The sequence below is a fragment of the Lathamus discolor genome, chromosome 2 (assembly GCF_037157495.1).
Source record: "Lathamus discolor isolate bLatDis1 chromosome 2, bLatDis1.hap1, whole genome shotgun sequence".
In the NCBI taxonomy this organism is placed as follows: domain Eukaryota; kingdom Metazoa; phylum Chordata; class Aves; order Psittaciformes; family Psittacidae; genus Lathamus; species Lathamus discolor.
In genome coordinates, this window is record NC_088885.1 from 7,692,373 (window position 1) to 7,980,730 (window position 288,358).

At 40.6% G+C, this 288,358-nt stretch overlaps 3 protein-coding genes and 1 long non-coding RNA gene across 17 annotated transcripts in view; 1 reads left to right on the plus strand and 3 right to left on the minus strand.

Moving 5' to 3' along the window:
* Positions 1-36,623: 36,623 nt before the first annotated feature.
* On the plus strand, positions 36,624-89,120 carry EZH2 (enhancer of zeste 2 polycomb repressive complex 2 subunit). Of its 11 annotated transcripts, none has more exons than XM_065665637.1 (20): positions 36,624-36,780; positions 59,669-59,792; positions 60,288-60,416; positions 63,353-63,469; positions 64,791-64,929; positions 67,269-67,400; positions 67,966-68,068; positions 68,690-68,853; positions 75,154-75,245; positions 76,578-76,818; positions 77,230-77,399; positions 77,773-77,867; positions 83,476-83,516; positions 84,624-84,749; positions 85,250-85,428; positions 86,246-86,341; positions 86,929-87,010; positions 87,790-87,870; positions 87,983-88,067; positions 88,785-89,120. In XM_065665637.1, the coding sequence occupies exons 1-20, from the start codon at positions 36,704-36,706 to the stop codon at positions 88,843-88,845; spliced, it is 2,334 nt and encodes a 777-aa protein (XP_065521709.1). In that variant the 5' UTR covers positions 36,624-36,703; the 3' UTR covers positions 88,846-89,120. The 11 variants fall into 11 exon arrangements, with proteins under 11 accessions (XP_065521709.1, XP_065521708.1, XP_065521711.1 ...); XM_065665636.1 differs by having other exon boundaries at positions 36,625-36,780; positions 67,269-67,412; XM_065665639.1 differs by having other exon boundaries at positions 36,625-36,780; positions 60,288-60,389; positions 67,269-67,412.
* A 1,382-nt stretch (positions 89,121-90,502) lies between these two features.
* Positions 90,503-142,350, minus strand: CUL1 (cullin 1). Of its 4 annotated transcripts, none has more exons than XM_065665652.1 (23): positions 141,992-142,034; positions 130,012-130,157; positions 125,523-125,811; positions 115,440-115,614; positions 114,080-114,247; positions 112,967-113,017; positions 111,921-112,011; positions 111,062-111,225; positions 107,090-107,252; positions 104,723-104,853; positions 101,330-101,437; positions 101,136-101,242; positions 99,912-99,960; positions 99,499-99,630; positions 98,846-98,963; positions 97,662-97,738; positions 96,799-96,930; positions 95,087-95,179; positions 93,898-93,945; positions 93,722-93,804; positions 92,660-92,765; positions 91,670-91,783; positions 90,503-91,136 (listed from the first exon to the last, which is right to left on the minus strand). In XM_065665652.1, the coding sequence occupies exons 3-23, from the start codon at positions 125,660-125,662 to the stop codon at positions 91,056-91,058; spliced, it is 2,331 nt and encodes a 776-aa protein (XP_065521724.1). In that variant the 5' UTR covers positions 125,663-125,811; positions 130,012-130,157; positions 141,992-142,034; the 3' UTR covers positions 90,503-91,055. The 4 variants fall into 4 exon arrangements, with proteins under 4 accessions (XP_065521724.1, XP_065521721.1, XP_065521720.1 ...); XM_065665649.1 differs by lacking the exons at positions 130,012-130,157; positions 141,992-142,034 and adding exons at positions 137,853-137,910; positions 138,683-138,740; XM_065665648.1 differs by lacking the exon at positions 130,012-130,157 and having other exon boundaries at positions 141,992-142,350.
* Positions 142,351-192,726: 50,376 nt separating this feature from the next.
* Positions 192,727-288,358, minus strand: part of CNTNAP2 (contactin associated protein 2) — a 1,034,819-nt gene continuing 939,187 nt past the window's right edge. The window contains exons 17-24 of the mRNA XM_065665653.1: positions 271,660-271,878; positions 268,912-269,148; positions 258,952-259,197; positions 257,308-257,441; positions 244,026-244,119; positions 209,905-210,135; positions 194,577-194,648; positions 192,727-192,927 (exon numbers count right to left, since the gene is read on the minus strand). Coding sequence (XP_065521725.1) covers positions 192,728-192,927; positions 194,577-194,648; positions 209,905-210,135; positions 244,026-244,119; positions 257,308-257,441; positions 258,952-259,197; positions 268,912-269,148; positions 271,660-271,878 — 1,433 coding nt within the window. The 3' untranslated portion in view covers position 192,727. The remainder of the gene's footprint in view (positions 192,928-194,576; positions 194,649-209,904; positions 210,136-244,025; positions 244,120-257,307; positions 257,442-258,951; positions 259,198-268,911; positions 269,149-271,659; positions 271,879-288,358) is intronic.
* Positions 273,917-277,774, minus strand: LOC136007643 (uncharacterized). The gene is made up of 2 exons (XR_010609781.1): positions 277,668-277,774; positions 273,917-275,543 (listed from the first exon to the last, which is right to left on the minus strand). It is a non-coding gene; the product is annotated as an uncharacterized LOC136007643 (long non-coding RNA).

Here is a 288,358-nt window from a genome sequence, read left to right on the forward strand (position 1 = left end):
TTCTGGGGTGGAAAAAAAAAAAACCAAAAAGTGAAGTATCTGGAATTAAACATTTATTTTTCTTTCCTGCTTAGCTTCCATGCAATTTGGATTTTGGGAAGACTCTCTCCCCATTGGGAATTCATTAAAATGATTTTATTTAATCTCTGCAGACTATAGGTATTTGTGTATTCAGAGTCTTCTAACACTTTTCCCTAGGGAGCGCTTGCTGAAGGAGTAGCAAAGCTTTTTTGGCAGAGGTAATGATGTTGCATATTTGCAATTATTATTCCTTACGCTAAGCACCTCATACCTCCAGAATTCTGTTTAAACAGCAAAACAAACTTCTAGTGATAGGATAACTTTGCCTAGAGAGAAGGTACTATGTCTGACTGTACTTTGAGCTATGTTCTGGTCAGAATGCTGGTTTCGTTTGAAGGAGAGAATTTTGTAATCCATTAGCCTTATGTAAAACTTAAATAAAGGGATCAAATTTCACAAGAAACTTGGTCATATCACGAGGAAGATGATTTTTGCTTATTTTTGTTTACCACATTTGACTCTTGGAAATTTATGGTGGAGATGTGGCCAAAACTATTGTTGTAAGTGTCTAAAGACTGATGTGGAGGATAGGAAGGCAACACTTTTCCTTTTGCAGCTTATTTTGGGGACAATGGATAACCCTTTGGCAGACAACTAGCAATGTTTTTGTGGCACACAGACTGTCCTGCAGAAGGTAAAGGTGTTGTGCCTGGTGGAGCAGGCACCGCGCCTCTGTAGAGGGATAGGAATGCAATGAAAGCATCAACTGTGGGTCTGAGGAGAGCACCCAGCTCTACACAGGGGAGTTACTGTGCCAGTAGGTAGAGCAGGCTCTGCTGCAGTGTGGTGCAACTCCATGGAGGGTATTTCCTTCTCTCCTAGGAAAAGAGCTCTCTGGCACCCACCTCTGGAACTGGGGCTAATGGTTGATGCCTGGATTTTGTCTCCCCAGTGGAAATTGTGTTGGTCTCAATTAAGTCACCTCAGCCTTTTTTTCTTGGTGTGCTGAGCTGTGTGGGTCTGAAGCTGGAGAAGCCCAGTGGCTCTGTAAATAAGCTACTTTGACCCTAGGAAGACCTCTGAGTCTGGGAGAAGTGATTAAAATTCCTAATGAAATTTCCACTTGAGTAATCAAACTAAGAGCACATGATTGTACGTGCCAATACCTCTTCCACTATATCCTTTATATCACATCCCTCAGTGTAACCCTCAGCTATTGCAGCATATATCACTTAGTAATAAAAAGTTCACTAGCTTTTGCTTTACAATATTGTAGTAATTAATATTCTAATAATTGATACTCTGGGTAATTAATGAAATCAGTCTATGAAACTTCATTGGAAACCTAGCAGCTGAATACAAATTTCACAGGTTCGATATGTTTTGAAGAGAAGGAATTTTCTAAAGAATAGTCATCATGCAAAAAAAGGCATTCTTGCCTCCAAATGTAAGGTACAGTGTAAAGACTTGCTGTCCAAAACAGATGTTGATCTGACAGCTGTATTTAGTAGGAATTTATCTACTTATCTATTGACTATTGCGCTGTTCAAGGCCAGGTTGGGCAGAACCTTGGGTGACATGGTCTAGTGTGAGGTGTCCCTGTCCATGGCAGGAGGCTGGAACTGGATGATCTTAAGGTCCTTTCCAGCCCTAACTATTCTATGATTCTATGACTGCAAATCAGCTATGGGATGTAATCAGCAGAGCTGCCTGATACAGTCTTGGTGGACACCCAAATACTTAGTAGAAAGTTCTAATGTTTAAAACCTGAAAGTTTAAATTTTAAATTCTTCCTCAGTTCAGAACAGCTCGTTTTTTGAAGGAAATGCTATAAGCTCTACCCTTCCCTATGTTTCTTATAACAGCATATGTTCAGCCTTTTATTTTTACAGTGATTGCCTCTTCTTCTACTCAAAATTTGGGACCTCCAGGATATTCAATGAAGCATGTTAATGAAGCTGCTTGTACCCAGTAGGAAAATACATTAGAAACTGGCATTTTCCTAGCAGCAATCTTAAGAAATGGGACCGTATACTGCCTTCATAGCTAAATCCCCTTGGAACTGTGTGTATCAGCAGTTAAAGTGGATGCAAGGAGAAGAACTACTGGCAGCGACAAAGAGATGCCCCATCCTTGGAAACAGCCGAGGCCAGGCTGGATGTGGTTCTGAGCAACCTGATCTGGTTGAAGACTTCCCTGCTCATTGCAGGGGGTTGAATTAGATGAGCCTTGAAGGTCCCTTCCAACCCAAACCATTCCATGAGTCAATGATTTTGTGCGATTTATGCCTAGAAACCCCTATTCAACCATGGCAGTCAGTGCAGGTGCATTGGGATAGCTCTCTCCAACAGGAGTGATGTGTTGGGAGGGATGGCAGTGATGTATAGCATGCCAAAATGAAAGAGATTGATCTCGGATACAGCTGTGGGGTGGGTTCTGCTGGGTCTCACTTATTTAAAAGGCTTTCTTTATAAATGAGTGTGTTTGCCTAGGAGATGTGGCAAGGGAGGGAGAAGTGGTTAGAAAACAGACTCAAGACTGAGTTTCTGAAGCAGGAAGAGAAATCTCCCTGTGAGAGCAGAGCAGGCTAGAATAATACATTGTAAATATGTAAACACGTAACATAAAGAAAGAAATATTAATCCCTCTGAACGCAGTGATGAATAATGCAAACGTCTGTCCTCACACACTGCACACTGCCGAAGTTTCACCCACAGTTTACACAGCGCCTTGCAGGAGACTGGGGTGGGTCAGACATGGCGTCTCTCACCACAGACATGGCAGCACTGAGGCTGGCCTGAAGCACAGCCCCACACATGGAGGGGAGAGGCCCTCAAGCACCGTGTATTTCCCCAAGGAATGTGGGGAGGGAAGCAGTGTCCTGGGATAGGGCAGGACCCATCCTGGAGGAGGTGGCTGAAAGCCGGCGTGAGGCAGGGGAGAGAAAATGGCGGCGAGGCCTGTCAGCTGAGGTGGATGTTGCAGCAGCAGGTGAACAGGCGGCCCAGCAGGCAGCAGCTCAGTGGAGGTATGCCTCATACACTAACTGATAACTCACACCAGGCTCTGAGTGTTATCCCTGAAGTGCATATCCCTTGGGATTTTGATGGGCCACGTCCCTGTGGTAGGGACTTGCGGGGCTTGTGGGTGGGGAGTGTTTCAAGGTGGAGACAGCTGTTTTGCAACCACCACAACCAGGAAAGGGAGCGCCGTTATTATCGCATTGATTAACAGTGCTAAGTTAAATATTAATATGTGGCAAAGGAGTTACTGGAAGGTTATTTTTGGCCCTCATGAAGAAAAAACTTCCACACCCTTGGAGAAGGGATGCAGTGAAATACCCTCAGGAGGGAAATTGGGAGCTGGTGAAGAAAATCTTGAAGGAGTTTATATATAGATATTGGATTTAAATCTGCAACAACAACAGGTTTCTACTGGTATATTTATGTCATTTGGGTTCACGGAGAGGTACATGGCTCTGGACTTGCAGTGCTGGGCCCGTGGTGCGGTTGCAACTTTGCCTGTTCAGCCTGGGACACGGTGAGAGGGAGGCTGTGGAGCTGCGGTAGGTGTGTATGGTGAGACTGCCTCCGCGCCTCGGTCCACACAGGAGCCTCTTGTGCGTACGCTGTGTGTTTGTGGGGCTGTAAAGCATTTAGGAGGTAGGCACAGCTGAAAGGAAGGCAGGGGCAAAACAAAGGGGAATGGAAAAGAAAGCTGAAGAGCTTTCTAGTAGTGTTTTAGTAGTTTTAGTAGTGGTTTTTGAGTAGCGTTTTAGCCAGCAGGTTTCAATAACTGAACAATAAATGCAGATTACAAACAGGTGCGAAATGCTGAGATAAATAACTTATAGGAAAATAAACCTGCTGTGATTGAGTATATATTCTGCCCGGCACAATTAACATCTCTCAGCTGACTTAAAAAACCCTAATGTATAACCCCCCAGTCTAGAAAGAGGGGGCTGAGAATGCGTTGAGCCGCAGGTTGACACCTGTGGGAAGCATTCATCAGATAAATATTTGAGGCTCAGGATGACCCAAAATCAAATACCTTTGTGTGTAAAAGGAGGACCTCCACCTCGCTCAGGTGCTGTAATCTCTGACAGTCAAATGACACATTTGCTGGAAGCACCTAGAGCAGATATTCTATGTGAAGCATTTAGGCAGTCATCATTTAATTTTTGCTGTTTATCCTTTTGACTGTTCCATTTCGTTAATCTGTAAAAAGCATGATTGAAGTTGTAAGCACAATGTGTTAGAAATGAAAACCACATCATTAGACTCTTTCCTCCTCTGTCCCCAGCAGTGAATAACACTTTCAACTGCCGTTGCACAAACACCTTTGTAGCACAATGCCTGTGTTGTTAACAGTGGTAAAAATCAAGTAGCAGGGACTGTCCTCAAAGAGACTGGGGAAGAAAGCATATTCCATGAGGGATTAAGATTAAAAAATATAATCTTGTCTCAATGCTCATTTATTCCAGAAGATCAGAGGCTAACAAAAAAGACTGTCATCTTACGCATTAAAAGGAACAGCGCCTACAAATAATGGTAAAGGCACCGTAGCAGTGCAGGATGAGGAAGGTTGAGTTACATGTGTGTACTGTCAGAAATATTCTGGAACCAGGGCAGCTGCATCCTTGCTTTGTCCTGCCCGTTGGAGCTCTATAGAGACGTTATGTCTGTAATGTTTGGTTGCAAGTGATATTAAAACAAAAGGCAGGACTTCAGCAGCAAAAGACTAGTCAAGTGCAGCAGTGGGAGTGGAGAAAGAACAAAGAAATCTGTAACTGACTGTGATCAATTAATTATAAATACCACTGCCATCGGACCAGCCAAAGTACTGTTACTGCAGCAAAGCAATTTATACCTCTGAGATTGACAAACTACTTCTGTTATGATGGCACCACAGGCACCCTGGTTTTGAGAAGTCAAGGGATTGTGGCTCTTTCATTGAAGAATAACACAGCTGTATCTCCCTTAAAACCCCATGTGTAATGTATTCCATGTGGGTCCTTTCCTTGGAGCAACAACAGACACGGTGGCATGATGGGTAAGTCACATGCAAATGAGCAGCCGGGAGCTGCATAAATTGAAAACTGCTGAAGAAGAATGCTGTTATCGGGCTCTTTTTCAGACAGTGAAGCAGGCATTACAGGTGATCTCCCATAGCAGAAAAAAAACCCTGTTTTCACATAATCTTTAACGAGCCAAGTTTGCAGGGCTCACGTCCTGCATTGAGCACTGTGCTATGCACCTGCATTTCTGCATCTGCAGACACAGACCAGCAGGGTCACGGATATATCTATACTAATATATTCTTTCAGTTGCATCTGCTGTAGCTTGTAACACTACAAATACGTTTCTCTGCTCCAGAGGGACTGCTGAACCTTTAGCTCCCTGCTCCACAGCACATCAGTGCGGCCGATGAGGATATGGAGAGTGCAGTATTAAACAGGCATGCACGGCATCCAGATCTCAACAGCTACTAAGGAACTACTCTTACAAAACAGAACTTTTCACTTAGGGATAAAACAAATACCTCAAATATGTTGGGGTGGGTTTTTTTTTCTTTCTTTCTTTCTTTCTTTCTTTCTTTCTTTCTTTCTTTCTTTCTTTCTTTCTTTCTTTCTTTCTTTCTTTCTTTCTTTCTTTCTTTCTTTCTTTCTTTCTTTCTTTCTCTCTTTCTCTCTTTCTCTCTTTCTCTCTTTCTCTCTTTCTCTCTTTCTCTCTTTCTCTCTTTCTCTCTTTCTCTCTTTCTCTCTTTCTCTCTCTTTCCTTTCCTTCCTTTCTTTCTTTCCTGATGGTATTAGAGCCAAAATGCTTCAAGGAAAGAATCTATCCAAAAGGCAGTTTCCCACTTTCTCCCTTGCCTCAGCACAGTTAATCAAGGAAAGTGATACAGTGGCGACTAATACTTCAGATGTTACCTTTTCAGCCCAGGAAGTTTGCTGTGTGCAATTGCACTGGGGCAATGAGTTAAAAAGGAAAGGGTGGAATAGCTCTGGAAAATCTTCAGGAGCCTGATTTTAGATAGTCTTTAAATTGCTGTGTGTGCAGTAGCTCACTGTCTCATCTGAGGTGAAGGTTAAATAATCCTGAAGAGAGCAAATATCACACTCCATTTCAGAGAGACTTTCTTGAAATATTCCAGAGGCTCAATTCAGCTTGATATCTATGGTCTAGCAGGCTTCTTTGGGCTGTACGAAGTGCAAATATAGACATTTCTTGCTCTCCAGCCAAGCAGGATGCCAGAATAGAAAACTGAATTATTTTTAAGATTTGGAATAAGTTCAAAATTTGGACTATTAGGCCTCTTAATTTATAATACTAAGTTCGAACCAAAAGAAAATTTAATTACAGAGTAATACTGGTATCCTGATGACACCATGATTAACGGATGAATTTCTTCAGAACAATGCTGTGCTTTAATTCCAATACCCGAAAAGTGCCAGAATTTTTCTATTCTGAAGCCAGATAAACCAGGAAGTGCAGAGTCATAGTTTCATCCAACTTGTTCTTTCTGAAGGTCCATCAGCCTGTTGTCCTTGAGACCCGGCAGGTTCAACTTGGGTCAGAGAAAGCTTAGTATGACACAGGTAGGGGCACTGAAGCACTGTCTTTCTCACAGGAAAGTAATGTCCAGCCAGCAACAACAGCCAGATCTCTTATCGCTGGTCTCCTTCCTCAAGCTAAGGACCTTTTTACCTTTCCTCATTTGTCAGGAAATCAGGTTTGGGTTTTTTTTCCTCCTGCAGAGTTCTTTTGGCTACATACATCTACTGAGCAGGAAGAGAGGCAGGAAAAAAATCAGAGCATGTCATTTATAAAACCAGTGAAAATGCAATGCAGGAGATGCACACAGAATTTGAAATGATCCCTAATATTATTTGCCACCTCTTTTTTTCATCAAGTACCTCGATGATACTGTAAATATGTTTGGTTAAGGATTTCTTTCTGCAACAGTTCATTTGCACATGTTGTACATCAGTAATATTTTACCCAGGCTTCTCAAGCAAGCTCTTAATCTAACATCTTTTTTTGACTATATCACAGTTGGAACCTATTTCTCTTGCTACTTCCTCAAAATCTGTTTGGCTGTGGGATTTATTTCTTCCTAAAAGTTGCCAAATTGGGCCACTCTCAGCTGCCTCTCAATGCTTTTGTGCCATTGCTACATCAGGCTCCAGCAATTGAATATGCCATGGAAGTAATCTCTATTTTCACCCTTTAAAAGGGAGATTGGTCCCACACTCATTACTCCCGGTTTCATCTTTGGCCTTCTTCCAGCCACATCTCCATGGGCCTCAAGTTCAGTACTATTTTAACTCACTTGTTAGATACTCTGCAGCATGGACTGAGGTTCAGGGCTAAAGTAGGGGATGTAGGTCATATTCTATAGTACCTTTTTTCAATGTACATGTAATAATACAGGCTGGAGCTTTGCTATCTGTTCCAGAGGACCCCGTATATAGTGGAGACCCACTTTGAATGTGATAGGACAGTGTTTTTATAAGAGCTCAAGAGGACTTCTTTATATAGCTCATGTTAATTTGTTTGTTGTGAACCACTGCTCTTCTTACTGGCCCTGATTAAGTTTAATGCTGACTTCTTCTCTCTCATTATCCTCTAAATGTGTGTTTAGCTCTGCCTTTAGAGACTTAACCTGCAATCAAAATATTTGACATGTTAAGTGAAAGAGTTAATGTTGCTACAAGAAACTTTTCTGTTTGCTTACATGTGATTACTCTGACAGACTGAACAAAGGTGCCAAAAAATGTATGGTGTGCTTCAAATGTAGTGTGCTTCACCTCTTTACGTTAGTGATGAGGATATAGGCATTCACCAAAAGCAACAAATGACCTCACTTGACACTTCAGCATGTACCGTAAACAACATTCCCAAGACAACACAAGTGTCTTCACATCATCTTTCTATCTGCCAGTATAAAGAGCAAGAGGTGTGTCTCTTTCCGTTGTGTAGGAAGGGAAAAGTAATTTATGTTAGCCAAATCTTTCTCCTCAAGAAAGATAATTTCTCTTTGAGAAGAAATATTTGATCAATATTGCTGGTTTAGCCAAAAATAGTATAGCTCAGAAAGGAATTTTGTTCAAGATACCCATTCAAAGCACTGAGTAATAAAACTTCCTTGATTTCCATGCAGCCTTAATCTACCTAAAGAAAATATAGGAGTCGGGGGCCAACAAGCAACCCTTCCAAGTGACCTAATCTGGCAATAGGGTTGCAGTAGGTGGAGACAAGATCCCAAAGACATCTTTTTTTTTGCTTTACCTCATATTTCCCCAGAGAAACACATGGTTTATTTTTATATGATGTTTTCCTGAACATCACTGAACTCATGCAGCTTTGAAAAGCATTACAAGTGTAGCCAAGACGTGGTAGTAAAAACAGAGTTTAGTGATGCAAATTTCTCACTGATGGCTGAGCTTCCTGGAGAAAATAAAACAAGTGAATATGACACTAGGGCATTCATTCACTTTGAAACAACTTCTTTTTGTTCTCTGTACCATGGCAGAAAGCTCTCTGATTTATTACAACCTTGCAAGTGTCTGCTGAAGACCAAGTGGTGTCGTGAGTCTAACTGAATTTCTCACTAGCATATACTGCTTCCACTGCTTCCCAGGAGTTTCAGTAAATCCATAATACTCCAGAATTATCAGAAGCCTTATGCAGCAGCAGAACAACTGCTTTGCTGTTCTGTTTTTGCCTTGTGTCTATAAATGCAGTAGTAAATGGCAGGATATTTCAGAGATTGAAGGCATGAGGAGACAGGGACACATTGTAGTTGGGCAGGAGTCTTTGTTTTTTCACCTAAGGGAAAACCTATAAATTGGCATTTACGAATTAGAAATTTGAGCATAAAAACTGTCTTTCAAGCATTTCCAGACATGGGGGAAAATGTTTTTTCTAACTTCTCTCTTTCTGGTTGAAAGGTCCAGCATGATTTAGTATGCTGAGTACATTAATTGTTACAATGTATTAAGATTATTCATCAGAACAGCATACTTTCCCACCTCTAAAAGAAATAGATCATAACCAAAATACTGAAAGGCTAGTAATGTTCATGGTTACTAGCTTACTTGAAAATCATCTGTTCAGAGACTAAAGCTGATTTTATTTGCTCCTGTTCAGACAACTTTAGGAAAAGTCAGCTGAAAATTGGTTTCTACCCATTTCAAACCAGAAAATTATCTTGCCATTTATTTTGTCCTGACAGCCCATTCAGAAATTTTTATTTCAGTTTAAATTGCCTACCAGTAAGTCTTTTGCTAGTCTCTGTACTTCATCTTTCTAAGCTGACGCATTCTCCCATGATATTACAATTTCCTAATTTATGATGACATATCACCTTATTCAGGAACCCATAGATGCTGAAATCTTAATACAATAGTAATATTATGCCCTATATAAGCTGGTATATCAATTACATTTGTCATTTAGAACATCTGTCTTGAATTGCTTTTGGTAGGCCTGATCAGGGAATAAGAGTTTGTCATGGTGAGAATAGAATTAAATGCAAAAATACAAATGATAGCCATGGATGCCAATACAGTCATGTTCCAAAATACCTCTGTTCCAACTAATAAAGATCTAGGGCTGCCCCTGAGAGGTGCTTAGCACATCATGGTTTTAAATTAGTGTTTCAAATAATCTTCACTACCAGCACTGAACATTTAGCTGGCTTTCAACTGAAAAAAAAAAGTTAAAATAATGGACCCCTCTTTGCATAAGATTTCATTTATATTACATGTTTTATTGAGGTTACAACTTGTTACTATCCAGCCAGTTTATGACTATATGCAAGCAGTTAAATGGTTTAGAGCAAAGTGCTGCTTAGTCAAATCTCATTCAGTAACAGTGTAAGATGAAGTCCTGATCTAGCAAAACAGTTCAGTATTGGCAGTACTGTAAGCACAGTTATTTCTTTTGATGCTGAAAATATTGTGCATGAGCTGAATTGAGGCCATACAGTGTTTCATCTCCACTGGTTGTCTAGACTCTGTTACGGATGTTTTCCTGCAAAGGCTTTAACACACTTGCCCTTTTCTCAGGAACCTTCGTCTAGACGACAGTGTTAGAAAAGGCCAAGGTTTAGAGACAGAAGAAAATCAGGATAATTCAGTCCTTGGCAAGGAGATGTGGAGTGCCTCCTAACTTTTGTATGCCCAAATGTCTCTGCAAAAGTGGGTCTCAGTGATTTGCTGCATGGCTTTAAAGAAAAGCAAACTAAATTACTACTTATTTCCCTTTCCCTCTCCTCTCCCCTGCAGCCAAGGTTTAATGTGGACATCCAAAATAAGACATCTGGTATACTAGAAACCTAAATAGCAGGTACTTTATACACTTCGAAAATGCACTATGGAATATGAAAGCAGGTTGGGGTTTGTTTTTTTACATACTGCAGTGCACTGGGAATGAAGGATTCAAAGTTTGCAAAGACACTCATATTTTTTGTATCAGGGGAAATTAATAACCAGTATGTTATCCTTAAACTAACAGCTTCATTTCTTTAGTTTTTATCCTAAGGTGCCAGTCAAGGCTAATGAGGAATTTTAACTTCAGTTGAAGGTCCTCTGAGAGAGATGAAGTGAAGTTACATGATCCTTGCGACTGTACTTTAATAAGGCATTGAATAGCATTGGGCAAGCACATATACACACACACATTACTGCATATATTCAAACACAAGTAATGTTTATGTTGCTACAACAGTCAGGAATGACCTAAGGGGGCCACATTTGGATTCAGTTTGCATTTATAGTAAAATGTAGGCTGTTATTCAAGTGCAAGCTGATATTTTCATTCTGACGGGTTTCCTTCTAGACTTTCCTTGAATTGCAAACCTTTTTTAAGATCAGCTACATTAAAACTGGGACAAGAAACTGAAGTTCCTTCTGAGTTTAGGTTCAAACTGCAGCATTTAGGCAGGTTTCAGTACAAAAATATCATGTTTTTGTAGCTGTCTTCTTTCCTCATAAATAGTATTCCTTTTTATTAAGAGTGTTGGATTCTTGCCTGTGAGAACATACTGTATCTGGAAATAGCTTTTAGATTATCAGATGCAACAGTAACATTTTCCTATCTCTGCTGTTTACCTGCTAAGTTTAAAGTTCATATGGAAACTGGTGAGAACACCTGATGTAGAGCCACTAAGATTGCCTTGCTTGTATTCATGTAATTTAGTTCAGTAACGCATAAACCATCTTACATGTTCATAGCACGGGCTCATGGCTGCTCTTCAACATCAATTTTAGATTGATGCTGGTTAGAATACTTCAACTTTCTAGTACTGACAAAGCTTGCTATAGGAAACAGCCCCAGTATTCTCCTTAATGCATTATGTATGTGGTGAGGTATAGTTTGTGAAGTGTATCTCAGCTGGAAAGAATTACCTTTCCCAGCATTTCAGAATTGTGATCTCTGCTGTCTTGCACTGCTATTGCAAGAACACAGACATTTTGAGACACTGGATATGTTTCAGACTACTGACTGTGAAGAATTTTCCTTTTTGTGTTTCTATTCCATTTTCCTCTCTCCCTGACACTCAGCTGCTGTGAAGACAGCCAGGTCCCATTTTACTGACAGTTTTTCCTGCTGAGTTGGGACTTGCCTCTAATTTTACACAGTGGTCCCTGAATCATCCTGACTTCTGAGAACAATGTACTGAGGAGATTCTCAAACTAAAAATCACCAGAAAAATCAAAATGTGTCTAAGGAATAAAGACTTTGAGAAAGAAGCAAACTTTTTCTCAGAGGTCTACAGAGAACATTTAGCTGGCATGATAACTCATAACCAAGGCAAATAATCAAGTGACCAGCTTCTACAGAAGTGTGCAAGAACCTCTGATCAAGACAATTATTGATTCTAAACTGCCTTAGCTTTTTGTTGTTGTATGAAAAATTATCCTCTCTGCAAGAATATTAACCATATAAATGCCACCTCACCATTGTACACCCAATGTATCATGGCAAGAATTTGCACAACTTGCCAGTGTCTGAAGTAAAACATGGTTTGTTTCAGTATCTTGATTACTTTTCATTACTCTTAAAACTCACCTCCTCTCTTACTATAAGTGTAAGTAGGGTCTCAAACTGACTTCTGCTGTGCTATGATTTTTACCCGTCTCATAACTCCATCTATTCATCCCCTCTTTTCTCTAAGCAGGCCCATCTTTTCTGCAAATGTTTTCCTGTGTTGTCTCGTTGTTATCCAGCACCACAGATGAATCCCAAGTTCCTTTGGAGGAATGGTTTGCCATTAAACATGTTCATTTCTATTTTTTATAGGTCCTAATAGCTCATCCACATGCTTAGTCTCTTGCTGTCAATGGAGTAGGCACTTCGATTGTGTTATCCACTGCATTGCTTAAGATTCCTATTTTGTTACATGCCTTCTTTTCACCAAACAATATATGTGTGATTTATTTTGGCTTCCACTGGGTCATCCTGTCTGCACTGGTGTTTTGTAGGTCATTCTTAGGGCAATAATCAAATAGATCACTGTGAAGAAATGGATTTTTGTATGTTTTTAACTTTTGATAGGGCTGCACTTTGAAGTCTTGCAATACCAGGTACAATATCCCCTTCTTAGTTTGCTCAGTCTTGTTCAGACTGTGACCCCAGCCAGCGGACCACTCACCTGATAGACCTGAGCATCACTAAGGATGCTTACCCTTGGTCTGTCTTCCTCACTTGCTGCTCCAAAGATCTAGTGAGATATGAGCAAATGAGGCGAAGTAACTAACTCACCTTACTGAGTACAAGCGAGGAGGAATTTTGATTCTAACTGATAAATTCCCCACCACCATCAACATGATTGGAACTTGGCCAGAGGGGCAGAACTGAATCCTGAGGCTTTCAGAAAAACAGCCAGGTGAAGAAAGGGCCAGCATTTTTTTGTTGTGTTTTTGTTTCTCTTAGAAGTTACATAAAGCAGCTGTGAGGGTTTGGTCCTAATCTATCTACCTTACAATCTAGATCAAAATAGCATAAATGTTACAAACTGATCTAAAGCATGGCCTTTGGGGCAGACACTAGGAACTCTTCTGTAGGACAAAAATATAAACTCTCCACTTTTATTTCAATCCTCCTGCCATAGCAGAGATACAAAGCCAGAGAATACATGGCACTAGATGATAGAGTAGATAATTTGTCACCATGACTCCACTGGGAAAGATACAAGAATAGAACAGACAAGAATATTTTTGTCAGCTGCTTCTTGTGTATGGAATTTATGTAGCCTGCTCTGATTTTCACTGAGGCTTACTCCTGAGGTCTTGTCCCAGTGACCATAACCCACCAATTGTTTCACCAAATAGGTGGTAGCACGCACTTACAGTCTCCTCTCTCTCCAATGCCTGTCCTGTATAACGTTCATTACCCTCAGTGTCAGGGAGAATTGCATCAAAGGAAAGTGAGGTTTCTTGATACTCAAGATATTCCTATACAAATGTTTGACATAATGGATAAATTGCTCAGCCTGGATTTCTGCAGGTCCACCTTTACTTTCTGGACTCTGTTCACATCAAAACTAAGGCTTAAATTACTGTTCAGATTCCAATGACAAGAAACTTTGATTTTCTGGAATATTTTGTTTTAAATCAACTGTCATGTGCTTTTTTATTCTAGTCCCCCTTGCAAAGACAGAGAAATTAGACTATGGTCTTAAGAAATACATCTTTAAATCAATCATGCAGGTGTGGCCTCCCCTACAAAGTATCTTCCCTGAACACTTGTAAGTCCTATTACAGATCAGTACTTCTGCAAGTTCTTTACACTCTACACCTTTCCTCACCTTTTCCCATCTCCCACCAGGGTGTAACTTGTATTTAATAGTGTAGTATTACCTTTCCAATTATGCCTGGCTTCTTAAAAGTAAAGGTCTTTGTTGCCTTGGTTCTGTTGTATTGTCTGCAGGTTAGGTAATACTGGCCATCAAAATCTTACCCAGGTGTAAATACCACTTTTTCCTCTTGCCTTTTGTCTAAAGCTGTCATCAGTACCCCTTTGGTATTCAAAGAGTGATACTGAAAAGTTGTACTTAATCAAAAATATTGATTTAATGAATCAGCATTAATCAAAATATTGATGAGGTAGCAATTCATCAACAAGCTGTCAACTAATCTTAATAAAAAGGGAGAGTAGGGAGGGAAGTGGTTACCTGTAACAAATGGCAGAGGATGGTAAACCCCAAGTCTTTGTGGTGTATTATGCTGTATCATCCACTTATAGAAAACACTGTCACTCATTGACTTTAGTGGAATTCATCCGTGTGCTTGAGTGAGGCATGCAGTCAGCTTGATAAGTCCAGACCTGCCAGGAAGAGATGCCTTGCTTCCCCTGCCACTGGAGTGCATCGCTGGGATACCTGGCAGTGGCTTAGCTGCAGATAGCGTCAGTGAACAGTTGAATTCAGTGCTCTTACACTGTATGTAGAACAACTATTTGCTTTTGTTTCAGAGGCAAACACACCATGTACTGAACTAGCTCTTGTAAAACTGGGTAGTGAGAACTGCCAGCCATAGCATAAGGAGTTCATGTGAGAACACACAGGGTCACTTTAACTAGACAGATGCCAACCTGTTAGGAAAAGTGGCTCCCTAAAAGACATTAAAAAGACCAGTCAAGGTTAGCAGTGGGGTGGAATATAGAAAGGTTAGTTTAACTAACAGTAATAATTTCTGTTAACCCACTACCATCGGACCAGCCGACAATGGTGGCTGCTTTGGCCTTTATATAAACCTCTCAAATCACTCTTCTACCCTAATTAGGATGATCTATTTAGTTAATCCAAGCAAAGAAGACATGAATGTACAGTATATACTCTGTATCATGACCACCAGTAAATAACCTCTCTGTCCCCTTGCTCCAACAGTTCAGGTGACAGAGCTAGTTCTTGGATGGCCATAAATTTGCATGATGGGAAATAAACAAATGACTGAGTTGTAAACTCTTTTCTGTGCAATGAGAACATGGGTTTTGGTCAGTGACTGTCGGGAGAGGTACGTTTAGTTACTGAATGAAAAGTAATACTGGGTGCTTGGAAACTGCTGAGGGGAGATGGGTTTTGTGGGGCTTGTTCTATTTTCTGAGCTCTTCCGCAAATAAAGGAGAAAAACACTCCACAAGCCTGTTGATAAAAGGCAGCAGATGGCAGCAATGTACAAAGGGAGCATCATCCTTTGCTTATCTCAGGATTACCCTGAGCACACAGGCTTCACGCACCCTTCCTCACACTCCCTGCCTGGCCTGGAGCTGCTAAATGTCTCCATTTGACTTGTCTGGATTTCGACTCAGTTTAGTCTCTTTGTCAGCAAGTATCTCAGATCAAGAAGCAGACAGGAAGATTCAAAGCAGAATGCCTTTACAAGTTCAGGAGAACATCACTGAGATACTGTCAGCATAAAGAAATAACCTGAAAAGAAAACAGAAAGAAAATCTCAAATAAATCAGAAAGAAATCTCACCACCCTCAAAATTCTTCCCTGTGAGGGTGCTGAGATGCTGGCACAGGGTGCCCAGAGAAGCTGTGGCTGCCCCATCCCTGGCAGTGTTCAAGGCCAGGTTGGAGGGAGCTTGGAGCAACCTGCTCTGGTGGTAGGTGTCCCTGCCCATGGCAGTGGGTTGGAACTGGAGGAGCTTTAAGGTCCCTGATATTATGATATTGGTGCACATTGAGGTGTGTGCTTTTGGCTGCAGCAGTAGCTGAAATCCCCCTCCCCTCCCTGCCCCGAGAGGTCCCTGTGGCCATCACCACTCAGTTTGCAAAAGCAGTGTGAACTTCATTTTGAGATCAGCAGCCAGGAGGGAGGTGGGCTAATTAAATATACTTTTGTTTTCTGACCTCTTTGTCTCCATGATTTTATGTATGTTAAGGGTGGAAACAAACTGATCCAAGCTGGCAAAGCCCAGGCAGCACCTAATGGAGGGTACTGAAGCTTCCTTGTTTCTCCCCAGTGAATCTGCCTTGATGAGGGCAAGGAATGAGCTTTAAAACAAAAGACAGATGAGATTCACTGATAATAACAGCTTTCATGAAAACACATCCATTAAAAGATTTTCCTCCCTGCCTCTCTTCAGTGTTCCTCTGGCCAAACTGCAGGGTTTGCTTAGGTCTTCCTCTCCTTTGGGAATGCCATCAGTGACCAGTGTTTGGGTAAAGATCCTTAATAGCTAGAACCTGAGACAATATTGGTTGCTGTTTTACTTGAGAAGTATTCTTTTAAGGGAACTATAATGCTTCCTTCTACTTTATCAGTGACGGTGAACGAACACAATATAAACAAATGGAAAGTAAATTAATAGGAAATGAAAACTTTGTTTCTTTTTTAAAACGACATCTAGATTTTTTTTGACCACAGCCAACTGCACTGCAAAAACAAAACCCCAAAATAAAATTATCACCACTACATAATGATGACAACACTCATCACTCATCTACTGAAAGCCAGTGGTGACTAATACATTAACAGAAGCTCCGCTGCAGATAGAACTTACGAATATAGAGCCCAGTTTCACTAGATCAGCAACACTAGTAGGTGCAATACTTAGAACCAGGTCTAAGCAAACATGTTTTGACAAAGAAAAGCTGATCTAGGAAGAGTCTTGCAGAATTCATGCCACTGTTGTCTTTCAGAGTGGAACCAAGCATATTATGACTATTTCGGCCCAGAAACTTCAACTGAGAGAAACGGGTCTGGCCTCAGCTCAGATTGCTGCCATTGTGGAATGTGATGCTTTTTTCTTCACAATGAAAAGATGGTGCTCTTAAAATGATTCTTACTTTTCATATATCTACATATTTGGTGCTACCCCTCATGAAAACAATTTCTTGAACGATCTAGTCAATGAAAATCAAATGAATTATTTCATTACTCTAACAATGATCTGGAGGCCAGGCTGTTGGCATCCCATCTAATTACTTCATATGACAGCTTCTATTTTGGGGGGTTTATTTGCTTTAAAAGTACACTGTAACATTAGTTCCACTTAGAGAGAAAGCAAAACTATTTTCTGTCAGTACTGTGATGCATGTAAAATAAATTAATTGAAATGATGATTAATAGAAATGAAACTATCTTGTTCTGAGCTGTACTCAGCATGAATAGCTAAGAATTTATGTAAAATCACTTACAGGCTTCACAGTAAGTACAACAGCAGCTCTTTAGCTTTGGAAAGGAAGATGTTACTACACTATATGTATCAAAAAACACAGAGAAGATACAAAGATTACTAGTATAACCTCAGTTATCTTGGATATGCTCTTATCAGAAGATTCGATCTTCCCATTTTTCCCAGCCAACAAGGCATATAGAGTATGATCTCTGTATATCACATATATATATATGTGTGTGTGTGTGTATATATATATATATATATATATGATCTGGCAGAATGGTGAGGAACAACTGTGTTAAGAGAAAATATTCCTCTCTTTTGTGCATTTTAGTTTCAAGCTCTGCTTGCCACTTTATCATCTTCTTATGGCCTATTTTTTATGTTTAAGAGGAGTATTACACAATGCTTTCTCAAAACCCCAAGCCAATTATATTAAAAGAGGTATCTGAGTCAAAATCATAAGCTTAATACTCTCATGTTCTAAACAAAACCCGACAAAAACAAATCTAGATTTAGGTTTTCCTTTTAATATGGTAAAACAGAAATGATGTGACAGTGATAAACCCTACTGCAGAGTTAGTCCTTCAGGTCATTCTGTGTGTAAGAAATAAGGCAGTGCTCAATTTCCTCTGCAAATGAATGCACAGATATTGGAAAGGATAATTACAAGAAACAGTGACTCAAAGAAGGAGAACATATTCTCTTGAAAATAGCAAAATACCAAAGGGACAATGAAAAAAAACCCTAATGAGAAAACAAATGGCAAAAGTAAAGAAAAAAGCAATTATGACCTTAGATTTATATATTCTTGCATGTAGAAGTATCTGTTCCTGCTCTGCAGCAAGTGGGAAAAGATAATAAAAAATGGGAAAAACATTGGATTACAGTAGTTTGTTTTGTGGGTGTAAAAGGTATGCATCAGAGGGAAATTTTATCTGCTTGTTTTATTACTGTTTTAACTGTTTTACTTTAAATCATGGCATGTACTATTTATACAGGCTGAAACAGAATATTAATTAGAAGTGACAGTTAAGCCTGAATATAAATCAAGATGTTAAGAGAGTAGTCTCAGTGGACATTTATAATTAGCATTTGAATGTATAAATAGATATTATTAATTGTAAGCTACTCAAAGAACTGTAGCAAAACCTGTAGTTTTGAATGTGGAAGGGCTGGATTTTGCATGTTCGCATTTACTTGTGCAATGCATTTGGATAAACATGGATTCTCTCGGCTCCCCTGAACCTACAGCAAGCAGATTTTCTTCATGTCTGTCAAGACAATGACTGGGGGGTGGGTGTTGTCAGTCAGAAGAGGAGCTGGCTTGCTTTTCCTTGACCCCAGGATCCTGGATGGCCTTTTACAGACCCTCCACTGTGTATATGCCAAGCGGCATTCTAGGAACGTGTTTAGAGCGTTCTGCAGACTGCACCCCAAGAAGACTGTAGCATAAGTGCCCAAATGGAGTCTGTCCTTGCCATCACATAACGGTGCTTACTGTGGCCTGACAGTGATCTGCAGCTGGTAGGAAAAGAATTAGAATTTAAATGATGATTTCATTAAGGATTCACAATTCTCAACAAAACCCGGCTGACTCTCCATCAGCTGTGCAGCTCTGTCATACTTGCAATAGTTAAGGGTCTAGTTTAGTCAGCAATAAAAGCTAGTAAAAGTCAGGGAGAGAAGAGAGACATCATGTAGTAAAATAGCTTTTTTGAAAGCATTGAAAACAAAGGCTTAAAATCCTTCCTATTTTCTAAACATCAACATACCATAATACTCAAAGAATAATGCTTTTATTAGGAGTACAAACATCCTAACTGCAGCTTTTTTTGTGAAAGTATTCTTTTTCTAAGTAGAAACCTGCTTCAAAGATAATGTTTTACACTGTGGTTTTGCCTGCACTAACAGAACTCAAATCAGAAAATAACACCATTATTAATCTAAATCTACCCCTTTTCAGTTTAAAACCATTCCCCCTTGTCCTGTCATTATTGTCATTATTACCGTTGCATAGCTTGCAGTCGTTTATTATGTATGTTAAAAATATTACTTAATCCAGAAGGCATATATTATAATACACTATTTGATTTTCCTGCACAAAGCAGTAAAGCGAAACTTACAGGAAGCCACTCTGAGCATTTGCACCCTAACATTTCATTATGTTTTACTTTGATGAGAAAAAATGATTGAAATTAAATAACAGGAAAAAGAGGGGAAAAATTTAAGTGCAGTGATCTGTGAATCATTCTTCTTCTTCTTAATAATAATAATAATAATAGTAATGATAATAATTTCCTTGGGGTTTGTAGGAATACTTGGTATTAAAAAGTCATGTTGGAAAATTAATTTTTAGCTAAGAATGATAAGGTCTCTGATATTCTGCCATCCAAGGTTTATGAAGTGTTTTACAAAAGCCTGCATCGTCAGTATTCTCTGATAAGTAATAAAGAAACAGAGACATAAAGAGTGTGAATTGCTCCAAACACCACAATAGGGCTGGGAGAGCAAGGAACAAACCCAAAGCCTAGGGACTTGTGTCCATCTCCTCTGTTGTGTCACCAGTGAAGCAGAGCACCAGTGAGACATGAAAAGGATAGGCTTTCCAGTTCCACGAGCAGATTTGAATAGGAGGTAATAGTGAAGGAGTGCTGGTACTTATTTTCTTTCTGGTTGGTATAGATTAGCTGATGGTCTTCATAAAACCCATCAGCACTTTGCAGGGGATGTTTGGTACAAACAGACATATTACCAGCTAAAGAAAATGAGACCAAAAGCAATGAGAGAAAATGAAATCAGCTCTATGCCCACAAAGGAATCCCCCAAAGTCTGAAGTGCTACTTAGATGCTATATTTAGGACAGAAGTCTTAAAGGTTATTTTCTAGCTCATCAGGTCTAATACTCTGGTTATCACAAGCACTATATCCTGTTATTTATATTACAACCCTAGCTGGGTCCATAACTCTTTCTCCTTTTGCCTATTTAGAACCTACGCGGTATCTCAGTGCCTTCTCCTCCCCGTTCTGTGCATTCCCCCGCGCTGTTTTCTCTGGTTTTCACTCATTCACACTGCTTTTCCACCCTGACTTCCCGAAAGGGTCACAGAGAAATCCCTCCCCCCTCTGCTTCCCTCTTTTGTCCTTAGTCCTTATCTGTTGCACCAGGGCAGCTCCACTTCAGAGAAAGCCCTGCTGTTTACCCTTGCATTAACCCTTCAGTGTATGGGAGGAATACTACAGTCACTTCAAAACGCTCCTGCAAAATGAAACCCTAGAAGCTACCTAATGAATTCTCAAATGTCTATTTGTACTAGACAAAACCTACCTCAGGTGGCCCTCCTTGTGCACCTCGTAGGTGAGCCGACTCCTCAGGTATCTGTGGGCTGTCTAGACTAGAGGTTTACCTAATCATTTACCTCAGAAAAGAGTTTTCTGATTCATTAAATGAACGGATTTACTACCAATAAAAGGAAGTAGAATTTAATTCCATCAGATAAAGACAGACTGAATTTAAAATGTATTTGCATTTATACTGATTTAGAAAGCGGACTGCTAGTGTAGCTATTAACTATAAGAATAAAATACATTTGTGTGTGCCACTCTTTAAGTAATTTTACATACAAATTAACCTGTTTCAGTCATCAGTTAAACAATACATTATCACTAGTCTTCCACGTGTGCATAAGCACATCTTTTGGTCTAGAGAAGTGTTAAATAATACTTAGCTGTGTCTACAGTATCTACAGGATCATGTTGTGCCTGTTTCCAGCCATTTTCATAACATGTTGTGGATGATTTTATGTCTTAGTAGGTGCTTATGGGTAAAGTAGATTTTCAATAACTTACTTGAAGACACAGAATTCTCCAGCAAGGAAGTCCATAGCAGATCAGCCCTTGATGCGATAATTCAGTGAGGCCAGGCCGTACCTGATGTGAAGGCAAAACTCCAGAAGCCATGGATACATATGAACATGCTTTCTTCTGGTCTTCACCTACAATAATACATATCCCAGCTGCAAACTTTCCTCTATACCTTTCACTTTCCATAAAATTCTTGCTTGGGGTCTAGTTCTGTGACACTGAATTTATCCAAGTTTGGGGCCATTCAGTAGGCTGAAGTTGACACACACATACAGGCCTACAATAAATGTCCTCTTCTATCTACATAACTGTGAAGAAAAAGAACATTAGAAATAGCCTTTGCCTTAGAATTTTCTATATTGTATTGAAAAATCCTGGTACTTCCAACTGAACTACCTGAAAAAGGGTAAAAATTACATTTTGATAGAACAATCTTACCTGCAGGTTAATGTGTATGTGCTGCACATCCCTTTGAATGTGTCTCTTCAGCAATTGAGCTGTTTCAGTCAGGTGCAATCCATGGGAAATTTGAACACTGGAGCAAACACAGCACCCATTCAGCAAGGCACTTAAGCCTACACTTAGCAGACTTTGCTGAGTAAGGACCTATAACTTTCAGACACATAATTTGTGCCTTGTATGTACCTTCATTGACATATACAGGTATACAAAATCATAGCCTCGCTTAAAAACCACCTCTCTGTAACATTAAGATTCAAATTTAGATTGTCCCCTGATCCCCACAGATATACATCTTTTCTCTGATCAGTTTGGAACTAGCAGAGATTTACAGCAGGTCTCAGCATCTGGCACCCAGAATCTGGGCATATGAACAAGCTACTGGCTGGTTCTTTCAATACAAGAGGTGAAGGCAAACAAACTTGATTCCATAACTTAAAAAGTAAATCAAAATGGTAAATGCCTCTTTCATCTTTCAGCAAAATCTGGTGGTCTGTAATTGTGCTTCATCAGCTGCACAGCAAATGTTGCTGTGATTTTTCTTTAGAGAACATACACTTTGTAAAATATCAGAAAGGTGGAGCAGCTCTATTCCAAACATCTTCATCCCTTTCTGGTCTATTATACATTTCATTGTGCATTTTGAATGTGTATACAATATGTGGTAACAAGATAATAGGTGTTGGCTCCTTGATGGCTGTTTCAGACCATAGAGTAATCACATAATTGTAGTCTTGAAGCATCTCATTTACTCGTTAGGCCTGAACTGCAGCTCTCAAGAGCCCATCATAAGGATGCTCAGGGAAAGCAGAAAGGATAATGTGTGGATTCATCTATGCATGAGGAACAGGCTTAAGTAAAACACAATAGAAAAGAAAATCAGAGAGAAGTAGCTGAAAACCAATAATCAAAAAGGATAATAATTCAATAAGAAATCAGTGAAAAGTATTAGTAATTCTAAAACTGCATCTGTCATCTTTATTTGATTGTAAAATGATGTACTCTGACAAAAATAATCTTGCAAAATCATAGCTTTCAAAGTTTTAGACCGGACTGGTAGTTGCAATTTTTACTTCTTTTTAATGATAGATGCTCTTTGTCTCTGCAATTTTCTTGATACAAAACAGCGTACATGGGGTTTGCACAGGAATGATGAGCCTGCCAGGAAAACGGTCTAACAGTCCAAAAGCACTTGATATTATTAGTATATAAAGCAAAATTGTCAAATGGCATATGTTACTAAAAATAGTTTCCTTCATAACTTGGGAGACATCATTGTGTGCATCCAAAAACCTTAAATGACTTTACACTGATCAAACACGTGTAGACATTAGTACAAACTACTTAACCTATAAACCCCTGAAGCACTTGGATGAAATCAGATGCTTCAGGAGTTATATTCTTTGTATATATGCTTTTTACTCTTACAATATAGAAATCCCTATGAAGTACCAAGGGAGACAAATGTTTTTATATTGGATACAGTGTGTTTGTTAGTTTCCAGATTTTGACATTTCAGCTGGCTGATCTCCTTCAAAAAACGAGGCTTTTGGAAACAAGCCAGAAAATGATTAGGTTTGTTCTATTTACACAACAGGAAGGTTTTATTGAAGCAAGGTAGATACCAATAGTGTGTTGAAATTGGAAAGGTGCTGAACTAAACTGCTGCACCTATTATTGCTTGCCAGTAGTAAGACAACAGTCCTTTCCAGAGTTTGTCATGGTATCTCTGACTTAAAAATGTGCTGCTTTCAAGTATAAGTAAGCTGCCGCTTTCATTTATTGCTGGAAATTATTTTCATGAACAGTAAAATACAAGCTATGTATGCTTACAGAAAATATTACTGACATTAAGGAAAGAAAATAGCCCAGAGGAGGCTATGGAGATGCTATGAGGGTTGGAGCAGCTCTGCTCTGGAGCCAGGCTGAGAGAGCTGGGCTGGTTCAGCCTGGAGAAGAGAAGGCTTCTTAAGGGGAGACCTTAGAGCAGCTTCCAGTGCCTAAAGTGGCTACAAGAATCCTGGAGAAGGGTTTTGGACAAGGGCCTGTAGGGACAGGACAAGGGGGAATGGCTTTAAATTGACAGATGGGAGATTAAGATGAGATTTTAAGCAGAAGTTCTTCCCTGTGAGGGTGCTGAGGCGCTGGCACAGTTTGCCCAGACCAGCTGTGGCTGCCCCATCCCTGGCAGTGTTCAAGGCCGGGTTGGATGGGGCTTTGGGCAGTAGAAGGTGTCCCTGCCCATGTCAGGGGGTTGGAACTGAATAAGCTTGAAAGTCCCTTCCAAACCAAACCAGTCTGTGATTCTGTGATTTTTTGCAGCATTAATATTTTGGCCTAATCCATTTTAAATCTCTGGCAGGCCTTATTTTTTATATCAGGACACTGGCAGCTTATGAGGCATGATCCCATCTCACTGCCACATGCAATGCTAAATGAGTTTAAAGTCACACTGTGATTTCAAATTACCATAAACGTGAATTTCACACTTTGACCAGCACTGGATAGAAAACCACAATGGCAATATAATGCGAAATACTGACCCAATATAAACTCTCCCAGATGTTTCAAATGTGATTATGGCCTTGGATGAAGAACTCTGCAGTGACAGGCAATAATGCCAGAGCAGGTACTCCCTCTCTGAGCTACTCTGACCTTGAGATAACTTATAGTCTCTTTTTCACCATGGTTGATGCAAAGCCTGCACAGAAAGCACACTGCCTGAGTAAGTGTGTTGCTCTAAGTAAGTCAGCAGCACTGTGATCATGGTCCAGTTCCTCTCGGTTGAACACACACTTACTTGTGGGGACCCTGCAGTGCCCTGACATGATGGTGACAGCTGAGGAACCACCGCTTCACAAAAAATAGACTCAGTTCAACAGCTGCTCTTCTGAAGATAAGATTAACATCTTAAGTGCTTGCAAGTCGTGCATCCTCTGTTGAAAGACTGCAGCCCTAGGAAATAGAAAGAGTATATTCTTATTTTACACGTACAGGGGGTAAAACTGAGGCCAACCAAACACAATTTGTCTCGAGTGTAATTTTGCAGAACAGGGGTTCTTTATATTGCACATGTAATGTGGCAGACATTCATAAAGAAGCCACAACAGGGCTCTCTATAGTTTTACAGTTAAACCTATCTATCCACTTTCACCTAATATTTGGTATTGTGTATCTATTTTTCAGTTTGTAAAGTCCTGGGACTAAGTCTGAGCATTTTTCAAGCCTGGTGCCAAAGCAGCCTGTACTGATGACAAGATTACTGTCAATATTTTGGCTATTCAATAACTGACACTAGATCTGCTTCTGATCCCCTCTTTCCCCTAGTCTATGGATAGCATGTGCATAGGCTTTCGTTTTCTTTAAGTGAATGTGAATTCTAGGTGTTCTTCCTCAGGGAAGACAAGACTAAAAAGAGTCAGGGAAGACAAGACTAAAAAGAGTCAGATTTTTGAACTGAAACAGAACACATTTTATGGTAGTTGATAAATTGGTGTATTCCATAGTCTACATGCATTATGAACCAGAACTGACTCCTTTACATACACACACCATGTTTTGAAACATGTACTTGATTAAAACTCTACAAAGTGTAGTCTAATGCATAAACAGAAAGTAAAGTGCTGTAGTACCAATTCTCACACTGTTAATCCTAGGGAAATAGTCAGGGTTCATAAATGTTTTTACTGCCACTGGTTATGGACAATGAATACTGAATGGCCAAATAACAGCTACTCAAGGGCTCCACTTGCTTCTGCGAGCTGTGGTTTTCTTTACTCTGCAACCATCACAGACCCTACTTAAGAAGTTTGGGACTAGCTGTTAATTTGAAACATTCACATTTTCAAGCACACTTCTTTGCAAGTTAAGTTGCAAATCCAGCTCTAACTCACAAGGCTGTTTCTACTAAACAGATCAAAATTCTGTGTTTCTTGGCAGACTTGACTTCAGCCAGAAGACATAGCTGTAAGGAGGTTTTGGGGGCAGCAGCACAGTGTTTATCCTTCTAATATAACTGGGGATTTTCTGTACATGGTATTTCTATTGCTCCTTTCAGTCAAATAGAATATCCAGTATTAAATTCAGAATCATAGTAAAGGTTCAGATGTTTACTCCCTTAAAAAACTAAACAAACCCAGGGAAATCCCACCAAAAGATCTTTTTATGAATATACACCAGACAAAAGCAGTTCAACTCAGATTCTTTGTGCATTTATCAGTGTACAATATTAGTGATCAATGATACTATAAGAATGCTTCAGAAAGATTGCTCATCACTTAACTCATGTCCCAACCTTTTAGTTATGCATTACTGTATGTGTGAAAAATTGTTCAGATAATACATCACCAAATATCACACATTTTTTAATGAAGACCATGCTAATTAATACAGGTTCAACATAACAAATAATTATTAATAATGATTAATTAATAATTAATGCATACATTGAATAATTTATTGCTCCTTCAGCAGTCCTTAGGAGGGAATACATTCCAAAGCTCCTTCAAGCAGAGAGGTGCTGGGAAGCATCTCTTGGTCAGTAGCTTTCTGGGTGGTGCTCGTCTGGGCTGATGAGTAAAAGATAATAAAAGGAAATAAATCTTACAGCATAGAATTGTTCTCTAATTCACTGCTGTAGGATGTTAGCAACCACAAAATGCAAATATTAAGCTTTTACAGCAACATTCATCTGGTCATAATGTACATCTGGTTTCTTTTACAGTACACATTAAATAGCAAAAGTATTGCAACTGATGTATTCAGTTAATTTTATTACTGAGTTGTATTTTATTATGATGCAAGGGTCTAATTATATTTTTCCAAATAAGTTTGGGCAGTTTAGTTGGTTTGTTACAGATGTTAGTCTCTTATTCTCATAAACTGGGAAGCTGCTGCAGTGTGAGAGGGGCCATAAATCTGAATAAATGTAACAAGACAAACAGGACAAGAAAGACTGTCTCCATTCAGAGCTGACAGAAGGACATTACCTTCTGCATTTCCTGACTTCCTGCATTTTAACAGAGTATCTGTATGTGTGTATGAATGGAGGGTTCCATTTAATTATTTTTGCATTTCATTTCCTAAATTTGGTGTTTGGTTCTTTTTTAAAGGAGAGCAAATGAAAAAAAAGCCTCATGTTTATGCAGTTTAATGAAGCTGATTTGGTGCTTTTGATGTGGTGTTCTCTCGATGCTGGGTAAGGCACAGAGGGATAGCTGTTTCTCAACTGTGCAGTTTAGAAGAGCCCTCTGAAGTGACACAGTCCTTCAGATACAGCTCGAATCTCGGTATTAATAAAGTTTCTCTTTACCTCCTTCATAGTTTCCTTGGAAAACACTGTATGTAGTATAAATAATTGAGCTACAGCTCTGAGAATGTGTAAGATTTACTCAAAGCACGAACCTGAAGCTGTTCAGACTGGACGTTCCCACAGCATTGTGCAAACTGGTTTTCAAGATGCAGCTTCTGTAGCATTTTCCTGCTTCCTTGAGTCTGCACACAGAGAAAGGCAGCACAAACTGGTGAAATAAATTTGGATACTCATAATGTGTGTCAATGAGCAGCTGTCAAATGGCAGCAGTTCCTTATTATTAATCCTCTCTATCTTCACACTAATGTGAACTGCTCAACCTGTGAGAGACACTCTGCAGAAGAGGCACTATCAAAGAGCACGTGATGTGCAAGGCTGACGTGTTTGACTTCCATGCTCTGAGGAAGAACGAGGAGAATTCAGAATCAGTTATGTGAAGCCTGGGCTGAGAAGGTACAGAAGTGCAGCCCTTCCAGAGTGTGGAACAAGCCTGTGCACAACTGACAAGGTTCTGCTTTTGTGCAGACATGCTAAAGGCTGAAGATGAGATACAAAATTTATCATTCAGATTTTGATTTGTCTATTAGCCTAGTTTAAGAAGCAGAGCGTGGTCTGACAGCTGCATGCAGAGGATGCTCTTCAGTTAAGCTCCATGATCCATGGTAGATGTCGAGCCACAGCCAGACTGTGTGACCTTTTGAAGATCTGCAAGAATTACATGCAGACAAGCATTTGCTTCCTGTACGGTGTAACTAACATGGCACATTGCCCTTTCTTATCTGAAAAGCTGATCCAGCTGTGAGCAAGGTTTCTCTCTGTGTGTGTTTGGCCACCCAAAACAAATATGACATGCTTTAACCCCTACTTATCTTCTGATACTGTATTTCAATATTGCATTCAAATCTTCCCATACAGTATGTACTTTGAAAATCATTTTAAAATGTCACAAATATGAACATCAGTGACAACTTACTATGGTAAGTTCTCATTCTATTAATGACATCCTGAGATGCTAAAGCCTCCTTTTCTCTAGGCATCAAAACCACTTTAGAAATATTCATTTATCCGTTTTGAAAATGAGAATTAGGCACATGGAAGTGCAGTGGTAAAAAGCCACAAAGCAAATCAAAGCAATAGTAAATCACATCTGTTCCTTTCTCTGGATCATCTACCCATGCCTCGAGTTCCCAGCAACTAATCCTAACCTATAGTAGTAGCCTGAAGCAACCTCCAAACCTTCCTCTTTGAAACTCAGTCTATCTCAGAGAAATGTTTGTCAGCCTTCTCTGTTCAGTAGCACTGTTTGGAATTGGTAAATTGGAGACTCAGTGGCTCAGAAGAACATCGGCCAATTTTCAGCTCTTACTAAACTGGCTGCTAACAGTAGCCTTGGATAGGAACACATGGGTTTTGATTGAAGAGATCAGTTTAGAAGATTTTTGGTGTTTACCAGTCAGTTTAAAACATAGACTGAAAATTCTCAGTTTTCTACAAAACAATAGTGCATGTAAAGCTTTTTCAATAATATTTGCCTTGGTTTATCTCTAGGTTTGATCATTTTTGTCACGAGACCTAAATGGAATCCACCCAAGTTTTACCAGTGCCTGCATAACTAGAACACACCTACATGACTTCCATCAGAGCAGAAGTCACAAATTTTTACATCTGGCATTGGGCTCACACATACATCGGTGACTAATTTTGCTCATAAATTCAGATAGCTCTTTTGGATAGGTAAGCCCACAAAAAATCCCCAAATTGTTAAACTCTTTAAAGCTAGTCACATAGGTTAAGGCATCCACATCAAGATCAAATACAGTTGAGAAGATGGCAGCATACGGTGAACATCAGCATTTTGTTAAATCAGTTTGTTTGCCAAATCATGTCCTTCCTTGGATGACTGCCATCCCAAACCTTAGGGTTTGACCATAAGATATATGAAAAAACACTGCCAGCTGCTCAATTTACTGAAACCTTTCAAGAGAGTGCAATGCAGAGGAGAGGGCAGATTTTGGCTTGGGATCAGGAAATATCCTCTATTGGCACAATCCGCTGACAGGCAAGAAAAAGCCTGAAAACGTGTAGGATTAATTATGTAATATACATATGTTTCCCATAACCTCAATTTTCAAACTCAGAATAACTTACAGTAATTAAAAACATTTCCCAGCTCAGGTCAAGACATTCTAGTTGCTGATAACTACTAATGCTGGTAACTACTGATGCCTGATATATTTTCATCTACCTTTTCTACTACTGGAAGTTACAATTATTTTTATTTTTTTAATTTTTTATTTTTTTTAAGAGCAGGATATAAAGAGCCTTCAGGAAAAGAGCCAACAAACCCACAAGGAGGAAAACCTCTAAGTTTTCCAAGTTTCTAGACTATGTCTTTATATCCACCTATGATCTGATTGGATTTTAGCAGCTTAATATTGACTCCTATTCTCTTAATTGCTTGAAGCTATGAAATGAAAAGTGACAATAGAACATGATTTATATGTGACAGAATAGAACAAGGGTTTTTTTTCTGCTTCTGTTTATGCTGTTTGAAGGAATAAGCTTTTAGGGTGCCAAAATTATTGCTAGCCTTGTTAACTACTTTGGAAGCAAAATAGTTGACATAAGGATAGCCAAATCTGTTCCTTTGTGAAAGTGTAATAAGACAGAAAATCATTTCATTGTCAGATAATGCTTCAGTTTATATTACACAATTAGATCTGCAATAAACTACAAACAGATTTGGTAATGTCACTTATCACACTGGAAGCAGTAATAGTGCACCATTCTGCTCCCTGACACCAATGGGCTGAAAGCAACCTGCCGTGGAACAGCCAGTTATCCAATGCAGAGTTACCCGTATGCAACCAGAAATAGCCTTTGGCAATTATTGTTCTTATTTTTTCATTTGCCTCTAAATCACATAACAAGTTTAGCTCTAGTCCACATGTATTAATATTCCAAACACTTGGCTCATTAGTCTAATCCAACGATGGGAAAGACCACACAAATGTATGGATTGTTCAGCAACCCTGACCCCACTCATTCACACACATGTAATAGCCCTGCCATTCACTTCAGCATAGAAAGGAGCACAAAAGCAAACAATGCCCTGCTCGCTTAGTCACTTAATTAGTTAGTCACTGTTTCACTCACTCGGTTGACTCAGTCCTACGTACTTTCAGCCTTAGAATCTCTTCTCACTTTCCCGTGAGTAATGCCAATTAAAATTCACTTAAGACCCACATGGATGGAGAAAACCAGAAATACACCCTCAGTCTGACAGGAAACTTCATTAAACAATCCCTCAGTGTGACTTCGAAGCATTTTAAGGTCTTAAGTAGAAATTCAGTGCTGCTTGGGCCTTGCCTAGCCTTCTCTTTCCCTCCTTTCTACCTTGCTTTCTTTGGAAGCAAAAGATGGGATTCTGCTGTTGATATTATTTATTTAAGTAAGCATTATTGAGAGCAAAATGTGCCCTTTTGCTCTTTAATTATAGACAAGGTGTTAACACTTACGTAGTTGCCAGCAATCCATCCTTCATAGAGTATTTCTCAGCATCATTCTGTGCAGACACTCATTTATTTCCAGATTTTCTTGGCTGAAGTCCAGTTCCCTCAATTTCTCTTAACTGTGTTTTACACCCAGCGTGAAGTCTTCAGGGAGGAAGGTGATACTTAACATTTTATTATCATGAAACCAATGACCTTTCTTATTCTGTGATACAAGTTTGATATAAAATCAAATCAGTGATTCTTTTCATTAAGCACCTGACCAGTGTATTCAGTTGACACCTAAAATGTAATGTTGTCTGCCCATCTCTTGCAAGTCTTGCATCACTGCATGACAGATTTAATGTGCAGGTCTGCCTGTATTTGTAACATGCACAAATCACTGCAATGGTGCTCCCCTCTGTCATAGAGCACAAAAAACCTCTTACCGTACTCTGACTTTAGAAATGGAACATTATTTTCCCACTAACAGCTTTCTCAGGCCAGCAGAGAGGGATTCTCGGTTTTACCATTTTGATCTTCAGAGATGTGTATAATACAGAACTGTGTATTTGGCAGAAAGACTGTCAAATAACTAGAAATCCTTACAGCCAGGAAGTAAACTCCTTGACACAATGTCTGAGCAGTGAATGGGGCTGAGTAATCCTTTTACAGAATTTGCATTTATTTGTGAATGTCTTTATTGAGGGCTAAGACTGGAAAACAAAAAGCCAGGGGTGCTGAAGGCTTGCCTTCTGTCAGTAGGGACCAGCACCTCAGTTCACTACAAGTCTCCACAAACATGCAAAGAAGGAAAAGAAACAGGGCAGCAACTTGGTTTAGTCCTGGATTTAACAGAACCTTTCTGCAGCCCATGCCCAAGGGATGAAATTGGGAATAAATTATCATTTGAAAAGGCTCCTGAATCATGAGAAACACTACTACAACCCAGAAACATATTCAAATAGGGCACACATTTTGTACTTTGTGCATCTCCATAAACCTTTGTGAAGAACATCTTATTTTTATGACTTGCATTAGATGGAGTTTATTTAATGGGTGGATGAGTATCATTATCTTCTTACTTTCACTGTAAAGTCTTTACCATACATCTTCTTAAATTGACTTTTTTGACAATATAACTTGCTAGTCCTGGCAAGATTGAACAGATTATCAAGTTCACTTTCCAAGTGTAGGTATTCCCAGTCTTCACTCGTACAGGTGAAAAGAACAGGATATTTTCCCAGTTTAATCAAGTTTATGTTGCAAAACAGTATTTTCATTTCTACCATTTTGAATTCACCAACCTGGAGTATGTCAGATCATGTGTGTATACATATACACATACACATAACATAGTATGTATTATTACCTCATATTCAGAAAAGGTAGGTAGGCTTAGTGCAACTGCAAATACCCCCCAGTATTTTAGATGCCAGGATTAGGTAATTTGGTAACAGGAAAGGACTACACCTCTACGAAGGAAGAGCTAGATGAAAGTAGGCATTCCATAAGTACCAAAGAGTGAATGAGGAGGAGTGGATGATGCTACGAATGGAGACATGGCAAATTCACACACAGGTGGATGGTTATATGTGGAGGTTATACTTCTGAGAGGTGAAATGATGAGAAGGAAAGAGATTTCACAGCTGCATTTACTTTTGCAAACAGTCTGACTTATTACTGCGTATGTGTACTGTATATTGTGCTTTTCAGTCTGAAGAAGTATCTTCTGCAGCCAAACAAGACGATTTGGGTCTTGTCAGTGAACTCTGTCCATCTGGTAGGGTAACTTAGCCACTGCCACAGAAGAATTTTGACACCTTGGAAATAGAGTACTCAAACAGAGCTCAGGCTTTTAATCGTGGATTTGGCCTGATGGGAGACCATGCAGCAATGCTCATTGAATGCCCACTTGAACGTCCCAATTTCCAGCAGAATGCTCCCCTGCGAGTGGCACACCCAGCAGTATCAGACTGCTACACTGACAAACGCTCCAGGAAATGGGAACAGGGCTCTGGGATTTAAGTTCTCAAGCATACGCTTTCATGGCAAGTTTGCTACATGAGAACATTTAGTCCTTTAAGTGGTTTGAATATAGCAGCAAATGCAGGTCAGGTAAAGAATAAAAAGGAAAAACAAGCAGACAAGGATGGGAAAATGTTTTTCTTACACAACTTAAGCAGCTTCTGTGACCACAAAATACACAGAAGTAGGCTATTTTAAGTGAAACCATCACCTATCGATAGTTTTTAAAGTCATATTAATTTCTAATTGAAGCCAGGCAAAGTCAAATAATCCTTTTCACAAATTGAAATGGATGACGACATGCAAGAAGCTTTATCTTTGTATGTTAAAAAAAAAAAAAATAGAAAATCGCTTACACTGCTTCTGTTGTTGTACATAAACAACACCAGAATTTTCCTCTTGGCAACATTTCTCCTTAGCCAAAAAGATACTATCCTGTATTTGATACAGTGCCGTAGTTTGAGCTAATTGTTTGCCTCTCACTTCCACCTTTATTTGTCTGCATCCCCTTTCCTCAACAAAATCTCCTCAAACTCGGTAGAGCTGAGGCGGCCCAGCGTGCTGTAAGCATTTATACTTAGTATATCATACACCTGTATCATGATACATGAGGCAACATTCAGTGAAAGGTCAGGTAGCTTTCCATTCCTTGCAGGGACAAGCCTGATGCTTTTGCAGAGCTAAGAACCAGCTGCATGTGTTACCATTCACAGCACCAGATACAGACAGCCTCTAACAGGCACAGAAATCTGCGCATTTTCCTGCAATCCCATTTAGCAACATACTCACTGTTATTCTCCTTTTCATGGATGCAGCCTATTTAATTGTCATGGTGCTCTGGTGTTCTACACCTACACTTGCCACTGTATACAAGGTTTGCACCCTGGCCGCACACACCTCCCACCCTTCTTTGGCTATGAGTGGGAGAGAAGCAGGTGAGGGCAGAGCAGGAGTCTTGAGCACAATATGTGAGAGCCAGCAGGTCTGAAAACCACTGTGCACGTGTTACATCATGCAATGAGTTGGCTCCTTGTTCTCTTCATCTAGCCCAGTGGCCACCGTGTCTAAAGTTACGTGACCTGATTATTAAACTCACTTCTACAGAGAACCATATAGCCAATGGAAAAAAAAAAAAAAGGTCAGAAAAGGTTTGCAAAACCAGACGTAAGGTTAACTTCTGTCAGGGAAATTGGCCCCTAAGTGTCATTGAGGTATTAATGGAAAAACATTTTAAAACACAGCTGATCTCAAAATGGCCTGCTACAAACCACAGTTATTAACTGGTTTAAAAAATTTAACACAAAAGAACTACTTTTCCAATAACAATGTAACAAGAGGGCAGCTCTTTAAAGAGGGTGTGTGCTGGCTTCTATGTAATCATTGTGGTGTGTAACAGTTTAAAGCTATTACAGATCTACTGGTTAGGCTGTACATACATTTCCATGTATAAAAACATCTTATAAAATCCTACCAAGTTCACAGGGACTAAAATGCGTAATTTAAGCCACACAACAAGCCAAGGCATCAGGAGAAATAGAGATGAGTGTTAGGAATCGAATAAGTAGCATCTGGAAGGTACATATGCCAAAACCAGGTATGGGATGCCTTTCTTAATAAATAAACTAAATACAAAAAAACCCGAAGAAACAAACACCACGATCATAAGTGGCCTGCTGGATGAAGTGTTATTTGCAGTGCTACAGGCTTTGCTTGCAGGGGTACGTATAACAAGGACAGGGTGTGCATCTTCCTCCTCCTTTCTCCACAATCAAGCAACCTGGCTCAAAAGCAAACAGACTGAACCTCTCGAGGCTGTGTGACTAATACGAGAAGTCCACCAGACCAGACCAGACCACACCACACAGGAGACCCACCCAAAAGCTGCACACAGCTTTGTTCCAGTGCCATTTGAAGCACAAAGCAAGGCTGTGATCAGCAAGACACAAGGCTTACCTACAAGAAGTACAGATGTAGATACTGCATGCCTGCTCCAGGCTGCTAATGGTGACCTCAGCCTAGCTGTGCTTGTCCTAGAAGAAGCCAGGTGGACAAGAGGAAAACTGGCCAACTTTTGTGCTTATTTCAGGCTACGGCAGTTCCCTGACTGGTCTTGCTTGGTGCCCCCAGCCAGCTGGAAGAAATACCACATGATTCTGTCTGCAAGAAAATCATTAGGATAACAATGCATAATGGATAAACTAGGATAATAATGCATAATGGATAATCTGTGCTTTGGAAGCCCCACCTTATCTGAGATGTCACAAATCTTTTAAAGTACCCATTCAACAATTTGTTTTGCTTTGTAGCACTGTACCTGGGTTTTTTAGCTGTGTTCAAATGCCACTCTTTCAAAAGGGTGAAAAGAGGCACAGAAGTACATCCCGTCGTAAGCAATCACAGTTAGGATGCTGTTAAACAATTATTTTTGTTGCTAATTGATGTTAATGATCTAGCATGTGACAAAGCCTTGTTCTACTATTTTAGTAACACATACAACATGAACATACACTTTTCATTCATGTGCTGGGAACATGGAAAAAGCTCTTCCACAATGAGTTAGCTATAAAAAAAGGCAAAAGCTTTCAACATTTCCAGAGGGTCTAAACCAGATCTGATACATTTTTCCTGAGTCTAATTTTCATTTGTCGTGTAACATGTATATTTCTTCGATGTAAGCTACTTTTCTCAAAAGCACTATTACATGCTGCCGTGAGAATTCACTCCTTTCAGAATGACCCCTCACAATACCAGATTTCATAATTCTTTCACATCCTCTTGTGCCATTTCTGTTTAAAGATCTGAATGTCTCTGCACAAAGCAGATCCTTGTCCAAATAGGTGTTCTTTAATCACAGAAACACAGCAGAAACAGAAAAAAACCATTTGGGTGATTTACTGTGAAAACAAAGTCTGTACAGTGCTCGTTGTAATATTAAACTGTCGTGTGCAGTGAAAACCAGCTGCTAAAATTCTCCTGGTTGTATAAGACAACCTGAACAACTGATCAGAAAATTGGCGCCTAATGGGGTTCTTTGCTGTGGAGTTCATCACTTTAAGATCCTACAGCTAAGCATTGGTGGAAAAGCTGTTTTGCTACAGAGCAAATGGGAAAGAGTAACTCCATCTGAAATGTGGTTCATTTTCTAGTTAAATTAGAAAATCTAGCAGTAGTTTCAGGTATAACAGATGAATAATCTTGTGTGCAAGAGAGAAACAAGAGAGAAACTAAGCTGTGCTTGGGTCTCAGCGCAGGTTTTTCTGCCTTGTGGCTTGTTGTGCCCCTCATGTGAAGTTACCCTGTGCTTATTTAGCATTTATACTGCTGACTAAAACCAGGTCTCATGAAGTGCAACTCGAAGAATCAGGCTAAATGACAAACCCTAAGTTGTGAAGGGGCTGGGTAGCCATTTTGGTGGTGGCAGCCATCTTGGGGCAGAATAGACTGAAATAGCTGAATTTCCAGAAATGACTAACGTGTTGCAAATGTGGTCGTTTTAAGATACTCCTTCCAATTGTCAGCCTCTGTGCTAGAATTGGAGGAAGGGTATGACAATCCATTGCACTATGATGCGTGGCCGTAAGAGGGAATATTTTCTGCCGCACATATTTTGGCTCTTAATTCACAGTACATCAGAGATTAAAGTATAAGTTACTTGTAGAAACCCCTTTTCAAGGCCATGAGGTAAATCGGGAGCATACAGTGTAGGAATGCTGACTCTGAAGATCTTATTGCAAATTTAATACGCAATGAAGCCTGGAAATGTTAAGTACTTACACATGGAAAGCACACAAGCACATCACCTTTAAGGAGAACGCAGCCTCGTTTGGCATATAAGCCAAATGCACAATTTGGGAATCAGTTTGCGCTTGTGATTTATTTCCCCTGCAAGAAACTTTAACCACACAGGGCTTCATTACAGCAGCCACTGCTCGTGTTGGCGTTTCGACACTCAAGATACACCCAGGTATTCATAAGGAAGAAGGGAGATAGTATTTGGTGAGGAAGGATGACGGGAATACTGCGGAAGCAAGGACGCGGCTTACATTTGGGATGTGCAGGAAAAGGATACGGTCACAAGGGAAAGCAAAAGTACCCGTTAGGAAACTTATCGTTGCAATTTTATTTTTCAGATAGGTTTAAGAAAGGCTGAAGTGACAGAAGAGGGAGATGACAGCAGGCTAAAGGAGCAGGAATCCTCAAACACAACCTCAGCAACAAGATTGATGAGCATGGCTCACAGATTATAAACGAGAGAAAACGACAGCAACCTCCGAGGCTGGAGACAGCGCATAACAAGCACCGCGATGTGGAGCGGGCACCGTGCTGCTGCTGTGATTTATCACCGCTCCCACCACAGGGTAGGGCAGGGCTCTGACAGACGAGAAGCCGCTCTGGATGCGGAGCGGCGAGGCAGAGAAAGCCGAGGGGAGCGGCGCGATGCACGAAGAAGGGCCCTCGCCGCTGAAGTTTGGGTAAGCGAAGGTCAAACGGCGAGACACGAGGGCGCATCGCGGAGCTCCGCAAGTGACTGAGCCCGCCGACAGCCGCGGGGTCCGGGGAGCGGCCCGGCCTGGAGCCGTCCAAGACCCTTTCGATGTGGCGCCGTGAGGGCGGGCGGAGGGGCGAGCCGGCGGGGGAGCAACAGGCGGGGAGCAGCAGAGCGGTGGCTGAGGGGAGCGCCCTCCCCCTGTCCCTCCACCCGTCCCTCCCGCCCTCTCCCTCAGGGCTGCCCGCTCCCGCGCGCGGCGGGACCGTTAAAACCGTTACGGCTCCCACTTTCGAACTGATTCAAACTCGGCAGCCGCACGGCCCCTCCCGCCGCCCGCCAATCCTCACCCCCCCCACACACACACCCCCCCCGCCGCCCCTGCTCAACGCGAGGCGGCGGAAGGTTCCAACTCCCCCCGGCCCCGCTGTGGTGGGGGGAACCGGGGCGCGGGAGGGGGGAAGCGCGAGAACAAAGAGTCCCCCCACCCCTCCCTGCCCCCCCCGCACGTGTGGAGCGAGCGCCCGCCCTCCGCCCCGCCCCTCCCTCTCCTGATTGGCGCGGGGTGTGTGTGCGGGGTGGGGGGGATGGTTCCCCTGTCTGCGCCCATCCAATGGAGGCGGCGCTCGGCGCTCGCCAATGAGAGCGATGCCGATTGGGCCGCCGCGTTTGGCGCTAGGTCCGGGAGGGTGAATCTGGCAGCCGGAGGCTGAGGGGAGGGAGAACGGGCGGGCGAGCGGAGCGGAGCGGAGCCGGCGGCGGCGGGGAGGCGGCGGGAGGCCGGGCCGGCGGGTGAGCGAGCGAGCGGCCGGCACCGCGCGGGTTCGAGGCGTTGGCGCCGGGAGCGGTTATTTATAACCGGTGCTTTATAATAGGGGGGAGGGGGAGGAGGGGGGCGACGGCTCCCGGGGAGCAGCCGCCTCTCCCGGCCCCCTTCCCTTCTCCTCCCGGGGGGCGGTGGCGGGGAAGGGTGAAGGGGGTGCGGCGGCGGCGGCGACACACGCGCGCTCCCGGCCGGTGACAGCTGGAGCGGAGACATGGAGTCTGAAGTGCCCTTTGTCTAAGTTGGCTCCGTGCAGCCCGGCCGGCCGCTCCCGTGCCGACCCCCGCCCGGCTGAGGGCGAGCTCGTCCAGCCCCCTCCTTCCAGGGGTGAAGAGTGGAGGGAGAATAGGGAAGACCCGGCGGTTTCCTTACCCTCCTCCCCGTTCCCGACCGCATGCGGCGGCTTCAGGCGCGGTGTGGTTGAAGGGGCAGAGCGGAGGTACATGTGCGCCTAACGTACGCCGGGTAAGGTCTCGCCCCGGTGGTGCGAACGGCACAAAGCTCCCCGCCGCCGAGGCGGGCTCCCGGGAGGGAGCTCGGACAGGTCCACTCCGGGCTCGGGTACTCTCAGCCTCCCGGAAGCCGGCGCTCGGCGGGGTGAGCCGGGCGGGGAGGCTGAGCGCTCCCCGGGCCGCCCGCCCGCACTCCAGTGCCCTGGAAGCCGGTGCTGGTTTGGGGATCGGCACCCGGCGGGGACCCCTCCTGTTCTTGGAGGGTCCCGTTTTAGGGAGCGAGTTTGAGGGCGAGGCGGTAAATCAGTCTGGCCGTGGCTCCGGCGAACTTCCTATCTTAAGGATATGCAGGGCACCGTGCGATCCTGATCTTCCAGAGCGCCGCAAGAAAAGTTCATAGGGAGCTGGAAATCGTGGGGTTTGGGTGTGATGTTGCCAAGCACGGGGCAGAACGCTTTCTAAAACTAGGCTATCTGGGGAGGTGTGAAGGAGAGCACTGAGCAGAGCTGTCCTAGAGCAACAGATGTGTGACTAGATAAAGCCGAAAAAAATCGGCGTGTTGTGATCATAACGCGTACGTATTTGACATTAGCAGGTATTCTTGGTGATTTGGAAATACTGATTAGCAGACAAAAGAAAAGCAGTCGGTACAGAGATGCAGCCAGCAGGAATGGGGTACTAAACTTGTACATTCCTCAAGATACATATTTCTAACTTAACAAGTGCTACCTTTGTTTTATTGGAGCTAGAGAAAAGTTTGTGTGTTTTTTATTAAATGTAGAGCTGGAAGTTCAGATTCTTGATCTTTCTAAAAAGAAGCCTGTAACAGTCTGAACAAGGTTGTTTAATTGTTGGAGGATAGATTCATCTTTGTTTAAGTCTAGCAACTGTAGTTTCAGCTATTATGGGTTTGATTCGTACTAATACAGATTTCAGTGAAGAATTTTACCAGCATTTTCAGTGTGATCTTCACAGATAGGTTAATTTTATTTTATGGATTTTTAGGGGCTGGCACATTTAGATTCTTTGTGATTTATAGAAAATAAAAGGTCATTCTTTGTTTGTCCCTAGTGTCTATATCAAATTGAGAGTCTGGGGAATGTTTATTTGTGGTAACAATAAAGTGTCTTCAGAAGGGTGAGTACTATTTGTACATAGCGTATTATAACTACTCTCACTTTAGATCATTAAATTGAGAATGTTTAAGATCTACAGAGTCTTTCAGAAACTGTGCTTCTAGGATTTTAGGAGATAGGACTCAAAAGTTTAGGGTGACATGTCAAGTGCCTTTTAACTTTGAGAGCCAGTGTTTTATCAAGTACTGGCTTTAAGATTGTTGCATCAAACATGTTACATGTCTTCCGGAGTTTCCTTTACCTAAAATAAAAAAGAGAGGAAAAATAAATTATGTTTTTTCCTTCCTCTGTCTACATGAGGAATGGAAGTAACAATTAACCAACCTCTGGAGAAATATGTGACAGCAAAATATTCCATGAGATGCTAACGCTTCTTTTAACCTGGAACTTTGGAAGAATTCATGATTCTAGTTTAGGACAAAAATTGGTGGAAAAAAAGAAATTTTTTTTTTTTTTTAATATGTGATTTCACCCTGACACTGAAAATCCACATCATCAAAAGGTCATAAAATGTCTTTGCTCAGTTTGAAACAAGCTAATGTGGTAGTGTGTAAACTTAGGCCACGGACTTGAATTTCAAGCTCAGGTTTTTTTCCCCTTTCTGTATATTTTAACTCTCCTGCTGGAATTGCCACAGCTGAAATAGGGTGATTTTGTTGCAGATGTGCGTTCAAATGGATTTTTGTTTCTTCTGTAACATTGCAACATTCCTAGGTGAAATGTAAATACACTCCTGTGCTTCTGCTTACCTCCAAAGAAACTTGGGCTTAGCAGGAAAGGAATTTCTGTAGAGCGTTATTGACTGCGTTAACTGCATTATACATAGAAAGGGTGCAAGCTAACTGCCACTTTGTGTAAAGCAGTTCATGTCAGAATAAGCTACATCTGACATCCAGTGCACTCGAGCAATATTCCCAGAAAAGTTGGTGCACTCCAAAATAGCTTTTGAAATTAGACAAGAAAATCTGTTCTTGTTACCATTCAGAAGAAGATTCAGCCTCTTGCTGTGGGTGTCATGTACGCGTTCACAGCTATAATGGTGAAATTCAATGACTTTAGGTGACTATACAACATTCACGTGATTGAAGAGAGTTCTTTTTAAATATGTCTGCAATACTGACAGAAGGCAGATTTAATAAATGTTCGCTTTTTATTGTATTTGAGCAAAAGGGCTGTGGGAAACTTTAAGTGTTGGCTGTAATCTGAAAGTTCTGTAGTTCTGCAGTTAGCGTTTATAGATGCATCTTAGCTGACTTGAGAAGTGTCTGTGAAAATTAATGGTGTGGTGGTATAAAGTTTTCCCCAGCAAACATGCTAAAAAGCTCAGGAGCAGGACCTGGCCTTTGTTATGCAAGGGATTTTACTCAGTCAAGTAGGTCATCTTCACAGAATGAACTTGCCAAGCAAAATTCAGTTTATCAGATTTTTAAAAACATGGAGGAAATGGACTACGAACTGTAAATGGAATTCTTAATGATTTGCTGAGGTGTTTGAATAATACTTGCCTTAGGAAGCAAGCCCTCTGTTAACAGAACCTGTAGCAGAGTAATTGGAGGTTTATTTTAATGTTAAGGATGCTACCAACCTTCTGCTCCTGCTGTCAGTAAGGTCCATGGAAAGAAGTGCTGGGCCCTTTGAAATGTCTAATTGAAGACAGCATCTATGCTGTCTGTATCTATAAAAGTATCTATACATGTATCTATACATTTAGCATCTATATATGACTTGCACAGCTATTCTAGAGTGGCTAAGTCGATCTTTAAATGGGTGAGTTACTGCAGTACTGACATAGTTTAGGTTATAACTTCAGTTATGTGACAGTGTCTGGGGGGAAGCAAGGTGAGACAAAGAAAAACCTTGTATAAAATGGATGCAAAACAAGGAGAGGTGCTTCCCAGGGGAATGATAAAAACATTGGTTACAAGTTAGCAGAGTGCTTAGGTTTGTTTGTTAGCTGTGAGTATATATACCCAAGAGTTTTGCTGAGCTAAAGATTGAAAGGAGGACAATGTACAGAATTACTAGGCAGGTATTCTGTCTGTTCTCGTGGAGACCAGTTAAAGGCTCTGGGATGATGCTGTGTATGTCTGGTTATGGATGAGGTGAAGCTAAAGAGAGAAATTTGTTGAAGGAGGGAGTAGTTTCTATTGAGCTCCAAGCCAGAAACAGTGAAGTTTACTAAACCAGTAGTGACAGTGCTGCTTTCTGTAACTGATCATAGTAGGTAGTTTGATTGTTACAGGTTTTTTTTCTAGTTGTGTGCCTAGATTTCCATTAAGATATGTCAGACTGTGGGCTTGAGGTTTGGATTGTCAGCAGAAGGGAGAAATCTATATCTGTGATATTATAGTCTAAATATGTTTTCTGAATTAAAAGGATAAAGTAACACTGGTAAGCTTGGGTAAAGGCAACTCTTAACAGTGAAAAGTATAATTTGCATAGAGCATTGATTAAATCAAACTTCTTTTTAACATGGTAAAAGGGGAATTCTTCAATATATAATTAGTAATTTTAGCACAGTCTTGCAAGTTGGTTTTCATGCAAAAAAAAAAAAAAAAGGGGATAGAAGAGGTTGTCTGTTAATGTCTCTGCTGCGTCCAGAAAAAAAATGTAAACACAAAACAAACACCTCCCAGATGAATGTGGGTTGTGTCCTTATTTTAGGAATCTTTTGGCTACCTGACGAAGTCTGCATATAAGGTTTTTCAGCATTTGTGCTTCTGCTCAATTTGTGAAAAATACTGTTGTCTTGGAACAGTTTATAACACATGCTGTGCTTCCTTTCTAATGGTAAAAGCAGTAGTACTTTTAAGGTGAGAAGGCCATTTGGAAATCTAGATAGTGTGCACGTTCTGAATGCTGTAGATAAAAATAACAGCGTAACGATGTGAGTGGATCACAGCGATATTGTCATTTGCTTGAAAATGTTATGTAGTACTTCCAAAGCTTCTCATTTGCATATATAGGACCTCATTAACAAATGAGGTAAAACTGGTGCATTACGGTGTGCAAAGAATGATTTCCTTGATACACAATTGCAGAGGAGCTTCAGCATTTGCTGTTAGTTTTCTTTTTTTATATATGACTGATGTTGTATATATAATTACACAAAGTAGTACAAATTACAGTCCACATCCTGGATTTTTGAGGATGTGAACTGAAAATAAAGCTTTACAGGAGCGTATGATTTCTTTATACTTTAAAATTACTTTTTAATCTAGAACCAGGCCTGTTTCCCTTGTCAGTTTTTGTTGTATCTGGCTCCTTCCCATTCTGCCTTTTACGTGGTTGGTTCAGTTTTTCCTGCCATACGTTCTCTTTTTCACAGCCTGCATGCTTGGTTTAAATCCCAATCAGATGTAATTTAAAGAACAAAGTATGTGAAAGGAAGGGAACTCAAATCTTAAGACTCATATTTATTTTATTTTCTTTATTTTCTTTTATTTTATTTGTTTTTAATGTGAGCTGGTTTCCTTTCCATGTTTCTGAGCGTGAGTGGATCTGGCAAGCTTTATATTTTTGGTGTGTAGTCTGATTTAGTTTTTCACTCGTAAGATGAAAAATTCTGCAGATGAAATTCAGTTTGCTGCTTCTGTCAGAAATCGGGCAGATGTGTATTACAGATGCTTGATTACCTGTGAAACTATACCATGGCAAACAGATTGAAGCCATTAAGTTACTATTGTCTCTTTTTTTAATCATCTCCTAGTTATATGTCCACTAGTTTGCCATGTTTCTAGTGTGTATTTATTGCTAATGTGTTTAATGCAAAGTTGAATCTGCTGTTTAACTATTGCAAGAGATTGACATAAGTTCTTTTATTCTTATAGTTTAACTATTACTGGTGTTCAGTTCATCATTGCTTTCAAACTGGGGAGACATAACTGGTGCCAAAGCCTTGCTATTTGTAGTTCTCTTCCACAGCCTGAGAGAATTGTTTGCTTTTATTTTTTCACTGGATTTTTTTTTTGGGGGGGGGGTGGGTTGTTTTGGCTTTTTTATAAGATAAACTTTTTACTAATTTCTTCCATCAAATTAAGCTGCTGGAAAAGTAGTTATCTTTTATTCTCCCTTCATAAGCAACATTTCGTCTTGGGTAGGGATGCCATACATTAGACCTAGTTATTTTGAGGACTCTAAAATGAGAGTAGCATAAGTAACTCTCATGCTTTCATCATTTGAAGCTCATTTTGGAGTTTTTCAAACAATTGGCAAATACCAGCTCAGCTTCAAATTTTGCCAGACTTTTTTACAGTAAATACTGCATACATGGAAATGTAATTAATGTCTTTCAAAGTTCAGGCTATTTGTGCAGGGAAAGAAGGATGGAATAGCTGTCAAACCACTTCATTGTTGTGTGGCAGGGTTTTTGGAGTGGGGGTTGCTTCTGTGTGTGTGGACTGAGCTGAAGAACCTGTCCTTATTTTAGAGTTTTTAGAGTAAAAAAGGTGTGTCCACAAAACAAGTTCGGGTGGAATAGTGAGTGCACTTCAAATTCACACCCTAAATTATTTTGCCTGTGGAGACATGCCTTAAGTGTTCCCAGCAAGTGTTACTTTTCCTGCCAGATTTATCCAGGATATCAAAAACCTGAATTTTAGGAGATGGAGGTGTTGGGCAACAGGGGTTATTTGGAATGTGTGTGGGAGTCATAAAACTCTTCTTGGTGTCTGTGAATGACTGTGAAGGGAGAAATTGAGGTACACATCTGAACTACTCAAAGGTGAAGTTCAACTGTTATGCACAAAAATTTGCTTTCTCCCGACAAATAGCCAGGCTTGGTCCCATGTAAGAAATGTAGAATGGGTTTAACAGTGACTTGTTAAAAGCATGGTCAAAATTGGGCTTGAAACTTTTTGTTACTGTCCTGCTGTTTGGAGATTTAAAAGCTTTTCTTTGTTTTTTATTCCAAATAGTCCTGTTTGTGTGTGCAAATATAGTTAAAAGTGTTTATGCATGCAGCTATCCAAGTAAAAAGTAAATAGTTGCATTACTTAATGCACAGTGTTTTGTTGATGGTGCCCAAACCGAAGTTGATTTCACCTAGTGCTAATATTGGTTTGATCTTTAATAGAGAATACTTAGTCATGATCTCCCCCTTCTGTCTTTCCCCTTTCTCCCACCCAAATGGATGAGTACTTGAACTTGTAATTTTTATTTCCAAAACAATATTTTTCTAAAAGTATTGAATGTTAAAATATTCTGGAGCAAAGCAATAATATAAGGAATTTAGAAGAATTCTCTTTGAAATGGTTTCTTATGCCTTGCATAGTATTTAGTAGTTGGTTCATGTCTGATTTTGTTTCTCTGAATCATGAAATTGTGGGGGGATACAGAAAAAGAACTTAATTTCTCAAGAGTAGAATACCTTTGAAAGTTGCAGGCTTACATATGCAGACTGATTGACCACTAGTAAAGGTTTCTCTTTTTCTTTTAAGGGCTGTCTGAAAACAAATTACGCTGGATTACTTCTTTTGTTTTACTCTTGCATTTGTTTAAGGAAATGTGTTGGAAATCTAATTATTTGTATTGAAATCTTACTTTCCTATTATTAAACTCTGAGAAGTAGCTATGCTATTGTTTCTTAACAAATAAATATTCTAAATAAAGGACTCCCACAAGATGAGATAATGTCAGAATAAATCCAAATGCAGTGTACGATTAGTGAAAAAAGTTATCAGACTGATGCCCTTCTCTTTCTTTATGGCTGGTAGACAATATGAAATAAGCTTGTTTTCTAGAGCAGTTATGTTGCTGGATTTTACTCAGGTATTTCACGTTTAACTAATGTATAGCTAGTGCCAAAAACTTTTAAAATGGTTGGGGGGTTTTGTAAAGACTGTGTTCTCCCTTTTTTTTATCTTATTATTTTAATCTTGGAAGCAGATTGGTTAAAATTACTTGGATATTAAGAAAATTTTGGTAATATTTTCTGAAGTCCTTCTGAAAGGTCTGAGCTATTTATAAACTGAGCTGCAAAGTTTTTAACACACTGGCAGATAAAGTAAGGGATGTTGAATACCTGGTAGTTGCTTTGCTTTGGTAGTTTTCTAACCCATAAAAATAAAGTATTCTAATGTAGAACCAGTAAGAACATAAATTAAGATTCCTCATGTTTTTTCCAGGAAGGAAAGAGGAGTGGAGTGAAGGAAAGTTTTCTTCTCTTTAGTGTCCCAAGAGCTGCTTGGCTCTTCATTCTTTCTTTCCTCATTGTCCTGCTTGGTTTATAAGGGTGGTACAAACTCCTGAGAAGAATATTCAAGCAGCATAATGTTAAACTATCTGTATGAATGAACTGTTAGAGGAGAAAACAAGAAATAAAATGGGGTGGGGGGGAATTTATTTTCTCATTGTACTTTATTTCTTAATCAGATGGAGAGCATGACTGAGGAAAATGTGAGTTCTGTAAACCTTAGAGTTGGCTTGTTTTCTGCCTGCCTTGTGTGTCAGTAACTGAACTACTCGGGTTTACTCTGCGAGGTGAGCATTTCAAATAATAAGTGGTATGAGTTTCAATATGGATTGAGCACATTCAGAAATTGATCTGCAGGCTTTGGCATTTACTGCTCTCACAAGGAGCTGAAAATTGAATGTCTAAGGCCATAGTTCACAGTGTCTTTAGATGAGGACAGAGTGGCTGGATGGTCACTTAAGTCAAAAGTAACAAGTATTTTCAGCCAGAGGACTTCCTCGCTTCTGTCAGTCTCTGGCTGCAAAAGTGCTTGTGCTGTCGGGAGGCAAATGACAGCACAAGTGCAGGAACAAGTGGCAGGTAAAAGTCCTTGTTTTTGTAGCAATATTGGCATAAAATAGAGGTCAAAGCCATCTGGTCCTCCAAGCAGTTTTTGTCTGGTATGTGTGGGAAATAAACAAGAAACTGTGTTTGAATAGATTCATTTAACTGTAAAAACAGACTAGGAACAGTAATAGATGAAAGACAGTAGATGTTGTGATCAAGGCAAGCAGAAGTCAGGAGGTGGATAGGGCCACTTTTCTTGGATGTGCCAGTTGACAGGATGAATTTGTTTTTATTTGTCAGGACTTCCCTGATTATTATTTGGAGTTCACACTGCAGCTTTTCATAATGCCAGAGCACTTACAGTCTTAATGAATCTGTTAATCTGTTACAGAAAGCATATATAACTTGGTGATCTCTAAACCATGTCGTATTTGATTTATGTTTGCTATTTATATCAGAAGTTACTGCAGAGTATGCATGCAGAAGGATGCATCAGCCTTGTTATTACAGGAAAGCTAAAAAAATCAGTCATTTGGAGGGAATTCTGATGTACCTGAGCTAATCAGTGTAAACGTATTGCTTATGTCATAATAATTTAGTAACCACTGCAACTAGTTTTAATTTAGGGAATAACACTGAGTAAAAATGTAGTCAGTACAGTTAATAAGTTTGATAGTAGTGCTACTACAAGTAAGGAGTTTGATTGAATGAAGTATATCATGAAACTGTACACTTCACCAACAGCTGTTCACACAACTGTTAAGAAAAGGGTATGTGCAGTTATTTTATTTATGATGGACATCTTGATCGAGGCAGCATGTGGTGACCAAATGGCAATTTGTCACTGTATGGTGATTTTACTACTTTTTTTTCTTTCAGCCTCTTTTGAAAGAAGCTGAAATTCTTACTTAAAAGATACAGAAAAACATCTCTGTTGTCTTGCATATCCTGATGTATCCATTCTGAGCTATTAATGTAAGAAGCTGATGGGATAATAACAAGGTCCAAAAAACATTGTGCTTGGGAAGGTATAATTGAGGAGGCACATCTGAGTTGCAGGGAAGCAGGTCAGAGAGTAGTTGCTTATTGTGAACGTGTGTCCTGCTTGACTTATCTTTTTTCTAGAATGTGTTCAAATTTATTTAAAAATGAAAAAATAAAAGTGGCATTTTACTTTGGGGAAAACCAAACAAACAATAAACCAAACCAATACCCCGAATCAAACAACAGTTTAACCTTCCAGGGTAGAGGTCAGGCTCCTGATCTTAAGTACACCAAGTGCAAGGTAAGGCTATAGTCACTGAAGCAACAGAGAATAAAAGATCTGAAGAGAGTGACACTTCATAGGCACAAAGTTTGGGCTATAAGAGAAGCAGAAAGCTATTAGGATAAGATGACAACTAATTTGAAAGAAAACAGCTTTTATGCGTTTTTTTATTATTGTTATTTTAAAAGTAATGATAACTTTATGGAGAGTATGTAGCACTTCAGTTAGACAACACGCTTCGTTAGTGAAGAGCTTTCCGATCTGTCTTTAATTATGCTAAGGGTAGAACTGAAGGCTCCAACTGTACCGTACAACTGTACCGCTCCAGCTGTACAGAGGCCTCCTTCAGATGAATAAATACATGGAACAGTAGTTGGGAAGGAGTGTGTGAACTAACTAGTTGATGGAGTTGTTAAAGGAGTCTGTAACATAACTACTTCTACAGATTAGAAAAATCAGTGCTTACACACAAAACTGAAGAGTTGGGGCTGATTAAGCTCTTAGGCATTTTAATTCACAATCTATTGCTCTCAATAATAGTGGTGTTTTCCAAGTTGTACGTGTAGCTGATTGAAATACCGAGAATTTTGGAATGCAGTGGTGATGGTTTTCATCTTCTGAAATATTAAACTGGAATTTAAAAGGCAAGCAAACTCCATAGCAGCAGCTTTAAAAATAGCACAACCTCTGGTTTTGAGATGGCAAGCCCAGTTCAGAGTTACATTGTCTTCTCAAATAGTTTGGGTTGCAAGGTGCATCTAGGGATCATCTGCTCCAGTCTCCTACTCGGACAAGGCCAACACTGAAATTGTCTTTTCCAGACCACTTTTAAAATGTTTTGAACAATGGAGATTTCAGCACCTCTTGGCTTCATGCATTCCTATACTGGACTGCACTCACTGTTGAAGAGTTTCCTTCCTGTGAAGAAGTGAAATCCCCTGCTGTCTTGTCCATTGCCTCTTGTACTTTCGTTTAGCATAGGTCGTGTCTCATCAGAAGGTCTAGAGTAGTGCACAGCTTCTGTGATTGTCTGGGTTTAGCTCTGATTTGTGTAAGAAAACACGCTGTTCAAGGAATTAATTCTTTTATGTAGTAGTTGAAATTCTTGAAGTGACTTGTCCAATTTTGATACGGCCCAGAAATGGACAAAAACGTGTTTTAGAGTGTTTAGGAGTTAAGGAGCCTACATGTAATATTCTTAAATAATTAAGAATAAATAGAACATGCATTCAAGCCTTAAACTTGTACAAATAATAGCAAATTGAAAATAACTGTTATTAACCAATGGTCTGAATATGTGCCGTTGTGAATATCTCTGGTGGGAAGTATGAGGCAGAACTGAATTGTAGAAACCTACACTCTTCCTTTGCTACTTACCTCTTCTATATTTGTCTTGCACTGGCAACTAATGCAGGCAAGTTACAAATGGTTGTTGCTGTTGTTTTGCTACTCACTACATCTTTTCAGAGCAGTCTTAAGGTCTAGATCTAGAGATAGCAGGAAATGTATTTCTTGAGAGCTACTGGCACAGAAGTAGTTTGCCACATTAATTGGTTTGCTGATTGTGCGGAGTCTTGTAAAGAGAAAAATTACATGGTGTGAATAGCATGTTTTACTTGGTATGGAAGTGTTGTAGTCTAAGGCAGGTGGATAATAGGCCCTAACAGTTAGTTTGCTGACATTGACAGGGAGAGTCTTTGCTTCTTTCTCTTGTCCCTGGTTGCATGGTTCCTCTTCTTTCCTGCCATATTGAGTGCTTATCTGGCCAACATGGGCAATTTGGACCAGTTATGAAAAACTGCCACTTTTGAGTGCTGAAGAGATCTGATTTGAGGTAACTGATCACTTTAATCAAATTTATCATGTTTGCTGTGTAAATTCCAAGATGCTGAAGTATTGTAGACAGACAATGAAGGGAGGAAATGAGTGCCATTTTAAGATCCCGCTTCCTTTTCCAGTCCTAGCTGAGAAGTGCATTAAGAGGATGTATTTGTTATCAGCTTTCAAAAGCAAATAGGTAAGTGAATGTGCTGCTTAGCTTTGGTTAAGTTGTTCTTCAAAGTTAAATTGTGTTTGGCAAATGGTAATAAAGTAGTAACCATGGGTTATGTCATGAGGAGAGAGTACATAACCCCACCCCATAATATTGTAGTGACAGACAACTACCTTTGAAGGGATTCTATTAAGTGAAATGTGTTTTAGTGTTGCAAATAGTAATTGTGAGTAACTAACTGTATCACAATAATAGGAGCTTAATTACGCTTAATAAAAACATGCCTATTCATAGCAGCAGACCTTCTGCCTTTGGCACTGCTGTATTACCTGGAAAGCCTACAGCCATCATCAGTCTGTATTGGTGTTAGGGCTGAGAGTAAAATGTCTTGCAGTTAAAACACAGGCTTTTAATTCTACTTGCAAGCCAGGATTTTTCTGCTGACTGAAGGAAAAGGAAGTATTCTGAGACATGGGACATCTGTTTTCACATACAGACATTACTTCCTGGTTTGGGGTTATGGCATTGGTATGTCTGGGGCTGTTCATGATTCTCTTCCTTACATCAAGTTTGTTAAAATTGATAGTTTTGTCTTTGACAATAGCTTGTATAACAGTTTCCATCTCTTGAGCAATCACGAACATCTTGCAGAACATAGGATCTCAGTGGAGTTGATCGTGAATGTTGTATTAGCCTACATGATCCACAGTGGCTGAAACTTGTCAGAGCGAGGAAGGACAGATGGACTGTTTGGAGTTACCTGTTTAAATCAGTTTCTTTTAGATAATGCCAGAGCCCATTGGAGGTTAAACTTTTGTGGGCCAATACAAGCCTGTTGGCATTTATCTGCCTGAAGGGTGGCACAGCTGGCACTGATGGATTAATAAGTATTTCTTGTTTCTGGTTGTTAAGAATAACTTTTCCGTGCTTGTAAAATGGAGTGGCAGAGAGGCAATGTGCCTTGACAAACACTTTGGTTGAAGCCTAAACTGCTGCCCTCTTCAGTTTCAGTTCTTTGCCTCTTTTTCCTACCCCAGTATTGCCCCCCATTTGCTTGTGTTGGTTCAAGAATTCATGTGGCTGCTGAGCAAACAAGCTTGCGGAGCTGATTTTGTTGAAAAATTGTATTTAAAAACTAAGTGTGTTTATTTTCTGGGCTGTTCAGACAGACTTTTTTTTTCCCCTGACCTATTTTGATTAACAGAATCATAACACTTAAGCCCTCACAGCAGAGAAGGCTGAGTAGAGGCAGAAGTGAGTGATCAGGGGCCACTGATACAGCAGACAGATGATATCTTTTCCAGGCAAGACTGATGCTAAATAGCATTTGAGGAAGGTAGTTGAACTGATGGTAGCATTTGCTGCAAGTTCTCTCTCTAAATTTAAACATCCTTTAATGATACAGTACTTCAGCATATGGAATAACAACATGATGCTAATTTTGAAGAAGAGATAAGGTATTTTTTGACTAAAAATAGGTTGAACTGCACTATAAACTTAGAATACAACATATCTATAAAGTAGAATAGTAAAAAACACAGTTCAGTTTATCCCCATCTATTTCTCTATGACTAGTTCTGTAAAAGATTCAATGTGCTGTAGTTGGTTTTGTAGTGAAATGTTATTAATGAGCTATGTTGATCTTTCCTGTGGTGGTGTATTTCAGAGCTAGAGATTTGTTGTTAATCGGTCTGGTTTGGTGTTTGAAATACACAAGCTGTCAGTGGCCTTGAGAATATTTTCCTTCCCATGGAAATGAGAATGTGCTATTTTATATAGATAAGTTAGGAAAAAAAAACATGCGTTTTCTTGCTTTAGAAAATCCAGAGAGTAGCAAGCAAGCAACCACAAAACTTCTAGGCGTATTTTTTGTGTGTCTGCTGATGGCACAGGTAAAAAGTGCTTTGAGGTGCTGGGACTGTCATTCTCCCACCGCCCCTGCAGCTTGCATAACTTGATGTGGAAATAGCAGCTCTGAAATCGCAGCAGTAAATAACTTTTCTTACTTAGCCCGAGCGAGTAATATTGTTTCTTGACCACAGTGTTTTCATGAGTCTTTCTGTGCTGTTAAGAAAAGTTTGGTATAAATGAAGGAGACAGGTCTGACAGATTACAGCATTGCTTTATAGTTAACATTGGAGTCAGTTATTTTGAAGGCTGGTAATATGTTTTATTGATAGTGTATTTTCAGGTGCTTGAGAATTGTATTAAGAGTCTGATTCCTCTGGAAAGGTTTAGGATAGATTCATAGAGAATATCATCTTGATTTGCATTTAGGGTGCATGAAGTAAAGTGTGTTTCCAAGAGTTTCGAAGTAATACATTTTAGTGTAGCATAGATGAAAATCTGTAGCTGTAGTTGAACAGTCATTTCATTGTATCGTGCTATGTAAAATCATGTAAGATAATTTGATTTATTTTTTTCATGCGGTTTTGGAAAGTTGACAACTTTGTCTAAGCTTAATAAAAAAAAAATCAATGCATTATCTTCCTTGTTTGTTTGTTTTCTAGCAAGTATTGAATTTTTTGCAGGCGTATGGGAAAATTGTGTTCATCTCTTCAGTTGCCAAAGTTCTGCTTTTTGAGTTGAACATGAAAGTTGTCCTAAATTCTGCTGCCTGATCAAAACAATTCTTTTAGTGTGAGAAGAAGCATAGAAGGGTGTGGTGGTGGGTGATATGATTTGTTACCGCTGTTGTTTTGTGGGGTTTGTTTTTTGTTGTTTGAAACTAAACCACAAGTTTTGTAGATGCTTCAAGAAGTTCAATGATGGCTTCAGATAGGGTTTAATAGATAATAGTTTCTCCATTAGTAAGATTGCATATGCTGAGCCTAAGAGACCTGTGTGCTGTCTGCATCTGATAACAGCTTTCAGCTAAAGAGCATGTTTGCCACTCCAGGGCAAACTGATGTGTAAAGCCAGTGCCTGTTTGTGGTGAGAGCCATGCTGTTGGTCTGAGTGCCTAACAAATCCTTTCTGCTTTATGGTTGTGCACAGGAAGCCACAGTTGTGGATGGGATCCTCAAGCTGATCTGTGTTTCAGAAAACAATCACAAAGAGAGCTTTTATTTATCGTTAGTCAGTTTAATCCAGTTTATAGGCAGTGTTGAGGAGAGAATAAAGAGCTGGGAAGGGTGAGATGATTGTGAGATGCCATCACTGCTGAAGAAGTTACACAGGCAAGTATCTTGTAGTATTGAATCTAAATGAATAAGTATGATCTCTGAAGTGACAGTTCATGAAGCCAGCTCAGATGCATGTTTTGAGCTTACCAGTGCATCCAGAGAACTTAGTGGAACTGCGTCACTGTTTGTAGTGAGGTAGAAGAGGTTGAGAAGCAGCATGGTGTAGCTCATAGAGCAGGGTCATGCAGTTAAACACATGGTTTTAGAAATCAAGGTTCTGAGAAGTGAATGTGAAAGCATTCGTGTTTGGCTTTATGGGAGGTAGAAGTAGTACTTCCCCCCTACCTGCCCCATCTAAGTTATTTTATTCCTTTGTTACTCTTTCATTACTTCAGGCAACAAGCCCCATGATTTTATTGCTCAGTTTGCATCAGGCTTCACATGTGGTTTCCCTGTTGGGTTTTATATATCCCGCATCCTCCCCCTCCCTATCCTCCCCTACCCTGCCCCTTCATTGGAGCTGTTGGTCAAAAGTGCTCTGAAGTGCAGTATTGTACCAGTGTATGCATAAATTTAAAAGATCTAAATAACCTTTTGAGCATAGATTAATTCACAGTAAAAGAACTGAGAAGTTATACTGCACACAGTATATTTTAGTTCAGGAATACCTCCAAACAAATCCTGAGTAGAGGGAAGGTAATATAACATTGTTGGTTTAAAATAATGTGTAATATTAAGCACAATTCGAAACTAATAGCATCCTTTTAAAAGGGCAGAGCCCCTCATTTGTTCTCCCATGCTTTTCAGCATGAAAATTTTCATTAGATCTTTATCCCCCCTGAAATTTGGCACTGTAGCCAGAGGAGCTTAAATATAGTCTTTGACAGCAGTATGACTGCTTGAATAGACTGCCTAATTTAGAGAATTATCTGTGTGCTTGTCTGCCACTGATGGATATTGCCAAAAATGATCGAAGAAAAATAGGACATTGTCTTTAAATAAAGCGCTTTCTATGTTCTGTGGGCAAAACAGAAACAATTTGGGCTGAAATTTTTCTACTCTTCTTTCTCTTGTGAATTCTAGGTGTATTATACAGGCTTTGGCTGCTGAAAGTAAGCATTGGCTCATTTAAGCTTATAGGCATGAAGTGTCTTACAACTTCCTGTAAAGAATGTAGATCTTGTACATCATTATGAAATGCTCAGCAGAGTTTATTTGAAACACAAATGTATCTGCTCTAGGTCATTGCCATTTTTTGTTGTTTTTCATTTCCAGCTATGCAAGCACGAGTAAAAACCAAAGAGAATAGCTGTATATTTGCTTTTATTTTCCTGTAGGGTCTTTTTAAATTAGTGTTCAGGAGGGTTCAGTGTGTCTCATTCCAATACGGTAGTTCAAGCACCTTATTGCTCAAGAAGAAGTGTTAGTTTTGTTGGTTTTGTTATCCTTGATGGTGGTCTGTTTAGATTAATTACACTGAGCTCTCATTAGTATGGGCTGGCTGGGTTAAGTGCAGCTTTGGACCCAGGGTACTAAGCCTTTGCATTTAAGTGTGACACATGTGTCTCCTTGCTTGCTGCTGTGGCACCAGGGTGATTGCCCGGTTTGGAACGAAACTGTCTGCCTGTGGCTGTACCAGGTTGACACTAGCATCTCTTGGGGTGTCTCACCGTGCTTCCAGTGTTTCCTTTTCTGCAAGGAGAGTTATGGTAGGGTTTCCCTTATTGGTGTTACGCCAAGTGAGGTCTGACAGGGTTAGCTAAGGAAGTCATTCTGTACTCTGGGAGATGAGATCTCGGTGGAAACAGAGTAACTGCTTTAGAGTTATGCTTGCTTTCTTGTATCTATTTTGGAGATGAGATAATCTGCACATAAGGAGCTGAGTTAGCTGCTACATAGTTTCTTTCTTTTGGGTAAAAGTTCTTGGGGTTGGGATATTTAGGGGTTAGTGTCTGTAGGCCCTTCATCTGAACAGGATGAAAAAATGGAAAGAAAAAGATGTTTAAAACAATAGAATCAGCTAACAGTATTCAGAAGGGGAAATGGGGACAGGGAAGTGGGAGATGGCCTAGGGGCTCTCAGAATCAAATCATTGCACTAAGACAATCCAGTATCATGTTTTTATTTATTAAATACAAACTGCTTAATGTTATGCTGTCATCTTAAGACAGGCCATAAATTATTCTTAGACAGATGGGATTTAGCTTGTGCCACTTGTGCTGCTGTAGGGAATATTCTGAAACTTTATATGGGAAGTTGACTAGTTCTGAGAAATTGATCTTAACATTCACTAGCTCTGCCATCCGAGCTGCAAACCACATAAAACATCTTTTAAGGCAAATAGATAGGCTTTTCTTGTAACAGACTGTGTAGTTTGTTACATCTCGGAGTACTTGCAAATGTGAACAGCAGAAATGATGGAAGAAAGTGATTTGGGACAGATTGTTCTTACACCTAGGTACTAGTACAGGTGGATCAATAGTAGGCTGGAGGTAGCATCTACAATCCTGAACTTACCCCCAGAGACTAGTTTTTGTTGCTGTTTCCCTGAAGTCTTAATTCTCCAAATTGCCTTTACTTTCAGGGATGGAGATAGCGTTCAACACCCTTCTGTAGGAGTTAATCTTTCTGACTCCTTTTAGTTGCTCTCCCAGACATTACCAACATGAGCTGTCCTTGTCTGGAAAACTTCTTATCTTAGTTTCTCAGGTTTAGTTTCTTAAATGTATAGTTTTAGAGGCAACCTTTGAATTGACATTAGCCAAATGCCACTGACAATTTCTGTAGTCCTAATGTGAAGATTAGAGATCGATTGCACTGTGAGAATTAACTGTCTGCTAGGCATATGCTGTTCTCTTCCTGCTACCTTCCCCCCACCCCCTTTCTGTCTTGTGTTTGCTTGTTTTTTTCCCTCCATACTCTTCTGAGATTAAGGACAGAAAAACAATTGCCTCTTACCACAGTACATGTGTTAATAATACTGTAATTCTCCTTTGGTGATGTTGCCTACAAATCTGGAGAGGGGCTTGTGACAACAGCCTGTAGTGACAGGACCGGGGGGAATGGCTTTAGATTCTCATTTCAAATCTAAAAACCCAGCAGTTTTTCTTACAAAATACTAATGTCTTGCATAAGACAGAGGGGACATTGAGATGAGATATAAGGAAGAAATTCTTCCCTGTGAGGGTGGTGAGGCCCTGGCACAGGTTGCCCAGAGAAGCTGTGGCTGCCCCACCCCTGGCAGCGTTCAAGGCCAGGTTGGACAGGGCTTGGAGCAACCTGGTCTAGTGGAAGGCATCCCTGTCCATGGCAGGGGGTTGGAATTGGATGAGCTTTAAGGTCCCTTCCAACCCAAACTGTCCTAAACATGCAAATACGGATCATTTAGTTTAAAAAATCTGCTGCTCAAATTCAGAGTTCATTAATACATTTCAGGGATTTTTCAAGATTAATGTTTTACAAACCTGCATCCAGGACACTTTGCTTTTTCCTTATCTGTAATTTTTCTTTAACTAATACATGCATATACTTCCTTCCCATTCAGTGCTTTCTCTCTTAATATGGACTTGCCATGGAAGAGGCCATTTCTAATTTTATGCGTATTTGATTTAATGTACTATGTGTATCCCACTGGCTGTTGCTCATTAACATTATTACTTTACTTCGAAGAACCTTTTCTTGCTATAACTTGCCAAAAGCAACAGTGCATCTTTTCGTTCTCTGTGTTTTATTACTTGGTGCCTTGAAGGTTAAATTGTTGTTTGTGTTGTGCCCCAGATAGCAGTTTGAAACTAGTGCAAGAGGAGAGTGTTCTTGTAAGTCTCATTTGTTTTCAGATAAATGACCTGACTGTGCATAAGTTATGTTGTTTTAAAAGAAAGTTTTTAACTTCTTGTGAGATATTATTTTACTCACCTTTTTAATACAGCAGGTAACAATGATGTTCATTACTGACAAATGGAATAGATTGGATTTGTTTGTTCAATGTGGATATGTTTCAGGTCTTAAATCCTTGCTTGCGGTATCTTCTGGGAACTGCATTTCAGTTGTATGAAAGAAAGATGGGAATTCTGTTTGTTTTGTTGGTTTTAATCTAATTATGTATGATTTCCATATGGACCTGATTTTGATGAGCAGAGCTTATCTGGCAATTTAATTTTGGTTAAGAAAGTTTTGTTTTTTTTTTATATGCCTGAGTCATTTGTTATTCTTCAGGAAACTAGAATAAGAGGGGCTGTGGTTGTTACAGTATGGGAGTAAGTAACATAATCTGTTCTTTGTTTTTATGGGATTCAGTATTGTCAGCTGAGCTTTCATTTATCTTTTGCGTTCATTGGTACTTTGTCCATGTCTTTTGGCTGAACCGTAACTGAAGTGATTTTGATGTTCTGTTTTGTATTACTTAAACTGAAATTCTGTCTTTCTGTTATTTAACAATACTTACTCGATTTCCAATTTATATCCAGTAACTGGGATGTTTTTCCATATTTTTGCTTTGCTTAGTTTAGCATATAATGCATTTCCTGCACTACATAATGCTTTGATGCTGTTCTCTAGTCAATACTGTAGTGTACTTAGATTCACCGATTGTCTTCACTGTGCTCCAACATGAATGGTGGAAGATATTTTTAATCTATATTTTTTATCTCTTGTTACCACTGGTGCTGTGGCAAATGAGACAGAGGTTGGTTCAACTTGCTGCCTTGAGGCATGGAAGCAGAGCAATTGTGTTTTAATACTGCTGTAGATTTACCTCCCTCTGATTGTTCTTTGTCCCTCCCCTCTGCCTAGTTAGGTGCTTCAGGCATTAGGTGAAGCTTATTTTTGTATTTTTTTTCCTTGAAGGGTACTTGCCATCATTTGGGGTGGCAGTTCTGCCATTTGTTTGTTAATTCATTCTCATTTCAAATCTAAAACCCCAACAGTTTTTCTTACAAAATACTGTTTATTGCCTGGCATAAGAATGGGTGTCAGGCTCTCATAGACTATTATTACATTTTGTTCAGTGTAAATGAACCTGTATTGAGAATAAACAGGTTTGTTATTGATCCCCCCTCCCATCATCATAAAGTGTGATAGAACGCCATTTTGACTTGTACAAAACTGCTGAAAATAGAGCTCTGCCTACAGCAGCAAAGAGCTTTCAATAACTTGGATAAAGTTGTACACATGGCTGCTGGGGAGGTGTGGTGTGGGGCAGGGGAGAAAGCACTGGGCATTTGACTCCAGCCTGAAAAAGACACCTTAGTTCATCTTTACCTACCTTGATGATTAGAAGGGGTATAATTGTTTGAGGAATCTGGACAGGTTGGATCGATGGGCTGTGGCCAACTGTATGAGGTTCACCAAGGCAAGTGCTGGGTCCTGCATTTGGGCCACAATGATTCAGGCTTGGGGAAGAGTGACTGGAAAGCTGCTTGGTTGAAAAGAACCTGGGGGTGCTGGTCAACAGCTGGCTGAACATAAGCCAGCTTGTGCTCAGGCAGCCAAGAAGGCCGATGGCATCCTGGCCTATATCAGCACTAGTGTGGCCAGCAGGGCCAAGAAAGTGATCATTCCTCTATACTGGGCACTGGTGAGGCTGCACCTCAAATACTGTGTTCAGTTCTGGGCCCCTCACTACGAGAGAGACATTGAGGTGCTGGAGAAGGTCCAGAGAAGGGCAGTGGAGCTGGTGAGGGGTCTTGAGCACCAGTTTGATAAGGAACAGCTGAGGAACCTCTGGGGGGTTTAGTCTGGAGAAGAGAAGGCTCTGGGGAGACCTTATTCCTCTGGCTGGTCTCTTCTCCCAAGTAACAAGTTATAGGACAAGAGGGAACAGCCCCAGATTGTGCCAGGGGAGGTTTAGATTGGATATTAGGAAAACTTCTTTACTGAAAGGGTGGTCAGGCATTGGAACAGGCTGCCCAGGGCAGTGCTGGAATCATCATCCCTGGAAGTGTTCACAAACCATGTAGACAAGGCCCTCAGTGACATGCTTTAGTGGTGGAGTTGGCAGTTGTGTGGGTTAACAGTTGGATTTGGTGATCTTAAAGCTCTTTTCCAACCTGGTTGATTCTGTGTTTCTGTGCTCAAATCGATTATGATTGTTTGAGAATGTATTAACCTTGGGCAACTCAGCATTTCAGCCTTTCAGTCCACAATGGCTATCATGAATGCTATTTTGAGCTATTCAGTGAAATACTGTGGATTGTTATAGTACAGCTCTTGAGAGGAAGCCAGTCTTGGATGTTGTGGTTTTGTTTCAGGATGCTGTCAAAATAGTCGCTGCCAGCATAGTCACAGCATACGGTCATGGAGCTTGAAAAATGCTGAGCAGATTGGCATATTCTAGCAATACATTTGGATTATAATGTAAAAATACAACCATGTTGCCAACAGTCCTGTAACATTAAAATGAAGCACTTGGTACTAAGAGGGTGATCAGTAAAAGCTGGTATCAGTGTTCTGTGTGCAGTCAGCTGCACAGTTTGGGGTTTTGTAGGATACTTGGGAAAAGAGCAAGTTGTCTTATTCTGGCTTATTCAAAACTCTTTTTGTCTGAATTCTAGAACTTTTTGACACTTGAGTGGTTGGATAGGAGGACTGTACTTTGGGGTACTTCTCTGCCTTTGAAGTCAACTCCAGAATTCTATTCAAGGAGTTGGTATCTTACTGAAGAAGACCCCTTCTGCAAGGAGGGGAAGGTTTGTCTGCCAGAAGCATAACTGTACAGAAGCTGATTTATGAGACTGCAAGGATTCCAGTGTGTATCTTTGCAGTGGTAATCTAAATTTATAGAATCATATACTGGTTTGCGTTGGAAAGAACCCCAAGATCACCCAGTTCCAACCTCCCTGCTATGGGTGGGGACACCTCACACTAAACCATGTCACCCAAGGTTCTGTCCAACCTGACCTTGAACACTGCCAGGGATGGAGCATTTACTGCTTCTTTGGGCAACCTGTGCCAGTGCCTCACCACCCTCACAGTAAAGAACTTCTGCCTTATATCTAACCTGAACTTCCCCTCTTTCAGTTTGAACCCATCACCTCTTGTCCTAATGTTACAGCCCTTGATGAGGAGTCCTTTTTAGATCAATTAGGTATCTTTCTGTATAGAGGCATTAGAAGTGCTTAAAGCAAATACGAAGGGTTTCACTGATTTGCAATTAAAATTCTGGTGTCTATGACTCAAGTATATATTATTTTCTTTGGATTGGGATGGGATTTCAAGTGTCTGATTGAAAGGATTTAAAGGAATTACATGAATGTCTCTATCCTACCTAACTTCACTCTAACCTGCTCTGTAAGCAGTGGTGTCAGAGCCGGTAAGATTAACGTCACATTGTCTTTTGCAGGATAATCATGGGTCAAACCGGAAAAAAATCTGAGAAGGGACCAATTTGTTGGCGAAAACGTGTGAAATCAGAATACATGAGACTGAGGCAGCTCAAGAGGTTCCGACGTGCAGATGAAGTAAAGGTATTGTCACCTTTTGGCTCCGTTTGCTTGAAAAATGATACAAAACCTGGTCTTCTGAAGTTTGAGTTGTCCGGCAGTTAACACCTACTCTAACAGTTTTGTTAGATACTTTGTTAACATACTGAAAGCTTGTCTTAACTCTGATCTTATAAACAGGTATGATACATTCATATGTGATCGAATCAGGCATGCTAAGTGTCAGAAAAGATGGTGGAGAGCAAGTACAGCAACTTCTTTATCCACATATTCTTTCCAATTCCATTTCAAATTTAATTCCATGCTAAACCTGTAGGTCTCTAACATGAAAACATGGGTTGAGTCAAAGACAGGGATGGTGACATTTCAACAAAATTTGGGCATCTTGAGTTTTGGCCACTATTTGCATCCTATCTAGTTTTATTGTTTTAGTAAATGTTATAATTCCTTAAGATGCTAGCAGCTGAATTTAGAGTCTTTGATTTACTTGTAACATTTACAATTGTGATTAATTTTTAGAGTATGTTTAATTCTAATCGTCAGAAGATACTGGAAAGAACAGAAATCTTAAATCAAGAATGGAAACAACGTAGGATACAGCCTGTTCACATCATGACTTCTGTGAGCTCATTGCGCGGGACCAGGGAGGTTGGTTAACATGTGTTGTGGTAATCCCACTTACAAGGTTGTTAACACGTTTTTGGTTTATTACTGGAAAGTTACCTCTTCTTTATTATGTTTTCCAGCATGGCATGATTTGGCAGCTAAATATTTTTTGTATGAGTCTCTTAAAGAATTTATTTGTTATTTATTTCAATAATATGACTTCTGGAAAGCAATAAATACGTAGCAGGTTACCTAGCCTGGATCAATACACACAAGTGAAAATCCCTTATTTTTGGTAATACTCAGGTCTTACTGCAGCACCCTTTAATCAAACTGATTAACTGTCTCACTGATACTGGGAGTTTAATCTTGCTCATATTGGATTTGACCCTCAATAGAACAGATGAATATTCAGTTTAGTTCTTATTGAGCTAAACCACATGAAAGCTGTGAACATACCCACTTGACAAAATCTTCTTTTTATTAAAGTAGTTTAACAGGTTCTGAAAGGAGTTAGTTGAGTTGATGCACCCTTGTGTTGCACAAGCAGGCTGGGCATCAGATTTATGAAATCCACTTCCATTATGGTGATGCAGTTTGAGCACGTAAGCTGGCTTTCATGTCTGTAGCTCGAGCAGTGGTTTAAGTGTACCGCAACTTTGTGTTCAACCCAGGTTAATTTCTTGTCTTTCTCAGTTGCTTTTTAGGCACTTCTCCAAACTAAGCTGGTTTGATGTTTCATGTGTAATGATCTGAAAAGCTAACTTAGTTCAATAGGATGAGAATGAAAAGACTTTACTGTGAACAGGGTAAAAAACCGTCACAAACCTAAAGCAAAACACTTTCTCTTAAAGGAAATTTGTCAGATTTTCCTAAAGTTTTATTGAGGAACTGAGGGGATGTGTGTCACAGAGGTGCATTTGTGTGCATGCATGTGTAAATGCAAACAGGCAATGACCTTCGCTGAAGTGTTTTCTTTTAAACATGATTGGATATGCAACTAGTCATGTACAGTTCTATACCTATTATATAGCACTGTAGGATCAGAATGTCTGATAATTGACACAGGGTATATATACAGTTTTCATTTCTGTTTTTTTTATGTGTGTTACAAGATGATCATTCCTCACTATTCCTCTTTATTTTCTTTGTTGTTTAGCTTGATTCACTATTATTTTATGTTAATTTCCTGCCTGAATTGATTTTTCTGCCTTAATTGCTAGAGCACGCTAATTACTGCATTCACATCCAGGCTCTGTCTCATGAATTGGAACTCCACTGCTTGATTTAGGATTGCCATAATTTATAGCAAGAGAAGTGAGACAAAAAAAAAAAAAATGGTGGGGGATTAAAAAAATTCCTTTAATAATCTCTTTTTTTCTTAATGTGCTGAATTTCTTCAGAGTTTCAGAGGCCACTGCCAAGAAGTTTAGTGACCTGATAGAAAGGTTTTATGAGAGCCTCCATGTGTTTGGTGATGGCTGCAGGACATCACTGGTAACATAGGTTTTTGCCAGTGGATAGTCCAGTCAGCATCAGCCAGAGACCATAACATGTTCTGTGCTAACCTCATAAGCATTAAGCTGAATTCCGTCCCAAAACAATGGGGCAATGTGACTGAGACTTGATACCGAACAATCATTTTTACATAGGTCATTTGTCAGGCTGAGACTTCCCAGTTCCAAAGATAAAAGCAATAATTGTTTTAGTTTGTATTTTTCTTTTAAAAATACGTGAAGAATATGCTAGATGGCTGCTAGCTAGAAAATGAAACATTAACCTGAAATGGAAATAAAGCACTAGCATAGGACAGTATCTTGAGTATTGGTATCCACAGCAGAAATCTAATTTCATGTGCTGCAGATTAAAAAAGAAAAGAAATAAATCTGGCTTGTGTCATTCTACCGGGGTACTGTCTCTGTATACTGTTTGTTACATTACTTTGTGTATTTCTTTAGAAATGTGAAGCTCTGTTCATCTTTCCCTTCTGGAAAGGAGAAAGATCTTTTGTCTCCACTTCCTTTTTTCCTTTCAGGTAGCTATGATAGCTGTTCTAAACTTTGTTTACCTACCTCCAAATCCTCTTTGTTGTACTTTCCCTAGCTTTGTATGTTCCTGTCTGCTTTTGTTTGTAACTTTTCTTCCAGAGTTCTTCATACTGCTGTCCAAGTACTTGAGAAAAGTTGATCTGTATCTGTTACCTGTTGAATAGATGCAAGAATAACTTGGAAGCTGTCTGTATTTCTCTGACATGTTTATCTTTTGGAGGCTATATAACCTCTGAATCTAAATAAAAGTCAAGTCCTAGAGCTGAAAAAAATCTTTGGCATATCCAGAGTTGCATATTAAGAGTTAATTTTCATTTTTCCTTAGTAAATAGTGAGCATAATCAAAGGCTTGATGTTAAGATAAAGATAAACAGGCATAATGGGGAAACAGGGCAGGAGTTAAGACATATGGAGAATTTAGTTCCATAGAACTCTTGCTGGCATTAAAGTAAAATTTAAATTCTTTAAGCCCATAAATAATAAGTGATTTCTGCAGTGTATTGTTCTGGAGCCAGGGGAATTCAGTTGCTTCTCTGGTGGCTTGAGTAAATACTCTAACATCAGTGAGAATATTAGCAGCAACAGGTGCTAAATCTGTTTTAAGATACCAAAGATAATTTGTATTGCAGGTTGAATGTTCTGACTAAAATATTATCACAGCCACTTATTGCTAAGTGGGGAAAAACCCCCATGATCTATTAACAAAGGTATTGACACAGAAATAATTCTTGCGTCTCTTTTCCTGCTAAACCTATTCTTACTGTTATACCCTAAAAATCTGATGCATTTTTCGAAGGCTGATATGGCTAATTTTGACAAACGCTTTGAACTTTGTACATTATAGAGTGGTGTTCTATGATATTCTGTTTCTGTTTCTTTCAGTTTCTGTTGTTGCTGTGGAAGTGTAACTTCACCCTCTTTTTTTTTCAGTGCTCTGTTACCAGTGATATAGATTTTCCAAAACAAGTCATCCCACTGAAGACTCTCAATGCTGTTGCTTCTGTGCCTATAATGTATTCTTGGTCTCCCCTTCAACAGAATTTTATGGTAAGTTTATAAAGTTCTGGGAGGAGAAATGTATGGAGGAAATAAATCAGCAAAAATCTGTTGCCAGTTAAGCTCCTTCTTTTTTGTATTGGTAATAGGCAGTAATAACCAGAAATAGCCCCCCTCCCCAGTAAAATAATAACAAAACCAAGTAACTTAGATTGCAAATTAAGTTCTCAGTGAACTGAATTATCTCTAAAACCTTGCTGTAAAAAACACCCCAAGTTTATTGAATTCAGCTGACCAGTTCTTTGTGGTAGTTAACAAGTGTTAGATGTATTTAAAAGCATACAATTAGTGTAATCAGAAATGTTTTCTGGGCAAAATGAAAGTGTTTATGCAATCAACCTGCAGCAGAACAGTAATTCTTATGGAATAAAGAGAACTTAATCCTGAAATAGGCTCCCCACATAATGGTCACTCTTACATAGCAACTGAGTATAGCCTTTTTTTCTGATTTGCTTCACTGTGTGTAGAAGCCATAATGTTAGATTTCTCATGTAGGCATTTGATTTGTTTGAAAAGCTTAGCTTATTACAAATCTTCGTCACAGCATTTTATATATGATCACCTTTGCTGACAGGTTATTATGATAATACCAAAGTGATTTAAATAACCTGTTTTATCAGCATATGTACAGAGTTCTTCCACACATTTTTCTACTTGCTTTTAATTCATCAGTGTTTGGATAGTTTGCACTACTGCAGAATCATGATCAGCAGGAGCATTTACATTTATTTTCTTAACAATAGAAGGGGGCTTTGCAGTATTGGAGGGTACAACTGAGAATCAAGGGCCATAAATTCTAATGATAAAACATGGGAGTATTAATTCTTTTAGACTATATACAGACAAAAAAATTACAGTGGAGCTCAGATTAAATTGTGAGGCATGTTTTTGTGCTTGCTGTTTAGACAACTTGAATTGAGAGCCTTTTTGTATCATATTTTTCTTATCTCTGGCAAAGCAGTGAAAGGGAGGTTTCCATTGCACATTATTGTGGAAGAGAACCAGGGCAGAGAGAATGAACTTATCACATGCAGGCTTCCCAAAGCTAAGTAGCTTAGTGTGGTTCAGTAGCAGAAGCTTTGTGGAAACATCCTGCTAACCTGAATGTTAGGTACTAGTGTCAGTATCTGGAGCTAGTCACCACTAGTATGTAAAATTGCTGAACAAAGATGAAGGTCTTGTTTTATTTATCTAGTTAATGGTAAATATGCTAAAGCAGTGAAGCCAATTGGTTAACTGTGAAAATAGCAATGCAGAAATGCTCAATTGTAAATGCAATTTAAAATAGTTTGATTATGACTGTTATTACTAGGTAGAGGATGAAACCGTTTTACATAACATTCCGTATATGGGAGATGAAGTGCTTGACCAGGATGGTACCTTTATTGAAGAACTGATCAAGAACTATGATGGGAAAGTGCATGGAGACAGAGGTGAGCCCAAACACTCAGGTATACTTATTACTTCTTCCTACATAAATAATTGTTGTTGGTGTTGCTTGTTAAGGCCTGATGCTTGATTATTACAGTAGTATCTCTAGAATTCCTATGTTGCATAAACATTGGATATAAGACTTCCTTATTTAAATAAATTGTTTTGCATCTTTATAAGGCTGTGAAGTGGTATAGTAGCAGTACAGGGAAATCAAACACTTCAACTTTTCCACTAAACTATACAGTGTTTCATCGTCCCTGGTAGTGCTCAAGGCCAGGTTAGACGGGGCTTGGAGCAATGTGGTCCAGTGGAAGGTGTCCCTGCCCATGGCAGCTGGTTGGAACTGGATGAGCTTTAAGGTCCTTTCCAACCCAAACCATTTTGTGATCATAATGCCTAGATGCAACTTGGAGAAGTTCTTGGTCTTCAATTTTGTGCTCAGAGCTTTAGAATATAATAGTGTAATTTCTTTACGTGTATCCTGCCTAGCAGAAAGTGGCAGGAGCAGTATGAAAAACTCTGATAGTGATATTTGCAAATGTGATTTAATAGAATAATCTCTTGTGGGTTTTGGTTTGGTTTTTTTTTTTTATTCCTTTAGGGAAATTACCAGCTATTTAAAAACCTTCTTTCAAAACCCTCTTTTCTATAAGTCAGCTTATAGAGCGAAGTTGTATCTTTCTGTTGGTACACTATATATATGTATATATTCCTAGGTGTTGTTTACTTCTTCTGGGTGGGAGCTGGAGTACATGTGATTTTATTTGCCTGTTAGTTTGCTGAAGTCTCAGTGAAGTAGCAGCCTTTCACTTGTTCTATGTACCTGCTCATAGAACAAGTACTAGCTTATAGAAACCTGAATTTAACAGTTGTAAAGGTTTCTCTGACTACTGTTTCCTCCTTCACAGAAACATTGCCTACCACTTTCCTCCTCCCTAAATGTGGCATTGTTTCTTAAAACTAATTATATTCCTATTAATGCTGGAGTGACTGAGAGAACTGCAGTTTTGAGTATATGGCGTGTGCCACTCAAGGAGGCTAAGCCTGAGGTTCAATAATAAATGCTACTCAGTCCTGTAGCAGTCTTGCTAATGTCCTCAGGATAGCTGGTGCCTTTAAATTTTATGAGGAACATGAAATGTTTCATGGGGTTTTGCCTTCGGATATTTTTACAGATTTACTGATTGCTGACATCCTTGTCAGAACTGGTTATGTCAAAATGGTGACATGACTAGTAAATGTCTTCTGTTATTGATTTATTATTGAGTCTAGCTTTATGATTGATTTTGTTTCACTGCCTTTGAGTCCCATGTTAATGATGGCAATTACTGTTCTTATGGATCCTTCAAAACTATATATTGAAAGTAGAAAGACTTTTTTCTTAGTCTTCCAATAACTACTGTTCTTGTGTGACTGTCATTAAATGTAAATGCTGTGGGTATCTAATCCAAAGGTATTCCCATGTAGGAGTCAGAATTGTAAATTAGCTCTGTAATTGCACTTTTGGGAGAGAAATGTATGCTAACCTGTGCATGTATATTAAGAGTTCTGTTTAAAACCTCCCAAATTAAGTACCTGCTTGTTTTCATTGTCTACATAGGAATAAAACTATTAGTTTCCTTCAAGTTATAGTTTGACATCCAACCCCAGCCCAGGTTCAAAAGGATGATGATAAGCACTACATTTCCCACATAGTTCCCAGTTATTTTTTGGAAATAACAACGGTCTGTCAACATTAACTATGATTTTCCTCTCTGCAGAAATGCTTTATTGTCTACCTCTGCTGCCCTCTGAATTTCATAGCAGAATATAAGCTAATAAGCAGACATGCAGCATATCTTTCAGTTTTCTCTTGAATTTTTTGTATTTAACTGTGTTCTTTTTTTATCACCTTGCCAGGGGGTATGTAGTGGGGAAGTGAATGCAATGGAACTACCAACCAAAAATATCTTTGGGGATTCCCTAGCTGTCCAAGTACAGCTTCATAGACTGTTTCATATATTTCCAGGCTGGCTTAACCCAACCATGTTGGAACTGGGATTCTGGCATAACATCTCTGAAACAGTCTAGCCAGAAAGAAGATATTTCTTTATGCTTACTGGAGCACAGAGAGTTGGGAACAGAGAAATTTCAGCATGTTTCTTTCTCCCCTTCCCAGCTCTGTCAGTCTAAGAAATAAATACTGAGTATTTTCTCAGTTCATACACTGAAACAAAGAGGGGAAACCCACAAAATTGTTTTTCATCAATTACAGCGTTTTCAATATACATAATTGAATTCAAGTGTAGGGAGGATTAAAAATACTTCATATACACCTTGTGCTTTTCTGTTCACTCCCAATTTTGCTGAATTTCAGAATGTGGATTTATCAATGATGAAATATTTGTTGAGCTGGTCAATGCACTTGGTCAATATAGTGATGATGAAGATGATGATGATGGAGATGACAATCCTGATGAAAGAGATGACAAGCAAAAAGATCGGGAAGGTAACAGGATGGGTATGTCTGTCTGCAGACTTTACAAATTAAAACCAAAAAACGCTGTTTTTTAATCACTCAATAAATTTATTCAAACCTTCTACTTGATAGTGTTCAGGTCTAAAGTAGCACCATTTTCTTCATCATTTCCTTGTCATTTAGTTCAAGAGCTGTACAGAGAATACTATGAAAGGTGCTTTTGCTAATTTTTGTTTATCTGCATATTGAGACCGTCAAATGCACCAAAAATGAGTTGAGTATCCACCTAATAAATGCTTTGGTACTCCTCAGAAAATGCAATATCATTATTCTAAAGTAGGCAGAGTTCTGAATTGCCATCTCCATCTGCTGGTGAAATAATGGTTTCTCCAAATTTTACTAGTAAAGAGTTCTTTCAGCAGGAAAGATCACTTAATGCAGTTTAACTTGTGGGTCATTTAGAAATAAAAACCTTTTGCTTCTTTTTTTATTAGGATTTTGGCGAAGTTCCCTTTTCTCTGAACACCTCCTAGAGGTAGCAAAGGAGCAGAAATATAATCTTTCTGTTTTCCAAATATGTTTGCTTCTTTGACAGAGAAAGAAAGCCACCCACCTCGAAGATTTCCTTCTGACAAGATATTTGAAGCCATTTCTTCAATGTTTCCAGACAAGGGGACAGCAGAAGAATTGAAGGAGAAGTAAGAAAGTATTTCTTAAGATATGTTGCTGTGCTGCTTTATGAAACAAAAGATTCCTTGACTTCATTAAATACTGATTAATTTGAATTAAATTAACCAATATTTAATGGATTTCATTAAAAATCAGCTGACAGCTTTGTTGGTTAGGAATGGCTTCTCTTGCAGCTAGTTTCTTTCGCCCTTGTGCAACTTTGCAAGTGATACTTGAATGGAATTGGCTATTCCCACCAAGTCTAACAACGCAGAGGTGTTTCTTAGCCTTGCTTTCAAACTATTGAAAAGTGGGTGCTTGCATGTGTTTCATAATCTATATTTTTTTGAAGTGGTAAAATAAAAGCTTTTCTTAAAAGAAAAATAATCTTTTTGGAGTTAATGATTAATATATATGAGGAAATGGTGGTCCAGGAAGTAAATGCGTTCTTTTCTAGCCAATTTTATATTTGTATTAATGAATGTGGAATTAATAACTTGTCACATCACTGACAGATTGACATTTCTAGCTGGGACATACTTCTTGAATTTCTACTAATTTGCCACTGAAAACGCAGAGTGGTACTGGAATAAAAAATTACTTCTTTTTTTATTATACTGAATAAATACAATTTCTTTCTTCCTTTCAAGATACAAAGAACTTACTGAGCAGCAGCTTCCTGGAGCACTTCCTCCTGAATGCACACCAAACATAGATGGACCAAATGCTAAATCTGTTCAGAGGGAGCAAAGCCTGCACTCTTTTCACACCCTCTTCTGTAGACGCTGTTTTAAATATGATTGCTTCTTGCATCGTAAGTACAGTTATAGTGCACTTGTATAGCTCTTAATTTTTGCAGGTCGGGAAATTTAAAAAGTACCATAAAATGCAATACAGAAGGAAGGAAAGAAGGAAAAAATAGTAATAATACCACTAAAGTTTATGAAAACAACTTGTTCATGTTGACATAATTTAGCAGTGAAAACTAGACCTCAGAAAAATGAATGCAGCTGTTTGGAGTGGTTTGTTGCCCTTTTTGCACTTGGCAGTTTGTATAGACTTCCTAGCTTGGACCAACCTGTAACATTACTTCTGTTATAGTCCTCAAGAAAACTACATTGTTTTCTACCATTTCCTGTTTGTGCATGGAGAATAAATTATATTTCTCCATAAAAATACCTGATTATGCATCAGACTTTAATTTTCCAGCAGGGAGAATGAATCGGCATGGACATTTTTATCTTGTATTCTCTGGGGTTATTTTCTAGCCACTTTACTTGTATATGGTGATTTGAAGAATTGTTTCAGACAGTTGAATTTAGAAATTGTGATATCCTTTACATCAAATTACTCTCGTGTTGTCCCATTCTTTTGAGGGAAGGATTTAACAAGAGGGTTAGCAACAATGTTAAGATTTGCAAAGTGTGAAGAATAAAAGAGCTTCTGAAATGCTACTTGAGACAATTCTTTCTCTGAGAATGGAGTCAAATGTAAAGGGGAACCTAACAGTCAAATATGAAGTGGTTTGACTTGTAGTTTAATACTGTGATGCCCTCTCTTCCAACTTAATTTTCTCTTTTGACTGAACTGTTCATTTGCATGTTCCACTGTGAGTGTGCATGCGTGTTTGTTTGGAAATCTCTGTTGTTAGCAGCTCCTCATCTAGCACACATGCCTGTATTTGTACTTCACACTGAAAGCTCTCCACAGTGCTGGTTTTTGGTATCCCTTAGTTGCCTTTCAGTTTGAGGAAGAACTGGAATTGTTCTCAGCAGGTGGGGAGGAGGGAAGCTTTTCCTGTTCCTAGATTCTTTAGCATTTGTGGATTTTTGAGTTAGGTCTGTTAGTTTCACTTTCTTCTTGCAAGCAGGCCTCGATTGAAATGCAAAGAAAGATGCTCTTACTTCTGAATGATGTTTAAGAACAGTAAGCTTCTGGAGGTATAGCTGCTGCCTTGTCCAGCCAGCTTCAACACAGCTAGTTCTGTGAAGCTGTAGGTTTTGTTTAGAAGTACCTTATTTGCCTGGATGATTCATTCCAAGAAGTGCTGTGTGTAGCCTTGGTCGGTAGGACAGGGAAGTGAAGCTGTATGCTGCCTCTTGGCAGATCCATTCATCTGGCTTGGCAGATATTCTTGACACTCTCAATAGTCTAGCAGTGTGACTGAATGCCAGCCTAGTTTGATGACTTTAGAAGGATTTTGGATTTTAAGTCCTCCAGAAAGCATTGTCCAGACATAGCGAGAACAAACTTCTAGTAGCACCCAAGAAGACTTTAGGTGCTGCTGCAGTGGTGGGTCTTGGCCATTTTTCTCATTAATTTTATAAACTTGTAAGAGTTTTCCAGTGAAGATACGGGCTCCTCTAAAATACGCATATATTTGATTACTTCTGTTGTTTATGTATATTTGCCTTTCATACCAATTTTTGCAGATTGTTGGAAGTAGAACTGAAAGTATCCACAAACCACTTTTTCATGCCTACTACTCTGGAGCCTTGTATTACAGATTTGAGTCCACAGTTTCAAGGCCCCAACTCTGAGATTTCTTTTGTTCTAGTGCTGTGAAGGACAGGTTGATAGTGTTGTTCGTTTTGGTATGTTCTTAAGTACCAGATTCAGCCAATGACTAAGTCCAGAGTCATGTCACTGATGTGCTGAGGGACCTCAGTTCTCACACTAGCAGCATCCTTTCAGTTCTGTGTTCATAACCTTCAGATTGAAGACAAAGTGTTTATGCTAAAAGTCTGCCTAAGTTCTTGTTGCTGGTGATTTTTTGGTAAGACCCTTAGGTTAGTATTCTTTCCAAGGTGGTGCGTGTCCAACCCTTCATTTTAAACCATGCCTCCTACTTAAAAAGGCCTAAACCTTAAGAGATCTCTTCAGTTTTTTAGGGTCATAGCAGAAAGAAAGAAGAATAACTTTTCCACTGTGGAAGCATTCAAGGTGTACCTTTGTGTCAATATGAAACTACTGGTTATGATAATGCTCTTCATGACAGCTTATGCAGCACTTGCATTGTCACTGATAAAAATGTATGTGATACTTGATCATTGCAAAGACATCTCTTGGCGCTTGATTTACACAGTCACTATATAGCCTCCAGCCTGAACACTGAATGTAGAAAACTGATGCTTCAGTCACCATTCCCTGGAGACATACCCAAATTCCACCACTACAGTGCCTGGTCGCTGCTTTGGATTCATTGCTTCCTTCTGCTTTTTGTTTTTGTAACAACAAAGGAGGAGGATTGCTTCCTGTCTTTGTGTGTCTGTTTGTCTGTGTGTCTGTCTAGAGCTAGGGATCTTTCTGTTAAAAACTGAGAGTGCCAGTTGTAAGACCTCTTTGCTTGCTGTGAAAACTTCAGGCTGTTGGTCAAATCCATCAGACGCTTTGCTGGGAATAAGTAATTCATCAAAAAAAGCCTGCTTTGGTGATTGGAAGGCTTCATCAGTGGTTTTCGGTGTCTCTGTAACAACTTCAATATTTAGCTTCTTTAAAAAGTGTGTAACATTTCTACTAGCACCCTAATCAGTTGTTCTTATGTTCTATTTCTTCCAATTGCCAAGAGCTAAAGGGTAATATCCTGGCTTCTGCAGATGCTCTTTTTGATGAATTACTTTGGGAATGTGGTGGGCTGTAGTGATCAGATTTGTACTTTGAAAGCTACAATTCTCTGGAGAAGGCAGAGAATTAAAAATCCAAAAACAACCCAGGAATTCTATTGGGTCTGGGTTTGATTTGTGTAATTGCCCCTCTTAGACTCCATTTTTTTTTTACTAGCCTTGTTGTACGAAGTTTCCAATCTTTGTTCTAGAGCATTTGGGTTAAATATTGGAAAAGTTATCATTAGACTTTTAACGTGTCAAGTCCCCTTGACGACCTGGCAATCCCTTTATGTGCAGGTGATGACATTACTGAAAAAACTTGTGTACCGACTTCATTTGCTGGCAGCAAGGAATTATGCCTAAATGTCTGGACTAACAAAGAATTTAGAAGAAGGAAAAATATCAGGTAGGGAGAATTTCCCGAATAGCTTGACTGTGAAGCAAATGTACATTTCAGGCTAAACTCTTGCCTGTGTACTTTCACGTTATGAAAAATATCAGAATTGAGCCCATTGGGAATGAGACAGGTAATAAATCTTGAAGACAAAACATGCCTAGTGAAGCAGTTTTAGAATTCCTTTCTTAAGGAAGTTATTGAAGAAATATGGAGTTCAGTTATATAGGAAAGTCTGCAAAGTAGTCTTTGCTTTAAAAAAAAAAAAAACCACCACCAAACTAACAAAACCTACTGATATTTGCAAGACTCGTAGTGCAGCCATACAAAGAGTTTTATTCTTGTTCTGGGTCCTTTCATTGTAAGAAGCCTCCCAGAAAATACCTCACAACAGTGAGGTAGATTCTGACTGTAGTTGTCAGTATTTAGACTATGTTGTTCTTTTTTGATGTAGTGGGATACAAGATAGGATTTAATATTAAGTGTCAGAGATAGTGTATTTTTGAGGTCTTGCCGGTTTAAAAAGTCAAACATTGATTTGTTTCACTGTGTTACAAACTAAACGTTTCTTCATTGTCTAAAGGAAAACAGTGGGTTTTTTTCTTTTTTTAACACTCATGTTAGGACCTAGCACAAATGAACTCCTGAGAGAAACCTTTGCATCTGCAAAATACATGTGAAAAGAACAGGTTTGATTTCTGCACATTGTAGCAGTCTGATGTGGGTCATGGCTTGCAAATCTCTTCTGTTCTTTTGCCTTGTTGCAAAATGATTTTCCTTGTGGTTGAAGAGAGTGTAAAGCCCTGAATGAACGAAGCAGTATATTGTGCAGGTCTAAAGGTGCAGTGTTGAAACGTGTGGGTTTTTTCCACCTGCACGTTTGAGTGGAGGGGCTCCCATCATCTGATTTTTTTCTTAAAAGCTGGAAAAAGGTGGAATATCTTTGCATTAAATTGCAAGCTTTCTTTGTTATTTAGCATATTTTACCTACAAAATGCATGAGCATATTGAAATGCATGAAGAGTGACATATCACGTAAAAGCTGGAATGTGGGGGAAGAAAGAGTAGCAACAATATGCATAAATTATATTCCTATACTTGCTTGCAAATATTTTTTACATATCTGTATGTCCATATATGGTAAATTGAAACTTTTTTGTGATTCTAGATTCATAAAGTGTAGTGTATTTCTCTGGAGAAAGTGATGCGATATTGATTAGTGATGCTTTTTATACTGTTTATATGTTTTTAAGGAAGCTTTTGAAGAACCCATTGCTTTCCTGAGGTTCCCATGTGCTGTCATTAATACGGGCATTATAGAATTTATGATTTGATTTCCAGTACACCTTTCCTTATGGGAGGGGAGCATGAAGTGATGGCTCCAAGATGGAGTGGTTTCATTAGAGAAGCTCTCTTATGAAGTATTCATCACCGTTGGTCACCCTCCCCACTGGTGCCAACAAGTGCTTGTGGAGCTATATGCAAGCCAGATCACTGCAATGAGATTTGCTTTATAAACTTTGCCTGTGAAAACATGTGAGCTCTGCCCACATCCTTTAAAAGGGAAGGAACTGCTTTTGGAAAAATTCAGTTTTGAAAGCATAGTGGACTTGCAAAGAGAAGCCTTGTGTACAATCCAGAAAGAGATGAGTAGGAAAGCCTATGGTGGTGGCTTATTGAAGGGGAAGGATGTGTGTGATGTTGGTATGGAACAGCCCTTATGGATTAATATGGGTAACAGGGTAACATTCTTTCAGATTAAACAGTAGCACTTTTTATTCACTGAGTGTTGAAGAACTGTGGGTTACAGCTGCCTACCTGCAACCGTGGTGAAACTGTAGCAGAAGTGCTTTTACAGTGCTGGGAAATTCTGTTTTCAGATGGGTGTCTTTTATAGGTCCTCATGGAGCATTAGGAAACAGGCAGCTTGCACTGTGTAGTCTGTCTTATTTTATTAACTTGAGTATGGTCTGCATTTTTGTTCCTTGCAGTTGCGTATGACACTATTTAACACACTGGGTTGGGGGGGAGTATTTATTTACACACACGTATGTATATTTATATACATGTATTTAATATATATAAAACCAGAAAAATGCATGGCTTGAGCATGCAGGAATTCTTGTTAAAAAGAGAGTTGCAGAAAATTGACGATGGTATTTCGAAAAGCTCCTGGTAAAATCTGGGGCCATGGATATGAATTCTGGTGAGAATCTAGCTGCAGGTTTTCCAGGCTTCAGCTAAGTAAGGGATACAGAGGAATTACCAAGACTTCCAGCAGAACTGGGAAAGTCAGTCTCTCTGAAAACATTCTGTGGGGAGGCAGAGATTGCATGGGAAGAGAGCTGGTAGAGATGAGCTCTGGCAAAGGGAATGGGTTAGGAAACTCTGTCATCTTGTTATAAAGGTGCTCATGCCCAGCTCTGTTCTATTCCAAGTCACTGTTCGGCAACTGATACGGAGCTGTTTAGTCCCTCAGATACATGAGCAGACACTTCTGCAAGTTGCAGGCATAACTGTGGTTGTTCTGATCCACAGTGCTTTGCAGTGCTCATTTACCCTGTAGCTGGGATATGGGAACTGAACTCTTACCACCTGTCAGCTTATTTGGAATGCTGATACACTAGCAGAGTAAAATGCTTGTGTGTCCTTCTGTCTTAACAGAAATGAAAAGAAGGTCCGTTGCCTTTCCAAAGTGTGTGGGGTTGGATTTTTTGACAAGATAGAAATTGCACACCTTAATCTTACTGGTTGAAAAAGGATCATGCATTAATAGGGGAAGCCCTGAATAATTCTGTTTAACATGGTAATGGAAGTAAAGTCTGTTCTGCTTGTTGGGAAGGGAGACGTAGCAAGTCTTTCTTGATACATGAAATAAATAGGATGATTGTGTTCACTGATGTAAACAGGCATATGCAAAATTTAACCATGTGCCGTCTCTGTATTTAAGTGGTAAGTCAAATGTCACTAGATGGGTTTATTTTATAGGTTTTTTTTTTTTCCATTTCTTATAATTAAAGTCTTGGCAAACCTTGTGTTTTTTATATTGTTTGAGGTTAGGTATTGAATGTATTTTCATATTAAAACTTATAAATGTGATGTTTTGATTCAACAGCATTCCATGCAACTCCTAACACTTATAAACGAAAGAATACAGAAACAGCATTAGATAATAAGCCTTGTGGACCGCACTGTTATCAACATCTGGTAAGATAATTTCATATATTAGAATTCACTAAGTGCTAGTGCTAGCAAGCTACACTTAGAGTAAGGGCATGCTGAATCTATGCTAGTGCATATACGTGTGGGCCACTTGCAGTCAAGCATGTTATCTTGAGCTTGTGCATAAGAAAAGAGGTAACTTGCAATCATCAAATGAAAGTCTTAAGTAGGAATAATTTCAGCTCTATTAGATGTAGCCTAAGATAATTGTAAGGAAGAAAGATTTGCTTCCTAATAATGTGTTGCTGCTATTGTGTCCAATTTAGTCAAAGATCTGGGTCTTGCAGACTTTTAGCTCTATCGTAAGTAAAATTACAACTCAAAATGATAAAGGTGTTTTAGTTTGCTGAAGGCAGATTTTATCCGGTATTTGTGCTCTTAAGAAACAACAGGATAGAAGTTAATAAGGTGAAATCCTTAATAATATAATTTCAAATCTCTCTCATACTTATCCTATTTTTTTTTGATATGAGAAACCATCTAATTTTCCAGTCTAGGAATTGGCTATGCATTGTCAGACCCTTTTCCACTAGAAAACAAATTACCAGTGACTGCGTTTTTGAAAACGCAGAATGCATGTTGTTTAAGTGCCATGTGCAAGAGTTCTTGTATTTTGAAGGGTATTCTCTGTGGCAAATTCTCTTATTTTTTGTCATCTAGAAAAACAGAAATTTACTATTGTGTTTTTTTTCCACTTGGCAGTCAAAATGAAAGTGGAACTCTAATGCTGACATAAGTGCTTTGTAAATGTAGGGTTGGAGTTGTTTTCATTATGGCATCAGAAGTATTTATGTTAATGGTTAGGGTACATTTAACTGGAATTTGTGTGTATGCGATTAATTTGTAGAATAATGCAAAGTTACATAGTATGCAAGTAGAATGTGATCTCCCTCAATCCCTGACATAGGTGAAAACAGTTTTTGCTATGAGGTTTTAGGCCTCAGCAGCTTTCCAATATCTGAAGGAGGCCTACAAGGGTGCTGGAGAGGGACTCTTCACTAGGGACTGTAGCAAAGGACAAGGGGTGATGGGTTCAAACTGAAACAGGGTAGTTGAGGCTAGATATAAGGAAGAAGTTTTTTACTGTGAGGGTGGTGAAGCACTGGAATGGGTTGCCCAAAGAAGTGGTGAATGCTCCATCCCTGGCAGTGTTCAAGGCCAGGTTGGACAGAGCCTTGGGTGACATGGTCTAGTGTGAGGTGTCTGTGCCCATGGCAGGGGGTTGGAACTGGATGATCTTAAGGTCCTTTCCAACCCAGACCATTCTGTGATTCTATGATAATTCTTTTACTGAAAATGGTAATATTTTGTGTTTAGGAAGGTGCAAAGGAGTTTGCAGCTGCCTTGACCGCTGAGCGCATAAAGACACCACCAAAGCGCCCTGGTGGCCGCCGGAGGGGAAGACTTCCAAACAACACCAGCAGACCTAGTACGCCAACAATAAATGTTTTGGAATCTAAAGATACAGATAGTGATAGAGAAGCTGGAACTGAAACTGGAGGAGAAAATAATGATAAAGAAGAAGAAGAAAAGAAAGATGAAACATCTAGTTCCTCTGGTAAGGCTAGTCAAGGCTTCTTTATTCAGTTTGCTGCAGTGCTCAAGAGAATTAAAAACAAGTTGAGCCAAGTGATCCTAGAAACCATGTATTTGGAATGTGTGGATCTGACTCAAAAGACAGTAATAACATGAGCTTAATCAAAGAGAAGACTAAGAAAATTTCCAGATTGTCTCAATTTATATATAGAGGTGAGATCATGTGATTTCAGTAGCTACTGTTACCTAATTTTTAACTTCTTGAAGGGGCATGTAGAAAGTGCTGTATTGTTGTGGCACTTAAATTAGGAAAAAAACAACAGAAACCTGGGGTATATTTAAGGACAATTAATTATTAGACAGTTTTAAAGGCTATATAAATTTTTTGGAACATAGCCTTCCATTGACCCGTACTCTCAATTATTTATTACAGAAGCAAATTCTAGGTGTCAAACACCAATAAAGATGAAGCCAAATATTGAGCCTCCAGAGAACGTGGAATGGAGTGGTGCAGAAGCCTCAATGTTTAGAGTTCTTATTGGCACTTACTATGACAACTTCTGTGCAATTGCCAGATTGATTGGGACCAAAACGTGCAGGCAGGTAAGAAGGGAAGCTACTTACTAAGGATGATAGCACTCTACTTTTAAAACTGAAGTACAGAAATACTAGTATTGATTATTAAAAGAGAAAATTAATGAATTTTCTTGGTTTTCCCAAGAATGCTATGATCCAGAATTCATGCCACAAGTAGATAAAAGTTAGTTTTAAAACTATTTTAAAATTAAATTTACAGGAGGCTTAAATTAGACTATCTGTTGTTAAATGACAATCAACTTTAAATGTATTGAAAAGAGAGTATGACTGGATATAATCTGTAAGTTGTTGGTTGGAGGAAATCATACTAACTTGGAAAATGAGCAACTTTCTACCAGTGAGAGATTTATCGTGGATGTATTATGGTATCTCTTGTTAGGTGTATGAGTTTAGAGTAAAGGAATCTAGTATTATTGCTCCAGTCCCTGCTGAAGATGTTGATACTCCTCCCAGAAAGAAGAAAAGGAAACACAGGTAAATCTGTTACTAAATAACCTTAGCATAACAATAAATTTGAGATACAGGGGATCAGAACAGAAAGTATTTTGGAGGAAAAAGTCATGCAATTCTTCACCTTTTGCTTCCAAAATCAAAATTTGCAGCATTAGAGCAGAGTGGTGTTTTGGTTTCAGACAAAAGTCTTACTGCCTTGGCAAGTGTAACCTTCTACTTTACTTCTCTTACCCTCTCCCTTCTTTTTAACCTCTTTTACAGCCAGATTCTTCTAGGTGTATTGCTGCAAGTAGTCAAACTAAGTTAAATTAGGAATTCTCTACACAGCTTGTTATAACATTCAGGGTATTGTGGTATAACTTTGCAGCAATAAATCATGAGTTTTAGAAGTGTTATAACGGGATTCAATAATGATTATATGGTATTTCCTAATTTAAAGCTTATGGGCTTTTTACGGTGAAGCGTCTTCCATTATGATTCAGATGGTCAGTAAGCAAAAGCATTTTAGCAAACTAGAGGATTCTCTTTTTCTTTTAAGAGATTCTATTCCTTTGTAGCACCTCAGTTTTGTAATCAACTAGAACTTTAAAGGACCAGGTTAACAAGTTATTCGAAGTGAAGCTGCAATGAAGAACAAAACCAGGCCTTTTGCTTGAGCCACAAAGACCATCTGAAACAATTTCTGTTGAAATTGTGAACTCGGTGGCTGCTGTCTGTCAGTGAAAGCCATTTTTCCTTTGAGAATCCTGAGATTTGAAAAATGCAACTCTGCATTGAGGTTTTATTCCTGGGGATGAAAACATAGGAGATAAAAAGCTGACTGAAAATTAACAAGAATGTTTCTTTCTGCAAGCAATAAGTACACTTTTTCTTCCATAAAGTTTCCTATTTCTCCTTTTAACTTCCCTTATTTCCCCCAAGTTTGTTGTTCCAGTTCTTCTTCCAGTTCTTATCTCTTAGCTTGCCTAAGTATATTTAGTATTTCCAGGCTTAGGTAAATCCCTGCTACTGGCTCAGAGATACTGTTGATGTGGAGTAGCATGTTTCTGCTTTGTAGCAGAGAGGCAGCTGATTCAAGTTAGAAAAAGATTCAGTGAGCATCTGGAAGAGATCCTATTCGCACCAAAAGCTGTTGATTTAATGCTCTTGGCACAGTTTTCACATTTATGGGCATTTGGTGGGCTTGGCTGTTTAAATTTGGAGTTATATTAGCCATAGTGCAATTTTAGGAATTAGTTTTCTTTCAGATTGACACAGCTTGCTATCAAAATGGTGCCACTACATCTATTTGAAAAGAGCAACTAAAAGGCTCAAATGTATTTTGAAGCTGAAATGGATTGTATGGTTACCATGTTGACATTGTTTTGAAGGAGTTTTGAGACTTTTAGGGGGTATGTTGTTTAGGGTTTTTCCCCAAATAAGTAAAACCAGATACCATTACATGGGATTTCTTGATTTTGCTTTGTTATTAGTTAACAATACAAAAACTTTTATGCTAGCAGTTTAGTTTTTGAAGAGACTTTTAATACTTTTAAATCTCATTGAAGGAAGGAGATAAATCTGTTGATTTTTCCAGACTATGTGGTAATCCAGCTGTCTCCGTTCTTCTATGTGCAGTAGTCTTTTACAAAGGAAAATCTAAAAGGCTCATCTACATACCACTGTAATCTGAGCACTCTGAAGGTGGCACGCAACTAACAATTGGGAAAACCATCTGGAAGTCTTTCTCTGTTTCTTAAGTTTCTTTTAGTTGACTTTACTTACTCCTAGAGTAAGAAAGCTGCTTTTAATGGCCTCTTGTAACTGACTTGATAGTGAATTTTCTTATAAGACTTCTCCCCATGTGATCGTGTAGGCATACTGAGCAACTAGCGGGCAAGGCCACAGCCCTCTCGGATAGTAAAAGCTATTCTTTTCCTCCTTCCAGTGTCCATTTCGTTAGATAGCCACAATAAGGCCAATTAATGAGAGAAGACACTTGTTTTCTGGAGAGCCAGTAAGTGTCAGAGCACATCCCATGCATCAGACCTGGCAGTTTGTAAAAACTCTGCTTTACTGGAGGAGCAAGTACTTCATATAGAAGCCAACAGAAAAATCTGAACCAAGAAAAGAGTATTGGTCATTCTCTTATGTGTATGGCTTTTTTTCCATTGTTGGAAGTTGAGTTATATTTGCTTTAATAAATCAGCAGTCCTTCCTCTGGATTAGTAAGGATCTCTTGTTGATTGTAGGGCCATGTAATGCTGTTTCTCGATTGTTTTTGTTTTCCTCCCCTCCGTCATCCCCTATTCTTAGTTTACTTAGTCAAATTTATTTGAGAGGATTTCTTTTTTCCCATTTTCTGGTTTTCCTTCACCTTCTGCTGGGCTGCTGTGCACTGCATAAGTTTCAATATGTTACATGGCTCTGCCTTAGAGTTCAGGGAGCCCTTTAATAGATACTTAAAGTCTCACTGTTATTTGGCAGAACATGCAGTTGAGGCATTGGCACAGATATTCTGGATGCCACCTGGTTGGAAGGCTGAGTCTTGGAGTGGTGAAGGAGGCTTTGGATAAGATGATTTGGGAGGCTGAAAAGAAGTCTTTGAGTGTTGCCAGAAAATCAAGCACTACACAGAATTAACTAACATACATTGACATCATTGGCACGTATTTTGAGTTTTCGGTGCTGTTTCTGGTAGCAGAGTAACCCTGTGCAGAGAAAGAAATGCTATTGTTACTTTTTCCGAAGAATGCATTCCTACTGCCTAATTAGCTTATAGCAGTGCCTCCTAAAAACACTGGTTGTTAGCAGAGAGGAGCAATATTTTTGACAGCTTCTGTCATAATGCTTCTGGAAACACATGTTTTCTAAGCTGGCTATCCTGCAGATGTCAGGAACCAGATGTACATATCCACCTGCTTGCTTGGAGATCTGCCACTGAGTTTCCGATTTGCTGCCTTGTTTTTTACAATGCTTCAAGTCACGAGAGCTTTGCCCATTTTGTCTTTCCCTTTCTTTTGCTTCCTTGTGCATGGGACCAGATCTTGCATTTTGTTTCTGGCTGAGTTAGCAGATTACAGGGCAGATAGCTAAATTAGTCCACTTTTAGTATGGTACTCATTCAGGCTTCATCTTGTTCGCTAGCTGGGGGAACTTGCAGTGCTTCCTGGCAGTTTTTGAAAGTTACTAGTCAATGGATGTACTATCTGTTTGTGCTAATTAGGCCTCCTGTTGAATTTCGTCAGTGTTGGCAGCTTGCTTCATGCTGTCTTCTGTCATTGCCACAATTCTTGCTTACACTGTATGTCTGCAGCTTCTTCCTTTCTAGGTTCTCTTCTTCCTGTGACACCCATCTCTTACAAGAGCGGCTAAGCTGATAGAATTATAGAATAGTTTAGGCTGGAAAGGACCTTATTATAGTCTAGTTCCATGGGCAGGGATGTTTCACCCTAGACTGTGTCGCCCAAAGAATGGGCGACAAAGGATGCCTTTGCCATTGTGACTGTTGTATTTGATTTTCTATCCATTATGAGATGTTAGGGTTAATGCTTTGATGGTGGCAATCTTTGTTACATTCACATGATCTTGTCCATACAGCCTATAGTTTTCCATGGAAACCAAAAAGTCTCAGGTGGCCACTAGTCAGCTAGTGGCATTTTATGCTTGAAGTATTAAGATAGTGTTTACCAAAGGAAAAAAAAATCATCCTGATTTCTAATTAAATGGTGTTTTAAGAAGTCTAGAGACAGAAAGCTTTTAAGGGTTTGGTATGCTAGGAGGTCCTTATTATCTTGGGCTGACAGACAAGCTTCTGTGAAAGAACTGTTAAAATACAGTATAAGCTACATAATCCAAATACCAGACAGACAAAAAGGAAAAGTAGTTTGATGTGCATTAGAGTAATTCAAGTCAAAATTGCACCACTTCTTTCAATTATATGGGAACTGTCATCTTAGCAAGAGTCATCAACTCGTAACTCATAAGTATGTTGGTAGCCTTTTTTTCCTCAAGTGAGTCACTCTTAGTAGGAATATCATCTATTTATTGCAGTGCTCTGTAATGCTGATAGTCTTTGGGTTTGTTCCTTCCACTCAACCTCAGTTACTTGGACAAGTCTGCCTCTGTGGGTTTCTAACTTGTATGAGTGCCTTCCAAGGCTTATAAGAAAGTTGGCTGTCAAGCACTTAGCTTTAAGTCTTAACGGTAGAGCTCTGAAAAGGCAATTGCATAGAGAATCTTACTTACCTAAAGCTGTTGCGTGTGGTGGGGGGGCCCAAGTAGAAATTGATTTCTTGTTTTTATGGAAGAAGTAGCAGCTATAACATCCTATTTAAGTACTTATAGCAGGAGATACTTTTTCAGTGTTGCATTCACTGAAAAGCAGAATAGCTTTCTAAATGTTCTGTGCCGGGGATTTTTCAGTACATGTGTTGAGTATTTTGGACTGTGAAGTAAATGTGCATAGAAAACGAGGTTTCTAGGTGCAGCTAGCTGTGTATTATGTGGCCAGGGAGTGAGGATTCTCCCATGAGACTATGGGAGAGTTTCCATAGGACATAGTAAGAAAGCCCAAGAAGTATAAACATTATGTTTGTTCACTGAAATTCAAGTGCTAACTAAAATGCCTAGAATGGAAGAAAACCTAAACCCATTGATTTCTCCATACTGAAGCCTGGTTTCCCTTTTGGTACCTAAGGTCCAGTCAGATCTTTTTGCTCGGTTGTATCTGACAGGTCTATTCATGGAATAGTAGACATTTCCTCCCAAAGACTTTGCAGTCTGAAATGCATACAAAATGAAAGGGGTAATTGTACCTTGCAAGAACTTTATAGTGAGTTACGTTATGATAACCAAATCATGTTATTCTTGGGGGAAGGGGAACCCAACAAAAACCACCACCACCCAACAAACCCACCACTTCTTGCAAAGGGAGAGAGCATGGCTGAGCTAGCAGAGAAAGAGGGCACTGAAGGAAAAATGTAAGGATGCAAGAGAAAGGCATATAGAATTTGAAGTAGAAGGGAAAAGGCTTAGCACTATAGTGACCAGTGAGAACAAACTGGGAAAAAGTGTGTCCAACCAGAAGTGTTGTGTGTGGCTGTGCCACAGACTTGATCTCCTGCAGTCATACACTTATTGCTCAGCACCCTTGGCTGTGATCTGTAGGAGACAACCAGGGTGGTGCTGGGACCAAGTCCTGTGAAGGAAGCATCTGACAGACCTTCATTCCCTTATTTAAACACATCCTTACATATCTGCGATTCTGTGTCCTTCCTTTTGCTGCTGCTTCTGCCTGCTAGAAGCAGCTCCAGCAGCCTCCTCTTTACTGGTTTTCCTTCAAGGCTATCTATCTGAATTGAAGCATCTCTCTAGCCTGGGCTGGGTGGTGGCTGCTCATCTGTACAGTCCTGAGACCAGAGGAATGGTGTGGGGAGGGGGAGGGAGCAGCCTGCCAAGCCTTGATCTTGTCAGCTCCAAGTGACTGGGACAGGGAGGATCTGCTGCAACCACTTGTGACTTGTGCAGATGTTCCTGTTGCCAGAAACTTTCCCATTTTAAGTCAAGTGGGGTGTAAGATACAGCTACCTTTCCCAGCCCATTGCAGGAGGAGTTCCTGTCAACCTTCTTGTGTTTTGTGTTTTTGCAGGTTGTGGGCTGCTCATTGCAGAAAGATACAGCTGAAAAAGGGTTAGCATCTTTCTATTCAATTTATGTCCTGAACTTTAAAGATCCTATCGTTGCTTTTTGGTTTTGTGGGTTTTTTTTTTGGGGGGGGGGGATTGGGTTCTTCAAGCCATTTTATATGTTCCATGGGGAGCTATGGATTATAGGGGGTATAAAAAAAAAAAAGTAAGCTTTCATAACAGATATTGCAGGGACAAAAGGTACTGCTTGGGTTACACACCTGGAAAAGTTCTGTAGAATTCCATCAAAAGGGAAGGAGGCTGAATTTACAGCCTTTCCAGTATGAACTTCTGTCGGTACTTCTCACTGAAGTATTAATAGCAGCTGCAGTGAAAAGCAGCATTTGGGGGTTTTCAAACCAGTTTATTTCAGAAATGGTTATCTGAAAAAATTGTGGTGAGATGTTGGGACTTCTAGCAACATCAGCAGTTGATCAGGTTGTGCCTGCTTTTTGGTTGCTGGTTGCCAACTAGAGCATTCTTATGCATACATGCAAACCCAACACTAGCTCGGGAATATTAACAGCAAATATATAGCATCAAATTCTCCTAGCTGCTCTACAGGTAAAGCTGTAGAGTCGTTCCTGGTAGTCTCTTCTTGCCTGTAAGATGCTAGCATTGTCTCTACTGGAAGACTGACTTGAGAAAGCCCAGTGGTATAATGACCAGATATTGCTCTGCCAGTGTATCTGTTTGAAAGTCAACTGTTGCTCCGGTGTAAAAATTATTTTGGGTATTTGACCCAATTCACTTTGCTGAATATCAGTGTTACTCCAGAACACTGGAAATTGTACCATTGTAGCTTTGGTTTTCAGTTTTCCACAGTAAGCAGGGCTCTGAGCACTTGAAGCAGCTGAGTCATGGGCAGAACAAAATGCACTAGGGAGGCAGGCAGACAGTGGTAACAAACACCTAACTGATGTTGCAGTTCTGGTTTGGTGGCTTTTGGGTTTTTGACACCACTCATTGTAGGCTTGGGATTCTTTTGGTAATTTTGGGGGGTTTCTTAGTTAAAAGACTAAAAGGGGATTTCTGCTTTCAAGAGTGAAGGGAACTGCCTGTGGTTTGTTTGCACCTTTCTACTTTACAAAATGTTGCTATTTTTATTCAGATGGGTCATCGAATCATGTTTACAACTATCAGCCATGTGATCATCCCCGTCAGCCTTGTGATAGCTCATGCCCATGTGTAATTGCTCAAAACTTCTGTGAGAAGTTTTGTCAGTGCAGCTCAGAATGTAAGTAAAGCATTTAAAAACTGTCTATAAATTTCTCTCACTGTCTCAACCATCTAACTCTGTGCTAGAAGTCTGTCTGTACCATGGACTTTGTTTGCACAAAGCCATTGCATGAAGGCAGAAATAGTCTTTGGACTTAAAATTGAGGAAGACTAAAGTAGAATGAAGGAAGGAAAGTATTTGCAGTAGTTCTGAATGTTCTGTACCATTGGCTATTGGGTGTTTTCTTTTAATATTCAGATGTGTTACAATCATAGAATCCCAGACTGGTTTGGGTTGGAAAGGACCTTAAGATCATCCAGTTCCAACCCCCTGCCATGGGCAGGGACACCTCACACTAGACCATGTCACCCAAGGCTCTGTCCAGCCTGGTCTTGAACACTGCCAATGATGGAGCATTTACCACTTCTCTGGGCAACCTGTTCAATCTGCATTCTCTTAATTTTACAATGTCATTTTTTCATACTTGCCCTTTTTGTTTTCTATTTATTCTTTCTTAGGCCAAAATAGGTTTCCTGGATGTCGTTGTAAAGCACAATGCAACACTAAGCAGTGTCCATGTTACCTAGCTGTACGCGAATGTGATCCTGACCTCTGTTTAACATGTGGAGCAGCTGACCACTGGGACAGCAAAAATGTTTCTTGCAAGAACTGCAGCATTCAGAGAGGATCTAAAAAGGTACATAGCTGTACAGTTACATACCTATTGCCTTGGTTTTGAGGTAGTTTTATATTTTCATGCCAGACAATGGGATTTCTTCCATTTCTTCATGCTGTCTAACAGGAAAAGGGAAACGAAAAAGGAGGTAGCTGTCACTGATGTTAGCTCGTTCATGTGCTGCTGTTAAGCTCTGTGTACATTTCATCATGTGTCAGTTAGTCAATTTTTTGTGTAACTGTGCAGTAGAGTATCTCCTACACATTCAGGCTTTGCTTGCAGCTTGCACATAGGCTGCTGTTCTAAAATGATAGCTCATCGGTCTTTCCTTAGATCAGCATAAGGAATTTCAGCTCAGACATAGATACCATTTCTTTCTTCACTTGTGGATTGTAATGCACAAGCCTGTATACAGGCTATCAGAGAGATCTCAAAAGCCTGTCCAGCTCTGTTAAATAAACAAACCGAGGTTTATTTCTCCTCAGGAACATCTTCTCAGAAACTAGTTCAGTCCAATACTGAATTGACCAGTAGTGGGCTCCTGTCTGCAGACTTTTCTAGTTCAAAGTCTTTAATGTATATGTTTATATATAAACCACCTTCATTTCAAGGTTAAACTTTTTACTGGCTTTCGGGTACTTCACGTGGCTTTTCTTTCACATACAATTTCTGATCCACAAGCTGCAATTTTAGTGTTTGATAATGAGAAGAATTTGTGTTTGTTTTCTCTTCCCCAGCATATATTTCATTAAGTGATATACTTAAAACCAAAGCCCACAGCAAAAAGCCCAAACAAAAAACCAGGCATGTCTAAATTTGTTGGTTTTCTCTCCCACAGCACTTGCTATTGGCACCTTCAGATGTGGCAGGCTGGGGAATTTTCATCAAAGATCCTGTACAAAAGAATGAATTCATCTCTGAATACTGTGGTGAGGTAAGGATGGAGATCACTAGTTATGTATGAGTTTAATTGGTGAAGTTGTGTGTTGGCTGGGGACCAAGAGATTGTCTCTTGACTTGATATCAGAGAGATGTGGCTTGACTCCATATACAGTTACTGCTGGAGCCGGGAGCTTAATGTTGGAATGTCACCAAAAAAATGGCATAGGTTCTTGTGAGAATGAGAGGCTGGAATGTCATTTTTGTCTTAGATGTAACTTTAGTTCAGACACGCCTGGAATTCTGTGCAAAATCACTTAGTATAGTACTAAAATCCAGTAGGCATTTTCATTAAATCACATGCTGTAGTAATAAACCCCCAAATTGGATTCGCAGTTTTGATTTTGAGATGAGAAGCAATTCTTGCTTTCCTTCTGCTCTGAAAGAGCTTATTCATGCCAAGAGCAAGCCATTGTTGAGTGGTGAGTGCAGGATGCTTGCTGAAAGCAGTACTTCATGTTTAAGAATATTTTCAGTTGCAAAGAATAAAAACCTTTTGGAATGTCTGGGGTTTTTGACCTTAAGCTGCTATGGCTACCAAAGGGAAGAGGTGGTCTCTTTAACAAGTATTATTTCTTTCAGATTATTTCTCAGGATGAGGCAGACAGAAGAGGAAAAGTATACGACAAGTACATGTGCAGCTTTCTGTTCAACTTGAATAATGGTATGTATGCGCTAGTCACACCCCTTGCAGCATAGATCAAATACGCACAGTCACCATTTTGGTCAGCCCTGTTCTTTTGCAGGCAGCAGGTAACATGGAGAAGTTTTCTGTTCTTCTCCACATCCTTTCCTAGCAATGTGTGGATCCCTAATACTCACACCTAGTGCTTTCCTTTTTTTCTTACACGTTAGGAAACATCACTACATCACTAAGTAGTAGTGACAGAGCCTATTGCACAAGAGGAGTAGAATTAGAATTTAATGAAGTAAAACTTATGTGCAAGCATTAAGTAGCCTGAAGAATTTAAAAGGCTTGCTTGGGCATTGTCAGAGATAATTTTACTGTTGATTATATAAGCAGTTGATTATGTTGGGAGGAAAAAAGCCACACAGATACATGGCGTGTGGCCCCTGCCACTTGAAGAGACAAATACTGACTGTGCTAAGTGTGAAATCATAGGACATACTTGAAAGCAGGAAAAAAAGCTGCTTTATGTCAATGTTGACTTAGCATATTTGTGGAGCTTGTCCTTGTGGTATAAAGTAGAGGAGCTTCAAATGAGAAACTCTGATAGTGCCACTGTGGCGGGAGATAGATGGAAAACAGTGCTGGGCAGCAGGAATAGCGTATGTCTTGCAGAACAATAAAGCTGTTGTAGGATGATGTGCCAGCTCTCCCATGTGGGTAGCTGAACAGTTACCTTTTCCAGCTGCTAATATCCTAGCACTCTAGATATTAAGCACAAATTAGTAGATGTCATTTGTTTCTTCCCTCCCTAGACTTTGTGGTTGATGCAACACGCAAGGGCAACAAAATTAGATTTGCAAACCATTCAGTAAATCCCAACTGCTATGCAAAAGGTAAGTTGTACATTTGCTTGCTTTTAGCAACATACAAAATGTTGTGGGCTACTTAGAATACACATTTTTACCATTATTGTGTTAATGTAAGTTTCAATTTCTTTTTACACAGTTATGATGGTTAACGGTGATCACAGAATAGGAATATTTGCTAAAAGAGCCATTCAGACTGGTGAAGAACTGTTCTTTGACTACAGGTTGGTAGATGGGTTTTGTAACTTCTTCCTATCATAGGCTGGATTAGCTTTCAGTATTTCTGCCCAGCTCATCACTGCTTACTGTGCCTGCCTCCTTTACAGCATCAGGTCTCAACAGCAGAGAACCAGTCCCCTTGCACAGATATTAATAAGAGATAGCACACTAAGAGTGACTTGAGAAAGCAGCTGGTTAAGAGCTTTGCAAACTTGGAACAGCAGCTTGTATAAAGTTTAGTGACATACAGGGACAAACCTGCGCATCAAACTTCATCAGGCTGGGTGCCCTAGGTGCCACATGGTGTTCAGAAATGGGAAGAAGTATTCTTGTGTTATTACAGGGAAGTGCTTCTTGGGGTTGTATTTGTAATTTCCTCTCAAGTCATCTCCCTTGAAGAAAACTAAGCTGTCCAGTGATGATACTGTGTAAGTGAACCTTGAGAAATGCAGTTGCTTTCCACTAGCCAAAAAGAACTTCAGCATTGGGAGATTCCAGTGTGATGTTTCCTCTTGGTCAAACTGCTCTAAAAGCAGTTCCTGGAGTAGCGGCAGTGTTATTCTGCATCTGCTAGTGCACACAAGGATTAAAGGCCCCAGCTTGTGAGAAACTAGGGGAAAGCTCAGTGTGTTCCAGACTCTGGTGCTGCTCTTTGTCAGAACAAAGTGAAAGTGTTCTGTGTTACTGGGCTTGATTTTTGGTTTTATTTTCTTTAATTTCAGATATAGCCAAGCTGATGCCCTTAAGTATGTGGGCATTGAAAGAGAAATGGAAATCCCTTGACACCAGCTACCTCTTCTTTTAAACAAACAGCTGCCTTATCTTCAGGAATTTCTAGTACTGTGGGCAATTTTAGTAAAAACAAAAATGCAATTTGCAATTCTGTATTTGCAGAGTACTGTAACAGTAATTTATAGTAACAAATTTCAAACCAACCCCAACTTTTTATTGCCTTCTCACCAGCTGCAAAGTGTTTTGTACCTATGAACTTTTGCAATAACATGGTGTGGTACATTTTTCAACCTTGAATAAAGGATACTTGAACTTCTTCATTTTTACTGGAACTGTGTTGGAATTTTGTGTCAGCCAGTTGAGGAAGCAACGGGAATTCTGCCCTTCAGCTTCTGAGCAAAGGCAAGTACATGCTTGTCTATTCTGTTAATGCTCCTTGATTAATATGAAGACATAAACAGGGCAGGAGACATCAGTGAGGATGATCATCAAACTTCAGCCTAGAACACCCAAGCTCTTGTCACACTATCAGTGTTTATAAGTTTTTCTCTGCTTTTCCTGTGCCTCCTCAGTCCTTACCCTATACACCATGTACAGAGAAACATTGCTTTAACCAGTGAAGGGTTAAGGCTGGCTTTGAGCCTTGAATCATTCAGCCTGTTTCTCTCCACCCCACCACTCTTACCCTGCTACAACAACCTACTAACTTGAAGCTTTCTGCCCGAAGGGGCTACGCCAACCACACAGAACAGCACCGTAAAGCCAGCACAAACAGCAGCACAAGCTCCAGTCTTCTAAATTCCAAAAAGCAATTTGAAAAAGAAACATCAAGAGGCTTCTATTACCCAAGCTGTAGTCCTCAGGGCAATTAAAGTTCTTTCCGAATAGGGACAGAAAGCATGCAAAAGCTCAAGTGGGGCTGAGACTAACCTCCCATTTTCCAAATCCATTTGGATCACATCTAATACTGCTCCATTATTCTATTTTTTTTAACCCACAGCCTTGTAGGTCACAGCTCAATTGTAACCATGAAAAGTTAAATTTCCCACAGAGAAAAATGAGAACTGACATAAACCCCAGCTCCCTTCATGCCAGAACAAACACTGAATAAAACCCACATTCTAAGGGGGGAAAAGAAAGGTTTGGCTGCAGAAATTTGGCTCTTTTCACCATCAAAACAGAAAATAACTTACCAAAAGAGAGACCTGTGAGGATGGCAGTGGTGAAAGCCAAATTTCACATGGACAAATGACCACACAACAGTGTGAGAAGAATGGAGTGATGTCTGGTCCATCAATACAAGTGCAGTAACACTCTAAGCTATTGTAATTCTCATCACAGGTTGCATTTCATGGTCATTAATGTTCAGGAACATTCAATTTTCTGTTCTAGTCAAAGAAAGGAGTAGCCAAAATCTTCTTCATCCAGGGCAGCACTGAGGCAGAGGTGACGCCCTTCACAGTATATTAAATAACACTAGAAACACCTCCAATATCAGGTCAGCAAGAACTGCTGTGTATATTCTAAGTGTTTAAGTGTTTTCTATTCTGCATACCCTGTGAAATCATCACGAATTTATCTGTTCAACACCATTTCCTCTCAAAAAAAGAAATAACACATTCGATGGTAGATGACAATTCATTGCTTAAAAGAACAAAACGTGCTTAAGTCGACAGAAGCCCTGACAAAGGAGGAGAAGCGAAACAAATTTCTACAGCTTTCATAACCATTATACCTTTTATTTACATTTAGAAAGATAAATCATGAAACTTAAAACCAAATGCAACTTGTACAGAAATCTTTTAATTTTTTGTTTTTTATTTATCACACATTAAAAAATGAAACACACTATACAAATGGGTTTTCATAGCAGATTACACATGGGTCCATTCAGACTCGCTCTCAAAGTGCTGCCAACATTTCTAAGTGCTGCCTGGGATGGCAGCTGTTTATCCTATAGCCAATGTATTGATTTAAATGCAGTAGCATGCAACCCTTAAAGGAGAAGGGTTTGATTCCTTTCTGTTCTTAAATTAGGTTAAATGGCATTGGTGTCCATATTTACATACTTGAAATGTATCAATCCTGAGCAGTTCTGATGTAAATCTGAGACTGGCTGATGGGAGTCCTGGTCTCAGGTATTAAAAAGGGAGGTCCAAATGGCAGCAGGGTGGCTGCTATGAAGTTCTGTTGCTTTCGTTCTTTCCATCACATACCTATTTGCCGAGTGTCACACAGTCAAGTAATTGCTAATAAAAACGTTAAGCCAAGTAACTGTAGGTGTCCTTCTCACCATCTACACGTTCCAAGTACTCCTTCTCGATCAGGATGTCGATGCATTTCTGTAGGAGGAACAAATGCAAGTGGTGGGACACCAGCACAAAGATTCCTCCCCTCTATGGTTGCTACAACCTGCGAGTGATTTTGGCCATCAAGCTTCCTGCCAAGTGAAGGAGGGGAGCAGGGAAAGGGCACAAACCAGGGCAACTCTGACCACATCAAGCAGAGGACTTCACTAATCCACTTTGTTCTAGGAGAGATCAAGAAACTTTCTTTTGAGCTGGGCCACCAGCACTGGTACTCCCACACCTGGGAGAGCAGGAAGAAGAGGTAAGCCTGGAGCGAAGGCTGTAAACTGGCACTGATGTGGAAAGATGCAATCAAGCTGCTATTTTACCACTGCCAACAGTACAAAACAGGCATATTATAAACACCCTATTTCTGGTTGAAATATTTCCTACTTATTTACAAGTCCAAAAATCTGTCCCTACCCACCCCATCTCCTTGGCTTTCCTTTTTAATTCAGCAGCATGTATTCAGTCTATGTCCTTCTCACCTCCTGGAACACGGGTTTAGAGCTGTGGTTCTCACATACCTTAATTACTGGAACTCGTGGCTTGAACCTTGAGGACAGCTGTGTTAGCACTTCTCCAAGCAGTTGCTGGTGTTTTAGAACCTTCCTCATTTTCATGATTCTCACAATAGCAGCCTGCACAGCAAAGATGGAAAGGTGCTTAGGAGCAAACTATTTGTCCTGCTGCTGAATAAAGCCAATTTTACTTCCCCAGCAGATCATGTCTGCTAGCACAAGAAGCATCATCACAGCAAACCTGAGCAGCAGATGGGGAGAAGCATGCCTACACATGTCCACTACTCACACAGACTTTAAGCACTCAGATTCTGCACAGCATATAGTCAGAAGTGGTTTTGACATATGAATTTTACAAACTATGCTTATGGTCAGTCATAACAATAGTATCAACTGGTACCAAGAGCTACATGAAAGCACACTTAGGTAACAGAAAGCCTTACTTTCTATATGTAACCTTACTGTGACACTCGTGGTAGCACATTTGTATTTCCTTCCCCCACCCTTTTGCTTCTCAAGAGGAGCCCAGATGAACTGATAGAAAACACCCTGTTAAGTCCATACCTATGTGGTTTTCACCCTGGGCGGATGTCGGGGGGTGTCTGCATCCACAGAACCCAAACACTCATCAATATGATGTCTGAGCAAACACGAAGAACAGCGTCCTACCATGCCTTCCACATTTTGGAAACGCCAGGTTGGACGGGGCTTGGAGCAACCTGCTCTAGTGGAAGGTGTCCCTGCCCATGGCAGGGGGTTGGAACTGGGTGAGCTTTAAAGTCCCCAAACCAGTCTGTGATACTATCATTTTCTGTGACAGACTCCAATCACCCTTAAGAGCAATGTAAATACAGTTTTAGCTCTGATGCAGTGCACTGCAATGGCCTGTTGTCTCTTAACAGAAATCAAGAAAACCCCACAATGAATTTCATTAAAGGATTACAACACTGTAATTCTTAAGTTCACAGCACGGCAGCATCCTGCAATGCAAGTCACCTGAATCAGTAGTTTCCTATCTTCCTCTATGTTTTTGTGTGTAGTTTCTTGCTCCTGCTTCTGTTCAGTCTTCATTGGCACGTTGATGTTTACCCTTAATTTCTTGCTGTAACGGAAAACACCAGAAGTCAGTAAAACAACGGGCCTGTTTAGAAAACAAACAAAGCCTGAGCAAAACCCAACTCCTGAAAAAGCCAGGGCATGGGGAATGCTGGAGTGGAAAGGGGATCTGTTACTCTAGTGTAGTCTTTCTTGTGTGCCGTAAATCGGGAACCACCGAGCCACACCGTACAGTGACCCTGAGCTGCTTCCATCACTGCCTTAACACAACTGACCAGGAATTCCCTAACCTTTAATTACTGGTCAAGGAGGGAAGAAAACAGACAAAGAGTGAGGTACAAGGAAAGGGTTTAAAATGTTCCTTTTGCTCAGATCTTATCTTCAGGAAGTACTGAACTCCTCACTGAATGTGTGTGTGTTTATGTCTATGCTCTGGTAAGCATGGTAAGAAGTCACCACAGTACTGTGAACGGCTTAAAACACACACATTGAAAGAACACTGGTTAAAGTAGGTAACAAAACCTACTGATAATCGTGGGTTGTTAAGTTCCCCAACCACTGTTCACTCTGAAGTTCTAAACTGAACCTGCTCATCTTCTCCTGTTCCCTCTAGTGGACAAGCACTTCAGACTTTGACCTTTATTGGGCACTGTACACTACTGCAACCTTATAAACCACAATGTATTTTGCTGAGTGCATGCAGGTCATGCACCTCGGTACAAACCAGCACCATTTCTTACCAGAGATAAATTAGACAAGAATTAGACAAGAACTGAGGAACAAGAAGGACATCCAGGCCTTGAGAGACTTCATGACAAAGTCAAAGACAGCTGAAACCTTAGCCATCCCCCCTAGGCTGGTACATGTTGGGTCTATACTTGACTTAGCACTTGAACCCTGGAACTTTCATCCCACATATTTTAGGTTTTACCCAAATTGAAAGCAGAGGAGGATGCTCCCCACTACACACAAATGATGGATGCTGCTGAAGTTTTTCCTTACTTTTTATAACCAAGATATAGTTTTATTAAGGTATCTGGTTTTAACTCCACCTCATCAACATTTGCATTTTCATCTTCCAAAACCTGCAAGGAATGAATAAAACAAACCAATAAATACACATCCACTGATACATGTTGCTGAGTGTTAAGCAGGCCATAAAAAGCAGGAGTACTTACAAGCAATTTGGATTTCAAGAGTATCTGTAGAACTTGCGCCAAGATATCCTACAAAATTACAGAAAGCATTAGCAGTGCAGACAACACCTTTAACTTACAATACTTCAACAAGAACACACCTATTTAGAGTAAGATCCAGCAAGCATAGAACACTAAAATGAGTGAGAAGCAGCAGTAGAAATGTAGTTCACATAAGTAAAATGTAATAAGGCCCCGTCCTTATTACCTTGCGGTCAGTGAAATAACATCAAATGCTTTAGAAAGACTGATGCCAAACAACAGATCTTTCCAGTTAGTGGTTTAGGAGCCAGATTTATTATGGTCCAACCATAACTGAGGCCAAAGAAATAAGCAAATAAATATCTGCAAACATGCATCTATAATAAATGGTAACCCCATAAAAGCCCTGGGTTTGCTGTGAACTGGCAGCAGCCGTAACTTTCTAGATAGACATTCCTAAAACTAAAGATCTCACTGACTAGAAGTTGCCTCACTTCACACAAGATGCAAACCTAGCAGTAAAGGACACAGGTGCCAAATAAATCATAGGCCATCAACTCCACTTGGAAAGAAATGAGGGAACCTTTTCCACAAGAGAGTGAGCCAAAAAAAACGCAGCTTTCACTATGGTCATGTAGGTAGGCCATGAGATGCAAAGCAGAACAGATGTACAGATCACTCACTTAGGGGAAAATGCTGGTTTTCCTTAAATGTTGTCTTTTAATATTACAAGGTACACAGTGGGATACTGAAAACTTCCTACCAGAGCTCAGTAGGAAGCTAGACGGTTCACTCCAGTCACGAGGAGGAGTATATACGCACTAAGATTCATCAGAAGACTAGGCAGTTACAATTACAGCAAAGCAAATTGGCCAAGAGTAGAGCACATCTGTCTCCAGGACAGAAAACAATTCTGGCTTCAGGCATAGAATCACAGAACGGTCTGGGCTGGAAAGGACCTTAAGATCATCCATTTCCAGCCCCCTGCCATGGGCAGGGACACGTCCCATGAGACCATGCCGCCCAAGGCTCTGTCCAACCTGGCCTTGAACACTGCCAGGGATGGAGCATTCACCACTTCTCTGGGCCAACCTGTGCCATGTCTAATCCCAATTTCTTACGATAGCAGGAAGAGCCCTGAAGACCCACAGACTTGTCACAAGTGTGGTAAAATGTGCAAAGTCACTACCATTTTGATTTGGGTACTGTCTGTCAGCTGCTGCACGGTGTAGGCATCTTCTGTGTTGTACTGCAGTAGAATCGCCATCTGGAATGTGGATGCCTAAAAAAGAGAATGAAGGGGAGAGGAGGGAAATCAGAAAATGAGAATGAACTGCATCTGAGCAGCCCAAAACTCACCAGTTACACACATATACAGGAATATCTGGTCAACAGAATAACCAACTCCTGCTCATCATTACAATACAGAAAACTAATGTTGCTCATACAACCAGAACTCTACCTTCCAGCATTATCTAAACGTAAGCCCTAAGATTATGATAATTTAAGTGGCTGCAGACACTTCATCATATAGAATCATAGAATAGTTAGGGTTGGAAACGACCTCAAGATCATCCAGTTCCAACCCCCCTGCCATGGACAGGGACACCTCACACTAAACCATCCCACCCAAGGCTTCATCCAACCTGGCCTTGAACACTGCCAGGGATGGAGCACTCACAACCTCCCTGGGCAACCGATTCCAGTGCCTCACCACCCTAACAGGAAAGAACTTCCTCCTTATATCCAGTCTAAACTTCCCCTGTTTAAGTTTGAACCCGTTACCCCTTGTCCTGTCACTACAGTCCCTGATGAAGAGTCCATCCCCAGCATCCCTATACGCCCCCTTCAGGTACTGGAAGGCTTCTATTATGGTGTCAAAGCCTTATCTACTTGTTAATATAACTTTTAATTATTTTCCTCTGTCAGTCCCTGGCTCTTACCCATTTCATCTTCATTAAAAGCTACAGCAAACACTGAATTCATCCCCACAACCCTCCCAGCTCCAGCAGAATAATGAAACCAAGTTTATAAACGAGGCTTGTATCAGTGGCTTATTCACACCTATCACCAGAGGGTTAACATATGCTGATGACAAGCTCAGAGTCTGAGGTTATATTGTTTCTTCTCACTGCTGTGAACTCCCCTCTTCAGTCGACTTTTTGAGTGAAAGCAGACAGCGAGGTGTAAAGAGCCTGAGATTTTATGCAGAGAGGCTGCAGTTGTCTCACACAACTCAGTTCAACACCCATTGAAAACCACAAGTAATGTATTCCCTTTAATAAGTCAATTTGCTTTTAAACAGATCTGAAGTATCAATAAATAAAGCACAGAGTAAAGGCTCTGTTAATCATAACGCCAGCCACCATCTGGGGAGGGCTGGCATTTATGTTCACCTCAGTTATACATGGCTCTGTAGCCAGCAGGTCTTGCACCTTTGCCCTGCTTTATTTAAGGGCAGTAGCATTATTCACAGGAATAAAGCTAATGAATGCATGCGAGCATCATACATAGTAGCTAAACGTGTATGTGTGTGTATATGCATACAAACATACACTCCCCACGTCCCCAGTTAAGGAACTGAATGATTTAAAATACTTACTGAGATGCATCATTACATATTGCTAATGAATATTCTGACATACAAATTCACTGCACTACCCGTGAGTTTGTGTGCAAGCACAGGCATTGGCACAGACTCCACTCCTTCAACCTCTACACTCTTCATTTTAAACACATTTATCTGCACGATGGTCCTTTAAGGGAAGGAAAGACAATTATCTCCCCTGGAGCAGAGCATGAACGTATGTCTCTTAATGATCAGCTGCATCCAGCCCTCTGAATGCAATCGCCCTCTGAATGCAATCACCACCAAGTGCTATTGGCACGGGTTATCCTTACCTGTAACGTGTATCTGTTTTTGAAACAGTTGGTAACCAATTCCCCTTTGGACAGCTGATACAACCACGTTAATTTCCTTCCACTGTGACGACTGGCATAAAATGCAGTAAATCTCTGATAGCTCCGTTCTAACTGTATAAAAACAACAGCAAATAAAGAAATTACATTATTTACCTTCATCTACCATCACTAGAGCGTGCTCTGGAACAAAGGAGAATCAAATCTGATCACCCTCCACTCCCATGTTGTCACAATGAGACAAACAGAAACCCAGCGTATTCAGATTCTTCAGACTGGATGAAAGTTTCCCTGTGTTAGGAATTTCCCCTTGAAGTGTCATTAACCATACAAACCTCAACAAGTATTAAGTTCCATTCTCCCTTTTACAACACATTAAGCAAGGGTAGAAAAGAGATTTCACCACCTTCATCCTCCAAGTACAGCAGTTAAACATATTTCTCACATTACGTATTCATGAATGGCCTGTTCTGGATAAGCACTCAACAAAAAGCTGATGACTGCAATATCTAAAGACTTTACTGGACAAAGCCAAAGCAATGGCAATAAAATTATACACAGAAACACAGAACAACAAAGATTTTCTCCAGTTCCTGTTGGAAGTTTTGAAGAAAGACGCATTAAGCAGGGTCTTCCCACAGGAGAAAACACTTACTTCACACAATCCCTCCTACTACCTTACTCTGTCAGCTTGTTCTGAATATCCTCCAGCCAAAGAGGCAAACACCAGAGACACTTCCAGCCCTCTGTGACACACAACAGAACAGGAGGAGACAACAACCTCCTGAAACAGATTTCTCACACAAAGATTCCATGCTTGGATCAACCAAGTGCAAGCGCCTCACCTCGGACGGCAGGGCAAACGTGCAGGACTGCTGGAATGGCCACGATCCAGAACTCAGCACCTGGATGCTGAAATCCACTGTAAGAGAGGTGAAGAGGCTGAGCTCTGGCATTATCGCCCTTGCTCCTACCCGTCTCATAAAACACACAGGCCCCACTCTAAGACAAGACACGGTTCTGCCTTTTGCTCAAACTGACACAGTGAAAAATATTAAGCTATAGATTTTTTTATTCAGACCATAAACCAAAGGAATTCATGCAAGAAATCACTGTACTTGGAGAGCTTTAGATTTACTGTGACAGTCACTCCACTTTCTCTCATCTGTAGAGGTTATCAGTCTGCTTCTATCCCCACAATAGATTTCACTTTTAACATGCAAGCATACGAATTGCAAGTATTCGTTTTTATGTGTAAGTCAAACTCCCCACTCCACAGAACACAGCTGCAAGAGCAAACATTTCACATTTAAAGCAAAAACTAAGTACAGTTTAAGCCCGGCAATGCACAAGTGCATTAATTAATATAATATAATATAATATAATATAATATAATATAATATAATATAATATAATATAATATAATATAATATAATATAATATAATATAATATAATATAATATAATATAATATAATATAATATAATATAATATCTAAGTGTAACCCAGCAATTCTTTAAAGAATTTGTTTCAGTGTGCTTTGGTGACAAATACACGTCTTTCAGTATACATCTATATACTTGTATGTCTGTAAGTAACCGAGCTGCTCAACAACCTACCACGCAACATCCTTTTGCCTTACTACTTTTTACACAAGTATGAAAATCAGCCATATTGTGCTCAAAAATGTTTGAAAAAAAACCATCTTTTCTAATCAAAAAACAAAACAGGAAGAAATAAAGAAGGAAAAGGAAAGACAGGATTCAACTTCATTTAGTTGAAATCCCAAAAATCAGAGCTGCGAAATCGGGAGGAGACGACCCATACAGAAGATATAAAGTGCTACTATAGAAGACAAAGCACAGACCTGAAAGACTAATTTAAAAATCCTACATATCATGGGCAAAGTAACACTGACTTCTGGGGGGGGGGGGATGTCTCAATCAAGTATTTCCCTCCTACAGTGAGCTCTGTAGACATAAGAGGAAGCTGAACTACTCAACAGTAACTTAGGTAAAGGTATTACTTACAATCTAATGGTTCTGAATTGGTCAGGTGCTTTTTAAACTGCTCATTCAAGTCCTTGCTTACACCAATATCTTGGAACATCCGCTGCAGCTTGGAGGTATACTCAAAACCACAAGCTTGCTGTATTTTAAAAGCACAGATACATCAGCAAGACACATTTTTGACATTGGGGAATAGAATAACAAAGTATCAGAGCCTATTTTCTTAAAAGAAGATGTACAACGTTCAGTATTGGCCTTACTCAAAGTGCTGATCCAAACCAGACACATTCTTAAACCATCATCAGAAACTGAAGAAAGTTTTCTTTACAAAGCAAGCAATGAAACAGACTACTAGAAGAGTATTAGATCATATTCTGCTTGACCCTGAATGAACAAGGGTTAATGAAATTAAGCAACTCTTCAGCAGTCATTCCCTTGGACAATTATATCCATGTCATTCATTTGGATAAGAATAATTAGGCTTAACTCAATCTTAAATCCATCGGACAGACATGCACTATAAGCTTCTAGGAGGTAAAGACAAGGGGGGAGGGCAGGGAGGAGACCTAGGTTGTGTATTTTTCTATTATACTTAAAACATGAAAGGACATACATCAATGCTTTCTAAGGCAGCCTGATGACCTGCAATCATGGGACTGCCATGGAATACTCACTTTTAGTTTAGAGATCATGCTTGCCTCAGCATCATCGCTGGCACTGTTCTGATGTACAAGTCTTTTTGCCAGCATTTTAGCATAGAACTTTTGAAACACGTCTTTATCCTCAATGTACTTGAAGACAACCATCTGGAAAAGACAAAATAACTTGTAAGGAAAAAACATTACCCATATTATCTATTTATTTAAGATGAAGTAACAAAGCAAGAATTCCATGTAGCCACTTTAAATCTACTTTCTACCAACAAGCCACGCCTCGATGAAGTTCAGCACTGTACAGATGAAATATTAAGTAAGGAAATCAAACATACAGAATAAAAGGTTTTCTCTCATCTGACTTCTATGACCATCAAGTATTACCCAATTCTCACAGCTTACACAGAAGAGAGCTGTATTTATAGACATCTTACCACTTGATTGAGTGTATCTTCCAGTTCTGCTTCTTCTGGATTCTTTGAGCTGCAATTAAAGACATGCATTTTTAATGAGTCTCAAAACTACAGAATTAAAACCACATATGGAAGTATATAGAAATTTCATAAATAAAAGGAACACAGATTGAGTAGCTCTGGGATCAAAGACTCTTTAGAGAGAAACAGTGTTAACGAAATGAACTCTTCACAAATCCACATGTAAGCGATTCTGAAGCAAGTGATTTTTAAGCAATAGGCTGAAGTCCTGGAACACGAATCACTTCGGACCTCCCAATAGCCTGATACTTCTCACGATTTATGGGCTTATAGATGGATCCCTCTCTTCCTGCTGCTAAATGCTAGCTTCATTTCTTATCTTAGATAGCACAGTGAAAAGAAAACAGCTCAGAGAGCTGGGTCTTGACTGCTACACAGCAGTAAGAACTCATGTGGCACCATGCTGGTTTCCTCCATATTACGCCTGTCCATCAAGAATGGCCAAGATCTACCCTGCAGAGAGCCCTCATTTATAAAGGGGCAAATAAATCCTTTGCTGAAAGAGGGAGGGGATGGGGAAAAGCGAGCAAGTTGTTCTGGTTTGGCTTGTTTGGTGGTAGTTTTCTTCCTCCCAAAAAGACAAAGCCAGGTAAGTTGCCAGTGACAAAACTGACACCAATCCAGTATGAACTGAACTGATCCCAAGTCAAAATATGAGCTGCTAAACCATTTGAAGCCAAATACCTTGAATTAGATTATGAACCCCAAGAGATTAGAAAGCATTTATTGTCCTCCTCAATTTCTGCCCAGATGGAAGAACATATAGAGGAAAAACAGGAGGAAAGCAAGCATTTTAATGGAAAAAGGGAACGTGCATCTCTTCTTTACAACACAGAACGCAACTCAGATTTTTTAGGGAAAACCAAAAACCTTCAGAACCCCTTCTGTTTTATTAAGAAAGAAAAAAGCCCCAATGAACTCAGTTTCGTATGGAAAGAAAGGTCTTCTATATTTATTTCTCCCCTCTTCTTAAAAACAAAGAAGTAAACTCTCTATATCCTTTAGGAACAGTCCCATTGAAATTCATGTATTCAGAAGTTGGTATAATTAATTTCTCTTGAACCATTAAGTTCTGTTTCTGATAACACAACCCAAGACTTCACATGCTAAACCCCTTCAAAACAAAAGAAACCTGAAGCAATACTTTTGCCTTTGAGGACGTACCTTTTCTTTAGTAAAGAGTCACAGTATCGTGCCAGTAGCTCTGGGGATTTACTGGATGATTGAGCCATTTTTGTCACTGCATTATTATTTATAAATCGACCACAGGCCTATAAATCACAAAAGACAGTGAAATTCTGGGAGACAAAACACTGAATAGAAATAAGAGCTCACCATACGCCACTACACATACTTACTTTGTCGAGTGCAGCTACAAAGCCAGCATCATTGTTGAACGCAGACATGACTAAAGCATTGTATTTCTTATGGACATCCAACACTGTCTGTACATACATTTTTGGATCCTGCAATAAAGAGAGATTGGCTTTTTGCAACCTGTCGACCTTCTGCATTCTACTTCCTCCACAACAGAGCTCCTCACTGGCTTAAGCAAATCTTTATAGGCAAAGAAATATTTTAAAGGTAAAATAGTATCCAGACTCGTTTAGGTCCAGGACTGACTTACATTAGCACAAGCTTTCACTTCCAGCAACCAGAGTGCACAGTGCGTACTGTATTATACAGTACAAAAGAAGACAAAACCACTTCCTCAAACACTGCAAACACGGTCAAAGACACAAGCATAATTCGAATCAGACCTGAGAGAACTGGACAATCAAAGTGGCAGCTGCTATAGCAGATACCCTCAAACATCTGTAGTAAGAACATAACAGGTATATCCCAAATACGCACAACCTTGGCATAGAGACCTCGGTCATCGTTGACAATTCTCAACGATTATCTGCTCAACAGCCAGTGGCAGCCAATCGCCAATAAGCACCAAGTTTATGGCACCCACAGATTAAGTCCTATGTGCAATTACTGATCTCTGCATCCCAACAAAGATAGAGATGGAGAGTAAGGACAGGGGTGGCACCAGGCAGACAGGGCAGCTACTCTACAACAGTTACTATAGTTTTTTGGCTACAAGTCTTCAATTTGGAGATCAGAAGTTTAAAAGGTTTACAAAACGAGGAGGATAACTGAAAAGATGAACAATCACTAAAAGCAGTTTTACAACTATAGGGCACTTGATAAGTGACAGGAAGCAAGTTTAAGACATATGGTAAAGAACATCTTCTGTAAGGTAGTGGACTTCTGCCACAGGAGATAGTCTGTTGGAACCAGATAATATCAGCAGATTCAAGACTGGGTTAGACAAACTCACAGAAACAGGTTCATAAATGAAGCTAGAATGACTGGGTATGAAAGCAACATGTAACATTCCTATTGAGAGAGCTCTGGATGCTGGCAACAAATGGCAAGAGTCTGGGGGCAGGGCTGTCACAGGATCCTGGAAAACATTTCTTGTTGCCACTGAAGACAGACACAGGCTAAGTGGAACACAGATCTAATGCTGTGCTTGAGATAAAAAAACTGAAGCCCCCAGACAAGAAATTCAAGTGGACTTGAAGGGCATTCAGGAAGGTGTTTACTGATGACAAGGACTTCAAAAAATAACCAAAGGCAAAAGAAGCAGTAATCTTCTGACTGAACAGCAGCCTTACTATAGTTAATGAAGACTAGAGCACAACTCATTCTGCAGTAAAAGTCTAAAATAGGTCAGATGAGTCAAGCTGGTGTGACTATTTCTCTCCACTGACTACAGAGAAATTGAGAAGCATTTGCTCAGCTGATTATCACAGAATGGTTTCTGTTGGAAAGGACCTCAAGATCATCCAGTTCCAACCCCCCCCGCCATGGGCAGGGACACCTCACACTAAACCAAATCACCCAAAGCTCTGTCCAACCTCACCTTGAACACCGCCAGGGATGGAGCATTCACAGCGTCCCTGGGCAGCCCATTCCAGTCCCTCACAGTAAAGAACTTCTTCCTTATACCCAATGTAAACTTCCCCTGTTTAAGTTTTAACCCGTTACCCCTTGTCCTGTCACTACAGTCCCTGACGAAGAGTCCCTCCCCAGCATCCCTATAGGCCCCCTTCAGGTACTGGAAGGCTGCTCTGAGGTCTCCATGCAGCCTTCTCTTCTCCAGGCTGGACAGCCCCAACTTCCTCAGCCTGTCTTCATACGGGAGGTGCTCCAGTCCCCTGATCATCCTCGTGGCCTCCTCTGGACTTGTTCCAGCAGTTCCATGTCCTTTTTATGTTGAGGACACCAGAACTGCACACAATGCTCCAGGTGAGGTCTCACAAGAGCAGAGTAGAGGGGCAGGATCACCTCCTTCGACCTGTTGGTCACGCTCCTTTTGATGCAGCCCAGGATACAGTTGGCTTTCTGGGCTGCGGGCGCACACCGCGGGCTCATGTTCATTTTCTCAACCAATACCCTCAAGTCCTTCTCCGCAGGGCTGCTCTGAATCTCTTCTCTGCCCAACCTGTAGCTGTGCCTGTTTAGCTACAGTACAGATAAATGAAGTTAGGCAGAATTCACCATAGAGTCACAGAATGGTTTGGGTTGGAAGGTACCTTAAAGCTCATCCAGTTCCAACCCCCTGCCATGGGCAGGGACACCTTCCACTAGACCAGGTTGCTTCAAGCCCCCATCCAATCTGGCCTTGAACACTGCCAGGGATGGGGCAGCCACAGCTTCTCCGGGCACCCTGTGCCAGCACCTCAGCACTCTCACAGGGAAAAATTTATTCTTTATACCTAATCTCAGTCACCCCTCTGTCAGTTTAAAACCATTCTCCCTTGTCCTATCACTACAGGCACTTGTCTTCCTCTTGCATTTTTCATGCTTTTACAAATAGAATAAAACCATTTGCCAAAACCCTAAAACCAACAGAAACTTGCCCTGCGCAGTCCCATCCCAGTCATAGGTCTAAAAGATGATATGTCATGGTTTCAGCTGTACAATTAATTCTTCCCAGCAGCTGGCGCAGTGCTGTTTGGGCTTCAGTCTGAGGGCAATGCTGATAACACACTGATGGTTTAGTTGTTGCTCAGTAGCACTTACCCCGATCAAGAGCTTTTCAGTCTCATGCTCTGCCAGTGAGGGCAGGCACAAGAAGCTGCGAGGAAGCAGAGACAGGACACCTGACCCAAACTAGCCAAAGGGATATTCCATACCACAGCACATCATGCCCAGAATATAAGAAGGGAGGAGTCACCTAGAAGGGACCGATCACTGCTCGGGTCAGGCTGGGTATTGGTCGGCAGGTGGTGAGCAGTCGTGCTGTGCATCACTTGTGGGTCTTTTTTCCTTTCCGCTTTTAGTTTTGTATTCTCTTCCCTCACTATTTCCCTTATCATTATCAGTATGTTGTACTTCAGTTATGAAACTCTTCTCATCTCAACCCATGGGGTTTACATTCTTTCGATTCTTCTCCCCATCCTGCCCAGAGGAGGGGAAAAAGGGGTAGCAGAACAAAAGCTCTGAAGGACTCCCCACAAAACCCACCAAGAACAAAACCAAACCAACAATCAGAACACAAACCCATAGCTTGAAGATCAGTGACACAGTGATGTGACTGTTGCTTTAAGCCTACTACCAACATTTGATAACTGTCCAGTCCTCACAAATTAAATCAGTGAGAGGTAAAACATAAGCAAATTGGAAATTGCATCAGGAAGCATTCACCCTCCTCAGCAGCAACCACACACAGACTTATTTGATGGTGTACTTGCATTTAGAGCAGCTTCTCCACATTTCTCAATTGCAGCTAGACCCTGATTATGAATGTGGGTTTCCAAAAGCTTTTTCAGCTCTCCGAGGCCATCCTGGATTCGAGATACAAGGTTATACATGCGACCCAAGTCTGAAAAAAAGGAAAGCCAACATCTCCCGTTTGTAAATAAGAAACTGGAGTCATAGCTAGTACATGTTGCCAATAGGAATTAAAACATCCATCGTCAACGAAACCATAGATGCAATTGCTCCTTTAAATGGCAGAGAAAACTCCAGAAAAAAAAAAATCATACAGTATAGCAAATCTTTGCACCAACATGGAAAGGCAAGACTAGTTACAGAGAAAACCCGTTCAATATTATGACCTGTTTGACCTTCATAATGCTACATAAAACTTCGGAAGAAAAAACCTGATTTAATTATAGAAATAGAGTTACTTCTGATTTCTAGTTTTCACAAATTTAAAGAGGTGCAATGATTTTAAAAACAGAGTTAACCCCAACTTACTCAGAAAAAGTTTGAAGTGTTACCATGAATTAGGACCACCATTAGTGTTACTGCTGGCTGTGCTAAGAGTACAATATTCTCCTGGTTATTCTGAACAGGCCAGTTCTCAAAGATCCAACACCACCTTTAGCCTTTTGTGTATTAACACTTTCCAAAGAAAGAACAGATTCTAAAAAGCATTACCACGGAACAGAACTAACAAAGGTAAAAATAAATTGGATGTCACTACACAGATGTCAAAGCTTTGTGTTAAAATCACAGCAGTTTTGAGCCAAGACTTCCCAAAATCAATTAGTAATTTTGAAAAGTCTTGTACTGAAGAGGGTTTGGGGTTTTATTATTAATGTTCAGCAGGACAGATACTTTGTACTTTCTCAGTGAAGAGCTCCTACTTTTTTAATGCCTAATTAATCTTAGAAGTAACCCAAATGAAGGTAAAACCAAAGGCGTGTTAACAAGGCAGTACCCAGGACACAAGGTACTACTTTTCCTTTCTGCCCTGACAGACTTAAGGAATTGCATCACTGTGGGGACTGTATTAAAGGCTCACATAGCCCACAAGCTTCAAAAAGTAAGAGGAAAAAGAAAAGCCTAGGAAGGCCTCCTGAGTCCAGAAAAGATTTTCTAGTTTGTGCTACTGCTATTTCCATTGTCAGAAGACATTTATAAAGTCATATTACTAGTCAACACCCATCTGCATCAAAATCTCTTCCAATTACAGAGGAAACACATTTATTTACAAACAGAAACAACCTCTAGTTGTGCAGGATAAAATAATCTTCTATTTACATTTGAAACAGGTAACTTCTGACCTCCTAATCATGCACAATTGCCCTTTACAATTTTGAAGCATCTCCTAGTTATCAACAAGATGATTAGAGTAGCTAATTCATAGTTGCTATTTTAATGTTGATATATAAAGAGACAGAGGCATAGTTGCAATTCACAGCTCTCAATTGAACATCAATAGTAACTTCCATCATAGTATCTCTTCAATTCTGTCACTTTCCCTAAAGCAGCACCACAATTATTGCCTTGACTTCCTATATAGATATAATTCCCCAACTGGAAAAATCAGACACACCATTCATCTTATTCATCTGCATGATGCATAGGAATTATCTGCTGCCAGTTTCGACTTACTTAAGCATTACCTCCTGAAGAAACTCATAAAACATACCTGTCAATTCCTTAAAGATACATAAATGCTTTGATAAGCGTTACTTATTTTAGAGGAACCGCTGAAGAAGTCTTTATCCTGTGTTCTCTATTGAAGGTATAAACTTGATCCACTATTGGCACTTGAAACTCATTTTCACAGCTAAAAATTCTCTCATCTATTAATAATTTCTACTCTTTCCTTGTGCTTTATATGTGGTTTTATGTATCTTATATAAATATAGAAACTATTTTAGAAGCTCCGCATTTGATTTGATTCCTCTTTAAACATTTCCTATAAATACTTCCAGACAACCTTGATTTTAAAAATCTCAAAGATCCATGGATTAAGCTGAAACAGCTGGCGAGACTCTTGGTCTGTTTTTCTTCTCGCATCTCTTTCATACGAGCTTCAGCTCCTGCTGGAAGGATGGCTCAAGTGTTCTTGAAGCTCTTCCAGCCATGTTAAAAGAAATCAGAATAATGCTGTTTTGCCTTAATATTTGGAATCAGAATAGGCTTTTTGAGGCAATACCCTCAGCCATCCCAATTTAATCAAAAGCTGCTCATCCCTTAGTGTCTGTCTTCTCTCTTAATCTAGTGCCTGAACAAATCACATTTAGCAATCACAAGAATTTACATTATTCACAAATCACCAGGGAGGAGCTCTAAACCTAAACCCAGTGTTTGCATCTCCTTACCTTCATTTTTGTCTGCATCCAACAAATTCTGGAACTCCGTATGAAATATCTCCAGGTGCTTTTCAATAAGGACTTGTTCACATTTTCGTGCTAACTCATCTTGTGTGCTCTCATGGAGATAGACCTGAACTCTACGCTGTTCCTCAAGAAGGCGAGCTTCAGCCTGAAGAACAGAGATACAAATATGAAATGTGTAGGGAAGGAAGAACAGAAATCAAACAGCTTTCATCTAGAAAAATACCACCAAAAAACCCAAACCTCTCACTAATGCAGTGTTATGGTTCACCTACTTAAGCAATTATTTTTTCTGGAAATCATAACATACACATGGAATCAATGTTTATGTTGATGATAATATTATCTACTGCTTGAATAGGGGGAGAATCACAGCAAGACTGTTTTCCCATTGCTTCTTTATAAGAAGATGGAAAGATGCTGTCAGAAGAAGAGAAAGCTGCTGATATGAGAAGGTGCAGTTTTAGCATCAGCAAGCTCTCCAGCTAAAGAGGCAGTTTTGTTTAAGACAAACATGAATATATTCCATGCCCCCACAAAACTAAAACACAGGAAACCTTATTTATTTAAGCAATTAAACAGTATGCCCATGACAAATTAATTTGAATGTTATAATCTACAGTCTTACATAGGAAAGCTTCCCAATAATCTACAATCATTCAAATTCTACTAGCATTTTATCTGGCACATAAACTGCTATGTAAGTGTATCTACCTGGCAAATCAAAATCCTAGATGTCACTTGAGTAACAGTACTGATGCCAAAATGCAAACCTGAAGATGTTTATATAACAATTACCTCTATTTTGTTTGCAAAGGTGTTAAAAGATTCACTCTACAAGCCATCTGTAATTGCAGCACATCATCAGGGACGAAGTACACATGCCCCCTTATTTACATTATTAAAGCTCCAAGTTATTTAAGTTAATAACCTCACCAAGAGAAGGAAATTAAGTCAATGCATTTTCCTGGTGTTTTGGAATACCAGCTAAGCATGAAAGATCATATTATGGACAACAACAAAACAATTTCACTGCAAGTACTCTGCATCATACACAGATGGCTTTAAATAATCTCTGTCACTGCCAGCTTCACTCATTTCTGTAATCATTTTGCACTCAGCTCTTGTGATATGGTCCTGGATTATCCTCTCCTACGGTCAGGCCAGTACAGGTTTATATGGAAAAAAATAAGAAATAAAGAAGTCCACTGTTTGGGAAGGGATGTAACCTCAAGCTTCAGAGCACTTGCCTCTTTCTTACGAGTAAGGAATAATAATCAGCTTCTTTAGTGAGAGCAAATAGCAGCAAGTCTGTCTGATGAACACTGGAAACTGCAATCAGACTAGCAGGACTACTTAAGTTCATTATGTTCATGTATCTTACGTATTTCTGTAGTGCAGGAAATGCTGCCATTGTGTTAACTCTCAATTTGAGCTCCTTTACGAAAACAAATATCCACTCTGACTTTAAATGTTCTTATACTCTCTCGCTTGTGTTCTTGTAATTCCATTTTCCTTTAAAAGTCATATTTCAGAAACAAGGGGGAAAACAATTAGTTCAAACAACAGTATCTTTGCCTGCTTTAACTATAAAGATCAAAAGTTCAGTTTGAGACTTCATTTCAAGGGACAGTCTTAAGAAATACTGACCTTTATTCCCTACAGCACATCAGGCCGTGCCAGCTTTACTCATGAGTTCTGGCCTGAGAAGAAAAATTCATAATCCTTCTGAACTCAGTAAGTCTGCCTGCATAACTACATACATGTATCCTAATTAAGTCACTGAGTATTCCACAAGAAACAACCATAGTTCTACTGTATCATGGTAACACTGATGTCATGCTGGTGTGCACTAAGGTACTCCAACAGGTTTCTGTTTTTCTTTTGCAATGGTATTTATCTCCAATTAAAACTCAATGCACAGTGCTTCAGTGAGAAAGTCAAGCAAGCGTACTAATAGCAGATTACTGTGTTCTTAGTTCATACTTCCAACAGATGACTTTCAAGACCTTCTTACTGCTAATATGCCACCTGATTGCTGGACAACTTGCAGCTCTTCACATCAGTCTCATTTAAGGTGTTTCATAGCAGAAAGGAACCCTGATTCCAGCAATATCCAAGTAATAATTATGGAGAGTATTACTCTGCCCCAGGCATTTAAGTGGCATGCAAGATTATAATACCCAATCAAAAAAATCATTAAGTTTACAAAACTGCCTTGTCACATTTAAGTAAAAAATGTTAAAGAATTCCTTCTGCGTAATGAAGTGGGACAAAACTGAAAGACAAGCCTATCTGAATTTTAGATTAATAGTTCTGAAAACTTGCATGACCTCTCTCATGATCTCACCAGCAAAACATGCAGACTAGAGAGAACAGACAACCTGTTCCAATGAACTAACTTTTAGCTTCAATTTGTACATTTCTCCTTTCCCTTAGGTCACATCCCTTAGTGTGTATCGTTTTGCAGGCTGTGATGATATTTAACTGTAGAGTCTAATACATGTCTTTTTCCATTTCATCAGTTAAATCCCAGGAAATGAGTAATGAAAACAGTTTCTTGTTCCGTTTGATTTCAATGTATGCAGATTATCCGTAAGGAGATGCCAAGACAGCCCAAACAGCTTGTTTACATCTCTAGTGTATTAATTTGAGCAGAGACTTAAGGCTACACAGTTTCTCGCTGAAGATTTCCCCTGCCTTATGCTAGCTTTATACGCGCTTTCAGCTTTGACATCAGCTTCAAGCAAAGCAAGTTGCTCTTTTGTGGATTTTTGAAGTCTTGAAGATTGTTTGGGGTACTAATAGGTTCTTTCTGTTTGCCACTAATCTCTAGTTCCTGAAATAGCAATGACCTTCAGACAGCTTTTTACTGTGCCCTACCAAGGAAGCCTGGATGAGCCAGTCATTCAGGTTATGAATGACAAATTCCCTTACTCTGTTTTAGGATGAAAGTCAGACAGGAAATTGAAAGGGAAGTGGCAAAAATAATGAATTCAACATCAGAAAAATAAACACAGGTAAGTCTGGGAACTACTGGGCAACTATCCCAATGCATTAAAAGCAGGACTTGTTTTACTGTAGTATTTCTAGGACTTACACACACACACTTTTTGGGGGGGTAAATCACTGACTTTAATGCCAAGGCTCAGACACGATGTGTTCTATGGCAGTTACACAAAAAAAAACCCCCACAAAGACAGTGCAGGGAGGGATGTGCATCTGGTTACTACATACTCAAAAAAGATGATCTTTTAGCTTTTCTTTTTCTTAGTTATATGGGAAAAAAAACCAACCAAGTAGCAATTCATAGTCAGGAAATGTGCTGAGAAAATACACAAAGCAGCACTTGTCCAAGATGGAGGATGACCTATCTATTTCACATTAAGTACAACTGACCCAATAACCAGGCTAGACACAGTCAATGTTTATCCAGCCTGCTCTTAATTGCCCTTTCTGGGATTCCCCAAATCAGTAATAATTTAAATCTATCCTCTGTTGAGTAAAAGTATTGTGTAGTGTTCACCATATTGAAATGTTCTGAGAGAATTAAAGCCAATTCATCATCTACTTCCTTGGCTGCCTTGCTCAGGAAGAGATTTCAATAAACGTCCCAACACAGAGTTCCTTGTATAGGAACAGTAACTTGTAGGTCTAAAGCAGAATGACTATTTTGGTGTCTTGAGGCCTACCAAAACGTGATTTTATTGTTCTTTTCTATTTTGTCCATTAAGAATGTTCCAAACTTTTATTGTACTTACTGAAATACACTTAAGGAGACAAACTCAGACCTGACAACCATAAAAGCAGATCACCAAAGGGGAAAGAGAGCTAACTGCTTCTGCAAAATAATCAGCAGTTTAAGGAAATGATAATAAAAGCCAAGGATTTCTGTTACTTTACCTCTAAATAAAGATCTGTATCCAGAAATAATCACACAGCTATTAAATAAATTACCTTCTTCATGTACTCTGTGACTGGGTTCTGTTGCAAGAATTCAGTACTTTCTCGTGTATAAAATCTCTCTGTGTCAGCAAGAAACTGAGATTCAAAGGATTCTTTATAGACTGTTAGTGTAGGTCCTTTTGCAAATGCATCATCTTCATTCAGCCCCAGCTCCACTAAAAAACACACAAAAGAGCAAGTAATGACAAAATTGTCTAAAAGAATGAAGCAGTCTCTCGCAAATAAACACGTTCCCTCCTAACTTACATGAGGGAATCAATTCGGACAGTAAGAGCACCACTTTTTGTACCTTTTAAAAGTATGTATTTATTCTGCACTTAAATAGAACAAGACATTACTTCCATAAACTGCACTTGCTGATGCATTACTAAATGGATGATAGGACATGGATAACTTCACTATCTCAAAAGCTAGTCCAAATTCCCCTTCCATTTTTATCTCTTAGAACTCCAGACTGCATATATACATGGTTGTTTTTATCAATTAAACTAGGCATTAGTCTGCATGGCAAAGCTCTCCATTTCATGCAAATGGAAAAAAACAGTCCCACTACACTCTTTATTATGCTTCCCCCCTTCCAGATTTAGTTCCTAAATAACCAATCTGCAAGCAACTAACACTCTTGTCCATCAGCTGCACTTTCAGGTCTTGAAGTATGGTACAACCAACTGTAATTGTGTCAAGGGTCTCTACAAGCACAAAGTTAAACCATAAATAACTACATTTATTTTACTATTAAAATCTTTACCAGACATCCAAGGGGGTGGGATGCTGATTCTGGGCTCTGACAGGGAATATGCATTTATTTGTTTTTAAGAGAGTAAGAAAACCTTACAGAAATCTCATTTACCATAAGATTGTACAACTCCGCTGATCAGCCTTGTATTGATAGTTTCACCATTTCTTTCCTTTTCAATCAATTTCAACACAGCATTTGTTACCTTAGAAAACATGGATTAAAAGTAAGTCAGGCAGGGAGAAAGCAGCTAGCAGGTAAAGCATAGTATTTAATGAGGAGTGTACTCCTATATTCAAGTCAAGCCCCTTGAGTACTAAATTTAAAGTATACCCGAACAGACATCACAGAGCATGCTACACCTTTAAGTTCTACAACATAATTACAGTCCAATTAGTGGTGAGCTGTAAAAGGGTATGAAAATGCTTGGGGTTTTTGTTTCAATTTCAAAAAGCACCTTCTAAACCAACCTCCTCTTCGTTTTATACCTGAAACAACAGGAAAACGTTGCAGGAAGAGATGAACTAACCACCATAAAGCAAGCTACCTCCTGGTAAATAATGTGCTGCAACTACTGTTCTTCTGAAGTGATATCTAGCTAATATTTTCATAATATAATACAGTCTTGCCATTACAAAGTACTGGTCAAGAAGAGCAAAAATCAACATACATGAATATAATACTCTGTTGTGATGGAATGTCTTGTTTTATATTGTGCCAATTCACTAATTAAAAATATGCAAACTGAATGGTCCAGGCATCACTGTAAATGTGAAGATTCACAGTAACATTAAAAAGATCAAAATACCAGGCCTGTCACTATCTGTTCTCACACAGTCTTGACTTTCAAACCATTAGCCATGACCATCAGCCTGCCTGGCTTGGAAACAGCTGAAGTTATGTTATTTAACATGAGCCCCAAGGGTCCTCTCAGCAAAGAGGTAACAGAACAGTCTCGGTATCAAGGTTCAATCACACACACAGAGAAAGGCCTCAAATATTCATCTTTTTAACATCAAAGGAGAAGAGCAGAAGGCTCCCTTCTGTTTTCTGAGTCCACCCTTCTCCTCCCACCCCCTTCAAATTCTCGTTGGAACAGCTACTAACAATATATAGAATTAACTCTATAAAATAGCACCATAGATATAACACATGTATACCTGCTTATTTAATGGCCTGAATAAGCAGTCCCTCCAGGTCACCAAGGCAAGCTAGAAGGAAAGGAAGGGAGATGAAAGATGAAGTAATAAAGTATTTGTATATACACACACACACACATGCAGGATAACTCCTTAAGGAAAGCTGATATAGTACACTAAGTAATTGGAACTGCTTTTAATTATTATTATATTTTGGCACACACATTTCTTATGCATCAAGACAATAAAATTACCTTTTGCTTTATTTCTAACTCTACCTAAGATATCTCCTTTTCTGACAGCGATCCACTGCCAACTCTGAAAACTAACAAACCCTGCAGGCCACCCTGACAACATACAGCCTTTTTTGCTGGTGATTTTCAGGCTAACAAAGTCCCTTAGCATTAGGCTAGTGAAGTTAAGAGGGAGAGAAGCAAGAATACCAACCGGTTTTCTACCATATGCAAAGTTATTTTAGTGAAACAGTAAAATAACACATCACTTCTTTAATGCTCCACTGGCAAGGACAGTAATGATCCTTCATTTAAACCCCAAGTACTTCCAGTGATCTAAGATACAGAACTTCTGTTGTGTTCTTCCCGTTTACATTACTTTACATAACAACAACAAAAAAAATCAAGATCACATATCAATCTTTCAGAACTGTACCAAAATAACTTACATTACAAACCAAATGTTGACTGAATCTCAGCAGCTTGGATGCTATAAAATTAGTAGAGATGTACTGAAGTCAACAGGGGAAAAAAATTGCAATTTACTTCTCCATTCTATATTTGAAACACTTGACTGAGTTCTAAATGGAATGACAAGGCCACTCTGCTGCACACAGACAACAGTATAAGCAGCAAATATACAGAACCAGACATCCCTTGACAGTCTAATACTGGTAGCCCCAATATGTACAAAGCAGATTGAACATCTCACAGCTTTAGACCTGTGGAATTTTTACAGATATAGTGGGGTGGCAGTATGGGAATGGAGGAGTCTTCTACTTTTCCCACTTCTTCTAAACTTCTGTGAACTTCCTACAAGTTTCAAGAAGCAATCTGAAGGCCAATAATGCAAACATGACAGATGGAATGGATAAATCACTTACTTCAAAAAGCTACTTACTGAATAAATTTCATATATTCCTTTACGACCTTCATCGCACTCACGACGAACCCAATGTCGATTGAGGTAGGCACATATCCCATTCAAGACTTTGCTTGAAAACCTGTAATCTTCCCACTGCTGGGTGTAGAATTTCAGCACACTCTCATCCATCAAATCTTCACCATCCTGTAATAACAAGTTTGCCAGTACTCTGCGGTAATTTTACGGTACAACCAAGGTAATCTAAGAGTGTCCCGCCTAACTGTGTAATAAATCTACACCATGCAATGAATTAACAGGAAACACACTGCTAATACATTCACTTCTACATTAATAAGACAAGGCCAGTATGAGATTTAGAAATTAAAATACTGGTAAAAGAACCACTACATAGCATAGAAAAAGCTCCAGAAGCAGTCCCATCCCTCCTGTGGAAGAGTAAGAGGGCACCACATGAGAAACAGCCAGCCACATGGATAAGTGAGCTCGGCAGAACATGCCAGTGCAATGTCAATGCGTTCAACAAGACAATCTCCCTAAAATACATTGCCTGCTCCCGCTGCTGCTACCTGGGGAGCTGAAAGAAGCAAGTGTGGACGGGGCCTTCTCTGGCATCCTGTCAGGTAAAAAAGAGAACCCCATACTCATGGAAATGGGTATGGCATCATGTTTGCTCTTGTTGCAGAAAAAAGAAGGGAAGGTTGTAACACATTGAAGTTCAAGTACCTTTCCAAACTGGAGCACTACAGCCTGAATGGACAAGGGTATGAAACCACAGTGCATTCTGGATAAGACTGCTGACACCTTCAGGCAGCTTCATAAGTTAATTACACAGCAGGCTTGACAGGACACCAAGAATTCTTTTATTATGGCTCAAAACTAAAACCCCAAAAGTTTAAAGCATGGCTCCTTTCCAAAAATAACTAGAAACCATTCTCTTACACAGCAGCCTAACATTCAGCTCTATTAGCAGTTTATTTATTAAATCAAATTACTGGCTACCATCAGGCATTTTCAACATTACAGGCAACCATTTGCTCAGCATTACTAATATGCTGGTTAACTGGTTACAAGCCCAGCTATTCTTGTTCAAGATACAGGACAGCTTAAGATGGCATATAACATTACTTCAAGCCAAAACAGTGTTTCTGTCTTTTATAGAAGAGGAAAAGCAGCTCACAGGTACTAGAACAGATAGCAACTGATCTATGCCCAAGGTAAAGCCTACAAAACATTCCGATAGCTAATGGAGACAAAAGCAGATTTCACAGTCATTCCATTTACTTCCAGCGGCTGCATACACCTCTAGTTTTGTTCAAACAAGCTTTGTTCAGTCAACCCAGATGACCACTACAAAAGCAGACTGGTTCCATCTTACCTTCAGGAGATTTGTCAAGTAGTTCTTCAGAAATTCTTTTAGCCGTTTGTACAATTCCAAGCCAACAAACTGGGCACCTCCAGGTGTCTGGCCCTTTTTCGATTTAGAAGGAGGTACTCCAGCTCCCCGTGCTTGATTAGACTGGTGTACGCTAGTACAGTAGTTATAAACATGACTGACAGGAAAGTTAAGGAATAGGTATGTGCCAGCAAGGGACATTAAAAATACAAAGGCCAATGTTAATTTCAGTAAGCTATTTTTATATGACTGTAAACGACAAACACATTACAAGATTCAGCAGTCACATAAAATCAAACCAAAGCTAAGAAAATGACATCATTTTCAGCAGAATTATCTGCAGCAGGTATGTGTCAGACTGAGTGCCCTGTAAATACTGACACCAACATTAAGTTTACCTAACACTTGCTTAACAAGACCAAAACAAACCAGTGGAATTTCCTGGTAAGATTATTTTCAAGGTTTAAATGGAATTTATTTGATTTATTATACTGGCCTTCTACATATACATATGCTTTCATTTGAACAGGAAGACACTTCAACACTAGCCTCAAGCAACATTCAGTAGCTGAAAACATGGAGGATAGTACTTTTGTGTTCTTTCAAACACAATCCTTGACAAGGTATTTGGCCATTTAACACCAGCAGACAGGGGACAAACCTAGAAAGCAGTAATGGTGAGACACACACTCCAACACAAACCACAAAATGAGATTCGCTGAAACCCAGTTTTCGGCTACAAGTATAAACCCAACATTTACATATGAGGCAGTAATAATTTTTGACCTCATACTAACACAGCCTACAAGACTTGCTGCATCTGCTAATGTAAGAGTTCAAGAAAACATTGTTTTCTGATCCAAAATATTCAGAGTTCTTTCAAAGTGGAAGTCACACCGCTTGAAACACTTCAAATAAGAAAGCATCCTAAAAGAAACTGCAATCCACAAACAAGGAAAACAAACTAGCTTGGTAGCACTCAAATTCAACTTGATGAGGACTCAGATCTGACAAGTCACCCTCATGACTCACCTGGCAAATGATAAGACAATAGGAACAAAGCTACTGAGAGCACTCACTCTGCTACTGACAGTCTGAGGACAGGCTTTTGAGTCACATCCCTTGTTAGAGAATGTTGCATTAAGCAATCCAGAAGATCTAATTTGGTTTTAACTTGTGTTTTAAATTATGTGCCAAGTTTTAACCACTAGACAGGTTTCCTCCACGCTATGTCATGTATTAGGTAATTAATACATTGCTGAGATTTGCTTTTTATCATTCCCTTCAGAAAGACCAGCACAATATAATGGAAGGCATCAGCACAATTAAATACCAAGGGATTTCCAACTCCCAAATATATGATGTCTTACAATCATTATGAACAAACTTTGCCCAGCATTAACCCTTTTTGAAAACATACAGCATACATTTCTTACTTGTTACCTCATCCAGGTGCCAAATAATTAGATTTCCCATGATATCAACCAATAACAAAAAACTTTCATTTGTGCTTAGCAACTGAACCTTTATCAGCCCCTCTTATCTCTCTCAGTCACTTATTTCCTGGACATTAATGATTTCTTCCAGTTCCCAGTCATTTGTTTGCTCAGCTTTCCCGGCACTGCTGCTAATTTTACCATCTTCACTTTGGTCTCAGAATTCCCTGTTCAAGCGAGGAACCTCACACAGGATAACAGTTTTTCTCTAGATATACAACTTGCTCGCTTTTCACGAACAAGAAAAGCAAGGCTTACCTAACAGTTTAACTTTAAAATAGTTAATATAAGTTCCTCCGAATTGTGTACGGAAAGTCTCACCATCATGATGCAAGGAAATTAGGGCTGATTCATAAATACCCTGTTGGCAGTCTTGCCTCCCTCTTCCCCTATACTTTCCTATCCCTAGTGTCTTTGACCAAGCCTAAAAATAGGAGGATTGTCCAGATGATGGGTAATTCTTGCTGGTTTTGTGATTAGTCCATGATGAAAATATTCTTTCTGCTCTTCCCCATGAATAATCACAACAGCCTTCAGAAAAATAAAAGATCAAGGTAAGAAGCCATAAGCCTTTTTCTAACCCCATACATGTTACTATGAAAACCAGTATTCCTTGTGAAGTAAACATCTGAGACAGACTGAGACCTTCTGTCCATGCCTGACAGTAATCAACACAGAGCTGGAGTAAAAATATGCCAGCAATGCCCATCTTTACCTGTTATTCTGGCTTGAGTCTTGCTAGCCAAAGTGTCTGTAAGACAGTGCATCTGAAATGCTCCAGTTTAGTCATTCTAGGCAAGTCAAACTGAAGCTTGCCTGTGCAGAAGGCAGTGTATATAATTGACATATTATACATAAAAGAATGCTCTCTCACACTTTGTTTACAATCTGTGTCCCCATCTGCTAAAGCCAAGCACTGACAGAAAGAGCGACATACTCAAAGCAAAATCAAACTTGTGCTGCTTATGACAGTGCATGTCAGTCCACCCGAGAATCACAAGAGGAATGCTGTGAAAAGAATTCTTGGTTGCAGAAGGCAAACTAATCCCCTCAACTGCTTCATATGCTGGAAGCCATATACATATCCTTATGGCCTTGTAGGAGACAGTTTCCACTGAAGGAAATGCTCCTGACGCACAACCCACCTGGAGGGCTTATTTGCCACCTGCTTTTCCAGTGGCATAGAAGATCATGCAGGTAACCAGTGATGTGGACTGGGGGAGTGACTGCCACTACAACTGTTGTTTCTGTTCCTAGATCCTGTGCTGATCAGATCCGAACTTCTATGTCCACACATGGGAAGTGGAACAGGCTCTTTCAGTAGTAGTGCATATACTCCCTGAGCAAGGATGCCACCAAAACACAACGTTAAGCACACCAGAGTCACCTGTAATCTACCCTCTGTCCCAGCAGAGTACCAAAATACCTCCAGAAACAACTACAAATAGAAATTCTGTGAGACATGCACCAGTTAAACTCAACACATGACAGGAAAACTACCAGGTTTTACACCAATAGGTGCAAATGACTCAGTTCCATGTAAGTCCCTAATCTTGATTTTTTTTTTAATAAAGAAAACAGTTCTGCGCAGGTAATAACTGATTCCCCTTTCGGCAGCACAAAGTCCTTACAGTTCTTCTATTTTGCTATGGAAAATTAACATAACTGGAGTAAGTTTGCCTGAAGAACAGATATGCAAGATTAAAAGGAACAGAAAGGAAAGCAGATTTAATACAGTGTACCACAAAACTATAGGGCAGTTACTCTCATTACTTCTAGTCTCTTATTAAAGATCATTCTGGGGCACAGATTTGCTGTTTCCCAGATCATAAGCAGCTATTAACTCTATGCCAAGTGCTCTGCCACCTCAAGAGCTGGCCTATAGGAACAAGCTGAGGTTAGTTCCACTTCTGTCAAAAACTTGTATTTTCCTAGATTACATCAAAGGCACAAAAGAACACCAGAGTTACTGAAATACTGATACAGAAATTGCTAGGAAATATCATGGAAGTTTCGTATTCTTGTAAACCACTTTTAATACAAACAATACGACTTACAATAAAGCAGCTAAAAGAAACACGTACCTATGCGACTTTAATGTTTCATAGGCCGAACAGATGAAGAGATTCTGTGCAAGCTTTTGATATTATAAAGTTGCTGAAAAGCAATCACTTTCAGAACAAGTGCTTTAAACCCTTACTTCAGCTTGGTGAGGAGCAGCAGTAGTAAAACAAACACTGCAGAAACCTTCATTCTTTTCAGGGACGTATAAGCCAGAGCCTATTTAAATCTGTTTGGTCCCACATCCAGTAAGGAAGGGCTTACTCACACAAAGCAGTTCCAAGAAAACAAACAGAGAAATTAAGACCCTGTCCCCAGCCCCACACATTCTCCTTTTGCATTTCCAATACACTATATCCCAAGATCAATTACACACCTATGTCTTCCGATTAAGTGCAGCTGCACTGTTAAACCATCCCCATTTTAGTCACTGAAGCAGAGACTGAAGGAGTTATTACTGAATAAGCCACACAGATGCTATGAAAATCCAGATATACCTGAGCTCAGACATGTCTCTACAAGTCTGGGATCAGAGAAACCACCAGCAAAAAGCTATTAGAAGACTAACAGATAACTTCCGCTTCCCTCTTCATGCCATAAACTCAAGAGAATCACAGAGAATCACCCAGTTACAAGGAAAATACAAATTCCCAAAGCCAAATACATATACAAAGTGTACAGTCTTTACGTCAGGAAGTGTAAGAACAATGATACCTGAGGTTGCTTTTAAGTTTAAATTTCTTTGCATTGACAAGAGGTTGGTTTTGTACGGAATATTCTTGGTTACTATAAAAAGCGAGCAGAACAGCAAGTGATCATTGTAGAAAAGAACACTAAAAAAGGAACCAATCACACTAATATAAACGTATTTTGCACTTACCTCACACAAACCCATCAGTTTTTATAAATATACACAAAAGCATACTATTAATACCTACCTTTCCACACAAGGTAAAGTATATTATGTACCCCTTGATCATGTAGGCAAATACATTTACTTCTACCTTCACGTTCCATGCAAGCACTAACTGCCACATGAGAAATGCTATGACATATCATCTTGAATATAAGTAGGATCAATATTAGCAGACAGCAGAGGTTGCCTTGATGTATCCAGAGTGACCTTAAACAATCTGACATTAAAGTAAACGGCTGGTTTAGGAATCTCAAGAGAAAGTGGAAGAGTTTGAGGCTTTAAAAGTACATGCCCTAAGACCCCAGTATCTGTTTCTGTACAGAAAAAGCATAATAATCTGTTCAGCAGGAAAAAAACCCAAACAAGATCCTATGTTGTCTGGTAACAACAGATTCATATGATCAGAAAAAAGATCCTCACAGTTTTAATATATATCTGCTGATCTAAAATCCTACCAAATTAAAGGAATTCCAGTGAAAACCACTAGGACGAGGACTGCAATAGAAGCAACCACAAAAGACCTTGGCAAATGGATGCCAAGAGAAGAGCTTCATGGTTTTGCTTGGGCAACATGTGCTACTGGTGCAGAATCTTTTCACAAGTAAGAAAAACATTCAATGTGTTTATACATTCTATTTAATGAACAGATTATCCCATCTGGTATATTTAACATGTAAGCATACTACACTCAATTATTTAATGTTTAACACAATCTTTTCCTTTAGCACTTGCTAATATCTCAGAAAAAAAATTCCAGTTTATAAAACAGATTACAGTAACCTTTCGTGATGTACAATCACCTGCATTTGGTCTGATGTCTAATTGGTAACTACCACTTTGTTAAAGTAAGTTAACAAAACTGAATCACAGCAAGCAAATCCAGAAACAAGGAAAACGACTTTCTGTGAACTAATGAGATGTGACAGAACAACCCAGCTTGCACCTAACCTTACCTGGAAATACTTAGAGCGGTTACTCTTGAAAATAACGACTGCAGGTAATAATGCAACACTAGTAAGAAACGTATTTGTAAAATCCAATTTACAGCTGTAAGACTTAACCAGATTTTAAGTCATAGTAAATTCGGGCATTTTAACTACAAAGAGCTGTATCACAATTATGCCAAACACAACTACTCAAATGTGTTATGTGAACTGTTGATTCCATCAGGATGATTTTTATGTATACAACATTACAAAGACTTCAAAAGCCAATCTGGACATTGCATAGATGCTTTTAGTAAAACATCTGCATCTTCTACAGTTCCATATACTCTTCTATTCAAGGAAAAGATTTTAAGGTATCCTGACGTAGGTGAAAACCTTATTTGTTATAAATTAATGGAACTTGGAATCTTTAAACAGTTCTATTTTTTCCAATTGAATTTTCTTTAAATATTAAAACTTGACAAAAAGGTTCTTCTGTTGTGTATGAGCATAAATTAACTACAGTGTCTGAAAAAAAAAAACCTTAAAAGTGCTTCTCAGAGTATGTTTTGTAAATCGAGACACTGAAAGCATGAGGTTATGCCAAAAAAAGTCATTTTGATATTTCAAATAAAAAGTACACATATGAAAGGTAAGCCCACCACTAAGCTTCCCTGGAAATCGATAAGTAGATGTGTGCAAGAAGAAAATAAGAATGTCAGAAAAGTTATTCAGCTTTTTGTGTAAGCCACTATGAAAAACTTTTCTAGTTTAATATAGTGCAGGAAAGCTTTCTGATAGTCTAGTACCTGGTCTGAGAATCTGCTTAAGATACTTAAGACAAGAGGAGGAACAAAATGCTTTCATTCTCTCCACTGCAGTGTTTAAATCCAAATGCATGTAAATTCCAGTTCAGCCTCTCACACCAGGAGGCTTGAGGAAAAGAAACTGCAGACTCACCATAAGATTAGCTCGAAAAAAAGGCATGATGTTGTGCCAAAGAAACCAAGAAAACTAGCACAAGATGTGCAATTATTTTATCATTGCCAAATGGAATTTAAGAAGAAAGAGCCATAAAGACAACTGAATAATAGCAATATGAGTAAGATGAGGAAGAATTCTAGTAAATGAAGTGAGAGTTCTTCAACCAACAACCGAAAACAGAAGATCACCACTTGCAAACCTAAAGCACAATTCTCTCTCATACAGACTAACTGGCAGTTTTTTCCAAATACACTAAATGCCACAGAGATTCTGTATGAAGTGATACCACGATTTCATTACTCCTTGACTAACTGTAACAAATGGGGTTCCTTTTGTGTTGTTGCAGAACTGTGGATTGAACTTTCTTTCCTTTGCATAAAGCAGAGGGATTTACCTCTGTGTGAACCACCCTCTCAGGTGCAGCGCACCAGAACTTGCTGCTGTCCTGAGTTCCAGGAGTGATTCATGAGCAGCTTCATCACTGCTCTAACTCTGACTTTTATAACCTAGCCCTGTGGCCAACAGCCTCCAAACAAAATGCCACTAAAAGAAAAACTGAATTAAAAAGCCTTTCCCTCATATCAGTAATGGTTTTATGTCTACATTCCTGGAAATCTAGTTAATCTTACTGATTATTTCTCTTTTCTGCATGAAGTCAATGCTTTCATGTAATTCTATGATAGCACACAGTACAGCCAGTCACAAAGTGGTAGTTACAACTAACTCCTCAGTACTACCTCAGTTACTACTAACTCTTCAGCTACTAGGCTCTTCAGCACTAAAAATTACTTAGTATCTAGGTAAGTGACAGAAAAGCATGCGGATTTCATTTTCAAGAATCTCACACATGAGGAGAAACTCCCCAGAACAACAAACCACACACCACCCCCCCCCCACCACAGTCTCATCTTCCACATCAGGCACCATTCTAAAGGAATTCTGTTTCTATATGTAAAACACAAAGAATGTACCTCCTAAAGTAATTACAGTACATTAGTACATTGATCTTCATAATCATGTAAGGAGTGGTAAATAAAAAAAAAAAAAATAAAAAAAAAAAAATCACAACTTCCATAAAGGACAGGTCTTCCGATGAGGTGCTTTAGCATAGGTGGCTGGGCAAAAGGAATCACAAAAGTATATGCAGTACTGAAAAATATTTGGTGATCATATGATCTGACCAAAAAACCCACCCTGTAATCAGAAGCACAAATGAATCTGAACTAGAAAAAGTAGGGATGAGGATCTCAACAACCAGCATTAAGAAACAAGATTTCTGGAGTCATCTCTTCAGTATTCTCAGATCTAGAAAACCCCTGGAATAATCAACCTCTTTCTTCTCCCACTGGACTGAAAGGAAAAAACAACACCTTAAGTACAAGCTCTGGCCTGTACTCAGAGACTGAATCTAGTGTCTCACAAAAAGAGACTGTGAACAAAGAAAATGAGTGGAGACAGGATGGAGGTTTCAAACCATTTGAATTGCACGACTCTTCTAGTTCTTTCTCAGGTTCACTTGAAAGAGCCACAACAAAAACTTATCCATCTCCTATTAATTTTGACTGAAAATTCTTAACTACATAAAGGACTACGGGCAGGTTTGCTCATATGCATGGTTCTCCTCCTGCTATAGAGGGATGAAATAGAACCCACTTCAGAAGCAACACTGTCCACTGCTCAGGATTTCCAGACTCTTGTCATATCCAGCATCCTTGTAAGCAGGACTGATCTTCATACCACTTACATCTGCAGCTGAAACTCATCTGCAGCTGCTCTGCTTTACAAACCTAGCTGTTTGACAGGCAGAGCTTCACAAAATAAGTCTGTCAATCTACTAGACTTGATGCACACATAGACTGAGCAAACATGTTACAGACACTGCACCTGAAAGGGGAGCAATCTTTTAAGCACTATTTCTGAACATGTACAGTTGGTACAGGATGCAAAGAGCATCATTATCTTCATAGCAGACTAAAAACACTTAACCTAACCAGTGTCAAATATTCTGAGTTATCGGACTATTAATCTACAAATTAAACTCAACCACCAAATTTATCTACTGAATTAATTCACTTATGAAAACAAGAAAAAACATCCTTGGTTTTGGACCAAACAATTCTTTGAGGGAGAAACACAAAGGAAATGAGTAATGAATAGAAAACGTATCTCTTTTACAGCTTCATTCCAAGAATATTTGACAACACCAGAAGGAGGAAAAACACCATACCCAACTGTTTAAACATTAGCATTATAATACGTACTTAAGTCTTCAGTTGCCCTGCCTGACAGGCCTCAAACAAGAATATATTAAAGGCACTCAAAAAGAAAATAAAACCTCTCAGAGCTTCTACCTCATGACAGATTTCTATTAGACACTTAACTTTTGCAGACTTGTTTCATTCAGTCAAGAACAATGCTGAACCTAGCACTGCAAGACATCAGTCATTTTAAGTCTTAAGAAACCAAATTATTTCATCTTCCCATCAGTATTAAAGAAGCATCCCAGGAACACTCAGCACACTGCTTAGGGGTTTTCCCACCCCAAAGAGCATGGATTCTGCAGGCACAGATGAGATTACAAACTTTGTTATCTCCTTAGTAAGTCCAGAGAACTACAGAATTAAGTGCTCTATAGCCTTAAAGCTCCTCTTTTATAGAAGCTTTGTCCTTTCAAAAAAATTCAGACTAAAATTTGATATGTAATTCCAAATCAGTGCCAACAACAGCATTAGACATTAAGTTATGTATCAGTAACCTTTATTAAAAAAAATCTAAAAATTGATAAAAACCAGCAGAACTGAAGATAGGAAATGTATGTAGTCATCATTTCTTCTATCCTATGTCTACACGCTCTGTTGTACTACCATCTTCTTAAGTAGTGTTTACTGAGCAATAGAAGGAACACAAAAAAGCATGCCACTTTACAGGTGGAACATAAAAGACAGATCTCTCACTTTCCAAAGTCATGAAGTCAAACGCTGAAGCTCTAGTATAGCAAGAGGCACAGCCCTCCAAATCATTATAAAAGACACTTACGCACTACATGACAGAAACAAGTTCCTACAATCTTACAAACAGTACTTCAGCACACACATAAAAGGATGAACAGAAACCCTTTTTAGCATATTATAACAACTCCTAGAATGGGAAGATGCTGGAAAAGTTCAGTATCTTTCTGATGCAAGCTAGAAATTCAAGAGAAATTCACCAGGTGCATTTTCACTCCAGCTGGAAAATTATAAAACCAACTCAAGAGTAAAGCACTGCCTTAAGGATGACAAGAGAAAAGATGTCCAGGTTATTATCAGTAAGACCTGTAGCATAATGCCAGAGACAAACATAATAAGGAAAATAATTTCTGGTTTATTTTGGTGTTTTGTGGACTCAAAATTAGACCTATTAATAAAATCACTTTAAACATCAGCTCTGTTAAAGATAATAGTAATCAAACCAGAAATTCAGAGGTAGCCATAATTATGAAGACAGTTTTCCAGACAACAGAATGTTCTGGCTTATTTGCCAGTACGATTAAATAGAAAAGTCTATAATCTTCAAAATAAAAACATATTCTTCTAAGCCATTAAGTCAAATACTTATGAAGCAATTTTGAGTTTAGAAAAGTAAAAAGCTATCTCTAATCTACTAACAGTGAAAGTACTAATTGGCTTAGGCATTAGGATACGTGTAGAGTTCCATGTATCTGGATTTTGCCATACTTTGTCTGGTGTAAACCTGTTGAATTCCAGCTCTTAGGTCATCCCATATCTGGTCAAGACCAATCTGTTTAAGTCCATGCGGGTTCTGACTCCTATTCGATGACATTTTGTATTTCCTGTAAAGTCTTCCAGTGCAGCTGCCTGAGATCTGGTTATTCCTCCATCAGAATCACAAGTCAAGTAACATTCTAAACTAAGTTGCAGTAATTCAGATATTCTTTACATACAAAGAGTGATGTTTTCCAGGACGATAATCTGCAAAAGGAAAAGAAAATATACATGTTATATCAAATGACAGACCAAATCCAGTCACACTAGAGAAAAAAATTACAAAAATAATTGTTTCACTTAAACATTTTCATTTATACAGATGAGAAAAAATCATGAGGAGATCTGAAAAACCAGAACCAGGCAACCTGATTTTGCAATTCGGCAATTCACTACAAAATGTGACTGTTAGTGCGAAGATCAGTCCAAAGCCTAGAGGTACTTAGGTCAGTGTTGCTGAAAACAAAATCCTAAGGCTAGTAAGAAAATAGTACAGTAAAAATTTTTCCAAGCAGCAGACTCTATTCTACTAAGTAACATTTCCTCCCTATACAGCAGGGAAACTCCAGTATTTCCAAACAACTCCGAGTTCCATGGTAACTCACCGTTTAACAAGCATCCTGCTGGATATCCAAGATTAAGATGATGACATTAAAATAACTATTTTTCTTCAGTTCTCAATAACTCTCCCAGACTTGAGATGCTATTACAGACAACCTGAAACTCCAAGGTATTTTGGGAGCAGGAATTTTCCTATCTGATTGTATCAATTTTTTTTTTCTAAGTAAATAAACACCAGTTCGTTCAATGTCATCTTACCACCAGGAAAATATGCAGCCACTACTGGTGGGAAGAAGGAACAACTAATGGAGTGCACAAAATTAAGACTGAGTGAATGGTGAATGAGTAAGAAGTTAAGAAAATGCACTGCTCCCATAAGTGCATAAGGACACAGTTTGGGAGGTAGTGAAAAGATGGTTATCAGTTCATAGAATCACAGAATCATAGAATCATAGAATAGTTAGGGTTGGAAAGGACCTCAAGATCATCTAGTTCCAACCCCCCTGCCATGGACAGGGACACCTCACACTAAACCATCCCACACAAGGCTTCATTGTGAAATGACAGCATAGGAAAAAAGTCACCTGGCAAGGACAACTGAGAACACAAAGCAGAGAAGATCCATTTTTATACCAGTCCTTAAAAATACTTCACTATTTTAACACATCTCATCCACCGTAGCAACAAAATAAGGAAGGTACCCAAAAATGACAAAGGAGGTAACATGACTTAAGAAATTAACCCACAAATAAGAGAGTTGTAGCAAGTCAGGATCAACTTAGTCTTACTGCAGCCTTTCATAAAGGGAGCTTATGAAAAAGATGAAGAAAGACTTGTTACCAGGGACTGTAGTTACAGGACAAGGGGCAATGGTTTTAAATTGAAAGAGGGTAGATTTGGACCAGATATAAGATGACCTATTTTACAATTAAGGGTGGTGAGACACTGGACCAGGTTACCCACAGAAGTTGTGGCTGCCCTATCTCTGGAAGTGTTCAAGATCAGGATGGACAGGGCTTTGAGCAACCTGGTCTAGTGGAAGATGTCCCTGTCTGAAGCAGGGAGGCTGGACCAGGTTATATTTACAGGTCCTTTCTAGACAATCCATTTTATAACCTAGAGCCCTTTCACTGAAATACTCCAAATACAGTGAAGCATGACTTTTTGCTATGCTTGTATAGACAAGAATACAGCTGCTGGCAAAGGCCCATATAAACCTTTCCTTAATTTCAAGGACAGTATAGGCCAATATTTACAGGTCCTTTCTAGACAAACCATTCTGTAACCTAGAGCCCTTTCACTGAAATACTCCAAATACAGTGAAGCATGACTTTTTGCTATGCTTGTATAGACAAGAATACAGCTGCTGGCAAAGGCCCATATAAACCTTTCCTTAATTTCAAGGACAGTATAGGCCAAGACCTGACAAATCCCATTATTTGTTGTTGACCTTTGAGCAGTGGAAAATAAAGATATTCCTTCAGGATCTACAGCATGTCATAGGTGGCTCGTCACAGCCACTTTAAAGCTACTGCATTTTCCACTCCAGGTTTTTCACTGTTTTAAAGATCAAGTATTCTGCTATACCCTCTCTGGCCCCTATCCAATTTATTATAAGACTTCCTTCAGCTTTTTCTCCTTGACCCTAAAAAGATGTGCTAAGATCAGATCAAGGCATTTCTTCAGGATTTTCAATCAATGACTCTCTTATCGCAGTAACGCAGAAGTTACAATTTCTGATAGCCCTTTACTATCCATCCCTCATAAGCATTTAAATCTAAGGCTCTAAGTACAAAAACACTGAGGTCTTTTTATGCCGAGCAACAAGTACCATCTCATTTCAATCAGGCATAAACTGCTTCTGTAGCTATGTTTTATTTTCACATAACCCACAATTATTTATAAGACTAGGTGGAAAAACCACTAATTCAGTCATGTATCTTATTAATACATATCAGAATTCAATATATGCCTTACAAAACATACACTTATAATTCAACCTTGCCATTCTGTTTCAGTACTTACAGCAAATTGGTTATTTAAGGTACATGGGAATAATGAACCATCATGCTGCATTGTAATACAGACCAGACCTTGTTTCTATTTCACTTTTTTAATTTCTGGACATCAAACCTGCTACAGTACTAATAATGATGGACTTTCGTGATGGAGCAACAAAAGACAGAAAGAACAAAGGCCCACAAGTGGCCATTCACCTCTTACTATGGGCAACAGCCTGTGCACATTACACCCACGATCTTGGACTATGATTCTAAGTCAGCACTGCAATACACAGCAAGAAAATTAATTCAATGTCTACAGTCCACGAGAAGAAACTTTTTGGTTGCTCAAATCAGGTACTATTTGAATTCTCCACAGCAGCAAGAGAAAACACAGTTTTCAGAGCAGTTATGGACGCCCCATCCTTGGCTGTGTTCAAGGCTAGTTAAGCAGGGCTTTTGAGCAACCTGATCTAGCAGAAGGCGCTCCTGCCCATTACTCTCCTATTAATCTGCAAACATCAAGCAGCCTAGAGCCAGAAGAATACATTTTAGTAAAAACACTCTGGCATAAACTAATACAAGATACTTCCCTGCTGTATAAAAGTTCATAACAAAAAGCCAACCCCTAGCTAGAAGAGCATAACCATTACAACAGTTCACAAATAGGCCAAGGTCCCTTTCCAGGCAGCCACAGAATCACAGAATCACAGAATCCCAAGGGTTGGAAGGGACCTCAAAAGATCATCTAGTCCAACCCCCCTGCAAGAGCAGGGTAACCTACAGTACATCACACAGGAACTTGTCCAGGCGGGCCTTGAATATCTCCAGTGTAGGGCTCTTACTCAGACACCTCTCCAGGTGCTGGCAAAAAGCAGCCACTTTTCCATTGCAAGTCCATGGTCATCAGCTGCTCAGCAGATGTGGAGTTTCCTTCTGTATGACAATGGAAATATTTAACTTTCGTCTCTAATTAAGCAGCTCCTAGTTCTGATGTACCCTGGCACATCTACAAATACTACCTTTTCCCAGGATCTTGTAAACTCAAGGTTTTCCTCACTCACACTGTACTAACTTTTCCTTCCCTCACCCTAAATTAACCTTTTGTGTTTAAGTCAGGATGTAGCCATCAAAAACAACGCTACCGGAAAGAACTTAATTTTGATTTTTATTTTCTCATGCAGTCCATTACACACAAGTATTCTTTAAGCCATAAATTCCACTTCATTTAACAACATTACCTCACTATCTCTTAACCGGCTTCCAATTTGAATTTCACAATTAAACACATGAATACAGAATGACAGCATCATGTCCCTAATTTCCTAGACTCAAATAGTTTACTTCTTCCAGTTAGTTACTAGTTAACACAACTGGGAAATGAAGCAATAGCTGAATAATCCTATAAACTACTATATCTTTTTTTTTCTCAGTTTCAGTCATGTGCAGGAAGAAAAATACAGGTAATTATTAATATATTACCCTAATAGGAGTAAAGTTTCACTACATAAGAATACTTTTAACTACAAAAGCCTATCTACGAAAGCAAGCATTTGTACTTAGTGGTTAAAGTAAATGATGGTGTTAGACGTGTAGAGAGAGCAGGTCAAATCTGGTCCACAGTAGTTACACTACATTTCTCTACCTAACATCCCAATTACTACATTTATAGAGAGGGAGAAGAGTGGCACTTAGGAGGGAGGAGAGCACTACTTAGTGCCTGGGCTGTGTGCAACTGCCAAGAGCAAGGCACCCTCCCAAGAACTATGAATTCCTACAGGTAAATTAAAACCTTAGAACCTCAACATTATTAAGTCATAACCTTTAAATCAGTGAGACCTCTCACCTTCCAAATGTTGTTGGCACGACCATGCACACGTCAGTCTTGATCTGACCATCACGGTGCTTTCTGGCCCAAACAGATCAGGCTTGCTGGTGACCTGCTTCATGACAGGACCACAAACCCAGTGTTGCAACATCTGCTCTGTAGCTCTAGACCAGAGAACAGACTTCATTATATCTTCAGGACTAGCTATATTTACAAAAAAAAAAAAAAAACAAACCAACAACCCACCCCTAGTTTCCAGCTGATACACATGCAATTTGATGCAGCCATATGGCAGTGTTCAACGCCACTCTATCTTTCGACCCTGCATTCAAGAACAGCAGTTAAAACGCTTTCAACCAAAACTGTTATTTCTGACCATACCAATTGTCCAAAGGACAATTTATGCCAAAACTTCAGAACAGCCTTGAAGGACAAAGAGAGATTCTATTCCCTCCTTTGCATTACTGGGGGGGAATGTAACATGAACACACCTCATATGCAAGGAAACACATCACATCTGAAAACACTGGGTTTGGTTTTATTGATCATCTAATAATAAACAGTATTTCTTTTAGATAACCCATCTGAGAAAAATTATGTGTATGATGAATAAGGCCTATTAAGAAAATGTGAAAAAGTTAACCCTATTTTCATCTAGAAATATAATAAAAGCCACTGGATTTACAGCACCCAAATCCATTTGCTAGAGTAACTACCACTTTTATGTCATACAATATAACATTCAGCTTCACAGCTCCAAGACCTATGCATTACCTGTTCTTCTCCCACAACCACTTATTCCAAATCACAGATTCCAAGATAGCTTATTTCAATAGTTACAGATGGAATTTGAAGTTGTCAGCTTCTTGCCCTAGTAAGGCCCTAGAGGTCCAGGGCAAGGTTTTCCAGCTCACTAAGGAGCCTTGATAGCATTTTTCTGAAGACAGCAGAGAGGAACAGGGCCAAGACTTAGTAATTTCCAAGTGTTCTATCCTTTGTCTGATTTCAACAATGAGGAGAACATTATTGTCACACCTAATAGCATGAGCTAAGGTGACCAGATTTAATCACACTAAACCCAAACACTTTAGGGAAGAGAAGCAACCTTCACTAATAAACTATCGTGGAGTGAATGTCACTAAAAAGAAGTTCAAAGACCTTTGGTGTTTCAAGGTTTCCAATGTTTACAAGTGTGTATTAAAGTCAGAATTTCACCTCTGTACACTACTTCAAATCAATTATCTAAAACTGAATGTAAGCTTCCCAGTAAGAGAAGTACAGTACAAGTTCATTCGGACACTGGCTGCAGTTTGACATCTTTTGTAAAATCTGGTGCAGTGACCACGTTCACCTGGAAGGCCACTACAAGCAAAGTATCAGCCCTCTGGACTGACAAGGACAAAGCACAATAAACATGTAACCTTTGACTTCAAAAGACAAAGAGTAAGTTTAGTACAGCTACACACTAAAAATGAGAAATGAGATTCCTCTTGCCAGGCTCCTTCCTCCCTCTTTTTCCAGCTTGACTCCTCTAACTTATCCTATCCTGCTCTCCTGTTGCTCCATTTCAGCAAGTCTGATCCAGAATTCAGTGGAAGCTCTTGTGCCCAGTAAGCAGCAACAATCAATAAGGGTCCCAAACAGTTTTACTTCCTCAAAGTTTATGCTACCTCCACAGTGCACCAAGGTTATTTACCCAAGATATGCAATACTCATCAAACCAGTGCCATACAACAGCAGCACACAAGTATTTTCAACTAAACCAGAAGCCCACTAAACATTACCTGTGTTCTAATGCAAACTGCACGTTTGTTCTTATGCTATTTTAAATCAACTTAAGATACTGGATGCCATTTTACACCCTAGCTCACATAAATTTTGGATATTTGGTAAATATCCAAAGGCACATCAATTGTTTCCAGCGTTAGGCTTGATACAAAATGTATCACAAATAAACCAAACCCTTCTGGTAACCAAAGAAGTCAATTTATCATTCATATATCCTCTCTTCCCAAACACAGACAGTTTCACAGATAGGACACTGCAAATGATCCATCCCACAAACCAGGCTTGAGATTCATCTTGAACATGCAAACACACACCTTCTCAAAAGGCATGCAAATGCAAAGTACAGAGCTGAGAATATACCTCCCTCCTGTAAGATACAATTTACATGATTAATCCGATATAAGCACTGCGGCAGGGGGGGGGGGGGGAGACATTTAAAAATGTCTTAGCACCAAGTTAAAAAACATCTCTTGAATCCTAAAAGATACAATCTCCGTTACATGGAGTGGAAAAAGACAAGATGTAATTCTGTTATGTCCCTATAATCGCTTGCACTCACAATTTATGATTTCAAATACACTTTTTATACCCATGTATTTGCATTGTGTTTACTTGACTTCAGCTGAAGTTACCATTATGAGCTCAAAACTGTAATGTAACGTAGCTTAGCTGAGCCATCATCCTGCATGCGATATTTTACAGCACTGACACTTCTCTCCAGAAGTATTTTAGGTCACTAAATATACAGACTATAAACTAGGCAGACAGTTTATGCATGTGAAGTGACCCAATCTCTAAAGCAAGACTAGAAGCAAGTGTAATGTCCTTAGCACTCAACATGCTACGAATGTGTAATTAATGAACATATGGAGAATCTGTCCATAGCAAAATGAAACCACACCTATGGCAAAAATTGGTTATTCCAGAAATCATACCAGTACAAGAGAAGAAACACTGGAATCTTTTCTCCCTTGTCAACAAAGATATTTAAGAGATAAATCATGCAAATTACAATGTTCAGTTCCTCTGTATTATTACAGAATACTGAGTTACACGCAGCGTGAAAAGCTTTAGTTCATCTTATTTTCAACAGAGTTAATTTCATTCTGAGAAGGCCCATGTATACACATATACACTCCTCCTCTATAAAAGTTGTCTAGGTAGTTGCTACTTTACCTCCCTGACAATGCCTTCATCCTGGGCTTCAGTGTTCTTCCTCCACCCCCTCCTCCAGATATCATTGATCAGAGCTGTAACACACAAAGTGCTACAAGAAGTACGCTCCTACGTTACTTCATGTGCCAATGACACAATTGCCAGCTGAAAAAATAAAACAAAATCCTGTATGTGCTCTTCATTGCTAGAAATACACCCAAATTTACCTTTATTTTCAAATTTAAACAGAATACATGGAAGTAACTTGGAAATGCTGTTTTTACACCTGTCTTATTTATTTAAATTATGCATGATCTTATTCACCAAAAGCCTTTTTAACTGACATGGTTTTAATTTTGGATGCCCAATTACAAGGGTTTTTCCAAAAGATTAATGACTATTTCTCAGAACAGCACCAAGCAAATTTGGATGTGCTGCTTTCCCATTTCCCTTTGCCTATTCTTTTACTAGTTCTTTAGCATTCTTCCTTTACTTTTTGATTTCAGCTTTCCTCGTCTTCCTTCAGCAAATGGTTCCTGCAATTTTTGACAAAGATCTCACTACAGTAACGCAATAGCTAATACAGCCCCAAAAACCCCACCATATACATACTGCCTAAAAAACAGAGGCTGGGCCTAGACTACATGGGGTTTGCTGATGTATCTGTACAAGCAGACTCTTCCTTCTGCACTTGCAGCTTAAGTAAACTTTGGTCAAGGTTAACATTCCTGCCAACAAGAGAAGTTTCATGGTATTTTACTGCATCAGCATCAACTTTGCAAACAGTATCAGGGACTACACCCTTCACACTACTACACAGGTAAAACTTCAGGTTTTGTTTACACACCTCAAACACAGTTCACTTTTTTGCTGTTTTAGTAATCCTTACATCAAAGTTCGTAGACTTACTCTTAAACTGAAATATCCTTTCTAATCTGAGGTCTCAGGTTTTCCTGTGTTACAAAGAGGATGCAAACCCTCCAGTGTTTTTCAACTGAGCTTGATAGCTTCTTAAAACACTGATTATGCTCAGCTCTTACAACTTGGAAAAAGGAAGACTGCAGACTAGGAAAAGAGTAACAGTGTGCAGAAAAAAAATCAAGTCAAGTTGTGGGCACATTGAAGAAGAGGAGGAAAGATTTACACGAGACAAAAGACCTTGAGTATTCCCACTCTTTGGGAATAATAAATCGTATCTAAATATCATATATTGATAAAACCTGCATTAAAAAAAATACACTGTTGAAGGACAATCACATGAAGATGCATTTCTTGAATCAGACAGGAAAATGCAGAAAAGGAAAACGAGGAAGGACAAGCCATGAAAATGTAATTCTAGATACTCAACATTGCCAAGCAGAAAACAGAAGAATACACCTTGGGATTTTAGGAAATAAAAAGAGAAAAAGAAAAAAAGAGAAGGCAGCAGTGGCAAGTCACATGAAATGCAATTTAGCAAGAACAAATACAGAAGACTCCGGAAACTCTAAAATACTTTGGGCCAGTTTAGAAACCATATTGATCCTGCAAGGACAATTCTTACATGCAACTGTTTTCCAAAATATCTTAATAGTCATTAAAACTTTAACTAAATCCAACTTAATGTGCTAAAACACCGTGATCCTACCAATCTCCCCCAAGACAATCTTGGTATGATCTTACAGTCCACTTTGGACACAGCATGATCTCTGCCAGAACCTGCAGGGCAAGCCTCTGAACCCTGACACAAATGCTGCTCCATTGTAACACCACTTACTGTATCACAACATACAGTTTCATACCACCTGTTAGACACAAACAGGAATTTACACCTGTAATAATGTTTCCATCCCCCTGTAATAATGTTTTGAAAGTTTTCCCATGCTGTTTGGAAGGTGACTGTTCTTACCAATAACTTTAAAAAGTACTAACATTTATAAGCATAAAACAATTCTGGCTGGAATCTCTTCCCAACAGCTTGCTAATTTTACAGCATCTTCCATCTTGTTACTTTTGCAAGAGCTCAGCTGATCAAGGCAATGCAGTTTGCCACTTCAACTTATAAATAAAGATTACAGTCACACTGATCCGTCTTGCAAACAATCTGACATTTTCAGATGTTCAAATATACCACAAGAGCATGGCTTAGGCACTGAAGAACTTCTTCCTATAGTCACCTTCATGCTTCATTCAGAAGTCATGAGGACTGCAACTATCATATAGTAAAAAGTCTACAAATTCTAGGACTTGTTCCAGTTACATTCATTCCACAGAATGGTTTAGGTTGCCAGGGACCTTAAAGCTCATCCAGTTCCAACCCCTGCCATGGGCAGGGACACCTTCCACTAGACCAGGCTACTCAAAGCCCCATCCAACTTGGCCTTGAACACTGCCAGGGATGATAGCTTTTTTCTTGTCATCTTTTTAAGGTCTCCATTAAGAGCACAGACATATCTGCTAGCAATCCAGATTCGTACTGTGGTATAAATGCTACAAACATTGTTAGCAGTACAGCTCTTGTATGTTTCATAACATTGACAAAGCACACTTACTTCAACAGCCAGCAAGAAAAAGAATGAGAACTTTCTCATTAAACTCCTGAAAGGGATTCATACATGATTTTTCTGATTCAAATGAACCTCAACAGCCCTAACTCATATAGCAAAGAATCTATACCTCACAAAAAGTGAGTTCCATATAAATTCAGTATAATTTTCAGCACATTTTTAATCTGTTTCAACCTCCGATGACAGCACCTGTGCCTGGTATGCAAGTGAAACAGTTTAACTTAATTCTGTAAAAGTTCAAATTGACACACATGCCTAACAGCCACACTTAAATCCTGCTTCGTGCTGATTTAGCTTGCACCATTAAGTTTTAAAGCTAAGCCTGCATTAGAACCTAACAAAATCAATTTAATTACTTAAGCACATACAGTTTGATTTTATACTACTCCTATTAGCAACGGCACTCTAGCAAAAGGCACACTATCAGAAACAACAAAACTTTTCCAGTATTGCCTCTGAAAAAAGCACAGTAAGAAAACAGTCTGTTTTCTTCAGAAAATGCAGGGGGTTTTAAAACACATGTTCAATTGTACAGTAAAAGTCTCTCCTTTGGCGACCCAGAAGCAAGCAGAATGTTCACCCATGACATTACCAACATGAAAAGCAAGATGGAAAGACTAGCAGCCAACAAAATAAGGACTATTTCATAGAACCTTCTTTTTCCCCTCAATTTTGTCCTCTGAAACTTTAGATAAAACTTCCAGATGACAGTCTCCACTGCTGTGAGACTAGAGGAGCTTGCAAATTTGCATATGAAACCAAGTGTAAATTACAGAGCAAACCAGGGTGAAATAAGGTCACATCAGCAGCCTTCCTTCTGAACTCTAATCCACATTAAGATTGTCCAACCTTAAACACACAGAGCAAGCCAAGTGACACCAGATGTAAAATGAAAACGCAAACAAGCAGGTTCTAAGTTCAGCTACAGCTGAAACAGCATCCCTAATAACCCAAGTTTTTGTAGCTCCTGCTTTAAACGTTGAAAATTAACTTCTGTCTACTTTGTATTGATGAATCCAATACATCTGGTCCCATTAGCAAAGCCACCGCTATCTCCACAAAAATGGGAGAAGAGGAGCATGTACAAGTCTCCAAAGATCAGTGCATTACCACAGCAGAGTGAGAAGCTGTCCACATTGCATAAGCTTTCAATCATCATGATCCTCACTGTCCTGTGTGCGAATAAAGTTTCCAGTTCTCCTCCACAGTAACACTAAATTTGAGAAGTACAGCAATACTAACTAGAGGAAATCTAATGAAACCCAAAGACAGGGAGCATTTTATATCAAGTGTACATACTTATAATTTAAAGTAAAACACAAGTCAACAGTACTGAACTGATATGTGAATTTAGTGCATCACTACCACAAAGACCTCAGAAAATATATTTGATCCTTTATTCTTAGTACTGCCATCAAGCAATGTCTCATACCTGCTAGACCAAGCTACCAGTGAACCATATTGACTCCAAATCAGAACAATCAGAAGGGGAAGAAAAGGAGATACTTTTTTCCTGAGCTTTTGGAAGAATTTCACAAAGTTACAGTTTATTCAAGAATCACAGAATGGTCTGGGTTGGAAAGGACCTTAAAGCTTGTCTCGTTCCAACCCCCTGCCATGGGCATGGACACTTTCCACTATACCAGTTTGCTCCAAGCCCCGTTCAACCTGGCCTTGAACACTGCCAGGGATGAGGCAGCCACAGCTTCTCTGGGCACCCTGTGCTAGCGTCCCACCACCCTCAGAGTGAATAATATTTTTCTAATATGTCATCTAAATCTTCCCCCTATCAGTTTAAAGCCATTTCTCCTTGTCCTCTCACCACTCTTCTTTCCTCTTTTTTGGTCTTTCTTATAAGCCCCCTTCAAGTACTGAAAGGCCCCAATAAGGTCTCCCTGAAACCTTCTCTTCTCCAGGCTGAACAACCTCAACTCTCTCTGCCTTTATTCACAGGAGAGGAATTCCATCCTTTTGACAATTTCTGCGGCCCTTCTTGGACCTGCTCTAACCAGTCCTTGTCTTTCTTGTGCTGGAGGCCCCAGAGCTGGATGCAGTATTCCAAAGCACGGTCTCATGAGTGCAGAATAGAGGGGGAGAATCACCCTCAAACTGCTGGTCACACTTCATTTTACAAGGCAAAGAAGGTAGGGCAATCTTGAGGATAAAATACAAGAGATCCCAAATCTGTATCAGTTTCCTGAAGTGCCAAATAGAATAAGCATTTTTCTGTTTTCATAGTAGTCTTCATTTATTTTTTTCAATGCTCATAGATGAAGAGATTTGAAAAATGTTATATTAAATAGAGTGCAATAGAATGTTTGGTGTATTAAAAAAATACGTAAATAAAATGTACTACATTTTGACCTGTACCATTTATAAGAGGTGAGGCAGCAATATGGAGCAGCTCGCTGTTGAGGCATCAGAGGTTCTGCAGGTAAAAAGAAAACTGTCAGAAAAGTACCCACTAGAATACACATTATTTCCTAAACCAGTGGTTTTCCCAGCAGCTGTACTACAACTATTCCCTCATCTAAGCTCACATAACTACTCATGCTGGATAACGCAACAAGTGTTTAAATATGACAATATTCCACGTCTTTGTTACATTAAAGGCTATACTTTAATTTTTTACAAAAATTAAGAGGTTCCATTACAGTTATAGCACTAAAGCAGAGCACATCAGCTCAGGAAAGTTTTATGACCAAGTAATTTCATAGAATCACAGAATGGTTTGGCTTGGAAAGAACCTTAGGATCATCCAGTTCCAACCCCCTGCCATGGGCAGGGATGCCTCATACTAGACCATGTCATCAAAGGCTCTGTCCAATCCAGCCTTGAACACTGCCAGGGATGGAACACTTACCGCTTCTCTGGGCAACGTGTGCCAGTGCCTCAGCACCCCAACAGTAAAGACCTTCTTCCTAACTTCAACTTCCCCTGTCATGTCTGCAGCAGGTGTGAACTGCAGTATTGTAAAAAACAGTCAGTATGTAGTAGTCTTCTACTGAAAAACCTACAGCTCTTACAATAAAATAGCAAGTTCCTTATGTAGACAAGCTCAACAGCTCTCTATAATTTTACAGCCATTACATTTTCTTGCCTTTTCCTTACTGAAAGTTCTCCTTTAGCAAGTAAGGGAAACTCAAGGGTCTCTGTGAAAAATCAAAGAGTAGTTTAAGTTTGTATGCTGCATAGCTTACATCTTTCACCTAGCCCTCTCGCTGTTGATTCCAACAACCACTTTACATGGATATCATCCTGAAAAACACAGTGATTAGAAGGTTTTATTAGTTTATAATGCTTGCACGTAAGTAGTCTATTTACAGCAAGTTTATGCATTCCTAAAGCAGAACTTCCAAGACCAAATATTCCACACTCTGCTTTCTTCCAGCTCTGCACAACAGGAAGACTGTATCAACCTGGAAGCTGCTGGGACTGCCTGTGCACATCCTCCCCTGTTCTCCTCCTGATGCACAGACAGACCCTGTTGGACAGCATGGGAAGTACAACAGAAGCACTGATGAAGCCACCTTATACCTCAATCCAGTTCTGCCCCCAGTGACTTAGAAAATCCTTGTTGAAAAGTACTCCACATGACATCAGTATCCACCTGCACACACTGACAACCTCTTACTAGGACAACCCCCTCATTTCACATCCATGACACAAATTTTTGATGTTAAGAGTAGTACAAGAGCAAGGGGGACATCTTTAAAGCTGTTTCATCCACTTGGAATTCTTTCTAAGGAAAAACAACTTAATGCCAAGAAGACAACTCCAGATGTACTCAATTCACACAACCACTGACACCCAGGATGTGACTCATCATTAAACTGGGCCCTACTGAAATAATTGTGAGTCTACAAAACTAAGCACGACTTGAGAAACACAGCAGATGAAAAGCAGTACTTGGAGATCTTAACATGTAAGTTGTAAGAAAACACTTTTTAAGCTGAATATCTGAGGTAACTCAAAGGACTCAGTATTGTTTTCATAACAATATAGTTAGAATATAAGAGCTTGCACCAAAGCTAAGAATAAGCTAAATTCAGCCTCAAATCAGTATCCAAATAAGGGTGTGCATCAACCTAGTTTAAATTAAATGATTTAAATTAAAGCAATGTAATTTTCTCATGCTGGAAGTCTACATAACAGGCCCATGTTACACGGCAAGTTTAAACCAGTTTAGAAAGGACTAAGGTGGAAGAAGACTTATTTATTTAAGTGAGCACAACTATTTCGTCAGGCAAGGAGGAAGGTGCATATGTCTCATTTAACTTCTCTACATGACCCCTGGATAGGCAATGGAAAGTCTCTTCCAGAAGGATCATTCGGGTCAGAAGCCTTGTCCAGTTGCTTTAAGCGCTGTCAAGTTACAAGGACTCGCATGTACTCAACTAAGTGAAGAAGCAGCTATCAGTGCTAGGTACTGAACCTGGATTCTAGAGTTCAGTGTGTAAATTACCCCCAAGATCATATGTGTTCCCCATGCCTCCACAGGACAACCAAGTCCAGTGTTTCAAGTGCATCTCAAACATATGGCGACGATATGACCCCGAAATACGATCAATCTTAAGAACCAAAGCAACTAAGATGTAAAATAAGAAGATGGGCAGCAAATGCTGAGAAGCAAAAGTCACAAAGCAGGAGGGGGAAAGTTTTCTTTCTAGTAGCCACCAGCAGAGACACAAAGTCAATCCAACAGACACCTAACCACTGATAGACAACATTGCAGCAGTTATTCACGAGCATCTCTGGAGTAAAAAGCTATGCACTTGGGTACCTATGAAGAATCTTATTACTCCCCTAAAGAGAATGCATATCCCAAACACATCCTGTATCAACTAAGTAGCAATTCACAATATGGTATTACAAACAATATTTAGCCTAATTTCCATTACATGGCCATGGACCATTTGTCCTAGTACAGCCCAAAGGATTTCCAAGACAGAAATCCTTTCTTTTTCCCAGGCTAGCATCAGGGCATGCATATATTAAGGGGGAGGTATATGATTACATATGAACACATATAGTGGGAAAAGGTCATTCAGGAAGAAGGCAACAAAACAAAAGAAAACAAAATAAGGTAAATCAAGTAAGTAATCTGTGTCCTCTTAGTGCAGACTGACAAGTATACAGATACGCTAGGGTTAGATTCCTTTCTCCTCAAAGGCATAGCTGGAGGATTTAAATACAAAGTGGGGGAGACAGCACGTGAGTCTACAAAGGAAAGGAGTATGTGGAAAGGAAAGAGTATTAGGTGAGATCCCAAGGAAAGTTTTAATGACAGGAAAATAAGATCAGGAATGCAAGAAAACATGGTGAAGGAAAGAGTTACTGAGAGGAAGAAAACTGAAAGGGGAAAGGTAATAGGGGAATAATGACAGTGATGGAATATAACTTGAAAATAAGAAAGCATGAGAAAGGATCCCAGTAAGTAAAGTTCACTCATAGTGGCAAACTCAGCGGGAAACAAATGAGGTGATTATTTGCAATGACAAATAAAAACAACCCAAAAGCAGGTCTGGTAATGTGGATGGAGGCAGTAAATGCACAAAGACAGACAGATAAGAGGTTACAGGAGGCACCTTCCCTGGTAAGGCCACAACAGTAGGTGGCAACAAGAGGAGGAAGCCTGGTGCAGTCCTTGACAGTGAGAGAAACCTGGAGAAAGTAACAAGGAGGAGCTGGGGGGAATATCCTCCAGCAGCCACAACGGTGCTGGGGACACAGTGAGTTTCTCTAGGTACAGCCAAACAGCTCCTGAACAGTCCCAAGCGTCACTAGAGCTCTGGGGATAGCTGGGATATAAGATGAAAGGAGGCAGCAAAGAGAAGGACAGGGAGGACAGCAGGCAGGTTAACACCCTAAAACAGTGCCCAGTGAGGTCACGGACAAAAGCTCATGTGCGGCACAGAGCAGGGCCTGGGATAGCTGGGGTGGGCAGTCCCGGGGCCGGGGGGCTGAGCGAGGTCTCGGGGCTGCGGGAAGCCGGGCCCGAGGTCTAAGAGCCCGCGGGGCGGGAGAGAAAGGCAGGGGCAGCCACCGAGGCGGCCCGACCATGCGGGTCCGCGGTCACGGGGGAGGGCAGGGAGGCGGAAGCGAGGGCTGGGGCCGGGCCGGAGGGAGGGAGCGGGCAGGCCGGGGCAGCCGGCGGGGCGGGCTCCCGCGCCCCAACGGGGGCGATGCATTCCGAGTGCGCAGTTAGCGGCCTCCTCGCTCCGGCCCGGCCCGGCCCGCGGCTCCCGGAGCCGGATCCGCGCGCGGGCCGGACAGGAGCGCCCACCGCCTCCCTCACTCCGGAGCCAGGTGCGCGCCCGGGAGAAGAAAGGCGGGAGGGCGGCGCGGGCCCGGCCTCCCCTTGCCCAGCTCCCGCTCCCCACGGCGTGACTCAGTGCCGGGCCCCGCTCTGCCAGGCCCGCGCGGCCTCGGCCCAGCAGCGCCGCCGCCTCCACCCGGGCCCAGCACGGCCTCGCTGCGACACAACGCCGCGGCCTCCCCGCACTCACCAGCATCGCGCGTCCCGCAGAGTCAGGCCGCGTCCGCCCGCCCCTTCCGCCTCCGCCAGGCCCGGATCTGCCGCCGCCGCTGCTGCTGCCTCCCCCTCTTGCGCGGCGCGGAGAGCGCCGAGGCGCCACCCCTCGCCGCTCGCTCCGCCCCGGCTCATGGCGCCGGGGGGAAGGTGCCGGGGTGCTCGGGGTTGTGGGCCCGCAGCTGGCCGCGACGGGACGGACCGGCCGCTTCTCTACCTGCGCTGCCCTGAAGGGGAGTGGTGGGCGCTGTGGAGGGAGGGCGCTGGAGCTGCAGCGCCGCGGGGCCTTTCCCCGCCGACAGGGCAGGGAGAACTGGGATGACCTGGGCCCGGCCGCGTCCTCTGCCGCTCCGTCCCGCGGCCTCCCGGAAGAGCTGCGGGGCCTGGCTGCGGCTGCCGTAGGGCCTGGGCGCAGTCTCCCGGGAGGGGTTAGAGGAGAGGCGGGTCGGCCCGTTCGCAGCCGGGGACCGTCGAACCGCCATCTCCTTTCCGTCAGGCCCCTGCCCTAGGGGCCATTGCTGTGCCCCGTCCCGAAGTTAGACCAGTGCCACAGGAGCTGTTGGATTTCTGTCAGGAGGACACCATTATTGGACGTTCTAAGACTTTCCTCCAGCCATAACTAAGCAGCTACTTTTGTAATTATGAAAAATGTGAGTTTCTGGTGTGTCCTGGGCAGACTGAGCTACACCATACCCAGTCTTAGAGCTTGAGTGGATGGCACAGCTGCAGCTTGTCCTTGTGCAAGCTGCGAGGCTCTTTGAATAGCTAACATCAAGAGCCATTACCTCGAGGTGAACATTTAAAACTTAGATGGAGATTAAAGTGTGACTGTCATAAGGACCTCCTTAGAAATCTTGCTGTAATTGTGAATTTCAGCTTAAGAAGAAAACTTGGAAATCAACATGTGGAGAGAACACAGTAGAAATTGAAAGAAAGGAAGCTTTATTGTTAGCTGTGAGCTAATGGGAAGTCGTATGAAGGTCTGACTGATGCAGGGATTAACAATTACATGACCCTGTTTGCCATCTATAAACAAATTTAAGCAAAAATACCTAGTGTAGGTAAGTTTATGGTAATAAAATATGAACGTCCAAGCATATTTGCATCACTTTATGTGGACTGCAAGTGGGACAGTTAATTTTTCCTTGTGACAGTATGAAATCGACAATACAAAATCATACCAAAATTAAGAAGACAGGTTTCAGAAAAGTAATGTTTTGGGGTCAATCCTGTCTTATGTATTCCTGAGGACTGTGGAATTAACACTGCTAGAGCAGTGCTGCAAAGGAAAAGAACAAGGTTTGCGTATCCTTGGTACTATGCTGTGCTGAGGTTCTTTGTACTGTGCTCGCACAAACCATGCTGGTTTTCCCTGCTGAAAATTCAGGTTCTGATCCAGATTATACCAGGAGACATTTAAAGCAACTCAAATGAGGTCATAAGAAGTTCTTACCCTTTACGTTAGTATAAACAGTTCAACGCAGAAAATGCAGTAGCTTCAGAGGAAAGACGAGAAATGGGGGAAGCAATAGGAAGAAACAGATTTCTGCCCTCTGCGAAATACTTCACTTGTATCCTGTTTCCACCAGCTGTACACCAGTTTTGAAAATTGGCCTTCTCAAAGCTAATGGGCCTTAGTCATGTAAGCGCTTGAAAAATTATTTCCCTGTATAGTAGTGCCTTACTACAGCACAGCCTACTGAAGTGGACACAAGCAAAGTCATTGACACAGCTGTTCTAATGAAACAGTGCTGACTAAGCACCCAAGAAGCACTGTCTGAGGAACTAGTTTATTGTGCAGCAGGGACACTGTCATCCTGCTGGGTGGCATTGCAATGCTAATATTAATTTTGCACATGTAGATGTACTTTGCAAATACCATTCCAAGACATGACTAAATTTCTGGCTTGCTAAGGTTCATGAGTTGTACTAGAGGAGGGTTTGTGTTAGTCATGCTGGATGCTGCATCAGCATGGCCAATTCTGCGTGGTGTGTTAAAGACTGGGGAGAGTGAGGGCAAACAAAATAGTCTGTGAGAGACAGTAACCAAATCCTAAGGAGGGTGGACTGATTGTAAAAAATAAGGACTCATTTTTCTGTATTGGAAATAATATGCCACATTTTACAGCATTTGTATTTACACAGAGGTAAAGCTATCGTCGTTTTAAAATCCTCAAACAATAGAGCCATGGGTAAGCAAGTAAACTAGAAGAGAAATGACAGGAAGGGGAAAAAATGTGGGGATAAGGAAGGTCTGAATTAGCACCATCTTGCACTAGACTTTTCTTTTGCGTTAGTGATTAACTGCAGTACAAACTTGAGATTGACAGTTTGGAGTGTTAAAGGTTTGGGGTTTTTTTCCCCCCTGGAATTACATGATGATTTACAGACTTTAGAGAGGTGAGGCACAGTTCTCTGATTTTATTCATGTGGTGATAGCTTCGTTAGCACTCTGAAAAGGCAGGCCTCACTAGACAATTGCGATATGGTGCTTAACATGGCTCATTCATACGCCCATTGAAAGAATTCCACTATCAGGATAAGTGGTCACAGAGAGTTATGAGAATTGAATTCCAAAATAAATATTACTGAATTACCCATAGCAGGATGGCTAATACATTTTAAAATATCCAATGGAATTGATGTACTTTGTATGAAAGGAGAGAAGCTTCCCCTAGAGATTGGGGCAGCCAAAATTTCAAGGACAAACTTCATGAGAGAAATCCACTCTGTTTTTGCTGAAGTGAGTTTGTAGTGCTGCTGAGAGGGGCCTGTGTTGGAAGAAACTTGCAGGTTTCACACTTGTTGCATCAGCAATGAATCAGCAGACATCAAGCACGAAAATTATCATGACAATGTTTGCTGTCGATGCAAGTAGGAAGCTCATTTGCAAAGAGGAAAAGCCTGAGTCATTCAAAGACACAGAGGTGCAGCAGCTGCTAGTATATTACAACTATCAGGAGGCTGGCAGGCTGAGGAGGGTTACTTTCCCTGCTAGTTATGTCTACAGTGATCATCTGAAAACAGTAATTGTATCACACTCTTAATACAGGAAGACAGCCTAGTAAAGGTAGATTTTTTGCCACATTCTTATTAAATATCAGTTCTGTTGTACTGCCAAAGCACCAGTGACTCAGGCTGGCAAAACAAAACAAAACAAAAAACCAATACAGAGAGAAGCAGTACTGCAAAAGGGTTTAACCAAGCAACACGACAAACCTGCTTTTTGGAATTTACTGGCTCTGTAAGATACGCAGAAGTAGTGAATGCAGTCAAACACACCACATGATGATGTCTTATGTAAACTATAGCCGGCCTGAATATAAACACATTATTCTTTGATTATGACACTGACCCCAAAGATAATAAAAGAAAAAAACCTCCAAAACACAAAAGCTCACACCACTGTATTAGACTCCACCTTGTAAATAGTAGTTCTGAAGAACTAGGTAAAGAAAATTCCTGTATGACAGTAGCTAGCCTAGATGCAGAGTTCTCTGAGACACTGAGATTGGTACTACTGTTCACAGAGAATATATAATGAGAGGACAGATAACAGCAGGGAGGTCACTGCTATACTTGTATCTGTCCTAAAAATTAGTGTAAAGACTATTGCTGACTTATCAGGAGAATACTCTTCCCATGTAGCACTTTGGTTGTTCTAGCATGAGCCTTACTGTGCATTGCAGAAGTGAAAAAGAGAGTGGAGCTAATATGCTTTGCAGCTGGGACATGGGAACTCCTGCCCATAAACTCAAATTTACTAATATTTTGAGATTACTAAGCTACAGCTGTCTTTTTTTTTCAGCTAATACATTTGCCAAAACCAGCTAGGATTGTCCTGCTAAGAGACAGCAGTGTTATAAAGGCTGACATAAGGAATACACACTGACTGTGTATTCCTAAGATTTATTATTCATATGCATTACCTCTCTAGAACCACAAAATATCCTCCTCTTGTGTCTTTCAATATCCACGACTAAGGTCAGGTGGAGAATCTCGAAATAAAGCAACACTGAGATTAAGTGCTTAAATGGTATCAGCTACTTCTGTGCTGGTTTATTGGTCTTAAAGAGCAGCATCAAGTCTGCCAATTACTGGTCACTTTGACAGCACAGACTTAATGAAGCAATACAATTCCTGCTAGTAATGCCTAGCTGTTCCTGTAGATACTGTGCTACAGACCTAATACCTGTATTTAGTAAAGGTTGCATGGGTGTTTTGAACATCTCTTGCTTTTTCTATATTAGATCCATTTTTGTCAGTGTTTTTGTCAAGAGTATTTGGCTGAACTCGTAAGTGATGGTTCCCCATTTTAAGGCCTTATTCCTGCTTTTACGCTGAGCATAGTTTGCTCCCTAGCTTTGAGAAACCTCTGTTGCTTGAACTAGTGAGGTGTGGTTTTACCCTTCCTGTTCCTTCTTGGGGCTTGCAGGCCAAGATATAGGAAATACAAGCCAAAGTCTTTGGGAAAGGGATTTATGGTTATGTACAGTATTTGAACATATTGCAAAGAAGCTACCAGTTTCTACAGCTTTTCTGTGGAGTGGAAAATTTGAGTTTCAGGATTGGCCACCATTGCCAGTAAATCAGTCTTGGGCTCATAGTCTATCATGAATGTTTGTATTAACTGAGAACAGAGATGACCTGTGCTTCCAAATTCAAAGGTGCCTGAGAAAATCTGTCAGTGGCAGATGATATTTCAGTGCTCTGCTTCTACTTGTGCTATGAATGTTTGCCAAAAGGTAAACAGCATTTTGCAGAGATCACATTGTTCTTCATAAAGAAGACCAGCCTCTGCCAGTAGAAGACAGGCAGTGCTATATATTGAATAAAAACACACAAATATGCACAAATGTGGTAACCTTTAGTTAATCTCCTACTCCTTTTATAGCCACAGGCCAATGTTAATGTGTCAAGCGCTCTTGATGGCTGTATCATCAAGAATGGCACAGGACAGTAGCTCTCCTCAAGACTTCTGATTTTGCTCTTCTCTTCCAGGTGTCTATCATGACACATGAATGATTGATTGCTTCAGAGGTTTGCAGCAGAGCAAATTCCAGCGTGAGAAGTGTTGAGTTAGAAGGGACCTACAATGATCATCTAGCCCAACTGCCTGACCACTTCTAATGAAATCTCAAGGTAGGATGTGGAGGCTTTATGCGATATCTGGTATCACAGGATTGTAAGTGAAGCACCATTGCCCATCCAGAGCAAAGATGAATTATGTATCTTTGGATGGAAGATGAGCAAATCAACTTGTTCCCAACTTTAAGGTATTTTAAATTTCAGAACAGAGCATATTTGCACATCCAAAGGCACATGTCTGCTCTGGAAATCGGTAATGAGAAGAAGATGGTGGCAATTATTTTTTTTTCTACTTCTCAATAATGTCTAGATTACATGCTTTCAATACGAAGCGATCTCTTTCTGCTAATGCCTCTGCTGTGTACTGTGGAAAATCATGCACTGAGCCACTGCCATTCCTTTTTCCATCCTCTTCTTCACTGCACTGAAGGTTTCTCCTGGGCCTGAGAACCCAAGACTCAGAATTGGTTTAACTTGTTAGAGCTTTTTCTTTGTAGGAGTTTTTACAGACTGAAAAACAACCTTGGTAATGCTTCTCATTTTTATTTTTATAAAGCAGACCTATGAGTTTCACTGATACCTAGTAAAAGATGGATTCCTTTTGTTTGTTGGTTTGCTGCAGTGGTTTGATATTTTGTGGTGATATTTATAGAGGGAGCTATTCACAGGCACAACATGTTTAGTGAAGCAAATAGCTGTTCTGCATGAGCATTGTTTGTATGGGAACTCTGCTTTTCAGGCTTAACTTGTGAAATTGCTTCTATATTACTGCTACATGAAGGAAGGAGAGCAAGGAAGAGAGGTCTCACAGGAGCACACTCCTGCAAATCACAGCTCAGCTTTTCAGGCTCAACAGATTCAAAACGAGAGTTTATCCTTCCTGCGTGCTTCCTCAGGCTAAAACTGCAGACCTTCCAAATCTTGCTTTCCTTGCTTTGATCCCTTTTAGATGCTTCACAGATCACCTTCTCTTGTAGGGGAATTAGTTTCTCTCTAATCAATACCGGATTTAGCCACTGTACACAGAATTCCTACAAGCAAGAAAGTCTAATAAGGAACATCACAGAAGACTGTTTGTAATATATTTAAATGCTGATAAGCTTGTGATTTTCCTTCAGTGCCATAATACTTCAGAGTTTATATGCTTAAAGCATACGGTTTAGGTCTTGCTGTAGAGGTTTTTTGGCAGAAGAATGATAGGCAGGGGAAATATTTGTATCCCAACTTCTCACCAGTTTAAAGGTAAACCCAGTGAATTATAACAATCACAAAGGGATGATTTGTAGTAATTTGATGCATTATCTGCATATATCAGTGCATGGCATTAGTGTAGCACAGATGTTGCAGGAATGGTAAGAAGAGAGGTGGTTTACATAGACAGGAAAACAGATGATACCTGAAAAGCTGTCTGGAGTGTGGGCAGTGCTGCAGAATTTGATATTTGTGGTATGAGTCTGTGGGTATCTGTGACAGGGACGGGAGCTCCAGCAGCTCCTGCGGTGTTACAGGCTTAAAGAGTGCTCTTTCTGTAAGGAGAGCATTGGTAACGGGGCTGACATTGGCACTGTGAATGGACATGGCAGGCAGTGCCTAAGGACACTGATCCTTTGCCCGGGAGAGCAAAACTTAGCAGCCCTGCCCTTTACCGAGCACACAATGTATTTCTCTAACAGAGAGAAGAGGTTTCAATCCATCTCCTTTTCCCCACAGCTGAGCTCTTTTCCCAGCTAGGAAGGTCACTGTTTCTTGATCCTTTACTTCTTAAGCCCACGGTTGGTTCCCTTTTGGTACTAGCTCAGGACATCAAGCGAATCAGCACAAGCTGTCCATTCATGGCTTCTCCTGGTTCCTGCCTTTGCTATGAACAGCTCTTTCAAGAATGTTGCTGCTGCAGTTCTCTCCAGCTTGTGTCCCATTGCCCTGGCTGCAGCTCTGCCGTTTCTAACTGGTGTCCCCAACACATGCCCTCCATTGGACTTCCCAGTACTGCTGTGATGTGAAGGTTTATTTGCACAAATTCAGCAGACAGGTATAGATACAGACATAGATATACGTATAGATACAGATATATATGCGAACATGTGTGTGTATTATTTTTTGCTGGTTGTTTCTAAGAGGTGATTATGCTCGTTTTGCATGAGGAGTGGGCAGAGGCAGTAGCATCTTGTACTGTTGATGTGAATTATGGTGTTTTGCCTAAAAGAACAGTTCGTTCAGACAGACACAAACATTTCCTCATTTCAGATAAGAACCCAGCTGGGGCTGTCTTCTGCAGCCTCCATCAACATCCCCAGTAACAAACTCAGTGACTTTCTCTTTTTTCCCTGATCAACTACTCAAGAAATAAGCCTTGTGGGAGAGAGACCAAGACTCCTGCATTACAAGGATGTGGACAAACTTGCTGGGGTTATTTGTCATCAGTCTCTCTATTTCTACCCTCTATACAGTACCCTTTCCTTCAGTGGTATTTGTCTGAGGTTTTTTAAACTGGTCTAACACTACTGAATTGGTTGCTTGCTTTTCCTGCGTGTTGCAGGGAAAGCCTGTTCAGTCCACGTGGCTCAAACCAAATTGGGACCCAAGTACTTTATTGGTCTGTCAACAACATGAAACTAAGCAGCAATCAGTGAAGATTTACATTCAAGATCAATAGTAGTAATACAACATGTGAACCCCTAAACTAGACACTGACGTTAATAAACACCAGCAAATTCCTAAATATCCTCTGTAAGGAATGCAAAAGATATTTCTGAAGTGCCACAAGCCTTTCCATAGATAAGGCAAGCCTTGTGCAGAGCCCTGGTGAGAACTCACCAGTACCACTAAGGACATTCTCATTCCCAGGTCCAAGAAAGATAAATTCTGTCTGGGATGAAGGCAAAGAGAGAGTAAGCAGCTGATTAGGGCCATGGAGGGACTGCAGAATAATATTACGAGCACAAGCAAGACAAAGGCTGAAAGGGCTGCCATCACGTTCTTCATAGAAAGGATGAAGGCCGAAGGAGGAAAAGAGCTACAAAATGCAAGGAAAAAGATGGCTGAGGATGGGAAACAGTTAAGAACACAAAAGAATTCAGGACTTCTTTCCAAAATGACCTCACCATAGCGCAGTAGTGGCAAATGTCCTATTGTGCATTGGTAAGGAATAGTGAGGAAATCCTACATAGAATCATAGAATAATTAGGGTTGGAAAGGACGTGAAGATCATCTAGTTCCAACCCCCCTGCCCTAGGCAGGGACACCTCACACTAAACTATGCCACCCAAGGCTCTGTCCAACCTGGCCTTGAACACCACCAGGGGTGGAGCATTCACAACGTCCCTGGGCAACCGATTCCAGTGCCTCACCACCCTTATAGTAAAGAATTTTTTCCTTATATCCAGTCTAAACTTCCATTGTTTAAGTTTTAACCCGTTAGCGCTTGTCCTATCACTACAGTCCCTAGTGAAGAGTCACTCCCCAGCATCCTTATAGACCCCCTTCAGATACTGGAAGGCTGCACTGAGGTCTCCACACAGCCTTCTCTTCTCCAGGCTGAACAGACCCAACTTTCTCAGCCTGTCTTCATATGGGAGGTGCTCCAGTCCCCTGATCATCCTCATGGCCTCCTCTGGACTTGTTCCAGCAGTTCCATGTCCTTTTTATGTTGAGGACACCAGAACTGTACACAATACTCCAAGTGATGTCTCACAAGAGCAGAGTAGAGGGACAGGATCACCTCCTCCGACCTGCTGGTCACTCTCCTTTTGGTGCAGCCCAGGATACGGTTGGCTTTCTGGTCTGCAAGCACACACTGAAGCCAGCTCATGTTCATTTTTCTCATCAACCAACACCCCCAAGTCCTTCTCCACAGGGCTGCACTGAATCTTTTCTCTAATGCTCTCTACGTCTCTGCACAGTTAATGCAGAGGGAACCAGAAGCCTTTCTTTCACTTCAGCATCCTCATTTTCAAAGGAATATCTATGGTATAAATGCCGTTTCTATAGCCTGAATATACAGATTGTTTTACATTGACACCCAGCAGCTGTGCCCAGAGCACGGCCACCAAGGGCTGGGATAGCCCCTGGGCCTCCCTGGGCGCAGGCACTGCCTCGGGGGCAGCACCCCAAAGGCTTCCTCTGAAGGCTTCTGGGCTGAGGGGCAGCAGGTGTGGCTGGGCATGGGGGGCCCCCATCACCCCCATGTCATTGTGACACCACCCAGCAACACAGCAGTCACAATGCCCCGGGACAGAATAAAAGGGAGCAGCCTCCTGTGTCCCCTGGCAGAGATGGCCCAGGGCAGCCCAAGGACATCTGAGAGGAAGTTCTTGAGGAGCTGGTGGAGTTACTTGGAGGGCCTTGAGGGAGGTAGACCAGAGCCTCGTCAAGGCTGCTGGAGGCCAGCTCCTGGCAGGATGAGATTGCTAGCGCATGGAAGGGGAACAGTTCTTTTCAGCTGGATAGCTGTGGCCAGACCGTAGAAATGCCGCCTTGAAGAGCACTGCAGAGCTCATCATCCTCATCCTCTGCAGAGCCAGGAACAGCAGCCGTAAGCAATGAGATGCAGAGATCCAGGAGCCTTTGACCACTCTTGGGAACTGCTGAGGTGGTTCTGGGTTGAGGGAGAACAGGGCTTAGGGGTCTTCTGGGAGGCGTGATCAACCTTTGGGGCCAGGAGCAGGTCTTGCTGCCATGCTCAGGGATAGCCGATCGCCAGTGTTGGGGTCAGGAAGGAATTTTCCCCCGGGCAGATTGGCACTGGGCCCGGGGGTTTTTTGCCTTCCTCTGAGCATCGAACAAGACTACTTGTTAGGGCTCCTCTGGTCCATTCCGGCTGCTCATGCACCACGAAGGTGGCCCCTCGTGTCCTGCAGCTGGGGGGGGGAGGCTTTTTTTTCCCCATGGAGGCCTGCAAGTGTCCCTGGGGTTTTTTGCCTTCCTCTGCAGCAGTGAGCTAGCCCCTTGACACGGCTTCTCTGGGCTATGGTGGCCCAAAGGCTGCTGCTCCTGCTCCACGTGGATGCCCCTCGTGCCCCACATCTGGGAGGAGGAAGCTTTTGCAACTCCCAGGGTAGCCCCTGGGGGTTGCTGCTTGTCCTCTGTTGCGTTGAGCACAGCCCCTTGTCAGGGTCCTTTAGGCTTGGTTCTCGCTCGCTGCTTGCACACCTCCAGGGCACAACTTGTGCCCTGGCTTTCTCTGGCTCCATTGCCCAGTGCAAGCTTGGAGCGGGAGCAAGCTCTGCTCTTCCCTTGGCTTCATTCCCTGGGGGTTCTTGCTTGTGCACAGCAGCCTGTGCTTGGAAGAGCTCCAGCCTTGCTGCCCATCAGCAGCTGCCACTTCCCAGCTCTCCCTGAGTGCAACACCAGTGTCAGGCAGGCATGAGAGCACTTTTCGTTCATCTCTGGCCAGGAAGCGCAGTAGCGGAGCAGTGCTCGAAATCAAAGGTGTGCTTGTCATTGATAGGTGTCATGCTTTGAGAAATACTGCATGGTCCACATCTCTTCTTTCTTCATGATATTGTGAACGATGGAAAGGAACATAGTGGACAGGAAAATAAAGTAGCAGAAAGGAGGGTAATGTAATGGAGATGAGAGTAAGGGAAAGGAAATTAAAGTAACGAAAGAAATAAAGTAACATAATGGAAAGGAATGTACCAGAAAGGAGGGGAAAGGAACGGAACGGAATGGAAGAATGACAACTCAAAAGGAAAGGAACATAGTGGAACAGGATGTTCCATGTAACAGCAACAAAAAATAATGGAACGGGAAGGAAAGGAAAGAAGCATTACTGAAAGTAAAGTAATGCAGCAAAAAGCAACATAGCAGACAAGAAAATAGCATGGAAAAAAGTATAGTAATGAAACAGAAATGAGAGTGACGAAAAGTAAAATTAATGTAATGGAAGAAAGGACAACAACAGAACGTAAATTAATGGAAAGGAATCTACCGGAAAGGAGAGCAATGGAGTGGAATGGAATGGATTGGAATGGAATGGGAATCAGATGGAATGAAATGGAACAGAGTGGAATGGAACAGAATGGAACTAAATGGAATGGAATGGCAGAATGACAACGCAAAAGGAAAGGAACATAATGGAACAGAAAGTAATGTAACTGAAAGAAAGGAATGCGATGTAACGGAAAGGAATGGAATGGAATAGGAAGGAAAGGAACGTAATGGAAAGAAATGGAATGGAAAGGAAAGCAAGATAACAGAAAGGAGGGTAACACAAAGGAGTGTAATGGAAAGTAATAGAACAGGAAGGAAAAGAAACGAACATAAAGGAAAGGAAAGTAAAGAAGAAAGTAAAGGAAAGCAAAGTAACATGACCAAGGTAACGGAATGGAAAGGGATGTAGCAGGAAGGAAAATAATGCAACAGAAGGGAGAGTAACATGACAGAAAGGAAAGGAACATAAAGGAAAGAAAGGTAGTGGAAGAAAGTTAAGTAACAGAAAGGAAAGTGAGTACCAGAAAGGCAAGTAACATAACGGGAAGGAAAGATGTTTTGCAATGGAACAGAAATTAAAGGAGAGTAATGTAACAGAAAGAAGAACATAATGGAACAGATGGATGGAATGGAACGGGATGAGATGGAATGGAATGGAGCAGAATGGAATGGAATGGAATGGAAGAATGGCAACGCAAAAAGAAAGGAACATAATGGAACAGAAAATAATTTAACTGAAAGAAAGGAAAGCAATGTAACAAAAGGAATGGAACAGGAAGGAACGGAATGTAACATAACTGAAAGTAACACAATGGAAGGAAAAGGAACATATTGAAAAGCAAAATAAGGTAATGGAAAGGAGAGCAACATAATGGAAAATAATGAAGAGGAAAGTAACGTAACAGAAGATGGAACAGTGACAGGAAGGACAGTAATGGAAAGTAAAGTTAACATAATGTAACCAAAAGGAAAGGAAAGGTAACGTAACCGAAAGTAACGGAACGGAACAGAAAAGAATGTGGTGGAAAGAAAAATAACAGAGGTTAAAGTAGCAGAAAGTTAAGTCACAGAATGAAAATTAACAGAATGGAAGAACGGACAGTAACAGAAAAGTAACGGAAAGGAATGGAAATTAATGTAAAGGAAATTAACATAATGGAAAAAATGGAATGGAAAGTAATGGAAAGGAAAGCAACATAACGGAAAGGAGAGTAACGCAAAGGAATGTAACGGAAAGTAATGAAACAGGAAGGGAAGGAAAAGAATGTAATGGAAAGGAAAGAAGAAAGGAAAGCAAAGTAACATGACTGAAGGTAATGGAATGGAAAGGAATGTAGCAGGAAGGAAAACAGTGCAACAGAAGAGAGAGGACCATAGCAGAAAGGAAAGGAACATAATGGAAAGAAAGGTAATGGAAGAAAGTTAAGTAACAGAAAGGAAAGTGAGTACCAGAAAGGCAAGTAACATAACGGGAAGGAAAGATGTTTTGCAATGGAACCGAAATGAAGGAAGAGTAACACAACAGCAAGAAGAAGAGCATAATGGAACAGATGGATGGAATGGAATGGATTGGAAAGGAATGGGATGAGATGGAATGGAATGGAGCAGAATGGAATGGAATGGAATGGAATGGAAGAATGGCAACGCAAAAAGAAAGGAACATAATGGAACAGAAAATAATTTAACTGAAAGAAAGGAAAGCAATGTAACAAAAGGAATGGAACAGGAAGGAACGGAATGTAACATAACTGAAAGTAACACAATGGAAGGAAAAGGAACATATTGAAAAGCAAAATAAGGTAATGGAAAGGAGAGCAACATAATGGAAAATAATGAAGAGGAAAGTAACGTAACAGAAGATGGAACAGTGACAGGAAGGACAGTAATGGAAAGTAAAGTTAACATAATGTAACCAAAAGGAAAGGAAAGGTAACGTAACCGAAAGTAACGGAACGGAACAGAAAAGAATGTGGTGGAAAGAAAAATAACAGAGGTTAAAGTAGCAGAAAGTTAAGTCACAGAATGAAAATTAACAGAATGGAAGAACGGACAGTAACAGAAAAGTAACGGAAAGGAATGGAAATTAATGTAAAGGAAATTAACATAATGGAAAAAATGGAATGGAAAGTAATGGAAAGGAAAGCAACATAACGGAAAGGAGAGTAACGCAAAGGAATGTAACGGAAAGTAATGAAACAGGAAGGGAAGGAAAAGAATGTAATGGAAAGGAAAGAAGAAAGGAAAGCAAAGTAACATGACTGAAGGTAATGGAATGGAAAGGAATGTAGCAGGAAGGAAAACAGTGCAACAGAAGAGAGAGGACCATAGCAGAAAGGAAAGGAACATAATGGAAAGAAAGGTAATGGAAGAAAGTTAAGTAACAGAAAGGAAAGTGAGTACCAGAAAGGCAAGTAACATAACGGGAAGGAAAGATGTTTTGCAATGGAACCGAAATGAAGGAAGAGTAACACAACAGCAAGAAGAAGAGCATAATCGAACAGATGGATGGAATGGAATGGATTGGAAAGGAATGGGATGAGATGGAATGGAATGGAACAGAATGGAATGGAATGGAATGGAATGGAAGAATGGCAACGCAAAAAGAAAGGAACATAATGGAACAGAAAATAATTTAACTGAAAGAAAGGAAAGCAATGTAACAAAAGGAATGGAACAGGAAGGAACGGAATGTAACATAACTGAAAGTAACACAATGGAAGGAAAAGGAACATATTGAAAAGCAAAATAAGGTAATGGAAAGGAGAGCAACATAATGGAAAATAATGAAAAGGAAAGTAACGTAACAGAAGATGGAACAGTGACAGGAAGGACAGTAATGGAAAGTAAAGTTAACATAATGTAACCAAAAGGAAAGGAAAGGTAACGTAACCGAAAGTAACGGAACGGAACAGAAAAGAATGTGGTGGAAAGAAAAATAACAGAGGTTAAAGTAGCAGAAAGTTAAGTCACAGAATGAAAATTAACAGAATGGAAGAACGGACAGTAACAGAAAAGTAACGGAAAGGAATGGAAATTAATGTAAAGGAAATTAACATAATGGAAAAAATGGAATGGAAAGTAATGGAAAGGAAAGCAACATAACGGAAAGGAGAGTAACGCAAAGGAATGTAACGGAAAGTAATGAAACAGGAAGGGAAGGAAAAGAATGTAATGGAAAGGAAAGAAGAAAGGAAAGCAAAGTAACATGACTGAAGGTAATGGAATGGAAAGGAATGTAGCAGGAAGGAAAACAGTGCAACAGAAGAGAGAGGACCATAGCAGAAAGGAAAGGAACATAATGGAAAGAAAGGTAATGGAAGAAAGTTAAGTAACAGAAAGGAAAGTGAGTACCAGAAAGGCAAGTAACATAACGGGAAGGAAAGATGTTTTGCAATGGAACCGAAATGAAGGGAGAGTAACACAACAGCAAGAAGAAGAACATAATGGAACAGAAATGAAAGGAGAGTAACACAACGACAAGAAGAAGAACATAATGGAACAGAACCGAAAGGAAAGGCACTTAGCAGGAAATAATGTAACAGAAAGGAACGGAAAGTCGTGGAAAGGGAAGGAACATTACTGAAAGTAATGTAACACAACTGAAAGGAATGTAACAGAAAGGAAAATAAAATGGAAGAATGGAGAGTAATGAAACAGAAATGAAAGTGACAGAAAGGAAATTAAAGTAACGGAAGAAAGGACAATAAGAGAAAGTAACATAATGGAAAGGAATGTACCGGAAAGGAGAGCAATGGAATGGAATGGGATGGGATGGAATGTGTCATGCTTTGGGAGGTACTCCAAGGTCCATGTGTCTTCTTTCTGCATGATCTTGTGAGCAGCAGAAAGGAATGTAATAGAGGATCAGGTCTGAAGCACAGTGAAAAAAGCAACAACCCAAACCAGAAAAAAAAACAAACAAAACTTGATAAAATAAATTACATGAAGCAACAAAAAATATAAGAATCCAAACAAAAATAAAATAAAATCATAGCCTATAATCCTGATTACACTTTTAAGCTTTGTGATTCGTGTTCTTGAAAGTGTTTTTGGAGCTGAAACCTCCCCGGCATTGCAGGGAAATAACATTCTCCTTATCCAGATCAGGGTGAGTGTAGGTAATGGAATGGGGTAGAACGGATTAGAATGTAGAATTGTGGAGTGGAATGGATTGAATGGAGAGGCATACAATGGAATAGAATAGAAATGGAATACCAATTTCCAAAACAAGACAAATGTTCTCCATGCTTACTGCTGTTGTTTGGCCTGGGTGACACAGGCAGGAACCATTTTTACATCCCTTCCCTCTGCTAAATTCTAGCTTCCATTTCTCTTGATTCCCATTGGAGTCGGGCGATTGTGATGTCTCCTAAGAGCCTGTGCCTTCCCTGCTTCCTGCCCACACTCACTGCTTGGCTCCTCCCTCAGATGACCAACAAGAACGGTGTCACGCTTGAGGAACAACAGCTCCTACACAAAAGCAGGTGAACTGTGGGTCCCAGCCTTCACAATTCAGCCCCACACTTGTTCTCTAGGCTTTTCCACTGTGTAAACCTGCTCCATGTCTATAGTCAAAGCAGCTGCAGAAATACCTCACTGTCCAGCTTCACACGCAGCTCCTCCCCGCATTAAAGGTCGTATCCATTCTGGTTTGCATCAAGAAGACTTCATGATGGTGCTGAAGGGGTCTTGGAGCAAGTGTCAGTGGTGGTTAGGAGGGGATAGAAGAAAATTATTTTTCACCTGTGATGGCACTTTTCTTGTGTCCCATGCTGCAGGGACACATTCCATTTTTCTAGACAAGTTTTTTCAAGGCACACCATGCATGTGCATTGCGTGAATGCTTGTGAGCATTTCCTATGAAATGGATTCAGAAAAATTATAATATAATATAATATAACACAGGTTTTAGTCATTTGCATAATGAGAAAATGGCCAGAACACCTTAATGTTCCTATCCCAGATGTATAAGAAAACATCATGAATTTTTATAGCTAGGAGACCTATTTTGTTGGCTAGTAACAGCTACCTTCATACCATTGTGAGGAAAAAGTGGTAGACTTACACTCAGCAAAGTGATCAATCAGCTTTGCACTAGTTACACTAGTTCTCTGTTGTTTTTTCTAGCCAGGTACTAAACCCAGATAGTAACAGATGATGTACATTTTTTTTCTTGAAAAAGGAGTCTAATTTACAAGTCAATTATGAAGGAATTAAAATTGCTGTTGTTAAAATAATCCAAGAACATTGTGTTATTTGTGACTGCTGCTTTTAGTTATTTGTTATTAGGCTGGCTTTTTTTGTTCAGCAATTTAGAGTGGGTCTCCCACATATCATTGCACGTTAGCCTACTTTACTGGATAACAAATACTTTTATCTTTCCACTAAAAAAAAGACTGCATAAAATTAATAATAGTGATATTAGGATGTGAAAAACCTAGTGCTCCAAAAAAGCCATTATAAATACACTTGAACAATAATTGCAGGCAACAATGCCTCCACTCCTTGAAATTTGTTATAGACATTGTGATGGCACAAAGTTTGATTACAGTCTGGGACAGTTTAGAATGCCTTCTGCAGAAAGACATTACCAAACCATGTCTGCCCCCTTCAGAAATAAACCCATAAAAATACCCCCAAAAGCTGAAAATGTGTTCATTTTTCTCTGGTTTCATACACTGATTTCTGGAAACAAGGTATTCCCACTTAACTGTTGTTATTAGTGTCCCTATCTATATGAACCAAATGGACTCTAGTTGTACAATACAGCAAGACAACAAAACTGATTTGTCAAGAGCTACATGTAGTGTTTGGGCCCAGATGCCATATCATGGTTAAGTGCTATGTCACGTTATGTACCCCTTGGCACAGTGCAGGTGAGTTTTTAGTTCTTTATTTTTTTCTGCTGAAGACACAAAATAGCATAAACTTTGAGCATTTGATGTGGGCTTGGCTGTACGCTTGGGAAGGATTACTTATGCTTGATATCATGGCAATTTAGTTAAATCAGAATGGTAGTGAAAAAGTACATTACCTCCATCTCTGCACCATTTAAGGCTATCTGTCAAGATCATGCTATGCCAGTAGGGAAAATAATATTAAATAATACAAGCTATTCCCAAGGCAACTAATCCCTAAGGAACAACATACGTAAATGTTTGAAAGTAATTGTGATGAGACTAAGGTCAGTAAATCACACAGATGCGTTGTACACCCTCATAGTACACACTGTGAATGGTTAATTCACAACCTGTAAGGTTCTAGGCTAAATGCAGACCAGTGCTAGACTGAAGACATCTTTTTTTTCATTCATTTTAATGAATATAATGTTGATTGTTCCTTTTGTTTCTACACCATGCAAGATGACATGATAAAACAGAGTAACGATTGCCAGCATGGTCTGGACAATGCGTGCTAGACTTACTGCTCAGGCTATTTTTTGACTTTGTCATGTTCAGGAAAGCACTTGAAATAAAACAGATGAAAGCCCATGTCCAATGGGTTGTCCAGAATGGAAGGTTTGGCACACTTTAGAACATATAAGTGAATAAAATGCTAAGTGCAACTTAATTTTTCCACATGGACAGTCTTGGTTTTGCCTTATACTTAACATCAACCTCGTTAGTCAATGTCTGACAATAACTGATGCATCACTGTAGCCAAGCTTTACCACAAAAGAGGTTCTGCACACACAAACTGGTCAGCTGGTGTGAACATGCTTGCTCGAGACGCTAAATGCTGCTCCTTCTTGGCATAAACATGAAAAATTTCCTGTTTGATATAAAATATCCTGAGTATCATTATTTAATATTGAAAATGCAACTGAGATTTCTTTTAAGCAGCAGCAGACTACTGCTCTTTGCTTACTGATAGCGTAAACCCTACTCCAGAAGTTTCCAGAAAGGCCGTTGATAGTTCAGCTGAAGAAAGTACTCATACAGACATTTTTTGGTTGTGAACCTACATTCCCACACTTTATTTTTCTGATGTATAGTTAGGTATTGCTCTGAGTTTCAAAATTCAACCATTTTTAGTTAAAAACTAACACTGTGAGCAGTAACTGGAAATTAATATTTGTTGAACTGATCTGTAACAAGCCAGAAATTTTCATCTGCTCTTTAAGTGACTCAGTCACTACCATTAAAACCTCCCTTAGTTCAGAACTGTGATCTGTTCTCAGTTTACTCATCATTAAATAAACAGTAAAAACATTAACTTCCAACAGAGTGATTCATAGATCAGTTTTAATTGTTTTTTCTCAAAGCAATTCTCACCTCCCTTTTAAAGGTCGTGTAGTCAAGTCATTCACATTTTGTAATGACCTCTCAATTTTTATGGATTTAAGGAGCCCTGTGCCATCATAGTCTCATTCCTTCTTGTTAAGACTTTGCAACTTTCATTGAAAGTAGGAGTTAAAGACCCCTACCTATTTTCCTCTATTAAGTTTGGATAGCCATTTTTACAAAGCATTATAAGTCAATTGAATTAGAGATGCTAGATGCTTCACAGTGTGGAGCCTGGTCGGAAGGCTTGTGTGATATTCTTCGAGGACATGTGGTGGCTGTCGTTTTTGTTTGCCGTTCTTGACGTTGCTACCTTCCAACATTGCAGGCACCAGGGATGCATCTCTAATTCTTGCTGAATAAAAACTATGCTATAATGTGATGGTACTGGGATGGAAGGAAATGATGGGTAGGTGCTGAGCTCAGGCTGCAGCAAGTAGCATAGCCCACACGTGCCATAAGGCGGCAAGCAGTGTGCATGTGTTGGGGAGGACATGGGGAAGAACCGGAGCTCCTGCCCTCTCTTTCACTTCCATAAGATGGTTGTCAGGATATTTTCATCAAAGTGGTCGTTAACTGTTGCTCCAAGTCGTTTCAATGTTTCTCCAGTGGTAGTCAATGGCATCCACAATCCCACAATGGATTATGTCTGTGCTTCCAAAGATAGAGGATTAGTTGAGGGATGAGGAGTAGTGGAAAGGAATCTTTCAATAATGGGGTCTTAACAAGCATAGCTTCTATTTCAGTACAGCTGGAGGGTTTTGAAATGTCCTGCTTTTAACATGGGAATGTACTGTACAGTACAGCATAACTTTTCAGAACTGGGTTAGGTGTATCGCTCCGTACTTGTGCAGCCACATTACAGGTAGATTGAATTTTAGAGGTGCTGAGAAATACAAGTTTCCATGTGTGCTGTAGGTATTTACACTGAATGTGCTTCACTGAAGTGCCTCATATTTATGGCTCCAGGTTTGAAAATGTAATCCTTTGAAAAAAAAGCAAAGAAGCTTTGTAAGACTATTTTTCCATGACTTTATGACAGCATAGTCTTTTGCTGCAGTGTGCTTCTTACAGCAGTTGCTTTTTCTCTTCAGCTCTCAGTGTCATTAGTGGAAGGTGGAAACTTCTATGAAGCAATTTTAAAGCAGCTGATGATGGATTGAAAAGACTTGGCTTCTCTTAGGGATGTGTGCCAGAGAAAAATTGATCGAGGAAGGAGTCAAATGCATAGCGCCTGTAGCAGGTGCTGTCTGATTTTCTATGGAATATAATATACCAAAAGTCTTTACAAAAATGTTCCCCAACAGAAAGCAGTCAGATGGTCAGATTGAAGCCACCAACGTACTGAACTAGGTCAGCAGCAGGAATACTACACCAATTGAAACTAACAAGACATGTCAACACTTCTGTTTATTTTATAAGACCCTCACAAGAGAATCTAAGGACCTTTCAGTGATAATTTCATGCAATTCTCCTCACAGTTCATCCATGTTGTAGGGAGGTACTATTTGTGTACGTGAAACTGCAAGAGGCCCTGAAAGTCTGAAGTATCCTAATTTTTATATCTAAAGATGAAGGCAAGTACACAGGGCGATTTCCTACAGCACACAGGTTCCTAGGCCCTCTTGCTTTACACAGAAGTTAGGTATGGACATGTTGTTGAAAATGCTACCTGAAATTTGATTTGCAAGTTGAAATTTGATAAATCTGTTTTCAAAAGCCTGAATGGGCTGACTTCCTCCCTCTCACTCCTTTCTTTACTAGCTCTACAGGATTTGCTCATGGGAAAAAAATGTAGGGAAACCTCCAGTACTGAAAACATTTGGAAAAATACAGTGAGTCAGAGGAGAAATGCATTGTGTTCATTAACAAGTGATGTACTGGTAGATGGAAGCAGTGCAGAGAACAGTACATGTTGAAGTAACACATAATTGCCTCCTCTCCTGGGCTGTAGCACACTCCCAGCCGGACAGATGGCTGGGGAGCTGGTATTTAAAATCAAAGGCCTTTTATAATACCAAATATTGCAGCAGCATCTGCTTGTTACTTCTATGTTTAAATGTTGATGCAAAGCAAATATTTATGAGTTCAAATACTGCAGGCTGCACAGAGAGCACTAGGTGCAGAAATGTGTTTTGGGGGGACTCAGCAACTTTGTCTATTGAAGTTGTCCTCCGTTCTGCAGCTGTCAGTGAGCTGACAGCTGACCAGTGAGCTGAGTTTTCTGACCCCTATTTTAGCCAGCATTACTGGAGTTTAAGAGGAACAACTGCCAGTGAAAGTTGAATGCAGATGGAGTATAGAGAAATAGTTTGGATGAGGCACCTTACCTTCATGCTGCTGAAATGAAATGTCCTGTCCAGTAATGAACCTGCTCAAGCCCCGCAGCACTCCTACCGCATTTCTAGGAAACAGGATCAACACCAGAAATGGGGAGAGCAGTTCCTCTACTGAACAGGATAGATACTGTTGAGCTTGGGCTATGAAGCTATGACTACTTCTCATGAGCAGCTTGAAGCCTTCTGCACTTGGTTATGAGCTCTGTCTGTATTGGTCTGTCTAGCACAGTCAGACAAGAAAACAGTGACATCTACACAGATAGGAAATCTGTCCAGGGAAGGAATTCTTTTTGAAAGAGAAGAAGCTGAAAAATTCTAATCTTACCTCAGAAAAATACTAAGTTTCTGCATTACTATTATATTAAATACTAATATTATAGCTAGACACTAATATAATTGCTTAAAATTTAATAAATATTACCATTATATTTCTGCACTTTAAAAAACATGTTAAAAAGGTGCTCAGTTATTGTTACACAATAATCACAAATTCTGCTGCAATTACTTTATAATACCATAAACTTCACAGATACTGATTAGTGAGGATTTTAGTTATGAAAACCTGAGGAGTCCAAAAGCCATTACAGCTAAGTTGTGTAGTAATCATGCCCTTTTTAAATAAGGGCTAATGTCTTTATTTGTAACTTCCTCAACCCTTTCATTTCCATCACTAAAAAGCAAGGAAAGTTGCCGTATGTTTTCTTTTTCCCTCTTCCGTTTTCTTTCAGCTTTCTTTAATAATCTTTTTTCTTTTTCATGGTCTCCAATGTTGGAGTTTTTTTCACAATTTTTAATCCTAAACTTTTTAAAAGCCAAGTAACCTCTCCTATTAAAAATAAACAACACAAACCCACCAAAACTGTTGCTGGACATTTCTCATTGATTTTCTGGATACTTTTAATTCTGAACATTCCCTCTCTGATATTTTCTTTCTTTTATGGCATTTGGCATTAGTCTTTTACACTTTTGCTCACTTAAATATCTCTTTTCCAGTCACCAGTGTCTTGCTTTTTACTGCTTCTTATCTTCCTTTACCTCTGCCTTCTGTCTGTTTTATCCCATGAGTTTTCCCTTTGAGAATCATGAATGATACCACTCAGAACATGGCAGAAAATGTTCAGGTTAACTTCAAAGTCTGAAAAACAATCCTTGGAACACAAAACAGAGAAAGTATCATTGGTGTGAAGGCTAGGCCCAGGGGATAGTTTCAATTGATCAGAAATTCTCTGATCTTGGAGAACCTTAAATGGAAGATAAGCATTATACAAAATGTAATAGATGTGCTTATTGTTGCCTTTGGTGAGTCATGTTAATATCAATAGCTGCATTTTACTTATCTACACACACACAAAAATCCTATTCCTGACATTCTTTATATTCATATAGGCTCTGTATGCTTATATAAAATATCTCACAGCAAATTTCATTGAAACAGCAAGGTTTCAGCAGAAGCTGAATTTCTAATTGTACTTACCTCTATCTCAATTTAGGAACCTGAAAGAAAAACAGCTGCCTGATTTTCAGTGATACTGAGAACTCACAGTCTTTGCAGAGCTTAAATGCAGCAACCAAACTCAGTGGCTCTGGCAAACACACCAACTTTGTTAGAGTAGCTAAATTGAGGTAATCAGTTTGGAAATGTTCTCCTGCAAGATCTTGCTACAAGTTGCATAGGAAACTGGGAGAGCAGTCAGTCAAATCTGGGAATTCCAGCCTTCACCTCTCTTCATTAATCATGGGTCTGTTTTGGGTTTTTTAATTCCATCCAGTGCAGTGGCATGATGGATAGATTTACAAAATACAAACAGGCAAATAAATTTAAATTCAGCATGCCCAAATTTGCATCATCTGTCTCCATTGTAAGCTCTGTTTCAGCTTGCATTCCTGCAGAGGTATCATTATAGAAGCTAAAGAGACATGGCAGAGGCCAGTAAGGATGTGGCTGGGCCTGTTTTCAGTTCAGCTCCATATCATCTGAGAGCTAGATTAGATCTATGCATACACAATGACCTCTTTTGGCATTGCCTATCACTGGCACCAATAACTCCTTCAAATTTCTTCCCAGATCTCAAAAATCCAGTGAGAAGACTATGCCTATTTCTGAATGGCAGAAGCAAGGTGCAGAGTTGTGGGGTGGTTGGCATTGGCTGTAGCCAAAAGCAGATGCAGAATCTTCTCACTTTCCTGCTGCTGGGCAGCTCTTTGAGCTGTGGTCCCTGACCTCAGCAGAATGGCTGCCTTGATAAGGGTGACTGGGAAAAGCAGAAAAGGGACCAGTATAGAAGCAGGAAGGATTCAGCTTCCTTTGATGTTGCAACCTCAGGAGAAGTGTCCTTTCCAGGGTTCAGCAGGGACCTGTGTGAAGCATACATGAGGAGGAGGATGGTGAGGGGCAAGGGAGTTCACCTGCAAGGCCTTAATCTTGCTGCTCACTCATTGCATGCTTGTTAGGGCATAGCAGAAGTAGAGTGGACAGTAGAAGCAGGTACAGCCTGAGCTGATTAAGCTGTTCTGGAGGACTGGGATTGCAAGAGGTAAGAGTGAAAAAAAGACTTAACATGTCAGAATAGTGCCTTCTTAATTTGAACCAGCCTTCTAATCAGAGCAGTGAAGAGCAAATTTACTGCTTGGGATTACCTTAAATCAATTCTTAGAAAATCAATGCTTAGAAAATATTACAAAAGATGCTCAAATAAACTGAATTATTCACCTGCAAGATACTGGCCTGGTTTTAACTTTTACAGTGATCGCTGTACTTGCAGTGATTTAGTAATAGAAAATTATTAGAATAAGCTATATGTGATCCATCAGCTATGAGGATAAAACCTGATACCTGTCTTCGGGTGCTTGTTTTTTCTGGCAGGAGTATTTTGTAATGACCCAAGTGTCCCAGGCAGGGCAGATGCTAGGGATGCTATCATGCCTGGCAATGTGGGGTGGGTTGTGATTGCTGGCCTCACATCACAGCAACAAATACTGTGCTGGCAAGGGATAAATCAAACCTGAACTCCTCCAGCCAGAGCTCAGCTCCAGCAAAGTATATGACAGCAGGACCAGCTCAGGGAAGAGTGATTTGACTGATTTTTTGCAATCAAATTTGGCAAGATTTAGTCCAAAAAGGGAAGAAAACACCCTACCCAACTCCCAAGCTCTCCAATAAGATAACATTTTTTTTATCTTTCTCACACAAAGACTTTGAAATACGTTTGCCTAGCAAATACTATAGTTTATTCATCCAGTCTATTACACAAGTCAGGTAAGTCCAGTCCTTGATACGCTGAGTGCAAGAGAAGGTGCTTAAAGAAATGAGTATGCTCCAATTTGAGTACAATGAAAGCTCTTTCTGGTCACACTGTGTATGTACGTAGCTGGCTGTATAATGAGGAGATTGGATCATCAGCAGCTTAAGTATAGTCTGGTTGAATGAGTCAATGGGACTGATGCAAAGTACTTGCTTAAGATATTCCCAACAACTTCAAAAATAATACTCCATTGTGCTAAGAAAACCAAAAGTCCATGGGTAATCTTTTTAAACTGGGCAAGACTTGCCCTCTTTGTAACTTCTGTCAGGGCAAAAGCTGGTTTTGATGGTCTGTAATGGGAATATTACAGTCTATAGGTCAGTGTCCCAAAAAGTGCTTTTTGCATTGCTGGTGAGGGTGGTGGATGGCTTTTGGCTAGGAGACCAGCTGCTTATTGGTTAAAATTGTCCTTCCTTTCTTTCACCAAATTTTGTATATATGTGTTTTTATATATGTATGTGCACACATGCATGTGTGTTCACACGCATATACACACACACACAAGTACACAACAACATATACACATACATAAGCATTTACAGAGAGAGATCATTTTAGGTTTAGCTGAAATACTTAAGCCATTTTACAGAATGGAAATGGAGATAAATGCTCTGCTTTGGTCATATGTCACAGTTATGATGACTTTTCTTTGAGATCTCTAGTGTAATATCCACTCCCTACACACCCGGCCTTCTTCAGCTCTCTGTAGTTAGGACACCACCTAGCAAGAGAGTATTTTACCTAGCTTCCAAGTTTAACAGATTAACTAGGGAATATATGTATTTTGCATTGCCTCTTTCAGTTGTACTGTGTTGGGAGGATTCAGTGTGTCTAGGCAAGTCTAGCGTATCTAGTCCTGCAAGCCACATACACAGGCCTTATTTTGACTTCTGATGGGATTTCAGCCCAGATATGCTGCCGAGCAGCTCCGTGGTGTTGAAGTATAAGAGGCTGTACAATTTAGTAGTGTAAGCTGATGAGACAACCTCATGGGTCACATCTTGGGCATAGAGATTAGTCATGCTGTAGATTAGCTTAACTCATCTAATTGCCAGGAGTGCCCCTGTCTAAACTAGCACAGCTTTTGTAAAAACACTGTACAACTGCTTGCTTGCTTTCAGTAGCATTTTATCATCAGCTGTGGGCTAATGTGATTTATTAAGCCTACTACACATTAGACAAACAGCCATCATCACATCACAGAATCACAGAATCCCAAGGGTTGGAAGGGACCTAAAAAGATCATCTAGTCCAACCCCCCTGCAAGAGCAGGGTAACCTACAGTACATCACACAGGAACTTGTCCAGGCGGGCCTTGAATATCTCCAGTGTAGGAGACTCCACAACCCCCCTGGGCAACCTGTTCCAGTGCTCTGTCACTCTTACAGTAAAGAAGTTCTTCCTGATGTTCGTGGCTGATATTTGCCCAGCGGGTTCTCACATGCATTGTATGTGAAATTTAAGTGAATGTCAAAGAGAAGATGCACATTGTTCACAAACTTTGCTGAAATTTCTTTGAATTGTTTGAACAGTAACAACCCAATCACTTCTACACCTGCCCATCTTTTCAGTCCCAAAGGAATAATTTATGTGAAACAGAACAGACTAGAGAAGAAGCACTCCCAGCCTGTTGATACAATCAGGGTGCAACATCCCTACAGTTCTTGAAAGGCAGAAACCAGGTTACTTTTACGCTTTAGAACTTGTCTTCAGAATTTTTTATTTCTCTTTTGCCCACAGCCCATTCCCACTATAACATATTGAGGGGATGAGTTTTCTGTGAAGGCTCCCACTGCATATATCATGACAGTGCTTGTGTTTCCTGTGCCTTTTCTGACGTCGATTCGGCCTGGACAGAAAAGCACTTGAATTCTGATAAAGACTGGCCCAGTAAAAGAAGGGGTGTTTAAAAGGAAGCACAATGAAAAAAGTAGATTCTGTAGATTTTGGGACGTTTCTAATGTGGTCAACTGTTAAGGAAATACTGAAAGAGAATATGTATATCTAGAAATAATACAGAATATAATAGATACATGATCTATAATCTGTAATAGACAACATGCTATATACAATATGTAGCAATATTACATAATTTCATTATGTGACCTTGTATGTGTGTGGGTGTGTGTACATATATATATGTGTATATGTACATATAAAGATTTTTAATCATAGAAATGGTTGTGATTTACCCAGTGGACATATCACTCCTGTCCAAGTCTGTATATTCCTAACAATGTTTCTAAGTTTCCACAGACTGCTTAAAGCTTTTGGAGCAATAAGCAGTAACTAAGGAGTGAATTTGTAATGAACAACAGCAAGAAAATTTCTTTTGCTAATACTTTCAGTAATAATAAAAAACTACTTCTAATTAAACTTCAGTGCTAATCTCACATGTCTGTATTAGCAGTATCACTGGAAAAAGAAAACCCACCCCAAATGCAGTTAAAGGTATTCAGGGATGACCAGGTGCCTATGTAAAAGCTAAACCAGATATCTTATTCTTAATCTTGTTAGCTGTTCATCTGTAGTTTATGCTGCTTGCTTTTAATGTTTTTTAAACCTTTTTTTTTTATCCCCATGAGCATTTAACCTCCATCCTCTAAATTCTCTAAATTCTTCCAGGGCAGAGGGAAAGTCATTTGAATGTAAGCACAAGACCTTTAAAGCCATTCTTAGATAAAAGCTGCAGGGGAAATAATGGAATTTAACAGGAGCTACAATTTCTAAGTTACAGTGTGGTAAATCACAAAAAGGTCATTCACCCCTGATAACTGCTCAATAAGTCATTCTTTGACTACATCCACAAAGCACAGCAAAATATTTAGTTCCTGAGATGGCAACAATATCTTATGAGCTTCCCACAAATGCAGTCTAAACTTGCATAATTTGAAATAATTTACAGACTTTCAGGGAGATTTGATATTGCAGAATAACTACATTACAGATTAAAAGGAAAAACAATGAAAGTATCTGTACAGATGCAGGCTTTGAGTTTAATCTTGAATCCTTCCCACTTCTATGTATGTTTCCCTGAGTCCCGGGTCAGCTAACCGGGAACTCAGGTGATGCTACTTGTAATCGAAGTTCAGGATGACTGTAAAGCTTTGATACACTCTAAAATTATTACATTAACATAGTTATTTAATTATTACAATGCCTTTATAGAGGCTGCTGTGTATTTACCTTTCACCATGTGTGAAGATGTGCTTTTATTAACTCTCAGTCCTGTATACTTAGCTAAGGACGCTGAACTCTGTCTGCATTCTTATCATGCTTTTTGTTGTTAATGGCCATGCTCTAGACCAAAATAAGCCCTCAGCTATGCCTAAACACCTTTGCTGTCTGTGTTAAGTTTGCACACACCCTGACTGAACCTGCACTTGGGCAATTGCTTGCAAATTTTCTGATGAGCCACAGGAGAAAGTTTCTGCCTCGCTTAACTTTGCCATTAAAAGCAATAGATGTGCTCTAGGAGCAGAACAGTTACTGGAAAGGGCCTCATTTTACATGGTCAAACACAGGATAAATCCACACTTTTGGACAAATTTTTGGCATTGACATAATCAGTTCTCCCTGCTCTGCTTATGTAAAGTAGCTATTGCAACCAGTTCAACCAGTCCTTTGAGAAATCCCATTGCATATGGAAGTGAGGAGCTGTTGGTGCATTTCCACATCATTTACTTAAATAATGCTCCGGCTCTCAGAAGTTACCTGTGGTGTCTTTCACCTGCCATGGTTGCTTCACTCTGTAACCTTGCTAGGGTAAAACGAGGTTCATTTAAAGGTGAATGAAGACTACTTTGTAGTATTATGCAAGCCAAGAACATAAAATATATCGTCTCCTTTCCATATCCACCAGAGTATTTGGGGAATTTGCTTGCTGTTTAATTTTGCTCATATTTTTCTGATGACTGGAGAGAAAAGAATAATGGATGCTGCGAGAGCTGAAGCACCTCTCCTATGGAGACATGCTGAGAGTTGGGGCTGTTCAGCCTGGAGAAGGGAAGTCTCTGGGGAGACCCTAGAGAAGCTTCCAGTGCCTAAAGGGGCCTACGAGGAGTCTGGAGAGGGCCTTTTACAAGGGCAGGTATTGACAGGACAAGGGGCAATGGCTTTAAACTGACAGAGGGAGATTTAGGTTTGACATTAGGAAGAAAATCTTCACTATGAGGATGGTGAAGCTCTGGCACAGGTTGTCCAGATAAGCTGTGGCTGCTGCATCCCTGGCAGTGTTCAAGGCCAGATTGCATGGGGCTTGGAGCAACCTGGTCTAGTGGAAGGTGGCCTTGCCCATGCCAGGGGTTGGAACTGAATGAGCTTTAAGGTCCCTTCCAAACCAAACCATTCTGTGAGTCTCTGATTTTGTGTTTGGTGACCTGCTTGGTGAGATGGATTCAAAACTCAGACTGCCCTGTGCTGGTTGCAGGAGCAGGGTGGGATGGGGGCTAAGGCAGCACTACAAATGCTTGCTAGCTTTTTTTCTGCAAGGGGAAGTGACAGCTGGGAAGGATAGGATGAACTTGATATTCCTTTAGATCTTCTTAATATAGCAGTGTATTATAAGGTGAAGGGCTGTACACAAGAAAAGAAAAGAAGAAAGCAAAGGAAAGGGGCTTGGGCCTATGCTGGACCTGACTGTGGCTGATGCTTTGAACACAAACACTTGGCAGCACAGGCTTGGGTGGTTTGTACAGGCACATTCAAGACTGAATATTTCATGTCATGCTGGGTCATAACCTAGGCTGGGGATGGCTCCTACGGGTCAGTTCTGGAGTTTAGGATGGATGGGCAATTTCCTAAATCCCTGCAAAACATCATGTGGATGTGCCCTATGACTTGTCTGCTGTTGTTAACCAGTGAAAATAGCTGCCTTTGGTATGTCTGCACATACTGCCCTGCGGGTAAAAAGGAGAATAGAAAGGATAAGGAGAGGAAGAGGAGAGCTGGAAGTAGCAGAAAATCAACTGTGAAGACACTTTTTTTTTGTGGATTTATGATTTCAGTAACTTTCATTGGCGATATGAGTGGGAGAATGTTTCCAGTCACGTTGTTACTGTTTGCTCTTGCTCACTTGCTGGGAGCATTTTTATTTCTCATAGGATCCCCAAAAGCTTGATTCTCCATATTCCACTTGCACTCATTTATATCAGCTGTCTTGGATGTTTTTGCTTTGCATGTACTTCACTTTTCATTTAACTTTCTAGAGCAACAGAACTCATCCTCTTGAAGCTTAGCATAACGTAACTCCCTGGTCTCACAGAAAAATCTAAAATGGCAATTGGCAGGAAAGCATTGTATACAAGCAACTGAAATTGGATTATGTTCCTGGTGGGTATACTATTTAATGGAAGTATTTTACAACTGAAAAGGGACTTTGGGCTTGATGAAAAAAGTCAAGGTGGTTATGCATTGTTTAGAAATACAAATAACCTAGTCTTACAAGAAATTAAATTATGTTAAACATTAATAATGCCATAAAGTCTGACAGCCTTTCCTAAAAATTGTGTGTATATTGTGAGCACCTTGTGATTTCCATTTCTGAATACCTGTCTGCTTGATTCTCTGACTTGTCTTGGATCTCCTTCTTTAGTGACAAACCTGCTGTTTGTTTATCAATCTGTATTGCTTCCCTGATGGTTACTATTCCTCATGCCTTCTATCAGTCTCCCATCCACACCTTCCCTTCCAACCTAATGCCTCACCTGCTTACTAGTTTTGAGTGCTACATGTTTTTTTGTGGCACAAAAGCATTGACAGAGGTAAAAATGAGGACTGTCCTGCAGCTGGCCAGCGTGCCCTGGTCACCTTGCAGTAGTAGCCTGCTCTTGGCTGGCTCAGGAAATACTAGTCTGATGGATTCAGGTCAAACAGTGATAGTGGTGATTTCTGTGTATTTGTAAGAAAGACAGCACACGATAGTGTTAGATCATTGATGTTATTTTCAGTGGACCATTAGGGCATTTCTAAAGACACTTGATCTGTATATCATCTCTGTGGCCCCCATTAGGGCAAGTCGAGGCAGCTATACCATTGATTTGCTCTGGGCTATTGCTCTGACAAAGTTGGGAGACAACAGCCCCTACAATGAGACAGGAAGGATGTCTTTCAGAGCCAAAACAAGCAAGTAAAGCTTTTATACCCTCAGGAGAGCTAAAAGCAATCAAAAGGTGCGTATTGTGATAAGCAGCCAGCAGCTCAACCAGTGTGTGTGCAGGGTAGTGGTGGATGGTTCCTCTATCATTTGTAGATGGTTCAGAGGATGGTTTGCTTCCTTACAAGGCCCCTCCTCTTCCCCGCTGCTGCAGGCTTCCATTGTGACTCAGATATTGAATGCCTTTGGGACTGGGAGATAACATGGTGGCAACTTCATCCATAAATGCTGGTGGCCTCTGGCCTGCTCTGTGCTGCTGTGAACGATGCTTACAAAATGCCGGATGATGCCCTCAGAAGATTTTATCTGAGGGGAAGAGGATTTCTCTCCCCATCCAGTCTGTTCTTCCTCCTGTTGAAGCTACCTCCCACCAGCTGTAGGACTTCAGAGTCAAGCCTGTGAACAGTTCACCACTCAAACTGACACTTGCTTTCCCACCACTCTGTGCAAGGTACCATAAACAAGAAAGCAACAGTTGGTGCTGCAGGGGATAGTTGCTAGAACAAACCATCATGGGGTAATCCTGAGGGAACTGTTTTCCCCTTTTTAAATTGAGGATGTTGTGGGTGCAAGCAGAAGAAAACAAACTCCAAACAACCTCCCCATCACAAGCTTCCACATACTTGTGCATATGCAAATGCCACTTTTGTAAAACTTTCCAAAAAGCTCTTGTAGCTTTATGGCAAACTGAATTGTCTGTCTTTAGGTGGCTTTAATGAGGAAAGAAAGAAAAGACCTTCTCCCTGCTATAAAAAGCCTCAAATTCCCCCGAATTTAGAGTTGAGCATAGCTCAGACACCCCTTTCTCCTGGCTCTCCACCTGTTTTGCCACTCTTTTTGCTACCATTCGCTACAGAAACATCTGACTAATGTCTCATTTTTTGAGTACACAGTGCCACCTAGTCCCTGACCAAACAACCTAGAGAGGGATTTTAGTTCCTGAATTGCTGAAGTGTTCTGTTTTATAGGAAAAGCTGCAGGAACAGTTTCTGTTTAGGCCAGTGTTCAAGCCTTGCTGCACTTCCCTCCTGTCCTTACCTCATCTACATCCCATCATCTGCTGGCTTGACTACTACTTCTCGCAGGTGGCTACTTGCAGAGGGTGAAAGGTTTTATCTCTTTAGCTGGCCTGTCACTTCAGTTAGCAGCAACCATTTCACTTGCTTGGATGCCCATTCCTACCTGACTTTTTTATCCTCCTCCCGGTCATTGAAGTACTCCAAATGATAACCTGGCATGCTCTGGTGGCTGGCCAGACAGCAGCTGTAAAAATCAAGCAACCTGAAGTCCATTACATCACTAAAAAAATACAGACCATGTCTTCTTGGTGTACAGAGGATAAACATTAGGGTAATGGCCTTGTCATGGCATGGAGCAGAACATAGGTGCTGGTAACTGAAGCAAGAAATAAAGAGAAAAAGCAAAGGAGAGTCTTACAACCTGCTGCCACCCCTCCTATGCCTTCCTGCAGCAGCCCAGGTGAGCCTGCCACTCAGCAGAGACCGTGTGGTCTATGTCCCCATCTCAGAGGTGTTCCCTACTTCCCAGAGGAGAAGCAGCCTTAGTTGTTACAAGCCCAGTGGGACCTGCAGAGCTGAGCACCTGAAGAAGTGTTCATTAGTGTGACACTGAATGTAGTGAGGTTTTGCATTCCTGTGCAGATGACTATAGACTTTTGCTACATTTTTCCCCTCGGGCCTTTCAGTGACAAAAGCTCAAAATACTTGTTTGAAACAGAGTCTTCTCAAGGAAATGCTGCTTTGAATGAAGCCTGTTTGCTTGGAAAACAGCCAAATGCTGTCTAACTCTAAAAAGGTTTCCTTTCTGCCATTCTTTGTTAAGGAATGTAGTTAGCATCAGTATGTGAAATATTATTAACTCCCAAATTAACATCTCTTGAGGTGGATGGGGCAGTTTACACTTCTCATCTGACTTATTCAGGATCTGTGAAGAAAAATCAGGCTGGCTGTAGCTGCTAGCTAGTCATGATAGTAGGTGTTAGTGCTGTCTAATAACTCACTCAGGTACCACTTTGTATGCTTTCTGGCTCCCTACCCAGATACAACTTGCATAGGGAAGTAGCTTTGGAGAAGGTTGCTACACACAAAAGGCTTCAGGCCACACGAGATATCTTGTTTATTCCTCAGATCAATAAACTTTGATCTGGATACTCACTAGGTTTTCTAGGGGTTGATATATGTAAGAGTAACAAAGAGGCTGATGTGTTTCCAAAATGGAACAGCCCTATTGCGCACACAGTGTATTTGGGCCTGAACAGACCAGTTATCCACCACAAATGAATGTACTATTCCATCTTACAGTACCATGTTCTTTGGGCCGGCAGGTCTGAGGTTAAGGTGGTTATTACGTTCTACAGAATCATAGAAAGAAAGACAACATCTGTGTGTCAGTATTTTGACAGTGATATTTTAGGAACTATAAGTTAATAAAACCGGAGTCATAATGATTCAGTGACACCATGTGACATTTCCAACATGACTGGCATTTAGTTTAGTTTCCAACAACTGCTAATGTAAGAGCAATTGTGTGAAGTCTATTTTACCTGTAAAAGCAGCATTTCATCAAACAGAGCACACATGGGCTGACTTAATATGCAGTGATCCAAGCTTTCCAGTTAGGGGGATTTTGAACAATTTAAGATCCAACTTTGGGGTGTTTTCCTCAGGCAGCACACAAAGATTTCCTTCTCTTTGCTGGAGGTGTATGACAACTCCCCATGTACAGTATGTCACACATGGAGCTCATGATCTTGTACCATCACAGCTGCAACAGATATCTTAACAGCTACTTAAGATACCCTAGGGCCAGCTGAGAATTACTTAGTGACCAGCTTGAATTGTTCTGTAAAACCCCAGCCCACAGAAAGCCCCTCTGACTGCAGTGCTTTAACCTATAAACTGATATTATACAAGATGCATATATACATGTTTCAATCTGTTATTTGCAGACAGGGAGCACCAGCTTTTAGTGAAACACCCTGGAAACCCCAGTAGCTGTTTTCCCAACCAAGAGAATTTGAGCAGAGGTGTAATGGTCCTGCAACAAGCTTCAGAGCCATGAGTGACCGAGGAAGAATAATGGGGGCATAGAGGCAATTTACGGTCTTTTTGAGCAGCATACCAAATGGCAATGCTGAACTCTTCCCCCCTGTGTCCCTCTCGGCACCCAACTTTGCTGTGCTTGCACGTCACTTGTTCTTATGAGCAGTAGATGGCACTCTTTAGATTAACTTGCTTAAAGTAATTTTTACATTAATAGAAACAGGCACATGTACACACAGACAAACAAGTATTTGGTTCTCAGCAAAAGCTATAAACCAGAAAAATCTGTGTATCTGAAATTTTACTTTAGGAAGTGTAAAAAAAAAAAACACCAGAAAACTAAGAAACAAGGGTGAGGACAAAGTCTAATCTGGAGTTTCTAGGATTTTGTGATTACTCTGTGCTATTTCTAATGTTCCCATCCCTCTTTTTAACTCTCTAGTGTAAATAACTGCCTGCTGTCTCCCTCTTGCTCTCCAACAGGACATTTCAAGGCTTCTAAATGACCTACAGATGAACATCTAGTGTCAACGTGTGAACTAGGTTTTTTCACAGCTTCTCCCCACCATGTTCCCAGTAGAATAATGGTATGGGATGATGAATTTTATTCCATCCTTTTTTAAGGACTGTCTTCACCAAGCGTGTCTTTCTGCTTGGTCTCTGCTTTCCTGTCTCCTGTTGCATTTTCCTTCTCTGCCCTCTCTAGCTTGCTCTGTGGAGGCCCTGCTGGTGTGCTTTGTTTTGCTCAGGGATCTCCAAAATCCAGTTCTTGCTCTCAGCTCTCATACTGGTGCTCTGCATCTGTTCAATTCACACTGCAGCTGGGAGAGTAAACCATGTGCTGCTTTTGTACGGCTTTATTGGGTTTTGCTTCTTATTACTATGATTTTCATTTGTGATGTTCTCTTTCAAGGAGCTTTTCTGGATACACACAAGCTGGAAGGCTGTCACCTCTGCCTGTGGGACCTTCTGACTCCTGACTCTGCTGTGCTCCTCGCCAGCTGATGTGCTGTGACAGCTTCTAGTAAATCCGGAGAGCAGATGGCCAGCCCAATTAATTTTCTTTTGTAGCTGAAGCTGTGGAAGTTCTCTAGGAACTGCTGCACAGTAATACTGTGATTGAATGTTTGTGTAACAGGGTTAAAGAAAACCAACAGCTTGTTGGCCCCGTAATCTGACACTACAGCAAATCCTTCATGCACATCACATAGTGTCAGTGATACCAGGATGCCAGCCACAGCATGCCTTTGCTGGGAGCCAGAGACTGTCACATGAGTTCATAGAATAACTAACTCTGCATCTCATTTCACTCATACCTGCACTGGGAATTTATGGTCACAAACTCTCAGAACTGGGTGCTCTGGTGTATAGCAGGGAATACTCTGGAAGAAAATGATTCATGGTGCTTGTTTAGAAGCAAAGAGTATGCTTCAAGGCTCTGCTAGCAGTTTGAGTCCATTGCTTTTAGTTCTGCAATGTGAACTTAACAGAGGTAAACCCACTGAAAACAGAAGTTAGTGTGTTTTCTACACGAGGATTCCTTTCTTTTCTCCTTACCAGCTTTTGCAGGAGGTGGTGGGGAAGAGGACTTTCCCCCAGATCACGGAACGGTTTGGGTTGGAAGGGACCTTTAATGGTCATGTAGTCCAATCTGCCTGCAATGAGCAGGGACGTATTCAACTAGATCAGGTTGCTCAGAACCAGTGTAATCAGGCAGTACACAAAAAACAAAAGTTGTTGTTAGTCTGTTAATTTCTGATAGTTATTTGGTTACTGGAAGCTTTTAAAATTTATTATTAATTTAGATTTAACAGTTTAAACTCGTTATTTTCATTCCCAAATGTATTCTTGAGGTTCCAGTAACAAATGCAGTTCCTGACAGAAGTCCAAAGTGCTGTTGCTGTACAGCCATAAATCTCAAGGGCATCCTCTGCAGCAATGGAGGTATTAATAGAAGAAGTGAGATGGAGAGAACAAGCTGATAATGTTTATTAAGGCTGTGTCCCTAGTGACAATATCTAACATTAACACTAGAAGTGCTACCATTTGGAGCATATGTAGTGTCCAGTGGCATCCAAAATCTCCTAAAGTGACTCCAGAAATTTTGGCATTTCTGTTTTATCCCCCTTGTCTTTTTTCAACCATTTTTCTGCTTGTTGTACAACAGCGAGTGCTTCTGAAACTGCATAATACCTTACATTGCCACTTTTACACAGGAAAATAGTTGCTATTATGTTCTCCCATCCTTGCTGCCCTTCAAAACGTGATGATGCTCACATCTTTGATGGTACACAGGTTAACGCTGCCTTCCTTTCTCTCCCCTGCCTCTGCCTGCCTGCCGTTGTTCATCACACTTGTGACAGGCCATGGTAACATCAGGATGCTTTTCCCCATTCTTTGAGATCATATTCCTGCCTGTGTCTCTTTGGTGCACCTAGGGTTGAATGGCCCTAAAAGCAGTTCAGGTCCATAGGAAGAAGGAAACTGTAAGAGACCTTCACAGAATCCTCTCTTAGGATAAAGGTTATAATCTTTATATATAAAGGTTATAATACAAAACTAGGGGCAAATGTAAGCATTTGATGATTTCAAAGGAGCAGACTGGAAGTGTGAATGAAGCTAGGGTTGGGATGCCCCTGTCACCAAAGCCAAATGGTGTTACCTGATTTATGGTTCCCAGGTGGGACTCCCTGTTGCCTGATGCAGCCCCAATGACAGAGAAATGATGGGTGCTCCTGGTATAGAATCAAATAAATCATAATGTTTTATCCAAACCTTTTTCCCTTAGGTAGTTCAGTCCCTGCTGTGACACTGTGAGTGAATTGTGATTGCATGCTTGGTCCCAAAATCAGTTGTAAGAGAAGCAGAGGGGATGGGGAAGGAAGAGAGAAAAAACAAGTCAATGTAATTTATTGCAACTTACTGCAATGCATCAGGGTAATTCTTCTTTCTGCCAGTGTGAAAGGGTCCTGGTGGACTTTACAAATGGGAGAAAACTGGGAAGGTGGAAAGAGAGCAGTCTAGAAGTTTGTTCTGGGCTATAACAAAGCACATTGCTAGGTCTGAAAGCCCTAACACAAGGCAAAGAATTTGCTTTACTGGGGGCTTGTGAAACCCATTGCCCCCTGGCAGTGGCCTGGGTTGATGCCTGGTTAACCAGCACTAAAACATCTCTAGCCTTGGATGCTCAGGAAGGGAAACCAATTGCACCCTCAGCTGCATAGAGGTGTGTTTATAGCCACTGTAGTTCATCCAGACTGGTCATGGAAAGCCAGCTGCTAAAACCTAGATCCTGTTCTCCGAGGCATGCCTGCTGTGTGGGAAAGCAGTGCTAGAACTGAGAGCGTCACAGGGCTGAGTTAATGTCAACATCAACCAGGGAGCATATCTGCAGGCTGAGTGAGCCTTGCGGGTCCTGAGCACACCTGCTTGTGTTCATTTTGCTCATCACCATTAACACTGGACACCTGTGAACATCCTTGTGGGCAGCAGCAAATCGACCTGGTTTCAGCTGGGAGAGTTGATTTTCTTCCCAGCAGCTGGTGCAGTGCTGTGTTTGGACTTGAGTCTGAGAACAGTGCTGATTGGTAACACACCAATGTTTCAGGTGTTGCTCAGTAGCACTTACCTTGATCAAGGGCTTTTTGGTCTCATGCTCTGTCAGTGAGGAGGGGCATGAGAAGTCAGGAGGGAGCAGAGACAGAACACCTAACCCAATACTAGCCAAAGGAGTATTCCATGCCACAGCACATCATGCCCAGTACAGAAACTGGGGGGGAGTTACCCAGAAAGGACTGATCACTGCTCAGGTAAGGCTGGGTATTAGTCAGTGGGTGGTGAGTAATTGTGTTATCTATCACTGCTGTTTGTTGGAGTTTTTCTTTTTCTTTTTTAATGTTATATATCTCTGCTTGTTATTTGTATTAATATTAGTAGTAGTAGTATTATACTCTAGTTATTAAACTGTTCTTATCTCAACCCATGGGGTTTACATTCCTTTGATTGTTCTCCCCATCCTGCCCTGGGGAAGGAGAGGTATGAGCGAGCAGGTGTGTGGTGCTGAGGTGCGGGCTGGGCTTACAAGATTTTGGCCTATTTGCTTCCATTGGGTTGCCTACTGGCAGAGACAGCCCCATTTCAAGTTGCCGTAGTGCTTCTGCTGTGGTCAGAACTGTGAGTCTGCGTCTGGTAGTAACTCTCAGGGCACCTTATCCCCATGTCCAGGTTTCTACATCATGGCACACAGGTTCACCTTTTTCACTGCTCCCTGCACATAGGACTACTAGAGAGCAGCTCTCACACAACACATTGCTTGGTGTGAGGCCTGGTGGCTGTGACAGGGTAGATGGTGACCATGGCACCTGCATGAAGTTTCTTACACCTGGTTTTTGGGGACCACCAGAATAACCAGCAATAAACCAGGAGTGTGCCTTAACCTGAGAAATGCTTGCCTAGGGAAGGAAGCTGTTTGCCAGGACGTGTGAGGAGGCTTCCAGAAACCATGCTTTCTCCTTCCTTCCTTGGCCATCAAAAGGGCTCCTCTCTCCTTCTCTTTCAAAAAGAAAAACCCAACTTAATAAGTCTTATACTTTGAGTCCTTGTCCTTTAAGGCTCCTATCAAAACTTAGTAAATATTCCTCCACAAATCCCTTTTACACACAAAAGTAGCACTTTCACGTAATTTCTTATCCAGCTGAATAAACATGTGCAGGCATCTGGAGATGAGGAAAAGGCAGTAACATTCACCTGCCTACCACATCCTGCCATGAAACAACTGAAGGTTAACAGGCTTACTCAGCCCAACTCTGCAAAGGGAAATCCTATCTCATTGACTCCTGAGCCTTAGTGTTTGATAAGATTTAAAATGCATCTTTACTATAGCCCTATACATCAGTCAGGCAGCTAAACCCCTCATTTCTACCCTTCCATTCACAGTACCCTGCTAAGACACCTAGCAATTTGAAACTGCTGTATCTATGCAGTTCTTTGCCTCATCTTGGTAACCAAGCTATCGATCACTAATAAGAAGGCACAGGAACCATTTTTGCTGCTAGTGAAGGTTCCCCTCCTAACACTCCTGGGGAAAAAGGTGTCAGAAAGTCCTGACCTCTTTAGATGAGGTGGCACTGAAATGATGAGCTTTCAGCATCAATGAGTTTCTCACCTATTGGAAGAGAGAGAAGTAGCTGAAACTCTTCAGGACTTTCAGGGTTCTCAGCCATGTTCTCTGAAGACAAACTGAGGTGTGCTGGCTACAGTTTGTGTACAGCCAGTGTTTAATCTGCTGTGTGCTTAAGGATACTAACAAACTGGAGACATCATACAAAAAGCTGTGTGTTGCATGAGGCAGTAGCACAAAGGCTCCTTTGTGCTTCCAGATCTGGTCAGGTTGGACGGGGCTTGGAGCAACCTGGTCTAGTGGGGCATGGGATCTAGTGGCAGGGGGTTGGAACTGGATGAGCTTTAAGGTCCCTTCCAACCCAAACCATTCTGTGATGCTATTCCATAGCAGTCAGGTCCAAAAGCAAAGCATCTGCCTGTCTCTAACACAAGAAACACAACTTTCCATGGACACTGATAGATGTGCAAGTCACAGATGAAAAATAATTCTTTAGCACACATGCAGCATGGGCCCAAGCTACAACTCTTGCTAGGCAATGACAGGAAGTATCAGTCAGAAGTCAGTTCACAGAGGGCTGCAGATTTATCTGGGTATCAGAACTATGCAGCTTGTCCTCAGTGTGTCATTATAAAATGCAGCGATCTCTGTGGGTGCGTGCAGAGATGTGATTGGAACTGTGCAGAGCACTAAAGGAGAGTTGAAGCATTTCTTTTGCCTCTCTGCTTTAAGGCATGGTGAGGTTGTTTAATCAGCAAGCAGAGATAAAGGAAAAACTCCCCTTCTTGCTCTGTTGATAGTTGTTTTTTTTTTAAACTGAATAGCACAGTAATTTGCTGTTTTGGAACGACTGGAGCTGCGAGGAGACCCCAGTTGTTCCATAGGGATGAAAAAGATGACTTGTAACATATAAAAACAGCCCTGGCCCACAAAGTCCTTAAATGTGGTTACAAGAGTGACATTGAGATGATGGAGCAGGCCCAGAGAATGGCAACGGAACTGGTGCAGGGCCTGGAGTACAGGTGTGATGGGGAACGGCTGAGGGACCTGGGAGGGTTTAGTCTGGAGAAGAGAAGGCTCAGGGGGGACCTGATCGCTCCTTACAACTGCCTGACAGGAGGATGGGGCCAGGAGGGGGCTGGGCTCTGCTGCCAAGTAACAAGTGATAGGACAAGAGGGAACAGCCTCAAGCTGTGCCAGGGGAGGTTTAGACTGGAGATTAGTAAGTTTTTTCCCCAAAGTGTGCTCAGGCATTGGAACAGGCTGCCCAGGGCAGTGCTGGAGTTGCCGTCCCTGCAAGTGTTCACACATTGTGTAGACAAGGCCCTCTGTGACATGGGCTAGTGGTGACAGTGCTGGGGAACATTTGGACTGCATGAGCTTAAAGGTCTTTTCCAATCTGGTTGGTTCTATGATTCTGAGGAAGTATCACAAGTACACTGTGCTATCATTACCTTGTTAACATCATCCCTAGGCATCTGCTTTTGGGCATGACAAAACCAGGTTATGGCATGAGAGTCACCTTTGATCTGACCTACCCTGGGCTCCATCACCCAAAGGCTGAAGGCAGCTGTTGAGCCTGAATTAACAAACCAGTGGGTTCTCAGAGACAAGATTCCCTCTCCCCTCAAAGCCCCAAGCAGACCCTGTTCCCCTATGAGTGGCCTCATGAGCAATACCAGTCGTTATTCAAGTGCATGTGGCATGCATTGGGCAGGGATGGGTATGCTCCATCCAAGCAGGCCAGATGCGTACAAAGTGTTTAGGGAAAGAGGTGCATGACTGCAGCCTGTGGCACACCAGCTCTTGCTCTGAAGATGCCTGAAGATTTCCCCCATTAAACAGACACCAGTTGGATGTGCAGTGGCAGCATTAGTCTGAATTTTTCCTATTAATAAATTCTATCAAATCCTCTTTTAAGGTTTTCCAGCCAGTAGTGCTATCAGTCAGCCACTTCTAGTTCCAAACAACACTGGGTCCAAACTACTCAGGAAAACAGATTCACCTGTCCGAGAGCAATGCGAGAAGCACTCTGCATGTCATTTCAGGCTCACAGTACAGCCTTGGAGAGCTTGTTTTTGTTAAATGAAGATTTCAGATATCCAAAAGCAACTGTACGCGCACACAAAAAAACCAGTCCTCATCTGGCAAGGCTCTTTTAATGTTGTACTTTTACCAAACCACAGTACATACTTCAAATAAGGCCTAACAGATTATACTCTATAAATTTACAAACAGTTTATTCTCTTTAAAGAGATCGTATTACTTTTATCAGTCTTGTGTAGTTCAATGAATTATATGTTTATTCAAGCATAACATAGCAAATGTAGCCATAAATCTGTAGACTAAATGTCTATAACAGGAATCTCTGATACACTATACTTTCAGATTAGGTTTTTTTGTTTTGTTTTAATATACACATTTTTGTTTAAATAGGGTAACCATCATATCCTGGTTATACTTCCCATGGGAAAATTGTGCTCAAGAAAGAAACCTATGGACTAGAATAACTGCCAACAGACAAGGTCTTGGTTCACCCGCCACAAAATTAGGCCAGCTTTGTAGGCACATAACCCTGGGATTGGCTTGCAACCTGGTTAGGAGGAAAGGGACAAGAGACTGGTTTCACTTTCCTAAGAGGTAATGGCCCTGGTCCTTTCCTGGGTACAGACCACTCCACAGCAGCAGGAATGAGATGGATAAGAAAGCACAACTGCATTTCTACCTGTAACCAAGAGCCCAGGTTATTGAGAGCTGGCTGGCTGGTGGAGATGTGTTACTCAGATATGGCATACAGAGAGCATTTGAAACAAAAAAGGAGTAAAATGACCTGCTTCAGTAGCACTTTTGACAGTCTTACTACTGCTGTGTTTATGAATCTTCTTAATTCTCATTCCTGTCCTAGTCTCCGCTGACCCCTTTTCCTGCTCATGAGGCTATACCCATAGCCCAGCTATTGCTAGCTTGCCAAGCAAAGCTAGAGAAATTGGAGCACTTCACTATACATGAAAACCCCACCAGCTTGCTGAAGAAACTATGTCTTGAGGCCCTAACACTGATCAACATCATGGGCCATACAAGGCAGGTGTTTCTGAAGAGTTATATGGCACTGATAGCTTCAATCTGTCTCTCAAAGACTGGGATTTATATAAGTTCCTGCTTGAGCCCAATATGTCCCTGCCAGAGAACCAATGAGGAAAGAAAAATAAACCCAAACAAAAAGACACTGAGACAAACCCCAAATCCAAACCATGCAAATTATAGCTGAATAGTAAAAAACAAAATCCAAGCCCATACCCCAAGTCCCCCTTGCAACAGAGACAGCTGGTTGCCATCTAAACTGCAGAACCAGCCACTCTGTAGTTCCTAAATAACAAGAGTTTGGCAATAATTACCATGCACAAAGTAAAGGGCACTTATAAAACATTTCCATAAAAATATCTATTTATCTCTATATCTCTATTTATATATGTCAGTAAGAAGCTTCATACTGAGCACATCCCAAGCACTCCATAGCGTGGGGGGGAGGAATCTATTTAACCCCTATGACATGAAGCGCTATTAGTTAGGGTCGGCATCCACACGCAGGATTAGATCAGTACTGGTTCAGTTCACTAGGGCTGAAGATACTGTGTGACACCTGCCCAGCCCACTGATGGGTCTTCATCCACTGAAGAGCAGAGTGAAGGATCCCCCTTACCATGTGTGAGAAAGACCACACAAAGGAGATCTGTGGAAAGCCAGTACTTTTAAGAGTTAATGGGAATCAAGTGAGCCTTAGCCTTTATTCAAGTGGCTCTGATCCCTTATTTAGTTGGAGCTTCAGAAGATCAGACACAATGCAGGAGCTGCAACAGGGCAAGTATAGTATCTCAGCTATCCCAAATACAGCAGCATTTTCTGTTTCTGAGATGCTGATCCAATGAAAATAAATTCTTTACTAACCAATGTTGAGGGTTTTCTTGGATGTGCCAGTAACTGAAATCTGCAGGAATGCTGATGTGCTGCCCCTGTTGAGATGGACCTTTAAAACTCCAAAGACTAAAAAACACTAGAAGCTTTTAGAACATCGCTATCTTTGTGTCCTTCCTCTGGAGGCCTTGTATACGTGCCACAAAAGCATAAGGGAAAGGGATGGCTGAGGGTTAATTCTGACATCCTGTGGCCCTAAGGAAAATAGAAGCGGACTTTTGCTAGACATTTATTTTAGTATTGATATCTCTTTGAACCAAGCAAGAGAAGGTGAGTGTGCTTAATGGAATGAGGTGCAGCTGCTTTGTTTTCAGACTCTTTGCCAGATGGTGCTGTGAGTTTGGAAGAGATACAAATAAGTTAGTTATAAAATAATGCTGCAGATGGCAGAAACCAGACTTTGCCTTTCATTCACTGAATACCACAAACAGATAAAACCCAGCTGCAAATGAACAGATGACAGGAATTTAGTGGCATACAACTTTCCCACTACAATAGTCCCATTTTAGGAAGGCGAGAGGCTTCACCTTGGTCAAAGTAGCTAGCATTACTGGGAAAGAGTTTAAAGATGACAGTGGAAGGTGATGAATTATCAGAGAGATGGAACATTTCTAAAGTAGAGGAAGAGACAGGAGAAAATGCAGAACTGCCAGTTTCTCCTGTGCTGGCCTCAGAGAGGTGGATAGTGGTTTGGAAAGAAGATGATGTTAAATGTGTGCAGAGATCTTACTCCTGTACCAGGAACTGTGTAACAAAAGGGACTTTATGTTGTGTTTCATGGTGTGCAACCAAGGGAATTCCCCTCTGCTACCTCACTCCATTGTAGTAGTTTATGTTTCAGGGGTAAAGGCCTCATTGGAGCACCTCACACAAAACCCTCTGCAGACAGTCCTTGGTTTTATAACAGAAATAAATTACAAGTAGCTGCTGATAGTGTGTCCAGTGCTTTATGATAGCAAACCATAGATTTATTTTTAACCATTTAGCAATGGAGATCCATACCACAAAGCAGTACAGAGCTGTTGGGCCAGCTTGTGAATGATTTATTGACTGTGCCAAGGTCAGCATCCTTCAGTGACACACAAACCCTAAGCATGAGGATGTGCAGTTTAGAGAGTAAGTATCAGCTTACAGGGGGTGGCTGCCTTGTGGTTATTCAGCCAAGTTTATTTATCTTACATCACCTCTGCATGGGTTTAAAGAAATAATACATAGACTTGGCTGGTTGCTCCATCGCTGAACCAAAGCCATGACTAAATGTAGGAGAGCTGTTGAGCTGGAAATCTCGCAGATGAAGCCTGCTTCCACCTGTTACAATTCAGCTGAAGTTATTGCTTTCTGGCTGACTCCAGAGTGTGTTGACTTGCTCCAGTGACTCTTTCAGTCTGTCTTAAACAAGAGTCTGTTGTTAGCCTACCACCCTGAAAATGGAGTTAGTGGGGGAAAACAAGTGACTGGACAGGATGCTAGATCATCTCATCTAGGGTCCCTTTGCCATGAATGGTTGGACCAGAAGGTCTTTTGAGTTCCCTTCCAACCTGGGATGTTCTGTAGTTCTGTAAGATTTGGGGAAAAGAGACAACAGGCAGGGACAGGCAGCAACACAGCGGGACAGAGCAGCAGGTAGAAGAGCCTGGGACTTGTGGTTCTGTGCTCTCACCAGCAGATTAGGGGAGCTTGCTTAAGTTCTGCATCTTCAGCTGTGTTCCTACAACATGTTCTAAAGCATGTGGAAGACAGAAGCTCAAACACTTTGACCAAAAAGGCAATGCACATGCACATGGTGATTTATGACTAGCTGCAGCGCTGTACCTATCCCAAATCCCTAATTAGAAGGCAAAAAGACATTCTTTCAGGTATAGTTTTTTGTTCAGTATACTAAACATTCCCTCAAATGGCTTCTGCTCTAGTGTCATTCCAGTAGTTTACTTTTCTTCTTCGTCTGAAAATGTCACCTGCCTTGACATGGGTTTTCAGTAAGTCTTTCTCAGAGAAGGCCTTTGCTAGAATCCAGAGTGCCAGTTGTTTAGTACTACCAGTATAAGTACCTCTATGTTCTAATAATTAATACAGTGATAGTACATCACTAGCCCTTGGAGCCAGCAGAATTAATGCTATGAAATCTGAGGACATAACAATTTGCTATTCCCTGTTACCCTGTTACATAACAAGTGAGAACATTAATCTATGGTAAAATGAAGTGAATGCACTTTTGTATTACTTATTTAATCCAGATGTTTTTCCATTAAGGAAAAAACAGCAGTGGGAGTGTAAATAGACATTATTGGAAGCTGCTGCATCACAGAAGGAATTGGATGCACTACATTTGTTACTTGCTCCTATGTGTATTTGCAGACTGTATCTTTTACCCCCTTTTCACAGAAGCAGCTCTAGTTGTGCTTTGTACCATGTGGAATAATTGCTTAACTTTTAAGATGTTTTGAAAATAGAAAGCTGGTCACAAGTCTCTGTGAAAGAACCTGTTGATATCAAACTGCTTTTTTACATGAAGTCATTTTAAAAAACCCCTCCATTTGTGATGAAGCCATGGATTGGCCACTTTTCTTCCCCTGCCATAATCAGGGGTTTGATTGCTCTTCAAGAAGTGTGCTTATATGTGAAACTCGGAGTTAAACAGGGTGTTGAAAGGACTGTGTTACAGATTGTTGAGTAAATGCTTTTGGTAACCAGGTCCAAGCCTGCTCTCATTTGAGGCACCATATGTGCTTACTACTGTAGGGCAAGGTTTGAGTTCATCTCCAAAACTGAATCTTGATTTCAAGAGTGAGTGCTTCTGCCAGCACTGCAGATTCATGGGTTTGAAGCAAGTTTGGTATCTTACCCACCCACACTATGGCAGTAATTACCCAGGAGCTATAGACATGGTATCTTGAACAGCCTTAGGTTTCAGAGGTCCATATGGACACATAGACTTCTAGCTGCAGTGAGACACACATGGTGACAGCAAGAAGCAAAGACTCTTCTCTGCGTCACAGTGTACAAATACCAGAAGGGCTTTAAACTTGAACCTTCACTCCCATCTCTTTGTTCTACAGCTTTCCTATATAAATGAAAAATATCCCTGTAGAAAGCATGACTCTCCTAGGGGTTACAACAGTCAGTACAAATGAATGGTCAAAACATGGCCACAAAGCATCACAACAGGACTTCTGCCACTATTATATTCCACAAAGGAAGTTAAGGTCTTGGACAGTGCTTTGGGTTGGTGGTTAAGGCAACTCACACTGCATTCAGAGCAACAGACTGGTACAAGCACAGTCACAGTCACAGACTCAGCTGGTTGTTGCACTGATACTTCTTTGCCTAGATTTCACATTCTCCCATTCAAGTGCACTTAACATAGGTCTTTTATAAAATGCTTCACATCATAAAAACTTTTTTAAAGCCTGATTAGGTAGTTTATTAAAAAGAACAGACACAAGTCTGTTGAGCTGACATACATTTTTCTTGACAACTTCAATAAAAGGCTCACATTCATAAAGGAAAGGACAGAGCTATGGTAGGAAAAGAAGGCAAACCACCCACACTCAGCCATTTGTAGTGTGCACCTCTTGTGAAGCTGGCAATGCCACAGAGCCTGCAATAGCAAATGTGATGGCGGACCACTTGCTGCTATCTGCAAAGTGACCAGAAAAGGAAAAACATCAGCAAGGCAGTCACTCCATTTCTACCAAACCCTACTCTCAGCCCACCTCAACAAGAACAGATTTACACTGCCTGAGATTCTCCTCCGTAACAGGTAATCAGGGGCTTCCTAATGCAGGAGGAACATCCCTTCATTTCAGTGAATCTTCCCTGGTTTTAGCACCCTATCTTCCTGTGCACAAATGCATTCTGAAGTCCCCTTTGTCATGTACTGTGGGGGTCTTGTCTTAAGAGGACTTTCCAGCTTCTGTCTTTTCCAAATTCTTTGCCTGGTACTAGGAGGAAAACATATAGACAGTGATCAGAATATACAAAACACAAGGAAACAGCTGCCAGAAGAATTAAAACTGCTTTGAATTTCCTTTTTTCTTGTTTGAAACTTACCAATCTGGTTTCTAATAAAACCTTAGTTAGAAGGAAAGACATTCATAGAAGGTATCAGGCATACATACATGTTGTCCTTTCATTCTAGTTTACATGCTGTTGCTTTTAGAAGGCAAGGTTTCTGTTTCGTTTCTCTAGGTTGGATAATGAAATCTGATTAACACAATTTAGGTTCTGCTTTTCAAAACTGACACCCTTTTCAGCATCACCATGCTTGATGAAATGGAAAATTGTTCATATTAAAAGCTATTGCTTGTCAAGCTGAGATAGCTCCACACTGCAGCAGCTACCCTGGAAATTAGATGCATCTGCCGTAAAAGGACACTATTTTAATTAAAATGCGATTATTTGCTAGACTCTTGAACTGAATTCTTCTCACTACAACAAACTTGTACATATACACCACTGCTTTGACAGTCTGACTGAAATATTTATGATGACCATCCTTGCACATACATCACGCTACCTAGAGCATGATATTAAAATGCTGCCATACCTGTGAAGTGGTAACTGCTAGAGGAGATATAAAAGGTAGAGATAATGCTTAAGACATGAAAAAGACAAAGTAGAAATACTCCAGTACCAATTAAAGATACATATTCCTATGTAATGCATCTGAATTTTCTATCAGTGAAGCTGAAATAAGCAGAGTGTGAAAGACCTAATTCAAAACCGCCACATCGGACTGCAGCTTTGCTCTTGAGTCTGGGCTGACATCAAAATTAGCTTTGCATCATTCTGGCTCTTTGCTGCTCCGTGGTCTGTATGTGTTGTGAATGAGGATCCAAAATGTTGCTGACATTACTTCACTAACATTGAGTGTCCAAGTCTCCAGCCCAGCCTTGCTCTCCCCACCACTGGTACCCATTAATTCTTGTGGAATCAGGAGTGAGCCTTTTAGAAACACAACTGGGACACTTTGGTTCCCCAACCAGTACAGCAGCTGCATTTCCCTGCACCATTCAAATTGGTGAAGCAGCTAAAAAGAGGTGATAAAAGGCTGATTATTCTAATGTTCTTTGGGGAAAGTACAGACTTTTATACAAGCAGGATCTACTCTCCCCTCCAACATATTTCCCCACTACAAGCATATGGATAGTACCTGCTAAACAACATGCATTTCTGGCACAAGTAAGAGTGGCTGAAGTAAACTACAGATGTTTCAACCTTCAGTAACAGACTTGCAGAGGAAGAAATCTTCAGCACAGACATAGTGCTAGCAAAACACACAAGCTACTTCTTTGAGCCTGCTCCTGCTTCATCCAGCTAGGCTGCTGAATGACCACTGCTATAATTAAACATATGTCATTCTCAAAAATGAAATACACACAGGCAGGAATTCACCTACAGTCACCAAATGCCTATACAGAGACCAGCTGCTAGTCTACAGTATCATGTCTAAGGTCCAGTTTAAGAAGAAACAACCATTTTAATAATTAAAAGAATTTGTAGAGTTATTAAAGTGTATCATGAAAATGATGGCAACTTGAATATTATCAACATTTTAACACAGCACTGATGAACTTCACATGAAGAGGCCCACGGTGTCCAGTCAATGGAGAGATGCAGATGCTTGCATGCTTGATTTCAGAAATTTATCACCTGGTTTTCAAATTTAAGACACTAATTTACAGCTATTGCTTGTGCAATGGTCAAATGTTATTGTCCAGAAATTCTTGATTACAAGGGTTGTGGGAGATCAGCTGGTAATCCTTTAGAAAAATGAGTAAATAGATGTGCGAGTCCTCACTACCATAACCCAGACAAGTGTCCCTGCCTTCACCAAGGACCTGCTTAGGCACAGAGACTGAGCTAGTGCTATGCTGAGGCATTTGGCAACTTCGCATCGTGGCTGCTAAGCCTGTCTCTCCTACATGAAGCAGCAGAGAACTCTGGTCTCTCAGGACACATAAATCTGATCCTCCTTCCAGACATTAGGTCAAGATTAGTAAGTAACTTTTTGCTGCAAACCAAATCCCAATCTATGCAAATAACGCTATATTCACTTCTCTTTGTAACCTGGAAGTTGAAAGCAAGGATGTTTTTCAGAGTGGACTAAAATACCATTCAAATAAAATTAAACATAAAATACTACAGAAAAGAGAATGCCTTTTCAATCCTACAAAGACATCTGTGATTGTGCTGTATTTTGATGAGTAGTTAGTGCTGCAGGCTAGATCCATCCCATGCTGATAACTCTCCAAGGGTTAAGACTAATCTTACACCCACGATTAAACAAGAATGAGGAATCATCTGCTCGATTAAACCTCTCCCTAGACGTTAATACTGGAGGCAAGGCAAAAGTCTGCAGAGCATAAGAGCGACAGAGGTGATTTCTGTGCCTACCCAAACCCCTCTGCCACATAAGGTTACCTGAGAAACTAATTCTTTTTGAAACTGGCAACTGTTTTGCATGCTAATTCCAAATCCATAAAGAGAAGAAATCAATCGGCTTGATTTGACTGATATGTGTGTTCAGTGAACCCAGAAGAGGACTTTAGGCTACTGTCCTTAATACCCTTAATATATACCTTAATATCTGGCCTTGTCTGTCTGACAAATTGTGCTTATATATTTACTGTCTGTAAGACTCCAGGATTTTCTTCTCCCTCCATGATATTTTTTCATTTTCGTTTTAATGCACCAACTAGAATAATGAAAGATACAACCAAAAAGATAAGGAAATTTAAGATGCCAGCAGTGCTCAGCCTAGTAGACTGCAGATCTGGGTGAGAAATAAATCCTTCTTGTACAGAAAAATGAATGAAATCTGTGCATACAAAACCCAGCAATATTAAAGCAACTCTTGTCATAAGCATAAACACCTTTAAAGGGAAATTCCTGGTGTTGTTTCTGTTCTTTTAGCACACAGCAAATGCCCTGCAATACATTCATTCCTTCATTCTGTTCCACTGCAAAAACCTGCCCATTAAGGCCTTAAATTCCTATCAAATCAGACCACCGGAGAACCATGCTGTGCTACAAGAGGACAAGCTAAAGCTATGTTATTGCCATCAAACGATTTAGGTCTTCAGGCTGCCTCTTTGCCTTTCCTACACTGCTGCTCAAGTCACACCTACAACTTCACCAGTCTGACAGAGAAGACGGGGTGCAATGCTGCACTTCGCATTGGCCTTGCTATTCTTAAAAAGGCCGTTCAGCAAAATCGTTCAGGTAAATCTCTGCACTGAAAAGAAACTCTCCACTGTGTCCTGTGTGTTCCTCACATGCTCTCTGGGTGGTTTCCAAGCCTCCTTTGCCTCACCTTCCTGCCTGTGTGAACACTGCCAGCAGAGGCTTTCCTTGCAAAGGGACTGAAACAAAGGATTTAAAGAATAAACTCCTCTGTAGAGTTGGAAAAAAGTATTATGTGAAGCCCATGGGTTCAAATGCATTGACTAGAGCTGTACTAATATTTCTTCAACAGCCTATAAAAAAGAAACAGAAACAAAAACAAACAAAGTTTGGCTCTAATTCCTTACTACAATGCTTACGCCTAAGTACTGTATATGCCAATACGCCACAGGCAGAGCTGAGTTTTAACTGTCATGTGTCACAGGTCAACAGTGCCATAGCCAAAGATACAGGAACAGACTCACACAGCATCAACCTCCCTTAGAGACCAACAAAATAGTAACAACAATAATAATACAAACCCCCCCTCCCCCCCAGCTTCCTGTGCTTTGTGATCCTTCTCTCTGGTGGTGGTGGTAGTAGTTGTAGTAACAGTACTTTTACATTGCTGATGAGAATTGTATGCAATCAACAAAGTGCCTGGGTCAAGAAGATGGATCTTGTCAGGGCTGATGATACATTGAGAAACTGGTGAGTTAGATCTGCATTAATCTTCACCCCCCCACCTCTACCCCTAGTCCTGAGCCCTCTCTTCAATACCACCAAAATGAATGGTGATATGGTCAAGGTGCAGGGCTGGCGGCAGCCTCTGGGGAGGTGGAAGTGCTCATGAAGGAACACAACGGTGGGAAGAAAGGTCTGGCACTTGTTCTCAGGACAGGACTACCCACGTTTAAAACAGCTTTTAAAACATGTAAAAAACCAGCCCTGGGTATCCAGAATACCTCTAAACACACAGAGAAACAGACAGGTATTACTCAAAACTGTAACCAATGCTGAAGCTGCAAAACTGCTCTTTGTTGTAGGTGTTTGGATATGGAAGGGGCAATTTGCTGTAAATAAATACGGAAAAGTGTTTTTTCTTAAATGCTTGAGATATTTTTTTTTCCTCCAGTCTCAGTGGTGCTTTCCTGTCACTTGCTCTTCCAGTTGTGCTGATCTTTTTACCGTACGTGTGCTCAAGCGTCTGACGCACAGTGTTCTCTCCCCACTGTAAGAGTCATCCCAGTCCCACCCTGGCCCAGCTTGTATCCCACCCCAGGCCCCGTCCCCCTGCGCTTAGATAAGCCATTCCTTCTTGCTCTCGTCGATGGTCTCTGTGAAGTTGGGGTCATTGTTCATGATGGCAGCATCGGCGCTCTCGGCTGACTCTGCCCCTTTGGCCTCGTTGGTGTGGTAGGTTCCCTTGTGGCGGAACATGTAGCGGATCAGGAACACCAAGGTGCAGAGAATGGTGAAGATCACCACTGCGATGACACCTACACAGAGGAGGAAAGAAGAGATGTCACTCGTGACAACACCGACTGGGTCTGACACAAAGAAAGGATCCCACAGCTTCTCCAAACTGAGTTGAAGCTATCCGGGCAGCTTTTAGTGGTTTCCACTACTCTAATATTGATATATAGTTCTTGCTATGTACAAAATGTCACTGTAAGGAGTGTGCTATTGACTTTCCCTTCAAAACATTAATTCCAACTTCAACATTAATACCTTCTTACAATGGTGAGCTTTGCTGACCATAAGGTAGAGTGTGCTGAGCGCTCCCAGAACATAGGGGTGAAACTGTGACATGTCAAGGCCTGGGCAGCAATGAGGATGGAGTCACTGATGTACCCTTTCCAGTCAATGGCCATATGGACCTACTGTAGCTCCTCAACATGTCCTTGGAAATTGGCCTGACTCACTGTTGGCTCACTCCACCCACTAGGCACTGGCTCCACATAATTACAGATGTAACTGCTTTATCATCAGACTTATCCTTAATTGCTCCTTCTGCTATGACCCATTAGGGATTCAGCCCTGTTACAGAGAAGTCTCATATATCTTACCCTCTTAGGCATAGGTAACTATGTGGTAAAACAGCACTGGGATTTTTTTGCTCCTTCTCTACAGGCATGAAGGTATTCCAGGATGAAGACATTATACAATTTTCATGTTAAAAACCATCCTGTTATCAGCCAGAATTCTGTTACGTCACTTTTGTTAAATGATGAAAGGGTCAGCCAGGCTGTTCAGGTGTGGCCTGAATTCTTCTGAGAAATGCAATGCCTGGGCAGCAAATCAAAACTACAGCAACTGATCTGAACCTGGATATGGAAACAGACCCTTGAAGGGGCCATGGAAAAGAAGCAAGAAATTCCATTAGACTGCATTTACTACTATACTCAGTGTTGCTTTACATGACAAAACCCATCACCAGTATCGCATTTTATATGTATTTAGAACTGACTGAAAACTATTGGGCTGATCTTTACAATTATTTTTTTATATGCCTTCAGAATTAGATGCAGTGGCAAAGTTCTCAAAGGAGAGCTACGGAGCAACACTTCCATCCTATGGGACAGGGCAGAGAAAAATGCATGTGTGCATGGAATTAAGCAGGATCCAGATTTCAGGAGGCAGCTGGCCAGGGTATCTTCAGTGGAATGCTAATTCAAGGTTCCAGTTCTGGTATTACTTAACATCACCTATCACATTGAATGGGACTCTCCAGCACGTGAGTTATAGCAGAACCTGGCCCCTAGAACACAAGGCAAGATTTTTGTCAAGCGTGGAGCAAATAGTGTTTAACACAGATTCGTGTTGAATCTGCTGTAACTGGAAAGTGGTTTTGGCATTTCACATGAATTAACTACTAAGTTAACAGAAGTAACGACTGCAGAGTAGCTCCCCACATAGATACATGGATTATGAATATCAATGATTTGGTTAAAACTGAATCTGGGGCACAAACTAAATGAGAACAAGCCATTTCAGTAGGGCACTGTGCCTGACTGGACTTAAAAGTTTCTATTTAATGTTGTTGAGGTGTAGTTTTCCCACTCTTAGCTTGAACATGTTACCAACTGCAGTTCAGCTCTCACAGTCATACTGCAAAGTAGCTCAGAGAAGTATATAGGTTTCCTACCTCCAATAATGGCAGAGTTCCTGTTAACTCCATCTCCTATAGCTTGACCGTTGTATGGGAAATCAGCGCTGGCTGTAAATAGGGAATTAAAGATTCATGTTGTAATAGCAGTGAAACTTCACACAGTAGTTCAGAAATACACGATTTAAAGAAAACGGTAATCCTGAGATCTTTATCCAAAGAAGAAGAAAATAAAACAATCTTTCACTATTCTCTAATCTTGCTGAACTTCTTGCTTCTTCCTCTTAGCAAAAATAAAATTACTATAAAGGAGGACTCTCAGTAAGCATTGCTGTTAATGTAGGAGGTCATTTTGTTTCTCTGCTAACACAAATTCAGTAAGCTGCTTTAGCATGAAACTGAACAAACACCTTTCTTTCAAAAGCATGTGATCATACGTACTGTTACAGAGATTTCTGCCTTTGTAACTATCCATGCTATCCATGAAAGACTTCAGAAGCTTACAGGCTTTTGTGACCACCACTGCATACAACTGCAAGCTCTCTGAAAGAAAAACTATCGTCCCTTTTGCTGCTGCACAGCCCAAAGCAAGCGAGGAACTGCATCTGCTGTTGGTCAGAGCCATACAGCAGTTACCCAAAGGAGTACGTGCCAGCACCTTTGCTACTCTAGGAGAAAGCCCAGTGTGTCAGCTGCGCCAGTGCTAGAGCTGAGGTGCAAGACTGAGTTGGAAGAGCTGAGACATAGCAGGCAGGGGAGCCCTCAGGAGAGGAGAGCCTCCAGCAGACAGAGGAGGAGAAGAAACAGTGCTCATCTACCTAGAGAAACTCCTTGCAGCAGAGCTGAATGAAGGAATCAGTACAGGTTTGAGGCAGAATTTGGATTGTAGTCTTGGCTTTAACCTCCAGAAAACATCACAGAGACTTTTCAAAGGCAGTCTCATCAATTAAACCTATCATCAGCATTTTCTTTATAGTCAGACATAGCGACTAGTCACTGTGGTGATTAAGCAAGCCTGGGGACCTAAGTGAGTGGTTGCAGCCATTCTCTTCTTTGCCACTGGACTATGGCATTGATTTTGAGACAGAGAAAATGTTGTTAAATGTACTTAAACTGGGGACGGTTAAATAACCAAAAATATGAATTACTTCTTAGGTCAGTAGTTAAAACCCAGCTGTGTTTTCCTTACTTGATGGATTAGGTGATATTATATTAAGAAGTTGCCTTTACAGGCCAGCAGTGCATTCACTATACACCAAAACCGGCTAAGGGAACTCAACTGGCCTTCTGTTAGCATGGAGTAAAACCCATATAAGGTTCCTTTTGTATCCCAAAGCAGCTGCACAAAAGAATGAACGGCTTCAGCTCGCCACGTGGCCTGAAAAGAGGTTTGGGGCTAGAGTAGCCTCCTGTGTGCCTACTATGGAGAAGAGTCGAACCAGCTGTGTGTTGAGCAGCTAGTTCTTGGCTGGTCGCCTGTGGCACAGACAAGAGAGCATTTCTCAGGGCTCAGTGCACGAGGCCTGGCCAGCAGCTTTTGCCAGCAGCACTTGGGCCTTTGACGTTTGTTGGTGCTCTGGCTTCTGAAAACAGCATTTCTGCACCTCTCTGAAGGAAACCAGGCTAAAAAATGTGAAAGATAAATAAATACGTGATTCCGCATCAGGAAGTTTTGCTCCAAAGAAGAACCTTACTTTGCAGGACCATGAATGTTTCCTACAGAGGCATTTTGGCACAGGGTCCATAATGTTATCCTTGCAGGGCGAGCAGTAGGAAAATAAACCCTATCTTTAAACCTGCCTTCCCTCAGGGAAAATTCTAAAGCCAAATTACACTATGTAGAAAAGCATCAATTTGCCAAATTGCAAGGAATTGCTCTCTGCCATTCTAACACAAAAAGGCACCCCTTGCCATAGGAGCAGAGCCATATAAGTGGCTAACATAAGTGGTTAACAAGTTCCACCACTTGCCACTTGGTTTGGCGCTGTTTTCCTGTGGCCCCACACAAGAAAGCTTAAAATCAGCAATGGTCACAGTTCTGCCTTCCCTTTAACTGAACAGTATTTTTTATCTTGTTTTGAAAGGTTATTTGGAGGACTATGGCACTAGTGAAGTGTGAAGAAAGAGGAAAGCTGCTGTTCATGGCAGTGTGATCCCTCCCGAGCTGCCACATCACAACAGCCATGCTACAAGGGATTCCTGGCAGATGGAAGACCACAGCTTGTGATGTTCAGCAGCCACTGAGGTACACCACAGGATAATGAGAAACATGAAGCATGGTGTGCAGCTACATCCTTGATCTTGTCTGGGAGCTGCTGCTAGGACTGGACCCGATGCCTCCATCCAGAGCTGCTTTCCATTGCATCTAGTCATCAGACATGCTCAGATGTCCATTGGATCAGTAAGCAGATGTGACCCACTCTGAGACTCACCTCTGACAAAAAGGACGCAGGAATACGTGTTTGGGGGGAGAAGACAACTATTTAACTACAGCTCATCCTCAGATTGTATGAGTTGTGCCCTGCTGCAACTGCTGGTGAACCAGGAGTGCTGTAGTGAAAATGGAGCTTAAGACATTCATGAACCTTCTTTTTAAAGCACCTGCAGCAGTGTTGGCAGATAATACCCAATAATTCATGAATTCCTGTTCTATTACAGATGCACTTTTATATTGTGGGGTTTGGGGTTTTTTGACTGAAAAACTGCATCTAAAATCTCAGCCAAATAGCCTTTGCTGCAGAAGTGTCTATACCAGGTTTTTACTGAATGTATTACTACAGATGTATAGAGGAGGAAGAAAAGAACCCATTAATTTCTTTTTCAGGTGGAAGTTCCCTTGAAATTCTCCTTGCCAGCAGTAGCTTCTCAAATGATCAGAAGTAGCTACAGATCAGAAGTCTAAGAAACACAAAAGATTAACTCCTGCCGCAGCAATGAGGCAAAAGAGAATGTATGAGGGCACATTCCTTGATCCTCCAAGGTAAGCTTAACAAGAGCATACTGTCACCCACAGGCACCAACTGCAGGCATTTCGTATAGCAGTTACGTATGTACCATACTATGGTCATATGCCTTGGCAGTATTAAGCAACTTTGTCAAGAGGACAACTAATGAGATTTTCTTCCATTGGTGCTGAAATTCAGGAATTAAACAAGGAAAGAACATGTCAGAGCAGGCTGACAAAGGGGCAACAGTAATACTGATGCTCTGGTAGAAGCATAGAAGACGGTAGTGTTGTTCACAGGTTGTAAAGAGTAAATCCTAAAATGACTGGCTAGTTAAAATGAATAGTTTTATTAGCAACTCTCATGTCTCAAGGGAATCTAAGTCACAGTGGTATAATAACTAACTCTGATGGCTATAATATGCAGATGAAGTATAGGATGAGCATGCATGTGCTTTCAATTCTCTGACACAGCTGGGAACACCTTTTTCCTGCTCACATTCTTCCATTATCACTGTGACATTAACTCTACTTAGCAAGCCCTCTTGCACTGCTATTTGTACCTCCACAGCTTCAAATCATAACTTGTCCACAGTAAATAGGTGCGCCATGGAGCTGCAGTTACTCTATGCAGTTACCCTGCAAACCCCCTCTGCATTGTCAATGTAACGTAAGGTGGGTGTAGGGAGGATACTGCAGGAGTTTTGGCCTACATACTATACTGTCTGCTTGTCAGCTGAAGCCACAAATAGTGCTATTCACTCCTCCTTTATTACCTGGGTCGAAAAGGTTGCTTTTAAACAGCTAATTCCCATCTGGTTTGGGGACAATACTGGAAAGGTTTCCTTACTTTAGGACCTTTTTCTGAATCTTCCCTAGGTTTTTCTGGGCAGATACTTGTGTGAATCAAAACGTAAAGCACAAAGAGCTTTTATAATCTATCCTAGAAAACATCTACATACTGGCCCAAGAGACATGCTGCCAATACCCTGAAATCCTCTGCTCATGCAGCTGTGGCACAGAGCCATCAGTCTGCAGTCAGGACACACCAAAGGCATTTTCCTGAAACCTACAGCTAGCGTAGGGACAGAATGAACTGTACCAGGGAATGCTAAGCTCATCCGTGGCTTATGCTTCCCTTCCAGAATCCAAGCTGGGCAATGCTGTTCTTTGCACTCTGTCTTCCCACAGCAAGCCGTAGGGTTTGCTTTAAAGACCATCATCCTGATGCCAACATACATAATAGGGAACAGCATGCTTTGCTTTCTTTTTCATATGACTCTATACTTCCAATAACTACAGAGTAAGTCTACAGAGTCTGAACTTGTCTTTTTCCTTTTTCAACTTTCTGTTATTAGTCTTGGGATAAATGGGGTTAGAGAAACTTTGTAGCACCTAAGAGGCTAATGAAAGACTGACTGCAGGAAAAATCCATCCTTTGGCCACTGTTTTAATGTATCTGAAATTTCAGATGACCACAAAAATGTGGAAGGAGACGTACCGTCACCTGGCACGCTCAGCATGGTCATTGCCACAGCAAGCTGCAATACAGCAGCTCTCACTGAATGGAAAGGGGAGATGGGGCTGGATGAACAGCCTATAATTAGGATTAGGTGTTAAAGATGACAGATGTGGTTGATTTAATAGAGTGAATGATAATTTTGCTTCATTAGAGTAGGCGTGATTTGGCATCTGCCATTTTCAGAGGGAGAGTTTTTACAATGGATCCCACATAAAAGCCTTTTGCAAATTCACAAAATTGAAATGCAAACCAACCCTGTTGAAGTAGAAAAGTGGCCCAGAATGTGGGTGTGGGCAGAGAAATGAGCAAAAGGCTATTCAGTAAAGCCAAGGGGAAACCCAAACCCAAACCCAAGCAGGGAGCCTTCTCAGCTAGAGAGACGTTGGAAGCAATTTTAAACTGAACCTTTTTACTGAGTGGGCATGTCTTAGTTCAAATACACTGCACTACAAAGGAAGATACCATTCAGATTTGCTCTAAAACAGACAGGGTGGGAGCGCTCACAGTACTAAACCAAACAGTGGATGAAACCCGTGAAGTGCTGGAAATTGAGTTTGTTCAACCTAAAACTAACATGTTGCAAGGCTGCTGTGACCTTTCGCCTTAACAGATGTCCACAGTTTTGACAGGTATTCTCCGATTACTAAGACCAGCTGAGTTTTCACATAAATATGAACTAAAGAAGCAACCAGAACAACTGGATCTGGTGATCACAAGGTACATAAAATAGCCAGCAATCAAGACCTTGATTAAAAGCAGAACAGTGACAGAACAAAGTAAAAGCAAAGATGTGAGCTCTATCTCCTTCCTATTTCTATTTTGCAGCCAGGCCTCCACGAACTGAGCTTGCAAAGAGAACACTCACTCACTGACACCTTGGGATTTTGGGAATGTGTTGGACACTAGAACCATTCACTAATTTATGTCTCCACAGGACCATAACACAGGAAAAAAACAAGAGCAAGCTCTTTGGGCCGTGTTTGGTCAAGTGATGTCAGCTCTGGTGGTCAGGTGAGACTGTACTGCTATGGTTTTAAATCACAGGGCACTCCTTATTACAGACTGTAAGTACAAAATCTCATTGCTTGACTCTTCATAGTAGAAACTAATAATGTGCACTCACAGTCACATTCCCTTTCCTGAAGGGACTGGATTACAAAGGAAACTCTAAACACATACACAGGAATGATGGAGCAGGAGTAAACAACTCCATTACACAGCCTACATCAAAGGGGAACATCACAGCCTGTGGACACCTGTTGCCCTTTCTTGCTCATCCCACTGCTCATGCCGATCGCACCCAGTGCTCCCTCCTGAGCGTGGCTCTGTGAAGAGCTCCCATGTAGTAAACTACAGCAATTCAGAAAAGGAAGGAAAAAATCCGAAGCAGTATTAAAACCACTGTGTCACTTTACGCTGCCAGGGCAAATTTTGCATTTAAAGTTCCTGTATTTTCTCATTTTCTTCCTTTTTTTTTAAATAAATACTTTTTTTCCCCCCCTTATTCCCCAAACTGAGAACAGAGGAAGAAGGGAAACTAGCCCTATTCCCCCTTTTCTAGGTAATTTAGAGCTGATTCTGAGGAAGGACTTTTTAATATTAATATCTGTTAACCGAGTTTTCTTAAAAGTCCCACTGGCATTAGCTTGAGTATAAAACTGAGAATTTGGCTGAAGTTCTTTTTAATATCAAGCACTTCCAGATTAAAAGAAATCCCCACTCTTAACCAACCACAAAGTATCTGAAAGGTATTTTAACCATATTGTTCAAACGTGCTATATGGGGTCAGTCATAACTCCCTGAATTTTTAGTGATGTCTCAACTGCAGTGTTAGAGGGTTACAAATATATCCCTAATATGAACCACTTGTCTGTATTTATGTACATAGAAGTCTTCACTGTGACAGACTTGATTTCTTTGGTGCGAGTTACAGAATACCAGGAAAAGTACACAGGCATACTAATTCTGAAGCTACCACAATGAACGAGGAACGTGGAGCTTAGAGGAAAAATCAGGGCTTTTCACTTTAAGTATGTCATCTTTTTCTCTCTGTCGCCAGTAACACAAATTATTTTGACATGATCAAATTCCATTCATTTCTTCAAGCCTATGGAACCTTCTTTGCTGGGAGGGTAAAGCCAGAAAAAAAAACCCTTCATAAATGACAAAAAGGTCCTCCAACACTATTGCTCCAACACGGGTGCTATCTGGACCAATTATTTAAACTTAAGTTTTTGTCAGGTATGTTCTGTTAGATCAAAAGGATTTCAAAGGGTTGTATTTTTGCTCTACGAATTTTTCACTGATCCTCAAGTGTTTTTACTGACAACTACTGGTGAGTTCAGTACAAACCCTATGTTTTTACATTCTTGTCTCCAACCGTGTCTTTTTAGTCCAATGTGAAATGAGTATACATTAAAACATCGTCTGAAATGATGGTTTAATAGGAACATTGTCTTCTGAACAGCTCTTCTGTAGGCAAACTCCTGGGACAGTGTGGGAAAGTAAGTGAGGATTATAGAAGAAAGAGGTGTCGGAGTGAACAACAGAAATGCCAACAATGGACAGTGACGGCACTGGCGAAAACTCACTGAATGCTCCGTGGTCAGTGAACTGGGACAATGCAAGCTCTCAACACTAGACACAAGAAGGAACAACCCTATCAGTCAAGACGGTTGTTTCTGAATTGGCTGTGTTATTAGCCCTGTAATTTCCTTTTGCACGCAAACTTTGTTGTCCATACTCTTAAGGAGAGGAAGAAATGGAATTTTATGAATGGCTTGATCTGAGAGAACAGTACAACATTCTTTCTACTGGTCTTAAAAACAGTCTTCCTACCAGAAAGACAGAAAAACTTCTGCCTTATTAGGAGAACCATCCTTGCAGCTTTAACTCCCCCAAATCAGTCCTGGATGAACTATGAAACAGGGAAAACATTCTTGCACTGTGTGTTGGAATGGGTTAAGTGGTTCTCCCCTGATTCTCCCCTTTTGTATGGTCATTTCCCAATAGTGAGTTTTAAACTTTCTTTTGCACACAAGCAAGTAAACGTTTAGTAACTGGTACTTGTATACTACAGAATTTTATTCCTTATTTTAAAAGCAGAGCAGACATTCAGGATCACTTCTGGACCGTGTTTAACTGCAGCCTGAACTTCAGCAAGTTCTGTCTCAGAAGCAGGATTTTGACCATTTGTCCTGCCACATTTCCAACTGATCTGCAGCACATTAGAGCACCCCCATCTATCAAAGACCTAAACTCATCTGTCTTTTAATTCCTGGTAGTAATGTCTCGCTGACACTGGGTCTCACTATGACTCCAGACAAGAACTACTTGTGTATTAGTCATGCTGGCCTAAGCTATCACTTTCATGAAAATTTTATGAGCAGCACTTCCATTTCACCTGTTAAGAAAGACAAACAAATACTTCCTTTTACAATTAATGTAGAATATGAAACACTTCTGTGCTCTCAGAGGAACAGTAGAGTTAAGTGCTGGTCAAAGCCTTGCTGTATATAGCTAATCGCTGGTAACGGACCCACAGGGAATACTTGAAAGGAACAGAAAAAGGCAGAAATAAGAAATCCAACCCAACAAACGCCAATACCAAACAAACCTGAAAACTTATGACAGCCACAAAATAGGAGAAGAAAAAAAAAAGGACTCTATTTACTGATGTCATTGGAAGAAAAGGCTTCTCACAGCCAGGGTAAGAACAACAAGGTCAGGTTCTGTACTTTCCGTGTACCTACACTTATGAAAAAGAAAAGCTTGGATTGGGGATGAGGAATGGGTCAGACTGGAGAGTTTAAAGATAAAATAAACTTCAGTAGCTGTAATGACCTGACCATAGTCTAGAGGAACCTCTTACACAGGGAGTGAAATGTTCTTCAGCCTAAGGAAGGGAAAAAGAAGGCAGAACTGAAGTGCTAAGGCATCTAAACGCTTCCTTCTCTGCTCAATGTTTTTTTTTCTCCCCTAATTTATACCATCCCTATGTTCCTAATTAAAGTTAGTACTTGTGGAAAAAATATAGTCTTTGCCGAGGATGGAAAACACACTCTTTGTAATATCACTACCTTCTTGTCTTGGCATTAGGTAGCATCATTAACATTCAGATCACTGCTTATGAAATAGCTACAATGCTGGTCTCTCAATGGATGCCAGAAGAATTTACAAGCTTGGCAGCCTGTCAGCTGTCTGAAACACTAGACAGAGTGTCAGAAATTTCACACTGAAATTATATACTCTTACAGATAAGAGAAAGCTGTGCATAATTGTGTGAAGGAACTAGATGACACTGAGGGAGGCATTTTTATTCCCAATCAATAGAGAGATTTACAGTAATTCAAGGACCATAATTAAGCCCTTTAAGGATGGCGTACTGATTGTGCCAAATTTCAGACAGATGCTCTTTCTAGTTAGCTGCTGGATGGGGAGGAGAAAAATAGAAACTGTTGCATCTCAGTGTTTACCACTTGCCTTCTTGCCTGCAAGAAACAGTCAGTGCTTAGAAACTGAGTTGTGAGTTGCTGCTTGACTTAATCCCCAACTGTCTTAACAAAAAATGCCACCTTCCTGTTTGAAAACAACTCGTGGACTTCTGAGACAGTATTTATACTGGAAGGATACGGGATGAATGCTGGTGACTCTCAGCAGAGGAAATACATCACAGAAATACAGCAAAATCTGGCAGCGGAAGAATCTGCTGGCCTGCAGGGGAGGCTGCAAGTTCATCTCCTGTCTCTTGTATAGGGAGTATAGCTATTAAACTAGCTTACTGACAGACAAAGAGCCTCCCATTGTTAATTACGTTAATTAAAAAAACTCCCCACTACACTGAGTGATCAATAACTTCAAAGATAATCTGGCATCATTTCCTGATTGTAGGAGAGATAATTAATCCTTCCTGCTAATCCTGAACAAGGAGAAGCATCATTTTATTCTAGCAACTACCTTCACATCCGGTTCTAATTTTGCCAACAGCTAGGAGATCATATTTGGATGTGTAATGCTGCACCACGGACAAAAGCAATGCACCTCCTTCGTCTCTCCTGCCCAGATGCACTTGCCCCTGGTGGCAAGCCTGGAGAAGTGACCCTGCTCCCCTGCAGTCCCTTAGAGGAGACAATAAGTGCTGCATCACCCGTTACCATTGACTTTAACCCTTCTGCTGTTGGATTCACTGATGCATACAGGTCTCTTTGAGTGTCCGGAGAAGATTGTTCTGTTCCTCTGTGTGTAATCTAAGACCACTTTGAGGGCTGAATCCCTGCCCTCCAGCAAGTAATGCCTTTGATCCTTCCTTCCCACTGTGCTGTTTGTAACAAGCCCTTGACAAGGTCAAGAGCTATTTCCATCTGTCTCTGCAGCCACGTCCGTACCAGTGCACGTCTGACACAGCTTCTCCTCAGATGCTGCCACTCTCTGCCCTCTGGGATGTCAGCATCAGTGGTCAGAGGGTAGGATGGCAATCCAACAGTCGCGTCTGAATCTGGAAGGTGACCTTCAGCACTGTCACCACTAACACATGGGTGACACTTTGTCTTGGTCCAGAAATCAAGTGCTATCTTTAGCTTGAGAAAGACAATTAGTTGGCCAATTAGATAAGCATGGATCATATAGGGAGTATTCAGCTCACCTGCTTTCCTCTCCTGCCATCACTTGTTAAAGGAAGAAGGATGAATTGGTAACAAAAAGGAAGCTAATCCTGCAGGCAGCCATTTTAATCTTGACAGTAGTGCGTGTCTTCATACAATATTTTTGCCAGACATGCTCAATATAGCTTTCAAAGGAAGCTGTTGATTCTTAAAAGACAAGGCCTTTCACCTTCTACAAAAATAAAGAGTTTTTGGGGTTTAAATACATACAGTCAGATAAAAGTCACACCACTTGGAAGAACATTGCAGATGTAGCATTTAATCCTGCTCCATTTAATTCTTAATACGCTGAAGCTAATATGGGTTTAACTAAATCCTGCGTTAAATACTCTAGATGCCACTCTGTTCATACTCTGAATAAACGCATCTTGCACCTACATAGTGCCACGGCAGCTTAAAAGTGCAAAAGAATGGTTTCTCCACTGTTGTATTTACCCCTGCCCCTTCCTGCTTTTACTGAATTCAGAATCAGGTAGTTTGGCAAGGTGGAGCACATTTTACTTCCGATGGAGAGGTACATACAATGGAGTAGGTTTCTTTTATTCTTTTTATGTGAGTAACAAAAAGTTTGGAAGTGACTATTTATCAGTAATAAAACCAAACAACCCCACCCCGATAATACGCATCTTCTGATTTTAGGTACAAGGCAATTTAGGTGTGGGGGTTTATTTACTGCAAACATAATCACCTGTTTGGGCTATTGTTTGCTTTTCTACAATGAGCAAGGTGTCAATTACCAGTGACATGCATCTGAGCTCATTTCAACTGAGAGAGATTAAAAAAATCTTGATTAGCTTTTTGGCTTGTACATGTGCTACAGTAATATATATGAAAATGCACGCTAATATAGCTAAAGGCATGCGATTATAACTTCTGTTGTGAAATGTATGCCAGACAGGTGATTTGCTGGGTTTAGACAACATATAAAGGTAGGACATGGAATTTTTAAATACTATGGTCATTGATCAGGCTCTTTTTTATGTCCTTTCTACATTCCTTTTGCTTTAACCAAGACAAATTTGATTGTCTGACATGAACTGAGATAGTACAGACAGGAGGAAAACACAGGAAGAGAACTATATTGATGATCTGCTTGGGTTTGATTCTTGACTTTTGTTTTAAATCACCAGAGTCATATTCTAGAAAAGAATGACTTGTTGAATCTGTGCTTTATCACCATCAAGAAAGGATTACCATAGCAACAGGAAAAGACTCTGTATTATAAGAATACTCACAAGCTGAACAAGATCATGGCTTAAGATAATGGCCCGGTAGCATGGCAATATGCCAGCCAGGGGTGGTGAGGGAGGGAAGTGACATTTTTCCAATGACAAAGACATTTAAAAAGAACTAAAATTGTAGAATAGAATCATAGAATAGTTAGGGTTGGAAAGGAGCTCAAGATCATCTAGTTCCAACCCCCCTGCCATGGGCAGGGACACCTCACACTAAACCATCCCACACAAGGCTTCATCCAACCTGGCCTTGAACATTGCCAGGGATGGAGCACTCACAACCTCCCTGGGCAACCCATTCCAGTGCCTCACCACCCTAACAGGAAAGAATTTCCTCCTTATATCCAGTCTAAACTTCCCCTGTTTAAGTTTTAACCCGTTACCCCTTGTCCTGTCACTACAGTCCCTAATGAAGAGTCCCTCCCCAGCATCCCTACAGGCCCCCTTCAGGTACTGGAAGGCTGCTATGAGGTCTCCATGCAGCCTTCTCTTCTTCAGGCTGAACAGCCCCAGCTTCCTCAGCCTGTCTTCATACAGGAGGTGCTCCAGTCCCCTGATCATCCTCGTGGCCCTCCTCTGGACTTGTTGCAACAGTTCCACGTCCTTTCTATGTTGAGGACACCAGAACTGCACACAATACTGCAGGTGAGGTCTCACAAGAGCAGAGTAGAGGGGCAGGATCACCTCCTTCTACCTGCTGGTCATGCTGCTTTTGATGCAGCCCAGGATACGGTTGGCTTTCTGGGCTGTGAGTGCACACTGAAGCCGGCTCATATTCATTTTCTCAAGGACCAGCACCCCCAAGTCCTTCTCCACAGGGCCGCTCTGAATCTCTTCTCTGCCCAACCTGTAGCTGTGCCTGGGATTGCTCCGACCCAGTGCAGGACCTTGCACTTGTCATGGTTGATCTTCATAAGGTTGGCATCAGCCCACCTCACAAGCGTGTCAAGGTCCCTCTGGATGGCATCCCTTCCCTCCAGCGTATCAACCGGACCACACAGCTTGGTGTCATCGGCAAACTTGCTGAGGGCGCACTCAATCCCACTGTCCATGTCAGTGATGAAGATGTTAAACAAGAACGGTGCCAACACCAATCCCTGAGGGACACCAGTCGTTACTGGTCTCCAGCTGGACACTGAGACATTGATCACAACTCTTTGTGTGCAAATTTGTAAATGTGAAACACATGTGTACTCAAGGCTAACAGAAAGTGCAAGACAAGGAATCGAGAAGCTGTCTGGCCCATTTGTCCAGGGAGCAAATCCACAAGGTTTCTTGTTGATAAATCCCTGAGTTGTCTCTAAGGGTCAACCGCAAGTGATTGATGTGTGTCTTTATCATTTTCCCTTTAGCTAGGGCATCCAAAATGTTCTGCAGCCACTACATAGTTCACACAGCAACTACATAGAAGTGTTTAAGGCAGACGTTTCATGTAGGTTACCTGTCAGGCAGGACCTGCTTAACATCTGGTAATTACTCGTGAGGTCTGACCCAGCGCTACAGTTTAGAGGTGCAAGGATCATTACATCTGCTGTTTGGTGTATTTGTCCTGTTTAGACACTTATATTTGACCCCCTCCTACAACATTTGTTAATCTTCAACATTCAGTTCCACAGTATTTGAGAAAAAGCTACAAATATACACTTAAAACATGAATGAGCATGAGTGCTGAGCACGTCACGGAATGAGATGTAAACCATATGATGCTTGCAACAAAGTTTTTCCTGATTTTTTCACTTCAAGCCAGCCATCCTCAATTTAAAATTAGTGACAGAACATTAAGAACTCCAGATTAAAACATGTTTGGAATGAGAAATCCAGTACATAGTAACTGCTGTTCTTTGTGGCCAGGTGTGTGTGGTTTTTGCTTTAGCACCTCTACAAGGGTTTCTATGCATTTCAATAAAGCTTTTTGTCTTCACCCCTTCAGCTGGTTTACTGAAGGAGTAAATTCACACTGAGAGTACTGAGACGATTCCAGCTCTGGAGCCAGTGGGAACCGTTACTTACACCTCTGATTTTCCCATTTTCTCTTTCAACATAGTGTGTGTCAGAAAGTCTTCTTTGGGAATTTGGGAAACATCAAAAAAAAAAAAAAAAAAAGATGAAAACAGTGAAAACAGCCAATTTGCTAACGCAAAGTGACACTAAACCCAAACACTTCCCTTTACCAGTCACCAAGATCATCTGTGCGCAAGGTTACACAGTGAGGTTTTTTTTCAGGTTGGAAGTTAACAGACAGCTTGAGCCAGCCTAACTGCATGCTGCATGTTCTGATGTCCTCCATGCTGGCTCCATGACCGAGTACTACAATTAATCCAGAAGGAAACGTGTAAACTTGTAATCTGTCAGGTCAACAAAGTTGAATCAACTGAGCAAGTTTTCAAGACAACACTGAGCTAACACAAGGACAAGCATAGTAGGACTTGGCAAGGACAAACAGGATCTTCTTGTTTCAACACCCGGAGCTATTAGGAACAGTTCAAGTATCTTGAGTAAATCCCACCATAGTCTATAACTAGCCTGCAGTCAAATTAATTGTAGGAAAAAGAAACCAACCAAAATTAACAATCAAAACCCATTAGCTGCACAAGATTCATAGCAGCAGCACATCCTTAAGAAGTTTATGGCCTACTTTTTAAAGACACAAGCAAGTGAGGCTTCAGGAAATGTGCTTTTACAGGAAGAGGAGCACAGAATGTAACCTTCAGGTACAAACTGGCCTAATAATTTCAGAGACGAAAGAGACTACTAATTGTGATGACAAAATTCAAGTACCAGATTGCGTACTATAAACAGGAAGAGATGTACTGAAATCTTATGATGGCACGGCAGCAGGGAGGGAATGACAAGCTGTAGAGCATAACACTGCTTGTTTCCATGTCTGGGACCCAGTCCTGGAATACCTATGTCTCCTTACAAACATCTGCCCTATTTCTCTACTGAAGAGCTAACAGAAAATACTGCAAGGAGTTCCTTGACACTGCAAGAAAAAATAATATCCAAAATCAAAAGGTATGACCATGGCACGTACTTCTGAGAAAGACGTATCCACCTCTCCCCTCTCATATAGAAACTGGCCAATGGATGAATCCACTTTAGGCAAAGTCTAATCAGTATCAGAATCATTATGGACCCAGTTCTTCCACTAGCATTTTAATTTTATACCCCTGTAAATACATCAACTTTGCCAGGAAGGTTCTACAAGTCTTGTTCTACAAACAAAGACTACAAATCAGAACAAGGACAAAACACAAGAGAGACATCAGTATACACCTGACCCTGTAAATCTAAAGGGAACAGATTTTTTGCTTTTGAAGTATTCACCTGGCACTCAAGAAGAAAGAGAAAACACCCCAAACCTCTACAATTAGACACAACATATATTTTCAAAGACTGTCAGTCACAAAGCAGGCTGAGATTGCTGGGATCTGCAAATTGTTTTGGCTTGGCAGCATTTTCAGCATGAGGTGAATGCCATTATGACTAATGGGATTTCCCATTACACATAGCCTAAGGAAAGCAGACATTTCAGAAAACAAATCAGCACTATAAAGGCATAAATATAAATACATTTATGCCTAAAATTAGATTTACTTTTTTAGTATGAAGCTGACCACAATATACTCACTTATTAGGAATGCAGCATAAGAAATGCTACTGTACCTTATTTAGCTGTACTTGCAACCTTTTGCTGACTACATACCCAAAACTACAGAGAAAGTGCTATCACAGCAGCTAGGTCAAAACTCAACATTCAAACAGCGTCAGACTTATGGAAAAGAAAAATAAAGCAGAATATTAAAAATAAGGCAAAGAAAATATCCTGTAACTGCATTCAGGAGTGATGGCAAATCCCTGTCATTCCAGCTTTGCACTTCCTACATTTCCTATAGTCATTTATCAGTCACATCCACTCAGTTCTGTTTTTCTTACAGAGGAAGGCAAGATGTGTTTCTTCTCTGAACTGCTCCACTGAAGTAATGTGGCATGAACCCCAGCTTACCTGAGTCTAAGTGCCACGGGTCGGTAGCGGCCGACATTGGTGGGATGGTGAGTGGAGATGCTCCGCAGTTGGATTCCACCAGTTCTCCTTCGATGTGGACGTGAGAGGAGACGTTGGTAGGTCTCAGAGCTGCTTTGAGCGGAGCAATCTGGTTGAACTGTACTCTCGATAGGCAGCCAGTGAATCCTGGGGTGTTGTATTTATATATATCTTGGTCAATCTTCCCAATTTCTATCGGAAATTAAGGAGAAAAAAAACATAAAATTAATCAAAACAATTCATTGCTCTGGGAAGCACGGCTGGTCTGAACACTTGATTCCCAGAGCTCAGTTCCAAAATTCCTCTCTCAGGAGACTGGGAATGTGTCAAACCCTGCCAGGTTTCTTTACATTCCATTACAGATTAAAGCTGGAAACCTTCAGGCCTTGATGTGACTCGGTTTCGCTGCTATGCTATCATTAAAATGAAAGGCTGGCATGAAGGAGTCATCAGAGAACAAAAGGCTGGGGAAAAAAATCATTTCCCCAATAAGAGGAGGTGAAGGAGGAGGCAGAGTCAGTCATTGCCAGGGTTTCTCCTCCCAGCTGAAGCTGCTGCTGTAAGAGATGCCCCTTCCTTCACCTTCGTTACCCTGTAGCCCACCCTCAGTGGGCCAGGACCACTCCTGTTCACTCCCATCCCTCTCCTGTCTCCTTGCCAGGAGAACAAATGTCCCTTCACCAGGGGACCACACGTCCCTTCAGCCCAAGGTGGAAACCACCCCTCTCCAGATTCCTTCCTTCCACAGCAGTGCTGAGAGGTGGCAGGTGCCCATCCAGCCCTGCTGCAGGCTGAGGAGCAGCATGCCTGCTCCTGCACCTCCGCAACTAGGCCTGCGTCAGCTGAGAACCTGCCTCATTTTATACCCCATGCTGTGCTGAAAGGCAAGCTTTCAGCCAACAGCCATCAGCAGACCATGGGGCTCCACCATTGTTCTTCCAAGCTGCCCTCCAAGTAGCTCTCTCCCTTCTAACCCACCAGTTAAAATGATCCCAAGGAGGTGGCCGTAAAACACAGCACATGCCCTTACTCCCAAGAACCTCCTCGCAGGACCTGCTGTGACAGCCTGAGTCACAACCGAGACAAATCTGGTGCTGTCAGCTGGCTGTGTTGAGGGGTATTAACACTTCAAAGGCTCCCTGCAGTGTCTAATATAATATCTATATAATATCTATATAATCTATCTTCCTTTCTTGTATGAAAGCACGGAGCAAATGAAAAGGACACACGGCAGCATCATGTTTGTGCCGTACCATGAGCTATTGCTCTGGGGGCACCAAGACACTTCAAACTGCCTTTCCCTGGGTCACTAGGGACAGGAGTTAGGTCTGGTCCTTAAAGTCAGTGGGAGAAGTCGTACTGAGCTGAGCAAAGCAAGATGGTTATGCCAGGGACAGGGAGCAGCCCCAGGTTGTTGAAAGGCGACCTGTTATGTCAGGAACAATGGTAAGGGTTTGAAAAATGGCATTTCTGGAGAAGAAGTTGGCTGTAAATCACAAGTTTGTGTCATAAAAGGAAAGGAGGAGGTGGGACAGAGAGGGTTCTGCTGAGAGCTGTGAGGAGAAAGTGGGAGAAAAGTTTTATTTTAAGAGTTTGGGGATGTGCTGAGAACCAAAGCACATCTGGGTTTGAGGTTTGCTACAATAAAAACCCCAAAACCTTAAATCAGAACTATTAGGAAATGCATTACTAACCTTTTGGAGGTGTTCAGTTCTAACCAAACCAGGATCGGTTCTATGAGGTCTGAGCTGCTGCCTAGGATCCCTAAAAACTACCGTGATATGTATGTGAGTGCTATTGCTAAGAGTACAGAGCATCAGCGGTACGCATGAGGAGTTTCAAGGCTACAAACCAAGCTGGGAATTTCAAGTATGCCTTTTTGGGGGGATGTTACAGGTTAAACATGAACTGGGGGAAAACTGGTGGGAACTGGACAAATCTTGACATGATTAAACCAATTTCTCTGTTTTCACAACAGACTAAGCTGTACCTGTTCTATCTCTGTAACCGTGAGAATCATAAGAACAATAAATACACACCATTTAAGTCCCTACCAAACCTAAAGGACATACACACACATAAGGACACACAAGGAAGATTCATAATCTGAAAGTTACTTGCATCAGATCCTTGTGGGATCCACTGTACAAACATGGATTTTCTATTCCTCCCATTCTCCCTTTTCCTTCTTGTTTGAGAACATGCTTTCCCTGCTAGCGCTTAGTGAGCCTATATCAATATTACAGCCACACTTCACAAGGTGGCAGTGAGCAGCAGCTGTCACCTCTGACAAAGCATAAACTTGCTCAGGACTCAGCTAGAGACTAGCTTAAATGTATTAAAATAACTGTACTAGTCAAGTGGGCCTTACATCCTGCTCTCCTTTAAAAAAGTAGCTTGACCAGACAGTTAGCATCTCTTTCACGGACAGAGCCCTGGGAGTCATGGTCTAGTGTGAGGCATCCCCGCCCATCACAGGGGATCTTGGAATCTTAAGGTTCTTTCCAACCCAAACCATTCTATGATGCTATGATAGTAGGTAAAAAACCTCTCGTGTATGCACACTTTCCATAGTCAGTAGGAAAGCTGTACCACATCCAGAGTTCATGAATTTGAATGCTACTTGTAGACCATATCACTCAGACATGGGTCCTATCTGACCACAATATTCACTGTCTCTTACTTCGATAAAATATCCATGGCATATTTTGCAACTTTGAGTAACCTTTACAATCTAAGGAACAATCAGAAGACCACATTTCTCTTTGAACACTGTAACCACTGCCAGTGACAGTTCAGAGATTACCTTTTATTCACATTTTTATATATTCTGTGGAATGTCATGCAACCATGCTAATAGCCTCCCACTCACAATGCTGAATGACAGGAACAAAACCCCATCAATATGATTGTGCTACCTTAGCAGCTTCAGCACCATTCTTCTCTAACTCCATGAATAATAAATGATGGATACAGATGCTGAAAGAATTAAAGAGAAAAACCCACCCAAAAGTCCCTAACAAAGCACCTTGCTGAAGACCTGCATTTCTGTTTAAAACATTCCACACGTGATGGCTGTGCAAGTCACCTCATGCAAATTCATACCAGCTCGCACCAGATCAGTGCTAAACCAAGATGTATCGACTTCTGTAACTGTGAAAATGTTTCTTTCCATGCGTGTCCCATGGGGCTCAGCACACTGATACCCTCTGATGTTAGGGCATTATACTTTGCCTCCCTGTGTATTTGAGCCTGCTAAAAACCCATCCCTGAAGAGTATAATGATTAGATAATGAAATATGCCTTTGTTGTCATGACTTAAATTCAATTTCCTCCCTATAACAAAGAGGGAAGGAAAACAAAAGAAGATGACAATCGCATCTTTTAAAAAAGGGAAATGTACAATGCAGCTACTTTGCATTGTTCTGATTTTCAGCACATCAGCTAGTGCAAAGTCATGAAAATATTACCGTATATAGTATTATCTTTACCTAATAGCAACATTAGTATTATTGCTTTCGGATCTGATGCAGCAATCTTCTGCTGGCACCCTACCCACAAGCATTTCTCTAATGAAAGACTTCCAAAAATACCACTTATAGACCTTTTCCAACTCCAGCTGGTTTTAACCACTTGTTCCCTGCTGACATAACCTGCTGACTTGAGATGAAGGCCATGATTACAAGCCAGAGTCCATTCAGACAAACCCATTCTAGCACAGTTGTACTGCAGTGTACAAATCCTTAACACGGAACATTCACACGGTAACTGTGCAACTGCCCACCCACATTACTTAAACACTTAAAAACGTATATAACTAGTACACAGTATACTAAGAACCTCACAGATGTTGCCCCATGTCTTGTGTGCTTCCATTCACTGAAGATACACAGAACATCAATTACTTGTTATTTATGCTTTGTTACTTCTTTAACAGTAGAAAGATACAGGATTTTAATCCTCAATTACTTGCTTTGATTTCAGGGCGTACTTCCCATGGCTGTGACAGAAACATGCCACATAGTGATAAAAACAATACTATTTCTCTATTGAAAATGATGTGCTAGTACTGAAGAAGCTCTTTTCCACCTCAGTGAAAAGACGTAAATCCCATCTATTTCCAAGCATGTTTATGACACAAGGCACCATTAGTGAGTACCCAACAAGTTGAAATTCATTATTCTATAACAAGCGAAATCATTTGCATAGAGGGAAAAAAACCGAAACCGTGTCTGGATCTGTGTGTAAGTAACAAATGTGTTAAGTAGCACATAGCAATACTAATTGGTGTAATTAGGTTGTCTGTTTTTTAAGCCTTTTTGCCCTTACTACATTGCCTGTAGATGCAGAGTTGTGGCTCCTGCCTAGACTCTAGTACAAGATGAACAAATAGAGTTTGGTTCAGGTTTTTACCAAAGTTGACCTAGTTAGCATGCATCTGATGAGCTACTTGTAGAAGCAAATACATTGCAAATATAGTTTTTATCTATTCTCTCCCTTCTTTGCTTTTAATACCTATTTACCAGTAAAAGATCTATAGAGTAGCTTGAAGGGCCACAGCACGTGTAATAGCACAAAAGGTTATTGCACTGCTGGCGAGGTTCAGCTCCACTAAATCCTACCATTTGTTTTTTATATATTCTTGTAGCATTGCTTAGAAAAAGACTCGAGCCAGATCTGGCAGAAAGAAGATGTGTCTGGTCACACAGCCCTGAGCAGGTTTTTAACAGATGAAACAGAAAGGCTTTCTGTTTATGTAAAGTTCTCCACGTGAGGATCCTAGACTGATTCACACATACACAAGGCACTGCAGCACAAAGCCATACAAGACAGCTCAGTACTGTGCTGTACCAGTATAGTCATGCCCCATGTGGAAAGGTGGCCTTGGACTGTGTAACACACTGACCTTGGAAAGAGGGAGAGGAGAGGGCCAGCTGTGAAGGAAGAGGGAAATGCTCCCACTGCAAATCTTTACAAACCTATAAAACCTTGTTTTTATTAAACATAATGAATACCTTTGTTGAGTATCTTTTCTATTCTAGCTGATCCATACATTCTTAACCTTGCACAGTGTTCAATATATACATATATATATATATACATACATCAAGGCATTACTTGTTGTGAATTATGTTCCATTAGGAAGGAAATGTAACAGAACTTGAGTCCAGTTTGTGGGTATGCACAACAATGTATGTAGTAAATATCCTGTTATGAATTCCCTTGAAGATTTCCAGTGATGCCCTTCGAAGTAGAAATACGGCATAGCAAGGGTGCTTTTCTACCACAGCAGGGCTCTAGGTATATGTTACAGACATCTAACCCTTCTTGCTTTTTCAGTAGTGGGAAATCTCTGCCCAAAATAGCACAAAGAAGGCAGGGAGAAGAAAAGCACGACATACTGGAGTGGTTTTAGTTGTGACAGAAGATGCCTTTTAAACAAAGGAAAGTCTCAGCAGCACAACCAAAGCCCTTTCAGTTCAATTTACTGAAGACTATTTCTTACACAATTTACACAAGACATCATTTGAGTTTTGCTTTGAAAATGGTGACAAATCCAGCTGCTTGCCTTTAGGACAATGACCTGTTTATATGTGCCCATTTACATGCCAAAATACAACAGCTTAATGATTCTGGAAAGAAAATAGCTATATCACTAGTGAGAGAAGTCCAGCTTTGACACAGGGCAGCATTTCTAGCTGAACTACCAGGATGCACTGCTATTTCACTTAACATTAAGCCCCCACCCAGTGGGTAGATAGAAGGTAATCCATTATACATCTCTATAACCCTTCAGCTACCTGTACTCAGCTGAGCCAAAATTATCTCTATATAATATTTTAATAGACTGCACAGGTGAATTCACCAATTCAGTTAAATGAACCACTAATTGCTTTTGGGTCAACCTTAGCAAGAGATTTTCTCTTCAAAATAGAGCACCATGTGCTCTCTTGTCCCTTGTACTTATAAAGGTATCTTGTTACATTACCTGCTGCTCAAATATCAGCCGCATCAGCATCTTAAGCATCTCTCTGTTACTGTGTCAGGCTCCACATAATAGAAAGCAGTTTAAACTGCTGAAAGGAAGCTATTGATTTCAAGAAGTCACAGTCCGCTGAGATTATAAAGTACTTTCTCTTGTTTGTTGCCTAGATGAGCAGTTCAATGCAAGAGCAAACCCTGGCACATACTAATACCTGAAGACTGGTGTGGTATAAAAAAAAAACCCTGAAAGAATAAATAAATTAGCTTGAATCACATACAGTACATAGTCATAGGGAGAACCTATCTGGGATGACATACACCTGCTAGACCAAAGCCACAGGGCTAAAAATTCCCTGTCAGGAGCAACTACTATATAGCCAAAAGGGGGATAACACCAGACAAAGGGAAAATGAAGTCTGACACATCACCTAGGTCTTCTGAGGAACATCCTCCAGTATAAAAATCAAGCCCCTGTTTGCTTACTGGCTGTTTATATTTTCTCTGTCTGAAGATCAGTAATTCCTATTAAAGTAAGTGGTACAGATAATAAAACAACAGGAACTTTATTTTTCCCGTAACTCAAAAACAAGCTGGTGCACACTGCTTTCTGGACACTTGCACCAGTGGAACAAGATGCTCATTTAGGGAGAACTTGTTACAGGGGTGCTGGGGGCAACAAAAGGGCAAATGGTCCCTGAGAATGGGGACCTGAGCTTCCCAGGACCCAAGCGCGAATGACCACCAACTGCTCTTCATGCATCCAAATCCCATGTGCCAGTCACACAGATCTGCAAAGGCCAGGTGGTATCTGGATGCCTCTCCACATGTCCCTTTCTCTTCATGCTAACATGCTAATAGGCTTAGGGGCCTGCAGGGATAGAGTGAATATGGTGAGATGCTGTGGGGTGGTCCCCAGCCATCCTGGCACTCTCTCTCCTGGCTGCATCCTGAGAGACATACTGAACCCCAGACCCGAAGTCAGATGCCTTCAGACATGCCTCCACCTGATTGCTTTCCAGAGCCTTCAGGTGTTGCCCATTGTGTGGCCCTATCAGGTGATGTAGTCCTTCTGTGGCTATTTTAACTTTTTCTTTGTAACTTCATGTTACTTATAAGACATTATAGCTTGTACTGAATAGTTTTGTTTAGACACTTTATGTCCAGACTGTCAATTCACTGGCCACCCCCTGAAACATGCAGAAGATGCTATTCATGTGTATAAAGCACTGGGCCAGAAACCAAAGGTATTAACATTAACCCAGCAGCGCCAACCGATAGTGCTGCACAGCAAACACAGGGTGCTTACATTTGCTGACACCAAAGAAATAGCTTTATCCATGGTGCAAGCAAGAGAAAAATTATTTATGAAGCCTGTAACAGCTCAGTGCATGTTTCAGTTGCAGCAGCAGCTTCATCAGCACTGACAAAACAAAGGCCATTTCTGTATGAGGCATTACCGACACTTTCTGCACAAGCTGGAAATGATCGAACCAAGTGAAAACCACACAGGATTAGAGAACCTGAGCTGGCCTGGAGGCTGTGCTGTGGCCCTGGAGCACTTCCAAACCCCAGTCCCTGGCAGAAAAGTTACAGCTTTCGGGTCATGCTGTAATGGAGACAGTAAATCACTGATGTGAAATGCACTCCTATCAGAGTCCCATTATTGCAGTAATAATGAAGACTAGTGCTGGACTGCAGCTCCTCAGTCAAAAAAGGCACTGTGAAGGATGCTATGAAATAGAGATGTTATTTGACAGCAGCCTGGTTTCCCATTGCCACAGATGAAGAGGGTTTGAGACCAACAAGTTCCATTTTAAAGTTTCACGTGTAGCCAGCAACAGTTATTCAGGAACTCACACTGCCTTTTAACAAAAAGGGAATTAACTGATGTTGCAAGGTCCTTATTAATTGCATTGTCAAACCCAACAGTAAAAGTGAACATCTCTCTTTCAAGGAAGTAAGTATTTTCTTCTTATTTTCCTCTGACTCACTGTATAATCTTGAGTGAGTCACTTCAGATATTCATGGCAAACTCTCCCTCTCTGTCTTAGTAGGACACAGAGAATTCCCCCTACCCTCTAGTTGGGATCTGTCGTACTTGAGGTGTTTTGAGATCTAAATGGAAAAGGGATGGGCATTGCCTTTAAATAGGAAAATGAAATCAAATCAGTTTTTTAAACACCCTACAAATTTCTCATGACTTTGGAAAGGCCACTCACTAAGAGAGGCACAGGTCATATGGCACATTTCCATTGATAGAAGAGGAAGCTCTCCCAAGAGTAATGGAACAACGCAAAAATCAGGGAAAAAGAGAAGGAACACCAAGTTTCTTTGTGGCCAAGGCATGGTACCCAGCATGCAGGCAGCAACTGTTAAGTCTTGACTTGGGCAGAAGACTTTAAATGTTCCCAATCACGTGCTCAGCTGGGGGCAGAACCTCAATAGGAGCAAACAGTCAGTTCTGTGTCAGTGGAACCAAAACTGCTTTCGGCTTTGGGGGAAGAGAGACCTCTCCATGTGTTACCCTTTATACCCAACTGTGAGAGGTAATACAGTCATTCTACAAATTTGTGTAGCATTTCATTTCTCTTCTGTACAACCAATCACTCTGTGGGTGCCAGAGGCAAAAAGCTCAGCCTGGTGTTTAAAGCAGGAATCCCAAATGCAGAGAGAGCTGAAAAGAAAGGCCATTCACCTCAATGATAGCCTGAGCTGACACAACAGCACACTAATATTGCTCAGTCAGGCTGTACCATATACCATAACTGCAAACCCTCCTGAGGGCTAATGGAAACCTTTCAATTGAGGAGCAAAGCGCTCAGCACATGCTGCTGTAACCCAGGCTGCAGAAATCAGTGGTTCTCAAAGCAAAACTGCGCAAGTATTGGACAGTCAGCTTCAAGAACACTTTTTGCTCCTTCCCCATCCTCTACCCTTTTCACATGAAGCAAAAGCAATGGGATCACGGGTTGAGGGCAGCAGGAGAGCCAGCAGCAGGCGTCTCATCCAAAACAAAGAATTAAATGTTTCATCTACTTTTTGTCTGCAGGCAGGTTCTAAACAGAGTGACAGGAAAGTGATGATAGGGGAGAAAAAAAATGATAATAGATGAAATATCTTAACAAACCTCTAAGCCATGAGTCTCAGTGACTGGCAAAATAACTGAGTAATTTTATCATCATAGGTATCGCTATGAAAACCTAACAGTTGTTATCACAGCCAAAACATCACCAGAATTAACTGGGATGCTGTATTTCGGCTGGATTTATAAACCCATTCTAATTTATGCTCACAATAAATAATCTTCACAGCATCTCTCATAACCCTTAGAGAAGGATGTAAAACACATACATAGAAACAGCATTACTATGCAAAAGAAATCTGCAGTTTCATTCATACAGCTCGCCTAATGTGCTTTTCTGTCTTACGGAAGCTGACTGCAACATAACTCAGCAAATGCTTTTCAGGCCAGAAACTAACTAACTAACTAACTAATCAAATAAGACAGCCTCCAGTCAAATGTAATGTGTCTTGGCCAAGCTCCAATGCACTTAGTTACGTTGTGCTTTTGTTAAAACTGTGTTAAACGAATATAAACTCAGTCTGATCATTGCTTTGCAGGTTAATGGGCACCCTTCTATAACTACCTGCAAACGTCCTCATACTTTGTGTTCTCTATCACCAGTAGTTTAATAAAACCGCAGCCTCATCAAAGAGTGGGTGGGCTGCAGTTCCCTCTCTTGCCTCCCTCCTGACTTGCTTATCTCACTCTCTCACTTGGAGATAAGGAAAAGCTAGAATAACCATTTGAAGAAACTGGAATGTAATTTTTCATTTGGCATTACTTGTTTCCATATACCATATATGCCTTTTATCAACTGTCTGTATTCTTAAAGTTTGTTTGTTTAACTAAAAAGGTAAGGCTCTTCCATCTGTTTAAGAACCCCCTTTTAGGAAAGTCAGTAACACAAAGCCAAAACGTCTTCATCAGTCCCACATAATTTTTGTTATTAAGTGAAAGAAATAGTGGAAGATGTCCCTGCCCATGGCAGGGGGTTGGAACTGGATGAGCTTTAAGGTCCCTTCCAACCCAAACCAGTCTGGGATTCTATGAAAGCTATGGCTATCACACCTTTATATATAACAGTTCAATGCAATGTAAATGGGAGATGGCATTTTTCAGAAGATACACACACTGCCACATTAGGAACAAGCAATGACCTTTCTAAGTAATGGCAATTTTAATTCAGTTATCAAAAGCCTGAAATAGCAAGCGAATGAAAGTAGAATGCCAGCAAGGATGACAATGCTAGAACTTAGTAGGTCATTTTTCTGCCAACATTTTCATTCTGTTTGCATTACATCTTCATTTGGAATCTATTTTTTCTCAGACTGAAGGACCTACTTTTTGTACAGACAACACCAACCTGGCTGTAGTACTGAAACCCACCATTTATTGTAACTGCAAAAGTACTGTAGGACAGCACAGGGGAAAAGAATCAATTTCATTTCTAAGTAGCAATTTTTTTTCCTGCTTTTTTCCCCAGTACTGTATAATTCACAATCTGAAGCTGAGCAATTTATATCCAAACAGCCTCTATTACGTCTCAAAGTCAATGATGGGGTTGACCCAAGAAACGCTAAAGGCTTTTGCTGCTTTTCTTTGTTACAAGTATGTGTATGTGAAATACTGTTTCGCGTTTCCTCTGTTGGAACGATGCTCCTGTACAACAAATTCACTCCTGAAAAGTATTGCTGTTCAATGCTCAATGTCAAATGATCATAAAAATTTAACAGCTGCATTAGATAGATCAATGGCTTATCTAGTTCATTGTTCTCTCTTCAAAGAAAAAGGTGACTGATAATAGGTGATTCACAAGCAGTATAACAGCATGGAGTATGTAGAATGATCCTCACCCACAACCTTTCCAGCTTCCCATAAACATTGGCTTTAAACTTGTCCAAGATGAAGGCTGCATCCTGCCTTTTAAAGAACTGTCTCCCACGAATGTGTCCAATCTTTGGGAAACCATTAATGCCTCTGGCCTCCACCGAATCCCACACCAGTGAGTCCCAGTGCTGAACTGCTCACCTGGAGACAAATGACCCCTGAAGCTCATTTTAAGGCTGCAGCCTGGCAAGGGAATGAGTGTCTCAACTTGTGTTGTGGAATGCACTGCACACCTCCACCCCTCCACCATTATAGGACCATACTGTATCAAATTTAGGTATAAGTCACCTAAAAAGAGAGCTCTTTGGTTTAAAGATCTTCATGCACTTTGAGTTGCAAATCCCTGAAGAAGACCCTCTCCACCTCTAGGCAGTAGAAATCATGATTTCGTGAAGAATGGAATGTGAAAGCATTACACCACGATCTGGAAACCAAAACCACTCTGTCATTCAACAAATGCACTGGGGATGAATGAAATAGGTGTGGTTTGATGCCAGACAGCACATTTCACTCATTGAGAAACAGCAGGGAAGTACACTTGCTTTGGTAGTCCTGCCAATCAGGTCTAATACGTATAGCTTGACTGGACTTCTACTGCTTTCCAGATCAGATGCAAAATATTACATGCCAGGCATGCTCAGTGTGCGTATTTCTGCTCTATGATGTGCTCATCCACAGTCTTATTCAGTAGGCATAACAGATACTATGATAATAGACATCTTAATAAAAAGACACAGAGCTGGGTGCGCAGAGGGATGATGGAAGAACAGGACCAGACAATACGCAAGCACTAACTCAGTGCCTACCTTTGCATCTCATTAAATGGTGCAAACTGAACTGCTGGCCTAAATCAAACTGTGCACTAGCAACATGCTTTATCATGATTATCATTATTTCATCCAAGGATGGATGGAACAGTATTCTGGAACAGCACAATGCCATTTGCACTATAATGGCTTTGTTAACAAGCTGTAAGCAAGTGCTCCCACCCAAATACTGAAAAGGAGCTATGGATGTTTCTTAGATCAAGCCTAATGGATTTCTTTGGAAGCACAAGGGAGCCTTTGATCAAGCTGAAATAAATATTAAAAAAATAATAATCAGAAGCATAGCATCTCTTTATGCTTACTTCAGCACAGAAATACATTAAACGAGTGCATGAAGTTCAATGCGGACAAGAAATACTGTCATTTGCTTTTTGTCCTTAAATCTTGCACTGAACTAAACACTCGGTGTCACCTCAGCTGGATAAGGAAGCAGACCTGCCAAACAGGACCTGCTTCTCTTACAGCCAGTTCATACGAAAATAAACAGAAACTTACAGGTGGGTCACGGCACCAGATGCTCTACACCGGATTGCCCTTCTTCGTCCCTTCGAGCTGCCCTTCTCCCTTCCTCCCAGCCCTCCCGACACAACCGAACCCCAGGCAGCGATAAAGCATAGAAGAGGTCAGGAAACCCCAAACACGAGGCGGGGATGCCGGTGTCTCCCAGCACACATCACAGCATTGTTCAGGCGCACAGAGGTCGGGTCACCTCCTTCGCTAGCGGCGTCTCGCTCGCTGGCAGCGGGCTGCGGTGCCCACACCGCCCCGAGCACGCCGGCGGCCGCCTCCCGGCAAGCGGACGCCTCGTCCCTCCCGCCCACCACCTCCCTCCAGGCTGAGGACTGGCGCCAGCTCATCACACGAGTGCCCCGAGCGGGCTGCCGCGCCCCCCGCCTCGCAGGGCAAGTCCCTTCTCATCCTCCCCATCCATCCCGGTTACCTGACGCCTCCTCTATGGGCCTTCAGGCAGGCCCGGCCGGGAGCCGCGGGGCAGCGGCCACCGCACGGTGCGGTGCGGTGCGGTGCGGTGCGGTGCGGAGCGGAGCGGAGCGGAGCTGAGCAGGCAGAAAACGCGGAGCGGAGCGCAGCGCAGCGCAGGCTCCCCCGACCTGCCTGCTGCGGAGATGGCAATACACGGACTGGATCAGGCGGGGGAGCGGGCGGGGGGAGTTGGGGGGGGGGGTTGTGACAGCGGCGGCGGCTGTACTGGGGCCTCAAGCGCGGCTGGAGCCCTGCCCCGGGGCCAAAGTTCCCCCGTGGAAGTCCTCCGTCGGTGCTGTTTTGCTTTGTTTTGTGCTGGTTGTGCATGTGTGGGGGTTTTTTTTAGCACTAAAGAGGCACTGAAGCTTTGAAATCGCGTTTCTAGGAGATGCTGTCAGAGATGCTGCTCAGCATCAAGAGCCCCGTGCTGTTAAGCAACCATTCTTGAGAAAAAAGGTAGCTGAAGGTAATTCTGGTATGTGATGAGTTTTGAAATGTACAGTTCAAATACTTCTGTTTTTCATTTACTTGCATACAAGGATGAGGAAAGCCAAATCAGAACCTGCATAGAATGGCTTAAAAACCCTAAGATTCACTTGCTCAGTTTTAAGATGAAAGAATGGAGAGTTCAGCAGCCTGCCTATGGGCCACTGGAAAAAGGAGGGGTTAAAAGAGCAAATTCCTAACAGCATATCCATCTTTACACCGTGATTCTAAGACCACCTCTTCCTTCTTTTCCCTCCTCAGACTGACAAGTGCCTCCTTGTCAGTCTGAGGAGTCAGTCTCTCCTCTTCTACCAGCTGCACCACCAACTTCCTCCCCTCATCCATGCTGCATCACCCATGCCACCAGCTGGGGAGAGGGTCCCTCGTGCTGGAGAGAAGGGGACGAAGACAGAAGGAACAGATGCAATCTGGGGGTTGACACGAGCCCTGAAGAGTTAACAATAATATAGGCTACAGCTCATGCAGGTTGGCCGTGCTTGGCCACTGCGATCTGCTGCTCATCTCATTGCTAACAGCACTTCTGGTGGCACCAGCGTGGATGCAGATGCTGCACGGCATTGGCGGCAGAAGTCTGCCAGCACTGACTCAGACTGAAAGTTATCACTGCAGCCAACAAAACACACTCGCCAGGGGACAGAGCACTGTATATATGGGCCTGGGCCTGCTCAGCTTTTTCTTTAGGGAGAGAAGAGAGCGAGTAAAGCCAAACAATTGAGCACTTTACCAGAAGTGTGCCGTAATGGGAGCAAGTGATCTCAGAGGAACCAGGATGAGGAAACGTGGGACCAGAGCCTCGCATTACAGGACCTGTAAGTTGTCACTCCAGAAGTCAATCATGAGCTAATAGCACTCATCAGCAGGACCTCATCTAAGGTCTTTACTCAGCTAGTATGGTATCACATTTAACCACATCAATCCAACTCACAACTTCAGTGTCCCATACCCATCCTACAGCTTTTCAGTTCTTAAAAGCGGCCTGTAAGAAAGATGGGGAGAGACTTTTTAGCAGGGCCTGTTGTGGTAGAACAAGGGGTGATAGTTTAAACTAAAAAAGGGGAGATTCAGGCTGAATATGAGGAAAAAACTGTTTACAGTGAGGGTGGTAAAACACCGGCACAGGTTGCCCAGAGAGGTGGTGGATCATCCATCCTTGGAGACATCCAAGGCCAGGCTGGACATGGTTCTGGGCAACCTGATCTGATTGAAGATGTCCCTGCTCACTGAAGGGGGCTGAACTAGATGAGCCTTGAAAGTCTCTTCCAACTCTTAACTATTCTGTGATCTTGTATGTTTCTATATTGCCCAATATAGAACAGCAAAACTTTCACGAGGTCACTGCTGAATCACCCAACTGTTACTGGTAGAGAAACTGACACGGTTTCCATCTCCACAGGGCTTTAGACAGAATATTCTTTACATACATTGCAGAAGAAAAGCAGTAGTTTCTCCTCTTCACATTTCCAGAGATACTGCACTAGTTACCCATTCTAGCATGGGTTTTTTTGTTCTATCTTGTTCTACGTCAAAAGGGCACCACTCACTGGAAACACGGTTTCAAGCATAAATCATAACTTCTATGTATTTTTGTTTTGCACAGCAAGCATTTGCACTCGTGCAGAAGGTGCCTCTTTATTTTGCTCTATTCCCCTCCCTTCTTATTTGTGCTGTATCAGTACAGAGGCAATTTTTAATTTCAAGAGTGTTTGCCACAGTGTTCCGTAACACCACGCCATGCACCAGCAGGTGCTCTCCTCACCATATGACCATAAAACAATCATATATTTAGGATTCTGTGATGCTCACCTCTTGACTAGAAACCCAGCATGGCTGGTATTTTCTGAGACAAAACAGCAGCAGCAGTGAATACTCCAGGGAAGGGCTTTCTTCTACTTGGATTTATTAAAAGGGAATGTAAAACGGAGGACTTTATTGCACAGAACTGACATTGGCAGCACACACAAGCCATGTATTTCTGAGGAGGCTGCAGTCTGAGACCCGTAAACCAGCTGCCATCCTAATTTTACTGAGGTCTGTTGTCTTTGGTTGTTCAGAACCAAGTCAGCTTTGACGTAACAAAATCAGGTCCTGTTCTGCACAGGCACACACTATCCTGGTCAGTCTCAGTATGTCACATAGAAAACTCTCAGAGAGCTTCCTTGGCCTCCACAAGTAAAGCACAAACCTGCCCATTTTTATAACGAAAGAAGAATCAGTAAGTGAGAAATCTCTACCTGGTGAATGGTTGGCTGTAAGCACTGCAGCAGAGATGACACGCAATTTGTGCAAGCGCAAGTTCAATCACAGGTAGTGAAGACACTGAGTTTAGCGGAGTTGAAATGTCTCTCAGCACGGCAATCTGCACTTTAGAGATAGCCAGACTCCATTTAACTGAGTTGGCCCAAGAGCTGGAAGCAGTTTGGCTGCAGAGGCACACAGCTCTGTGCAGGGTGTTTATTCCATCTCTTGGAATGATAAAATAATAATTTAGTAGGAAAAGACCCTGCCAGAATCAATTTTTAATTGCCTGTGTTGATGAGCTCTGAATCTGGGATAGAAACACAGGGAATGGAAAATTCTCACTTATAATTGCATTCTTGAGAGCCAATTTGCTGGACAGGAATGTTAATTTGGGATAGGAAGGCGCACATCACTCATAGACTTCTGTTGGTGAGTAACTCAAACCAGCAAGATCTTACACGTAATGTCCCGACATGTATGCTAATAAAGCTAATGAAAAGGGGATGACAGGCATGTCTGCTGTGTGTGGAAATATCCTCTTGTTTGCTAGAGCCTTCCACTTGGGATGCTTGTGCCGGGATCCCCTGCAGCCAATAGTAAAGCATAATTAGATTATTGAAATTGCTTTTCCCCCCCTAAAAATTTTACTGACTATGACATCAGGTAATTAGTTTGGACTTCATTATGATGAATAAAGATGATTTAATCACTGGACTGGAAGATGGTGGTTGCCTAGGGACCAACAATCATAACCTGATTATGTTCAATATGTGATGTATGTGCTTAAAAAACCCTAACTGGCCAAAGCTGAGGCAAATGATGAACGGCAGCAAGAGGGAAGAGAGTCAGGAAGAAACCCACGGGTGGAAGTGGATATTTAAGAATAGGTTGTATCTCAAAGACCAAGGTTCCACACTTTGGAGACTTTACGCTTATATCTTAGGATGTGACAGTTTCTTTTAATCAGAAGGAAATGACAAGCAAAATGTAACCCCTACATGCTCATTTGGATCCACACATTAGTAGTAAGAACTCCAGGGTATAAATTGAAGAGATTGCTGTTCCTGCACTGCTTGATAGACCTTTAAGCACTGGAGTAGCTACAGAAGACCAGAAAAGTCCTTAGGGCCTTTCAAAACAAGTAGAAAATGGTTAAAAAATATGATGCTACAAAACGAGGTGATTGACTACTGGATGGCAGGGGGTTGGAACTGGATGATCTCAAGGTCCTTTCCAACCTAAACCATTCTATGATTCTAAGAAAGGAGTGGAAGAAACATCGTAGAATTCTTTAAGTAACATAAATGAAAGAATGCGCAAGCAAACAAATTCTTCAAGTAAATGGATAAAGAAAAATGTTTCCTTAAATAGATTTCAAAAGTCAGACTCTGAGTACAAGTTTGGTCAAGTCTGTAACTGCACGGATGGACTACAGTTTAGGAAGGCCTGTGTGCCTTCATGGCATGTTGGACTAATGACACTGGAATCCACCATATCAATAAAACACATGCTTAGTGAGAGCAAATCATGGATCATAGGCTTAGAAGCCAAGAAGCTACCCAAGAAGGTGCGAAGAGCTAAAGAGCTCTTTAAGCAAACCAAGAAAGGCACAGGAGGAGTCAGTGTCAGCAAAAGCCAAACACATCATGCAAATCGACTGCAATTTTAAAAGGTGCAGCAGACAAACTGTTGAAAGCAGCTACCCAAGGAGTACCCAAGGACTTCAAACACAAAGCTGGTGCCCTTTCCGGAAGATGTGCTTTACATAAGGAAGCTTTTGGAACCAATGGAGAGGTTTCACGGGCTGAAAACTCACCCAGATGTGACAGTCCTTTCTGGCCATGGCAGCTCCAGATCTGCTACTGAAATGAAACACAAGCTTCTATTCTGAGCTTTCCCTCTCTCCTGAGATTTGTAAAATGGGGAAAGATGTGAAGAGAACGGGCACTCTTCAAAGGGAGAAATACCACAGTGCTTGCTTCCTGAGTAAGTGTGTGGAATTTACATGTATGGAGATTTTATGTTATAGCAAGGTATTAGGGACAAAAATGAATGAATATACAAAACCTCTCCATTATTCCCTGATTCCAGATACCCTCCATGTAATAAGCGAATAATATCTTCTAATGCAATAAATACTACAGCTACAAGCAATAGATGCCTTCTCTTTAGTATATCCAACAGAGAATGCAGAACTTGCATTTAGCTCTTATTTCTGCTCAAGAGGCTGAAGAACATAGACAAGATTAGAAACACTGGTTATAATTGCAATTATTTCTTGATTATCTTTCTTGTTGTCATCATATTGGGACTATTCACAGCTGCAGTCTGAGATGAGGTTCTGGCATGATCTACAGTAACCATTCTCCATCACTGTTCAGGATGATGGCCAGTCCTACATAGTGCCATTTTGTGATCTGAAAGACTCTGTGAATAGTAGCTACAGAAAGATCTGGACAGATACACAATTTACAGAGAGAGCATTCATCTGACAGTGAAGAAAGGAATTGCACTTGCTTTCTCAGTAAACCACTCTCTCGAAGATCCATTCTGCAGAGCACAATTTGGAAGGGGGAACTTCTGCTTTAATCAGCCCTTTTCTATTTCTTTAAGGAGATTCTACTATTACAAAAGGTTGAGGCCCAGGATTACGCTGTGTTATTCCATGCTTGCTCCAATCTGCATGGATCTGTTACGTTGTGCTTCACCACAAGCATAACAGTTTTGGGATGCTATCTAGCTAGGTTCTCTCTCGCTCCCTCTGAAACCTATCTTTAAGTTGATGGCTGCTCTAATTGAAGGGAGTGAAATTATTTTTGGGGCTCACCACAAGTGCTTACTCATTTTGCTAAATGCTCCTGTCATTATTAAATGAAGAGTACGCTGTCATCACCTGCTGTTGCTCCAGGAGCATGCTCAGCTTTTCCATCAGGCATCTGAACGTGAGTGAGCAATACAACCTTGATTTCAGTATTCTGGTACCTCTTTCATGTTAGTAGAACATCAACGCCTGTCTCTAGCTGGCTCATTACGCCAACCTCTATTGCTCACTTGATTAGAGTAGATGAAAATGTGCACAGATCTTCTGCTGTTCCATGTGTCATGGATGAGGTGAGATCCCCCAATTGTTCATGAAAATGTGATTGAAGGATATCTGCAATGGAACATCTGAAGTGATACAGCCCCCCCCCCCTTTCCAAAAAGCTCTGCATACACACCCTTTAAGACACAGTAAACCTGGGCACACATTCAACTTACACCAAAGGACAAAGGCCCATTGGCTTCAAGAAATTCAAGAAATACAAGGACAAAAAGGCCCCATTGGGCCTACAAGAAACCTGGAGAGGGACTTTAGACAAGGGCCTGTAGAGACAGGACAAGGGGAAATGGCTTCAACCTCACAGAGGGGAGATTGTGATGAGATCTTAGGCAGAAGTTGTTCCCTGTGAGGGTTGTGGGACACTGGCACAGGGTGCCCAGAGAAGCTGTGGCTGCCCCATCCCTGGCCGTGTTCAAGGCCAGGTTGGACAGGGCTTGGAGCAACCTGCTCTAGTGGAAGGTGTCCCTGCCCATGGCAGGGGGTTGGAACTGGATGAACTTTAAAGTCCCTTCCAACACAAACCATTCTGTGATTCTATGATTTTGAAGGGTGCACCACCGAAGACACCTCCAGATTGCTCCCTCTGGCTCCATCCAGAACCAAACACAGCCAGTGCCATCTGTCTGCTAGAGCTGGAACTGCTTTTTACAACTGCCAAATGAGCAATTAGTTTGTAGCAAGTCAAGTCACTTGAATTAGTCACCTGTAATGGCGACATGAATATTCACTTAGTAAATTTGCTATTATTTAGTAAGATAGAAACACTGACCAAAACTCCACGAGTACTACTATTATTTTATGCTGTTATGAGTACAGAAAGTTATTACTTACCCAGATAACAATAATGTCAGTAGTCACTGATAGCACCCTGCCAATACCAAAGACGGATCAATTGAGAAGGAAATTTACATCTTAATTACTGAGATATGATGATCCAAATGGCAACAATTACTCACCAAAACCAACTTTACAAGCCTGCTGTAAGAAAGGAAACTCAGCTTGTCATCACCAGCTAGGAAGCCGCTTGTTCTCCTACTCAGCACCTGCTCAGTTTGCTGTTCTGGAAACCACTGAATTTAGGATAATCAATCAGCATAATTTTGTCTTCACACGCGTCGTGTGTTTCCCTCATATGATGCACTGTTATGTCAGAGAACAGATTTTTCCAGAGATAAAAGGAAACCAGCAGCCATTATCTGTTATAGGCAACAGACTAATACAATGCTCATTATAAACACACACTTCCTAGTTTTACTCGCCTGACAATAATTTTCATGAGCTAAAATAAATCAGCACATTAAATTTCTTTTGCTATTCTTTGCCTTTGTGCTTGTATCAGTGCATCAGAGCTAAATCTCTTGCTTCCTGGTGTTTTGAGCACCATAGCAGAGTGCTGCGTCTTGAGGAGTCCATCCCTCCTGATGGAAAGACACACTGAATTATCTATCCAAGGAGTGAAGCCTGTTTGCAAAGGTCAACACTGCTCAAGCAACTTACACGACAGCTTTGCTGCTCTGTTTAAAAGGATTTAAATACTTAAAGCTGTCTAGAGCCATGACCTGAAGGTACCTGTGCACTCTCCCTTCGAAAGTCACCATCACCAAGGTCTATCAGCCATTAGGACTTCTGAACTCTGCTGTTCCTCACTGATAATTGTTTTTAATACCACAATATTCTCTACCTGCTCCTCCCATCTAGCATCATGTATTTACTGCATACCTGGATCTTAAATTGATCATAACAGAATTCAGGTGAGCTTCACAGGACCACTGTGATCATTAACACACAGCACACTCCTATTGTAAAACACTCACGTGTCTCTGAAACAAGGCACAAACTGTTTTCAGTTGTCAAAATTGCTAGCATCACAACTTGACTGCCAGGAACAAAGCAAGCACAATCCTTCCAGGCACAGGCTATTCTGTAACATGGGCATTGTCAAAGATTCCCATTATTTCCCTTGAATTGAACTTTAAAAATTACTCTAAAAGCTCTAGTTGAATTGTATTGCAGTTTGGCTCAACTGTGAGCCAACACAGCCTGCATTAGGGCCAGATATTAAAAGGGAATATAAAAGAAGTAGTAAAATTGAAACTCCTGTGGTTTTGAGAACGTCAGCTTGATTTTGACAGAGCATCAGCCTGATATTTAGGGGCCAAATCTGAAGGGAAACAAAACACAAGGACAAAAGCAATCCTGTTTGGTGCAAGGACTATTATCTGTAACATGTTCAGACGTGTTTTGCCTGAGAGCATTTTGCACTGGAGCAAAATCACTAAACATTATCTCAACAAAAGAACAGCTCTGAAATAAGATATTGTTATATAGTCCTGAAGAATTACATCAAAGAATTTTGTTACATGAATTCAGAAATTCACGTCCTTATTGCAAAGTCCATCAGTCTGTATCAGCAGTCTCTTCAGTATGCAGCCTGCTCCTGTAAACCAGGAACTGCTTCAAGCCTGACATCTCCCCAGAGAAGTATGTAAACCAGGTTCTCTCTATAGAAAGATAGAAGAGTGAACAAAAGAATATCTATGTTTGTGTACAGCTCATAGAGAGACAGACATTTGGCAATAAGACAGGAGTTTGCTTTATGCCTTAGCTGTCTTGAATCAAAAAACCTGGCCCCCAGGGATCCCTGTCTATGCAGAAAAGAAGTAAAATATTCCTCCTGATTAGAAGTTTAAAAAAAAGATGAGTTGTACAATATCAAAGAAGCCATTAAAAATAACTATTTAACATCCTATTTAGGTAAAATTTATCACCAAGACTGACTGTGTAGAACATACTTGGACTGGTCGGATGCTTACAAAGCTGCTGTGATGCCTCCACAGCTCAGACCAAAGTGCCACGTGTTTCTTTGATCAGTCAGAAGGCTGCTGCTGCCATCACCTTGTTACCACCACAGGTTTTGCAGTTGTGCAGACAGATGACATTGTGCTATTTGGAACATTTCTGAAACTCTGGATCTCAAATCCCAAACCAGCAGCTGGGTTTACTTCCCACTACCTCATTCCAGCTGATGCTACAAATGCACTGCACAACTGCCTTCAGATCCTGCCTGGACGCTCTCCAGCACTGTCTGTCTCCATCCCATTGGATAATGCTGCCTCTATAGCAGGTTTACCGGGACAGAGGCTCCTGATCATGTGGATATTTCAAGAAGCCTTAAAAAGCCCCCAAACAACCTTAGGAAAAGGCTTTGTTTGTGCAAAATAAATCTGTAACCAAGGAGGGCTACAAGGGATGTGCACCAGTTGTACAGCAGGGTAGCAGAGAAGTGAAACCAGCAGATGAATGTGTAGGGGTCATAAAACTGGGAAACAGTCTCTATTTTTAATGTCAATTGCTCATCAGGCTGTGAACCACTGCAAAACAGCAGTGATATGGTGTCTCAGAGCGTAACACAAGAACAGCATTTGCCAGGACTCAAAACCAGGCCTGTGATCAGCTGTCCTACCGCAGTGCATGGTTTTGTACAAGAAGCTTTCACTATGGGTATTTCACAGATAAGTTAAAAATGAGCTGTTGTCCAATAGCAGAAGCAAAGGGGGAGGTAACAAAATGACAAATTTGGAAATACAAACATTTTTCCAACTACTTCCCAGCTGCCCAGGTAAAATGCACAGAACAGAAATGCCTCTTGTTGGTACATCACAGTATGAAGTCTGAGCATAATCTAATAATAATTGGGTACTTCACTGTATTTGGAGTGCCTGAAGTCTCTTGACAAGAACAGAAATGCTGCAGCTCCATGTCATAAAGAGATTTATTTCCTGCTGATTGGAGATTTTATTTTTTCCTTGGATGAATGCCCTTTCCCTTTCTAAAACAGGGATAAAAAACATTTCTAAAAAGGGATAATGGATCGATTATGGTGAGATATGAAACAGAAGAAAATGAGATCATTAAAATAAGATTTTCTTTAAAAAAGAAAAGAATATTGAAGACAGGAATCCCTTCTTCAAGGAAGGAATTTATTCTTTCCAATCACAGGGGTAATATTGTATAAGCTGGCAAAGCATTAACTCCGAATCAGAGGCCCAACTAGAAAATGAGGTATTTAATTAATATATACAGAAAGGCATGAACTGTAAAATCTCCAGAATGTAAGAACATTCAGAGCAGATTTCACTGCAAGATGAGAAATGGTATTTGAATTGATAAAGAAGCTGCAGTCATTAGTATGCTGAAACATGCACACATTCTAGGAGGAAGTCGGCTTCTTTCTACAGTCTATCATTGCCTTTGATTTTTGTTTAGCTTATTTATATCTAGGAAAAAATAACCATATGAAAATCAGCCTCTATCAGACTTTAAGATTCCTGTAAGTTTTCATCGCAAAATACATGTATGTTAAACTATAAGGGCAGAGAAGCCAAACCTTTGCTGTCCTAAGGTGTTGAATCATCTGCAATATCAATAAGAGAAGGATGCCAGAGAATTAATAGTAGAAGAACTCACTCAAAGACCTGAGGAATTAAAGAGAAAAGTTCGCCATAAAATGTGCATTCTTTTGGTAAATCAGCTTAAGAAATGCAGATTTTAAGTAGAATTTGATGGCTTACCTAGCGTAAAGCCTAAGGTATTTTACTCCATGGTTGGCACCACATGTCTCAAGAGCTTGCTGTTCAAGTATTTGATGCTCACTATGTGATATAGGTCACCACCTATCTATTATGGTTTCCCATTCAGTGCTTTCTCCCCATCCTCCTTATTCACCACTGTTTTTCCTCTTTATTCACATTTCAGTTGTCTCCTTCTTTCCTGCTTTATTTCAAATATAATCACAGTTGTATCATTTATTCTCTTGTTCCATCTATCACATTGCCTCTACTGGTTTTTGCCTTTTTTGTTGCTGTTGGGGTTTTTTTGGCTGGGGTTTTATGAAAGTAACACCGCTGTTTTCAGCTCTTTTCACGTCACAGTGTTCAGACACTTAGAACAAATGCTTTTCTTTGCAGTTTTAAACATCAGATGGTTGGTTACCCCCCGACCATTCCCTTCTGCTGTTCCCTCAACACATTCCTTACGGTTGAAGTTTCCACTGCTGATACCCCCTTACCACCTCTTCCCGCAGAAAGGACAGCCTTGCAGCCAGTACACCCTTCACTGGTTGTTAGGACAGAGGAGGCACTTACAGGTTTCACCAGCTCACTTTCTGACCCTAATACTTCATCTGTTTTGAGAGACTTGATTGCCATCGTGAATTTCATTCCTTTAAAAGCAATGTTTGCTGCATCCAGATAAATATGCAAGTGGAGATGATGCTAAAGTTTCTGGTAGGAAAAAAACCACCCTGAAAGCTTTTCAATTATTCCTCACAGACACTTTATATTCATAGGGGTGGAAACACTGAATTCAAATACAATGACCTAATGTGGAATAAGTTCCGTCTCCTAAATTCTCTCATGACTAAAACTAAGAACCTTATCTGACACATATGAAAACCTAAGAACCTTATCTGATACACATGAAAAGCATTGTTTTTACACAATATAGTTGTTATTATCTGAAGCACCAAAATACAGGGTGCATTAGAATCAAGCCCTCAAAGTGGTTCTTGCAGATCTTTGTCAAACTTACATTTCCTGCTTTTCTTGTTTGGTGTGTACAAGACACTCTGCTGAATTCCTCTTGAGATTAACACATCAAAGCCTCAGCAGCAATTTTGAGTATGAAAACAGCACACCCCACCCCCCCATATTTAAATTTAAACTATCAGTTGCTTTAGCAATTATTTCAGGAAGTTAATGAGCATTACAAGCACCTCTGAGAAATTAAGCATCCATGTTAGGGGTGGAACACCTGACGGACAGATAATAAACCAACCTACAACCTACCTACACCTAATGTGGGAAAGCCATTTGAGGAATAAACTTGAGACTTTCTACTGCCAGTTTCTTTCTCTATTATGTTATTAAATGCATCTTTTTGCCTATGTTCAAATCAGAGGAAACCCCAAGATGTTACCTATGAAAAGCAGAAAGACGTTTCTAACTCCTGGTTTAATTAATACAGAGTAGACCATTCCCATCATCATTTGTCACGTTACTGACTGTCTTGCAAAGAATCCCATGAGAATGTAGAAGCAAATAAACAACTAGAGGTTGCCAGTAGCCAAAGGATGCTGGCAATTATGCTGGTGTTGTGTTAAGTGACTATTTACTGATTTAAGTATGTATTTTCAAGATGCTAAACTGCAATCAACTCAAATTTGGCTGAGTGAGATACGACAGCTTGATGAATTACACTAGTAATTGTAGCAGTGGTTTTCCCTGAAGATGTCTCACAGCATCAGTATTTCTCACCATCTATAGCTCCAGAAATCCATTTCAAATTATTCCAAAAGGAAAAGGGGTTTGGGGGGCATTGTTCAGATGGAGTATTTTAAGCAATTTTTCTGACACTCCATGACAAGTATGCTTCTCTCCCTGGACAATTTTGAAGAGCTGTATGCATTAGGGCTAAACCTTTACACAGTTTAGATTCTGCAGCTGGTATGAAGGGTCAGGAGACAATATTACAGCTCAAGAAGCACTTTCATGTAACAATAAGGCAACTGACAATCTCTCCCACAAAAAAGAAAAAGCAGGGAGGATCAGTGGCAGAATTCTGACCATTCTCTGAAGAAAGTAGAAAACTGGAAGGAGAAACAAAACCAGTGACAGGATGTGTTACCTTGCTATCAGATTGAAAATGGTAAAAGTATTACCTCTTGGTGGGAGTTCAACTGTATCCTTACTTAACTGCTTCATTTCTAAGTGAAGTATAACCCTGATACTTCTGTAGGTGAGAATCCCTGCAATAGATTTGTAAATTCATGTAGTCATAGAATGGTTTGGGTTAGAAAAGACCTTAAGATCATCCAGTTTCAACCCCCTGCAATGTTGCCCAAGGCTCTGACCAACCTGGCCTTGAATGCTGCCAGGGACAGAAACATTCATCACTTCTTTTAGTCATAAAGGAAGGATTTCTGGAAAGTGGTGTGCATTTCCGGGAGAGGAAACAGGCTTCTCTCTAAAGAAAATTGTGAGTTTATTCCTGTTTAAATGAGGTGTTCACGAGCTAGCCATGAACACCGACTGTGCTGAAGATTAAACAGAGTTTTATTACGGCATCTAAATGTAAGGATCAGTAACCGTTATGGTCAATGGCACAACACTGCTACTAATATGTCAGATTTAATGTCAGAATGAAAAAAACAAATTGCAACATGAGGAGCCTATCAACCATGCTGCACAAAACCTCTGAACTTAACTCAGGAAGCTGTTTAATACCAGTGCTGTCCCTAGTACCATACCGCACTTCAAATAAGACACCACACCTTCAGGCAGAAAACACAAGACCTGAGAGAACCATCTCAAAGCCTCCACCAAATAACACACGAGCAAAGAGAACTTCCACTGCAGGATCAGGAGTACCTTTCACCATGTATGTCTTTTCAGATGCATTTAGATCATCCCTGGGTCATCATTCTATTATTTCTGATCCAGAAAACAATCCAAATCATTAAACAATCTGTTTTTTTCCTTAGCTATGTAAAGGTCATTGTTAGCTCACTTGTTAGACTAGACAGCCTGTATTTCACCAGCTAGTAAACTCCTCCCTTCAACAAGGGGTAAGATCCTGTCTTTCCCCTCTTTAGTGACTGCCGTGTTTCAGCCTGAAAGATGAAAAACTTACCTGAAATGTCTCACCATGTGTGAAACAGCGCATGGAAAACATAGGTGGTGCAAAAATCTAAGTAAGGTTTATGTTTGCACCTTGTTTCTGGTGACTGAGATGCAGCAAGCAGCAGTGATGGGTTTGGGGTGATTGATTTACAGTGTCTTCCTCCTAAGCACACTTTAATACCATGCAAATATCCAGGGACAACCAATCCGTGTTGAGTGGTATCACAGCTATATTGCTATGTCAAGTTTCAAGTGAGGTCACTGGTGCAAATACAATGCCCATTCAGCAGGGACATAGATGAAACCACTGGAAATGACATGAGCAATCTTTTGAATGAGTTCCTTTTCTGTGGCAACTAATGCTGTTTTAACTGTTCCCTGGAAAATGCAGATAGAGAATACACTACTGTACCTATCAGAAAGGGTTTCTTTAAAGAGTGTAATATATATAGCTTTAGAACATATAGGGCAGAAGCACTTAAAAATAAGACTCAGTCAGGTTTTGGTTCTGTTGCAAAAGCTTTACCCTTAAACGAAATGCAAAGTAACCTACAGTCAAAGGTCTGGCTTAATAGAGAAGTGTAAAATTATCTTCCCATAATTTACTTCCTTCCCTCCCTACTCCCTGCGATAGTGGGAGTTAAGCAAATTATTCAGCATGAATAATTTAGCCTATGACTTTATATTTCTATATAAAGTACCTACAAAAAGATTATCTTCAAATTTATTCATGACTTAATATTGTTTGAGGAGCATGTTTATTTTACTATGTCTTGATTATAACCATGCAGAACAGGTGACTTGCTGTGCAAAGAATAGCATCACAATATAGGCTTATTTCACACTCTACAAAAGGTTACGTTCTATATAATGTCTACTTAAGGCTGTGGATTAAAACAGTTTCATAGTGCAAAGATTTTGTGTTGAGCCTTTGAACTGAGATAAATTTAATCCTACAAAACTGTACAGCTTAAAACCTATCTGTATGGACAGGTTCACACTTCTCCAAGAGAATGAAAGCCACCCAGACCTACTGCAGCTCTGAGCCCCAAGTGCTTTAGTGCAGCACTTGGCTAGGGACAATGGTCCTACTCTCCATTCGGGGTTTATTATTTCAGGCACAGTAGCACATGCCATGAAATTCCAATCTAGTTCATACCCTAGAAACTCTCACATCCCTTGTCCCTCCCAGGTTCTCCAGCAAGCTAAGCAAACTTTTTCCAGGCTCTGGGAAACCTCTGGCGCTTGTGGCAGAAGTGACCATTGCTGGTCAGAAGAGGACATAGGTAACTTCAAATTACTACTGATGCCAGTGAAATCTAGGACAGATGTTGAGGGAGAGGGTTGACTTGATCCCTGTGACCTTCCAAAACATGGGACACAAGTCACTTCTTGTCTGTCTGACAATCGTTCTAAATCAGACCACAGACGCGGTGGAACACAGCCTCTTGGAGAGATTACCACTGATCTGACCAAACATGACAGTTCTAATTGAAATACTTCTGTCAGGCTATGAGTTGTTTTGTTCTGATATACTTTCCCTCCCATTGCCTTCACTTTCCTGAGTGAAACAAGCATCAGATAAAACCTGAGGGCTGTTTCCAGTTGTCAAACGAGTGAGTTTTGAATGACGCATCATTTCTTTACCTGACCTTACAAGGACTGTCATGTAGACAACCTGCACCCTCAACTGAAATAATCTGGCCAGAATGGACATTTCTACAGCTGTTTCTGATCGAAACATAGGTGCATATTCACATTATTTTTGCAGGTTTTCTGTGTGGAGCCATGGGCAGAGCTTGCCCATGTTAGGTAAAATGATGTAAAATGTAATGACTTGTGTACTGCCCTAGGAAAGACAAATTTTTGTTAGTTCTGTCTTTCTATTATTTTAGGGGAGATCTACTCTGATTTTTGATTTGTCCTTCAAATATATTTGGAGAAAAAACTATAACATGCTTTCAGTTTGTACTTCACGTATACCTTTGGCTTTCAATTTTCACATTAGGTAACACTTTCCGATTTACAAGCCTTGAAGGTACTCTCAGCTCTCCAAATTTGCTGTCTATGCCACTGTAATTTTATAGGGCCAACAGCAGGTTTTATTGATGCCCTTAGTGGTCCTTTCATGTTCAGGTCCCCTCTTTGACCCTTTAAAGTAGCCGCATTATAAATAAGTAAGTACTAGATATTACACAATACAGGTGAAATTCGTCCTCTCTTCCTGTGTAGGCAAAATCTGTATAACTAAGACATGACACCTTAATAAAACACAGGAGCTAGGAAAAGGTCACTCTAATTACTGAGGTTTAAGTTTTCATTTTATTCCATTACTTTTAAATAATGTTATCACATAGTTTTGAATGTCAGATAAGACTTCCATGAATACTCTGTTCAAAAGGGCATTAACTAAATTAAACGCCTTTACAAACCCCTCTGTCTAAAATTCTTTTCTGAGTGAACAGATGCATACTTTGGGAAGAACTGCAAAGGAATGGGATTATTTTCTCCACAAGATCCCATAGAGTGATTTATATGAAACAATTTTCTGAGATGTCTTCAAGCATAAAGGAAAAGAACTTTATAATTTAGGAACTAGGCCACTCTTGCATTCAGTTACGTGTGCTATATACTTGAAACTAATTACTCGGCTAGATGTAAGCCGGTCTTACCTCTCGTCAGTCTGAGGCAGTGAATGTCACAATGAATCCAAACAAATGTCTCCTGACTGGTTCTTATTTTCAGCACCCCAGTAAAGAAACAGAGAAACTCCAGCAAGAGAACAATAAAAAAATCTTTCGCTCAACAGCAGGGAAATGACAGATCTCCCAACAGACCTTCCGCCTTTTCCTCTTGAGGGAACCACCTTCCGAGAGAAGACTTCAGGCCCCTGGGGTTGATTTACAGGATCTCTCATTAGTTGTAAAGTGATGGCAGCTGCTTTAGTAGGAAGGGAGGCAGACCTGAAAGTATTTCCATATTCACTACTCTTACTGGAAGTATCTGAAGAGCACTAAGGTACCTACAGAGATTAGCTGCAGGGATAGCTGTCAGGTTTGAAATTGATTATCTTATAGGTATCTTGCATTATGTTGATTGCTTCCAAGTGGATATGTAAGTATTTTTTGAATGATATCATTAGATTTAGAGTGGTTGGTGGAGATGGAAAACACAGAAGGAGCACATTTCCTTTACTTTCTCAAGATCGACTCCCGTCTGAGCTTGATGTTTCTGTACTCCATCAAATATCCTATTAGGAAACTAAAATTATTTCTGTTTACCTGAGTGATACTTTAACAAACTCATATTTAATTACATGTAGCTAACTCTTTATAAATGCATATTAAAACCCAAAGAAATACTCCACTTTCAGTAATAAAGTACAGACTATGACATCAGTTGCCTATATAGGAGGTTCACGTAGCAGAAATGGGTGTAGGTATCCAAAAAAGGATGTGAAGACAAACCTGAGCATCGTATCTAAACCCACTACACTTAATGGGAAAACCAAAGCTCTGCTCTATCCTACCTCAGAAATGAGTCTCAAGCTGCAGCCTAAATGAAAATTAGAATCAGATCCATGACGTGTAACACTACCTGTCACATTGTCTACTTCTTATTTTCCTCTTCATAGCTGGCCATCCACACAGCCAGCTTTTCCCTCCTACCTTGTCTGTGTCAGTCATCAATGCCCAAGTATGTTTAAATAACAGAGTAAAGGACTTCCTTGGAATATTAACAATGCTCTTCTATCTTTTTTACAAAATCCTGCATTCCTCTGGTGCTATTATTTTTATTACTATACACTCATTTAAAACAGGATTTTTCCTTCCTTGTCTCCTTCGGCTTTATTTCACACCTCAAATCATAATCCATTTTACCCGGGTACGAGTCACATACTGAATGCCTTTACCTCTGGTTTCCCAGGAGGCTACAAATATTTTATATCAGTGTTTTTCAAGCCAGGGAACAACTGAGTTTTCTGGAAATTATCTCAGGAAAGCCAAAATCCCCTCAACTTAAAGAAGTGCTCCCTGATTGCAGCTGCAAGTCAATCATTTCCTTTTGTTTCTGATGTGACCCTCCTGCCTTACAGAAAATATTCAGAACAGTTATGAGGCATGGATCCATTTGGCCACCGTTTTGTTAATCAGCCATATTGTTGTAACACCTAGAGCAGAAACTGGTGTTGCGTTGTGCTAGGTGTTGTACAAGTGATTGTTTCTGACTGGCAGCAGATGAGCAATCACAGCTGTGGCAGAAGCAGATGTTCCCATGCAAATAACCCTAATAAAAATGGTAATAAAGACAGGCAGAAGATCAGTTTCTTAGCAGGATTGTTCCAGAGTGCTCTTCAAAAACCCATCTGTCTTTACAAATAACACCTTGCATTCATTTCTGATGACAAATAAGAATTGTATAGAATGAGAACAACAGAAACTGAACGCGACTGATGACAGACCAGCAGGAAGCTACTCCCATATTGTCCATTTAGAGAATGTAATTGCAGGTGGGTACAAATTGTAACTTGATATATATTGGTGTTAATCCCTCTGGGCCACAGAAATATGCCTAGCCAGTATGATGTGACAATTAGGAGCTTTAAAGATACTGGATTCTGCCTCTACTTTGCCCTTCAAACTGCTGCACTCATGTAACCTTGTTAATTGTGCTCTCCCCTTATCTAACGTTACTCTGAGAATTGCACAGTAAAGCTGATCAATAGACATGCTCAACTGCACAACTATTTTACATCAGGAAATCCGTTTCTCTACATTGAAGTTCACTTTGTCAGCAAGAACAGAAAGTGGGGTGTTTTTTCTTTATTACTGATTCACTCTTTTGCTTAATATCCTATTTTGCAAAGGCAGTAACATAAGCAGAGAAAAGGAAGCAGAAGAAACATTCCCAATGTGCTGGCACAAACCTACACTGTTAAAAAAAATAAAGTATTCATTCCCAGCGATGTACAAAATGTAACAAATGTATAGAATGGATGACAAATAACATCTTCAGAAACGGTTGTCTGAGGCTTAAAATCAAGTAGCACAGGAAAACAGACATACAGCCTACCCACAGATCACTCCTTCAGGGTATCCCCAGACCCTTCCCTGTTCCCAGTTCTTAAGTTAGCAGAGGAGCTGAAGGTGGACACCACTGATAGATGCACTTGCTTTATGCTTCCTGATGATAATCTTCAACTGTATTAGTATTTATGGGACAGATATTACCAGGACTATGTTTAAGCTTTCCAACTTTGAGATTTGATACTTGCTTTAATTGCTCTTGTCAGGTTACCATACTTATAAAGAGTGAGAGCAATATAAATTTTAAGTTCCCAGGTATTTAAAATTTATTACATAGCAAAAATCAATTTCTATTCACTGACCTCTGCTATTGTTTTTTCTTTTTATATGTATTTTGAAATAGTCCAGCAAGTCCTATGATCCAACTTTCAACATTAACACTCAGAACACAGAAACTGTTCTGTTAGCGAACTTCATTACTCACTTGGTAGGATTCAACTGAAGCAGGCCGAGGAGACTTAAAACTCTTATTTTCAACCACATACATGACTGCAAGTGAGGCAAATGTGAGGGGCTGTGGCTTTAGATCTTTAGGAACAGAACTGATCAGTTAACTGATTTTATTGGCCCCTCTCAAATGGTTATCATGCATTTCAGTCACTGACAATATTGAAGAAAGAAAGTATCCTAGACATGAAAAGTTGCATCAGGGACCCTCTGAGCTGCCCAGTTCTTGCAGCAGCTTTATTCTCCAGGAACGCCTAAATACCTTTTCAGTATGTGAATATTTAAACACAGCAAAGAAACCAGCACAGCAGGGCATGGGGTTATGTGGGAGACAGCTGAGTGGGGTTTGATTTTATAGTGCTGTGAACCTGCTTACAAATTCAGCTCAGAAAGAACCCGTGCGAAGAGTAAACCTCTTGACTATGTCACGGTTTCACCTACGTGGTTACTTGACTATGTTGCTAGTTCACCTGCCAGCTCAGCAATTCAGAGGATTAAGAAGCAGATTCCCTGCAGAGCTCTGTCTGCACTGAGGGTATTTTAAATGAGCATAGTCTAAAAGGTATTTCCTGCTTTCTTTTTCAATTTCTGTTTCTCCCATTCTTGCTTTTCACACCACAGTGTACAGTGCACTGTTTTCTTCCACGTTTTAGTTGTCCTTTTCTTTCCCTTCCTTCTTATTTATCTCTTGTGCTGCAGTCTGGTCTCTGTTGTATGCCTATCTCCATTTTCTCTCTCTCACACTCCTCACTCAGCCTCCTCCAAAGCACTGCCTGCAAACAACCAGTCAAAACAGTCAAGCTTATTCACAGGGTTGAGCTGTGGAGGCAGTACTGCCGTATCAGGTAGTTTCTCAGACACATGCTGCCACATCAAAGGAAACACAACCTCTCTAGCAATTAGTCCACTATAGGAGATGGACACTGCAACACCCTTCAGCTGATATATTTCGCTCACCATCACCTGGCAGGGGAGAGCCGAGCCACATTACTTGCCTGCAGAGTTATTCCAGATGCTGAATGCTCTTCCTAAAGCCCTCTGTCTCCTCACTTTCAATTAATGGCTGAGGCAGAGTCAGCACCAGTCCAATTGCCTTAATTCAGTGAGGTGAGGCAGGAATGCAACCAGTTTACAGAGATCCACCATAATCAGACCTCACTGTCTTTTGTACTGTCTATAGAACTGATTTGGAGAGTACCAGAAAATAGTTCCTGTCTCTCTTGCTAGCCAACCATTTCAAAGGCTTTTCATTTCCTATTTCATGGAAGTTCAGCATGTTAAATTTAAAAAATGAAACAAATGGAAAAGTGTATCTTCACACAGTCGCATTAGCTATGGGGTCAATTGCTTTTTCACTTCAATAATCAGTGCGTGGGCTTCATGGATTACTGTCTCACAACACTAAGCAAAGACAAGTTTGCAATTTTCTGGATTAAACCTTCCACTGCAGTTCAAGCAACCACATCCCTGTACAAAGCACTAGAGGAAATAATATTAATACCCCCTTATCTCTGAGAAGGGAAAAAAGCCCTCCTTCAAAGCTGTAAACGTCAGGAGAATAATTGATTCCTGAAGTGAGTGACCCTGGGAACTCATGTAAAATGCCAGTAGGGGAAAAATTCAGCAGCGGAAATTAGGACGACCAAAAAGTGAGGCCAAGGCAGTTTAAGATAGATCTGCATTGTCATGAGTGCAGCTGGGGAGTTGGCCAGGAAGCTGCTGCCCTGGGAAATAACAATGAGGTCCATAAAAGGGATGGAAAATGTATAGATGAGAGTTGCTGTAGGTGTTACAGACTTCCAAAGGACCTTCCTGCTGGGCCTCACAATGACAAAGCAGTGGTTTTGCCAGGCTGATGAGGGTCAGTTATGCCGCAAGGAGATGCACTTTGTTCATAAGAACACTGACTGCGTGGATTATAAAAAACATACGATAACTTCACAGTGAATGGTAAGATTCAAAGTAACTTCAGTATCTGTACTGATACCAAATATCTGTAGTGGTCTCAATGATTTCCTTGTATTCCCTCCATGTGACACGGAGAGGGGTAATGGAACTTTACAAACACGATGTTACAAGTATCTCTTTGCTCAGATCTTTCCCATGCACTGGACGGACAATCACATATTTGTGTGCATGTCAGCCTATGTGACAAGGTGCACATAACCCTTTTTTTAGGTGTAACTCCAATATTACCACCTTCCAGTCAAGAATGTGCAGCAAGTGTCCTGCTGCAAACACAGCACACATCACTGTCCCGAGTATAAAGTGAAATCTTACCTATAACTTTTCCTAGGAATAGCGCCTTTGGGGAATTGAACTGAATATCAGATGCTGCTGGCAGGCTGTAACTTGTTGGAGGATAGTGATCAAGCTGGGGAAAGAGAAAAGAAAATGATGAGTGTTTAGAACAGATCTGCCTTCTTACAGTGCTACCGAATCCAGTCTACTTTAATGGAGTTTATGCCACCACTTACAACTCTCTCTGATATGCTCTGCTTTCATTTTGACAAAGGGAAAACAACAGAGAATACCCTTCCTTCCATATCTCCACAGTTCCCAAGGCCTGGAAAATACCTATATTGGACGTTTGTTCTGGTTGCTGTAGAATCACTTCAGCTAATAAACCCAACAGCATCAACACTAAACCAGCTTACTGTTTTAATGTAAGATTTCCATTTAGGACCTATGTTATTGCTGAAGCTAGATTTACATAGCTGAGAGTTTGAGACCAATGCATGTGTTGGACATTTTCCTTTTCTCTTGGGAAAGTCATAAATTACCAAGACATACTTTCTTGTACCTTACATTTTATTATTTTCTTATTGAAAATGTTATTTCATTGTGATGACAATTAATGAAACCCGAAAGATAAATTCAAGAATAATTAATTTAGCTAAATCTCTAATATATAGGAAACTCATATTGCCCCGATATGACACAACATTAAATTAGCATATATTTTCCTGTTTTTTAACTATTTAACAGAAAGATGTGAAGAGAGAGGAATGAAATACATTCATAATACTGTGCTTAGTACCGGCACTATTAAGATAGTTCTGTGAGGCTCAATAGAGTTTTAAAGCTCACACTTGGTAAAGGTAATTGGGGTGAATTTTTATCTTTGCAGTTATTTATTTTCTCAGCTTTATGGGTTTATTACACAAGCTTAAAGAGGGCAGAACAATAGCTGTTTATTTTACTCTGGCCTTACCTTGGCACAAACTAGGACAGAGACTCATATATGAGATTTAAGACTTTGCAGGGTATCATAGGCTGCAGAAGTAATTCTGGAGAAACCACAACACAAAAGGGCGTACCATTTTTTCATGTATCTTTTTGCCATATTTCAGATTTCTAACTGTTATTACCTTGGATTAGTTTGCTTTAATGATACTGCAAACGTTCAATTCAGCAAAGTAAATGAATGGCAGACAGTGTAGAACTGAAGGGCTGAATTCCCTGGAGTACTGTGAGCCCATGTACTTGGACAGCCTACTGATGGCATACCCATGCATCTGTAGAGGCAGTCATCTCAAAACACTATAATAAATGGAAAAGAGGGGTCTTGTCTTTCTTATACTGTCCCATAAAACCCTAACAAGAGAAATGTATCGACATAACAGACAGAGATGGAAAATGTTCTCTGCAGCTGACAAAAGAGGCCTAGCAAATACTCCTGTTCAAATGATTTTTAATTGATGCTAACTAGTTTTCACACTGTTTATTTAAAATTTGGCCACAAATGTGTATTAGCATGATTACTGGCTATCTTCCAATTTTAAACTGTAGACTTTCGAGCTAAATATATCAAAAAACACAGTTCCATCTTCTTACTCAGAAACTAAGAAGTTCTAGCTTGTTCACGGTATCTTGAGCAGCTTTTCTCAGATTTTTAATAAACAGCAGAAATACATATTTTAACTGAAATTAAGAGTCACAGAATTTCAAACCACAAATGCAAAGAGTTAAAATACAGATCTCAACCTCAATCATAGCATGTCCTAAGTACAAACTCTAGTGCTTGCTACTGGTTTCCGTGGTGGAAAGGAAATCAGTGTTCCAGCATCCAGCATCACAAGGGTCAGACCTGTTGTCAATGGGAGCTGCAGGCATATCAGGTGGAAAAATATTCCCTTCTTATTTCACAAGACATATAAGAATGGCTCAGAGCTTTCAGGGTATTTACCAGTATGGTTATTAAATTAAAGGTACAGATTTTAGAGAGGCATCTCAGGAAAAGATTGGTGAAAAGACTGATGCACAAAACCCTGACTCTCCAGCCTCTCACGTGCCAAGACTTTAACCTCATGTAACTTCTTTACCTGCAGTGGAATTATTTCTGATACATTCTGATTGCATAGGACTCATATTCTAGGTTCTAATTTTATGTGTATTGTTATATATATATATTAAGATATGCTGAAGTAACTGATAAAATAATAAGGTGTACTACCACATACATTGGTATCTGTCAGCATCATCAACTTCTACGTTCTTCCTTTTCCAAAATAAATCTGGAGCAATGTTTAAATATTTCTTTCTATTATGACTTGGAATCTGAGCAGTGGTTTTGAGAAGATCATCATTATTCTGGTAAGATATCACTACTAATAATTATCAAGCTAACGTTTAATTTATTAACATATTGTGGGTGTCCTAAATCTGTAGCCATGGTCCAGGTGTTCATTATCAGAGTAACTATCAGGAGCAAGTAATAAAAAAGTCATCCCTGCCTAATGTAGAGGCAGCATCATCCCTGCCTAATGTGGAGGCAGCATCTATCTAAGAATGCTAATTGGGTCTACAGGACATACCTGAAAATGAAAAGTCAATTTAAATGATGAATCACTGTGAGCACCAGAATGCACAAATACAGAATACCAAATTCTGCCAGACGTGGTGTAGTGAAACTCCCTTTGTCTTGAGTTAGTGTTCAGGACGTGGAAAGGATCGTCAATAAAGGATTAAAAGAGAGTTGGTATATTAGCTATGTAAAGCTGTAGCTTGTTTCACTGCAGTACAGGTTCCCTGCAAGGCTGCCTTCTGTCCATATGCCCACAAGCTTTGAGGTCTAGGTTTTTATTTTTAAGTTGCTCTGTAATTTGGGCCCAGAATATCTAATATATCACCCCGTCACCCAAAGCTTTGGGTGTGTAGCTCAGGTAATCAAACACGCTGTTATTTGCTAGGAAGCAACCCTGAAACAGTTTAGTAGGTGGTGGCCTTGGCCACATTAGAATAAAAATGTAAAAAACCCTTCCAGTGATCTTGTCTCCCTTAGTGCTTCAGTGTGGTGGAGCATGTCACCATGGTGCAGAGGCAAAAGATCCTGCTACACGTGCGAGACAGGAATGGCAACGAGGAGACTAACGCTGGGCTATGTTGCAGGGTCTAACAGACACAGCCAGCTTACTGCTTAGGATTATCAACCTTTTGTACTGAATCAATAACCAAATCTATCTACTCACATATATTTTCCAGATCTCACTAAGGTCAAGAAAAGATTTCAGAATGCATTTGGCTATGAACTGTTTTAAAGGTTTAAAAACTCTTAACTTCTGGGTTGTTCTGATTCCTGCTTGAAATGAATCTCCATTTAAAAACTGGTGATACTGATTTCCTGGCCCTACCATGAGTAGGGATGACCACTTCTGACTGGTTATAGAAGCCATCTCCTGCTCCACTGCCAGCTCTTCCCATAGGGAATGCCTGCATTGCTTTCTATGCCAGCCTTGACCCTTATCTAATCCACTCACCTGAAATGAAATGGTGCACCACAAGACAACAGTGAGGGAACAGCGACATTTATGTCTGCTCGCATTTACTGTCGTCGTTCTAAACTAGCATTATCTACTGTAAGAAAACTTTTTTTAGAGGCACTTAACCTAGGGTTTCTTTTTAGGTCACCGAGGGAAAGGACAATGCTAAATTCTTTCCAAAGCTGTCTGTGACTGCCATCCAGTGGGTGCTCAAGTATAAGCAGCCTGCAGCCTTTGTATGAAACACTAGGCTATCAGTTCAATAGAAGACACATAATGAAAAAGGAATTACTAGTTTCAAATAATATCTGAAAAAAGATATTTTTTAATGAAAATTAAACAGAACCTCTGCACACACTGAGGTCGATGTCAGGAATTTGTATAAAATTACAGCTCTAAAATTATATTGAAATTTTTCATTACAGCTCCTTTTCTTGAAAAACTCATTAACTTCGTTTGAGCTTAATAAAAACACACAGTGCGGCTTTGAGCGTTACACAGATGAAAGTAGGAGGCAGCTGCTGAGGAACCTGCAGTTTCAGTTCTCAAGTCACGTCACACCGAGGCAGACTGTCTTTATCTGAAGTTGCTGGGATTTAAGCAGCGGTTCAATAAAATGCTATTTCTTTTAAATTACTGTTCACTTAGATAATAAAAGTAATCTTGACGGGGCTGCTGAGATTAACAGACATATCAATCTGAGGGCAAACATAATGCCTACGTTACTGTAGTAGTCTTGGATGTAAAATGTAAAAAGATATATGTGTGTATATATATACACACAAGATATATATACATACACACACATTATATTCACCCTGTGGATGTTTCTACATCTCTATCACTGCCAATCTAGACGCTGTGTGTATACTGTTATAAAGCTGAGGTTTTCCTTATGCTGAAGACATTTCATGACAAGTAATTTCAGAATTATATGGAATAATAATGCTGTAAGGCTTAATCTTATACCATCTGAAGTCAATACAGCTTTGCTATTGACTTCAGTAATAGTGGGATAAAGGAGGGGATGTGTTATCATCATGACCAATGTAGTACTTCTCTTCTGCATTATGATGATGATTTATCACTTATATTATGAATCTTCTCTAGTCCTGGACATGGGTTTTTTGTGCTAAGTGCGATAATATTGCATAACAAAAGGAAGGTTCCTGTGCAAAAATGCCTAAAAAGTTAGAATAGACTGGGCATGAGAGTCCAAGGAAATAAAGAGATGATATGCAGGTGTTTACATGGAGTTCTTTTGGCCACATTAGTAATGTAAGAGAAAGCAGAAAGTTGACTATGAAAATCAAATACGAGATATTATGACTTCTTATTGCTGAAATATACATGGTTATTCTCCTGCTGAAAGGTTTGGGGAGAACTTATAAACAGTATTTTTAGTATTTGAAAATACATATTTTTTAATACAACAGAAAAGGAGCAGATTCAGGTAGCAACTGTGTAATTCCTGAGGCTGACCAAAGCCACTGTTACTGCAATTCAGCTCCTTCCTTAGTGTGGCACTAGTGCTTCACTCATCTTTTTCTGCCAAGTAAGGTCCTTGACCCAGGTTAGTGTGGATCAGACCAGAGTCAGAGCAGGGACAAGCCAGAGGCTGTAAATGAACAGCAGATCCACAGAAAAAGGCAGGACCATAAACCCAGCATGTTTTACTACCTCAGACTGTCACAGACTTGCAGCCCCACAGCTCATCTGGAACACAGGAGGAGGCACATATCTCACCAGCAGGATGTAAGGCGAACTTAAGGCTTGCATTGTGCTTTTGAGCTGCTCAGATGAAATTTCTATAGGGGTAAAGGCTGTTTTAGGAGCCACTCCAAATCTGTTTTGCTGGTTTAATGCACTGGTTTAGCCTTTTGCATTTTGTTCTCTTAAATAAATGCAAATTGCAGTCTTTTTTGATAAAGTTCCTTTCTTGCAGGGATTTAAATCAGAATTGTGATCAATGTGGGATATAGATGCAGGAAAAACATAGATACAGGGCAGAAAGGATTAAAATAAATATATAGGGTTTTTTTGTTTAAAAACTTGAATGTGCAATAAGCTTGCATAAGCAGGACCTGAAGCTGCTGTTGCTCTGATAAATAATGTCAGGGATAATCTACCTCACTTGAAAAAAACCACAGAAATTGGGATAAAATTGAAATATAATGTAAATACATAACGCAAAATGTAACAGGAGCACTGATAATGAAAAGGACACTATTTAGTCTGTCTGCCTTCTATTGAAACAATTCTGATGATTCTTTCCCATATCTGTTGACTTTTTATTGCTCTCTTTAATAGATGAATTACAGTAAATGTTAACAGAAGCAACAGCAGGTCATATAATGCCAAGGTATTAAAATTAAAGAGATCTACATCAGGTACCTAAAGATGACTTTCACAGGACATTAATTTGTCCAACATGTGCTGCCATATAATGGAAAACACCTATTTCATGTGAAGGTTTGACTTTTTAAGGCTTAATCTTAGACTCTAATGATTTTTCCATTCTTTGTTTCTCTAATTCCCATAAAAAATGATGCCAAATCGGCAATCATACAGGCCAAGGAAAACACACACATTCAGTGCTGGAAATACACTATGGAAAAAGGAAATAGTCTCAACATAGGCTACTGTTAAGTAACACATGTTGTGAGGTGGGTAAGCCTGGCTATATACTCTGCAGACCTTTGGGAGTCTAGGTTGAGGAAGACTTTCCACTTCTGGATCTTATCACAATATGTGGCCTAGATACAGCCGAAGTTTGTAAGAAGACAACTGAAAAATCCTTCTGAATCCAGCAATACAGGCACTACTGAAAAGATATGAGAAGGATGGATATGTAAGAGTTCCTCTCTTATGAAGTGGTTTTACAGAACAGAGAGTAAAGAAGAACATTCTTCCAAAAGGCCTCAAGGTTTGAAACTCTCTCAGCTGATGCAGAGAGAGGGTAAAACCTTTGTGAAGATATGTACATCAGCATCTGTCCCTGCCCTTCTACATCAGCTACAGGGAAGGTGGCAGGCTCAGGTTCTACGATCATGAAACCAGAGGCGAGGTGCTATCTTGTGATGGGGCTCCACAGATCATGTTTTCCCCACTGTCTATCTACCACTAAGAGGAAGACCTGACTCCATGTTCTGACCTTTAGGGTATGGATACTCCACCCTCTCCTCTATGGATGGGTGAAAGGAGTTCTTGTTTATGACAACATTTTGTCTTACTTTCAGCTAGCTGGGATTCAATGGGCATGTGCTGACTTCTGGCAGATGCTGCTGACCAGCTCCACTGTGCACAAAAGGGAAAGAGAAATGGCTCTTTTATGAGCTTCCTGCCTACGCATAACTGCTTTCTTTACCTGAAAGATTGTAAGTCACACTGTAAAATAAAGAAGCTGAGTAAATTCAGTGAAGGATAAAACCAACACAACTGCTAGGAGATCATGGACATCCTGTGAGCACAAAAAACAGATAAGAAAATTATTAATTGGTGAATTAGTCATTTCTGATTCTGATGCATATGATTTAAATTCTGTCCTGCTGTATGCTGCTGCTGTTTACAGACTCTCGAGAATTGAACACCTAGTCCTCTGCAGCATCAGTAACTTCATTATAGTCAGAGGGAATATGAGTATGCAAAGATCAGGGTCTGTATTTATATTCTGGAAGACAGATGGTGTTTAGGGTTATAGGAATGAGATCAATATATCAATATAAGCTTTGCAAACACATATATTTTCAAATCTGAGCAAAAACCATTTTCTTGTGACTTCTGATTGAGAAAAGAGCTTAGCAGCTGTGGGTAAACTGAGTGCTAATGCATTAAACATGCAGATGTAATGTATGGTTCTGCTCTAGCAAATGGTATGAGGTTTGCCTTTCTGTTGCACTAGCTTTCTGAGTAATACACTGCCATTGCAGAATGGCAATATAGTGGAAACGGCTTATCTCCAGGGATTTTAAATGTTTTATTTCAGCAAGAAGGCTTTTACTATTAATAGAACAAGTGATAATTTTTGTTAAGCAACACCTGCTTGGGAATTCATTTAATATGCTTTTAATATAACAGAATTACCTGATTATTAGCAAAAAAGCAGAGGGCTACAGTCCCAGTGATATTAACTATGGTTTACACGTTTACCTGGGGTTAAAGTCCTGGATCTTTAAAATACGTCTTACTCATGACAGCTGGTATGGAACTGGTAAATAATGTCTAGCTCTTTTCTTTCAAATCATGAACAGTATCTCCCCATTCCCTACCAGTCAGCGCAATGCTAGTTATATCAAATGAATCAGGAGTCCGGACAATATACAGCAGTGTACAAAGGATGCTGTGGCAGCATGTTTGCCCAGAGAATGAAGCAAATAATAAATAAATAAGGCATTTCTGCATCACAGGGTAAAGGTTTTCAATATGTGACTCAATGGGAGAGTTTTCAGAGAAGAGTTCTAAAACTGTTTTATGGCTCAAAACTGACACACTTCTGATGGTAAACTAAAATAGTCCGACTTATTTAGCTTCTTATAGACAAGATGAAAGATGTTTTAATCAGCATCTCTAAGAAAGTGTGAAGGGGAATGACATCTGACACCAAACAACTCTTTCATCTATCAGGAATATCCACAAAGATCCTGAAGTTAAATGCTGAAGTCGGCAGAATTCAAACTAAATTAGGTGCAAATTCTCCATAGGAATGGCACTTAACCACTGGAAGAGATGGCCAAAGGAAAGGGTAACTTTTCTATCATCTGAAGTCTTTAAATCTAGATAAAATGTCTTTTGAGAAAATGTGTTATATTGCTATCATTACTTTTGGGGTTAGCTGCAGAAAATCATTTGGTGAAATTTTATGGTCTCTGTTTAGCAAGAGCTCAAACAGAGTGATCATATTCTGTTGAGGCTTCAAAGTACATGAAAAACGACAGTTAGGTACAATTTTACAGCAAAAATAATGATAGGAGGTGAAATCACAGCCTCACTGAATCTATGAGAAAGTTGATGCTCCTTCTAATGAGACCCAAATTTAATCTGTAATTATAAAAATTGTGGCTATATTCACTGCATTTAAGCTTGGGATTACATGCAGACTGCTTTGCTCAACCTCACCGGTTTTATCTTACTGCTATTATGTTTACCATTTTATTTTGCACTTCAGATTTGTTCTGAATTAACTTTGCATGATTTACATTTTTTATGCACCTAGGGGTTTGCAAATGTGATCTCTTTTCAAGCAGTAGAGTTCAAAATGAAAATAAGAGAAAAATTCTGTTTCTTCTTGGCTTCATATGGGTAAGGGTCAAACGTTTCATGGACTATTTTCCATAGAAGATGGGTGTTTCTAATGTTTGCTTCTGGTGAAGCTGCAAAATGGACATCTGTAGAAATACATTTTCTGGATTATTCTCAATGTTATCAACAGCTGAGTTCAGGCCAGGATTTCCATAAAGCCTCATAATTAAGTTCACTTTGAATGGAGTCAGGAATCACTACTGTTAATATATGGTATTGCATATCGCCTCTCTACCACAGTTCTCCCTGTTGCTCAAGCCTGAAAGAAAGAATTATCAGCTATCCCACACAGTCATCTGATCTGATGTGCACTGGCTGCACACAGTTGTCCTGAAAGTATATGGATGGGTGTGGGCCACTGGAATTCTGAAGCAGTTGCTCAGGTCTAATCCTTTTCAGGAACAAAGAAGGCATTAGAAGCTGCATCTCAGCCCATTCCTAGAAATGGATTTAAAGGAGGTGTGAAGAATTGGAGATCCATTGAGAATGTACAAGATCTTAGTACAGAAGCTGAGAGGCCCAGTCCAGGTCTGTTGACTATCAGCTTCATTTCACTAAAGGGCATCATATGGTTTGTGTCTTTCTCTTTGTAAAATGCTGATACAGCTTTTTGTAATATCACAGAAATGCCTCTGGTCCAGATTCAGCCCTTATTTTACTCTGGGAACATGCACAGAAGCAGGAGATAGGAGTCCTGCACTAGGATACAACTATTGCAGTTCTTTACAGTACAATTTAAAGCCTGCTGGAGTCAATGGAAGACCCTTCATTGATTTCATTGCTTTGGATCAGAACCCCTGCTAGGGAGTCTTTGTCCTTGGCTTTCTTAAAAGACTTCACTAGTGTGTGAACAGCGTTAATCACCCATAACACTTGCTAAAGAGTGATCTGGTTTTTATGACATGGAAAATACGCTGCTGAAGCATGAAACCTTTTAATGAAATCAAACAAAGTAAAAATTGCCCTCTGTGACCTAAAGCTCAGCTCCTGAAATGTCATTTTCTGGGATAATACATTCCCCATCTGTTGGTCTAGGCTTTTTCTTGCCACAGGTGAACTAATGCAGCCTTGGAGGTGTGCCATAGTTACTAGTATCTGGTATTTTAGTAGAGGCAAGAGATAGGAATTATTAATTGTTCATTTTACCCACCTGATGGAAATTACAGAAAATGAGCAGATCTTTGCCCCTGAATTTGTTATTTTGTTTTCCTGACACCTAAATCAACTGTGTATCCTTAATCTTAACATTGAGAAATCACTGGCATCACAAATGGGAGCTTGTTACTTAATGCAAAAGTCATTACTGATTTGTCAAATAATGTCAGTGAATGCAGAAAACTGAAATACAAAAATCTTTTGACAGAGTCTTTGCTCCTACCTTTAGTCTTGACTGTCTTGGTATGGGAGGAATAGGGATGTCATTCTAATGAACACAATTCCCAATAGATATTTGTTCTTGTGCTTGTTTGTTACCTTATGGGTATACAATATTGCGCATATGGTTATTTCACAGTTCACCTCGAATTCTCATTGATGGGACAGTAATTCTGATTTTGTGTAAGGAATCAGTGCTGCCAGCACTGGGTGAGGTCTCACGGAGTTCACTAATGAGTCCTTTACTGTACTTATACATAAGGGAAACTCCTGAAAATCATGATAAAACTGGTTCACATAGTTCATATGGCAGCAATTTATTGCCTGGCTGCAGATTTTTTAAATCTCTCTGGCACCACAGGGTTATTACAGTAAGTTAGAAAGACAGGTATTCTAAGTATGAACTTGCTGTTAAGATCTCAGAAATACTGAGTGCTCTTGAATTGAAGCTTTGATGAGAAATAAATCCTTGTAGTGACACTTTTATGCCATGTAGAGATGTGGAAGTGTGAGCAACAGCACCTGGCAAGCAAGCTGTCTTCTTTAAAAGCAAGCAAACCAGCTGCTCATCAGGCTGGAGAAGGATTTAGCAGGAAATAAAAGTCTACTCAAATGTTCATTGCTCAGATCTGCAAGAGAAAACTCATACTTTATAAAGTGTCCTCTGGATGCTGAGAGAAATTGCATTTATATCTTCTGTATTTTCAGACACTATGAAGAGTTCATATTTGAAAACAGGACTCATTTTCAAGTGAACAACCTACTTAACAGATACATTTTTGGTCCTCACAGTTCTTTCATTTACAGAACATAACCAGACAGGCAACAAAATCAACTTCCTTGTGGAGAACAAACAAAATTTGATGGAAAACTTCTGTTTCGGGATACAGGAGGGGTAGGATTTCTGGATTTGCTTCGTATGGGGTCCCTCCTTTCCCTATCCTTCCATGTGCACCAGACAGATTGTCTCATTTAATAAGCCTCAATTGTATCAGTGTTGTGATTACAAAACCTGCTGCGTTTTAAGCACACTGACTAGATTAAGAAATTTTTACCCCTGCAGAGCAATACTAACAAAAATGTTTCTGTCTCTTCAGAGCCCTAGATAGGCAGTGGTCTCACAAAACACTGGGGGAAAAAAAGGGTTGGGCTCCAAAAGTAGGTAAGATGATGCAAGCTTGCATACTTAACTGTGTCCATATATTCCAACTGAGCAAGGTATCTCACCTGATCCCTTAAGAAAATCATTTATTTACTTTTACAGCTGCCATAAGCCATACCTCCACAACACAGAATCATTCAACAGCAGAAGGGAACCTAACTGTACCTAAGCTAACAGCAATAAGAGAAATAAATCCAAATGCAACAGTGTCCTGAGTTTACCAGTAGCCATTTTTCTCTTTCTTAGTAACTGGTGCAAGCTCTGTGTTTTGACTTCCAGCCTGGGCAGAGAGCTGATAACACCGATTGTTTTTAATTGTTGTTAAGTGATGTTTATTCTGGCCAAGGACTCTGTGAGCCTCATGCTCTGCCAGGGACAAGGGGAGGCCAGGAGGAAGCAGAGACAGGACACCTGACCCAAACTGACCAAAGAGGTATTCCATACCACAGCATGTCATGCCCAGGGAGGTAACGGGGAGTTACCCAGAAGGGCACGGGGTCTCTTCGGGGGGGTCGAACTCATTCGGCGGTGGTATCATATTCTCTTCTCTTGTTATTTTCCCTTATCAATATTATCATCGGTGGCAGCAGCAGTGGTTTGTGTTATACCTTAGTTACTGGGCTGTTACTTCAACCCATGGGAGTTACATTCTCTCAATTCTCCTCCCCATCCCTCCGGAGGCGGGGAGCCGGGGGAAGAAAGAAAGAGGGAGAAAAAAGGGGGGGGGGGGGGGGAGTGAGTGAACGAGCTGTGTGGATCGGTTTAAACCACAACAAACAGCATACAAGAAACATGCATATATCAACTGATACCCCTCACAACCTCCAAAGGCCTGGAAAATGTTCAGATGTATCACCTGAATATTTTTTAGATTATCTGGAATTTTGCAAGTAATTTTCTGACAATTATTTCAGTGCATCCAGTGTTATTTTGAGTATCAAACGCCTTAGTCTGATAACACTGTAATGCACTGAAAAGGTTTCCTTTTGATAAGTTCAAGCAATAACTGTCAGTGGTCTATTTTAATCTTTAGGTAGATAATACTGTGACAGTTGCCATCCTTCACCTTTTGGCTTGTTTTCTAATGAGACTTCCACTTTTTCATTTGTTCTTGGCTTTGGTTTGCTTCTTATGAACTATCAAATCCACATTAATCTCTCCCATCCACCAGACCCTCCTGCCAACAAAACTGTTCTCATTCCCTGCTGCAATCTCCATGTTTTCAGATGTGACAACCAGGGAATGAAAACAGTGCTGTAACAACCACCACGAGAAAGCTGCCTGGGAACATTGTTTCTTTCAGCATTCCCCTCAATTATTTAAATAGTATTATGCTATCTCAAAGGTTTGTAAACTGAGATACGGAGAGATGAAGTTCCTGCCTGTGCTGCAACAAAACCTAAATAAGCCAGAGCTATGTGCCTTCTATACTACTCTGTCTCAGACTCCTGTCACACAAACACTTAAGCATCAGCTCATTTTTGCAGAACAGCTCTTCTGATTTCACTGGAATGCAGGGTAAATTTAAATTTAAAGACATTCTCATTTTCACAGTCAGGACTTAGGCATGATACTTAGTTGTCTGTAAATCAGGCTTTACTGCCATTTAAGATGCTGTAGGTTATGCCTCCTGGCTTCCAGCTGCTGCTCCAGAATGGTGTAGGTTTATCTTCAGTCCTATGTTATCTATCAGCCCAGATGCCTCTGATGCCCTCAAGCATCTATGCTGACACCTGTATTAGCCCAGCTGTCATCACGCTAAAATGAGGATTTCAGAACATAACTTGTTGCAACAGAGGGAGAGAATAGCTCCTGTTAACTCCTAGGAGTGTGATCTGCAAGCAGAATCCCATCTACTGTACTTTTTACTTCATAAATTGCACTGATGTCTTCAGAGGAATGGAGACCACCAAGATACAAAATGTTACAGGCTACAGGTAATGGAACCAAACAATCTACTACTTACCTGCAGTACTATGTCCCGTCCATTTCGTGTGACGTTAACAGTATGGGGCTGCCCATTAGCCATGTTTCTGTGGTCGACATCAATGTTATATGGCTCTTTGGTGCCTCCAAGGCTGTACCGAATTTGCAGATTCCCTAGTGAAAGAAACGTGAAAAGCACCCTCAGGTATTTTGATCTTTATTCACCAGCTATTTTCCCCTTTGTTTTCACATACAACTGTTAGCATTCTACACCTAAACTGCTCTCAGAGCTGGTCTCTGCAGTAAGAGAAGAGCTAGTGTTTAAGATTATAAAGCTACTGGGCTGGAAACTGCTTCTAGTTTATAACCCAGAAGTGTGCCAATGACCAGCATTCAAAACTACTGTTTGCAAACACTCAAGACTGCAAACCAAACAAATCAGAGCTGTGCCTTGAACAATATGGACAACTCGTACAAATTTGAACGCATCAAGTACCACTTTATTGTTGAGATTATTATCCTTGCTGCAATAAAATTCTCTGAAGTTAGACAAAGCATGAAAGAATAAACCATTGATACGCACTGAATAAAGGCAAAATCACAACAAATGAACACTGACACATAATCTACATGAGGGACTTTCTTGCTTTCTTATTTAATTGTTGTTGACAGGTGACCGTCTGGACTTTCATGGAAATTTAATAATATATGGTGAAATGAAAACCTTCGGTTACAGTGTTAGAAAAGTACAGTCAAAAGTGGTTAATTGATATTCATGACATTTTGCCAGACAGATTTTTCTTTTCCAAACAAAACTGAAGTGTCTGCTCTTCTTAACTGATTTTAATATTTGATTAAAAAGAAGAATGTTTGCAAAGGGAAATGCAGACCCCGTTATTCATCAAACCCAGAAATACTCTGTCCCAGAAGAGCAGCTCTAGCCCTTGCTAACTATAGTTTAGATGTTTGATGTGGGATTTCTCTCATGCACCTTCTTTCTTCCCCATGAAGGGAAAAAAATGAGCGGCATGTGCAACACTCATATTAACTTCTCCCATAAAAGATAATGGTAATAAAATCATCCTAATTACGATTTTCACTGGGCACTAAGGCACTATTTGGAATCAAAGTATATTCAGTTCATATACAGCTTTAAAACTGTAACAGCAAACGATCCATATCCAACCTTCAACCATCACCAAAATGTTTTAGCACCTTATATATTATGCTACATCCATATTTTAGCCACCTCAGTGGGTATCCAGATATTCAGAAGGAACAGTACACTGCACTTTCCATTGACTACTGCCATGAGTTCAGTGATTCAGATACCCATACGTGGATGCCTATTTGTTCCCTCCATAATGTTAGTCCATGGCATGGACCTGACTGTTTTAGTAGGCTTTTTATGGGTGGGGTTTTGTTTTGTTTTTTTGTGGTTTTGTTTTCTGTGTTTGTTTTCTTTTCCCCATTTTGCTTTGAGAGGAAGGGTTGACTAATGAAACCCCACTACACCAGTACAAAATCTAGTACAAGCAGAACAGAGGTTAAGGTCCTGTGTACTTTATTTTTACATGACAAAGCTGAAAAGACTTTCTCATTCATTCAGATCTTCAGCTGAATGTCAACCCGGTGTTATCATCAATTGTGCTTTCAATAGAGAGAGCCCAGAGAGGCTGCTTACCAGACGGCTTGACAAGCACAGCCATGAAGTCCTGGGTGTAGGAGCTGACGTACAATAAAACACAAGGGGACTTGGTGGTACTGAAGCTGAAGCTGAGCTCTTCTTTATTCAAGTTCAGGTCAGGCTCTGTGGTCTCGGTATCTGGAGAACTCAAAAGTGTTCGGCTCACTAAGTCCTTCATGCTAGTCCCTGGGGAGTGGAAGTTGTAACGAAGCCACATTCCCTCTTCAAAAAATGCTCCAACATCTTGAATGTAAGAAGGAAAAAATAAAGATAAATTCCACATGCTGACACCTTCTGGACTAAACACATTACTACTGACTTGACTGGTACTAATCTGCGCACATTCTACTGCTGCATTAAGTGCTTTGCCAATATTTAGGTCAAGAGGCTCACTATTTCCTAGTAGGAATGAAAAGGACAATCTCCACTTTACTGGTGAGTACCTGGATTCACACAGCAAAGGAAAGATTTCTCCTTTGTGTCATACAGAAGGTGTCTCCTATCAATACTACAGATGAGACGAACCATGCGTTAGATTTATTCTCACTGAAGTCTAGCAGTAGAAAATGCTCCAAATAATGAGATACAAGAGAGATTTAAGGGACACAATAAGCAAACACTGTCCAGGAAAACAAAAAGCAGCAATGCTGACCAGCAAACCTAAGTGCATTTGGAAGGTCCTCACAAAGGAATGATGGCAATTCCAGCACCTGAAAGATCTGAAATAGGACTGGACACAATGCTAGAAAGTTATCCACTGCTAGCACAATCCTTCATGGGAACTGCATAACCAGTATGGCCTTATGGGAGATAAAGTAAACTAGGGAGCTCAATTCAGTGGGCACAAGGCAAGACACACCCGAACTGTATTCAGAGTAGCTGAGCAGAGACAAGATAAGATGACAGATAAAATTATATTTTATTGATGCTCCTTTCCAGAATTTTGCTAAAGTTAATGCTGCAAAAGCTTTATGTTTTCCTGTTACCCTGTAAAAATTCTCCAAATCTCAAAATACCATAGCCACTGTTACTGTGCGGCCATATAAAACATGGAGTCAAGCTGTGGCCCCAAGGTGCCATAAATAATTTGATCATTCTGACAGATTTATGACTGACATTTTATAGGAGAAACCTTAAATCAGGCTGAAACAATTATGGGAGAGGCAATTCTCTTTAACAACTGTATTTCACAGGAGACTCAACTTAGGTACTCCTGGATTAAAAGTGAAGGGCCCTATCCTGAAAATGCTTCACCAAACTGTGAAGCCTTCTGGCACTAACAGCAGCATTGAAAATAAGCGTTAGCACTGACAGATCTACAGCAGTACATGCTGTAGCAGTATTACCAAGACTGGCTTAAAACTATCCCTACAACCGCTAATTTATTCTTCTTCAACCTCTGCTTCTAGCTCACACAACCTGCCCCTTGGGCAGATGTTGTATCAATTGCATGGTTTTGGTGCTAGCAGAGCTGCTGGCCAGAGCCAGCCCTTTTTTCCAGAGCTGTAGATGTGATGAATTGCTACTTCAAATGCTCATTGCTACAAAGAAAGCTTTACCTAAATGGCGCTCTCTGAAATGCTAAGACTTCTTTTTACCAAAGGGGTTTCATAACAGCAAAGAATGTCCTGTAGGTTTAACTTGATTTGTGCTGAGAAAATCATTTTCAGTACAGCTGTATTATTACAGGCATACAAGCTATTGTAATGAGCTTTGAAATTCTCCTCACGTGCACACCACCTCTCTTAAGAGGAAGCATAAGTGGAAGGTTCACTTCAGCTGTGTGAGCGTATTAGGCCCTCAACAGGAAGATATTGAATCCCCTCAAGTTCCAGCTCAGCAAAGAGGCTGATGCACATTATGTTCTTTGTTGAATGAAGCTGAAGTCCTTGCAGCAGGGCTGCAAAGTGCTCAGCACCTCACAGGAGCAGGCTGTTTAAACTACTCGGAAATACTAGAAAATGCTAAAAGATAATTTTCTCTATACTGAACGTAGCTATAAGATAACTTGGCAATGCTGAGGGCTGATCAGTGAAAAAACTATCTACTTTGAGGTCACAAGCCTATCATCTTCCTGAAACTCTCACAGAAGGAATACAGAAACCCTTGATTCAGAAAACCACTCAAACTGCCTGAATAAAATGCGGCTCAAACCCTGTTGCTGAAATGTGGCGGAGGTTTCCCTGCATGACCGTCTGCTTTCTTTCATAATATTCCAAATGCTATCTAAGATGACTCTTGGGAGACAGCCATGAGGCATAATGAAGGGCCCTCCGTTAACTGCCCTTTCAAGGCAGAAGCCTTGGGGAAATGAATATGGCAGTAACAGATCATTTTCTTCAGAAAGCAGTGCCTATTTCTACATCCGTATCCAGTGAAGTTGTCCTCTGTTGACAGACTGCAGGTACATACAGGTTGGGCTTGCGTTGTAGAGAAACCAAGATCTGGAATTGAGGATCATTCGAAACAATTTGATGAAGCAAGAGGCACATCCCCAGTGTGACCTGCACACACTTTACAAAACTGTCCAGCTTCAACTGGAAAAGGAATGAAGCAAAAACTGATCCAGAACTTCCACACAAAAAGCACACATACCCAGAACTGACAAACTTATTTTGAAGGCTGCAATTCTATGGTCATCCCCCCAGTTCCCCTCTCCCCACTCAGCTACTTGTGTTTTTGTACATTCACATTCTGCCTAGGTTCAGGAGTATTGAAAGACTAGAGAAAAAAGCCAAATAGCAACAAAAAACCCCGTTTCTCTTATAAAAATTACACAACCTCATAACAGTTTTGGGCCAGTGTTGTAGACCTGAGAGTCCTCATTCTCCTTTGCTGCTGATTTAACAGCAGTGAAATGTCAGTATTGATTCTTCTCTTCTTCAGGTGATTATGATTCTGGATTCTCACTCACAACCAGAACTTGTCTTCTTTCTACATTACTTTTTCATCTCCTGTGAAAAGCATTGCCAGTATGGCACACGTGTGGCTGAGCACAGCTTCAGCAAGATTTTCTATCTGGAAGCGTGTATATAAAAGATACAGAACTCAGCAGGCTTTACGGCAATTGAACTGGTTGGGATAGGAATGGTAACAGGGATTGTCATGAATCAAGTGGCATGATCAAGGCAGAAGTTCTTCCGTGTGAGGATAGTGAGGTGTTGGCACAGGGTGCCCGGAGAAGCTGCGGCTGCCCCATCCCTGGCAGTTTTCAAGGCCAGGTTAGACAGGGCTTGGAGCAACCTGGTCTAGTGGAAGGTGCCCCTGCCCATAGCAGGGGGCTGGAACTGGGTGAGCTTTAAGGTCCAGTCCAACCCAAATCATTCTATGATGGTATTTGGCTTTTTTGAGGGTGGGCCTTCAAAGCTATCTTACTAATAGCCAGCAACAGTGTAAAATAAAACACAACAGTGTAGAACACTGGTGCAGACTACAGAGAAAAAGTCCTGACAACTAGGAAGCCCGGCCAGGACACATGAACACTGCATCAGAAAAAGATTCTCCCCTCTTTGTGTCACAAAGCTGACTGAAACGCCTTCTTACAGCATGTCCCATTCTTGCAGCCTTGAATGCCTCCTCAGCTCTGCTTGGATTTGATAAGGTAAAAATATTACTCTGTGATGCTGCTTGCCTGTGCTCAATGCTATGTGTTCCCTGCATGGAGTTCTGGATGTAAAAAGCAGCATATTCAAAATGTTTAGCAAGGACAGTCACTCTATGCATGTACAAAGAACTGTCAGGGCAATGCAGACAGCTGAACAAAACCTTTTCCCTTTTTGATTTCTCACAGTTATGAATGTCGAATATAGATTAACAAGGCTTTGCTTGCTGGCTTGTGGCTAAAAAAGTGCTAGAGAGCACCAGAAATTACAGCTATTTCCAGGCTGTGGTCACAAAGATTTACTGAAATACATCCTGGCCACAGGGCATCAGTAAAGGGTCAGAACCTCACAGCTGTGTATCTGGGAAAGAATTTACTTTGAGTGCTCTCAGAATAATAATGCTTATAATTCATCTGGTTAGCGCACTCACTCTTTTATCCTGCCTTCAGGCTCACAGTATTTAGTTTTTGAAACCAAGAAGCGGGGATTTAAAGGTTTTGTTCTACACTTTAAAGACTCATATCTGGTTGCCATTACTGTAATAATTTGTGATGCCAATTTCAACTGTCTACATGTGGAGTAAAATACCAAAATGCAGCAACTGCTTCTTGTCATTAGTGGAATATAAACCTACTGAGTGTTTGCTCCTCCTATATGAATATATCTGTACTCAGTATATAAACTGACACCTTGAACAAATGAGCATCAGAATCAGGAGATATGAAAAATAATGTGCACCAGTGAAAATATGGGGCCCAATCATAAATCTATGTGATGTTTCCCACTACCTTCAGTAAACAGGATGAGTGCCACCAAAGACTGGGTGAAGCCATCTGATTCATTACACCTTCAAGCCTCCCGAGTCAATGCTGACAGGTAGCTTCTGCAGGGAACCAGTCTTGCATACCTAAGCAAGGCTGAGCTCTGGACCTTCTTTTGCAATAGCCCTGTAATCCAGGTGCCTTTTATTTTATCTTGCACATGCCAAGGAAAGCCTAAAAATGTCATGAAAATCACAGCTGCAGTTCATTATGTACGGATGTGAAATTATTATAGACCTTTCTATGCTAGCCATTTGAACTGATGACTAGGATAGCTGACTCGGAACAAGGGAATGGCAACCTGAACTGTCTATTCCCTGCTGATTCTAAATGAAAACCCAGCTCATTTTCTAATGGAAATATCCATAAAGGTTAAAAAAAAACCCATCAAATAAAACAGGATGGACAAAGAAAAATACAATGTCAAACATACAACAGACCAGGTTTCATGATTTCCTGCTGGGGTGTCTTTGGGGCTGCTCTTCAGGTAACTTCAGAGGAAAGCTTGCATCTTTGAAAGAGCCATTTGAGAAATACTAGAGACTGCCATTTGATGATTGCACAGTATTCAGAGTTACAACTCTGATAGGTGAGATCTAGCTTCAATTCCTTCTTATACCACAGGTATCCACTCTAAAAGTGAGCAGTTCCTTGCTTCCCTCATTATCTCATTCGCTTTCTGCATTACTATAACAAAAATGTCTTCTCCTGTCACAGAGCTATTGTAAGGACAAATACTTTATCAGCTTGTGAGGTGCCAATACTACCCAAGTAGCACGCAGGTATATAAATATTGCACAGAGGTGTCTGCTGTGAGAACCTCAAATCTCTCAGTTGCCTTTGCACAGACATGCAGCAGCTGGCAACACTACTGAAGCTGCTCTACTCATCTTTGATAAAACATCTGCATGCAGGGAGCACTGACACCAGAGGAGGCCTCCTGTAGTTAGCTGACAAAGACATTGAAAGTTCATTACATTCTGGAGCCAGGACTTAGTGTTTTTTTAACTCATTACCCTGATTTACTTCCTTTCTGTATACAGAATAAGAAATCCTTGCATTTATAAGTAGTGTATTATGGGCTGTAAGTGGGCTGGCAAGCTCTCTTTATAATGAGGTTGATATCTCTTTGAGATATGTAACGAGCATGGAGAAGGGTTGTTTTGCCTTAAAAAAATAATGAAAAAAAAGGTATTACTTTTTCCAATAAAAGAATTCTTGCAACTTAAATGAAATGCAATTTTCAAAGCACCAGAGCATAACCATGCATGTTTAATAAGGCAGTATTGACAGGACAGCAGAATGGAATAGCTTTACAGAGTATATATATTTTTTAATCAGTATATGTATTTACTCAATAAAGGCTAAGAGCCAAGTCCTGGAGTTTGAGCTACAGGTAGAAAAACGTGACTGCAGCATTCACACTTACCAGACTGGGAGCCTAACATTCCCAACACAAGGAAAATTTCTGATACAACTTTCAGCTAACAGATCACAATCATGTTGTGCATAGAAGAATTTTTCTGGGGAGTGGGAGGGAATGTTGCCTTTCACATTCCAGGTACTGGGATTATGAGCAATGAAAACTAAGAAGTTAGTTACCTTAAACTGTTTGAACAATCCTCCGCCCCATTACTTACAGCAAGGCAATGAAACATATTTGCAACCAGCAAAATGAAGAGAATTGAATGGGTAAACCAGGGCAGAATTTGGACATGATCAAGGATCAAAGAGTCTGTGGAAAGGGTGCAGAGCTGCTTCACTCATGTGCTATATAGCACCAGAGCTGGAATGTCTTCTTTGCATCCACTCAGCCTAGTAAAGCTGGTTTTTCTCTTTGAAGCAGGCAAGGGAGCAAGAAAGGAAAGAAATTGGACCATGACAATGGTAAGGGTTTAGGGTTCATGAAAATCCAAAATCAAGCATGAAGGAGTTCAGTTCGAGCACTGGCACAAGGACTGCAATATTTCACACTGCGAATCTGAGCTTGACTTGAAAGAAAGAAAAACATTTATACACTGCACTCATCTCTTTGGTGTCTATTGATGCAAACCGGGTAACTGCACAGAAACTGGGAAGCTTTGAATTTACCCTTCCAGCACACCTGAAGGCACATGAGTCACAGCACCAGCTATTTAACCTTTTTTCTTGGCCACATTCTCTTGGCAGAGGACAATTTCTTCTCCTACCATTGATCCACAGCACGTCAATACCCAAAGGAGGAACGCTTTCTCCCTGGGGGATCCCCCACATTAGAGTGCTGCCACATGCTCTGCAGAGCCATCTCTGCATCTGACCTTCACTCTTTTTGTTTAAAAGAAGGAAAGAGTTTGTTTTTTAAAGGGGAAAAAAACCCATAACTGTTTTCCCAGAAATGCTTTTACGGTGATAGGACAGCTATGGGAGGGGAAAAAAAAAGATGATTTATGCTTAAGCAAAGGACAGGGAAAGGTCAGAAAGCAATCTGTAGGACTGCAGAAACACTGCAGCTATTCCTCAGAACAATTTCTCTGAGCAGTGAAAGAAGTCGATTGCGTATGCCCCAAATACAAAACAAAGATACAGGTAAAATAGATGTCAGACTGTGTTTTTGCACATTTTTTTTTTTGGCCCTTATAAAAATCTAGTGTAATTTCCAGGCCACTACCACATCAATCACATTGATCTGCTGACAATAAGGCTGGAGGCAATGCAATATCTCGTCAGCCATCAGTCTCTAGGCTCTAAGGATGGATTTCATCAGCAAAAGAATCCACAATATGCATGGCCTGTTTTTATTATGAGATGTGTTTATTCATTATGAACCATTGTATGGAGATTTCCTTAAGGTAAGGATGGGGCTTTTCCTTTGATTTTTCCTATCACTTCTTCTTCTCCTAGCACTTGCAGTGTGTAACCAACCCCTGAAAGTTTACCATGAGGAAGTATCCTGAATATCAAAATAAAATTTTTGGATAAGAAAAGCTTCCTGTGGCAAAGTAAAATCAACAGTAGGAGCAGACTGTGGGATATTGAAAGGTATTTCACAGCATTTTTTTTACGGTAATATGTCACATTGGTTTGGATGTGGGACTTAAAAAGTCAGGCACTATTGATTATCAAATCAACAGGGGTACCTGGCCTGAAGATTTGTTCAGAGGACTAAAACAATGAAACCCAGTCCTAGTTTATTGTGCAAAGCACTAACCTTGTTATTTCTTGGCAGCTGATGTGAATTCCTAGTGAAAGTAACAAAGGAAAATCTGCTTGCTTGCCTCCCATTAGACTCACCCCCATCACAGCATCCAACAGCATACTGTGGTGCCAGCTAGACAATCACAAGTGACAGAGCAGTGTTCAACTATGTGCTTGCTATGAAGAATGGAATTGGTTGAAAACAGACAATATGGTCTTTAAAAACATTTTCACAGAGGTGTCAGTTCTTTTAGAGAGGGGAAAGTGTTGAAGTGTTGATGAAAAATTAATTGAAATATCAGAATTGTGACGTTTTCATCCAAATCAACTAAAAAAATCAACTAAAAATAATTCAGGTAACACTTTACTTCACTGTTTTGCCAGTATGTATTTCACTGTTGTTAGTACTGTACGTTCAGCCTTTGCATCTAGAGAATATATCCAGTCTCATCTTACGGATCGAGAGGACATGGTATAAGATTCCAAGAGCATCTATTAGAAAGCAAATGTAGGATCCCCTTCTTTCACATGTCTAGGGAGTTTGACAACATGCATAAGATGTTCCAGTGCTTTACTTGATTGAAAAGGCTTAATACTAGTTAAATTTAATTTAAAATTTAAATTTAATGGGCTGAAAATGAACTGTTTTAAAGATTTCATTATCGGCACTGTTTGTTACAGAGGTTTTACAATTATTTTGATCATAAGATGCCTCAAACCCAGTCTATCCTGTGTTTAATTTATCCTCTAACTTTATCCCAGTGCCAACATTGCTGTTTCTACAGAGAAGCCCCATGAAGTCACCCACCCTAAATCATACTTGCAGATATTCTAGATGAGTACATCAGTTTTCAGCACTAGCAAATAGGAAATTGGTAATTTCCATTTCGTACTTAAGGCCTTAAGGATTTACTGAGGTATTTTTTGCCTGAAATAAGTTTTGATATTTAAAGCAGAGATCTGATGTCATGTTTAAATGGCACAACACGTGTGGTACAGAGATCCCCAAGCTACCATGAGTACCTTTGCATGACTCAGAGCTGCCCAGCAGCAGTAGCTTACACTAAGTTTTACTGTGTGTCCTAAGCATCATAGTCAGAGCCCTGGGCCTTTGGCTGGACTGGGATGCTGATAAGGAGACTACTGTAGTATAATATAGTATAGTACCACTGCTGTTTCTATGACAGTACTTACACATTGGTGAAGCACAGGTTTTGTCTGTGCTAGGTCTTCAATTATTCCAAAACAGTATTTTTTGTCCTGTTAGTGCCACACCCAAGAAAAACAGGACACTTTAGCTGAGAGCTAGTTTGGGCAGAAATCTGGGGGTTATCCGTAAGAGAAACAGAAAAACACAAAAGCCAGTGTGATGAGTTTTAGCAATACAGAAAAAACCTAAAAAGTGAATTCATTCAATATGGCAGGGCAGCAACTCTTTTCTTCTTGAAATGTAAGGAGAGCAAATGAATGGCCACAAAGTCTGCAAACTGCACAAACATTTGGGAAATTATATTCACAGTAATAATTTGTCTCAATCATTACTGGTCAAACTGAGAAAAAAACGATACAGATATAACTCAACATCTTTATCCTCGCTCTTCTTTTTTGTATGTAATATCCATGTTTCCCTCACTTTTCATGTAGGCATGTGCGTCCACAGCAAATCAGTCTTTCAGAATCACTGATTTTGAAAATTCAGAACATACTTTAGGTATTTCCAAAGGACTGACATAGATGTGGGAGCTCTGTACCTTCCCTCTCCTAGCAAGTTCAACCCCTAACCCAGCTTGAGCTACTCAAAGACTTGATCTGGTTACAGATGGATAAAACTTTTAATCCAGATGCTAGCCTCACAGTTTACATCATAATATTCAATCCAACGCTCATATACATCTCATATACCTATATATATATATATATACCTATATACCTATATACGCTCATACACCTATATATCTCCAAGTATGTTTCTGAATGAGACTAAATTAGCTTTTGTTTAAATCCATATTTTTTTTTTTTTCTAAAGAATTAACCATGCCATTTTGCAAGCAGGAATCTATTATACAACAGCTCAAGACTAGAGAACACAGTCAGACAGACCTGCTATGACTAAAGGCATTTCTGATTCATGTTGTTGTTGTTGTGTTATTTGATTTAAAGAGGTAACATATATTAGTACTAATGAGAGATGTGGTTTTAAATCATCACATTTAAATCCTGCGTGTATAATTTGACTTGTCTGCAAGAACTATAAGCATTATCAGGACTTACTTGTTTAATTAATAGATGAAGCACTGATTATATGATGTTTTTTTCTCAGGCAGATAGTTCTCCCATACTCTGCCTCCTGCACTATTTACCTTTAATGCAAAATGGTCCATCATAGGCAGTTCTGGAGCAGTCACAGGAGTAGCCATTGTATTTCTCAACACACTTCCCGCCGTTGGCACAGTACATCCCATAGCTTGTGCAGTGGCCAGAGCAGCCGGGCTTCACGCCTGGCGTGACTTTCGCCCTCTCTTCCAGGTCCAGTGTCACTCCGTTCATCCTTAACGAACGAATGCAACCCAGGAAGCCTCGCTGGCCTCCCGCAGCACCTGAGAGGGAATGTAAAACTGTGAGACAACACTGAAGAGCTTATACTGTTGTTGCTTTACAAGGAAATACACTGCTAAGCTTGTGACAACAGCTGGAAAAAAGTAACTTCTTTGTAAAGGCTAGAACTGCCTTGTCCTATCAACTATAAAGTTAATGAAACCTAAGCTGTTGATACCATACCATAAATAAGCATAAATAATAGTTGTGCTTTTGCTATACACTGATTAGACAGTAGAGATTCTACCCCTCTACTGTTAAGACTTCATTTAATTTAAACTCCAAGATTTTTAGAGGGAACAGTTACAGAAATGGGCCTGCCTCAATTGCTATGGTATAGACTTACTCTCCATATGATTAGTTACGATGGATGCTCATAATGCCATAGTATGTTCCGCAGTGTTAATTTTTCAAAGCCGTGATGGGGAAAGAAGGAAAATACATAAATCTCTACTCAGCTCCAATAGGAAATACAGATGTTAAATTCCAAGCAACATCAGGAAAATTGTTTAGTTGCCAGAGCACAGGGTGAAGGATGCAACACTGAAGAGCTACATTTGAAAACCTGCATCGAGATAGCTTTTCTCAGCAGTTGATAAGAACTGTTCCTTTCCCCACTCTTGTAAGCACTTGCTGAACAGCTTACAGCTACGGAAGCCTTATCTGGGGCTGGATTAGAAACAACACCCCCCTAAAAAATCAAGTAAATAACAGTGAGTGGCTGTCATTCTTGCTCCTCATCCTCTTGTCTCTTTGATTACTGCAGTGCCACAGGTGCTGAAGAGTAACTGAGGAAATCTGAGAGCTCATCACCACAAAGCAGAGGCTGAGAGTTACCCGAGTGGGGACGAAGACTAAATAGAAACCAAGGAGTGTTGGCTGCTTCAAATCAACTGCTGGTAACTGGACGATGTGAAACGAGAGGAGGCAATACTTGATCTGTGCTGAGTGAACAGGGCAGAAGGCATTCTGGTGTGGTTCCAATGTATGTAAACTCATATGCAGTGCAGTGACGAAAAAAAATATCTAATGCGTCTAATTCCCTTCTTTCTCCTAGTCCCCAGGACATACAGTCATCATCCCTCAAGCTCTCTTGCTGGCCCAACAAATAGGTATGTATTCTGCAGCAAGTGAAACAGGAGGCACTGAAACAATTCTTTTTCAGTATTACTCTCCAGACCCTGATGTTCAGGGTATTCATTTGGGACCCACCAACTGAAATCAATTCTCTGTCTGACTCTGAGTAAGGCTATAAATGTGTTCGAGATGTATGCACCAAGTTATGGATATGATCCAGAAAGAAAGAAAATCTGTTGCAGATTTGGGCATCCAGTTTTCTGCAATAAAGGTACTAGGTATTTCAAAACACACAGTTAGTTCAAAGCTACAAATAAAAATCAGCATTACTAACAGTTCCCCAAGAACTCAGGCTGAAAAACCCCAGCTATTCCCGTTTTCAGCAAAAGGCTAGGTATTTCTTTCAAAAGGTTAAGGCTCCATCTTTTAACCACTCTTTTAAACAAACTTCACATTTCAGCTTATTTTGAAACTGGCTTTTATTGGGATCACAGTCAGCAGCAAAGAAGAATCTGAGCTTGTAAATAATGACTGCACATCTGGTGACATATTATACACAGTCTGCAGTGACACTGTGCTGTTCACTAAGGCAGTGAAGGCTTTAAACATAATTTCCATCCATTTCTGCTGTTGAACTCTTTACTACCATGCAGAAAAAATAAGACAATGTCTTTTTTTCCCTTCCCCCTTCCCTCTCCCCCTGTTTACGAGTATCTAGAGAGGTAGGAAAGACCTTCTTTGCTCAACATTTCATGCAGTTCTAATTCTAGCTACTAGCACTTGGCATGTCTGCACTTTGCAGCACAGACGTTAACAGTCAGAGAAATACAAGTACTACTGGAATAGCCTGCCCAAAATGTAGCAGAGACCAGTAGCTCCAAAAAGCAGCTGGACTAACTTAGTTCCAAGGAATGCATTTGTGTAACGCTGTGAGATGCTTTCCTGCATCAAATGGGCAAACAGCCCATGGGACTAGATGGAAGGACTGCAGTGAGACCTCTGAGCACAAAAGCGTGGGCAATGATCAAACCTAAAGAGGCTTAAAGTGCTGCTGAGGTTAGGATGAGCACTGCAGGCATATGCAGCCCTGGCAAGACCTACTCACAATTTTTCACGTCTGTAGTGTGTGTGAGAAAGAGGCACTTGACAAAAAGGGAGTTTGGCACTACTGCTTGCTAGGTGCACTTTCAGCCAGAAGCTGCAGGTGGGAGAGACAAAAGTGACAAGCTGCCAGCACAAGATATTTTCCTCTTAGTCGATCTTATTCCTGTAATTATGGACATGCTTGTCTTTTTTTTTCTCTTTCTCTCCCATGCTGCCATGCAAGTGCTTCAGGAGCCAACTTCCTACATTAAACTAACTGCTGCTGGCAAGACAGGAGGCACAGAGTGCTCAGCATGGGAGAGCAAAGCCCTGTTACCCGCGCTGCATCTTACCGACATAGAGCTGGCTGTACAATTCTAGCCGCGTGTGGCCTTCTGTTGGTGCTTTCCGGACCTCCACAGGTAACTGGTCTACCTGTAGGCTGGCTTGCTTGACGTTCCTCTCAGCATTGACACGATGCCACTGATCATCATTGAGCTGGTTGGGAGATCTAACAACGATTTCCACAGGCCCATTTCCAACATCAAATGAAAAGGAAACCTCCGTAGCAGCTGAAACACCAAGCAAAAGGGAACCCATCGTATATTGTACACAAATTCACTTATACTTCTGAAAAAGAAAGGAGTCATATTTAATCAAAATACACACTACTCAGCACCTTTCACAATTTATAAGCACGTTTCTGAGTTGAGTAGGAGTTAACGTATTTCCAAAGAAGCTGTTGTGAAGAGTTTCCATAGCATGTGATGAAAATCAGATCAGTTTGACTTGTAAAATTTAACCAGAATAAATTATATCCTGGAAGAGGATTTTTTATTTCCATCTATAATTTTGCTAATACTGAAAAAATCTGTTCACCAGCTTTCAGAAGAAAATATCAACAATGACATTAATACTTGATCTCTGCAGCCTTCTAGTTTCCATAGGGTCTTTTGAGGGTAATATGCGTTTTGATACATAGTGGTGCAAAAATTATCTACATTTTTGTTTTTGTCCATGGGCAATTAATTTTTACAATGAACTAATAATGCAGTGGTAATGACCTCTGTGAGATTTTATGTCTGAAAAAGAAGCAGATTCTCAGCAAGCATTACAGTGCTCTATTTATAGTGGATGATTCAAAACCTGTTTGGAAGTTTTACAAATGTACAGTAGGATCTCCTGGACATTCCGCCAGGTCATCCTCAGCAAACCATATAATCAATCTTTATTATTAAACAGGGGTTGTGAATAATAACATATATATGATTTAGTGTGTATAATTTGGGGCTGTAAATGTTATTATGGTAGCTAAACATCAGCTGGAACAGATTATCCATGATAACATTCACAAAGGAGGATGCCAGACAGAAGACAATCAAGAGTTCCATCTAATGTGTTTTTCTTTCATATAAAATAAAAAGCCACAGTGCTCTTTCAGTTCTTCCGAAAAATCTCAGGTGCCCAATGATGGCCTCAGTGTCCCAGTACAGCTGTGGTTTCTTGTTCAGATGAATTAATGAAACAGTATTATCTTACTCAGCAAGGATATTAAGTTGCGGTAGAAGCCCCACTCTGTGATTATTATTATTATTACTAACAATACTGATAAATAGTGGAAAATATTTCTGCCTAATAGATTTTCACAAGGTTATGTCTGATGGAATGAAATGCATTGTTATGAAAACTGGAAGGACAGGAATAAACTTTTTATAGAGAGCGTTCTTTCAAAACACATTTATTATACAGTTGACATCTTTGATTTTTTTTTTCCTGCAGATTGGCTATTTCTAGAAGAAGAAATTAAAAGCATATTTTATTGCTGTTGTGTTCTCTTGTTCTCTGATGAATAAAATCATTTCGTTTCTTGAATGAACTGCCTTTCATAAGCTGTGAATTTAGTCTGTTTGGCCTTTTGCACTTTATAAGACAAAAACTGTATGAGCCAAAGCTTGCCATTAAAGAAATAAAGATGCTTTCATTTTAATGTTATTATGTCTTATAACTTCAGAGGTTCTGCCCATGGAAGGGAGGCTTAGAACTAGACGATCTTCCGGTCCCTTCCAACCCTAACTATTCTATGATTCTATGTGATAACACACACTAGTCAGAAAAGGAAGACAAAAGAAATTGTACCCTGCAATAAATGCGATGGGGAATCTAGTGACAACTGATACAGAAAAGACTGAGGTAGTCAGCAACTTCTTTTGTCTCAGTTTTCACTGGCAATTGCTCTTCACACATCTCCGAGTTCCTGAATGGACTGGGGCATGGAGTGGGGGAATGAAGTGTTCCAAGGTCAGGCTGGACACAGCTTTTAGCACACAGCACTATTCCCACTCCAACTTTTCCCTCTGTTCCAGCTTACTGCTGAGCATGGTGCTGCAAGGGATGGAGCAGCCCTTTGGCCTTTGGTCAACTGTCCTGGCTGTGTACCTTTCCAACTTCTTTGCTACCTTAAGCCAAATGACTGGGGGAGATGTGAGAAAGAGAGAAAGGCTTGATGCTGTGCCAGCACTGCTCAGCAACAGCCAGAACACAAGTGCGGTATCAACACCGGTTTAGGCACAAATCCAAAACTCAGCATTGGACAGGCTGCTGTGGAAAAAGTTAACTCCATCTCAGACAGATCCATTCAATATCAGATTTGTTTGGAAGTTCAGCATAAATAGTTACATGGAAGAACAGCAATTATTTAGGGTTTCTTTCCCAAGTGTGGTTTACTTTTCAATCTCTCTATGCCTACACACACAATCCTTGCATGATGTGGCATCTTTGACTCAAACACATCCTTGACTGACATGTCGGTGGTGTTATTACTCTGTAAAACTTTTGAAGGGGATGATTAAAAGGTATCTAACATACATGTGCACACATGACTATTCACAGCGACCAACTGAACCAGAGCAGGGATTTTCCAGAAACATGCAGAAAATGAGTTGCACAGGTCCCAGAGATTCCTGCTGATCACTTTGTAGCTCACAAAATGAGTTTTCCCAATGATCATTTTACTTTCCATTCTACCAAAGAGCAGAGAACTCAAACCAGTTGTTGTAAGAAATGAGAATGAAGATCAGACATTGAACGAATATCTGAAATAGCTTAATTATGAAATAACAATAAAAAAGTGGGTTTTAATTTATTCAGTCAGTACAACTGTTTTGTGATGGAAACTTCATAAAACTGAACAAAGATGAGTTTTTTAAGTGCTCCTGCCACATGCATTCACTCAATAAACTGAGGTTTGTGGCTTAGTTTTACCCTTTCTGTGCCTCATGCAGTTACATATAATTAAATCTGAACTTGTTTCTTTCATCAATTCAGTTTTCTAAGGTCTCAGGTCACTGTCAGCCATCTGTTCAGAACACAGAAGTGCAACCTTGCAAACATAATGCCCTTCCTGCTCTTTGTTCTGTGTTCTTGGTTTTAGCTCTATTCAGACCCCACCATCTGAAAATCTATGAGCCATTTGCCCATAAAAAGGCAGGGACATTACTGAGCCACCCTGCAGAAAGACTTGGATAGGCTGGAAGAGGGGACTAACAAGAACCTTACAAACTTCACAAGGACAAGTATAAGGTCTTGCACCTGGAAAAACATAATCCAGGAGTGCAGCACAGGTTAGAATCTACTCGGCTGGGGAGCAGCTCTGTGGAAAGGGACCCGGGGTACTGGCAGACAACAAGCTCACTATGAGCAAACAGTGTGCAGCTGTGGCAAAGAAAGCCAGCAGGGTGCTGGGGAACATCAACAAGGGCATCCCCAGCAGCTATGTCATTATCCCACTGTATTCAGCACTTGTCAGACCACATCTGGGGAGGCGTTCAATTTTGGTCCCAACTGTACAAAAAAGATGTGGACAAGCTGGAGAGGGTCCAGAGAAGAGCCACAAAGATGATCAAAGCACTTCTGGTAAATATGTTTTAGTTAAGCACAAGTTCTGAAGCTCAACTGCATGGGAAGCAGCATATACTTCTACATCCTTTGCTGTGCAGAAGGTCAGGCTAAATGAACTGTTAGACTTTTCTGGTATTCAAGATCTATGAGTACCTAGGTCTCCCATTTTCCTAGAACTTCTTGCATTTCAAGTCTCTTTTCTTCCTATTTCCCTCTTGTCAATAAACTACAGGCTAGGCTCTCTGGCTATAATGAGACAACCAGCAGAGAGAGATGCTGACAGATGGGCGAGTGTTCACAAGATGCTGAGAAGCAGGTGGAGGTTCTCAAGACACATAAGCTGTGAAAAAAAGAAGGAGGAGGGATTACAACCTTCCCCACAGTCATTTTTGTCTGTTTCTCTCCTTTCCCATTATCCTCTCTTGGAAACATAGACTTTCATCCTCCCTTGTACTTTGCTTCTTACTTCTGATGTATTTTTATACCCTTCAATGGGATTCACTGATGTTTTAGCAGACTTGTATCAAAGCGAATAATATTTAACTTCCTTAGGATCTTTTTGAAATCCCATTCTGAGAACATAAATGCCTTGTAACAGCTAGGATCGAAGCTCACTGGCTTGGCTGTAAAACAGGACAAAACAATATTATGTAGACTAAAACCTGCCAGACAGATATTTCCCCCCTCCGCTTATGCTTGCTTGTTCTGTGAATAAAAGCAGCATGAAAATATTCTATCTCTGTAAGGGTAACACCTGCCAAACTTCTTGAACAGTTTGTTTGTTAATACAAATGAAGGGCTCTGACTAAACCAGTAGAGAATTCACTAAAATGACTGAGAACTTCATAAAGATGCTAAAATGTATTTAAAGCTAGTGGTTTATGTATCTTTATTTGAAATCCATCACCAGGGTCAAGATCAGGTTTCACATCTGTAGTCACTAGACTCCTTCCCAGTGCTTCTAGTAAACTCTGGCTAGAAAAGAGAGCTTTCCGGGATTTGAAAGCAACTATCACGTCCAACTTTCCCACTTCTACTCAGAAAGCAGAGTTTAAAGATAGTTTTACATAGTCATCTCTTAATTACCTGCCCTGCTGCCCTCATTTGCACAGGGGTGAGAGACGGCCATGCCAATGCTGACATTGAACATCCTTGACAGGTTGTTCCTGGCTGCTGAAAGTATGTGGAAAGGGCTACAGATGCTACCCTGAAGTGCCATATTGGAACAAAGGACCTGCTTTGAGGAGGTCACTTCTCAATGGACACAACTAAAGATTAAAGCCACCAAAACAGTATCTTGGAAAGAAATTGTGGATCCAAGTTGTTCGACTGCAATTCAAGAATTACTGTGTAGCCTGGCTCTCTCTTAACAGTCTGGCAGTTGTCAAAAATCATGGCCATATTTATAATAATTGGACTAAGCATCTGGAAGATTTTATCATTTATCCAATTCCCAAATGAAATCGCTATTTGAACTAATGAGCGAAAGCTTCACTCATTTGACCAAATGACAGCGCACATCTATGCCCAAGACTGCAGTGATCCCTGAGCTAAGTGCCAAATGAACTAGCTCTGGAAGCTGCACAGCTGCATCAGCACGATGCTGTGCCAAGAGTAATTAGTTCTAATGAGTGGCTATACTGCACCTAGGATCAAACCCAACAGAGCTGAGTGCTGATTTTTGTGGACATGCTATCTTTCTTCAGATCAGCTGTAACATAGGGGTTCACTGCACAGACTAGACACACTCTATATTTGCCTGTAGGTTAACAAGTCAAAGAAAGAAAACAACACAAGTTTACACTCTCTTAGATCTTACACAGTCATTTATGTGTCAAGAAGGAAAAAAGGGTGAGTAATGCTATCACTACGATTTATCATCATTTAACACCCACTTCTCACAGCATAAATCCACCCACAACATACAGTATTATCACTGAGACTCAGTGTCTTCCTGAACCTTTAGAACAACCTGATATTCTTCATGGAGTAAACTACATTGGATAATCACAGAATCATAGGATGGTTTGAGTCAGAAGGGACTTCAAAGATCACCTAGTTCCACCCCCCTACCATTGGAAGGAACACCTTCCATTAGACCAGGTTGCTCCAAGCCCCATCCAACCTGGCCTTGAACACTGCCAGGGATGGGGCAGCCACAGCTTCTCCAAGCAACATATTCCAGTGCCCTATCACCCTCACCATAAAGAACTTCTTCCTTACAACCAATCTAAACCTACCCTCTTTCAGTTTCAAACAATTGTCCCTTTCCCCTTTGTGCTTGTGCTACAAGCCTTCATAAAAAGTATTTCTCTACCTTTCTCATAAGCCCCTTTTGTATACTGAAAGGGAACAATAAAGTTCCTGCTGGAGCCTTTCCCTCTTCAGGCTTAACAACCCCAACTCCCTCAGCCTTTCTTCACAGGAAAGGTGCTCCAACCCTGTGACCCTCCTCTAGACCCACCTTAACAGGTCTGTATCTGCCTTGGCTGGGGACCCTACAGCTGGATGCAGCTCTCCAAGCTGGGTCTCACAAAAGCAGAGTAAAAGAGCAAAATCACCTTCCTCAACCTGCTGACCACACTTCTTATAAAGCCCGGGATACAACTGGTTTACTGAGCTGCAAGTGCAGATTAACAACTCACACCTGGTTTTCCACCCAACAGCACTGCCAACTCCCCCTCCGCAGACCTGCTCTCAATCCACTTATCCCCCATCTGCAGAGATGTTGGGGACTGCCCCAACCCAGGTGCAGGACATTTACCTGACCTTGTTGAACTTCATAAGGTTCACATGGGCCCACTCCTCCAGACTGTCCAGATCCATCTGGATGGCATTTCTTCCCTCAAGCTATTAACTGCATCACTCCTCTACAAATTCATCAGGAATACAGAACTCTTCAGAATGTCTGAAGCATCTCATGACCTTTCAATGTGCTTTTACAGAATGTTTTCATTTGGAAATTTTCAAAGTATCCTGCAGACCAAAAAATCCCCCACAAATCAGAATGAAAAATAAAGAGAAAGGCTTTGTTGAAGTCAGCAAAGAGCATCCTCTGAAGTGCTATCCTTCTCACATTTTTGATCCTTATTTTCTCCACCATTTAGTCTCCAGCCTGAAGGCAGTTAATTCAGTGTCTGCTGTGTGCAATATCTATATCTGGTAGCTGCAAACTTGCAGTGACATTTCTTAGCGAATGGACAGGGAATTAGATCTTCTGATAGACACTGTCCTGATTCAGCAAAAGCTGCTGGTTTGTTATGCACATGACTATTTTGTCACACTGTAAGACAAGACTGCACACAATTATATTGTTTTGCTGTATATTTAAAAGATGTGAACTTTAACACATTATTGTCCTCCTTCTGTGATACTTACATATCATCTTTCCAGTAAGATTTAAATTGGACTGGTAATTTCAACAGCTGGACTTTCAAACAGAAAGTTCCAGCTTTCTGTTTAGAGGAACCCATTGTCTTTGGATTAATGGGAATTACACGTTACTATCCTTCTTTCGTAATTTTGTTTTATGACTGTTCGAATGTATTTCCATATATCTGGCTGTCTGACTCAATAGCTAGCATCTCCTTGTTCCTTCATTGCCTGAGTGGATTAGACTCCCTCTACTATAATAATTTTTGCCTAAGAATAATCTTTGCCTAATCATGCTTAGCCCTTGAAATTCATTACCCTCACCTGAGGTTTTAATCTTAGATAGTCAATATATACCAGTTGACTCAGAAGTACTGTACTACATTGCAGCATAGTCCTGGGAAATTCTGGGACTCCCATAGTCTGCGATTCCCAGAGCTCTCTGTGGAGATCTAGTTTAAGATCACTGTAATGTTTTTCACCAACTTCAGTAAAAAAGAGTGCTGATGGACTGTAAGACTCCTAGTTCACTGATGCTAATTCATTTATTGTCTGCTTCCCTTGATTAACCTCTAATGGTGAATACGTGCCTCTCTAGATGGTATTGGAACGTAACAGTGAGCTGGTTTGCTGCAGTTCATGCTCAATGAGTGACGGTAGGAGGTAGAAAGAAGAAATTAAAAGTATAGCAATTATCAGTAGTGTATCACTCAATGTGTGTTTCTGAAGCATGGCACCAGGATGGCTATTGTTTGTATCCATATGGCTAGCAGATTCTAATAGTGTGTATTTAATAAGATTTTGCTAGTGTCATCTGTATTTCTGGCAGCTAACTGTGCATTATTGCAGTTTCCTGCATATTTCAGTTCCAAAATGTAAATCACAAAGTCCTGCATTTCCCATTTTTCTCCAGTACATGATTAGTCCTCTTGGACTGCGTTAGCAAAGTCAAAGAAACTACAATTTGTTACAAGTAGATATATAAAGAAATAAAAATTTACAGGTCATTATTCTGCAAGTCTGCTGTCTAGTCTGCAGCATCAAGCTTCATTCTGTTGTGCACCAACATCCATCCCTATCTACATATTCTGAAACATCTGCAGGTGTATTTCAGTGCTTCCTTATTGCTGTTTTACATGAGTTTAGCTACTAACACAATCCCACCCTTCTGGTTTTCAGTATTTAAGGGAATAATAGACTGGGATAGGACTGTGTGGAGCAATTTCTTCAAGCGCATTTTTATAGCTGCACTGTTTCAACAATGCTAGTATTAAAAGTGGGCTATTCACTGCCACAATTTGCTCCCAAAAGGTTTAGGAGTTGCATATAGAAAGAGGTGTATCTGTTAGATGCAGTATGTCTCGGTTACAGCTTTACTTACTAGAGAGTAATGATAGTGAGCTGTTGTGTTTCCACGCACATGCAAGATTAGATTACTCCTTTGGAGCAGAAGATGGAGCAGAGTTATAATCCTTCCCTGAGTTTTCCCTATGGTCATCCAACCTGCGGTCTGACTGCAGCTGAGAGGGCACTTCTAACTGCTGGAAACCTGTCTTGACCTTTTCCAAAGCATGCAGGATACCTGCGACTGGCTAAATGCTCTCCAGGAGCAAGGTAGCAGAAAACCAAAAACCTGGGGATAGACACCTACTCTGCTTCTACTGGCAGACAACCACTTAGGCATGTAATTTGCTACATTTTGGACAAGTGTAACTATACTGGACCTGAAGGTGGAGGGAAATCAGAAGTGCATACAGCACCTCCCTCACCATGAGTAAACATCTGAGTGAGGATAAAGATACGGAGAGATCTGATTTTGGTAATAACTAAGAATCAGTTGGTTTTATTTCACTTTAAAAGAAACTCTGCTATCAACCAGCCAATCAAACAGAAATACCAGTCCAGTCTTCCTACACAGCAGATTAGATTGCTTTGGGGAATAAAAAAATATTGCTCTTAAATGAAAGTACTGAATTTTCTCATGAAAGATCATGCAAAGGCCAAATATGCCCCAAGAAGATAATAATTTAATTATTTATTAATAAAACTAATGATAATTACACCCCAGCTGTCTTGTAGATAAGCACTTGGAGACAACTCAGATTTTTATATTTTAGTTGAAGTAGCAATTTTCAGCCATGGATACCAGGAATGAAAAAAGCCCAACCCTATTATCAGTCCTGCATACACAGGGAACCAATGCAAAGGTACATGAAAGGACTTGTTTTAAGATCAATCATCTGATAGTTAGAACAGGGCTTGGAAAAAACACCTACTTGCTATAAATACCATTTCAGAGAGATGATGATACCTCCCACCTAGCCAGCCCTCTTTCAATAACTACTTAGCTCCTTGGAAGGAAGGAAGGAAAGGTGACTCAGTTGAAGGTCTTGTTGATTCATCTCATGAGAGCTACTAAAGCTTAAAAAAACCACAGCAGCAGTATCTTCTGGTCTCTTTTGTGAGGAATGATTCACACAAAGAGAACTGTAGTCAGTGCACTGAGTGGAAAAGTAGAGGAGGCGTGCGTCTCCCTGCCTGTAGTGGGTTAGAATATACTTCATTATATCCTTTTAACTGCAGCACTTACCCATGAAACTGAACTGGTCCCATGCAACAGAAGACATCAGAACAGGGGGAAAGCACAGACATTAAACCACAGCTCTCCCATGCAGCATATAAAGGGGCTTGTATAACTAGTAGGTTTTTCTTGTTGGATGAAAGGCAAAATAAAACTGTGTTAACGTTCATGAAATCAGATATGTCTGAGCATGGTAAAGTATCAGAGAGATTTTGAGCAGAGAGAGCAGCTTCTTTTGCTACAAAAAATTGTTATGAAGTTGGCATGGTTCTAAAAATACTGAACAATGGGTCTCAGTGCTTATAAGCAGATACAAAGGATATCAACCCCCCTCTTGAATCTATCACATCCGAATGTCATAAAAATCATCCAAAACTGTAACCTGATTATAATAAAAGGGGTAAGGGCCTGGTCCATGCCTGAAAAGGAGACATCAAGACTGTCACCCTTCTGTGGTGTGACTGTGAGAAAGCACATTGCTTGTGTTACTTCTTCCTCTTCGGTATTTTTTTCATATCCTCCGATTTGTATATTAGCGGTAGGTTCTGCTGTAGATTGTGGTTAAGACTTGTAAAGGTATTTAGATGCTTGGGTGGTAGCTTCCAAAACACTTTTACATCAAGGCAGGTGCCCATGATTATATGAATGTACTGATTTTTCTGCTTGGCCATGTAAGCTTTTGTCATTTGCAGTGGCTGTTTTTATAAGCAATTTTTCATGGCTGCTATTTATTTCTCTGTGGCTGTGCAGGGGGTCACCATCAGGGTAAGGACCCTGTTGCACTATGCACTGCTCTAACACAATAAAAAAAGGCCATCCAAATATATGACTCAAGTTCACTTCTAATGTAGTAACTCTATATGAAAGGGGTGTATGTGAAATGGCAGGGTAGACGGACCAAGCTAACTGTAAAACTCTGGTTGTCTGTGACAGTGAGGATCTAAATTCAAGGACCCAGAAGGTCTGCTGCTGTCACATGCCTAAAACATCTACTAATTCTGTGCAGTTTAGGAAATACTTATTTTCTGCATGGAAATATCAGCATATATGAAAAAGGTAACACAGCGTATGTAGTTTTGGCATGTAACAGAAAGCAGACTGGAAATGAGGGCAAAGACCTGAGATGAGCTACTGAGTGGTAGGCCTTGCAATGGTTTGCCATGTGTGGCATGTATTTAGTTCAATACAAAGTTAGAGAGAGATATACTTTTTGAATGCTAGCCAGTTCCCACCTTGAACTGTTTGTGAGCTGCACCTGATTTATAAGGCACTGCATATAAAATAAAGTGGCATTTATGGCATTAAGAAAAGCATCCAGCATCCTTGAAAGGAGAGGGGTAATATTGAGGGGATGTTGCATGGCATTGTGCAGTGAAGGGTCATGAATAATGTACTGACACTAAGGCAGACCAAAAAAGCACAGCAACCTGTACCCTGGCAGAGTTCAAGCTAAGTTACAAAATGCTGCTGATGGCCTTCATTTCCCCACAGCCCTGTGCCTAGGATTTTCTGCTGGTCAGCTGTAGCAGGTTCCCAGTAGGGTGCTTATTTACTGCCTTTGGCTTGCTTCCACATGCCAGGCTGGACACCTATCCCCATCTGCTAGTTAGGAACAAGGATACAGGTGGAATTGTCCTTCTTGGATGGGCCATAAATTGCCCTGTTTGAATATGAGGCTTTTACACATCACCTACCTCATTTGAAAAGAAATCTTATCATTAAAAGGATGGTGCCTGCAGTTTCTCAAACTAGATTCTTTTTTATTCTTTGTAACTTTCATATTGTCCTGGAATAGGATGAGAGTTTACAAATACTGCTGTAAAAACATTTGGGTCAAAAATTCCCCTGAAGAAAAGTAGTATTTTTCCATTTAATGTGATAATTTCTTACTGGCCTCTGGGATGAAGAGATTCCTCAGTGTCCTATGCATTCTTTGACGTGTGGCTAATGCAACATGCTCTCCTAGGGGGCTGTTTTTCAGAGAAGCGACCTTCTGCTAGGAAAGCAAAACAACAACTCAATTAAAAGAAACAATGAAGGTCACATCGGTTTCCCTACCCAGCTAGAAAAATAGAGCAGTGGAAAATGCAAGCTGCATTGACATTAACTGATGGGAATTTAAAGAGTATCATGTAGAAAACTCATCAATATGGTAGAATTCCATTTCTCCGGAGAAACAATTGATGAAGTTATCAAAATTTGCAAGAAAATATATTAATCAGTCAATGTGTTAGAATGTTCAGTCTGGAGGAACGAATGGTGTCTGGGCAGAAGCAAACAGCAGTGGGAATCACGGTCCCTGGTCTGTCACTTCTTCATGTCTGATTTTGGAGAAGTTACTTATGTCTCAACTAAGTAGCCTCGAAACAGCTAAGCACAAGAAGCAGTGCACAAGAAGCAGTGTAGGACTTTTCAAGTGCAAACGTTAGGTATTAAGAGTGCTGTCAGCATCCCTTGCCCACAAAGCAAGCAGACCCACCCTGAAGCCTACCACTGCTCCCATGCAAGCTATTCCATGTAATCCCTCTCACAGCAGCCAAGTTCACTGATCACTCCCTGGGGAGATTTTTAGGGCAGCTAACATTGCAGGGGTTATCAGCCTCTGAATACATGGGTTGTAAGTATTTCTGGCTTTCTACAGTAAACACATTAGGAAGTTCATTTCTCTCTTACATGTTCATGCCAGGATCAAACACAAGCTGACCTTTATCTCTCTAAGCCTCTTCTTTTTTCTATTGCAAAACTGACTTGTTTACTTACTTCAGAATAACAGTGAGACACAACTCATTAGTGCCTGTAAATTGCTTACAGGTGCTGGGATGAAAAGAGCTACAGAAGTGAGTACAGGGTCTTTTTTATTAGAAATTATATTATACTTAGGGACTGCAGTGGTAGGACAAGGGGTAAAGGGTTCAAACTTAAACAGAGGAAGCTCAGATTATATATAAGGAAGAAGTTCTTTACTGTAAGGGTGGTGAGGCACTGGAATGGGTTGCCCAAGGAAGTTGTGAATGCTCCACCCCTGGTGGTATTCAAGGATGGGCTGGACAGAGCCTTGGGTGAGATGGTTTAGTGTGAGGTGTCCCTGCCCATGGCAGGGGGGTTGGAACTGGATGATCTTAAGGTCCTTTTCAACCCTAACTATTCTATGATATGACAGTGTTACTAAATAAGTTTTCTGTAAGCCATTTAATTCACCACAGGCTTTCTACAGTAACAGTCCTGGGAATCTGACATTAAACAGTGATGGCAGACACTTCTCTCCAAATTCTCATGAACATGGCCCTTTCAAAATTCGCTTTGAAGAATGCATTTCTTTCAAAACTTGGGATTTCTCTTGATCAGAAAATTCAAACGTGGTCTATTCGACAAACACTTGACAGGTACGAAGTAGTTTGGTTCTCATAGTCATAACTCTCCAAAGTCTTCTACCCATATCTTATTAAAGTACTGAACTATACTCTTGCTCATCTGACCCTACTCAGGTGCATTACTCAGCTGTATTTTAGGTAGCCCCTTGCCTGCTGCAGAGTTTCAAGTTAGGATCCTGAAGGCCCGTTTCTCTGCAGCTCAATGGCTTTAGACAAGGTCCCTTATGCAAAGCTACCATTGCCGGGGAGGAGTGGCTGCAAGTAAGAACTGAATGGGGAGGAGAGCTGAGAGTCTTCCAAGAATTCAAAATGAAATTCTTGTCATCTTTCATTTGTCAACATTCAACCCCGAAGTGCTTAAAAACCAAAGAGCATTAGGATTGCAGGTAAAGACCTGGAGGATCCATGTTGCTGTTTGATGTCACTTCATAGGTGCTTTTGGGTACACAGGGGTAACAAATGAAGGGCTATGAGAAAGATGCCAAACACTTCTGCAAAATGACATTCAAGCTTTTCGGGGATTGCTTTGAGTAAAGGCACTGACACTAAATGGTGGACACTGCTGACCTGGCAACTTTGTAGACAGCAGGTTACATACCTCTGAGTCCTAAAATGTAGGTCAGCGTTAAAGAAGAAAAAACCCCACCGATGACAAAGGGGAGAGAGGGCTTGTATAAATGAATAAAAAATAGTGTTGTTAATGTTCTCAATTGTGTTTTTATAGGAAGACTGGATTTTAGCTTTAACCCTTCCAAAAATGTATAGGAAAGCTCTAAGAGAGAAAACAATGGGGTTTTATCTCTCTACAAAAAACAAGTTTATTTTAAAAAGCATATGGAAATTTTGACCAGAGATGCCTAGTTTCTGGAAGCACTGTTTTAGAGAAAAAGTTATACTTATCCATCTACCTCCTTTCTAAGCTATCCTAGGTACTGTCAGCTGACCAGACAGCTATAAAAATAATGGGGTTCTGTAGATTTACTGATGTATGCAAAATCTGAGGCTTCAGGTAGTTCAACATCTCTGCCAACTGGCCCATGAATGGTGACAAGTACAGGCCTGCCAGAGAAGCTGCCTGATAAATGGAATAACTAAAGACTCCAGCCACATTCATAGTAGCATTTTATCACAGTTTTTTTCATGACAGTCTTCTTTGTCAGCTGTTTGGAAAAGCTATTCCTTAAATCAAAGAAACATGTTCTTCCCTTCCTGTATTCCACCTCTCCTCAGAGATGGCAACCTGGAGGTTTGCTGAAGGCGCATGAAGTTACTCTTCAAGACACTGCAAATTCCACTTCCTTTTCTTATAACATTGAAGATTTAGAAAAAAACCTGTGCAGTTATTAGACCTGAAGAAGCTTCAAGACAGCACAACAGTAAAATAACTTACTGAATGTGCCTAGTGACAACTTTTGTGCTCAGAATCAAACATGCAATGCCAAACTCCTTTCCAAAGACTTGAAGGTAAGAGTATTTTACAGACTGAAAGATTTACTTCCCTAATGTATTCACCAAGACCAACAAGCTGATTAAAATACTGGATATTGTAGAACCTTTTAGTTCCTGCTCTGTAGAGCTAAGCTTATGCATCACTAACCATGTATTAGAGGTACACACAAGTATTTCACATATAAGGGAAGAATAAATTAGAATTTGCACTTTCTGTTGTTAGGACACTGATTTCAAGTTTTCCTTTTGGAACTGTGCAAAGTAAAGAAATCAAGAACAGGTTTGTAGGGAGTCATTCTTCCTCAATGAGAAATGTACCTGTAGGAGAGGGCAATGAACAGACAAAAGCAACGCAGCCACTGCCCAAAGTGCGACAGCCTGCAGTAAATATGTGATGATGGCCACTATGCAGAAACCTTTACTACAAAATAGGCATTCTACTAGAGAATTTGATGGGTTAGCTAGAAAGCAGATTGCCAAAGGAAACCTTTTTCAGGGTTTAGGGGTAATTCTGTAATTACCTTACGGACTTAACTTTATGTTCCTATTCAGAAATACATTCAGATATTAATTTTATGGCACTTCTGTAAAGGGGAAACAGACGTTTTAGAAGCAGCAGAGTCCATTGCAAGCCAGGTAAGGAACCTCTGAAATTTTGAATCTTCACTTTTCATTTGAATGAATTAAAAAAAATAGCAAATGCAGAATAGAATGAAAAAGCCCCATGAAAACTGTATAAACAAACATTCATTAAACAAACATGTAATTCGGAAGAGAGAATGAGTTTCTCCTTGTTACTATACCCAAAGCATTCAACTCTTTTTGAGCTGTGACTGATAGAACATTTAAGTCACAGAAAGACCTATTTTCTGGGGCCCTAAACATTTCAAGCAGTTGTTCCCAGGAAAGAATGCAATTACTTCGAATGAACTGCTTTGTACTTTTTAGAAATACACTCAGGATAGTTTTAATCACAAGTATTTTATTACTTTAAGCAGCACCAGTCTGTTTGATCTCACAGAGTGTTTTAACAGGTGAAATTTCATATTTCTGCCCTCGAGAACTTGCAATCTAAGGTTTAGATTCAGGGACATGAAGCACAGGTTGAATTTATGCACATGCGAGATCACAGCAAAGTCAGTGGATCTCAAGCACAGGCTTAAAATGAAACTCCTGTTTAATGATATTCTGGGTACACAGCCATAGGCTTTCAGGAGCTGGTGCATCTACTCAGTGAGCCACTGTAGATGATTATTATTTAAACTGCGTTGAGTTCAAAAGAGTTATAGTCACTACCAAGTCACCTTTATTCACTGTTACTGTCACCTTCTAGCTAAGTTAACAGCATGGCTGGTCTGATAACTACAGTGGCTAACAACGCCCTTCCATACAGTAGAAGAGCAAGAAGCTCTGGAAATGCCTACCTCTGCTGACTGTACTACTTAAAATCAAAGTGAAATTAGAAATAGCTGCCAATTCATTATTAAAGGGCTGTTCTCCTTGTTAATAATAAAGAGACTCTTTGTGACTCAATAGGAGCTATTTTGATTTGCACCACTTGCAGATTACAGAAAACTGGGATTAAGTAACATCAACTAAATTCCCTGCAGAAAGAGTGAAAGAAGCTCTCACCCACTTGGAACTTGGCACTTTACTCCTACCCAGAGGGAAAATTTAGTTACATTTTAAATTTAGAAACCAGCTCCTGGTGTTTCTAAGTTTGTACATTCCAATTTGTGTCTTTAGACTTTGGGAAGTGTCAAAAACACCTTTTTATTTTAAAATTACATAGGCCCATATAAATCACACTGAATCTGCATAAAAAGATTATTTGGGGTATGCAAACAGTTTCTTCTCTTCCAGCATTAGTGACGTTGGACTCTGACTTATATGCGTCAATATTTAGAGCTGGGTCTTTGGCATCCATGAGCAGCTCCTGCAGCAAGAGGAAGCAGGAATATTTTTCCTGGTGCTGGGAGGCAGCTTGCAGCATGGATGTAACCCTGCTGCTTTAATGTGCCACTAAAGGCTGTAGTAACAGCCGCACATAGCACAGCAGGCCTCTTGCAGCTCCCATTAAAGGCAGGCTAAACTGGTCGAGGGAGAACAAAGGAGACATGAAACATTTCCCCATCCCCCGATTCAACTGCTTCAATTTCACTAAGCAGAATTCAAGCACAGCTGAGGATTTTGGCACATTCCTTGGGAAGTTTGTCCCTGGGCCATTAAAAATGGTTTAAATAATAAAATCAACTTGTCTCTTGATATCATTATGCCCTCTTTTTTCAGATCAGCGATTTTATTAACAGATAATGCTGATAAAGATTTATATTTATGAGATTCTTTAAGGCTTTTAAATATCATATGCAATTTTTCAGCTCT

What these genes read in the sequence shown, in the direction of transcription:
- EZH2 (XM_065665636.1), top strand. Translation starts at nt 36,704, where the DNA reads ATGCGGAGCGGCGAGGCAGAGAAAGCCGAGGGGAGCGGCGCGATGCAC. An exon ending in TTGTCAGTGCAGCTCAGAAT is followed by an intron (nt 84,750 to 85,249) that starts GTAAGTAAAGCA and finishes ATTCTTTCTTAG; the next exon opens with GCCAAAATAGGTTTCCTGGA. An exon ending in GAACTGTTCTTTGACTACAG is followed by an intron (nt 88,068 to 88,784) that starts GTTGGTAGATGG and finishes CTTTAATTTCAG; the next exon opens with ATATAGCCAAGCTGATGCCC.
- CUL1 (XM_065665648.1), bottom strand. Translation starts at nt 125,662, where the DNA reads ATGTCATCGAATAGGAGTCAGAACCCGCATGGACTTAAACAGATTGGT. An exon ending in GACTCTTTACTAAAGAAAAG is followed by an intron (nt 99,961 to 101,135) that starts GTACGTCCTCAA and finishes CTTTAATTGCAG; the next exon opens with CTCAAAGAATCCAGAAGAAG. An exon ending in ACAGTACCCAAATCAAAATG is followed by an intron (nt 93,946 to 95,086) that starts GTAGTGACTTTG and finishes GTAATTTTGTAG; the next exon opens with GATATCTTGGCGCAAGTTCT.